The following is a 279,778-nucleotide window of genomic DNA, read 5'->3' as shown; positions in this document are numbered from 1 at the left end:
ATGTCACCGTGTTCTCCAGGAAACTCACGCCCATGCTGCCACGCGAGAGCTGACCTCCAATCACGAAAGAGAAGACGCTCTGAGCAGCGTGCATTAGGTCCACAGACCGCAGGACGGCACATAAGCTAATAATAGCTAACAGGCTGTATACCTAGAGTATTTGGCACCTGGGGCGGATCCTGTATGTGGCACACCCCCAACACACACACACACACACTTTAAAACTGTATAGCTTCTATCATTAGGCAAACATTGACGGGGGTACAACATAATTGTTATCATTATATACTGAAGCAGATATTGACGGGGTACAGCATAACACCTATCACTATATACTGAGGCAGATATTGACGGTGGTACAGCATAACTGTTATCATTATATACTGAGGCAAACATTGAGGGTGGAACAGCACCTAAACACACCTAAATTAGACAAACAAATCAACAATACACACCAAATATATATATATAATTGTTAACAGCAATCACAATCCTATCATGCCCAGGCATACACAGATTCCAGCATGTACTGACTGACTTAGAATGATAGGAGTGTTATTGCTAACAGCAATCACACTACTATCATGCCCAGGTTCTAGTATGTACTGACTACCTGGGCATGAGAGGAGTGTGATTGCTGTAAACATGTATCTATGGGAAATATCTAGTCTATTTTATGGTGTGAGTGACATCTTAAGGAGCTCTACACTCTCACGTATTTTCTATTTGGATTTAGGATTAGAAGAGTCTTTTGAGAGTGTTTTTTTTCTTTTCTCTTACATACACCTTTTCGGTTATATTGTATCTTCTGTGCTTTTTCAAAAGATAATGAGGAGATAAATTACGAGAAAGAGGAGAGAGCGTGTGGCTGTGTTTTGTATGTTAGGGCAATTATGTCTAAGTGTGTGGATGGATACAATCTGTGTGCTGGGGTAAATCCTGTGGATGCAATCTGGTTGCTGGGCAAGTCCTTGATAAAAAAATAACGCAAAAAAAATCCCCTATTTTTAATACTCTGTTAACGGTACCTCATATGTCTCCCACATACTCAACAAACTGGCTCCATAGTTAAGATTGTTCCTTGCATTGAGTAACTTGGGATGTCCCATGCTGAGATACACAGTGAGACCTCAGCATTAATATACCACACTTTTTATTTTTGAAGGCAGGCGAGGGGGGCGGTAACGTAATACTCTACATTATTCCGAGAACTTTATGTGTGTGGCTCTGACAGAGATGAGATTTATTCAGCGTCTATTCTACATTGAATCTACCCAGTGCAAATTCTCTTTATGAATCCAATAAGGATGTGATTAATTGATTTATTGCAATCATGTACTGATGGACTGTTTTGTTTTGGAGTGGCACCACCACATGGACATTTGTTCACTGTAATATCTATTTTATTTATTCTTTTGGGGATTCCCTTTTTGATTTTCCTTTTTTATAGTGATTTAAGTAGGGAGACTTAGGAACCTAAGTGATTTCTTATAATGTGGGTTTACAATTTTAAAAGATCTGTGTATATGTAAATTTGGTAACGTTTACTCTTTTTTTCTGAATCATTCTAAATGCGTTTTAGTTGATTAATTGTGAGAGTGATTTATGTTTTGGATTTAGATTTTAGATTTTTTTATTTACACTAGATGAAGTTTGTTGTAATAATGGTAATCTTTGCTTTTTAAAATTAATCTCAAGGGAATCATGTTGTGGTCACTATTTCCCAGGTAGTTGTTACCGGATCCAGACCGGCATCCATTCTGGATAAGTCTTTACTAATTTAGCGGGTTAAGAAAAATTTGCTGCCCTTAGTGGAACTAATTGTTCCACAATTCTTATTTATATCTCAGTAATTAAAATCTCCCATGATTAAAACTAAACCCAAATTTGCAGCCTTTTCCATTTGCAATAAAAAATAAAAGCTTTTTTGTATTATATTCATTTTTAGTAAGATTGATATTATAAGCCTAGATTTTTCTTTTATGTGTTTTATATATACGAGAATACTAATTAGATCTTGTCTATCATATATATATATATATATATATATATATATATTTGTCTTTTGTCTGGCATGAATCTGGATCCAATTATAATGGTATATAATTGGGAGAGAAAACTCCATTCTGGTTACATGATTCTTGTTAAGGTACTTGGACTGATTTAATGTACGATAGATAAGGAATTAATACTATTATTCTGTTAAATCATTCCTTAGACAAGAGCACCTCTTAGTGGTATATCATGGAAACAAATCTGTGGGAAAATATTAACCAAATAATTCAGTTCTAATTAGAACTAAAACTATGAATCAGTTTGGCGTATTCTAACAAATAGGGCTTTATGCTAATACACATTGTCTTTAAAAGTTTTATGACAAAAAAGGTTTTGGTCTGAAAATTATCTTTAAGGTTTCTATTTTTGTTTTACTAATAATTATTCTATTAATTTTTCATATTTTTTAAGTTGTCTTCTGGCTAATTGGAATTTTATGGCACGTCATTTTGAGAAACCCTTTCCATTTACTTTTTCTACTGAACCTGGATTTTCCTGAACGGGGCCAGTTGGACACCAGCAACAGGAGGTGGAATTTTGTCTTCAATATAGAAGATCTTCCCCTTTTGGGACATATAGTATACTTTGTTATTACCTACTACGGGTTATGAGACTGCAGCTTATTACCTGAAAATATGGCAATAATGTGTACAGTATTTACCTATAATTTTAGTATATTCTTCTTTAGTTATTGGGTGGGCATTGCTGGTCATAGAACTATATGGAGGTGCCGGGCTTTCTGGTAGTTGATGGGATTAAACCCTTAATCCTATTATGTTTGTGTGTATAAATACCTGTGCTGTCTTCTGTTTTACCGCTACACTAAATTAAGCTTTCAGCGGCAAGGAATATCTCTACGCCAAAGTCCTACTGCAAAAACTAATCTGGATATATGAACTTTAAACTCTATACCCTCGGGGTATCAATGAGGAGAAGGATTTATCACTGTTTTTGTAGTTACTATGTATTGACAGACACTATAATGCTGGTAGATTTCTTTCTAATATTTTTTTTTATTTATCCTTGTATTTATTGTTTAATTTTAATTTACATACTTTCTTTTTTGAGGTGCATATCTCTGTGCAACATTTTGGGGTTAACTGGTTGATTTAGTTACTAAGGGGGCAATTACTGTTTGTGTAATGCAATTATATATTGCTTATTTCTATCCATCTCCCTGTCATTCAGAAGCATACCTTAGTCAAAGCATTGGAGAATTAACATTACGTACAGACAACAAAAACAAACAGGTTTGTATGGCCACTGACCTTGGTGTACGTCGATGTGGAATAAATCGAAAACAAAGGGAAAAGGAGAAGGCTAGAAACATGAAACATGAATCTAATCTAGGGAGAGATTCAGAGCCTGACCTTGGGAGGGGCATTCGCTCTTACACACACACTTAAACACACTAACACAACCAAGCGTTCAAGCTAACACAACTGGACATACTAATGCACATGCATATAGACAATCACAACTGGACATACTATTATACCCAGAAAAAAGGGTCCCAGCATACCAGGTGTACCAGCAGGACCAGACAGCCGGGTGCCGCTGTTTCAATGTTTCAATGTTTCAATGTTTACTCATCTTCATGGATACACAAGGAGATCACCGACTCCTTGTGTGTCTATGAAGATGAATAAAGATTACACACAAACATACCCAGACACATGCACTTACACTAACATACCAAAACAAACACACAAATACAACTTACTTACCCTGTAAATACTCATTCTGTCACAGTGTGAGCTGCCACATTATTACCGTGGGGTCACACAAAGAGTCAACCCTGCCTCTTACTTGAAATTAGGGGTCCCTCAAGATTGTAAGCTTGCGAGCAGGGCTCTCTCCACCTAATGTATCGGTTTGTCTTAGTCTGTCAATTCTTGTCTTGTCATACCCCTTGAATTTATGTATTGTATTAAGCTCTGCGTAAACAGAGACAGTCAATCAAGAGAAAGAACGGGACTCATAAGGAGAGGTAAAAGTGCCCAGCTTTGAAACAAACATCAGGGGGCACAGTGGCATATAGGGTCAAAAGGCATATCATGGGGCACAGTGGCATTTAGAGGGTTAAAAGGCATATCATGGGGCACAGTGGCATATAGGGGGTATAAGGTATTTCTGGGGCAGATGTGCATAACTGGGGGGCAGGTTGGAAAATAGACGGAAATAAAACCAAAATATTTTTCTCAATCATAGCTTTTATTAAAAAAAATAGTTTACATGAATTAACATTTACTGGTAAAACTTTTTTCCTATAGGGTCGTCTTATATTCAGGCTTTTTCTTTTTTTCTTAAATTAATATTATGCACATCTGCCCCAGAAATGCCTTATACCCCCTATATGCCACTGTGCCCCATGATATGCCTTTTGACCCCCTATGTGCCACTCTGCCTCCAGAAATGCCTTATACCCCTATATGTCACTCTGACATTTAGAGGGTTAAAAGGCATTTTATGGGGCAGAGTGGCATATAGGGAGGTTTAAGGCATTCAGGAGGCAGAGTGGCGTATAGAGGGTTAAAAAGGCATTTCTGGAGGCAGAGTGGCATTACTTCTGACTTCCCTGACTGCTTCTGACTTCCCTGTCATGTAGCTGGGGCAGCGTGTAGATCCCACGCACTTACGCTGCAGCCGGAAGGAGCCGTGGCTAGCAGCGGGGGTTGTCTGCGTCCATCGCACCGGTGCGGGGAACTCTGATCTCTGACAGCCGGGGAAGGTCCCCAGACAACCCCCGCTGCTAGCCACACCTCCTTCCTGCTGCAGCGGAAGTTGTCTACGCGAATCGTGTAGACATCTACACGCTGCCCCAGCTACACACCGGGGACTCAGAAGTACCGGTAAGTGGGGCGGGCGGGGGGAGACAGGAGGATCCAGGTCCCCTGCAGCTGCGGGGGATCTGGATCTTAGTCGTCCCATAGTCAGACCTATTTGAGGTCTGATTATAAGACGACCCCGATTATAAGACGAGGGGTATTTTTCAGAGCATTTGCTCTGAAAAAAACCTTGTCTTATAATCAAGCAAATACGGTAACACATGTAAACAGCACTTGCATGTATAGATCAACAGAATAAGACATGCAAACCGTATATTTGCAGGTAAACATAAATAACGTATGGAAACATAGCATTGCAGGTATAGACCAACACATTAACACGCAAACCCAACTTTGCATGTATAGATCAATTGAAAATCACATGGGAACTCAGCACTGAAGGTGTAGATCAGACATACAGAGCCTGTATTTGCAGGTATACAATAATAATGTATGAAAACATTGCATTGCAGGTATAGATCAACAGAACACACAAACCCAGCACTGCAGGTATAGATCAACTGGAAATCACATACAAACTCAGCATTAAAGGTATAGATAAAACACAATCTACACATTAATTAATTTATTCTCTCATGCATTCTCACAATGCATTCACACATTCATTCATACTATCACTCATTCAGACAATTCATCCACACATTAATTCATACTATCACTAATTCACACAATTCATCCACACATTAATTAATTTATTCTCTCACTCATACACACAATTCATCCACGCATTCATTCTTTTATTTTTTCACTCATTCACACAATTAATCCACACATTAATTCATTTATTCTCTCACTCATTCTCACAATGCATCCACACATTAGTTCATTAATTCTCTCACTCATTCTAACTCTTTATTTTAATATTCTCACTACCCTCCTTTCTCACTATCCACCCTGTCCCTCCTTTTCTCATGTCTACCCCCTCTCTTCTTCTCACCATCTATCCCTCCCTTTTCTCACTACCCCCCTCTCACTATCTACCCCCTCTCTCCTCACTATCTTCCCCAGCTTGTCATGATTAACTCATATAATGTAGTGGATGCATGGAAGGGTAATCCAGCAGAGGTGGTTAATTCCTTTGTGTTAGCATTCAATGGGTTAATCTAATGTTGATTTAAATCTGTTTCTTTGTACATGCAATCTGTATCTGTTCTGGCAAGAGGTGTCATCTTCCCAAAGGACCCCTGTGGTGATTCATGGCCTAACTGATAAGGACCCTGAATTATAGGAATTCTATTCCTAGCTTAAGTGGAGGGGTTTTCCATCACCTTTACCCCACCATAACTTATTGGCAGATCAAAGATGGGAACCAATATGAAAAGGTGTCATATAATTGCCCATGTGGTCAGAGGGGCGTTTTCTTGCAAAACAGTCTGATTTAGGGGAATGCAGCCACCTCAAAGCAGAACTCCATGATATACTCTGATCGGAACAACATCGTAAGAAAGCATCTGGAGTTCCCACAGGCCTGCTTATTGAAGAAACTTGTGAGTAAGAGTCCTGTGTTTAAGTCCCATTGTTCTTAAGAACTGTTTGCCTGTTTTATTTTTATTTTGTATGTCTTGTTTTTTGTAATTGTGGCACTGTGTAATTTTCTTTTTGTTATTAAAATATTCATTATCCAAGTTTGTCTTTGGAGGTCTAGTATTGATATCCACAAACCCTAAGAGAGGATAACACGTTACCATATTGTTATTAAGTTCTACAGGATATATTTATATGTTGTTTATATATACATATATAGAGATAAATGTTCTAATTCGGATTTCTCACGAATCCAGTCTCAATATCGTGAGTGGTGGCAGACTACCTGGGGGGATACAGGCAGGATTTGGGGGTTAATTTGGGGTAATTTATTCCTTGTTAAGGGGTGAAGTTAGTAAATCCAGAGGCCTGGTGCTATTAACCTCTTCATGCCCACGCTCTCCACACAGTCACGGCTTGGCAAGTAGTCCTGACTGTGACAGCGCTCTCCCCTTCTTACTATCTACCCCCTCCCTCTTCTCACTATCTTCCCTCTCCCCTCACTTACCCTGTAGAGGTCCTTCCGGCAGTTTTTTTTGCTTAAGTTCGTTCCATGGGTTTTGGTACAATTTATTAATTGTTTTTGGTGTCCCCTTTTCCCTGGGTGTGGGGGCATTCTGTTTAAAATTACTTTTCTGTTTTTTTCCCATCCCTGGGTTTGGGGGTATTTTTTTTTTTCTCTTTCAATTTTCAATACATGCAGAAACACAAACACAAAAACAAAAACATTTAACAAACTTAATGATATGAATATTCCCATTCAAGAATAAATTCATTATATTTAACTTATTACATATTATTACTTTAAATGTGTATCCCGAAAAAAAAAAAAAAATGAATAAAGCCAAGAGTATGTGTTAATTAGTAATCTAATCATAAATTCTTTAATTTTGTGATCCAGTCCTCATAAATAATTTTTTTCTTTTCTGTTGTGAACTAATCCAGTACAGGCCACTTTCCATTTGCAATTAATATAGGATCTGATTTTTCAATTGTAATTGTGAGAGGGGTCTGCTTTCTTTCCAATTTCTTGCAATTATCATTTTTGAAGCTGCAAATACATGAATAATTAATATATTTTCCTTTAAGGAAAACTTAGGTGGAAGTATATGAACAAGAGCTAGATCTGGTGTTTTATTAATCCTAATATTTTCTATTTTTTCTAGGAAATTGAAAGCAACCCCCCAAAGGGGCCTTACTTCTTTGCAGGTCCACCATATGTGTTGAAAAGTCTCCCTTTTCCTGGTTACATCACCAACATCTGTCTGATGAATTTGGATACATAGCTCTTATTTTTGTCTGTATTAAATATCATTGATTTATGAGTTTAAAATAATTTTCTCTGATTGTAATAGAATGCATTAAATTGTATGTCATATTTATTGCTTTGTACCATTCTTTCTCTGTTATTTGTTTCTTTAACTGTCTAGCCCATTTAGATATAAGTAGAGTTGGAGGAATCTCATCCATTTTGTTAATTACCTCATACGATTTAGACATTGCTGTTTTTTATATCTTTCTTATTAAATATATTTTGACGTTTGTTTTGGAGTTCCTTGTCTACTTTATATCTTGCCTGTGTTAAGAAAGATTTTATTCTTAAATAATTGAATATTTCTGAGCTATATAGGGGAAAAAATAAATAAAATAATAGTACAATATGTAAACACTGAAAAAATAATTTAATAATCAAAGAATTCAGTAGAATGTTCTATTTAATACCTTCTAAAATCTGTAAAAACAAATGAACCGGAAATGGTGCAGTATCTTCCACAAGAAGGATCTCAAATAAGTCTGGATACACTTACAGTGAGACGTGGCACAGCTAAACTAATAGTGTGCAAAAACGTATATAGATGTCCTGGTTCAGCAGGTGTTCCGGTATACTTTCTCTTGTGTATTTCTTGTATTTCTCAACGCGTTTCGCCGATGGTTCGTCAGCTTCCTCAGGAGAAAATTCAAAAAGATAAAGAGAAAATGCAAGTCCTGTGTGTAATCAGATCAATTCTTATGACCTTGAAGTCCGATAAAGAGAACTTTTCACATTTGTTACAGTGTCTTGGGACACTATTTTTTAGACTTTTATTGCGTATGCTGCCGAGATGTTCCAGGCCTCTAATCTTTAACTCCCTAGTGGTGTGACCAATATATTGGATCCCACAACTACACTCAAGGAGATATATAAAATTTTTGGATTTGCAAATTGTGTAATCTTTTTTGGTTTTCATACATTTAAATTTGGTAGTTTTCTTATCTTGCACTGGATTTTTCTTAAAAAGAGAATTATCATTATCCATTAACTTCACTACCTCAGGTAGAATGCTTGGGGCCACAATCGATTTTAGATTTTCTGGTTTCTTATAGATGACATTTGGTCTTGCTGGAAGGTGATCTTTCAGAACTTGTTTTAGGATAGGCCAGCCTTTTGTGATAGCCTTTTTAATCTCAAATGCCCTATCATTATACTTGGTTAAGAATGCAAAGTCAAATGTCTTGTTGGATTTTAATTCCTTATCCCCCAGAAGCACTTCCCTTTTCTTTTATAGATCTGAAGCTGCTCTGTAATAGCGCCTCAGGATAATTCCTCTCTTTAAATTTATCCAATAATGCTTGACTTTGAATAATAAAATCCTCCTCCTTTGTACAATTCCTACGTATGCGGGCTAGTTGCCCCTTTGGAATGTTATGTAACCACTGTGGATGATGGCAGCTCGAATAGTCAATGTAGCTATTTCCATCAGTAGGTTTAAAGAACGTTTTGGACTGTATTTTCTCTCCCTGAGTGTATAGTGTAAGATGAAGAAAATTAATCTCCTTTGGATCAATGCAAGATGTAAATTGTAGATTGTGTTGATTCTTATTTACATATATTATAAACTCATTTAGCTCATCTATAGAGCCCTTCCAGATGATTAATACATCATCAATGTAACAACGCCAGAGGACCATATTTTTTCACCAAACGGATTGTGGGACCAGATGGAATCGGCTTCCCAATCCGCCACATATAAATTGGCATAGCTTGGTGCAAATCTGGTCCCCATGGCGGTACCACAAAGCTGCAAATAGAAATTATGTTCAAACCAAAAGAAGTTATGTTTGAGAATGAAATCTATATAATTCAAAATGAACTGATTTTGTAAAAAATCCATTTTATCATCATTTTGCAAAACCTTACTTATAGCCCTTATTCCCAAATCATGAGGTATAACTTTGTAAAGCGAAGACACATCAATGGTTGCCCACAAATAGTCTGGCTGCCATTTGATATTTTGTAGAATTTTAAGTATATGCTTACTATCCTGAGTGTATGACGGAATTTAGCGTACGTGTTTTTGCAAAAAGGAGTCTACATATTGAGAAGTATTACTAGTGAGAGAGTTAATCCCACTAATAATCGGTCTGCCTGGAAGTGAATTGATACCTTTGTGGATTTTTGGTAGAAAATAGAAAACTGCAACTTTTGGGAACTCTGTCTTCAAAAAGTTATACTCACGTGTGTTTAGAACTTTGTTATCTTTACCTTCTTGTAATAATCGCATAAATTCTATTTGAAATAATTTAGTTGGGTTACTTTGTAGTTTACGATAGGTCGTTTCATCGCCTAAAATGCGATTGGCTTCCTTTATGTAATATGCTCTGTCCATAATAACTATTGCTCCGCCTTTATCAGCGGCCTTAACTACAATTTGTTATTTTCTCCTTTAGCTTTTTTAAGGACTCTTGTTCTTTTTTAGATATGTTAAATCTTCCTTTTTTACTTAATTCTATTCTTTCAAATTCCTGGAGGAGCATATCTGAAAAGACTTGTATATATGTTCACTCTTCTCCTGTTCCGGGAAGAATTTTGACTTAGGCTTAAATGACGTATGTATGTAGGGATCTGATGTAGTAAGATGTTTATTGTCTACGTATGTTGACTCTTTTTTCAAAAAGAAACGTTTAACTGTCAATTTTCTGAGAAATTTCTGGGTATCCATATTGATACAGATTGAAGCCGTTAGGGCCCTTATTAGGTGCAAATTTCAAACCTTTCGATAATAATGTGATTTCTGTTGGATCTAAAGAAGTTTGAGAAATATTAATAATATCTTTAGTGGGCATATCCGTTGTACCTTTTAATCTGTGTCCCTGTCCTCTATGTCCTCTGACTCTCTTATTGTTTTGCGCCTCTTTATGGGTGAATGGAGGAACATGGAGAATCTGTTCTTGGTTTCCATTATAGGGATATGAGGTGGTTTGTCTATTGATCCCTTTCTTCGGGATCGCTCCCTGTCTAAAAAAAAAACTGTTTAAGGTCATTAGGAATTTCAGATCTCAATGATCTGTGGCCATTAGATTGACTATCTCTCCTCGCTTTGTTGTATTGCATAGAGGATTAGTTCATAAGGTTGAAAAAAGACCAAAGTCCATCAAGTTCAACCTATATACATATTGTGTCCCTACTGTGTTGATCCAGAGGAAGGCAAAAAACCCTTATGAAGCAGATGCCAATTGCCCCATACCAGGGGGAAAATTCCTTCCCGACTCCAAATATGGCAATCAGAATAAATCCCTGGATCAACGTTCTGTCCCTATTAATCTAATATCCATAACTTGTAATATTATTGCTTTCAAGAAACACGTCCAGGCTCCGTTTGAACTCTTTTATTGAGTTTACCATCACCACTTCCTCTGGCAGAGAGTTCCATAACCTCACCGCTCTTACTGTAAAGAACCCCCGTCTGTGCTGGTGTAGAAACCTTCTTTCCTCCAGCCGTAGAGGATGTCCCCTTGTTATAGATACAGTCCTGGGTATAAATAGGTCCTGGGAGTGATCTCTGTACTGCCCCCTTATATATTTATACATAGTTATTAAGTCCCCCCTAAGCCGTCTTTTTTCCAAACTAAATAACCCCAATTCTGATAATCTTTCTGGGTACTGTAGTCCTCCCATTCCCCTTATTACTCTGGTTGCCCGTCTTTGAACCCTCTCCAGCTCCACTATATCTTTCTTGTACACTGGTGCCCAGTACTGTACACAGTATTCCATGTGTGGTCTGACTAGTGACTTGTACAGTGGTAGAATTATTTCCTTGTCGTGGGCATCTATGCCCCTTTTGATGCACCCCATGATTTTATTTGCCTTAGCAGCAGCTGCCTGACACTGGTCGCTACAGGTAAATTTACTGTTAACTAAAACTCCTAAGTCCTTTTCCATGTCAGTCGTCCCCAGTGTTTTCCCATTTAATACATATTCCCAGCCTGGATTTTTCTTCCCCATGTGCATAACCTTACATTTATCTGTGTTGAACCTCATCTGCCACATCCCAGCCCAAGCCTCCAACCTATGCAGATCCATTTGTAATCGTGCGCTGTCCTCTATTGTGTTAACCACGTTACAGAGCTTAGTATCGTCTGCAAAGATTGATACTTTACTATGCAATCCCTCTACAAGGTCATTAATAAATATATTAAAAAGAATAGGACCCAAAACTGACCCCTGTGGTACCCCACTAGCAACAGTCACCCACTCAGAGTATGTACCATTAATAACCACCCTCTGTTTCCTATCACTGAGCCAGTTACTTACCCACATACACACATTCTCCCCCAGCCCAAGCATTCTCATTTTATGTACCAGCCTTTTATGTGGCACCGTATCAAATGCTTTGGAAAAATCAAGATATACGACATCCAGCGATTCACCCCGATCCAGTCTTGAGCTCACCTCCTCATAAAAGCTGATCAGGTTAGTTTGACAGGACCGATCCCTTGTAAACCCATGCTGATATGGAGTCATACATTTATTTTCATTGAGATACTCCAAAATAGCATCTCTTAGGAAACCCTCAAACAGTTTACACACAACAGAAGTTAAACTAACAGGCCTATAATTCCCCGGGTCACTTTTTGTCCCCTTTTTTAATATTGGCACAACATTTGCTATGCGCCAGTCCTGGGGAACAGACCCTGTCACTATAGAGTCCTTGAATATTAGAAATAGGGGTCTGTCTATTACATTACTTAACTCCCTTAGAACGCGGGGGTGAATGCCATCTGGACCTGGTGATTTGTCTATTTTGATTTTTTTTAGGCGGCACTGCACTTCTTCCTGCGTTAGACAGGCGACATGTACTGAGGCATTTATCTCATCCTGCTGTATATTACCTGGCATTTCATTTTCCTCTGTGAATACAGCAGAGAAGAATATATTTAATAGATTAGCTTTTTCCTGATCCCCATCTATAACTTCTCCCTCATTACTTTTTAAGGGGCCAACGCTTTCATTTTTAACCTTTTTACTATTTATATAGTTAAAGAACATTTTGGGGTTTGTTTTACTCTCTTTGGCAATGAGTCTTTCTGTCTCCAATTTTGCTGCTTTTATCTGATTTTTACATATTTTATTTTTTTCCCGATAGCTTTTTAGTGCTTCCTCACTGCCTTCCTGTTTTAGTAGCTTAAATGCCTTTTTTTGCCATTTATTGCCCCCTTTACATTTTTATTTATCCACATTGGTTTTCTCTTGTTCCTGACTCTTTTATTCCCATACGGTATGTACCTTTCACAGTGAGAATTTAAGATATTCTTAAAAATCTCCCATTGAGTGTCTGTACTCTTGTTTTTGAGGACATTTTCCCAATTGATATTCCTCCGTGTGTTGTCTATCATAGTGATTGGAATTATTCTATTTTCTCTATACTGATGATATTTTTGACTTTTTTCTCTTCTCTCATAGGTGTTATAATTATTTGAAATGTTCCTATTATTTCCATATACTTTCTTATTAGGTTGTGATCCCCAATGTGTTCTCCCTTTGTGAAAAAAGTGTCTTGTGTTTTTAGGGGTATTTTGTGTGTACCTCTTTGATAGTCCTCTTTATCTCTTTGCAGCTTTTTCCCCTTATTATCTATAATGGAGTCTTCTATTTTAGATATTTTTAGTTTAAGAACTTCATTTTTTCTCTCTATATCAGATGCTTCAATGTTTTTCTGTATTTCCTCTTCTGTTTGTCTAATATTGGTTTCTATGTCATCTAGATGTTGTTGTTGTATTTCTATAAGGATCTTCATAAGATCCACTGAACATTTTTCTAAAATATTCTTCCATTTATCCATAAACTCCTCATTATCCTGACCAAAAACTGGATGTTTCTGAATTCTTAAACCCCTTGGAATTAGATTAGAAAGTAATCTCCCACCATTTTTTTAACCTCTTTTTCGGCCAATCTTTCCAAATCATTAAAAAGTTTGGGAGACAAATGAATATCATCATTATTTGAAGTGAATAGTGTATTAATTCTCTGGAATCTTTGTTCCCTAGTGCTAGTATAGTGGCTTCGCGAATGGGCCATAGCACCACGTGAAACCAAGAATAAAGGAAGAAATAATGTGACAAGAAAGCAAAAAACCTAGATTCCACATGTGTAATAAAACAAAAATAATACTCCCCAAAGTAGGTAAATTATATTCCTGGGGCAGCTGTTCAAATGATTTTATTTAATCTTCAAGGATGATGTCTTTTATATCCATAATCCCTCCCGTTTTCCATGACCTTAGATTTAAATCAGGAATAATTGATTCTATAATATCAAGTTCTGCATTGTCTAAAACTTTCCTAATCATTTTCCATTCTTCCATTCCATTTTATTTCAATTTTTTTCTGTGATTGCCACATATATGTTAACAGATTAATATTTGACATAGCTCTTACTATTTTAAACCAAACTTGATTAATATTCGTTTGAGATTGTTAATTATATAAATGCAGTAATGTACATGCTTCATATATACTTTTAACTCTAGGATAATTCAGGCCTCCTCTATTTATTTTTTTTGCCAAATATTTAATACTAACTCTTATTTTTTTCCATTATAAATAAATTTATTTATACTAGCTTGTAATAAATTAATCCAAGGACATGGAATTTTTAACGAGATATGTCTAAAATGATAAGTCCATTTCGGAAGTATATGCATTAATCATGTTTATTCTTCCAATCCAGGACAAATGTGTGTTTCGACATTCTTTTAATAAGTGATTTGTTTTTTGTAAGAGAGGTAAAAAAGTAATTAAGATCTAGCAGTTTCCACGTGAATTTATATTCTCGTTGAATTATTCGCGTAATATGTATTGGTATATTTAAAGGGAGAATTTCTGATTTTTCTATGTTTAGCTTATAGTTTGAAAAATTTGAATATTTTTTAATCAGTATCATCAGAGCCTTGATAGATTTTTCTGGTTGCTCTATAGTTATAAGGATATCATCTGCATAGAGACATATTTTTGATTCTTCCTGTGAGTAGCAGAAGCCTTTTATCTCCTCTTTTTTCTGTATTGCTATAGCCAGGATCTCCATAGTCATTATATATAATAGGGGTGAAAGGGGACAGCCTTGCCGAGTCCCATTTGTTAATTTAAACCAATCTGCTTTAATATTTTGCCCTATTGTTCTCGCCGTAGAGTTTGAATATACAGAATGAATTGCCGAAATAAAAGGTCCTTCAATTCCAAAAATCCGAATAGAGTGAAACATAAAATCTCAATTTACCCGATCAAAGGCTTTCTCAGCATCTAATGCAAGTATGCAAAGTGATTTTTTTTTTAATTCGAAACAGCCAGTATATCTATAATACATCTAATGTTATTATATGCTTGTCTGTTAGGGACATAACCTATTTGATCTAGATGAATTAAAATCGCTATCACTTGTTTCAATCTATTCGCCAATATTGCCACATACATTTTCATGTCTTCATTAATGAGAGAAATTGGTCTATTTCTTCTGTGTTTTTTTAGGTTTGAGTATTGGGAGTATATTCGCTCTTAAAAGTTCTTCTGGAGCTACTCCTTTCATTCTTAATTCATTATACATAGCTGTTAAAGGTTTAGTTATATTATTTTAATGATTTTATAAAATTCTCCGATAAAGCCATCAGGGCCTGGACTCTTTTGGTTTTTAAGATTTTCAATTACCTTTATTACCTCTTTTTCTATTGGTTTATTTAATTCTTTCAATTGATCTATAGAAATCCTTGGAATTGGTAAATCATCTAGAACATTTTTAATTTCTTCTGGATTTATAATAGTTTTTATATTGTTGAGTGATTCATAATATTGATTAAATGCACTACCAATTCCTTCCGGGGTCATATATATTTTGTTATCCTTAACTATTTTGTAGATACGGTCCTTTGCCTGTTTCTTTTTAAGTCTATCAGTTAGAATACAAGTGTCAATGTTTCAGTTCTATTTATTTCTTCCTTAATATTTTCCATTGTGGCTACTTCCCATCTAATTTTTGTCTCTTTAATTAATATTGTCTCTAAATTACCCTTAGTGATATCTAAATTATCTGACGTGTTCCTATCACATCATCAAAATTATTAAATGCGTCGTGAACTTTATGTGCAAACTCTTTTCTGAATGAATAAAAAAATAATACTTTTAATACAGGCTGTCACGTTTGCTAGCACCAAAAGCACTCACCGCAGGAGATCTTCAGAATAAGGAATCACCAGGAACTCAGGATGATCCCAACAGTGAGGAAGCTGCTGTGATAGCTGAAAATGGTGGATACTGAGCTGAAGCAGCGAGGTGCAGAAGCAGTAGATATGGGAGCAGCCCAGGATCAGATATACGATGCCGGAAGTCAGACGAGCCAGGGGTCGGATACACAATACGGATAGTCAGCCAAGCCAGAGGTCGGATACACGATACGGATAGTCAGCCAAGCCAGGGGTCGGATACACGATGCGGATAGTCAGCCAAGCCAGGGTCAGGTACACGATGCAGGTAGTAAGACAAGCCAGAGGTCGGTAACGATGGTCACAGGCAGAGGTACAAAATCAGCAGGCAAGTGGGTAGTCAGGAAATCCAATGGTCAACCAAATAGTAACAAAGCAAACTCAAACTCAAAACGGAGATAAGACCACAACAGGGTGCCTGTGGACAGATCTGCAGGGTTTTTGAATCTGGCGCCACAGAAAGCCACGCCCCCAACAGAGCGTCAGGGGCGTGCCCTAAGACGTCCCTCTGACTCACGGCTCCAGCCGTGAGAATTGACTGCGCCCCCAGTGGAGACCGGCGAACCGGTAAGTAAACCTCTTTGGGGATTCCTTAGGCAGCGAGCAGTTTTCATTCTGATCGCTGCCGAATCCCCAGATCTGCCATCCTGCTTCCTGCACTGGCGATCGGATTTCAAATCGCCAGTGCAGGGAGATCGGGAACTCCGGACCCCACCGCACTTACGTGCTGACGTCCGCCCGCCGGAGACGGAGCCCGAGCTCTCCAGCTCGGGTCTTCGTGACCCGCGAGCGGATCGCCGCACACGAGGACCCGGGACCGCGACCGGACCCGGGACCGCGACACAGGCTTTACCTTTTCCACATTTGTAATGTAGAGGCTTTGAGGTCTGGTTTTCAGCCAACTATCAGGTTTTAAATCTTTAACTTGTAAGATGCTTGGGCATAGAACATCTTTAATATTCAGGGCTCTTTTAAAAACAAGTTTAGGTCTGGGATGTAACTAGCCTCCAAACCCAGATCACGAAGTAATATTGGCCAAAGTGTATTTAAAATTGTTTTAATCTTGCTTCCAATGTATTAAAATTAGGTATAAGTAAACAGCTATGAGGCCTGGTTTTCTGCTTTTCTATCCATCTTAAATTTGCTTATCCAAGCAAATTAATATGGAAGTTAATAATTTTAGATTTTATTATTTTTATTATAATTTTTTTTTAATCAACAACAATGTTGTAAATTACAAAAAGAGTAAAAGGACATTTTCTACAGTCAGAGACATACAGTCATAATAAAACACACTAGATCATACTCCTCCTAAACCCTCTTATATCATTACACCGATAAACTAAAACCAGTAGAGTTCTACCAAAAATTCACAAGAATCCAGCTCAACCCCCCGGACAACCTATCATTAGTGGGATTGATTCACTAACTAGCAACACTTCACAATACGTTGATTCCTTACTTCAGAAGTATGTCTCTCTAGTACCGTCATTTGTAAGAGATACCAAACATATACTTAATATCCTAAAAGAATAAAGTGGTCTCCCCAATATATCTGGGCTACAATTGATGTAGCATCATTATATACTGTTATTCCTCATGATCGAGGAATTCAAGCCATTCAGAAAGTCTTACAGAAAGACAAATCTATGGATCCTCTACAAAATAAGTTTATGTTAGACTGTATACATTTTATCTTAACACACAATTATTTTTGGTTTAATGACTTTTTTTTATCTTCAACTGTGTGGTACCGCCATGGGGACTAGATTTGCCCCCAGTCATGCCAATCTATATGTGGCAGACTGGGAAGAAGAATCAATTTGGGCCAATAACCCCTATAGTGCAAACCTAGTCCTCGGGTGGAGATATATAGATGATATTTTAATTATTTGGGAAGGAACTATAGACAATCTGAATAATGTTACTTTCTATGTAAATCAAAATACACATAACTTACAGTTCACCTCATGTGTAGATCCGAAGGAAATCAATTTCTTGGATCTAACACTGTACACTCACGAGGAAAAAATATGCTCAAAAACTTTCTTCAAGCCAACAGATAGGAATGGGTTTATCAATTACTCGAGCTGTCACCACCCCAGTTGGCTAAGAAACATTCCGAAAGGCCAAATAGCACGTATACGAAGGAACTGTACTGAGGAACAGGATTTCCTAAGTCAAAGTCAAACTATATTATCAAAATTTACAGATAAAAATTATCCACAGGAACTATCACATAACAGTTTAGAATCCATAAAAAAATCTAAACAAGGAGATTTCCTGAAAAACACAAAACCATGGGAAAATAACAATTTAGATTTTTCTTTCCTAACTTAATATAATCATAGTGCCTTCGCAATCAAAAGAGCTATAAAGAAATGTTGGCCTATCCTCAAACAGGACAATATATTAAAAGATCATCTACCCAAGCAACCTAAGATCATCTATAAAAAACTGAAAACCTATTGCCCTTCCAAAAATCCAGAAAGAACAAGAACATCACCACTTCCTACCTGACAAAACCCCAGGGCTCTATAAGTGTGGTAGATGTAAATTATGTAAATCATGTAGCCTGCAGAAAAAGAAAATCACCAACTTCACATGCACAAACACTGGAAAGGTATATGAGATTAGGCATTTCATACATTGCAGTACAACTAATGTGGTATACTTATTGGAATGCAAATGCGGGGCGTAATATATAGGACGGACCTCCAGAAAATTTAAAGGTAGAGGTCTGAAACACTTGGGAGGTATAAGAAATAAGAATCCGAAACATAGTGTTCCCAAACATTGCAACAACTGTCCCTTTTTTTCTTTCCCTGAATTTAAAATGATTGGAATAGATGTAATAAAACCACATTGGAGAGGAGGGAATGTCCAACAACATCTAGCCCAAAAAGAAACGGAATGGATAAATTTAAAACACATAAAAAGATGGTCTGAACAAAGAATTAGACATTCTAGCTTTCATGGACTAGACTAATAGTTATAACCATCCCCTGTAAAAAGACATATATACAATACTGCTATCTTGTGAGTAGACTAATAGTCTTAACCGTTCTACTCATTAAAACATATACACAATACTGCCATCTATTGGTGGATTTGAGCTTTTAAATATTCTAAAAAATATATAGAATACTGCCTTCTATTGGCCGATTTAAATTCTTGCTGGACCACACTTTATATAGAATTTGCTTTTTAACTGTTTATTTTTAACTCTCAAGTCAACCTCTTTTGCTTACCTTTTTATTTACTCTTGCATTAAACCTGCACTTAAACAAGGTCATAATCCCAGGGCTCATATTGAGCACCTTAAAATATTTCCTATTGAACTTTCATCCATATGTAGAATGGACAATAACTCATCTATAAGCACTCGTTTTTTGTAATTATAAAAACAAAACACTTCTTTTTATGATTGTCCACACATATTTATTGTAAAAACGAAGTATATACATATTCATAATTAATATTCATTCATCTGCTCCTTCTGCCCATGGATGTTCCATGATGGTGTGCTGCCCAATTGGAGTACATTAAGAGAATGACAAGTGAAGGTGGACTATATGACGTGGATCCAATAAGCCTCTCCCTGTCTCCTGCAAATCTCAATTCTGAAGGAGACCAAATATCTTCTATTTTGGTGATCCCATAACATTGCCAAGAATTTATGTCAATATCTAATTAATAAGTAGTTGTAACATTTCTACCGGAGTATGAAGTGACATGATGCCAAATTTTTCCTTAAAACTGAACATATTATTCAAGATGTTCAATATCAATGGGTTAGATATTCCTAATTCCTTTATAATTTTGGGATTAAGCCAATAAAACTGAGATGGATCACGGTTGTAACATTTCCATTTCTCGTATTTGTACCAGCCTAAGTCCTGGTCACGTTTAACATCCCATGCTAAAAAATGTCCAAACATACACATTTTATGTAAATTTTGTAAATTAGGAAAGTTGAGTCCATCCTGCGAAAGATTTCTAGTTAGTATAGAATGTGAAATTCTTGGTTTCTTACTTAACCATACGAAAGAAGAAAACGATTTATCAAATTGGTTTAAGATCTTTAAGGGCACTAAGGGCACAAGAGAGGTAAAACATATGCTTTTAATGTGTTTAGTCTGCCAAGCCAAGAAATTTCCAATCATTTCCATTAATTAAATTGAGTTTTCAAACAATCAAGAAGCAGCATATAATTATTATTAATCATATCTTTAAAATTTTGGTAGATTTTAATACCTAAATAATCAATAGAGTTCTGCCCCCAGGGGAATGTCTTCTATTCGAAGTGTCTCCATATTGAAATCAATAGTTTGCGTTTTATCTATATTGAGTTTATAGTTAGAATACAGTCCATATTCATTGATACTTGGATGAATTGGACTTGTTTTGTGGACTGATGTCTCAGGTGAGGTTAATGTAAGAAGAATGTCATCCGCATACAATTAAATTTTATGTTCATATGGGCCCGTTGTTACTCCCCTAATTTTGTTGGATTGACAAATTATGGCTGCAAGGGGTTCGATCGAAAGGGCATATAGCAAGGGAGCTAAAGGACATCCTTGTCTTGTGCCATTATTAATGTTAAAGATGTTAGAGTCTAAACTTAATCCTGATACTTTGGCTTGTGGATTTTTATATAAGGCCAGTGTGTTATCTAGGAATTGTCCACTCAATCCAAAAATCTTAAGGGTTTCTTCCAAGAATGACCAATTTACCCGATCAAAGGCTTTTTCGGCATCTAAAGTTATAAAAAAAGATTTTGAATTATATGTGTGTTGTCCTCCCCATTTCTACTTATAAGAAACCCGATTTGATCCGTGCGTACTAAAATCCACTTAATCTTTCAGCTAAAATGTATTTTTTTTAATCTAGATTTATTAAAGAAATAGGACGATAATTTGTAACTTTGCTTAAGTCTTTCCCTGTTTTTGGAATAGGAATTATCGTAGCTTGTAGCATTTCTGTTGAAAATCTTTTCTTTGATGAGATCTCTCTGAACATTTTTAATATAAGTGGGGAGATAACCGAATCCCATCTGGACCATGGGGCTTTAGAGTTCCGTAGGTTGCATATAGTATTCCTTATTTCAGAAATTTGAATAGGTGCATTTAAATTGGCCAGCTTCACAGTAGAAAGTTTAGGTAGGTGCAGCCTATCTAGAAAAGAGCTTATCTGTAATTTATCCTTTGTTATGTCTGGTAAATTATACAGTGAGTTATAATATACTCTGAAAGCCTCACTAATTTGTTTCGGAGTTAAATAGAGTTTGCCATTTAGAATTATTTTATTAAATCTATTTTTATTAGTTCTACTTTTACTCTTGTTTGTTAAGTTTTAACTGGCTCTTTTGCTGCCATAGTACCAGTCTTGTTTTAACATTGAAAGATATCTATTAGACTTCTCTATTAGTTTATCGTTATCATAAGCTGAGTTGCTCTTATCTCACTAGATACCGAAGTTAAGGGGTTTAACTTATTTCTAGTTTCTAGTTGTGCCAGTTTGATGTAAAGATCTGAGACCATCATTCCCTTCGCTTTCTTAATATTTGTACCTTGTTTTATGATGAAGCCCTGCATGGTACATTTAAAAGCACACCATAAAGTTGCATCAGCGACTGCCCCATTATCATTAATTTCTATAAACTCCTTGGCCAAATTGGTGAGCCCTTCTTTAAATAGTGGAGATAGTAATAGGGACTCATTAAGTCTCCATTTAGATCTTGATTTAAATTCATCCTTATTTGTGATTTCTATGAAAACTGGAATGTGGTCAGACCATGTCAGATTCCCAATAACTAATAACTGTTTTTACATGCCACACAGTGGCCACATCGATAAGTTCCCAGGGTTGGTTTTAACCAAGTTAGTGTCTTGGGAGTTGATAGATCACTATGCACTAGTAAGTCCCTTGGCTTTACAATATCTAATACAGGTTCTGTCTGTCAAGACATCAGCCAGAGTGGGATCCGTTTTCAAAATGGACCACAATTGGTCAAAATCTCCACAATAATGGAACAACCCCTTATTAAAAGTTTTTGCAAACATCGCAGGTGAGGCTTCAATGTTGGTAGTTATGGCCTTAGGATTTTATAACCATTGCGGGTACCTTCCAGAATCTTCCAGGGGCGAGTGTCTTTATGTCATGGTGTTATCTCTAGGTGGCTTCTGTTCTGTGACGCATGCTAGCCCTCTATCCAATGATGCTGGGGTCCTTCGCCATTTAGTTTTTATGTGCTTGGGCGTTTCCTTATCTATTCAGCACAGTGGTCTATACATGTTGATGCCTAAGTTACAAGTTAATTAACCCTGTCGTGACCCGGCCCAGGAGTCGTATTATTAAAATTCATTACAGCCTTAGATTGATATGATTTATATTGAGTAGACAAACTCATCAAATTGACCTTGTATAGAGCACCAAAGAAAATATCATCTATATATCTCATCCATCCTTTAGTAAATGACAAAAAATGTCTTGTACATGGGGCCTGTTGAATGTAGTATTCCCGCCAGCTTAAAAATAGGTTAGGATATGAAGGGACGCAACAGGTCCCCATAGCTGTACCTTGCAGTTGGTAAAATCTTTCATTAAATTGAAAATAGCTATATTGGAACACAAACGCTAAAAGTTTGATGATAAATTTTCTAAACGGTGAAGTATAGTGTGTTTTTCTTTAAAGAAGAATTCTACAGCCTTAAGGCCCTCAATATGAGGGATATTACTATATCTAGAGATTCAACATCTTCGCTTGCCAGCATAATTTCTGAAGTCACACAAATTTCACTTAGTCTCTGAATTGCATGTGTGGTGTCCTTGACAAAGGATGGTAACCGGATAATCAAACTGTCACGAACGCACTCTACTCCAAGCGTGCGCGTGACTTGGTTCTGGTGGTAAAAGGGTTAAAGTTCACTATCTGTCTGCCCTAGACCGGAAATAGTGATAAACATAAAAATATCCACCCTTAATTCACCCGCAATTAACTATAATGATATAACAAATATCAAAATAACGCTGCCACCACCAAGACAATTTAGAAATGGGGTGCCTTGGTACCCCAAGCGAATCAGACTAAAAACCCACAGAATATTTTAACACAATAATTACGTGATTTAAAATTACTAATAAAATGGTCTAATCAGGTAACGTGAGTCTTTACCAGACAAAGGCAGAACTTAATAAACGAATATTTATTATGAACAAAAAAATCACAGTGCATACAAAAAAGATGATAAACAGATTTACACCAACAGATAAAAATTAAAAAAAGGAGAAAATTACAGAAAACCTAACTACTCACTGAATGGTCAAGTAACAGTTTTTCTGTCCGTAGGGCTCCGGCAAGGAAAGATGGCGACTTACTCAAAATTAGATCTTGGCCCCTAGTAAGTACAATGACCAATCTTCTCTCCTTAATTTTATACCCTTTCCCAGTTCATCTCGAGTTTCCAATCCGGCCCAGAGGTGGTATAAGCGGAGGGAAGGTGTACCATAAGTGACCTCCCCCTTGTGTGGTGGAAACATATCCGTCAAAATAACTAATTTTCATTTTATCGTCCCTCCTGTGCTCGCCACAGCAATAATTTATGCACTTATGAATTTCCTGTAAATTGTGAAGTCCATAGATATGTCACACTTGCTACTTATGACTAAACATCATAGACTTCACAATTCCTTCCAAACTGGTAATGCTTGTATTATGACATCTTGATACATGGTAACATTTGTATATGCATTATATGTACTCTTGATATTGTGTACTTTTTATTCGCTGTATCAATAAACGGAGAATTGATAAAAAAGGAAATTTACCTCAACTCGGCTATATGATGTGGTAAGTTTTATTCCCCATTGGTTATTATTTAATGGATTAATAAAAATATTCAATTCTTCAGTGGAGCCATTCCAGATGAAAAACAGGTCGTCGATATATCTTTTATATACTATTAAGTTCCCTTCTGGGCCTAAGTGAGGAGAAATGAAGGTTTGTTCCCAGGCCGACATAAAAAGGTTGGCATAACTGGGGGCAAATTTTGTGCCCATCGCTGTGCCTCTTAATTGAAGAAAAAACTGATTGTTAAACAAAAAATAATTATGGGTAAGTATCATATGTATCCCTTGGATAAAAAAATCAATCTGTCTTTCTTGAAGTGTTTCAAAATATTTCTGAATATATATTCCTGCTTCGCACCCCTTTTGGTGTTCTATAATAGTATACAGATTAGTAACATCACACGTAACTAATATGTAGGTGGCTTGCCATTTTACATTATGAATAATCCGTAATATATCTCCCGTATCTTTTAAATAGGATTGTTGTTTCATCACTATAGGTTGCAACAATATATCAATATATTCGGATAATCTTGAAGTTATAGAATTTATTCCGGAGACAATTGGCCTCCCTGGGGGATTCTTTTCGTCTTTATGAATTTTTGGCAGCAGACAGAATACAGGTATAATTGGATAATTTATTAATAAATAGTCATATTCATTTTTTGTTAAAATGCCTGAGAGCAGACCTTCATTAAGCATTGTTTGGAGTTCTATTTTATATTTATTAGTTGGATCTGAAGTAAATTTTTGATATGTATTTGTATCGTTTAGTTGTCTCATAGCCTTTCCTATGTTAGAATAACGATTCCTCCTCCTTTATCTGCTGGTTTTATGACTATTTTATCATCTTCTTGTAGATCTTTAATGGCTTCTCTTTCTTTCCTAAATTGAATATATATTTATATAGTTTTTCAAGTTTCTCCACATCAGTCATTACTTTATTTATAAAATCCTCCATTCCTGATGATTGTTGTGATTTTGGGTAGAACTGCGATCTATTTTTTAAATTAGTATGTTTAAAATCAGATATCGATGTATTTGTTGTTGTTTTCATTGGGAATTTAAAAAAAATCTTGGTCTAAAAAGTACGCTGTCTGCCTTTATTAATAGGTGGAGTGCTTACAGGTCTAGAGGTTATAGGTTTTGGGGGGGATTCTTGTATAGTCGGTCTATAATTTCTTTTTTCAATTCGTTTTTCATTTTTTTTAGAGGAATCACTACTCTTATTTCTTCCATATTTATTAGGATGTGTATATTCTTTTGAATAATCTATTATGTTTCTATATTCTTGTATGTTACTTCTCCTATGTCTCTCTGTTTCAGGAAACTTTTGGGTTCGGGTTTGGGTTCACTTACACGTAAATGTGTCCGTTTGCAGTGCTTGATTAAAAAAAAACAAAAAAACAGACAGTTCGTTTGGACAGTTCAGTTTTGGAAATCCCTGGTTAGGATACAGAGTCCTTTACGGAACTAGTGTCTTTAATGTCTAAAAATCTTGTCCCTTGATAAGAGATCCCTTGTGACATCGTGGTCAGGATTCGAAATATATTACCTGTAGAAAAATCATGATGGTCTGCATATTTGCAGATCTTAATAGTTTTCTTAAACGTATTAAGTTTTTGATGAAGTTCTTCATATCTCTCATCATTTTCTAATTTTTGTAGGTTCTTCAACTGAGTGTACAGCTTAATGTTAATTTCCTCCAATCTCATTTTTTTCCAATTTATACAATAAATGCATTAATTGAGAGAGATTGATATAATGTTCCACACCTTTAAGAAATTTTCATCAGAAATTGTGCAGAAAGGTGATATATCTACTCTTAACCCCCCTGGGCCTTACATTATGTTTAATATAATTATCTAAAGAAATGATTTAGCACCATGTCCTGATTTGTTGTTCATAGAGCTTTTCCAGATTTTATTATCGCCCACGCTCTGCTGATTCCATAGCTAAAGTCTTCCACACTTTTACTGGCAGTAAGATCAACACAAAAACTGTGCTTATTGAGTGTGGATCGAATGGTGTAAAGAACTTCATTCTGTGGAGTGAAGAGTCCACGCCAGATGCTTCTCTGTTTGACCATCTGGGCTTACCTGCCTGACTGCATTGTGCCTGTAAAGTTTGATGGAGGAGGGATAATAGTATGGGTCTGTATTTTAGGGGTTGGGCTAAGCCATCTTACTTCTAGTGAAAGGAAATCTTAATGCCTCAACATACCAAGACTTTTTGGACAATACTATACTTCCAACTTTGTGGGAACAGTTTAGGGAAGGCCCTTTTCTATTACAGCATGACTGTGTCCCACTGGACAAATCAAGGTTGGATGAGTATGGTGTGGAAGAACTTGACTGGCCCTCACAGGGACCTGACCTCATCCTTATCGGAGATTGCAAGCCAGGCCTTCTCATGCAACATCAGTGCCTGACCAGTGCTCCACTGGATGAATGGGCAGAAATTCTCAAACACACAAAAACACTCAAAAATTTTGTGGAAAGCCTTCCCAGAAGAGTGGAAGCTGTTATAGCTGCAAAGGGGGACCAACTTCATATTATTGTCTATGTATTTAGAATACAATATGATAGAAGTCCCTGTTGGTGTAGTGGTCAGGAGTAACAATGCATTTGTCCATATAAAAAACAGTTGCATGCCATAGTGTAATAAAACCAAGCTGCAAATGCTTTACCATGCAACCTGTAATTAATAACATATATTTGCCTTTTCTGATGAAGAATTATTGTTTAGTTCTTCCCTCATTATGTTTCATAATTAATAGATGTTTGCTATTGTTTACCTCCTTTTGTCGGATTTTCTTTTTTTCTTGATGGTGCTTTACATGACTGTGTCTGTGAGTCTGTGAGAATATCATCCTTTCCATTTACCTGTGTCCTATGCAGGATGAGCTTGGCATTTTTTGACTTATAAGTGTTGTCTTTTTCAATACACAATGCATGCAAGGATTTGTAAATTGTCAACTCAATACAAGTCGCTTACAAAGTCAAGTTGAATAAATAAACTCCAATAACCAATGCAGCAAAATGTTTGAATGAATTTTAAAGCTATATATATATATATATATATATATATATACATATATATATATATATATATATATATATACATATATATATATATATATATATATACATATATATATATATATATATGTGTTTCTCTTATTTTGACATCCACATAACATTTTTCTAAATACAATATATAATTATACTCCTTACTATTTTAAGTAAGAAAATCCATTCTTAGAATGGATGTTTTCTGCAGTTCTTTAGGTCTGCCTCAGTGTGGGGCTGTTGACCAACAAGGTTGAGTATCTAGATACATGAGCTCTACTGATGCTTATAATAGGCAGACATTGCAGAACAAGAAGAAACAAAGCACACATTATTTCTCTTGATATTCTGCATTTATTTTACCATTTTTGTTCATGGAAACTTGGAACATAAACGTATTTGGCTTGTGTAACTTAAAACTTACAAGAATCCAGGATCTTCAAAGATATAAGGAGGATAATGGCATGGCAGGTAGTGTTTTTCTCTATATCTTTCTTTTGTGAAATTGCTACTGGTCAGATTCAGTACTCGATTCTAGAAGAAGTGAAACTATAGTATGGGAATGGTAGGGAATTTTATAAAAGATCTGGAGTTCGTTGTTAAAGGAATAACAAACACAAAATTTAATTTCACAACTCATGCAGTAAAGAATATTAAAGAATAGTAACTTATATGTCACAGACAGGATAGCTAGAGATACAATATGTGTAATGGAATAGGACTGTTTTCTGAATCTGGAAATAATAACAGAAAATCCATTGACTGTTTTCCATATTAAAATGAAAATTCAAGATATTACTGATAATATGCCAAGGTTTTTGAAAGAAGCTTTCAATATCAACGTTGTTGAAACTGCTTCGCCAGAAACACATATTGTCCTGGGAAATGATCCAGGTGTAGGCACCAATTCTGTACAACGCCCCAATCAATATTTTACATTGAGAGAACCAGGTACTACAAATGTAATTGCATATCCTGAACTTTTATTACAAGAACCTTTGGACTGTGATAGACACAGCACTTATTTTTGGTTTTAACTGTATCTGATGCTGGCCATCTGATAAATACTGCCACTACTCTTGTAAAGATTAGTTAAATACCAAGCACACTTAAATGAAGATGCCCCATATGATTTCCTATTTCTACATTTAAATGCCACTGATGAAGATGAAGGTTCTAATTCGCACATAACATATTCAACATATGCAATGGATATTTTCACCTTAGATCTCGAGGATCTTGATTTTGAAGTCACAAAGAATTATGAATTGATCATGGAAGCCAAATATGGTGGTGGTTTAGTATCTTATTGTGCAATATCCTTACAGATTATTCATATAAATGACAATGAAAGTTTGATTCATTGAGCAGTAGTAGCATTATTTAATATTATTGATGCTGATTCAGGAGAAAAAAGAGAAGTGGCTTGTGAAATGTCAGTGAAATTACCATTAACTTTAATATCATCTAGCAACTATTACTAAAATATAACGTCATATCCTAGGGACAGAGAAACAATTTTTGCTTATATTACATTTGTAGCTGAAGATGGAGGATCTCCACCAATGTCAACCAAAAGAAAAAAAAATGAATGACAACCCTCCAGCATTCAATCTGTCAAACTATGTTGCTGTCATATCAGAAAACGAACTGAGAGCCCCAATATATAATGTCAGTCAACAGATCTCGACATTAATGAGCAATGTGCAAATATTATACTCTTCTCGGTACAGGTATTGAGGACATTCCAAAAACTCACTGTAATGTCAGAAGGAGTAGGATCCCATAGGGATCCAGGAAACCCAGGAACCGTGAAGAAGAGCAGAGCATAGTGAACAAACCGGGTCATATTAGGAGAGCAACTCAAAGCCAAAATCGGAACCAGGAGCGAAGTCAGCAAGCCGAGTCAAAGCCAGAAGTACAAACCGAGAGCCAAATCAGCAACCAAAACGCAGCGTCAGCAAGGCGGGTGAAAAACAGAAATTCACCACAAAATAGTATAGGAGCAATTACAATATGTTAAAGCAACCAAGGGTATTCAAGTAGTGTAAGTCCCTGGCTTAAATAGTCGATAGGAACTGAGAACGAGGCACTTCCTGTAGGCAGGGGTCACCTGAGGTAACAAAATGCATGTCACCGCTGAGGTTCATGTACACGGAACCGCACGGTGGTCCTGTGCTCCGCATGCCGGCCATGCGATCAGCCATGCGTTTGAGTCTCCAGAAGGGTAGAGGGTTCGACACGGATACCCGCCATCCGAGGACATTCCTGGTAAGGTCTGGAACTCTGAGTTGGCCAGGGCAGCCTTCCCTGATCCACAAGGCAACCTTTGACAGAATCCTCTCCACATGGTATCCAAGGAAGGCACCAGCCTGGCAGCTAAAGGGAGATAACACAGACGGGGGACTCCATTGTACAAGATAATCCACTTTCCTGGACTATTGTCTGTGTGCTCCCACAATTAAAAGGATTTGGGGTTGGGTTGTGTACCTCTTTGCTACATGCCTCGGTTAGCTGAGTTAATGAAGTAAGGGAACTATATAAATTGATGTCTATCCCAATAAAGGTAGTTATTTTACCATACAAATTGTGGGCTGTCTGTCCTTTTGAAGCAGGAGCTATCCGTATGAGGGTCCTGACTGGTGATTCCTCAGCCTTCAAACAGGGGTACTCAGCCTTGGGTACGGTGACCCTGTAACAGCTAGTTTAGAGTCAAATTCCACGCGAAGGGTCAAAGCCAAATAACAAGCAGAATTGTCGTAAGCCACCACATACAAGTAGAGCCTGGAACACAATGCACTAGCAAGGAGCAAGGAACGTACCCAGGTAGATATAGGTTCATGATCACATAGCAAGCCACACGTGAGGCAGAGGCAAGCATGCAGCCAATAAGCCACAGGTGTAACAGACATGCCTTCACCGAGTCACAGACGAGACAGGGGCATCCATGCATCCAATGTCAATGGAGAGATAGAGAGACCAGTAACCTTAAAACCGTAATGGTTAGGCGCAGAACTTACCACAGGCAAGGCCACTGGCTCAATCACCAGTGCGTTTGGTCAATGATTACTTACCTTCTGATAACATTACACAGGTAAGGCATATGTTATATGTTGCAGTGTCTCTGATTAAAATATTGTTTGTCACTGATTCTAGTAATTAATTAATCAGTCAGTCTGATTAAACATGAGCAAAGCCTCACCAATGAGCTGCCGCCCTAACCCTCCTAGAAATTAGGGTGGTAAAGCAGTAAGTCCAGGTATCAGGGCTTACCTCTTTATCCCTAATCTTGGAGCATGCGTAATAATAAAACAAAATATATATGTACGTTATTTGCCACAATTTTCAAAAAGACACACATTTAAGCAAAAGGTCAATTTAAATTTAAAAAAAATATAAAAACCTTATTTGAAAAGTAGATCAAAATAAATTACAACTTATTTATTTCATAACACTTTTTTATGATGTATGTTTAACCCATTAATGGCCAATGACATGCTAGGCTCATTATGGAAAAACATACAGTTACGGTTGAAGGAGTATAGAAAACGATCAGCTATCGCTTTAAACAAGACATCTTTTATTTCATGGTATCTTAGGAACATTTCAACATTGAAATCTCTACATATTTTGCCACACATAGTGTTTACTATGAATATGGATTAATATGTAAAGTATTTGCATCTAGCTGGAATTTTATTGGAAGGCTTGAAAAAATTACTTTACAAACTAATCCTGCGGGGAAAAAAAGAACAAGGCAGGTATTTCTGGAAAATGTAGCAACCTACTAATATACAACCCATATTGTTATGGCATTTTGGGTTTCACTCTTTTGCTACTTTACATAAAGTTCATAAAACTCATAAAACATTAATAATTTTAATAATGCATTAAAAACATTTTACAGAAAAAAATCAAAAATATATACCGGTATGCAGTTCCTCAGTTCAGCCTCAGTGTGGTACTGTTGACCAACAAGGTGGAGGATCTGGATATCTGCAGATATATTGATGCTTAGAAATACGCAGACCTTGAAGTTTCAGAGGCAGAGCAACATTTCTTCTCTTTGTGGAGCAATTTGGATTTTCTATCCATTAAAAAACAAAACTTAATCCTCATCATTTTCAATTTTGGACATTGAAGGGCACAGAGAATCTTCAAATTTTAAGATTACTACCAAGAGGACAATGTCACAGCAAGTAGCATGTTTTTCAATTTTTTCTTTCCTGTTTATGTGTACTTTTGGCCAGATTCATTATGTGATTGTAGAAGAAGTGAAACAAGGTTACATTGTAGGGAATGTTGTAAAGGATCTAGGTTTGAATGCTAAAGAATCAACCATTAGAAAATTAAAAATTGCATCTCATACAAAAAAGCATTATTTTAATATCAATTTGGAGAATGGAAATTTATATGTTATAGAAAGAATAGACAGAGAAGCCATTTGTGGAATGGAGGAAATTTGTTTATTCAATCTTGAGATATTGGCTGAAAATCCTGTGTATGTTTTTCAAGTTAAAATTGAAATCCAGGATATAAACGACAATTATCCTAGTTTTTCCAGGGATATGTTCAATATATCACTAAGTGAATCAACTTCGCCAGGAACCCGTATTGCACTTGGAAATGCACGAGATCCGGATATAGGTATAAATTCAATACAGAACTATAATCTAACTCCAAATCAGCATTTCAAATTAGGAGAGAAAATTAGCGCAGATGGCATTAAATATCCTGAACTTGTGCTAGAAAACTCTCTGGATCGTGAAAAACAGAAATTGTATGAATTCACATTAACTGCTACTGATGGTGGTAAACCTGTGAAAACTGGAACTACAATAATTAAAATTATGGTTCAGGATCTGAACGACAATAACCCAGTCTTCAGTCAGGATATTTATAGAGTCAATTTAAAAGAAGATGTACCCATTGGATTTCTAGTTCTCCGCCTAAGTGCTACTGATAAAGATGAAGGTTCTAATGCACTAGTAACGTATTCTTTTAGTCACATTTATGAAAATCCAATAAACGTGTTCGCTTTAGATTCCCAAACTGGAGTCATTACAACAAAACAAAAGCTGGACTTTGAAATTGAAAAAAAATACGAAATTACTGTGGAAGCTAAAGATGGTGGTGGTTTAGCTTCTCATTGTAGGATATTGATACAGATTGAAGATGTCAATGACAATGCACCAGAGATATTACTGGAGTCCTTGAATTCACCAATTCCAGAGGATTCACTACCTGGTATACTTATCGCACTAGTTTATGTCAATGACTTGGATTCAGGAAAAAATAGTGAGGTATCGTGCCACATCAATGAAAACATATTATTTAAATTCAATCCATCATCTAACAATTACTACAAACTTACTACTGTAACTTCTTTGGATAGAGAAATTAGTCCAATGTACAATATCACCATTATAGCTCAAGATGAAGGTTCTCCACCATTGATAACTAAAAAAACAATTCAGTTGATTGTGTCAGATGTCAATGACAACCCACCAGTTTTTGAAAAACAACATTATCTTGCATATGTTCTAGAACATAATCTGCCAGGATCTTCAATACACTATGTCCATGCATCAGATGTTGATACTGGCGAGAACGCACAAATATTGTACTCAATTCTCAATACAAATATTGAGGATATCCCTGTTTCTTCATATGTGTCTATAAACTCACAGACTGGAATTATCTATGCGCAGAGGGCATTTGACTATGAGCAACTTAGAGAGTTTCAGTTCCAAGTATTGGCTAAAGACAGTGGTTCTCAATCTCTAAGCAGTAATGTCACAGTAAAAATCTGTATCATAGATAAGAATGATAATGCTCCTAAGATCCTTTACCCATTATCAGATGGAGCAGTTCTATTTGAATTTATTCCCCATTCTTCTAAGAAAGGCTTCTTAGTGACCAAAGTGATTGCAGTGGATGAAGACTCTGGGCATAATGCATGGCTCTCTTACTACTTTCTAGAGGTTCCTGATGGATCATTTTTCATAATTGATCAACAGACAGGGGAAATTAGGATAGCACGGGACTTCAAAGACACAGATTCATTAAGACAAAAAGTTGTAGTACTTGTGAAGGACAACGGAATCCCTTCTTTGTCTGCGACAGTCACATTAAATATGGTTGTCGCAGAAAACATTCAACAAGTTCTTCCAGAAATAGGCGAACAACCCAGAGACCCAGATAATTCATCCAACGTAACCTTTTATTTGGCAATATCGATTACTCTGATTTCCATATTATTTATTTTTACTGTGATTCTAACAGTCATTTGTAAGTACAGAAGCACCAGTAATTCTACAGCACTCGGGACTTTACCTAGAGCCTGGTATCCGCAACTTTCCCTGACATATCCTTCTGATGGATCATTACCGCTGCCGTATTCATATGACGTTTGTGTAACTCTCGACTCAAAACAGAATGAGATTGCTTATCTGAAGCCATTAAAAAATGTTCCAACAGACAATCTTGTTGATGCTAGTGACTCTGCTACCGGAAATGTCTCTTCAATAGACAATGCCCTTTTAGCTAACCTCATGCAGGTAAGGTGGCTATTTATGTTCTTTTCAGGATATCAAAATATTTAATTTGTTTTTGTGGATTTCATATTGAAACTCTGGAATTTCTCTCACAATTTTCTAACCTTGAATAGACTAGATGGGCTGAAAATTATACATTTCTTTATTCTTGCACATTTATATATGCACTATGCACATGAAGTGAAAATTTAAAGCAACATTATTAGCATAATAATGTCATTACAAAGGTTAATTTATAGAAAAGCCTTATAGCGTCTACCCTTATACAAATATTCATCATCTTGATATGTCAATGAACTCAATGAGTATAGCACATAAGCTTTTCTTACGACTATCCTTGTTACATTAATACATTGTTACATTTTATAATTTTCTAGCTGTGTGATTTAGTTTTATTGACACTATTTCCAAAACCAGAACTGTTTAGGATTCTAGTTGTGTTTGTAAAATGATATCAAGGGTCTTGTGCTATTGTATCATTAGAAATATAATTGCTAGTATTGCTGAATGCCCACATTGTCTTCAAAAATAATTATTTCAACATCAACCATGGGCGGACGCCCATTTTAAAAGAGTTTAGGAGGCGATCAGCTTCAATGGTTTGCTGAAATGCTTTGATCACGAGCGGTCACAACCGCCACTGCGAGTGATTTTGCCACTCTGCAAAAGTTGGAAAAGTTTGCCAGAGGGTCTCTAGATCCTCTAGAGAACTCTGGCTCCACTTGCAGGTTGAATACAGGTACCAGCTTTCTAATCACATTTAACAAATAATAAAAAAAAATATGGGAAAAAAAGTGGTAACATGTAAAAGTAATTATGCATCAAAGGAACAATCCAGTTCCAAATACCGAAGAGGTGTCTAATTAAAAAAAAAAAGGGGTAAATTGGAGTGGCCGGACTCAAAGATACGGCATAGGCCCAGACTGAACAAAATGGAGGAAAAAAGCTCACTTCCCAAATGTGGCCTTTTAACCACCAAACACCAGACAAACCCATGCATTGGTGGTATCACTGTACTCGGGAGATGTTGCTAAACACACATTGGGGTGTTGTTTGATAGTAACGTATACCTGGAAATTTATACCCGAAGTACAATTTGTGTGAAAAAAATAAAAAAACAATTACTACCACAAACTTTGGCAAAGGCTGGTGGTAGAATCTCACGCATGGAAAGGGTTAAAATACTAGCATTTGAAATACCTTTGGGTGTCTAGTTTTCAAAAATATATGGTTTGATTGGGTAAATTGAAATAGCCGGCTTCAAAGATTAGGACATGGGGAAGTAGGACCAGATGTAAAAGTTCCAAGTTAACCCCTTAAGGACAATGACCGGTCCCTAAACCCATTGAAAACAATGCATTTTGAGCCCGTACATGTACGTGCTTTGACATTAAGGGGTTAAAAAATGCGCACTTCTTAAACGTGGCATTTTACATCCCAAAACAACCCGACAAACCCATGGGGGGTATCACTGCACTCGGGAGATGTTGCTGAACACATATTGCTCTCTTGTTTGAAAGTGATCAAAAACACTAAATAAATTACTACCAAAAAGTTTGACAAAGGGTGGTAGTAGAATTAGTGCATGGAAACTGTTAAAATACCAGAATTTGAAATACCTTGATGTGTCTAGTTTTCAAAAATATATGGTTTGAGGGGGTAAATTGCATTGGCCAGCTTCAAAGATACCCTAAATAGCACATGGGGAAGAATGACCAGCTGTGTAAAAAAAATGGTTTTGAAATAGCAAAATGCTTCTTGTACTTATTGCCCAATAACTTGCAGAAAAAAGCAAAAAAACATAAAAACATTGGGTATTTCTAAACTCAGGACAAATAGTAAAATCTATTTAGCAGGTTTTCTCATTAGCTTTTTTAGATGAGTAAAATATTTTTCAAAAAAAGTGAGAAAAAGTTTTTGTTTATAGGAAATTAGATATGATCAAAAAAATTGTATCTGAAGAAAGCCCTTCTTGTCCTGAAAAAAACATATATAAATTGTGTGGGTACACTAAATAGGTGAGGATAAAATTACATCTAAACACGAGCACCGCAAAAGTGTTAAAACAGCCTCGGCCCCAAAGGACCAGCTCAGTGATTTTATTTAGGGGTTAGGGGATGGTGTAAGGGGTATTGTGGAATCCACAATTGAGTGAACTAAATACTCTTCCTGGTCATGCACCAATACAGGATCTGGAGAGGTATGATCAGAGGAAAATGGATGTATAAAAATAGGGACAGATGAAAAGTCTTATGGATGCGCATAGATGATGGTAGGTCCAGAGAATAGGAAACGTTATTGATTTTGGTAAGTATTTTGTAGTGGCTAATTTACCTTGCACCGAGAGCACGAGAGGACTGTTGCAACCGGAGGTGTTTAGTTGACAACCACACCTTGTCTCCTGGACTTAACAAAGAAAAATCGGATCTTCTGGTGTCTGGGTAGGATTTTTGTCTCGGCTTTGCCAGATGAAGTTTTTCAGAGACTGAGGACCAGTGAGAAGCAAGATCTGTTGCCCTTTGGTCTGCAGGTGGTAAGTCAGATAGAAGGACCACCCCTGGCTAGAGAGAAGGTTCATAACCATACATGGCACATAAAGGGCACATCTTTAGGGAATCATGATACGAACAGTTATGACAATTCGGCAAGAGCCAGAAATTCGGACAGAATGGTTGTTGGAGACGTACATGAAGACATTTAAAAACTTGATTTGACCATGAGTCTGGGGATGATAAGCTGATGAGAAACGTAGAGAAATCCCTAGGTGTTTGCAAAGAGTTCTCCAAAAAAACGAATACAAATTGGGTGCCACGATCAGATACGATATTTGGGGCATCCCACGTATCCTGACAATATCTTAAATAAAGATTAGTGCGAGTACGGAGGCTGAAGGGAGTTCTCATAGAACAACAAAATTAACCTGTTTAGAAGAAAGGTCTACAACAACAAGGGTGGTGGTATTGTGTTGTGAAGAGGGTAAATCCATAACAAAATCCATTGCTATGTGGGAACAAGGTTTTTTAAGGGATGCGTGGAGGACAAAGCAACCAAGCGAGTTTGTGTCTAGGAATCTGGAAACAAGCACAATAAGCACAGGCAGTGACAAAGTCGTGTATGTCCCTAGAAAGATGCGGCCACCAGAAATATCTCTCGACTAGGAATTTGGTGTTGCTGACACCACTATGACCACCGATAGGAGAATTCTGATCTGGTATCTGATATGGTCTGTACAAAGTAACGACCAGGAGGTGGGTTCTCTCCTCTGGGTTCTGGAGATTTGTTGCATGAGTGTCAGGGATACAGCTGCCGCGATTCTAGAAGATTACATGATTGTTTCAGTTTTGTGGGATAGTCTGGAGGTTCCTGGGGCCTGGATAGAGCATCAGCTTTTCTATATTTTGACCCCGAACAATATGTGAGTATAAAGTTGAATTGTGTAAAGAATAAGGCCCAACGGGCTTGTCAGGGATTGAGTCTTTTCAATGTAGAGGAGATTCTGGTGATCAGTCAATATGGTAATAGGAACAAAGGTACCCTCCAAGGGATCTCTTCATTCCTCTAATGCCATTTTCATGACCAGTAATTCCCTATTACTCATGTCATAGTTGCAAGCAGCTGTAGAGAACATTTTGAAAAAATAAGAGCAGGGATGAATGCAATTGGTTTCCTGGTTCCTTTGAGAAAGAACAGCTCCGGCACCGGACTCTGAGGCATCGACTTCAAGTATAAACGGTAAGCATGGATCAGGGTGTCTGAGCAGGGGGCCTGTGGTGGAGGCCAGTTTGAGATCATCAAATGTTTTTGCAGCATTATTTGGCCATTATTTGTTAGCATTTAGGATTAGCTCCTTTCTTGGTAAGGAGCTATTACTCGGGAGAAGTCGCTGATGAACAATTGTTTTCCTATAATAATTGGAGAAACCTAGGAAGCGTTGAATGTGTATAAGGTCAGTAGGTATTTTCCAAACTCCGTGGCTTTATCAGAATCCATCTCTTGACCCCCTTCAGAGAGGATGTAGCCCAAGAATTTAATTGCATTATATTTGCATTCACATTTTTCAGCTTTGGCAAAAAACCTGTGATTTCTTAAATGTTGGTGTACCTGTTTTACATTGATTCTCTATTCTTGAATAGATCTGGAGTAGATTAATATGTTGTCTAAATAGATCATGACATGGGAAAGAAACATATCCCGAAACACATCGTTGACAAAGCTTTGGAAGACTGCAAGTACATTGCATAGATTGAAGGGCATTACCAGATATTCGTAGTGGACATATCTAGTATTTAATGCAGTCTTTTATTCATCTCCCTCATGTACTCTTACAAGGTTTTAGGCTCCCCTGAGGTCAACTTTGGTAAATATGGTAGCTCCCTCTAGTTGGTCATATAATTCCGAAATCAAGGGAAGGGGATATTTATTCTTGATGGTAATTTGTCGAGACTTTCTTTGATATATTGTGCTAAGGCTTGGTTTTTAGGTTCAGATAAAAGATCCATATGACCTGAAGGAGGTGAGGTAACAGAATTTCAATAGGGTAATCATAGCTTCTATGGGGAAGAAGATTTCTCTGCTTTGTCTTTAGAGAAAACATCCTGGTACTCCAAGTATTGTTCGGGTAAGTTCCACATTGATCTTAGAAGGAGAACAGCAGTAGATTACATGATTATGTTTCTGGACCAGGGAAGACCTAGGATTACCGGAAGAAGAGGGCAGCTCAAGGCATTAAACATAATTCTTCCATATGTAGTATACTAATCTTTATGCCTAAAATTCTGGTCTCTTTGGATAGGACGCCTGTACCAAGAGGAGAACCATCTAGAGTCGCAATGGTACTTGCTGACCTTTGATTTTGAAGTCAATGCCTTTTTTAAGAGCTCAGTCTCTATCAATAAAATTTCGAGCGGCTCCAGAATCGATGAATCACTTGATTACCTGTCCACTGGAGCATAAAGGGGACTAGCAGCCTCGGGTTGAGAGGAGGACTTAGGGTGGAAATACTCAATGGGATGTCCCCTTTTTGCATTGAGCTCTAAGTTTCTCTGCTTCTGAGGACAATATCTTACCATGTGCCCTTTTTTGGCCACAGTATAAGCATAAAACCATGACTCTTTTATGTTACTTCTCCTCCTCTGATAAGCATAGAAGAGGACTGATCTCCATGGGTTCTGTGGAAGTCATTGGTGTCTCACTTTTCGAAGTCTGAGGAAGATAGGTAATTTGGGGTTTCGTTACTCTGAGAAATGTACTGTTTCGTTCTTTGTCGCGTTCCTGATGTCTCTCCTGGTTTCTAGCTTCTAGTTTAGGGAGAGAGCGATTAGTTCTTCAAGATCCTCATTAAAGTCTCTGTAGGTTAGGGCATCTTTAAGAGAGTTGTTGAGTCCACTCCTGAAGGGAGCTCGAAGGAAACATTCCTGTTGGTCTCATAAGCGAGTGTCCTGAACTTGATGGCATATTGAGCGGCAGATCTTCTACCCTGTACCACTTCCATGAGACTGGCTTTGGCGATCTCTCGTCTGCCTGGATCATCAAAGACAGCAGGAAACGCAGATATGAAGGCATCAGCATTCTCTAGAAGAAGGGAATCCTTTTTAAAACAGTGATGAGGCCCAGGAGAAGGCTTCTAGTCTAAGGAGGTAGATACTGGCTAAACATGCTTCCTGTCTACAGAATATCAATCTTGCCTGGATGATATTTGGCCCACGTCTGCGGTCCCACGGTAAGGTCTGTAATAACTGTCACATCTGAATATAGTGAAGGAACCTCTTGCAGAAATAAGCAAAATGACCAAAGGCAGAAGAACACAGGTGCAGGCGGCAGTCAGGCAGGGTTAGAATCAGCCAAAAGTCAGGAACCAGGAAATGGGTGAAACATACCAGAACGCTAGCAAAGGCTCTGAGGCACTATTACAGGCACGGTACAATGAGCACTGAAGGTTTAAATTTCCCTCCCTTAGTTGGTGAACCAGTAGCAGCAAAGGGAGGAGAAAGAAACGTTTATAGTATGGCCCTTTAATTGCTGTAAGACAAGAAGTCAAAATCTTTACTGCGCATACTATGCGCGCTCCATTTGGGGGCACGCAGCTGGAGGGCACAAAGCGTGGCTGGATCGGGGAGACTCCCGCTGGAGTCTTTGAAGCCTGCCGTCCAGGACCACTTACCTTATCTGAAGAGAGGAGGTCTGGCTGGGAGATGTGACATCAGCATATATTGTGACTTGGTCCCCACACCTGTGGTTACTGAAGGCACACATATTAACCTTTACAATGCCACATGATCTCTTTCACGGAGTGATCTTGCAGCTTTTTTGTTCAAAGCTATGGGAGGGAACATCATCCCTCCATGCAGGGCAGCATTTTGAAGAACTAAAAGCTCTCTGGGGAGCTAGTCATTGAGTTCCACTTTGCCATGCACATACAACATACAAAGCTGGCACTCTAAGGGTTAAATATATTTATTAATATCATAAAATATTTACCTGGAAGTATAGAATAGCTTCAAAACTGAAATCTATTAATTATAGGTGGATACGTTTGAACATTTATATTATACTACTGTATATTTAGAATATTCACTAATATATGTGTTTCTTTTCCAACTCCTACAAAAATACAATATTTTAAGAATTCCATGCAGTTCCTCATGACAGCCTCAGGGTGGTGGTATTGACCAACAATGAAAATAATCTTTAAATTCTTTAGTGCTGTAAAAATGCTGATGCTTACAATAGGCATACACTGAAATTCAACTGAAAGGAAAACATTTAGCTCAATTTTCTTGCAACTTTGCTATCATTGTTCTCCTTTGTAACATGAATCAAGAAAAACATACCATCATTCTCTAGGTATTGGAAATTACCTTACATGTTTCAAGAATGTCTGTTTTAATCAACTCTAAGAACCTACAGAGGACTGTGGCATGGCAAGTAGTCCTTTTCTTCATTTTTCTTTGTGCAATCACTTCTAGTCAGATTATATATTCGGTTTTCGAAGAAATTAAGAAAGGGACTGTAGTGGGGAATATTGTAAAAGATTTTGGCATAGATACTAAAGATTTATCTGTCAGAAAATTAAAAATGGCATCACACACTAAAAAGCATTATTTCAATATCAGTTTGGAGAATGGTAACCTGTATGTCATAGACAGGGTAGACCGGGAAACAATTTGTGAAATGGAAGATATTTGTTTACTGAGCCTTGAAGTATTGGCTGAAAATCCTGTGAATATCTTGCATGTTAACATAGAAATCCAGGACATAAATGACAATCCTCCCAGGTTTTCCAAGAATATTTTTCATGTAGCAATAAGTGAATCTGCATCACCAGGGACACGTTTTGTTCTGGAAAATGCAAGAGATCCAGATTTGGGTTCTAATTCTTTACTAACCTATAATCTTAGCATTAATCAGCATTTTAAATTGGGAGAAAAAATTAGCACAGAAGGAATTAAATATCCAGAACTTGTGTTGGAAAATTATCTTGATCGTGAAAAAAGAAGTTCCTATGAACTAATTGTAACTGCTACTGATAGCGGTAAACCTGCGAAAACTGGATCTACCTTAATTAAGATTATGGTTCAAGATGTGAATGATAACTTTCCTCTATTTAGCCAAGATACTTATAGAATTAGTTTGAAGGAAGATGCACCAATTGGCTTTTTAGTTTTGCATCTCAATGCTACTGACGAAGATGAAGGTTCTTACGCACAGATAACATATTCTTTTAGTCATATTCCTGAAAAAGCTAAAAATATTTTCATGTTGGACGCTCAAAGTGGTGACATTAAAACAAGTGGACTACTGGATTTTGAGGTTAAACAGAACTATGAAATGACTGTAGAAGCCAAAGACGGAGGTGGTTTAATTACTCGTTGTAGGATACTGATTCAGATTATTGATGTCAATGACAATGCACCTGAGATAATTCTGACATCATTAACTACACCAATTCCAGAGGATTCCTTGCCTGGTACACTCATTGCTCTAATTCATATCAATGATCTAGATTCAGGAAAGAATGGTGAAGTTGGATGCGAAATAATAGAAACACTACTATTTAACTTAATACCATCATCTAATGAATATTACAAACTTATTACATCAAGTTATATGGACAGAGAAACAGCTCCAATATATAATATTACACTGTTAGCCAAGGATGAAGGTACTCCACCACTTTTGACAACAAAATATATTCAACTAACCATATCAGATGTGAATGACAATGTCCCCATTTTTGATCAGTTAAGTTATATTGGATACTTGTTAGAACATAACCTTGTAGGAACTTCAATACACAAAGTGTATGCATCAGATGCTGACACTGGTGAAAATGCTCAAATATCATATTCCATTCTCAGCACACATATTGATGGCATTCCAATTTTTTCATACGTTTCCATAAACTCAGACACTGGAGTTATTTATGCACAACGTTCACTTGACTATGAACAACTACAAGAATTTCAGTTCCAGGTAATGGCTAAAGACAAAGGATCCCCCTCTCAAAGTAGTAATGTAACTGTGAAAATATGCATCATAGACAAGAACGACAATGTTCCCAAGATCCTTTACCCATCATCAGACACAGAGGGAACAACTCTATTTGAATTTATCCCCCATTCATCTGAGAAAGGTTATTTAGTAACCAAAGTGATTGCTGTGGATGCAGACTCTGGACACAATGCATGGCTCTCTTTTCACTTACTAGAGGTTCCTGGCTCATCTTTTTTCACCATTCATCAACGGACAGGGGAGATTAGATTAGCAAAAGATTTGCAAGACATTGACTCACTGAGACATACAGTGGTGGTTATGGTAAAAGATAATGGGGTCCCTTCTCTTTCTGCAACTGTCACGTTAAACTTGATTGTGGCAGAGAACTTCCATGAAGTTCTTCCTGAGATACGAAAACAACCAAGTTTTTCAGATACTTCATCCAATGTAACATTTTATCTGCTGCTAGCCGTTACCCTGACTTCACTTCTGTTCATTGTGACAGTAATTATAACAGTGATTGTTAAGTGCAGGAAGCAAACTATTTCTACTTCCTTTGGTACTTTAAGTAGAACCTGGTATCCTCAGTTTTCTCTCACAAACCCTTCTCAGTTTAGTGATGGATCATTACCTCTGCCATTCTCGTATGATGTCTACGTAACTCTTGACTCGAGACAAAATGAGATTGCGTATCTGAAACCAATCCAGAATGTTCCCACAGAAAATCTTATAGATACTGTTGATGCAGCCAATGGAAATGATTCTTCAATTGATACTGTACCTTCAGCTAGTCTCATACAGGTAAGAAATATTTTTTTTGCCAGTATTTCACTGTCTCTACTTTTATATAATGCATTTTTTATAATTTAATTAAATTTATATATTTAATTATATTTATATTTTATCCATTATATTTATTGGATAAAATATGCAAAACCAATATTTTATGAGATATGCAAAATTCTGGTGCTATTAATTATTGTAGGACCACACACACAATATTGTGTATATTTTATCTGCAATCCTAAATTCTGTAAAACCACACCGACATTTATAATGCAAGATGATATATTATACCACGTTGTTAATCAGGATATTTTTTATTGTGAAACCACAAAAATATTTTAAAAATCCACAAGATATCTGTATGAGCTGTGACGTGAAAAAGATAAAACAGAGAAATTATCTTATTAATAATCTTATTAATTACATATTACTAGTTTATGGATCTAACACACACAATAATGCAACAGGTAAAACATAGCATATTGCATAACTATATCAGATATTTTGGAATTATATCACCTTAGAGAAACAGTGTGTATTAAAAGTATCCAAGATTTCCGCAATGGCACCAAACTAGTGAACTTTTTCCTATCCACTCAGCAACAATAAACAAAAGCAGACTGCAATAATTATGGTAGTAACAAAAATCATTATATCTCACTGTACTAGTCTGTTGCAATATACTAATAACAACAATTTTACCTGGGTTACGCGTCGCATCTGATGTTTGGGGAGAGTCTGTGATGCCTCTTATCCCTCCCCTCGCAGATGTTGCCTCTTACCCAAAATCCATCAGGTATGGAAATTAGGTCACTGCATACGCCTCCTTCATTAAGGGTATCTCATGTCCAGTGTTCCCTCTGAGCTGTGCGCTTGTGCGCGTGCACATACCTTTCAGAGGGAGCGCACACGTCTGAAAATTGTGCGCACAACCAGTAGCGTACCTAAGGGGGGGTCCGCTACTGGTTGTGCGCACGGCACCCCTCCAGAGACGGACAGTAATGTCCACCGCTAGAGGAGCAGGCTCAGTTGGGGAGATCAAGGATCTCCCTCTAACCGTCTTAAAAAAAATCAAGGGAGCTGGAGGTCCTTTGCGATGCGCGCGGCAACAGACACTGAAGCCACGCCCACCCCCATTCACTGCACCGGAAGGACAGGACACAGGAGAGTAAGAACGAAGAGGAGGAGGAAAAGTGACAGTGACAGAGAAAAGGCAGGAAAACATTTAGTGAGAGTGGATTAGTGTGTGAGAGGTGTAACCACCTTACCTATGGCTACGGCTGCAGCAACCTCCCGCAGATGCCGTCGGACCTTGCGCATGCGCAGGCCACTCCAATGATAGCCGACCATTTACTCCTGTGGCAGTATACGCATGTGCAGGCCATTTCTCCATCTATTTGTGCACTTGGCTTGGGGCGGGGTTATCTGCCTGGGGCCTATTTTAGGGCTCCTTAGCTGTCCACTGGCTGCCTGTCAAAGAGATTCATTGCTTGTTCTCTGGGCTCTGCTCGTGCTTCTCAGTTATCCTGTTTGTTCTGGTTTTGACCTCGGCTACGTCTCACAGCTATCCTGACTTCTCCAATCCTTGACCTCGGCTTCGTTTGTGGACTGCTATACCCGTGTCCCAGACGCCTGTTCTGGTTCGTGTCTGGGTTCTGCACTGTGGATCCTCAGTTACTGATCCTGACCATTCCCGGCCGTTACAAGAGTGATGGATGTTATGCTGTAGTTTATGCTGAATGTTTGTGAATAAGTGTGGTGGGGATAGCATGCCATACGGAGGCTGTAATCACATTCCTATCATGCCCAGGTTCCAGCATGTACTGGCTGCCTGGGCATGATAGGAGTATGATTTCTGTTAGCAATTATATATTTTTTTGTCCAATTTTGGTGTGTTAACCACACTTTTATTAAAAGTAAGTAACACACCAAAATTAGACAGAACAATTTGATAACAATATTTATCTATCTATCTATCTATCTATCTATCTAATTGCTAACAGCAATCACACTCCTATCATGCCCAGGCAACCACATATGCTAGAACCTGGGCATGATAGGAGTATGATTGCTGTTAATCATATATATATATATATGTATATATTATTGTTATTGATTTTTTTTGTCTAATTTTGGTGTGTTACTTACTTTTAACCCCTTAACGACAATTGCCGGTCCTGGCATGACACGGAAAAGCATGTGCTTTACGACAATTGACGTGCCAGGACCGGCACGTCTTTAAACGGGTGCAGAAAGCGATCTGTTTTCGCTTTCTGCACCCAAAAAACGTTGCTGAATGCCTCGACCTCGAGGCATTCAGCAACGCCGCGATCGGAACGAAGGGGCCATCTCTGGCCCCTCCACGGGGCGTCAACATCCGCCATACTTTGTATGGCGGCGGACGCCCGTTTTAAAAGCGTTTAGGAGGCGATCGCCGATCGCCTCCTAAACTTAAATGGTGTCGCTGGAATGCCTCGATCAGGAGGCATCCAGCGACACCAAACACTTACCTTTCGATGGGCTGTGACCGCTCCGGAGAGCGGTCACAGCCGCAGCTGCCGATGATCTTCGCCATCAAGCAAGATGGCCGCTGCCCTGTAACAGGAACCAACAAATTTTAAAAGTTCGCTAGATGGTCCAGACCATCTAGAGAACTTTGGCTCCACTTGCAGGTTGAATACAGGTACTGCATTCACCATGCAAGTCAATGGAACCCAACTTTCTAATCACAGTGTGATTAGTAAAAATAAATTAAAAAATAAAATAAAATTAATAATAATTAGAAAAAAAATAGTAAAAAACTAGTAAAATGTAAAAATCATTTCCCACTGATGTCACTATCAGGGGAACCTCCAAGTTGAAAAAAAAATGTTAAATTTTTTTTTTTAAAAAGACAAAAAAAAAATATATATATATAAAAAATATATTTTTGTGAGCAAGTCCTAAAATTAGCATATTAGCTTAAAACAATTCTCGCATGGAAATTGTTAAAATACTGGCATATTAAATGCCCGTGGGGTGTCTACTTTTAAAAAAGGTATGATTTGATGAGGTAAATTGAATTGGCCAGGTTCAACAACGTCCCAATTAACACCGGGGGAAGGATGGCCACACATCTAATTTCCAATTAGAAAAATGCACACGTACCAAATGTGGCCTTTTAGTTCCCACAAAAATGACAAACCCATGCATGTGGGATATCACTGCACTCAGGAGATGTTGCTGAACACATTATGGGGTGTCGTGTGACAGCGGCATATACCAGGAGCTGTAAATTCATACATAAAGTAGGTGTGTGTGGGAAAAATACACACACAAAAATACTACTGCAAACTTTGAAAACATGCTGGTGGTAAAATGTGTGCATGCAAACAGTTAAAATACCAGCATTTAAAATACCCTGTGGTGTCTAGTTTTGAAAAATATATGGTTTTGTTGGGCACACTGAAATGGCCCGGCTCAAAGATGTACCAAATAGGGCATGGGCAGTGGATCCCCAAATGCCAAAGTTCAACAGTGAAAAATGCGCATGCCCCAAATGTGGCCCTTTTGCCCCCAAACGGCCAGGCAAAATCATTCATGTGAGGTATCGCTGTACTCAGGAGATGTTGCTGAACACATATTGGGGTGTTTTGTGATAGTGACATATACGAGAACTTTTTAATTCATACCTGAAGTAAAATGTGTGTGGAAAACCAAATGCAAAAAAATGACTACCACAAAGTTTGACAAAGACTGGTGGTAGATATGGTGCATGGAAAGAGTTAAAATACTAGCATTTGAAATACCCTGGGGTGTCTAGTTTTCAAAAATATATGGGTTTATTGGGCACACTGAAATGGCCCGACTCAAAGATGTACCAAATAGGGCATAGGCAGTGGATCCCCAAATGCCAAAGTTCAACATTGAAAAATGCGCATGCCCCAAATGTGGCCCTTTTGCCCCCAAACGGCCAGGCAAAATCATTCATGTGAGGTATCGCTGTACTCAGGAGATGTTGCTGAACACATATTGGGGTGTTTTGTGATAGTGACATATACGAGAACTTTTTAATTTATACCTGAAGTAAAATGTGTGTGGAAAACCAAATGCAAAAAAATGACTACCACAAAGTTTGACAAAGACTGGTGGTAGATATGGTGCATGGAAAGAGTTAAAATACTAGCATTTGAAATACCCTGGGGTGTCTAGTTTTCAAAAATATATGGGTTTATTGGGCACACTGAAATGGCCCGACTCAAAGATGTACCAAATAGGGCATAGGCAGTGGATCCCCAAATGCCAAAGTTCAACATTGAAAAATGCGCATGCCCCAAATGTGGCCCTTTTGCCCCCAAACAGCCAGGCAAAATCATTCATGTGAGGTATCGCTGTACTCAGGAGATGTTGCTGAACACATATTGGGGTGTTTTGTGATAGTGACATAAACGAGAACCTTTTAATTCATACCTGAAGTAAAATGTGTGTGACAAAACAAATGCAAAAAAATGACTACCACAAAGTTTGACAAAAACTGGTGGTAGATATGGTGCATGGAAATAGTTAAAATACTAGCATTTGGAATACCCTGGGCTGTCTAGTTTTCAAAAATATATGATTTGATGGGGTAAATTGCATTGGCCGGGTTCAAAGATACCCGAAATGGCACATGGGGGGAAGAATTACCAGATTTGGAAAAAATGGCTTTGAAATAGCAAAACGCTACCTGTACTTATTGCCCCATAATGGGTAGAAAAAAGCAAAAAAACATAAAAACATTGGGTATTTCTAAACTCAGGACAAATAGTAGAATCCATTTAGCAGGTTTTTTCATTACCTTTTATAAATGAGTAAAAGATTTTTCAACTAAAAGTTAGAAACAGTCATTTTTTTCTAAATTTTTCACCATATTTTATACTTTTTTTAGTAGTAAATAATATGATACAATCAAAACAATGTCATCTAAAGAAAGCCCTTCTTGTCCGGAAAAAAAAAATATCTAATGTGTGTGGGTTCAGTAAACAGGAAAGAAGAAAATTACAGCTAAACACGAGCAGCGCAGAAATGTTAAAACGGCCATTGTCACGAAGGGTACAAAAAGTAAAATCAGCCTTTGTCACGAAGGGGTTAATAAAAGTGTTTTTTTTGTTTTTGTTTTTAAAGGTGGGCGGATCATTTTCGGTTTCGGTCAAGTGAATGCTGAATTTTCAGGTCCAGAATTTTCATTTCAGTGCATCCCTACTATATCCTAGGCCAGACACTAAAGTGGTAGGCCTACACCACATCAATGTTTGGCTTAGTATATAGTGATTGGGGTTATGCTGCATTATTGTCAATGTCTGGCTCAATGTATAGTGATAGGTGTTATGCCATACCACGGCCAATGTGTGCCTCTGTATATAGTGATAGGTGTTATGCTGTACCACCGTCAATGTTTGCCTCAGTATATGATAAAAGATAAATAGAAGCTATGCAGTTTTAAAGTGTGTGTGTGGGGGGTCCCACATACAGGATCCGCCCCGGGTGCCAAATACTCTAGATCAATGGAGGAATTTGTGAAACAGGTGGTGGATCAATATTATATCAATAATAATTCTTTATTATAACTGTTTGCATTCTCTCTCCTTCAAGCCCGCTATTGGGCACAAAGGGTTGACGTACACTCCATATGGGTGACTTGAGGTATAGGTGTTGCACACATTTTTGTAATGTTTCATTTATCATTTGCACATCTTTTATGGTCACTCGATTCTATGTAGATAGTATATACTAGACCTGTGCATTTGGATTCGTACAAACTGTTTTTTTAACAAAAATTAATAGTTTTGTACAATTGTATGAATCTTCAAAACCGGGAGTGATCCCGGCGAAACTAATGAAAACAAATTGTAAAACTGCCAAACTTTGGTTACATTTGTTTATTCGTTTGCCTGCTGTAGATGAGTTATAGGAATCTCTCACACATGTTCTGGGATGGTTGCAAGTAATTACAAAATGTTTCTTTATCTGGCTTAAACAAGCTATGATTAGCAGTTTTGCAGCATTCCCAGAAAATGTGCTTAAGGTTCAAAGTAGGTACATGTGTTAAGCATTCAGAGCCCAAAACAGGTATTAGCAAACAATCAATGACAGGATGAGAAAGAGATATATGTACTGAGAAAATCCTATCACAGATTACTTAAAAATTAAACTTTTAATATTCTTTACAAAAAAAATCTCAATCATAGCATCAATTTATATCAGAAAAATAAAGATGTCAGGGGTTTTGTGGGCCTCAGGTTATGTCTACTGGGAGGATGTTCTACATATCCACCACCCTCTCTTTAAAGTAAGTCTTCCAATGTCAAATAGGCAGGCAGGAAACAAAGGCAGGGTCCAGAGGCAATCCAAGGTCAATAGGTAGGCAGCAATACAAAGGCAGAACTAAATAACACATTTCCACAATTTTATTTCCACTATTTACCACTAAGGGATGCTTTAGTCTAAGGAATAACTTTATGAAAATTAATTCACAATCATCTGGCATTTTTCCTTAAGAAGAACAGTATAACTCTTAAATTAATATAATAGGAAAAGCAAAACTTTCTGGTATTCGTTGAGATAAACAATTCAGACTCCTACATTTTTCCCTACCATTTTAGTCGACAAATACTGTTTATCTGTTTTTTGTGAGCTATACAGTCGATTGTTGTGTAGCTATTAGGTTGATGGGTTTCTTGTTATTTACAAGTTTACAACATTGCACAAATAACTACTACGCATCTTAAGTAGAAACATAGAATTAATTTTATTTTGTATCGTTATCAGTTACTATTTGTCATGCACATTTAAAAGTACACTAATCTACATAGTACATAAAACTAATGTATTGACTTCCTAGAGTTGATGATTATAACATTGGGGTTTTGCGCCATATTGTTCATTTATCTTGTAAAATATATGATTAAATTCTGTATGTATACTTTTACTATCAACTTAAACTTGCCAAAACCCTCAGAGAAACCAAATGAAAATCTGAAACACTAATTTGTTAATTTTATACATCATATTTTGAATTTAAGACTTTATAATCTATTTACGGTAAAAAACTAAACACATAATTCTTCAAAATATACTGTATATATTTTTGTTTCCTGTGACCTTTAGTAATTTATTGACATCATAACAAACTACAGAATATGTTAAACAAATTATTGGGCATAGTTAACAAAATCTGATTAGCTGCTCATACTTTAATTTAGTTGAGTAAATAAATCCATATATATTTTCCTTCATTTAAAAATGTGCATGCAGTTCCATTATTTCACCTCAGTGTGGTGCTCTTGACCAACAAGGTGCAAAATCTGGGTGTCTGAAGATATCTTGTTGCTTACAGTAGGCAGACACTGCAGTTTAGTAAGCTGATCACCGTTTTTTTGTATTTTCTCTGGCAATTTGGATTTATAACATCTCCTTACCACTGGATATTGAATCCCTTACCACAATCTTCTGGATACTAAAGACCTTCACAGTTTGCCTGGGATACTTTTTGATAAAATACACATAGAACAATGATATGGCAAGTAGCATTTTTATTTGTTTCTTTCCTTTGTCAGATTGCTTCTGGTCAGATTCAATATTCAATACTAGAAGAAATGCAACTAGGTTCCATAATAGGAAATGTTGCAAATGATCTGGGCTTAGATGTTAAAGAATTATCAGTTATGAAATTACAAATTGCATCTCAGAGTAAAAAGCAGTATTTTAACATAAGCCAAGAAAATGGCAACTTATATATAAGTGAAAGGATAGATAGAGAGGAAGCTTGTGGGATGGAAGAGGTTTGTTTACTGACCCTTGAAGTGTTGGCTGAAAAACCTGTGAATGTTTTTCAGGTCAAAATTGAAATTCAGGATATAAATGACAACTCTCCAGGTTTTTCAAAAAATATATTCAAGGTAGCAATAAGTGAATCTGCCTCACCCGGAACACAGTTTGTATTGGAAAATGCAAGGGATCCAGACCTAGGGTCTAATTCCTTACAGAGCTACAACCTTACATCAAATGAGCATTTCAAATTAAGGGAAAAAATTAGCATGGAAGGTATTAAATATCCAGAACTTGTGTTAGAGAAATCTCTTGATCGTGAAAAGCAAAGTTCATATGAATTAACTTTAACTGCCTGTGATGGTGGCAATCCAGTAAAAACAGGAACAGCCTTAATCAAGATTGTAGTGCATGATGCAAATGATAACTTTCCTGTATTTACAAAGGACACTTACAGAATTAGTTTGAAGGAAGATACTCCAGTTGGTTACCTGGTCCTCCATTTAAATGCTTTTGATGAAGATGAAGGTTCTTATGCACAAATAACATACTCCTTTAGTCATATCCCTGAGAATACAAAGAATACTTTCAGTTTAGACTCTACAAGTGGAGATATTAAAACAACTGGACCATTGGATTTTGAGCACACGCGTAACTATGAAATAACCATAGAAGCTAAAGATGGAGGTGGGTTAGTGACTCATTGTACTGTTTTGATACAGATTATAGATGTCAACGACAATGCACCTGAAATAATTGTTAAGTCACTGTTTACACCAGTTCGAGAGGACTCAGAGCCGGGGACCTTAGTTGCATTAATTAATGTTAATGATCTTGATTCTGGACAAAATGGTGATATGACTTGTTATTTAACAGAACTGCTACCATTTAAATTAGTGTCATCATCCAATAATTATTATAAACTTATCACAGCAAGCCCTATGGACAGGGAGACAACCTGGGTTTATAATATTACAATTGTAGCGGAAGATGGAGGATTTCCATCAATGTCAACAAAGAAAATAATTGAATTGCATGTATCAGATGTAAATGACAACCCCCCAGTATTTCATGATTCAAATAATATTGCTTATGTACCAGAAAATAACCAACCTGGAACCTCGATACACAGTGTGCATGCATCAGATATTGATGATGGAGAAAATGCTAAAATATTATATTCACTTGGAAATACAAACATTGATGACATACCAGTTACTTCATATATTTCCATAAACTTGGAAAATGGAATCATTTATGCACAAAGGTCATTTGACTATGAACACCTGCAAGAATTTCAGTTCCAAGTAATAGCTAAAGATAGAGGATCTCCTCCCCTGAGCAGTAATGTTACAGTCAAAATATGTGTCATCGATAAGAATGATAATGCTCCAAAGATTCTCTACCCATCACCAGATACAGAAGGAACATCCTTGTTTGAATTTATTCCCAGTTCTTCTGAGAAAGATGTCCTCGTAACCAAGATTATTGCAGTGGATGCAGACTCTGGTCACAATGCATGGCTCTCCTACTATTTTCTGCAGATTCCTGATTCATTTTTCATTGGCATTGGTCAATACACAGGAGAAATAAGGGTTGCACAGGACTTGCAAAATACAGATTCCATAAGAGAAAGAGTTGTTGTGTTGGTGAAAGACAATGGAGTTCCTTCTTTTTCTGCAACGGTCACTATAAACTTTGTAGTGGCTGAAAACTTTCAACAAGTTCTTCCAGATATAGTCAAACATTCAAGTGTTATAGATTCTTCGTCTAATGTAACCTATTATCTTGTAATATCTATTACTTTAGTTTCCGTTTTATTCATCATGACTGTGATTGTTACAATTTTTGCTAAATGTAAAAAGCCTACAATATCTACAGCCTTTGGAACATTGGGTAGAGCCTGGTATCCTCAGTTTTCCCTCGCATACCCTTCTTCTCAGTTCAGTGATGGATCTTTACCTCTTCCGTACTCGTATGATGTTTGTGTGACTCTTGACTCAAGACAGAAGGAAATTGCCTATCTTAAACCAGTTCAGAATGTTCCAACAGACAATCTTATAAATACTGGTGATTCTGTTACTGGAGAGGGTTCCACGCAAGACATTTTACCTTCAGCAAATCCTAGCCAGGTAAGGTGCATAGATTCGCCATTTTAATAAAGTTATATATAAAAAAAACTGATTCATGAAAAAATGCAAAAACATCAAATTAAATAGTTCATAAAGGCTGCAGAAAATATTGATATAATTTACTTCTGCTCTAGCTCTCATGTGGTGAAGAGGGGGGTTATCAATTTGGTTAATAGAGAATCCTGTAAGCCCTTTTTTGTATTCATTTCATGGATAAGGGGTATATATAATTATGTACTTTTCAGGCGAGGACATGCTCTCACCTAAAATTTATAGTTGCGAACGCTTTGCATGTCTTCTGAAGCATCTCATATATTAGTGAATATGCAAGTTGTTTTGGAAGTGTTAGCATGCAAGGGAATGTGGCCTCATTTGAGTCTAGTCAGTCGCATTAACACCTAATACCACTGGAGTTATTTGTCAATAGACTCAATGGACTTCTTTTGAAGAAACATAAAAAATATCATGGAGTATTGTGTTCCAGAAACTACAAGGAAACATGATTAAACATCAAGAAAATAGAAAAGTGGACTGTAATGAAAATGAATAATGATTATAGTACTAACCATCTCAGATGTGTGCTACAGTATATATACATTTGCAAACAAACTTGCTCTACTGTTTGTGAAAGAACTGTATTTAAAGTTGAAGTACTGAATCATGCACATATTATTGATGGATACAATATTTACAATTTGCAAATATGTGTTACCATGAATAAATAGTAACTTTAGGGTAGTAAAACAAGTAACCAAAATACCTTGGTGCAAACTTGGGAATTACTTGTTTAGAAATCAAATGCTGTTCGCAGGTTAAAATTTAAATATATTTTTAAAAAAAGGCCCTATATGTATACCTTAACTGTCAGGCCCCTGAGGGTTCCCTACCTCCTGCTGCGTCCTTCAGGTCCTCTCAGGCGGCTACACAGCAGGGTTGGCCTCATCCCCAACCACAAGGTGGTAACACACCGCATCCAAAGGAATGGTTGTGAAACAGGCCACTTCCCCGGCCTCGAGTTAGTGCCACACTGCAACCGGCAGTGTGATTCCATAATAGGCCAAATCTCATGTCTCTAGTAGTTTATATGCGGCACCCAGCAGCACGCTTTTGGAGTAGGCCACTTACCTGGCCTTGAGTACCTCAGACTTTGTGTGAAGTGGAGCGCATGAGCTGCAGCTGCAGAGGGGTGTGCTCTACTGTCCTGGGAATGAAATTAAATCTATAGTAATTACTGTGAGGAGCCGGTTACCTGCAGCCCTATATACATTTTGCTGACCCTTCACTCATTGCTTGAGTATAGTCAAGCTTTGGTGTTTGTTCACAGTCACCAGTCCCCCTCTTTTGCCTTGCTACAGCTTGTTACCCTCCTTGACCCTGCCCAATCTCGGGCTTGTTTCTGGATTATCCTGGCTATCTCCTATCGTACAACCTTGACTTGTTAACCTATTGTGATCCTTTAATGCTTGCCTTTAAACCCTGTAATGATTATTGCCATTTTTGCGGACTGTTGATTCCTGTGTTTGGCGGCATTTTTGATTCTGAAAGGAAATTCGGTGCCCACATTCACTCCTATTATCTCATACTCTTATTACACTCCCCAAATGATTCCCTAACTTCTCTGCCGACCACTTCCAATTTTGCCACCTCTGCTGCCGCGCATCTTCTTCCACGTCTTATTCTTCATCTTCTCTTTTTTCTTCTCTTCGATCTGCTACCTTCAATCTTCCATCTTTGTCTGCATCTCTGCGAACATAACCTGGAAGGAGAACTGTAATCGTGGGAGAGGACGTCACCAAAAGCGCCACCATTTTGCCCTCACTGCAACTTAGGCCAATATGGCGCATCCTCTCTCCGATCTACAACTGCAAGGACGTCACTGCAAGCATCGTCATTTTGAAGAAGCGGAAATGGTCATCGGAACTTGTTGGCAGAGGAGATATAGAAACATTTAGACAGCGTGCGAATATGGACCCACAAATTTTGGCGCAACTTGACCTTTTTGCTTCTTTTTGAATTCTCTGAATTTGCAATTCATACAAATCCAAATGCACAAGTCTAATAAATCCCATTTTAACTATATTTAAATTGCTATTTGTTAAAATTTAAGGGAAGTTTCTATGCAAACCTCTCAGCCTACAAATGGTTAGATTTAGTCCTTATAATTGTATTAGCCAACTTTAGGGTTGGGCAGCATCATGCCCACATAAATTTGAGATGATACACCAAACAATAAAATATATAGTAACATAAATATGGTCAAATCTTATTGGCCACACAGCATTTTTTTTTAAGTCAAGCACTTATGCATGTTAATATTTTTGATAGATGTGTATTAGTTAACTTGGAATTAACTGTATTTGATCTGGCATCCTGGAGATAAATAAAGAGCATGTAAACCATATACACCAGGTAAAAAACATATTGGATATTAATAAAAATGTAAGGTACATGTATTGTTTTAGGATTAGCATCTGTTGTTTAAAATGTACAATATATATATAACACATTAATTTTAGACGAATTGTCACAGGAGGCTAAGCAATTTTGCCAGGTCAACGACAACGGAGAAGTATCCGACCCTATCCTTTGGTGCGCATTCAAGGCATACATGAGGGGAGTATTGATAAAAATAGGCACTAGAGAGAGGAAACGCAGGGGCTCTACATTGACTGAATTACATATAAAATTAGCTGAGCTAGAGAGAATTAATAAAAATAACAGGGACCTTCCTATGCTCCACCAGATAAAAGCTATTAGAAAGGAAATCGTAACTAAAGAACAGGAAAAAATCAATTGGATGCTTTTACAACTTCGCCAGAAATGGTATTATTCTAGTAATAGGGTAGGAAAAATATTATCTAATAAACTTAAAGCCAAACATAAAGCTGAAACTATTAAAAAGATTATAGTTGGAAATAAGCACTTCCTTACCCCTAAAGATATATCCAATGCTTTTGCCAATTATTACAAAACTCTATATAACCTTTCCGAGTCTCCATACTCGGACTCGGAAATAACTACATTCTTACAGAAATTAAATCTTTCAAAGATCTCAGCCCCACAATTACAACTTCTAAATCAACCTATCTCATTAGTAGAAATTAAGAGATCAATAAAGGAAATGAAATTAGGAAAAGCTCCCGGCCCGGATGGATTTTCTTCCCTTTTTTATACATCGCTTCAGCAAACGATTGCCCCGCTACTATTGCGAGTATTTTCCACATTTTCGCTAACGGTGCAACCACCAGTAGAACTTCTCCAAGCGGCGATAATTCCAATACTCAAGGAAGGCAAGGACCCAAGCTCTACACTTAACTATAGACCTATCTCCTTAATTAACTTAGACATTAAGATTTACTCTAAAATATTAGCGCAGAGACTAAAACAAGTGGTACTAAACATTATTAATAAGGATCAGACAGGATTTGTGGAAGGCAGGAGTCCCATGGACAATACCCGTAAGATTTTAAACCTCTTACATAAGGCAAACTCCCTTCGAATCAAATCAGCTTTTTTGGCGCTTGACGCGGAAAAGGCGTTCGATCGGGTGAATTGGAGATATTTAGATGCCGTGCTAACAAATTATGGTTTTGAGGGAACATTTTAAAAATTATGTTATGAACCTTTATACTAATCCAACTGCCAAGGTGGTCGGCCATCTATTGGACTCAGATTGGTTCCCTATAAAAATGGAACTCGCCAAGGATGCCCATTAGCCCCCCGTTACTTTATATTCTTACTATAGAGCCTTTTGCGGAGTTATTGAGACAATCGCCACGACATATTTGGTATACAAATTAACTCAGAGTCATTTAAGATCTCTCTACGCAGATGATGTAATTCTTTCAATGACGAATTTAACTTCTTCTCTTCCCGCACCTTTTTAAGGCGATAGATAAATATAGCTCAATTTCTAATTATAAAATTAACCTTGGTAAAACGCAGGTTATCACGACCTGCTTTACGCAAGATGAAAGAACTGAGCTTGGGTCCTTGTGTCCACTCGACTGGAATTCTAATGTTTTAGACTACCTTGGAATTAATATTACAAATGAGCTCCCCTTACTTATCAATTTCAACTACAAAAAACTATTGACAAAATAAAAGCACAGCTCCTAAGGTGGAAAAATTTAGAAATTTCTTGGATGGGCCGAATTCACCTAATAAACGGATATTTAATCCCCAAAATTCTTTATTTTTTCAGAACAATCCCCTTAAGAGTTCACCCCCCTATTTTGAAGCAGATCCAGCAAACTATGGATCAATTTATTTGGCAGTATAAAAGACCAAGAATTACATATAACATCTTAACTAAAAAATCAAATAGAGGGGGAATATCTTATCCTAGTATCAATAAACTCCATGAAGCTACAATGCTGACCCATTATTTGGCTTGGGACAAAAAATCTAATAATTTCCCAAAATGGCTATATATAGAGGAATTAGACATTGGACTTGGTGAATTATACTCTCTCTTCTGGGCGGATACAAATAGATTGAAAGATATAAAAGTCTCGAATCCCATAATTCATGATACACTTAAAACACTTTCTAAACTAAAACGAACTATGGGAATAAAGAGAACTCTTATGCCCTCCACCCCTATCGAGGCTATCCGATTTTTTATCAGAGATATAGACTTGTCCAGATGGCAAGGATGCGGCATCTCCTGTATTGGCAATTTGTTAGACCAAAGCACTATTATACCCTTTCCTCAGTTATGTAATTCCTTTACCCTACCATCATCTGAACTATTTTCTTTTTTGAGGATGAAGAATCTTATTGACCAGGTAGGGATTGATAGAAACCCCGAATTAGAACATTGGTTAACAAAACATAAAAATAAGAAACAAATCTCAAGTTCATCTATACTTCTACTATCATTGCAAAAAGATGAGAAAGATCCACCGATCCTGAAGTGGGAAAATGACCTAGGTATTGAGTTTTCCTTGGACCAATGGCGTCAGGCCTTTGTCCAAACAAAAAAGTTCGTCCACTCAATAAGCCTAATAGAGATTTATATTAAGATAACTTACAGATGGTACCTGGTCCCAACTAGACTTAATAAAATCAGTACCGTACATTCAAATAGATGCTGGCGTTGCTTTTCCCATACGGGCACCTTTGTTCATATCTGGTGGGAGTGCCCGCAATTGTTAAATTTAAGAAAAAATCTCTTGCAACTACTTGGATCACTCTTTCACAGTCTGGAACAATTAGACTCACAGGTGTTCCTCTTCCACTTGGGACTTGAGAATTTTTGTTTAAATTATAGAATCTTAATCATACATGTCCTTATGGCCGCAAAGATATGTATAGCTAGGCACTGGAGACAACCAGGTTTATTTAACTGGAGATTAGTTATCAATCAAATTAACCATCAGTACCTAATGGAAAGAGGATATTACAACAAAATTAATAAACTTGTCAAATTTGACAATATCTGGCGACCCTGGAAACAACTTTGTGATATCGACTCCCAGAATGCTAGAGATCGTAATTGAGGATTAAGATCTTTATCTCTTTTTCTATATATATTTATATAACTTACTTACTTATCTATTTATCTATTTATTTATCTATTCTCTTCTTTACCATTCGCTGTACCCCTGGGCGGACAATTTATTATGACCCAACTCTCGATCAATAGCTAGCCCCCATCTGTTTCTCATCTCCTCCTAAGTATGACTGACGTATGAATGATATATGTGGTATTTGTCATTGATATTTGGCTGCTATATTTATAGCTTATGCCAAATATCCTGTAATTTATTCTTTTGTTGTTTTTTTTTTTTTTTTTTTTCTTTTTTTTCCTTCCATTCGGTGGGGCCAGGAATATAGCGCCTGTTCGTTTATAAAGTCCTTAAATAAATATATAATTTATTGTAATATTAAATATAGCAACGAATGAGGATTGGACAACTTGTTTTGCTTGGAATAATTGTTTAAACGTATTTAAGATTATATATTTCTTTGTCGGCAATAAAGAACCGTTATTGCAATGTCAAAAAAAAAAGAAGAAGGAAAAAAGGAAAAAAGAGAGAAAAAAGAGAAAAAAAATAAAAAAATAAAAATATATGTCAGTTCTGCTCATATCAACATAACACTTGAAAATATCTGCCCTATAAGTATGCTATTTACAGATGCATGAAACCTGCTTCTTTATCTTGAGTGTAATATTTGTGGCTAGAACTGAATTTTATTGTATGGTTAAATCAAGTAAATAAAAACAATAAATATGGAAAAAAATGTACAATATATAATGAATTAATAACCCTATCATGGTTCCATTTAAATCACACAGTGAAAAAAATTAAAACTACTTACAAAATTCACAATTATAAATATAGGATAGGCAAGTTCTGCATCACAGTGTTACGCGTTTAACAATGTGCCATCAATATCATACCATTGTTACTTAATCCTACTTAAAACATTTTATCAATTTGAATTTTAAACTTTCATTCAACAGGTTTTAAATTGTTAATTGAAAGAGTAATATATAGGAATACAATGTTATTATTATGTTAGAACATTTAAAGTATCACAAGCAGTTCTTCAGTTTGGCCTCAGTGTGGTGCTGTTGACCAATAAGGCAGATGCTAAGGAAGCAATGTAACATTTCACTAATTGTCTTGTACTCTGGATTAAGAATTTTGCGTTTATATCTGCGGACATTGAACATTGCTTACCAAGACCCTGAAGATACTAAAAACATCAAGGACAGCTACAAGGAATCAGTTTATTAATACACAGATGGCAATGTCATGGCAAGTAGTTTTACCATTATCTTTCTCATTTGTGAGATCAGTTCTAGAGAGATTCAGTATTCCATTTTAGAAGAATTAAAGCCAGGACCTATAGTAGGAAATGTTGCAAATCATCTTAACTTAGATATTGAATTATCAATTAGAAAATTACAACTTTCATCTCAAAGTAAAATACACAATTTCAATATCAATGAAAAAAATGGTGATTTGTATGTCACAGACAGGGTAGATAGAGAAGTAGTTTGTGGGACAGAGGAGGTATGTTTACTGGATCTATAGATTTTAGCAAACAATTCAGTTAAAGTTTTTCAAGTTCAAATTGAAATCCAGGATATTAATGATAATCCTCCAAAGTTTTCTAAGGACATATGTGATATAACAATAAGTGAATCTGCTTTACCAGGGACCCGCTTTGTTCTGGTAAAAGCTCTTGATCCAGATTTGGGATCCAATTCCGTGCAAATGTATAATATCAGTCCTAATCATCTTTTCACACTGGGAGAAAAAATTATTACAGAAGAAATTAAATATCCTGAACTTGTGCTCGAAAGTACCCTAGATCATGAAAAACAAAGTACGCGTGAATTCATTTTAACGGCTCTTGATGGAGGAAAACCTGTAAAAACTGGAAGCACTATCATTAAAATTGTGGTACAGGACGTGAATGATAATTATCCAGTATTTGGCAAGGACCTTTATAGAATCAATTTGAAGGAAGATGCCCCAGTTGGCTTTCTAGTTCTCCACCTAAATGCCAACGATGAAGATGAAGGCACTAATGCTCTAATAACATATTCTTTTAGCCAAATCACTACAAAGGAAACAAATATTTTCAGTTTAGATAGTAAAAGTAGAGACATTACAACAATTGGACCATTAGATTTTGAGATAACACGAAACTATGAAATGACTGTGGAAGCTAAAGATGGCGGTGGGTTAGTGGCTCATTGTACGCTATTGATACAGGTTATTGATGTTAATGACAATGCTCCTGAAATAGTGATCAAATCATTGTTAACGCCAATTCCAGAGGACTCAGAGACTGGTACTTTAATTGCATTACTTTATGTTAATGATCTGGATTCTGGAAAAAATGGGTATGTCACGTGCCAGATTAAGGAAACATTACCGTTTACATTATTAATATCATCCAATAATTATTATAAGCTTGTCACCACAAGCTCTATGGATAGAGAGGCAACTTATATTTATAACATTACAATTATAGCTAAAGATGAAGGATTTCCACCAATGTCAGCCAAGAAAAACCTGACACTGTTTTTGTCAGATGTGAATGATAACCCACCTGTATTCAATAAACCAAGTTATATTGCATATGTTTCAGAAAATAACACACCTGGAACCTCCATACACAGAGTTCATGCATCAGATATGGATGATAGTGAAAATGCTCAGATTTTATATACCATTCCAAACCTACATATTGATAACATTCCAGTATCTTCATATATTTCAATAAACTTAGAAAGTGGAGTGCTTTATGCACAAAGGTCATTTGACTATGAACAATTACAGGAATTTGAGTTCCAGCTAATGGCTAAAGATAGAGGATTTCCTCCTCTAAGCTCTAATGTTACAATGAGAATATGTGTTATTGATAAGAATGATAATACTCCAAAGATTCTCTACCCATTACCAGATACTGAAGGAACATCCTTATTTGAATATATTCCTCGTTCTTCTGCTAAAGGTTTTCTAGTAACCAAGGTAATTGCAGTGGATGAAGATTCTGGACACAATGCATGGCTGTCCTATCATTTTCTTCAGGTTCCCCAATCGTCTTTTTTCATCATCAATCAGCACAATGGGGAAATTAGGATAGCACAAGACTTGCAAGATACAGATTCTTTAAGAGAAAATGTAATTGTTGTGGTGAAAGACAATGGAGTGCCTGCACGTTCTGCAACTGTTACAATGAACCTTGTGGTTGCTGAAAACTTTCAATATGGTCTTCCAAAAATAGTCAATCAACCCAAAGTTTTAGATTCCAACGTAACATTCTATCTGGTAATATCTATTGCACTGATCTCCTTTTTATTTACCTCAACTGTGATTATTACAATCATTTGTAAGTGCAGAAAGTCCAATATTTCTCCAGTTTTTGGAAGCTTAAACAGGCCCTGGTATCCTCAGCTTTCCCTCACATATCCTTCAGAGTTCAGTGATGGATCACTACCTCTGCCATATTCATATGATGTTTGTGTAACTCTTGACTCAAGACAGAATGAAATTGCTTTCCTGAAACCAGTCCCGAATGTTCCCACAGACAACCTCATTGATACTGATGATTCAGCTTCTAAAAACGATAATGTTCCTTCAACTAGTGTTAACCAGGTATGCTGCATTTATTATTGATATATTAATGAATATGCAAGTATATATTAATAAGAGAAAAACACAACTATTGATGTACATTTTTAGAGAAGAAGATGACCTTCTTATTTTGTACCATTTGATATACAAAAGCCAGAAACAGTACATTGACGTCTTGTAACTTTGAAATGGTGTATCGAAAAGTACCAGCCTTTAAGAATATTTCTTCATAATTTATCTGATGATGATTAAAAAAGTTTATAAATTCTGTTTTAATTTGATACTAACTTCATCTTATCTGTATTGAAATATTGTATAAAAAATGGAAACAAGTCACATTTAAATCTTAAATTTATCAGGGTAATAGTTCCACTCCCATTCTTTTGATTTATGTCCTTTTCAAACTTGGCCATGGGTACATTGGGCATTCATCTGAGGTCAGTTAGAGTCATATACCGTATTTGCTCGATTATAAGACGACCCCGATTATAAGACGACCCCCCAAAATCAAAATATTAATTTAGGAAAAAAACAAAAAGCCTGAATATAAGACGACCCTATAGGAAAAAAAGTTTTACCAGTAAATATTAATTCATGTAAATATATTTTTTAAATTTCCTTTTATTTGCCAACCTGCCCCCCCCAGTTATGCCACTCTGCCCCCAGAAATGCTTTATACCCCCCCTATTTGCCACTCTGCCCCATGATATGCCTTATACCCCTATATGCCACTCTGGCATATAGGGGGTTAAAAGGCATATCATGGGGCTGAGTGGCATATAGGGGGTTAAAATGCATTTCTGGAGGTATATATGCATATCATGGGGCTGAGTGGCATATAGGGGGTTAAAATGCATTTCTGGAGGTCCAGAAATGCATTTTAACCCCCTATATGCCACTCAGCCCCATGATATGCCTTTTAACCCAGCATGTACTGGCTGCCTTGGCTTGATAGGAGTGTGATTGCTGCTAACAGCAATCACACTCCTATCAAGCCAAGGCAGCCAGTACATGCTGGAACCTGGGGATGATAGTAGTGGGATTACAGCCTCCCTATGCCATGCTACAACCCCCACCCCCCTTACACATCCATGCTATCACACACAAACACACATTCACAAACATTTAAATACTCATTCATTCCATTAATCACACATACTTCACACATTAATCACACATACTTACCCCAAAACCCTCCCCCACCCCCTTACCTGAACTGCAGATCTCTCACTCGAAGACTTCTGCAGGGGACCGGCTGTACCAGCAACTTCTCTGGCCCCGCCCCCAGAGGAGGGAGGGGGAGAAAGAGTTCTGTGAGGAAGCTACAAGCTTCCTGTCCTCCTGCTTCTAACGGAAGAGACGCTGCTCGCGACCGGTAAGCAGCATGGCCCCAGCCATTTTTTTGGGGTCTGATTAGAAGACGACCCCGATTATAAGACGAGGGGTATTTTTCAGAGCATTTGCTCTGGAAAAAACCTCGTCTTATAATCGAGCAAATACGGTATATATATATACATAAGGCATGTTTTGCTTTTAAGTAATTAAACCTGGAAGGCTATCACTACTGAATAAAGTCAAATGTGTGTATTTTACCCCATCATCACCAATTATACAGCTAATTAGGCTCAAAGGGCATAACAACCTTTTATCTTATTTTTAATTTCATGTAAATTGTGTATTAATATTATGTTTAGCATCTACCACTGTATGCATTTTGGTTACTTGTTACACTACAGCGTACGTATTGTTTCAGGGCAGGCCCAGACTAAACATGAGGCAGGGCCACTGGCACTTTAAGGCCAACAGTTGCCTGATATATGTGTGGATATGCACAGCCACAAACTAAGTTTGCTCCAATCTGCCTCTGGAAAGTGTGTGGCATTTTCCCAGTGTGCCAGATGGCATTTGTTTGCATTTTCATCCCACCCCCTGAAATGTTATTTGTGTTTATTATATACATATATGTAAAGGCTGTTTTCAGGCTATGTTTGTGGGAAGGACCCTCTCCTTCAGGGAGTTTCATTAGCGCTTGCAGGGCATTTTACTAGCACTTGCTGGGCATTTCGTTCACACTTCCGAGGCTTCTTGTTCACAGTTCCGAGGCGTCTTGTTGCTCACATTTGTGCATTTCCGCTGCACCTCATCTAGTCTCTCACCTCCGTAGGCGTCCCTCTCTATGCCTCCTGACATTCGCACTCAGCATCCACTCCCTGACTGGGTAAGCTCTTTCATTTCCTTTTCATCTGCTATTCTTGGCAGGGACAGCATGGACAGGGGATCTAATTTTTCTACTCGTTTCATGTGCAGGGAGGGAGGAAGGTGGGATTGTTTAGATAGAGCTGTTCCCCAAGTTTTCTTCTTGTTTCATGTGTAGGGAGAGAGGGGGACTTGGAAAATTTTTTAGACCCACTGGACGTTTGCTCTTGTTTTACCCCTATCACAAATGTAAAGGCTGTTTTAGCCTGTATTTGTGGGAGAAGTATTTATACCCCCTTCAGGACCCTCTCCTTCAGGGCGTTTTGATAACGAGAGGTAGGCCCCTATCTTACCTACTATGTGAGGTGTTTTCTGGATCTAGGCACATTTCAGAACCACTGGACATTCGCTCTTGGTTTATGTCAAACGACAGCGGCAGGTACCGGTACATCCATAGGGGATACTTGGGATGCGTTTTTTGGACGTACCGGTACATCCATAAGGGACTGAAGGAGCTAGAATTAAGTGAATGATAGAGATCAAGTGTTTGGCCTTTTCTGCTTAACAGTTACACTAGACAGTTTACTTTATGCTTTTGGTGATTTTGTTTCAGTACATTAACCCCTTCACGACAAAGCCCGTAATTATAATGTGATTAGTAAAATTTTTAAAAATTAATTAAAAAATAATAATAATAAAAATAAATAAATAAAAAAATGGTAACGTAAAAAGAATTCCCCACTGTCACCAAAAAAAGTCTAAATAAATATATAAATATATATTTTTTTTTATGAGCAAGTCATACAATTAGTGCAAAAGTTGCTGCATGGAAAGAGTTAAAATATTGGTATTTTAAATGCCCATGGGGTGCCTAGTTTTAACTGCCAAAAAAAATACACATCTCACAAAGGTGACCTTTTACCTCCCTAATAGCCCAATAAACTCATGCATGGGGGGTATCGCTGTATTCAGGAGATGTTACTGAACACATATTAGCATGTTGTTTGACGGGGACATATACCAGGAGCGGTAAATTAATACCTAAAGTAAAATGCGTGTGGAAAAAAACACACAAGAAAATACTACGGCAAACTGTAACAAAGGCTGGTGGTAGAATGTGTATATGGAAAAAGTTAAAATACCAGCATTTGAAATTCCCAGGGGTGTATATTTAAAAAAAAAAAAAGAATAATTTGATGTGGGAAGTTGAATTCGCCGGGTTCAAAGATATCCCAAATAGGATATGTGGGCAGAATTTATAACATGTCAAAATTCCTCCCAAATGTGGCCTTTTAGTCCCCGAACAACCCAACAAAAACATTGCATTCCTGAAATACGTGTGTGAAAAGAATGTATAAAAAATTACTACCGTAAAGTTTGACAAAGACTGGTGGTAGAATTAGTGCATGGAAAGGGCTAAACCAGCATTTAAAATACCTTGGGGTGTCTAGTAAATTACATTGGCTGGCTTCAAAGGTACCCGAAATAGCACATGGGGCAGAATGACCAGATTTTGGAAAAAATGGTTTTGAAATAGCAAAATGTTACATTTTGTTATTGCCCAATAACTTGCAGAAAAGCAAAAAAAACATAAAAACATTGGGTATTTCTAAACTCAGGACAAATAGTAGAATCTATTTAGCAGGTTTATTCATTAGTTTTTGCAGATGACTGAAAGGTTTTTTTCAAATAAAAATGAGAAAAAGTAATTTTGTAAAAAAAAGATCACCATATTTTATCATTTTTATAGTAATTTCATAGTTATTTTAAAGTAATTAGATGATATGATAAAAATAATGTTATCTAAAGAAAGCCCTGTTTGTCCTGAAAAAAACATATATAATGTGTGTGGGTGCACAAAAGAAAAGAAAGAAAATTACAGCTAAACAGTAACACTGAAAAATGTTAAAAGAGTCTTTGTCCCAAAGTGTACTATGAGTAAAAAAACATTAAGTTGTCATTAAGGGTTTAAAGGGGGGGAAAAAACAAATGTGTATTGTCCCTAATAGTTTCTATATTAGAAACAAGCTTTTGATTTAGTGTTTACAGTATTTGGAACATGAGAACACACAATTTAGGTAGTATTTGTTTCATATTAATTTTTTATCCTAGCAATGCTTAATTAAAATAATTATCACAAAATAAATGAAGTACAAAATATAATTTTTTTGCAATAGTATATAAAAAGTTTTAAATGCATTTCTTCAATTCACCCTCAGTGTGGTGCTGTTGGACAACATGGTAGAGGATCTGACTCTAGAACAGAAGTACAGCTAAGATAACCACTGATATTTTTCATTGGAAAGCACTGCAGTAAAACAGGAAGCAACACAGAATTCTACAATCTTTCTTTGCATTTTGTATTTTTAACTTATGTTTTATATAAAAAGAGATAATAGGCATTGCTCATCTACATCACCTGGTTGTTTAAGAAAACAAAACATATCAAATTTGAAGGATTTCCAAGATGATTTTGCATAAATATACACAGAGGACAATGAAATGGCAAGTAACATTTTTCTCTATATTTCTCTTTTGTGAGATGGCCACTGGACAGATTCAGTATTCAATTTTAGAAGAAATGAGGCTTGGTTCTATTGTAGGGAATGCTGCAAATGACCTAGGCTTGGATATAAAAGAATTAATAACTAGAAAATTTAAAATTGCACCTTATACTAAAAAAAAATATTTCAATATAAATTCAGAGAATGGCAATTTATATGTAATAGATAGGATAGACAGAGAAGCAATCTGTGGCATGGAAGAAACTTGTTCACTTGATCTTGAATTATTGGCTGAAAACCCTTTGAATGTTTTTCATATTAAAATTGACATTCAGGATATTAATGACAATGCCCCTAGTTTTCCTAAGAACATACTTGATGTACCAATAAGTGAATTAGCTTTACCAGGAACACAATTCGCTCTGGTAAAAGCACATGACCCAGATCTTGGTTTAAATTCTTTACAGAGTTATAATCTTTTCCCCAACCAGCATTTCAAGCTAAGAGATAAAAACAGCACAGAAGGAAATAAATATCCAGAACTTGTGCTAGAAAAGGCTCTAGATCGAGAAACACAAAAATCCTATGAACTAATTTTAACTGCATGTGATGGTGGCAAACCTGCAAAAACTGGAACAGTAATAATTAAGATTGTGGTTCAGGATGTGAATGATAATTATCCAGTGTTCAGTCAAGATAATTATAGGATCAGTTTGAATGAAAATGTACTGCAAGGTTTTCTAGTTCTTCATCTAACAGCTACTGATGAGGATGAAGGTTCTTATGCACAAATAACATATTCATTTAGTCATATTCCCGAAAGCATGCAAGATATCTTTAGTTTAGACCTAACAAGTGGTGACATTAAAACAATTGGTCCATTGGACTATGAGACAACGCAGAATTATGAAATTGTAGTGGAAGCTAAAGATGGCGGTGGTCTAGTGAGTCATTGTACTATATTCATACAGATTGTAGATGTCAATGACAATGCACCTGAGATAGTACTAGCTTCGCTGTCTACACCAGTTCCAGAGGATTCCTTGCCTGGAACACTCATTGCTCTTATTCATGTCAATGATCAAGATTCAGGAAGAAATGGTGAAGTGACATGTGAAATTATTGAAACTTTATTGTTTAAGTTACTGCCAACATCCTCTGGCTATTATAAACTTATAACATCAAATGTTCTAGACAGAGAAACAATTTCAGCATATAACATTACAATCATAGCTACGGATGGAGGCTCTCCAACAATGATAACCAAAAAAAGTATTCAAGTGACTGTATCAGATGTGAATGATAATCCACCAGTTTTTAATCATTTTGATTATGTTGCATATGTTATAGAACATAATCTACCAGGAACCCCAATACACACTGTGCATGCATCAGATCTTGATACTGATGAGAATGCTCAAATAGCTTATTCGGCACTCAATACAAATATTGAAGGAATCCCGGTATCATCATATGTTTCCATCAACTCAGAAACAGGAATTATTTATGCCCAGAGGTCATTTGACTATGAGCAACTGCAAGAAATAAAGTTTGAAGTAATTGCTAAAGACAGAGGATCTCCTCCTTTAAGCAGTAAGGTCACTGTGAGAATATGTATTGTTGATAAAAATGACAATGCTCCCAAAATTCTCTACCCATCACAAGATACTGAAGGAACAACTGTGTTTGAATTTGTCCCCCACTCTTCTGAGAAAGGTTATTTAGTAACCAAAGTGATTGCTGTGGATGCTGACTCTGGACACAATGCATGGCTCTCTTACCACTTATTAGAGGTTCCTGGCTCATCTTTTTTTGTCATCGGTCAACAAACAGGTGAAATTAGACTAGCACAGGATTTGCAAGACATAGATTCTTTAAAGCAAAAGGTTGTTGTTATGGTGAAAGACAATGGGATCCCTTCTTTATCTGCAACAGTGACTTTCAATATGGTGGTGGCAGAAAACTTTCAACAGGTTTTTCCAGAAATAATCAAAGAACCCAGTAGCATGGATACATCATCTAATGTCACCTTCTATTTGGTAATAGCTATTACACTTATTTCCCTTTTATTCATTTTAACTGTGATAATTACTGTAGTAACAAAGTGGAGGAAATCAAATTCTTCTAAATCTTTTGGAACTTTGCCTAGGACCTGGTATCCACAGCTATCTCTTACATATCCTTCCCAGTTCAGTGATGGATCGTTACCTCTGCCATACTCATATGATGTTTGTGTAACTCTTGACTCAAGACAAAATGAAATTGCTTATCTGAGACCCATCCAGAACGTTCCTACAGACAATCTGATTGATACTGAGGATCCAGCAGCTTTAAATGATTCTGCAAAAGACAGTGTTCCTTCAACTAGTCATAACCAGGTATGGTATATGTTTTTACTATAAAACATAAAACGTATTTGAAATTAGGAACACTTTTTTTTTGGCATGTATCTGTTCTCTTATCTCATAGTTTGAAGCTAATAGAAGTAATTGTATTTAAATAACATGTTTATAGCAAACTAACAATCTGAGACTGCAGTTGTAATATGTATATTATATATGTCAAAAGCAAAATATCTATAAAAGCCATTGCTGTAACTAACTTTGCTGTGACAGGTGTAAAGTAGGATGATCAAGTGGGTAGAGCTGGACAACTTATTTTTGGCCATCTTCAAAATTTAGTGTAAAAAGGAGGGCATAAAACATTCCATGCAGTTTAATTATAATGTCAGATCCATATATATTGTCAGAAAGCTATACAAGTCTATAAAAGCTGAAGTTATAGCATTTTGCTGGTCTAGAGTATTCAGGTGTGTTTTAACACAATGCTAAGGAGGAAAGACATCAGCAATGTTCATGCTGTCCATCAATCTTGGAAAGGTTATAAGGTCATTTCTAAACAATTTAAAATCTATCATTCTACAGTGAATAAGATTATTCAAAAGTGGAAAACATTCAAGACAGTTTGCAATGTTCCCAGGAGTGGATGTCCCAGGAAAGGTCAGACCGTGCAATGCTCAGAGAAGTTTCAAAAAACCCAACAGTTACATCTCAGAATTTACAGGCCTCAGTTAGCATGTTAAATGTTAAAGTTAATGACAGTACTATTAGAAAAAGACTGAACAAGTATGTTTTATTTGGAAGGGTTGACAGTAGAAAGCCTCTTATCTCTAAAAAGAACATGGTAGCATGGTTTAGGTTTTCAAAGTTGCATCTGAACAAACCGCAAGACTTTTGGAACAATGTAATTTGGACAGACAAGACCGAAGTGGAGATGTTTGTGCCGATATGCTGTGTTTGGCTTTCACCAAACTTGGAGCTGTACCTTATGGCCAAACACCTCATACCAACTGACAAGCACAAGCACGCTGGTCGAAAGGTGATGATTTGGGCATGTTTTGCAGCTACAGGACCTGGTAACCTTGAGCCGACCATTAATTCCTCTGTATACCAATGTATTCTAATGTGAGGCCATCTGTCCAATAGCTAAAGCTTGGCTGATATTGGGTCATGCAATAAAAACGTGATCCCAAGCACACCAGCAAATTTACAAGAAAATGGCAGAAATAGAAAATAATCAAGGTATTTCGAAGGCCTAGTCCAGACCTCAATCCGACTGAAATGCTGTGGTGGGACTTTAAGAGAGCTGTGCATAAACAAATGACTGCAAACCTGAATGAACTGAAGCAACAATTGTGTTATTTACTTTAATTAAGGTTTATTTTAAAGTAAAATACATCTTTTTGCATTGCTAGCAGTCATGTGTACAATATAATATATATTTTCTAGTTTAGTGAAATACATAGAAATAGACATTAGAAATATGTTATTCTAGACTAGAAAGTAAATCACCTGTATATAGTTAAAATACTATTTTATTTCAGCAAACTGATCAGGCTAGATTTTCAACATCAAATAATGGATGGGAAAGTGGTCACCCTTGATATGTTTTTGTGTTATAGTTACAAAATAGTCTTAAATACAGACTTAAATAGTAACACAAACCCCTCAAGCAATAGGCCAAATACCTTAACCCCTTAACCACCAATAATGTGCCAGGCATGTCAAAGAAAAATGCTCAGTTAATGACCAATTATGTGCCTGGCATAAAATAAGCTTAGAAATATTGCTTTCTTTGCTTTAACAGTGTCACTGAAATGCCTGGATAGCGAGGCACTCAGCAACACTGAAAACCCACCCCAGGATACATTATGAGTGACCTACAGATTTTACCTCTCACAATTGGGAGCCCATTAAAAAAATAAACACGTTTCCAAGAGAATTCCTGAGAACTTTGTGCTCTACTTGCAGGTTAACTACAGGTACTGTATTCAACCTTGCAAATCATTGGAAACCAGCTGTCTAATCACAATGTGATAAAAAATTAAAACAATACAAAGTTTATTTTTATGAGCACGTGCTAAAATTCCTTCTTAAAATCCTGTTATGAAATAGGTTAAATACTAGAATTTCAAATACCCATGGGGTGTCTTTCTTAAAAAAATTATGATTTTATGGGGTAAATTCAATTGGCTGGTTTCAAAGATGTCCCAAATAAATGTCATAGACACTGGGCACAGACTGACCAGATGTCAAAATGAAAAAAAAGTAACACCTCCCAAATGTGGCCTTTCAGCCCCCCAAATATTTAAATTCATACCAACTTTGACAAAGGCTGGTGGTAAAATTAGTGAATAGAAAGAGTTAAAATATGACCATTTTAAATACCCTGGGGTGTCTAGTTTTTAAAAATGTATTGTTTGATGGGTTAAATTGAATTGGTCAGCTACCATGGGGAAGGACCAGATGTTAGCACAAACACTTCATACCAACAGTTAAGCACGGTGGTGGAGGGGTGATTATTTGACCTTGTTTTGCAGCCATAGGACCAGGGAAACCTTACAGTCAAACATGAATTCCTCTCTATACCAAAGTGTTCAATGTGTATGTGCACGTTTATAGTGTTGGAATGGCCATATGTATGCATGTATAATGTGTTAGATTTTGTGTGTATGTGTGTGTTTATAAATGAATGTGTACGTATGTGTATAGTAGACGCATGCATTCGGATTCGTATGAAAATGAGGCTAGTCCACCAAGCGGACGAAAGCAAAAAGCTCAGAATGTTCATTTGAAATTTGCGGCCCTTTCACTCATTCTCTCTCATCATAATCCATGCTCCCTCTTACACTAAGTGTTTTTCTACCTTCTCTGATGACCACTTCCACTTCTGCATCTTCCTGTTCTCCATCTTGTATCTTTTATCTTTTCCCTTCTATCTTCATCTGCATCTGAAGTTCACCTTAATGCAAAATGGTGGGGCTTTCGGTGGCGTACTTTTGCCCGATCCTCTAATCACAAATATGACATGGGGCAGCAGCATGAGATGTTAAAATTTCAGGTTGAAAAACCTGACAAATCCATGCATGAGTGCATTTTAAATAAATCGGAGTGTCTAGTTTTCAAAAATATATGGTTTCATGGGGGTAAATTTAACTGGCTTACTTCAAAGATGTCCCAAATAAGACATGGGGACATGATTAACATATTTGGAAAAAAAAATGTCTTGCAACTGCAAAACACTACTTGTACTTATTATGCTATAACTTGCAAAGAACTTGCAAAAGCTTTTGTAAATGAGTAAAAGTCAGAAACATTTTACCGTATTTTATTATTAGAATTTTTTTAGGAAATTAGAGGATATGATAAAAAATCAAAATAATAATAAATATTTAACTTATTTATACGTGGGTATACTAAATGAGAAAGAAGAACATTACTTTTTTCTTTTTTCTTTATATGTGACATTTACATTGTTTCAAAGTTCCTGTGAGAGAGCAAAACTAAACTTGTTTCATCAAACACTAAGAGTACTTACTATTTGGACTGTTTGTATATTAGCCAGTGGCACCTGGGTACAAAGTTTTTTGTCTTCCTGGTGGATTAAGAATGAGTTCTATGAATTTTAGGTATACGATTGGGCAAAAAATTGGGAAAAAACTTCCAAACTTTTTATCGTTCCTCAGCATTAATAAATCCACATGATGATGATGATGAAGAAGCATATTCTTTTGTGGAGTCCTTATTTTAGATTTACACATTCAAATGCATGATTAGAGAACATTCGATCAAATTGAAGGCCCAACTAAGGAATAAAGTAAATTCTAATCTATATGACTTGTATATACAATTAGCCAAACTAACTAAGAATAACTAGAACTCTCCAGATGACAAAACCTCAAAGAAATTGCACTGGTCAAGAATAACATAAAGGATCTATAGAGCCAACAACATTCTCACTAAATTTAAGCAGAACAATGTTCTATTTGGAAAACCATCCTGATAAAATGTTAACTAACAACAACTCAAGAAATCACTTTGAAAAGAAGAATCTTTAAAATAATATCATACAATAAAACATGTCAGTCCATAATTTGTTGGTTCAGCCTTTAGATATTTCAACTGGATATTTCTTGAAGAAACACTTAAAATATTTAATTTTGGAGAAAAGATAAAAGATAACTGACTCTATCATGACTTTAGACACTGAATCTTCTGCCAGAATCATAGGCCAAGGGTTTGCTTCTAAATGGTTGAACAACAGAAACAAAACAAGACAGAGGTGACCTTTGGCCCCTCTCTTGTGTATATTATCTCTTGAACCTCTGGCAGCAATGATCCGCCTTAATCGAGGCATACAAGACAGCACATTGGGTATACTGGAATGCAATTTTTCACTTGTGCAACCACAACCACAACCACAAGGGATTCTGGGTAGGTGCATGCAAATAAGGTCAACAATGATCACCTTTTGCCTCTATATCCACTTTATACATGGATCCCTTGAAAGTAATTGCCCGCTGTACAAGACAGCCTTTAGACTAAACTCGGTTAAGAGGTGCAGTAGCCAGATCACCACTCATGGACAGCTGTTTCATCCTACATGGGACTCATCAGCATGAGGTTGTGATACTGGCTTAATACTTGAGGCTTGGGGAAAGCATGAGAAATACCAATAACAAAAGTTATGGTGGTTTTGGTTATTTCTTTCCTTTTATGTCATCGCGCCCCAACTTTGGATATATTTACAAAAGACAACACATAAGAAAGCAAATATCCATAACTTGTATTAGAGGAGTTTTTAGAGAAAAACTGTTTCCATTAATTCATTTTAACTCATTCAGATGGAGGTAAACCTTTGAAAAACAATATTGGTGTTATTAGGAGTTTGGTTCATGATGCGAATGATAACTGTCCTAAGTTTAGTCAGGACATGTATATAATCAGTGTAAATGAAGATGTACCAATAGGTTTTCTAGCCATCCATCTAATTGATACTGGTGGTGATGAAGGCTCAAATATACACTCACTGGCCACTTTATTAGATACAGATGTCCAATTGTTTGTTAACACAAATAGCTAATCAGCCAATCACATTGCAACAACTCAATACATTTAGGCATGTAGACATGGTCAAGACAACTTGCTGAAGTTCAAGTTCAGAATGAGGAAGAAGGGGGGTTTAAGTGACTTTGAATGTGGTGGCATGGTTGTTGGTGCCAGACAGATTGGTCTGAGTATTTCAGAAACTGATCTACTGGGATTTTCATGCACAATAATCTCTAGGATTTACAGAGAATCGTCCGAAAAATAGAAAATGAGCGGCAGTTGTGTGGATAAAAATGCCTTGTTGATGTCAGATTTCAGAGGAGAATGGGCAAACTGGTTCGAGACTACAGAAAGTCAGCAATAATGACCACTCTTTACAACCAAGGTATGCAGAATACCATCTCTGAACGCACAACATGCCAAACCTTGAAGCAGATGGGCTACAGCAGCAGAAGACCACACCGGGTGCCACTCCTGTCAGCTAAAAACAGGAAACTGAGGCTACAATTCGCACAGGCTCACGAAAATTGGACAATGGAAGACTGGAAGAACGTTATCTGGTCTGATGAGTCTCGATTACAGCTGTGACATTCAGATGGCAGGGTTAGACTTTGGCGTAAACAAAATGAAAGCTTGGATCCATCCTGCGTTGTATTAACAGTTCAGGCGGGTGGTGGTGGTGTAATGGTGTGGGGGGCATTTTCTTGGCACACTTTGGGCCCCAAAATCTCTGAGGAATGTTTCCAGCACCTTATAAAAAGTATGCCACAAAGCATTAAGGCAGTTCTGAAACAAAAAAGAGGTTCCAACCCTGTACTAGCAAGGTGTACCTAATAATGTGGCCAGTGAGTTAATAATGAATAGTTTTCTGTGCAATAACTGCAGACAAGCATTTGTCTACAGCTTCTGAATCTACCTCTCTAGAATCAAGTGCGAAATATATGTCTCAAATGCATTATTTGTGTAGAAAGGGGTAAAATGTCCAAGTAAATGTACATATTCTAGTGATTAGGAGGAATAACAATAATATGATTTTTTAAATCTGTCAAGTGAAAAAATATGATGATGTGAAATTTTAAGCACATTAAAGTGATACTTTCTATGTAGACGTGGCTTTTATTTGTTTCTGCATTAGGTTAGTGTTAGGAACAATAGGACTATTAACAGAAAAGTCACAGTGACAGACATAATTGGTTATTTGTTTTACTTATGTTAACGCATCATGACATTTACATAAAATACAGTATCAAAATGTTAGAGGACTCTTCTAATAATAGCTTTTGGGTCATTTTAAACATATTTGATTTCTTAATATAAGCAGCAGTGCTATTGTTTTTTTTATGATATTTTAACATTCATGACCTAGGCCATATATAATCATGATTTTTTAATAGAGTTTCTAAAAACAGCGTTTAAGGATACACATTGTGTATAACGCTCACATTATATATATATTTTATATCTATAACCCCTACAATTTCAACCACAATATTAATTCATTGTTTTCTTGATTCATTTTATACATTTTGTTCAGAATCCCTTTCTAGAATAATAATTTTTATATATATGTTTTTATTTCTCATATTAAAAGAAGCAAACTATTTTAGATCAATATTTTCAGGATTACTTGCAGTTTTTCAGTTTAGCCTCAGTGTGGAGCTGTTGACCTACAAGGTAGAGGATGTAGATATCTAAAATGTTGTTAGATGCCTTGAAAATGCAGACACTGCAGTGAAACCAGAAGCAACTCAACAATTTCTTTGCAATTTGGGATAGGTTGAACATTTTGCATAAAAACGTGGGTTTGCTCTGGATATAGGAGAAAGAACAAAATCAACTTCAAATCATTTTCAATATTATGCACTATAAGAATACAAGGAAGACGATGGCATGGCAAGTAGTACCTTTCTTTGTCTATGTATTTTGTGATATTGCTTCTGGACACATTCAGTATTCAATTTTAGAAGAACTGAAGCAAGGTTCTATTGTAGGAAATGTTGCAAAGGATCTTGGTTTAGACATGACAGAAATGAAAAATAGAAAATTACAAATTACATCTCAAAGTAAAAAGCAATATTTTAATATAAATGCAGAGACTGGCAACTTATATGTCATAGATAGGGTAGACAGAGAAGCAATCTGTGAAGTGGAAGAAGTATGTTTACTGAACATTGAATTACTTGCTGAAAATCCTGTGAATGTTTACCATGTTCAAATTGAAATTGAGGATATAAATGACAATGCTCCCAATTTTTCTAAGGCTATTTTTGATATTGGAATAAGTGAATCTTCCTCACCAGGAACACATTTTGTTTTAGGAAATGCAAGAGACCCAGATCTGGGTTCAAATTCTCTACTGACCTATAATCTTACTATGAATCTGCATTTCAGATTGGGGGAAAAAATAAACACTCAAGGAATTAAATATCCTGAACTTATTCTAGAGAGATCTCTTGATCATGAAAAACAGAGTTTCCATGAATTAACTCTAACTGCTTATGACAGTGGTAAACCTATGAAAACTGGAACTGCTGTTATTAGGATTATGGTTCAGGACGTGAATGATAACTTTCCCACATTTAGTAAAGACACGTATACAGTTATTTTAAATGAAGATGTACCAATTGATTTTCTTGTTATCCATCTAAATGCTACTGATGAAGACGAAGGTTCAAATGCACAGATAGCATATTCATTTAGTCATATTGCAGACAATGCAAAATATACTTTCAGTTTAGATCCTCAAAGCGGGGAAATTAAAACTATTGGACCACTGGATTTTGAAGTTGTACGAAATCATAAGATTACAGTGGAAGCAAAAGATGGTGGTGGTTTAGTGGCTCAGTGTACTGTATTGATACAGGTAGTAGACATCAATGACAATGCTCCAGAAATAGTAATTAAATCTTTGTTTTCACCGATCCCAGAGGATTCCCTACCTGGGACACTTGTAGCACTAATAAATGTCAACGATCCGGATTCAGAAAACAATGGTGAAGTAACTTGCTACTTAACAGGAACATTACCAATGAAATTAATATCATCATCCCTGAATTACTATAAACTTGTTACTACAGGTGCCATGGACAGAGAGACAACATTTAACTATAGTATCACTATATTAGCTGAGGATGAAGGTTTTCCACCAATGCTGACTAAGAAAACTATTCAAGTGACTGTTTCTGATGTGAACGATAATCCACCAATTTTTGATAAATTAAATTATGTTTGTTATGTCCTAGAACATAACCTACCTGGAACCTCAATACACCACATCCATGCATCAGATCTAGATGATGGTGAGAATGCTGCAATAGTATATACCATTCTTAATACAAATATTGATGACATACCGGTATCATCATATATTTCTATCAACTCGGAAACTGGAGTTATTTATGCACAGAGATCATTTGACTATGAACAACTAAGAGAATTTCAGTTCCAGGTAATCGCTCAAGACAAAGGATCTCCGCCTCTCAGCAACAATATAACAGTGAGGATATGTATAATTGATAAAAATGATAATGCTCCGAAGATTCTCTACCCATCACCTGACCTAGAAGAAATATCTTTATTTGAATTTATTCCCCATTCTTCTGAGAAAGGTTATTTGGTAACCAAAGTGATTGCAGTAGATGCAGACTCTGGACATAATGCATGGCTCTCTTATCATTTCCTCCAGGTTTCTGATTCGCCTTTCTTTGTTATTGACCAACATACAGGAGAAATTAGGCTAGCAAAGGACTTGCAAGACACAGATTCGTTCAGAGAAAAAGTGGCTGTTATGGTAAAAGACAATGGCATCCCTTCTCTTTCTGCAACAGTCATACTGAATCTTGTGGTGGCAGACAACTTTCAAAATGCTCTTCCAGAAATAGTCAAACAACCAAGTGTTCCATACAGTTCACCTAATGTAACATTATATCTGGTATTAGCTATAGCTCTTATTTCCCTATTATTTATTCTGACAGTGATTGTTACCATCATTGTTAAGTGTAGAAATCAAACCACTTCTACAGTTTTTCCAAATTTAAGTAGAACCTGGTATCCTCAACTTTCCCTCACATGCCCTTCTCAATTTAGTGATGGATCATTACCTTTGCCGTACTCGTATGATGTTTGTGTGACTCTTGACTCAAGGCAGAATGAAATAGCTTATCTGAAACCAGTTCAGAATGTTCTTACAGACAATCTAATCGATACTGATGATCCTCCAACTGGATGTGATTCAACAAAAGATAGTTTTTCTTCTACTATTGTCACTCAGGTACAGTATATTTCCTTAATATTTGTGCTTTTTTTTTTTAAATATATATTTAATTTTATAATACCTAATATTAACTTAAAAAAATAAAAAACCTTAAGATATAATAAATAATTCAAAGTTGACTTTATACTATTGAAAGGTCAGTGTCACTACTGTTTTGCCAGCTATGCTCTTTTTTCAACAGTCATAAATGTTCTGAGTAGGGAATTATTTCTTACCCTCTGGAGCAGACCTGGGCAAAGCACGGCCCGCGGGCCACATCCGGCCCGCTGAATAGCTCGGACCGGCCCGCAAAGAGTGTCCTGGTGACTCACCAATGAGTCCGGTGTCAGCAACGGGAAGCAGCGAAACTATGCACTCCGAAGCCTTGTTCATTTTGTTCACTTCTGTGCTGTGCTAATAGTTATTCAGGCCTTACTTATTCAAGCACCTCTACCAATGACGTAGGCTTGAATAACTTTATTAAACAGCACATAAGTTAACAAAATGGACAAGGCTTCGGAGTTTGTAGTTTCACTGCTTCCCGATGCTGAGTAAGTGATGCCACTGTAACTTCTGAGTGCCAGGATGCTCGTTGCGGACCTTGGGGAGTGCCAGGACAATCGTTCCACGCTCGTCATTGGTAAGTGTCAGGACTTTTCCCTTTGCATTGTAATTACAATAATAATAATGCTAATAATATTCACTTTTTAAGCTCTCTTCTTGGGGCAGCTCTCTGTGCCCTCTCCTAGGAGCATACTACTGTGTATTAAAAAAATCTATTTTCCGAGGTTAGCTGTTAATCCTTAAATATGGCGGCTAACATTAAAAAAAGAAAAATTGATGCAGAATGCCGAGTTTTTAACAAAGAATGGACTTCTAAATATCTATTTACTGAAACCAAAGGTAAAGCTGTGTGTTTAGTTTGTGGAGAGCAGATAGCTGTATTTAAAGATTACAATTTGCACCGCCATTATGAGACTAAACACGGAGAGAAATACAAGAACTTGACGGAGGCAGAGCGGGCACGGGTATCTGAAGATTTGCTAGCAAACCTGCAAAGTCAGCAAGGATTTTTTAAAAGCTTCACTCATCCAGGGATGCAGCCGTAAGGACCTGCTTTGTAGTATCCTACAAAATTGCAAGAAACAGTAAGCCATTCTCTGATGGGGAGTTTGTCAAAGAATGTTTGGTGGACTCTGCAGCGCTAATTTGTCCTGAGAAAAAAGAAGCATTCGCAAATGTGCCCCTCTCCAGGCGAACTATAACGAGACGGGTCGAAGACATAGCGGGGAATTTGGAGCTTCAGCTGCAAAAGAAAGCGGATGATTTTACCTTTTTTTCCTTGGCTCTGGACGAGAGCTGTGATATCCGAGATACAGCCCAGTTACTTATTTTTTTACGTGGGATAACAAAAAACTTTGAGATGATGGAAGAGCTGGCAGCTATGCGATCAATGAAAGATACTACAACGGGGAGTGATTTGTTTACAGAGGTAAATGCATCCATGGACAAGCTAGGACTAAAATGGAACAAATTGGTAGGTGTTACAACCGATGGCTGTCCAAATCTGACAGGGAAAAATGTCGGACTTTTGAAGCGGATGCAAGAAAAAGTGACTGAAATGAATCCAGAACAGAAATGTATATTTCTGCATTGCATTATTCATCAGGAGGTGCTGTGCAAGTCGGTGCTAAAAATCAGCCATGTTGTTGATATTGTAACTAAGATAGTTAATTTCATCAGGGCAAGAGCACTAAATCACAGACAATTTGTTGCACTGTTGGAGGAGCATGACAGTGAACATAGTGACATAGGCTACCAGACGGCTGTGAGATGGCTCAGTGTTGGCAAGGTGCTTAAAAGAGTATGGGACCTGAGAGCCCAGATTCAGGAGTTTTGTGAGCAGAAAGGCAAAGACATCCCAGAGTTCTCAGATACACGCTGGATGGCAGATCTGGCCTTTGCTGTTGATGTGACTGCACTCATGAATGAACTAAATGTCAAGCTGCAAGGCAAAGGCCTCTTTGTACATGAAATGTTCAACTTTGTGACAGCTTTCATGAGAAAGTTGACGTTTCTTTCAAGTCAACTGAAGGACAAAATTCTCACTCACATGCCAACACTGAAAGAAGTCACACCATCAGCTGATCACCTCCAAAGGTATTCATCCATGTTAGGGGCACTACATGATGAGTTTTCCAGAAGATTTCAAGACTTCAAAGCAATTGAGAGTGAAATGCACATGATTTCTTCTCCCTTTACATGCAGTGTGGATAATGCACCCAGTGATGCCCAGCTTGAACTCATTGATCTGCAGTCTGACAATCTACTGGCAGAGCATTTTAAGTCAGTATCACTGCTGGAGTTTTATTCTTCTCTCAAGGTGGAAAACTTTCCACACATAAGGACGCATGCTCAGAGGATGTTAGTTCTCTTTGGATCTACCTACGTATGTGAAAAAACATTCTCAATGATGCAGTTCAACAAATCCAGATACAGATCCTCTCTCAGTGATGATCACCTGTGTGCTGTCCTTCGCATAGCCACCTCGGATATTCAACCTGATTTTAATGCACTTGTTCAAGCCCAAAACAGGCTAGATTTCTCTCATTGAACGTTTTTGTATACATTAAAAATGGTAATGTTACGGTGTTTGTCACTGTTGTGATTTTTTTCTCTGTTTTTGTATGTTGAAAAATGTATTAAAGAAATATCTGATTTAAAAAAATGGTAAGGATGCATATACTGTAATGCAGGTTCATTAAAGTTTATTATCTTTTCACGACTCATTGTAAAGTTTCATTTACCATTTTTTTAAGAAGGGATAGTATATGTATGCAGTATACAGGTATTGGTAGAATGAAGTTAAGGGCTCATGCACACTGCTGTAGTTTCGCCCGGGCCGTAACCCAGGCGAAACTACGGCGTGCTGCTGCGGAGAGGAGATGGGAGTGCTCCTTACCGCTCCCCTCTCCATTGGCAGACACGGGGGCCGCGCCGTAAAACGGGGTGAAACACCGGTTGCTCACCGCGCCGTATTACAGCGCCATTCATTTTCAATGGCGGCCGTATTCTGGCCGCAAATCGGGCGGCTGGAATACGGCCCCATTACGGCAATGTGCATGGAGCCTTCGTATGTTGGTCTGGCCCTCTAAAACCATTCCAATTTCTCATGTGGCCCCATGGGAAAATTAATTGCCCACCCCTGCTCTGGAGGGACAGATACTCTTACAACATCTCACCCTCTCTTATCAGATCAGGGTATTAAGCCCCCCTCCCCCTCCCCTGCCACACAACATTGAATTCTATGTGTCATTTTGCTGAGAAATGTTTTAGACTTGAGAAAGGAAGAAGATCTCCCGAAAGCTTGTCATTTCAAAATTCTGTTAGTCCAATAAAAAAGGTATTATCACAAGATACTTATTCCATCTGTTAGTTGATATTGACACCACTGGACTAATACGGCTACAACCTCTACTCTACTATATATATATATATATATATATATATATATAGCACATCTATAGTAGATGAATTTCAAACTTTTAAAAGTGACGTACCATAGTGATGGATTTTGCTTCACATTTATGAAATACCCTTAATCTATGTCAAGTGAGAGAGATGATTGTATACTGTGTAGTTTATCACAGAGAGAGAGGGAGAGAGATTCTGCATAATTAGGGAGCAATGGCATTATGATAAGCTTAGTTACAATTAATTGTTTTGAAGATGGGAATAATTTCCAGTATAACATACTATTTGTAAATATGTTTTGATTTGGTCAGATTACATTTGTCTTTATTTTTGTTAAGACGTTATTGTCATTATTAAGAAATTAAATTAAATGGGTTAGGGTGAACTATAAGCAGTCACAAGGTTTTTGCCCTAATCTCAGAGGGAAGGGGAAATTATCAGGTTTACACAGTCTGGAGCTGACTCCTTTCTATTTTACGCTGGTGTGATCATATCTGATCATATCTTTTGCTACCAAGTTGTTACAGTTAATATGTCTGACTGTAGGGGACTGAATGAAGTGTGTCTTTGTGTAATGGAAAATTAAGGTTTGATTTAATATTTGGCAAGCCACTACATAGAATCTTCATGATGTGCTATTAATGGGTTAGTCAGGGTCAGCCTGACCCTGCAAAATTAAAACTAAAGCTTTATTGTAGATTTTATTAAAAGCTTTATTAAAAAGTAATATTATTATTTAAAATACCTACTTACATTTCATAAAATCAGAAAAATATATTAAACAGACTAAATCACTTAGTTAATATATTAAGTAAATTAGGTCAATTAAAACGTATAAAAAGTTAAAAAACATCAAAGTCCGCATTTAAATCCCTAGGGTATAGGGCAGGGGCGTCCAACATGCGGCCCGCGGGCCAAATGTGGCCCGCGGGACCTCGAGGTGCGGCCCGCGTGAGATCGTCAGCCAGGATCACAAGAGCCCTGCTGCTTACTTGTGGGAGGGTCTATTCTCTGCTCCAGTTTTGCCTCCTCTGTGGGGAGAACGAGGGAGGCCGCGCCCCCTGCTGAAGTCTGTGATCGGCATTGAGAGCTGTAGTGCAGTTAAGGGGGTGGGGGAGTGTGTTTGAATGAGTATTCCTGATTGAGGGAATGAATCTGTGAATTAATGTGTGTGTGATAGCATGGATGTGTAAGTGCTGGAACCTAGGCATGATGGGGCTGTGATTGCTGTTAACAATCCCACTCCTATCATGCCAAGTCAGCCAGTATATGCTGAAACCTGGCTAGCTGCCCCCTTGTGTATTGATGCTGCCAGCAGTATGGGGTCTGCACTTACAGCCACCCTGTACCAGCATGTACTGGCTGACTTGGGATGATAGGAGTGTGATTGCTAACAGCTAACAGCAATCTGCTAACAGCAATCACAGTCCCATCATGCCTAGGTTCCAGCATTTACTGGTTGCCTGGGTATAAAAAGAGTGTGTTTGCTGTTAGCAATCACACTCCTATTATGCCAAGTCATATTGTTGATTTTTTTTGTCCAATTGTGGTGTGTTACTTTTAATAAAAGCATGGTTACACACTAAAATTGGTCAAAAAATACCGGTACAATGCCCAGCCAACCAGTACATGCTGGAATCTGGGTATGCCTGAGATTGCTGTTAACAATATATAATTTTTTGTACAATTTTGGTGTGCAACTTACTTTTATTAAAAGTGTGTGGGGGGTCATTTTCAGTTTCAGCTAAGTGAACCCTGAATTTTCGGTTTTGGTCCATTTTAGTGCATCGCTAAAATAAATAGAACTATTTTATTTTTACTTATACAGAATCTTGCATTTGTAGTCACAAAACTTTCTAGGCCCAGAAATCAGTGAGAGGAAAAGTAAAGGTTTTGTGTCATTTAGTTTATTTTAATCTGCATATTTTATTAAAGGCCATATTTTCTCACAGTGAAAAATGAGTGCGGCCCGCGCACGTATACAATTCTGATGAAGTGGCCCACTGCAGAAAAAACTTGGACGCCCCTGGTATAGGGTTTCCCTTACGAAAAAATTACTGCAGTTTTTCTGAAGTAATACTGCTGTTTTTTGGACATGAAAAAACTGCAATACTGCACTTTTACTGCAGTATTACTGCACATTTACTGCACTTTTACTGCATTTGTACTTCACTGTACTGCAGTTTTACTGCAGTTATTTTTGTACGGAAGTACAAATGCAATAAAGCTGCAGTACATTGAAGCACAACTGTAGGTTTGCAATATAAAAAAAAAAGTGCAGTAAAACTGCAGTACAGTGAAGTACAAATGCAGTACAACTGCAGTAAATGTGCAGTAATACTGCAGTAAATGTGCAGTATTGCAGTTTTTTCATGTCCAAAAAACAGCAGTATTACTTCAGAAAAACTGCCGTAATTTTTCGTAAGGGTTGTAGCTTAAATGCTCTTTCACTTTTATTATTGTCCAAAAATTAAGATTTTTGGTATCGCTTTGGTGGTGTTCCAAAAAAAAATTTGGTAAAAGATAATGGGTATTCGTTTTTTTTATATTTTTGTTCTAATCATTTTTTCACTTTGGTTACAATTTAACTTCTTTGATATCCTTTTTCAAAAAATGTATGTTTTTAACCGTTAGCTTGCTCTAAAAATATGATCTTCTTTACAGTTCCTTCATTACCTGATAAATTGGCTTTTCAGGGACACTTTTTAACCATAAAGGTTGGTGGCAGCAATCTGTGCTAATATAGCTGCTAGCATCAACTTTTTAAAAATGGTTTAGTGTACACTTTGCAATCTTTTATATAAATATCTAGATCTAAAAAGTTAACTAATTCCTGGCTATAGTTATAATTAAGTGTTATGTTTCATGATTTTTATTGAGATACTGTAAAAATGTATTTAAGTCATCCTTACCACACTTCCAAATGAAAAGTAAATCATCAATATACCTGACATAGAGAACCAGGTTCATAACTCAGTCATGCCCCTTCCAGATATATTGATCTTCCTACTTTTCTAAAGTTCCAAAGGGAGGATAAAAAAGAGCCAAAAGAAAATTAAGCCTAGACGGTTGGGACGACAGGTTAAAAAAAAGTCATGAAAAATGTTCCTTCACGTATTATATCAGGAAATATCTTAAGTCAATATCAATTATCTGTTCTAAGTAAGGGACTAAATATGCCCCAACTGATTAGTTAAACTTATTTGTTGATGTTAATAAATTTGTTCATAATATCACATTTGAAAAGTATTACACAAAAAAACCTCATATTCAATAAGAAAAGAAAATGGTAATTTAATTGGAACAGACTTGTACTAATCCCACCGACTTCAATTTTGGCCCCATTTAATTATTTGAAAAAGGAATAGTAAAATACATGGACAAGATTAAAAATACAAAATATGATAATCATAATCTTACATGTGAAGAACTGTCAATAGCAGATTCCCTACTTTGCAAGTTATCTGAATATCTGGATAAAATATTTCAACTTATATTATGAAAAAAACTAGTCATATTTAAAAGACACTATTTTTTATTTAGTGACAAGGAATGTATCCTCTCTATGTGTCACGGACTGGGTCCAAACAGATGACTGAAAGGACCCAGCGCGCCCAAAGATTGTGTGCAGGAGTCACAGTGCAGTAGTGGAGTTAGACAGGGTCTGGTTGCAGGGCGACCACACTCACCCAGGTGTTGAGCACCTAGGGTTGTGCAGCCAAACACCAATGCCCTGATATAGCAGCGGATGAAGTCCAGAACGAAACGAAGTGATATCCTGCAGGCACCCTGGAGCAGGCATGAAACATATCACTGGAATCACGTGCAGGATGCTGCAGGCTGGGAGTATGGAAGCTAAGCAAAGGATATAGCAGAAACATAACAAGCAAGGGATAGGGAGACCAGGCACGAAACATAACCAGACAAGATATACATGTTACAGGGCACTACAGTGAACCAGACAAGGCAAGGAACACAGGGGAAGGAGTGAGGAGCCGGAATCCTCGGATGCTTCTCCTTTAAGCAAGGATAGGCCATATTGACTAGGACAAAGGGAGAGGAGAGAGGAACCATAATCCTCAGATGATACAAGGAAGAAGGGCAAAGGTACATAAGGGACAAACAAACATGAATACAGGAACTAGCCTAGAACTATATGATAACAATTGGAGATTCCGTCACATCATATGGCCATAGTATGCTTAGCCCACCACTACGCCAAAGTACTCCAATGACGGTGGGTCCTAACGCTAATCCCTGCTGACAGTGGTACGAAACAAACCAAACATGTAATCAAAACACATAGCACTGAGACATACCTTAGACTGCAGACTGAGACAAACAGAACACACAGGTGGGGCACACCTTATAAAGGAAACAGAGTATGCTTCTTTTTTTTTCGTTTACTTTTTTTAACCTGTCATCCCGACCGTTATTTTTAAGAGCCTATGCTTAATCTTCTTTTGGTTCTTCATTTGTCCTCCCTATGGAACCTTGGTGGAAAGGTGGGAAGATCAATATGTTTGAAAGGGGCAATGACAAACCTGGTTCTCTATGTTAGGTATATTGATGATTTATTTTTCATTTGCAAGAGTGGTAAGGATAACTCAAATACATTTTTACAGCATCTCAATGAAAATTATAAAAATGTAATCATCACTTCTAATTATATCCAGGTATTAGTAACTTTTTTAGAGCTAGATATTAATGTAAAATATAGGAGTAGAAGTGTACACTAAAACCGTTATAAACAAGTATGATCTTTTTAACTTTTTATAAGTCTTAACTTAATTCACCTCATTAACTTAATATATTATTGTGTATTAAGTGTTTTATCATGTTTGATATATTTTCCTGATTTTATGAAATTTATAAAATTTGATTATGTTTAAAAAACAGACACAGTAGCATGAGGGCCATAACATAAATGTCACATTTAGGGATCTTAAGCACAGCCCTCCAGGGCAATGAAGCTCAGGAACACCGACTGTAGCAAACAGTGATTCATTTTCAACTGCTCAAATGAAACACCCCAAAACAAAATCATAAAAGAAACAAACGTAGCTCTCTCTAGCTATACAATGCTGGCCCAAACTGACCAGCCTAAACACCCACTAACTAGACCTTCCAGCCAGACCCAGCTAAGCCAGGCTCTGAAAAACCTCCCCCAGACAATACACAATGGTCCAGGTAGGTGTTGTCTCACTTGGCTCAGGGATAGTCTTCTTCAGGCCCTCTCCTTGCCCTGGGAGCACACGGGAACTTCCTCTTACCACAACATTCTTTCTGATTGTCAGGGTCTAGGGGTTTTAATGACCAGCACCTGTGTCTGATGCAGGTCCCATAAGAATCCTGAACACTATCCTGAAGACCTCTAGCCTGACATGGATTTCCACTGAAAGAGGGAATGGAGCATTGGCCTACGCTCTGTAAACTCTCTGTGTGAACTGAACTCTGCGTACGCTTCAACATAAAATCAGAGATATACATATGTGCATTTTACATTTCATTTGAAATATATGTTCTTTAATTTCCTGAGGGTTAATCTGCTGCTGTCCCAGGAACTGGAATCATTTCTTGATGAGCCTTCTCACCTGTTCCATTTGTGAATGCAATATCATAAAAATAACTCAAAAACATTATTCATACACAGTATACAGCATGGTCTTTTATTTTATTTATTTTTTACATGGTTTTAACTATTGCCTATAAAATGTATTATTGGACAAAAATCAGGTCAATATATATTGTGTGATCCTACGAGAAATAGCAAAATAGGACTTTTCTAGGTTGACATGGCTTTTAGTTCTTATTTCTGGTGAAGCTTTTTAACCCCTAATGCTTTCTAGTGTTTCCATGAGAAGCAATACACATCAACGTGTATGAGGTAATTTGTTAGACCACCCTGGGGCTACCACAGAAGGAGAAAGAACAAAGACACGACTAGCTGGTCAGGGCAGGCATCCAGTGGGGAAGAAGAGGACACCTCTTCCAAACCTTTATCTTTGATCGAGATTAATAGTTTACATACTTGTCTTTTGTTCAAGTTATTGTAACAAATGGACCTGGCAGCTGATTACATCAAGATGCATATTGACACGTTTTAGTACATGATCATTTGAGAATTCTGGAATGATCCAAAGATTCATAAATGGTTAAAATATGTGAGCCCCTACTAACAATGCTGCATTATGTATGTGTATGAGGACATATGGATACTAGAATGGTTCCAGAAATGCATAATCTCCTATCATCGTTATATTGGTGATATCATGATTATCTGGTCTGGTGGAGTGACATAATGCCGCCTTTGACTAATGGGGTTGCAACAACTACAATTTTAAAATGTAAAAATCTACACTAAATATCACAATATATTTTTGTTTAATCCCCCTTTTTTATACCATGCACTGATCAGGAGATTAGATACTTGTCAATCTTATAGGATCAACTGTTTTTAACTTTTTGCACGTTGGCTAATTTATTATCAGGTTCATAGTCTATGATTATGTTTGCCCTATCATTGTTTTAAATGACCTCAAGTCGCTTTGTACAATCAGACACTGAACACACTGGTTATGTAGTGCCTATACAATATATGTCTGTTCAAGCTGTTTGATAAACTGGTTCAGCTATAAATAATTGATACAAATTGAGCTAGATATATAATCTAGGGTTGATTACAATAATTTTTGTGCTACTTTGTTAAGATATGATATTGCTGCTGTTTCCCTAGGGTGTGTAACATAAAGGAAAATATGCCAGGATAACTCAAGGATAAGATGTGTACGTGATTTGTGAAATGATGGTTTATGTTGCTTACACTTTGTTAGAGCTCTAAAATTATCAACCAGGAATGCCTTTGTTTATTAGCGAATATACAATAGGGGGTTGATGATGTCTTTCTCCGGGTTAGTATTATCGTTCTGAACAGCTTATTCTACACACAATAGAAGCAGGTAACAACAGTAGAAATTTGGGATATTTTTTTGAATATTGTTCGCATTTCTTGCACCTGTTTTCGTATTTTTTTCTGTTGACACATAACTTTGTAATAGATGGGATACTCCCACACTGTTTAGTTGGTGGGGGTGGTCATTCGTACTGATCCTGACCAGTGACTATGGGCAGTATTTTTGTTTTTTTAAGAAAATGGGTGGGAAAAGTGGTGAACCGGCGACCAAGGCTTATTGATGCACGTGGGGGGGCAAAGGCTACTGCAGCTCAAATTGCTGAAAAAGTTAATGCTTTTCTGATTCTGGTTCTGATAGAAAGATGTCAGAACACACAGTAGACCTCAGTTTGTTGTGTAGCCGCAGACCAGTCAGGGTGCCCATGCTGACCCTTGCCTACTGCGGAAAGCGCCTACAATGGGAACGTGAGCAAAAGAACTGAAACCACGGAGCAATGGAAGAAGGTGGTCTGGTCTGATTAATCATGTTTTCTTTTATATCACGTGGATGGCCATATATAGGATTTCCCACATCATAGACAACCCCCAAATTCACTTATAAGGGAACTTGTGTAGGGGCCTAGTTTAGGAACCTCTGCTTGATCTTGTCCATAGGTTGCACTGCTTGCATTGACACTTGAAGACTTTATTAGGTTATTAGGGGATGTAACTATGTTCAGTGTTTAAGTTGCTACAAGGTGGAAACTACTTCCATTGACATGAAAAGAGAGGATAGCTAGGGGATCCACTTTGTTTCAGGCTTATGTTGGTTTAAAATAATACTTTCTACTAGTGTTGATCAGATTACTGTCTAAAAATATATTAAAACATTAATAACATAAATAAAAAAAATAGAAAAACAGCTTAAAAATCTGTCCACCAACCTAAATGTTATTGATACACTTATGAGATGTTGTTAAGCATTTTTTTTCCAGAAGAAGAAATCTGTATGAACATGTTTAGTTTTATGTTTTTTTTTATCAATACTTTAGAAGAGATTAATGGAACAAATGCTGTATGAAAACTAGTAAACCTTTGAAGAATTGCCTCAGTTTTCTGTTTTTGAAGCACATATACTTTGTGGGAAAGTTTTGCAATCTAGAAACTATTTGAAAAAGTAGAAAATTGAAAAATAACTTTTTTGTAGGAGGATTCACAGAAACACTTAAATAGAGTATATTTTATGATAGTGTTGTAATTTATGTAATAAAGTATTTATTCTACATTTTACATCACTTTTTATAATATATTTATATACATATACTCCATACAATCTGCTGGATCCACTCTGCTGTCCATCACCTTAAAGGGGGAGTACTGCCCTAAGTCAGTACAGTGTTCTTTATCCCTGGAGCCAGGTTACAGGCTCTAGGCAAGGTGAGCCACCTTTTTCTGGTCCATTTCTGATTTGTTGCAATACTGCTCTATGTGATTTTATCAATTTGTAGATATCTCCATTGGGTGTGTGATCCCTAATCAGACCAGGCGTTGGTGATTTAAGTCAGTTTTTGTCTGACTCATCAGAATGTGAGTTTTTTTTATACATTTTTTTAAACAAAATCACTATATTTTATCATACAGAGTGCACTATTTTTCACGTCATTTACATTTCTACATAACCCATTGGTGTGAGGGTGAGTTACGTTTATATTTACTTCTGTCGCTCTGCTCACTGTTGGTGGGTTGCACCACCAATTCCTGTCTTTTATTTGAAAAAGTAAATCGCGCCTTCTACTATTTGCCTGTAAAATACAAAGGGTAGATGAAAATCCTAGATGTATGACGGGAGATCACTATGCACAATGCCAAGTTTTGGCTTCACTGCACTCAGGAGCAGTAGTATCTAAAAGTCTGATGGACTGCTTTAAAGTTTGGTGGAGGAGGGGTTTGGTATAGGGGTGTTTTTCAAGGCTTTGTCTAGGCCCTTTAGTTCCTGTGAAGGGTATTGTTAGTGCTACAGCATACAAAAGCAGTTTTTTGTTTCCAATGCTGTTGACCAGTTTGGGGAAGGCCCTTTCCTGACCCAGCATGACTATGCCCCAGTGCACAAAGCAAGGTCCATAAAGACATGTCTTGACGAGGTTGGTGTGGAGAACTTGAGTGGCCTGCACAGAGCCCTATCCTCAGCTCCACGAAGTACAGTGGGGCAAAAAAGTATTTAGTCAGCCACCAATTGTGCAAGTTCTGCCACTTAAAAAGATGAGAGAGGCCTGTAATTTTTACCATAGGTACACTTCAACTATGAGAGACAGAATGGGGGAAAAGAATACAGGAAATCACATTGTAGGATTTCTAATGAATTCATTGGTAAATTCCTCGGTAAAATAAGTATTTGGTCACCTACAAACAAGCAAGATATCTGGCTCTCACAGACCTGTAACATCTTCTTTAAGAGTCTCCTCTGTCCTTCACTCGTTACCTGTATTAATGGCACCTGTTTGAACTTGTTATGAGTATAAAAGACACCTGTCCACAACCTCAAATAGTCACACTCCAAACCCCACTATGGCCAAGACCAAAGAACTGTCAGAGGACACCAGAAACAAAATTGTAGACCTGCACCAGGCTGGGAAGACTGAATCTGCAATAGGCAAGCAGCTTGGTGTGAAGAAATCAACTGTGGGAGCAATTATTTGAAAATGGAAGACATACAGGACCACTAATAATCTCCCTCGATCTGGGGCTCCACGCAAGATCTCACCCCGTGGTGTCAAAATGATCACAAGAACGGTGAGCAAAAATCCCAGAACAACATGGGGGGACATAGTGAATGACCTGCAGAGAGCTGGGACCAAAGTAACAAAGGCTACCATCAGTAACACACTATGCCGCCAGGGACTCAAATCATGCAGTGCCAGACGTGTCCCCCTGCTTAAGCCAGCACATGTCCGGGCCCGTCTGAAGTTTGCTAGAGAGCATTTGGATGATCCAGAAGATGATTGGGCGAATGTCATATGGTCAGATGAAACCAAGGTAGAAACTCAACCCGTCGTGTTTGGAGGAGAAAGAATGCTGAGTTGCATCCAAAGAACACCATACCTACGGTGAAGCATGGGGGTGGAAACATCATGCTTTGGGGCTGTTTTTCTGCAAAGGAACCAGGACAGTTTGACCTCTGTCGTTGCCAACAAAGGGTATATAACAAAGTATTGATATGAACTTTTGTTATTGACCAAATACTTATTTTCTACCATAATTTGCAAATAAATTCTTTAAAAATCAGATAATGTGATTTATGGACTTTGTTGTCTCATTCTGTCTCTCATAGTTGAAGTGTACCTATGGTGAAAATTACAGACCTCTCTCATCTTTGTAAGTGGGAGAACTTGCACAATTGGTGGCTGACTAAATACTTTTTTGCCCCACTGCACCCTTGGGATGAATTGGAATGCAGATTGCTAATAATAATATTAATATATATATATATATATATAATCTATTTAGGTACAGTAAATATGAAAGAAGAACACAAGGACATAGCAAAAGTGCTGACAATGCTTCTGTCCTTAAACAGATAAACACCAACATTATTTTAGCGCGTGCAAAACTAATGCAAAAATATAAATAAATGTAAAGATTGATTTTATCATGAAATTGCAAGTACACTTTGTATTTCAATTGATATTATGATTGTAAATTGATTTATAATTTGATTTCTAAGTTTCATATATGATCAATTGTAAAACACAACATTCTGAAATAAAATATCAAGCTTTAGCTGCAGTTTTGAAGTTTAGCCTCAGTGTGGTGCTGTTGACCAATAAGGTAGAGAGAATGGAGAAAAAAGAATCAGATGCTTCAAATAGTTCCTGCAGTTCATCAGGAAGCAAAAACATTGCATCTCACATTTTTGGGGTGGATTTTGGTGGATTTGGATGGCTCTGGAGACTTCTTACTAAATAGGAGGCACTGGACATCAACAGCTATTGGATGTTAATGAAAACAAGATCCACTTCAAAGAAAGCCTGACATTATTACACTTGGAATTACACAAAGGATAATGACACGGCAAGTCATTTTTTTCTCTTTCTTCCTTCTTTATGATATTACATCTGGTCTGATTCAATACTCAATTTTTGAAGAAAGCAAGAAAGGTTTTATAATAGGCAATGTTGCAAAAGATCTGGGTTTAAATGCTAAAAACTTAGCCAACAGAAACTTGCAAATTGGATCCCACAACAGAAGGCAGTATTTTAATATCAGTTTAGATGGCAAATTGTATGTTATAGACAGAATTGACAGAGAAGCAATGTGTGGAATGAAAAACATTTGTTTATTGAACCTTGAAGTAGTGGCTGAAAATCCTGTGAATGTTTTCCACATTGAAATTGAGGTTTCAGATATAAATGACAATTACCCTGTTTTTTCTAAGAATATATACAATGTGGCATTAAGTGAATCTGCTCCACAAGGAACACAGTTTGTTTTGGAAAATGCAGAAGATCCAGACCTTGGGACCAATTCGTTACAAGGCTATAACATAAGTCTTAATAAGCATTTTACTCTAAGAGAAAAAAACAGCATGCAAGGAACTAAGTATCCTGAGCTTGTTCTAGGAAAGTCCCTAGATCGTGAAAAGCAGCATTTCTATGATTTAATCTTAACTGCTTTTGATGGGGGTATACCTATGAAAACTGGAACAGCCTTGATAAGGATTTTGGTTCAGGATGCAAACGATAATTTCCCTGTATTCAGCCAGGACACTTACCTAATCAGTTTGAATGAAAACACACCAATTGGTTTTGTAGTTCTCTATTTAAATGCCACAGATAAGGATGAAGGTTCTTATGCAAAAATAACATACTCATTTAGTCGCATTTCTGAAAATGCAAAGAATACTTTCAGTTTAGATACAGAAAGTGGAGAGATTCAAATATGTGGACCACTAGATTTTGAGGTCACACAAAATTATGAAATCACAGTTGAAGCTAAAGATGGTGGAGGTTTAGCAACTCACTCAACTTTACTGATTCGAATTATAGATACTAATGATAATGCTCCTGAAATAGTGATTAAATCTTTATTTACACCAATTCCAGAAGATGCATTGCCTGGTACACTTGTTGCACTACTCAATGTTCACGATCAAGATTCTGGAAATAATGGCAATGTGGCTTGCCAAATAACTGAAAATTGTCCATTTAATTTAATCACGTCATCCAATAATTACTATACAATTGTTACTGCAAAACCTTTGGACAGAGAAACAGTTTCTGATTATAACATCACCATTACAGCTAAAGACGAAGGTTCTCCACCAATGTCCACCAAGAAAACAATAATGTTGCGCCTCTCAGATGTGAATGATAATCCACCAGTTTTCTCTACACAAAGTTATATTGCATATGTACCAGAAAACAACATACCAGGAACTTCAATACATAGTGTCCATGCTTCAGATATTGATGATGGAGTAAATGCTCAAATATTATATTCACTTCTAAATACAAATATTGATGGCATACCAGTTTCTTCATACTTATCTATAAACTTTGAAACTGGAGTTATTTATTCACAAAGGTCTTTTGATTATGAACAAATACGAGAATTTCAGTTCGAGGTTATTGCCAAAGATAGAGGATCTCCTTCTCTTAGCTGCAATGTCTCCGTGAAAGTATGTATCATTGACAACAATGACAACGCTCCTATGATATTATACCCATCAGCAGACATAGAAGAAACATCCTTATTTGAATTTATTCCCCTATCTTCTGAGAAAGGTTATTTGGTAACTAAAGTGGTTGCAGTGGATGCAGACTCTGGACACAATGCATGGCTCTCCTATCACCTAATAGATGCTCCTGACTCATCTATTTTTGTCATTGGCCAGCACACAGGGGAAATTAAAATAGCACGAGACTTGCAAGGCACAGATTTGCAAAGACAAAAGATTGTAATTATGGTGAAAGATAATGGAGCCACTTCTCTATCTGCAACCGTCACATTGAACATTGTTGTGGCAGAAAATTTCCAACACGTTGTTCCAGAGATAGTACAAAAACCCAGAGAGTCAACCACTTCCTCCAATATTGCTTTCTATCTGGTAGTAGCCATCGCTCTTATTTCCAGTCTGTTTATTTTGACGGTGATTTTTATGGTCATAGCTAAGTGCCGGAAACCACATATACCAACAGCTTTAGGTACAGGCTATTATCCGCAGCTTTCTCTTGGATACCCCTCTCAGTTTAGCGATGGATCACTACCTCTCCCATACTCATATGATGTTTGCGTTACTCTTGACTCAAGACAAAATGGAATTACTTATTGGAAACCTACCCAGAATGTCCCTACAGACAATCTTATTGATACTGATGACTTAGTTGGAAATAACTCTGCTTCAGTTAGTCTCACACAGGTAAGTAAAATTTACAAATATGTTTTCAGTATACAATATGTCCATAACTGGGAACTTCCCAGTAGTACTTTACATATTTGCATAGTGCCATACCTGAGAATATCCAGGCTCTTGCTGTCCAGACCCCTTATACTTCGGGTAGTGGGTGGGCACATCTATTGTAGTCAGTGGACGGTCCATTTTAACAAAATGGATGGTTGTATGGTAGTGTGGATTATTGTATGCAGATTTGTCATAAGGAAGAAACTATATTTATAGGTATGTTGATGAATAACAGAGTAGTATCAGGAGCTGTTGGTGGTTTATTGTAGTGCAAAAAAAAGAGCCATTTTAGTGAATCGATCCACTACAACATGGTATTACCCTTCTGAGGAAGGTAGTTCTACTATAAAGTCCATAGCGATTCCATGAGTTGAATCTCCAAAGTGGTAAGGACCTCTATGAGCCAGGAGGATAATGAAACTTCCTAAGGTTATATCATTGATAGGGTATCAGTTATCCCATTTTTACTTGCTTGACATAAGGAAATATGGAAGTTGAACTTTTCAAACAATAGACTGCAGCGGATCTGTCTAGTGGAAAGAGTCAGCGCTGCAGGGGATCTGGATCTTAGTCTCATAGTCAGACCTATTTGAGGTCTGATTATAAAACGACCCCGATTATAAGACGAGGGGTATTTTTCAGAGCATTCGTCTTATAATCGAGCAAATACGGTAATCAGTAAGTAAGGTGAGCATTGAATGACAATAAAAATAATGAAATGATTGTGTCAGGGCCCGGGTAATCCAGTTGGGTAGGAGCCTCGTTGCAGGGGATACTTGGGGTTCTGTCTGCACACAGCGATGCAGACATGCACAAAGGAATACACCACAGGCAGAATTCCAGGTAATGCTATGTATTGTATATTATGGCAGTGTCACTATCCCGGCTCCGGACGCCGCCGGGAGTGTCACCAACCCGGCTCCGGCCGCCGCCGGGAGGAGGTCTGGCCGCGGTTCCCGTACGCCGGCCGTTCGGGACGGCGGGCGGTCCTCCACTTGCGGCACTAATAGCGGGCGAAGGGTTGTCCGCGGGTCCCGGGAAAACATCTTCCCGGACAGCGGACGACCCTCCGCCCGAGGTATTGGGACACGGGGAGGATTCGGCCCCGGGAACAGTAGTTCCCGGAGCCTGTGTACTTACCCGTCCTCCGGTCGTCGGTCCGCCTCCCGGGCACGCTGCACGTTGCAGGAGGAATGATGGATGGCTGGGGGGCGTGGTTTTGGTTCTGGTCCGGGAGGGGCTTGTGGAATGGCGCCAGTTTTTAAAAGCCGGCTGTGCCTTTCACAAGCACCCTGTTGTGGTCTTCAGTTTGTGTATTTAGCTCGTGCATCAAGTTTCCTGTTTTTGACCCTCGGCTTGCCCGACTCTCCCTTGCTCCACGATTCAGTACCTTGGCTTGTGATCTCTGGTTTTGACCCCTGGCTCGTCTGACTATCCGCTTCGTGCATCTGACCTCTGGCTTGGCTGACTACCTGCTCCGTGTATCAGACCCCTGGCTCGTCCAACTACCTGCTCCGTGTATCAGACCCCTGGCTCGTCCGACTATCCGCTCTGTGTATCCGACCCCTGGCTCTGCTGACTACCCGCATTGTGCTCCTGTCTCGTGCTGCGCCTTGCCGCGGCTGCTGCCGCTCAGAACCTATCTCCAGCTGGTGGGAGGTTGTCCACTGTTGGGATCGTCTAAGTCCTGGACTGCTGCTGCCGGGAATTCTCCTCTCAGTAGCGGTAGTTTGGGCAGAAGAACTTCTGCGGGGACGACCTTCCTTAATAGTCCAGCGAAACAGTGACAGGCAGGACAAGCAAATACAGGTTAAACAGTCTCTTAGCAAGAAAACGTACGTATGGCAGGAAGCCCAATGGATAGGGCTGAAGGCAGGAAGCCCACTGGACAGGGCTGAAGGCAGGAAGCCCACTGGACAGGGCACAAGGCAGGAAGCCCACTGGACAGGGCACAAAGCAGGAAACCCACTGGACAGGGCACAACGCAGGAAGCATTCAGGATCAGGTACAAGTCAGGATCGGGTCCTCAGTAAGCCAAATAGCAAGTCAGAAATCAGGTACACAGGGCTAGAGCAAAACGGTCCACCAATTTCAATGCAAAGGCACCTAACAAACAGGGGAGTGTCCAGATATAGGTCTGGTCATTAGGTCAGGTGTGAATGACATAGGGTTCAGGTGAGGGAGGCAGGGTACTAAAGCCAAGATTTGCAGCCACGTCTCCCTCTCTTCCCGTCCCGGGGAGGGTGTGTGTTATATGCCGGTGCGTGGTATATGCTGATTAATACGGTAATTCAGTCATTGCCTTTAGGCATCAGTAAAGATATTCTTGTGTAGAGCAGAGGAGGCAGGCTGTATGGAGTTTAGAAGATTTGCAGTAATGAAGCAGGCAAGGTAAGTTTATCCTCCAGAACAGGAATGCCAGAAAAGCAAAATAGAGGTCCTTAAATTGTAATGAAATTTATTTGGAATCTCTCATACCTGAGAACCCAGATTAAGCTGGCTCAAGCTGTGCCTTTGTATGGGAGTTGGAAAGGAATTGGTGGGGAGTGGACATCTATGGGTGGCTCCTATGCTCTGGAAAAAGAGCAGAGTGAATCAGGCATTGCAAACAGCTGCAATCTGTCATGGGGTGCTCCGCAATAGTGTATTCTTCTTAGCAAGACATGTCCTAAGTGGGGTAAGCCCAAGGCTACATCACCTGATTGGGGCCAAAATCCCTGCACCTATCTTTTCTTCTCTGATGTCGCTTTTCCAGGAAGTCAATGTAGCATTGAATTGCATTGTTTGGAATGTTATGAGTGTATCGTGACCTACATATACTGTACATATTTATATGCATTTTATATTTCAGATCATACTTCTGTTTTAACATAAAATTAGGATAGCAATACCATCTTCTCCTGTAGTTGTTTTGTATTTCTATGTGTGTTAAAGTAATATAATACTGCTCATTCACTATACATGCACATTTTTATGAAATAGCATTATTAATAAAAATGTATGGTGGACAATTCCCATAGATGGAAATGTTATTTAAGATGCTAATTATTTGATTTTAGGAATAAACAGTATTTTTTGTTGTTTGTCAATAATCCACAAGATAACGTTACCCAATTTCTTATGCACATTCATTGCCTATATTAAGGGTGCAATTTTCAACACAATTTAAATACAGTTCACAGATATTATAGTATATTATAATTATAATATAGTAATATAGTACTAAATATAGTACTAAGCTATACTATTATTTAAAGTTTTTTTTATGTAGTTTTTGGTTTCACCTCAGTGTGGTGCTGCAAGGCAGAGGATTTGTTATAATATGCAGCTTATAAAAGGCAGGTATTGCATTTCAGGAAGAACATATTCATCTAGCTTTGGATTTTTCCTGTTAAATTCATTCTAAGATGTGGATTCTGTATGCTGCTTAGCAATATTATCTCAAATCTGAACTAAAAACAGCATCTTCAAACAGTTCTGAAATCTAAAAACATCAAAGAGGATAATGGCATGGCAAGTAGTACTTTTCTATATTTCTCTCCTTTGTAAATCTGTATCTAGTCAGGTTCACTACTTTGTCTTAGAGGAGATAAAACAAGGTTCTGTAGTAGGAAATGTTGCAAAAGATCTGGGCTTAGATATTAATGAATTAGCCGTTAGAAACTTACAAATTGCATCTCAAAATAAAAAACATTTTTTTAAAATAAATTTAGAAAATGGAGATTTGCTTGTCGTAGATAGGGTGGATAGAGAGACAATCTGTGGAACTGCAGACACATGCATATGGAATCTTGAGATACTGGCTGAGAATCCTGTGACTGTTTTCCATGTTACAATTGAAATACAAGATGTAAATGACCATGCTCCATATTTCTCTAAGGATAAATTTGACATAGGAATAAGTGAGTCTGCACCACCAGGGACACACTTTGTATTAGGTTATGCACGTGATCCTGATACAGGTATAAACTCTTTGCGAAGCTATAACCTTACTCCGAATGAACATTTTTCACTGGGAGAGAAAGTTAATACAGAAGGGATTAAATACCCAGAACTTGTGCTAAAAAAATCTCTTGATCGTGAAGAACAAAAGTTCTAAGAACTGATTTTAACTGCATATGATGGAGGTAAACCTACCAAAACTGGAACGGCTTTGATTAAGGTTTTGGTTCAAGATGTCAATGACAACTTTCCTGCATTTGGTCAAGATATCTACAGAATCAGCTTGAATGAAAATACACCAAAAGGTTATTTAGTACTCCATTTAAATGCCATTGATGAAGATGAAGGACCTAATGCACAAATTAGTTACTCATTTAGTCACTTTTCTGAAAGTGTACTGGATGTTTTTTATTTAGATACTCAAAGTGGTGATATTACAACATGTGGGTTTTTGGATTATGAGGTTACACAGAATTATGAAATTACTGTGGAAGCTAAGGATGGTGGTGGCTTAGTCACCCATTGTACAATATTTATAAATGTTATAGATGTTAATGATAATGCTCCAGAAATAATAATGAAAAATTTGTTTTCTCCAATTCTGGAGGATTCATTGCCTGGTACAATGGTTGCGTTAATTAATGTTAATGATATGGATTCAGGAAAAAATGGTGAAGTGATTTGCCAAATAACAGGAATATTACCATTGAAGTTAATGTCATTGTTGTCTAATTACTATAAAATTGTTACTACGGGTCCACTCGACAGAGAAATACAACCTGACTATAATATAACAATCATAGCTGAAGATGAAGGATCTCCACCATTGCTTAGTGAAAAAACTATTCAACTGATTGTGTCAGATGTGAATGATAATCCACCAGTTTTTTATGAGACTGGTTATACTGCTTATGTTCTAGAACATAACATTCCAGGTTCTGCAATATACCGTGTCCATGCATCAGATCTTGATATTGGAGAAAATGCCCATATATCATACTCTTTACTTAATACATATATCGATAATGTACCAATTTCTTCTTACGTTTCTGTAAACGTAGAAACTGGAATGATTTATGCACAACGTATATTTGACTATGAAGAACTTAGAGAATTTCAGTTTCAGGTCATGGCTAAAGACAATGGGTCACCTGTTCTTTCTAGTAATGTTACGGTTAGAATCTGTATAAATGATGAAAATGATAATGCTCCCAAGATTCTCTACCCATCTCCTGACATAGAAGATGCAACTTTATTTGAGTTTATTCCAAGATTTGCTGAGAAAGGATATCTGGTTACCAAAGTAATAGCAGTGGATGAAGATTCAGGACACAATGGATGGCTCTGCTATAACTTACAACAAACTCCTGATTCATCGTTCCTTGCCATTGGTGAACACACTGGGGAAATCAAGTTAACACGAGATTTACAGGACTCGGATTTATTAAGACATACAGTTGTGGTTATTGTACGAGACAATGGAGTCCCTTGTCGTTCTGCAACAGTCTCATTGAATTTAGTTGTGGCAGAAAACTTTCAACAGATTCTTCCTGAAATAAGAAATCAACTCAGAGAGCAAGATACCACAACACATGTAACATTGTATCTAGTTATAGCCATTGCTTTTATTTCTTTTCTATTCATATTAACAGTGATTGTTACTGTTATTGCCAAGTGCAGAAAACAAAACACTTCAACAAGGTTTGGAAGTTTAAATAGAGCCTGGTATCCCCAGCTTTCCCTTCAATACCCATCTGCATTCAGTGATGGGTCACTACCTCTGCCATTCTCATATGATGTTTGTGTAACTCTTGACTCAAGACAGAATGAAGTAGCTTATCCAAAACCAATCCAGAATGTCCCTACAGATAATCTTGTTGATACTGATGATTCGGGAAATGGAAATAACTCCGTGAAAGACTGTGAGCCACCATTTAATTCTGCACAGGTAAGACGCATCTATTACTACCATTGACAAAGCCCAACTACAAATATCTATGGTTTCCTAAAAGCAAATTTCAATCTACATAGTAAACTGTAAGATTGGCAGGTTTTACACATTTTACAATGTTAAGTTTCTAATGAGGGTTACTTATTTCGAAACATGGTGTTAAACACCAACATTTATGTTTAGGTTTATCGAGGGCTGTAAAAGCCACCCCTACCCACCCAAATAAAAAATGAGCTTGCACACTCAATAATTTTAGTGGTCGGCACAAGGATTATTGAGTGACACAAGCCACAAGAGTTATTGAGAGGGCAGGCTTCTTTGGACGAGTAGGGGAGGAACCAGTAACCACCAACAAGGTAAGCTAGCAAGCTGGGGACAAGGTTGGCACTGGGAAGCTGTTTGTGGACAAAGTTAGCACTGGGAAGTTGTTTGGGGATAATGTTGGCAATGGGAAGTTGGTTGGGCACAAAGATGACACTGTTTAGCAGTTTGGGGAGAAATGTGGCAGTGTTGAGCTATTTGGGGGCAAGGTTGGTACTGTTAATCTGTTTGGGGGAATAGATGGCACTGTTAGGCTTTTTGTTCACAAAGATGGCACAGTTAAAATGTTGGGGACAAAGTTGACACTGTTAAGCTGTTTGAGAACAAATATGCCACTGTTAAGCTGTTTGGGGACAAAGACGGAACTGTCAAGTGACTAGCTGTTGTCAATTTCCAACCTTACAAGGTATGGTGATGGATGCCCATTTTAAAAGAGTTTAGGAGGCGATCAATGATTTAACAAATCGAAGGGTTATGTGTATGTGTTGTCTACCTGTATGGTGATAATTTACTAAATGATTATGAAATAATTATTGTGGGCAACTGAATCTACAAAATAATCAAACTAAACAGTGTGTTGTGTGTGTGTATGACACCAATAGTATTGGTAGTTATGTAAAAAAAACAAAAAAAAAACAATAGTACTTTATGTGTGTATTAAATGGTATCCAAGATTTTGCAAAATATCCAGATATAAAAAAAAGAGCAACAGCAGATATTTGTGAATAACTGTTATTCCGCTTCTTCTGACAAAACTTGAATGAGTGTGAAAAGTACACTATGTGGATAATAGGTGACCCGGTGAGATAGGAGTGACAGACTGTAAGGAGAACTGCATTGATGTGAGAACTAATGGAATGGCAAGTGGCCCACTAGGTGATTATTGTTCATAAAGTTGTGGAGTTCAAAATCTTAATTTATGCCTTTTGAGCCTTTTATGCCATAGTTCAAATATCCAAAACATTTCTAGTTTGCCAAATTCCAGGACGAGACTACCACCTCTCCAGTTTCTCAATACTAAGCATATTGGTGTGAATGTTAATTTTTTTTTTAATAAAATGAAAGACTACATTAGGGCCCTTTTGATGTATCTACATGTTCAACTAACCTAACTTTTAGGTTATGTGATGTTTTGTGTACTGCAGACCACAGGGGCAACTAAGAAGGCAGATGACATTGTAGCTTGTACAGGCTGTGAAGTCTTTGGATATTATTTCCCTGTTTGGTGAGACCGCAGATATTTCATTTTTTGTTTTCCTTGCAGGGATATTACAACTAAAGAAGCCTTTCCCTAAGCCAAACTAGTCATTTGTCTGTGCCTTTGGTAATATATTGTGGTGTAGAGTTAGTTTGCTGCCTATGTTTGTAGCTCCTCTGAAAATTAGTTTAGGTTTATCAGGAACAATGTCTCAAGACATTATTTTTTAGATAGTACATGCCAAATACTTCTGATACAGTGTTTTTTAATACTATAATTAAATATAGCTAGAACATTTGAATTATGTGTAGAAATATTTTTTCTTTGTGTTCCAAGAGTAATGACGTATGGGTATTACACGAAGGCAATATTTTTGTGTAGGGAAGAAGTAGGATAGCCTTTGTCTTGAAGACATAGAGGTAAAAACCTCTATGTCTGTACTGTTTGGATTTTTCTGGAGACACCTGTGCAGACAGCAGCATCAGTGCCCCCACGATCACCACAAATGTGGCAACATGGGGGCATTTTTTTGCATTACGTACCAGGTACGTCACAGAACCAATGAGCCCACTTGGACACAGCGTACCTGGTACGTCACCAGACGTGAAGGGGTTAATACCATCAGATGCATTGGTACTTTTGACTCTTTTGGGAGGAAATCCTAAAGATCTTTAACGCATATTGGCCCATCCTTTATCATAACCCGCATCTATCAAGGGTCTTACCACCACACCCAGCTATTACAACTAGAAGGTCTAAAAATCTGAGAGCTATGCTTATGCACAGTTACAAATCCCACAACCCACATGGCTTAGCAAAAAAACAAATGTATGGATGCGGGAAACGTAAGGTCTTCCAATATAAAACCAACCACACATTTCAGGATACCTAGGGCCACAACACCCTTTGAAGCCATAGCACTGGGTTGATTTATGTAATTGAATGCATTTGTGGCAAAAGATATGTTGAGAAAACATATTCAGAATTTAGGATGAGAGTTAACTCAATTCAGTACACAGCAAAAAATACTTTAGTATCCCGCAACGTACAATATTCACAGCAGAGCCTCATGGTTTTTTTTTGTTTGTTTTTTTTTATTACAAAAATATAAAACATACATTTTTAGACTTATAGGAGGGTAGCATATATCCAATTAAATGGATACGAATTAAGCGATATAACTTTCTCAAGCCTAAGATCTCATCTCAGCAATTATTTCCTGCTTATTTTTCTTGATGTTCTTAAAGAGATATTGTGGCTATATCTATCATCACTATTATAAATATTTAGTATCTCTATAAGGCCCCCCTATAACATATACAAGGCATGGTCGGGGTGGGTCAGAGTATATAAAGATTATAGATTCTATATGAGGTCAGTGGATGCACTTATGAGGGGCAACCTAACTCTTTTGAACCAATAGTCCCAACATTGTAAAGATTTAAACGAGTTTAGAAAAGGCCAGCTAATTGATCTTTCCATTTTGATCTGAAAAGTTAGATTATAAAAATGTTTCCATATGGGGGAGGAAGACGATTAACAGTTCCTAGTTGTAATTTTAATTGCAACTAAGCAATGAGTTAATAATAGTTTATCCCTCTTATCTTGCAATTCTTGCAATTCTAGTTTTTATTAAAGAGTCTAATAAATCAAAGATCTTGTTCCATATAGGGCTGATCTCTTTGCATTTCCACCAGATATGGAGATAAGTTCCCTCGTCTTTATTGCATCTCCAACAAGTGGAGGAGCTAGTTGGATACATTAACTTTATCCTGGCTGGAACTTGGTACCACCTATTAGCAACTTTGTATCGGGTCTCCAATAAACTTATCGAATGTATAGCTTGATTTGTATTAAGTTGGTCATGGAACCAGTCAGATAAGTGTATCTGCAATTCTTTTTCCCAAATTTTTATATAGGGGGGTCTATCGGTTTATCCCATTCTCGTATTAATTTCAGAGCTTTGGCAATTACTCAAGCTACTTTGTTTGTATTGAAAATTTTTCTAAGATGGTCAGTCTGTGTGGTAGATTCTCTAAGAGCCTTTTTAAATTCCTAAATATTTAAAGATTTCTGTTGGCGGTAGTTGGTATTCTGCTTGTAAATCTGGAAAAGTTTTTATTTATCTTTCTATATATAATTGATCAATAAAATGATGCCATGTTGTTGCCATCTTTTTTATATTAAGATCTTCCATATTAAACGCAAGGGTGAAAGTTCGGTGAAAGTTACACAATTTTTTATCTTTCTTCCATTGTTTTTTTTGACTCTCTCAAATAGGTATCAGCTGTTCGAGAATTATACTGCCTCTAATGTTTTCTTTTATATATTTTAATCCTCGTATGTTCCAGATAAGAGATTCCAAATCTAGACCTCCCCCTAACTCTTTCTCTATCTCAAACCAGCCCTCATTTATGTCCTGCGCTAATTGCATTCTGTAAATATGTACGATCATAGTAGCTAGATACAAGTTTTTTATACTCGGGAAGGCGATGCCTCCTCGTTGGGGTTTCTGGATTAGTACATTTTGTTTTAATCTAGGTTTTTTTCCCCCTCCAAATAAAATTAAAAAAACTAGTTTGAATTAGAGAAAGCCATTGATTTGAGAATTTTAACGGTAGCTGAAACAGGTATAACCACATATGTATAATATAGGCATTAATAGTATTTATTCTTCCCCACCATGATAGTTCTTTGCATTGCCATTCTTTTAATTGTCGGTTAGTATATTTCATCAAATTCAAAAAATGTATTTCCATTATCCTCTTAGTATCTGTGGAAATATGAATGCCAATGTATTTGAGATCTCGTTTAGCCCATGTGAATCCATATTTTTGATTTATCTCATCCTTCATATTTTTATCTAGATTTTTCCCCAACAGGACTGTTTTAGGTGTATTAAATTTATAATTTGAAACCTTACTGTAGCTTCTAATTTCATTCAACAGGTGTATCAAGGAATCGACCGGGTTAGTTAGAGTAATCAATACATCGTCTGCATACATATTTAGTTTTAGGGTATTTGTTGTAGATTGATATCCTTTAATCTTATTATTACTCCTAATATTGATAGCTAAAGGCTCCATAGAGATTATATATAATAATGGTGATAATGGACATCCCTGGCGGGTGCCGTTTCGTAATTGGAACCATGGAGAGCAGAGATTTGGGCCCACTACCCTGGCTGAAGGATCTACATACAAAGAGAAAATTGCTCTATGCATCCAACCATGTATTCCATTTCTTAATAATACCCAACTTAAGAACTTCCAACTGACCCGGTTGAATGTCTTCTCTGCGTCTACTGCTATCGTTAGTAAAGGGGTTCTCGGTCTAGTGCATGTGTTCATGATATCTATTATTCTTCTTGTATTGTAACTAGAAGATCTACCCGGGACGAAGCCTATCTGATCTTTATGAATTATTGTATCTAAAATTAATTTCACCCTCGCTGCCAGTATTGATGAGGGTAGATCCAGATGCCACTGTCGGAGGAGACGGATCAGATACTGATGGAGGAGTGGGGGTGGACGCAGAACTCTGGCAACCAACACTTGAATGGCCCTGGCCATTTGATCCAGGGTATCTTGCATATTCTTGAAACGAACTTCATGGGAGTCCAACAGCTGTTCATGGGAGGATAACACCTTGCTTAACTCAGAAGGATCCATGACCCTGTTGTAATGTCGCGTCTGCTACACCTGAGACACTCACCGCAGAAGTTATTCTGCCCAGAGAACCACTGAGGAGAGAGGGGCCCTCGACAGCGATAATCCAGGACTTAGATGATCCCAACAGTGAGGAGGTCTCTGAGTAGGCAGGTTGTAGGTATGCACTGAGTTCTATGCAAGGTGAACAGCAATATGCGGAATACCAGCATATCAGAACTGAAGGGGTAAACACAGAAGAATGGTCAGGGTAGCCAGGTCGGTAACGAAGGAGGTAGTCAGACAAGCCGAGGTTCAAAACACGAGGAGGTAGTCAGCCAAGCCGGGTCGGTACACAGGAATCACGGGCAGAGGTAAAGAATCGTAAGGCAAAACGTAGTCAGGAAATGCAACGGTCAAAACACAGGTCAAAACGCAGCAAAACACAGGAGCACTTGAATAGACCACAACAGGGTGCTCGCCGAGGAGTTCCCCAAACAGCCCCTCCTTCTCCCGTACCGGCGGTCAAGGGATCGACCGCCGGCTGGAACAAGCGGCACCCCGAGCATCCCACGGAAACCGGGGTTACAGTATCGGGTCTCCGTGAGCTGCGGACGGACCTCCGTCCGCCAGCGCCGGGACCCGCGGCAGAGACATCGGGTCTCCGTGAGCTGCAGACGGACCTCCGTCCGCCAGCGCTGGGACCCGCGGCAGAGACATCGGGTCTCCGTGAGCTGCGGATGGACCTCCATCCGCCAGTGACGGGACCCGCAGTGGTGACAATTTCTGTGGGGAAGCTGCCCTTCTCTACCACATCATTAAAAAGTGTTGTTAGGTGGGGGGCTAATTGTATCCTAAACACCTTAAAAAACAGGTTGCTAAACCCATCTGGGGCCGGTGTCTTATAATTAACTAGTTTCAGGATTTCTTTATTTACTTCGGCCTCTGTTATGGGTCTATTTAATACTCATTAATGGTCATTAGAGATATAGGATATGTCTGTTCTCGCCAAATAGTTAATTACATCTTCCTCTGTATTAATTATTGGAAGGTTATATAGTTAACCCTAAATTTCTATTGCAAAAATTTTCCTATATCTTCAGGAGTAGTTAATGTTCGACTACCATCTATTAGCTTTATTATCTTATTATTCGCTCTTTGCTTTTTCAGCTTATTGGTGAGCATCTTATCTATTTTATTTCCTCTAGCATAGAATTAGATTTTTAATCTTTCTAGATATTTTTTCGATTAATCTCTGATTAATTTGGTCTTGTATTTCTTTCATTTTCTGTGCTAATATTCGTGATGGTGCCGATATATTTTCTCTAGATATTTTATTCAGTTGACAGTAAAGTTCAGATTAGATATAGATTTTTACCCTGAGCTCTTCTCAGATTGGTGTTTATTTTAATAAAATGTCCTCTAATGACTGCTTTAAATGCACACCAGTTATTGCCACAAGAAGGGACATTTGAAGCATTCTCTTTAAAATAATTAGTTATTGTAATTGAAAGGGCAATTTTTCTCTCTGACTTTTCAAAATATAATCATTAATTCTCCAGGTAGATCTAGATTTTGGGGATTGAGCATATTTTAATTCTAAGGAAACAATATTGTGGTCTGACCATGTATTATCCTTTATACTTATTCTTTCTGTTTTGTTTATCAAGTCTACATCTCCCCACATCATATCGATCCTTGAAAAAGAAAGATGAACTCGTGAGAAGTGGGTAAAATCTAGTGTTTGTGGGTTAAGGGAGCACCTCTTTTGATTATTGTGAGGAAAAGATTAAAATCCCTGGATGAGCCACTCCATATTAAGAATATATCATCTATATACCAAAAGTAGCATTTGATGTTGGGACCAGAAGTATTTATTTTCCTTTTCCTTTTGTAAGGGTGCCTATTGCATTTTTTACTAAATTTCATAGGGTTGTAGAAGTGAATCTTACACACTCTGAGAGGTTTGCCATGATTGACCCAATACCTGATATTTTTGGTGTACCAGGTAGTTTTGTGTGCATTTTTGTGTATTTTTGGATACTAATGGGAGTTTCTGGATATGTTATGTTAACCCCTTAAGGACAATGGGCGGTCCCTAAACCCATTGAAAACAATGCACTTTGAGGGCTTTGTCATTAAGGGGTTAATATAATAGTGGGTATTATAACAAAAACATTTTTTGGAGTTGTTTTAGGGCATAGTATTCTCCCTTTGTGAGGTTTAAATTTTGATCTTTTGAGGTCTTAAAAATCTCGTTACTAGGGTTTCAAATGCATTAATAGCACCAGAATTATAGGATTTTAGATAGAAATGGGACAGATTTTTGCACCTAAAGTAAGATAGTTCTACAATAGGTCTAGGGCAAATGACACCACTGATTAAATTATCACTCTTTTGTTCTGATAATACGAAATAACTTTTAAAGTTAAATTGTAGACCAATTTGTTTAGGTCAGTGAAGGAACGAAAGAGGTTGAAGTTATTAGAGGGTACAAACTTTAGGCCTTTGCTAAGGTGGTGGTTAGAGAGATTCAATATATCTGCTGTTTTCAAATATGAATGTTTATGTAAATAAGTGGATTTGTTTGATTAGGCCTCTTCTTATTCTACCTCTTGGTCTATCACTGGTTTTCTTTTTTCTGGAGCTCAGCCAGCCTTGTAGTGTCCATCTTCGGTTTGTTCTTGTTGCATTCACAAAAAAATGGTCCTTATTACTGCTGTAAGTACGATTAAAGGGATCTGATATCAGTCGTGTGAAATAGAATGTACACCCTCTTTGAATTCTATGGCTTTACATATCAGGACATAATAACAAGCATCTGTTCCTTAGCAGGTCTAAAAATTAGGTAAATACAACCTCAGATGAACAGAAACACGATATAACACTGTGTCATGATTTATTTTTTTAAAACAAAAAAAAGCCAAAATGGAGAAGTCATGTGTGAAAAACTAAGTACACCCTTGATGCTTCCATAGGTATTAAGATGCTAAGTAGCAGACAGGGGCTGCAAATCAAATGCCCTAGATTAATTGATCATCAGCAACTGTGACCACCTCTAAAAAAGCCAAAGCTTTAGCAGTTTGCTGGTCTGGAGCATTCAGGTGTGTGTTAACACAATGCCAAGGAGGAAAGACATCAATAATGATCTTAGAGAAGTCATTATTGCTGCCTGTCAATCCAGGAAGGGCTGTAAGGCCATTTCCAAACAACTTAAAGTCTATCATTCTACAGGGAGAAGGATTATTTAAAAGTGGGAAACATTCAAGACAATTGCCAATCTTCCCAGTAGTGGACGTCCCAGCAAATTCACCCCAAGGTCAGACTGTTCAATGCTCAGAGATATTGTAATAAAACCCAAGAGTTACATCTCAGACGCTACAGGCCTCAGTTAGCATGTTAAATGTTAAAGTTCATGACATACTGAAATTAGAAAAAGACCGAACAAGTATGGTTTGTTTGGAAAGGTTGCCTCTTTTCTAAAAAAAGAACATAGCAGAATAGCTTAGGTTTGCAAAGTTGCGATTGAACAATCCACAAGACTTCTGAAACAATGTCCTTTGGACAGATGAGACCAAGGTATAGATGTTTGGCCATATAATGCACAGCACCATGTTTTACAAAAACCAAACACAGCATATCAGCCCATTCCAGTTGCTACTTAGTTTTTAGTTTCTATGGAAGAAGTAAGGATGTACTTAGTTCTTCACACATGGCTTCTCCATTTTAGCCCTATTTTTGTTGACAAAATCATGGCACAGTGTAATATGTCATGTGTTGTTGCTCATCTGAGATTGTATTTACTAGACTTGTGCATTCTTATATTTACTAGACTTGTGCATTCTTACTCGGGTGAACATGAAAACAAACACGAAGGGTGCGTTTTTGTTGTTCAGCCCGAATACCAAACAAACGAACATTGGGGCGGCAAAACGTATACGAAGACGAACACACACAACACGAAGAATCTTCGCATTCATCTTCGTTTACTAATCTCCCTGGTCCATTCCCCATCTGGCCTTCCTTATGTACGCAGCATCGCAGAGGTTAATTGGTTGATGCCAGAGGAGGCCCCTGCAGGTGACCAATAGAGTCGCTCGTATGGCCCTTTAACTCCGGCCGGCGAACCTACGGATTTCCGCTCCCGTTAACCCCTGCTATGCTGCGTAGATAATGGGAGTGGAAATCCGTAGGTTCGCCGTCAGGAGTTAAAAATCCTTTAACTCTTGGAGCGCGGAGAAAGGCCAAGTTCCCCATCAGGAGTTAAGGGGCAGTGCAAGCAACTCTATTGGTCGCCTGCAGGAGCCTCCTCTCACATCAACCAATTGGTGACCAATATAGTTGCTCGCACGGCCCTCCTGACGGCGGAACTAAGGTCCGTACGAGTGACTCTATTGGTCGTTCGTACGGACCTTTAACTCTTGGAGCGGGAAAACCAGTGGTCTTCCCCGGCCAAGTTGCGGCACCAGGAATTTAAAAGTCTGCACGAACGACTTTATTCGTCGCCAGCGGGGGACTCGTCTGCCATCAACCAATAAAGTGCACTTCATTGGCTGAGGAGGCCCCAGCCGGCGACCAATAGAGTTGTTCTCACAGACCTTTACAATCATGGCCCCAAAGCTGCTGCGTAGTGTGAACCGCGTTAATCCCGTATTAACCCCTTCTACAAAAAAAACTAAGAGAAAAATGAACACGAAGATTGTACACGAATATTCGCCCAAACCGAACGCAGGAATGGGCGAATATTCGTGGAATACGAAAAAAAATTTCCCCACGAAGAGAAACACGAAGAGTTGGCCGGCGCCCAAATCTAGTGTTTACCTAATTTTTAGACCTGCTAAGGAACAGATGATTGTTATTATGTCCTCATATGCAAAACCATAGAATTCAATTTTTAATCCCTTTGATTTTGGGATGTCTTTTTCGATATTGGTTGAAGGTGATTCATTCAGGTGGTCTATTGATGTTACTCTAGGTTAGTTTTTTGGTTGATGTGGGTCCCCTCTCTACTTGGTTTATTTGTTGTTTTCCTCATATCTGTTTCTAATTTACATAGGCAGCCGCTGGTGTTTCATTTGGTGTCATCTATAAGTCTAAATTCTCAATCCTCTGCCCCCCCCCCCGACTTACCGGAGAAGACTCCCGAGTGTCTTGCGGGGCCGGCGGGGGACATCTACGCAATACGCGTATACAACTTCCGGTGCCGGCACATCCGCTGAGTGGATACCGGAAGTTGTATACGCGTATTGCGTAGATGTCCCCCGCCGGCCCCGCAAGACACCCGGGAGTCTGCTCCGGTAAGTCGGGGGGGCAGAGGAGGACAGTGGCAGCATATTCCGGGGGGGGGGGGCAGTGGCAGCATATCTCGGGGGGAGGACAGTGGTAGCATATCTGGGGGGGGAGGAGGACAGTGGCAGAATATCTCGGGGGGGAAGGAGGACAGTGGTAGCATATCTCGGGGAGGGAGGACAGTGGCAGCATATCTCGGGGGGGGGGAGACAGAGTGGCAGCATGTTTTTTTGGTGCTTTTTTAAAGAAAAAAACTTTTTCTTTAAAAAAGCACCAAACTTTTAGGGTGCGGCCTATATACGGGGGCGGCCTATATCCGAGCCAATACGGTAATTGATTTACACAAGCATTTGCACTTTACAAACATCTATACTGGAACATTAAAGAAACATCTTTTTGGACCCTGGGGTCCAGTACAGCTACACCAGGAACTTCGTTTGGAGTTCACCACCACTTCAGGACAACTAACCAGATACGCTTGATATTCTTCATCCAAATGTGAGTGTATTACTTCACTGCGTACACACTGGTTTTAAAGATATTACCCTATTGGATATTTCTTGTCTTCCATGCACCTGAGGTCAAGGAACCAACACATATACTGAAGGGTGGTTCGATATACGTGCTAAAGATTGATGTATATTGTGAGTGCAACCATTGAAGTCTTGTGTTAGAAGAAAAGGAACATTTTTTACAGTATCACACTATTTTCTTCTTTTTGTTCTTTATTCATTTTATTTTTATATGAGACATTCGCGATCGCGTGTTTTCAAGCGCCCCTAGACGGAAGTCAATTTTTGTATCCCTTTTCAACATTCTCTGGAGAGTGTTAATAGGGTTGCAGCTTTAAACCCGATCCAAAAGAAAGGAAAGTACTCTCCTTTTACTTTTTCGGACATTTGGTTTCACCTTTTGCACGTTCTATACATTAATCTGGCACTGCCAGCAAGCTTCCTAAATGATTTATTAAATAAACATGACATTGCTGGTAGAGTTTAAATACCGAATAGGATTGAGCCTTCAAATAGTTTTTGTAATTTTCATACACATTGTGGTAAAGCTGAAACCATTGCCACCAAGCCATTAGCTATATGTAAAATAATATAGTATATGCGTTAAGGCACAACAGAGATTTAAAAATCCTGTCAAATCCTGTTCTCTTTGCTAGTATGAGTCCTTGGTCGGTTTCACAGGCATCTGTACATATTGTGCTCCAGATTTCAGTGCTTACTCGAAGGATCAATAGATTAATCAATTTTTTAAGGATTTAAGGCTAAAACATTTTTTTTTAATGTATCGTCACAAAGAGTGTATGTATTTAATGGAGAAACCTCAATTTATGTATATAATCACAATAATATACTATTTCTTTTAATATGAAACAAATATCAACATTTTAGACTAAATACAATTCAAGATGTATCTGTAGTTCTCTAGTTTGGCCTCAGAGTGGTGCTGTTGGCCAACAAGGCAGTGGATTTGGATATCTAAAGGTCTACTAATGCTTACAGTGGGAAGACTGGATTTTAACAGGAAGCAAAGCAACATTTAACAATCTTTGTCTTGCATTTTGGATTTGGATGTTGATTTTGGACCCTGAAAATTGATTTTCAGTGAACCTGGGGTATTAAAAAAACAGATCAGCTGCAAAGAATTTCTGAAATGATTCACTATTCAAATACATGGAAGATGATGATATGGCAAGTAGTATTTTTCTCTTTCCTGACTCTTTGTGTGATTGTTTCTGGACAGATTCAGTATTCAATTTTAGAAGAATTAAAGCAAGGATCTGTAGTAGGAAATGTTGCAAAAGATTTGGACTTGTATAATGATGAATTAACAATGAGAAGATTACAAATCTCATCTCAAAGTAAAAATAATTATTTCAGTATTAATTCAGATAATGGTAACCTTTGTGTCATAAACAGGATTGACAGAGAATCCATTTGTGGAACAAAAGAAGTTTGTTTTCTGAAACTTGAAATATTAGCTGAAAATCCTATGTATGTTTTCCATGTTACAATTGAGATACAAGATATAAATGACAACCCTCCAAGTTTTTCTAAGACTATATTCAACATAGCAATAAGTGAAAATGCATCACCAGGAGCTCGATTTGCTTTGGGTAAAGCACTAGATCCTGATCTAGGTTTTAATTCTTTACAAAGCTATACAATAACTGCTAATGAGCATTTCAAACTGAGAGAGAAAATTAACATCGATGGAAATGAATACCCAGAGCTTATTTTAGAAACGCCTCTAGATCGTGAAAAACAGAGTTCTTATGATTTAATTTTAACTGCTTTTGATGGGGGAAAACCTGTAAGAAGTGGAACTGCTTTAATTAAAATTGTGGTCCAAGATGTGAATGACAATTATCCTGTCTTCAGCCAAGATGTTTATAAAATCGTCTTAAATGAAAATGTACCAGTTGGTTTTCTAGTTCTCATCCTTAATGCCACTGATGATGATGAAACTTCTAATGCACAAATTACTTACTCGTTTAGTCATATAGGAAAAATTACAATGGACACTTTCAGCATAGACCCTCACAGTGGCAGTATTAGAACACAGGGGCCATTGGATTTTGAAGTTGAACAAAATTATGAACTTACTGTGGAAGCTGAAGATGGTGGTGGTTTAGTTACTCACTGCACCATATTAATTCAAATTATAGATGCCAATGACAATTTACCTGAGATAATGATCAAATCTCTGGCTACACCAATTTCAGAAGATTCAATGCCAGGTACACTCATCGCATTAATTAATGTTAAGGACCAGGATTCAGGAAAAAATGGCGAAGTGACTTGCAACCTGATGCCAAAAGTGCCATTTCAATTAGTATCAACATCTGATAACTATTACAAACTTGTCACTACAAGACCCATGGACAGAGAAAAGGTTTCTGATTACAATATTACGATTATAGCTGAAGATGCTGGCAATCCACCTATGTCAACCAAGAAAACTATCCTATTGTCTTTATCTGATGTGAACGATAACCCACCATTTTTTGATAACTCTGAAATTATTGCATATATGTTAGAACATAACCACGCAGGAGCGTCAATATGCACTGTCCAAGCTTCAGACCTTGATATAAATGAAAATTCCCAAATAACATATTCCATTCTTGATGCAAATATTGAAAACATTCCAGTTGTATCATACATTTCCATCAACTCAGTGACCGGAGTGCTTTATGCACAGCGTTCACTTGATTATGAACAGCTACGAGAATTACAGTTCCAGGTAATTGCTAAAGATCATGGATCTCCTCCTCTGAGTACAAATGTCACAGTGAAGATATGTGTCATTGACCAGAATGACAATGCTCCTAAGATTCTCTACCCATCTCCAGATATAGACGGAAATGCTTTATTTGAATTTGTTCCCAGTTCAGCTGAGAAAGGTTATTTAGTAACCAAAGTAATTGCGGTTGATGCAGACTCTGGGCATAATGCATGGCTCTCTTATTACTTACTAGATGTTCCTGATTCATCTAATTTCATCATTGGTCAACACACAGGGGAAATTAGGATAGCACGGTACTTCCAAGATACAGATTCTTTAAGACATAAAGTAGTAGTACTGGTGAAGGATAATGGAGTCCCCTCTTTGTCTGCAACAGTGACTTTAAATCTCGTGGTGGCAGAACATTTTCAACAATTTCTTCCAGAAATAGTCAAACAACCCAAGGATTCATCAAGTTCATCCACTGTTACTTTTTATCTGGTAACTGCCATTGCTCTAATTTCGATTTTATTTATTCTGACTGTGATTTTTACGCTCATTGCTAAATGTAGAAAAGCCACTACACCTCCATCTTTTGGGACTTTAAATAGAGCCTGGTATCCTCACCTTTCCCTCAAATGCCCTTCCGAGTTCAGTGAAGGATCGTTACCTTTGCCATACTCATATGATGTCTGTGTAACTCTTGACTCAAGACAAAATGAAATTGCTTATTTGAAACCAGTCCAAAATGTCCCCATGGATAATCTCATTGATACTGATGATTTGACAAGCGGAAATTTTTCTAAAATAAACTGTGTTCCATCCACTAGTTTAACACAGGTAAAGTGATTTAATTATTAATATCATCACTTGGTCCTCTATAAATGATGCAAAAGCCTTGTGCCAATGGATTTCTTTCTGTTGCTGTTTCCTAATTTATAATTTCGTATTTAAGTGTCTGATGTACATTATTTGATTCGGTCCTGGTAGTGTCGGTGGGCATGGGTGGAGGAGTGGGGAGTGTCAAAACTCTACTCTCAAGACCTGGAGTTTCCGGTGATGACCCAGAGATCCGAAGAAGTGGTGCTTCTACTGGAGTCTCAGGCCAAAACCTGGAGAGTTCCCAGCTATGCTGATATCCAATGTGGTTTTTAATGCAGAGTTGGATTCTACATTAGCAGACTAGACATTTGTATAGAGATATAGTTTTTAAACTGTACTAAGGTAGACTACTAGTTATAGGTTTTATATTTACATTGCCTATACTACTTTTTCTGTGATACTCCGCAGTTCTGCCCATGGTCTTCTTACTTCTTGCAGTGGATGCACTCTCTGAAATCAATACATTGCTTACGGAGTGTTATATACTGCTCCCTTTATGTTTATATGGTTTTTTTTACCTGAGAAATGGGTAACATAGAAAGTGACGGCAGATTAGAACCATTAGGCCCATCCTCTCTGCGCAACCTGAGTACTTTCCTGCCAAGTGTTCCTGTGGACAATCCCCCTCTCATGACTCTTTTTTTAAGAAGCTCTGAATATTTTGTGAATATGAGAATCAGACTTGCAATCTGGAATTCTGGGCAAATACCTGGTGTACACTTATATCTGCTTATGCAGCCGATCCCATGCTTTAATGTACATCTGCCCATGGGATATGTATGTTGGAAAGAGAATCAACTCTACTTGCTTCAGGACACTGGGGGGCGATATATCTTGTTCTTATTGTGTTTCTTCTGCTCTCTAGTGGTCTATGATCTGTTTCCTTTATACTACTTCCTTCTTGTCTAAGTTACTAGAAAGTTCTCTCAATGTCCTGACTTAAGATGTCTGCTATGTTATTGTTTGAAAAGACAGAATAAAGTAAACCTGTTGTCCTGAAGAAACATTTGGTGTTAGCAGATTAAATATCTCAACGATGTGAAGCCACACACTGCAAAAGAGCATGGCGTGTATCTAGGAGGCAACTGTACTTTTATTGGCTTTTGTCCTTAAAGTGCCAGCATTGATTTTATTCTCCTGTCCATCCATGAGGAGAATTTAAAAAGAGTTTATTGCCCATCAGCAGTTTATTTTCTTTGGTATTCATTGAAAAATATTTTTACACATGTTTACTATAGACATTGTGACTAAAACATGTTTAATTCCATAATAGCATAAATTAAATTATATTATTATTGTTAATATTATTTGTGACTTAAATTTTACAAATCTACATTATAAACATGTATGGGAAATTCGGTGTGTGACAAATACAATAAACAAATTAACTAACATTCCTTAGTTTGTCACTTTGTGTACAATGATAACTTTATTTATCTGACTAGGATTATTTTATACTTTGCCTCAAAATAATATTTGTAGAAAGAATTTTTGTAATGTTAAAACCTAGGAAGTGGGGGGTTTCCTATAAGGCTTTTGTTTTTAGCAACACTTTACCTATAGTCCTTCCAGTTTCTCATTTTACCCACAGTGGCATGTTCTTTGTGCATTCATACCTCCCAACATTTCAAAATGTGAAAGAGGGACACTTTTTTTTAAATCTTGCGGAACTCAACAATACAAGCAATTGCACTTTAAAATGTCGCACTTGCATCGCCACTTAAAACACGCTTCATTTTTGTCAGCACTGTCATGCATATTAAAAATAACCAACACATTCAATTGAATTCCCATAAAGCTCAGCCAGACATACTACTTTCATGATGCTGGCTGGGCAACAGTAAAGCTGCTGTGAACTAAAATTCCCATGATTCTCAGCTAGCCAGGTGTCCACCATAATGCTGGCTGAGCATCATTAAAAGAGTAGTCCACAGCAGCAGAGATTTTTTTTTAAATTAAAAAAAGCTAATGTTTGCCTCCCTCCCAGGACCCCTAAACACTGCCTTTACACACACCTGTCCATAAACACACATATACACATACACTGCCCTTATACACATACATACACGTACACTGCCCTTACATGCACACATATACATGTACACTGCCCTTACACACACATATACACATACACTGCCCTTACACACACCTGTCCATAAACACACATATACACATACACTGCCCTTACACACACATATACACGTACACTGCCCTTACACACACCTGCCCATGAACACACATATACACGTACACTGCCCTTATACACACATATACACGTACACTGCCCTTACACACACCTGCCCATGAACACACATATACACATGCACTGCCCTTACACACTCACATATACACGTACACTGCCCTTACACACATATACACGTACACTGCCCTTACACGCACACATATACATGTACACTGCCCTTACACACACACATACACGTACACTGCCCTTACACACACCTGCCCATGAACACACATATACACGTACACTGCCCTTATACACACATATACACGTACACTGCCCTTACACACACCTGCCCATGAACACACATATACACATGCACTGCCCTTACACACTCACATATACACGTACACTGCCCTTACACACACCTGCCCATGAACACACATATACATATACACTGCCCTTATACACACATATACACGTACACTGCCCTTACACGCACACATATACATGTACACTGCCCTTACACGCACACATATACATGTACACTGCCCTTACACACACACATACACATACACTGCCCTTACACACACACACACATATACACATACACTGCCCTTACACACACATATACACGTACACTGTCCTTACACAAACACATATACACGCACACTGCCCTTACACACACATGTACACTGCCCTTATACACACATACACGTACACTGCCCTTACACACACCTGCCCATAAACACACATATACACATACACTGCCCTTACACACTTGTACACGTACACTGTCCTTACACACACACACACATACACGTATACTGCCCTTATACACACATACATGTACACTGCCCTTATACACACATACATGTACAATGCCCTTATACACACACATATACTTGTACACTGCCTTTACACACACACATATACACTGCACCTACACACACACACACATATACATGTACACTGCCCTTTGATTTTGGAATCAAAACATTTGCTACTGCAAACATTTTGAGATGAAAAAGTTCCATTTTATTAAGTAGAACAAAACACTGATCACATTATTCTTCATGATATTCTTGTAAGAAACTTTTATTTCTTTTTTTTAATTCATGTAAAGTATTTTTTCATATTTAATAAAAGCCATGATTGAGAAATTTTAGTTTTTTGTTTTTATTTCCATTTATTTGCCAAACTGGCCCCCCAGTTATGCCTTATACCCCGTATATGACACTCCACCTCCCTGATATGCCCTATACCCTCCTATATGCCACTCTGCCCCATGATATGCCTTTTAAACCCCTATATGCCACTCTGCCTCCAGAAATGCCTTATACCCCCTAAATGCCACTCTGCCTCCAGAAATGCCTTATACCCCCCTATATGCCACTCTGGCATATCATTGGATAGAGTGGCATATGGGGGTATACGGCATTTCTGGAGGCAGAGTGGCATATAGGGGGTTAAAAGGCATATCATGGGGCACTCTGCCTCCAGAAAAGCCTTATGCCCCCCCATATAACCCCCCCCGACTTACAACTGCTTCTGACTCCCTGGTGTCTGGTGGGGGCAGCGGGTGGAGGCCAGCTTTATGAAATTAAAGGGGCTGGCGTGCACGCACCAAGCCGTCCAGTGGCTGCGCCTCAGCACTTCGTCCCATGTCTTAAAAGGGGTGGGACGAAGAGCTGAGGCACGGCCATTGGGTGGCACAGTGCGTGCACGCCAGCCACTTTATTTTCATTAGGCGTCGGCGGCCGGAAGAGGCTTTAAATCCTGCTTGCAGCCGCTCAGCAGCTGTTGTGAATGTTGATCTGCCAGCTGCCCGGCCAACGGACCTACCGGCCCACCAGGAAATTTCCCGGTCTGGCCTTACCCTTCCTCTGCCTCAGCAAAGCGGTAGGGAGGAAGGGATAGTCGGGACGCTGGGACAGAGACCCAAAATCGGGACTGTCCCACCTAAATCGGGACAGTTGGGGGGCATGGTGCATTGGTGTTATTTCATAGTTAACACATGCCTGCAATGTGTAGGGTTGACTTTTTATTCCTATTCCCTTTTGATTTGCCTTTAAGAATATAGTTTGCATTTCTTATGCTTTTTTTAAATTAAAGTTTATTTCCTAATTCATTCATCCATTTCATTTTACACCGTTATGTTGATGTACATATTTACATAGTTAAAGTGATATGTTAAAAAAAGATGCATCTTTGCATTCATCTAAATGAAAGTCAGCTAAGCCCTCTTTTTTACCTCATGCTAATTTTTCCCAGAGGGTAGAGAACCTTCAGCACCCTCCAGGATTAACTTCTTCCAGCTTTTTACAACGAATGTTGTGTTAGAAGCAGTGTCATTTTCTGGGGGAAGTAAACATATTGGACAATCAGGCTCCATAATGGGCTCAATAGACTAGCCAAAAGGGGTATCTCTGACTTTCCCAACTGACTGATTTAAAGAAGCGACTCTTGTGTCCAGATGGCATAGCCTTCATTATATGCCATTTTCTGGTCTTCATGTCTTTCTGAGCCAGAGCTATGGGATTTTACATCATATCCAGTCTTTCAGTAGAGAGGGTAGAAGCGGCAGAGGTTGGTCCTGGGTACAGCTCGGGGAATTGACCTAATTCAGGTCTAGGGCATCATCTAACTGCAATACATAACTGGAATCATAATAGGTGGCTTTTTGTTATCTGGTTAGTCCATAGTGTAAATATTTCCCTATAAGGGCTGTATTTGCACTATCAATTAATTTGTACATTGTGATAAGACTTGACTAAGGCATAGCCAAGTGACCCTTAGTGTAATACCAGAAATAAAGACACCACACCAGGTTTTGGATTGAGAAGACCAAAGCTTTATTAACCATAAACAACCATTAATAGATTAAATGTGTAACCATACTGAGTGGATAACCGGAACCTACTGTTAACCTTTAACCACAGGGTAGATCTAGCCACAGTCATACCCAGCTAAGCCAGCCACTCCACTTTTTAACTGCCGGTCACCAGTTCAGAGGACCCAACACACCAATCCTCCAATTTAGCATCACATTCTGGCTACCTGCTTTAAAGACATCCACTATAACTTCAGGTTTAAAAACAATTATAAAAAAAAGTCCTTATTAAAACAAGATTATTTAGATGTAGCAGCAGAACCACTTGCCAAGGTTTCCTCTTCTTGGCTTGGACAGATAGAGTAGTTCACAAGGGGGTTAGTGGCTGCGCTCTCACGGATGTGGATATGTGAAAGCACTCTACATGTGACTCTATATGTGGCTTTCGAGCTCAGATTCAGGGCTTCAGCCCCAAAACCCCCCAGTGACACCACGATTTGTATAGTGATTGTTATTACTGTTAGTAACTGCAGAAAAACAGGCTAAGTTTTTGGATGTTTAATAAGAGCCTAGTATTCTCAGCTCAGTACAGTGATATTTGAACAACTTTCCATTCAAAATAAAATGGAATTGTTTATCTAAAACCAGTCGAGAATATTCTCACAGACATTCTCATTAATACTGAGTATTCAGATACTGGAAATGATTTTAGAAGAGATGACTTTCTTTCTCATAGTCTTAGCCAGGTAAGATTTATTTAACAATGGTAAGGTGTCCTTACCAATGGTGTCCTGGTAATGTACAAGTACTGTTGCCACCTTTGGAATGTCATTACTTACTGTTATGTGAATGAGAGATGTGCAAATGTTGTGTTTATTTTGGCCCATTTGTTTTCAGGCACCAAATTCCATTTCCTGCCCATTAGTTTTGGACAATACTAAATTGGGGTTCATTTAAAATTTGGGGATCCAAAGCATGGACAGTGACAAGAGCAACAGGATCAGGGAATGGAAAGCCAACTTCAGGAACAAGCCATATCAGAGGCAACAATCATCAGCAGCCAAAACGTAAAACTGGAACAGGGTTGAGGAAAAAGTTGTCCAGAACCAACAATCAGGAGGCAAGAACAAGGCCTCAGGAAAAGCTGGGTCAAACACCAAAATCAGCAAACTGGAACAGCAGAAGCATATAACATTAGAAGCAGCATTAACCAAGTGCAAAATAGTAATGAAGAAGGGATCCATAAATATACAGTTTCCAGGGTCAATCCAGGTCATCAGGAGTTTCATAGAGGTACTCTAAAATTATGATTTTGGGTGGACACCCAGACTGTGTCACCTGGAAGGAAGGGTGGGGCTGGCAGTTGCTTAGAGTCCACCTGAATCTTCTGTCTTTTAGAGGCCATAATAAATGCGGCTTGGACCTCTGTGTCCTGGCTGAGGGAATGAGGTTCTCACCCAAGATTTGACAGTACATGGCCCCATCCATTGTCCCTTTGATGCGGTGCAGTTGTCCTTCCATTTGCAAATAATCGCACCAACTGTTGTCACATTCTCACCAAGCTGCTTGGCGATGGTCTTGTAGCCCATTCCAGCCTTGTGTAGGTCTTTAAAATTATAGACTGATCATGTCTTTGTCAGTGGGCAAACATACAAAATCAGCAAGGGATCAAATATTTTTTTCCTTCACTGTATATTAGATTACTGTGTAATCCTTTCCATATTTATTTAAATCAACGATTTTTGATTGTAGGTCTTCTGAGATTTCTATTTTGAGAAGCATTGTTCATTCCAGCAGATGCTTCTTGACAATAGCAAACTGAAAATGATTCAGTGTCAAAGTAGCTCTAAAACACACCTCAAATCTTGTTTCATTGGTTGGACTCCAGGTTTGCTAATTCATGACTCCAGTTAGCTTTTGTTGAAGTGATAAGTCTAGGTGTTTTCCAACCCACTGTAAGGACACTGGGTGCCGGATGAGGTAGGAGTCTCGGTGCAGGGGCAAGCTCAGATTCAGAGCATGGCCGTAGGCAGGCTGATAATGTATCCAGTTCTGGGCTGCGCTCTACTTAGCCTTATTCCTTCTCTTGGGCGCCATGTGTAGGTGTTCTGAGAACTATCAGGAAATAAACTTAGGGTGACAAGCTCAGGAACAAGGCTGGAAGCCCTCTGGCAGGGCACACGGCAGGAGCATGGCTAGAAACCCTCAGGCAGGGCACACGGCTTGGAAGCCCTCAGGCAGGTCACACAGCTTGGAAGCCCTCAGGCAAGGCACACGGCTTGGACAGGAATAAAAACAAAACACTGCAAAGGCCGGGAACACAATGCTCTAGCGCTGAGATTAGGTTAATGCCTGGTTTATATTGGGACCTAAGTGCTTGAATGAGGGACAGGTCCACCTGGTGGAGTAGTCGATAGGTGATTCATTTGGACTCCACAAGGACGCTGGTTCAAATCCCTGCGGATCCCGACACCCACACTGTGAATGTTTAAATGGTTTATTCAATATGAACAAGAACATTACAATACTTTATTGTGCTTTATTAGTTAAAACAGATTGTGTTTGTTCATAACTGTAACCAAATGATCATATTTTAAGATAAATTTATATATAAAATTCTGATAATTCCACAGGGCTCACAGGGTATATATATACTGTATATATAAAACAATTTTGTATAATTTCATGCCTCCCATGCTTTTTTTAATAATGCACAGAAAATTTAAGAAAATAACATTTTTATTTTACTAGTCTAAATTACCCATACATTTTTCCTGCAGTTCTTTCTTTAAGACACTGGGTGGTACTGTTGTCCAACAAGGCAGAGAAGCTGTATCTACAGAACCTTTCTTGAACTGTTCAGTAGACAGTGGGGATAAGAACGAAACATTAGATTTTGTTATTCCATTTGGATTAAGGGTCTGATTTATTAAAGAATACAAAAAGCTTTTTTGTCATCTCTAGTCTGTGGATATCAATAAGTTAAGAGCAAAACCAAAGAATAAGAGCAAGCAATGGATTTGAAGATAGCTTGTGAAATAAGAAAAAGGACATTTTGGCAAGTAGCCTTCATTTTTCCTTTCATTTGCCATGTTACATATGGTCAGATTATATATACAATATATGAAGAAATGAAACAAGGTTCTGTAGTAGGAAACATTGCAAAGGATTTGGGTTTGGATGTGAAGGAGTTGTCCACTAGAAAATGTCATATTGTTTCTGATGTTAGTCAGCATTATTTTGATGTTAATGTATTAAATGGGAATTTGTATATCAAGAGCAGAATTGATAGAGAGAAAATCTGTGGAATAGATAATCAGTGTCTTCTTAGTCTTGAAGCTGTAGTTGAAAATCCATTGAATATTTTCCATGTTACAGTTGAAGTCCAAGATATTAATGATAATCCACCCATTTTTTCTAAAAATAGTTTTAATATAGAAATTAGTGAACTTTCGTCTCCTGGAGCACGTTTTATTCTAGGGACTGCACAAGATCCTGACATTGGTAACAATTCTCTGCAAAGTTATAAACTTAGTCCAGACCAGCACTTTCTTTTAGAAGAAAAAATTAGAACAGATGGAAGTAAATATCCCGAACTTTTATTAGAAAAACCTCTGGACCGTGAAAACCAAAGTATGTATCAATTAACACTAACTGCTTTTGATGGAGGAAAACCACCAAAATCTGGGATTGCTTCTATAAACATTATAGTTCAAGATGCAAATGATAACTTTCCTGTCTTCAGCCAGGATTTATATCAAGTAATTTTAAACGAAAATGTGCCCACCGGATTTTTGGTTCTCCATCTAAATGCTACTGATGAAGATAAAGGGTCTAATGCACAGATCAGCTATTCATTTAGCGATGTTCATGAAGATGTACAGCAGATCTTCACTTTAGATTCACAGAGTGGGATTATTAGAACTCAAGGAGAGTTGGATTTTGAAGTGACCAAAAAATATGATATGACTGTTGAGGCAAAAGATGGAGGTGGTTTTGTTTCATATTGTAAGGTATTAATCCAGATTCTTGATGCCAATGATAATGCACCTGAAATAATATTTACTTCAGTTTCTAACCCTATTTCTGAAAATTCATTGCCTGGAACTGTGGTGGCTTTGATCAGTGTCCGTGACCGTGATTCTGGAGAAAATGGAAATGTCAAATGTCAAATAACAGATTCTACAAACTTTCAACTGATTTCTTCATCAGTTAGTTACTACAAGTTAATTACCTCAAGCATGCTAGACAGAGAACAAAAATCAGAGTATAACATCATGTTAAGTGCCATAGATAATGGTTCTCCTCCACTCTCAATCAACAAAACAATTCATATAAATATTTCTGATGTAAATGACAATCCTCCAGTTTTCCAGAAAGCAGCCTACGTTGTCTACATTATAGAAAATAACACTCCAGGATCCTCCATATATAAGGTTAATGCTATAGATCAAGATCTTAATGAGAATGCTCAAATTTTGTATTCTTTACTTAATGACCAAGTAGAATTTATGCCAGTATCATCATACATTTCTATAAACTCAGAAAGCGGCATTCTTTATGCTCAGAGGTCATTTGATTATGAACAGCTACGAGAATTTCAGTTCCAGGTAATGGCGAGAGACAGGGGGTCTCCTCCACTAAGCACCAATGTGACAGTGAGGATACATATAACTGATAAGAATGACAATGCTCCTAAAATCCTGTACCCATCATCAGATACAGAAGGAACAATGCCATTAGAATTAATTCCTCGCTCTTCTGAGAAAGGCTCTTTGGTAACCAAAGTCATTGCTGTGGATGCTGACTCTGGCCATAATGCTTGGCTCACATATCACTTACTAGAGCTTTCTGACCCTTCTTTCTTCACCATTGGACCGCACAGCGGAGAAATTAGGATAGCAAGAGACTTACAAGACACGCAGAAGCAAAAGATTGTGGTTTTGGTGAAGGACAACGGAGTCCCCTCTATGTCTGCAACCGTGACTTTAATCCTAGTTGTTGCAGAAAACTACCAAGACGTTGTACCAGAGATTAACAAACAACCAAGTACTCCACAGAATGATTTAAATGTAACTTTCTATTTAGTAATAGCAATTGCTCTTGTTTCCTTTTTCTTCATTTTAACAGCAGTTGTAATTGTTGTCTTCAAGTGCAGAAATTCAAATTCACCTACAGCGTCTGGGACTTTAAAGGCAGCCTGCTATTCCCAGCTTTCCCTCAAATACCCTTATCTCTTCAGTGATCAATCATTACCTCTACCATACTCATATGATGTTTGTGTGACACTTGACTCAAGGCAAAATGACTTTGCAAACCTGACACCAAGCCACCACGTTCCTGTTGACAACCTCATAGCAACTGATGATACAGGAGTTGGAAAAGATTCATTAGGACACGACATACTTGATGAGAGCTTTCCTCAAGTAAGTTTATTTCTTTAAATCATTTAAGTAGTGGTTTTACTTATCAAGTACCAAGATACATAATTTGATAGTTTTAAAAAACAGGCTTCTAACACATGCACTGGTGCACATCAGTATATAATAGTCATGTACAGGGTGATTACTGAGGCAATTCAGAGGTTTGGATGTTTGGAAACAAAATTTGTCTCTCTCACTCTCTCGTGTTATTTCAGTTTATGAGTTTGTAAAGCTTTTGCATTGGGGATAAATCCAAACCTTCAGTCTTTTTTCACTTTATGTGTTTGCTTCAATACGTTTGTATTGAGGTCAAATAAGTGCTAGTATACTAAGCAATAGACTTATATACAAAGCAATAGACTTGTGCACACAAAACAGCGGTTTTTTTGCAGCTGAGGAAGTTTTCTACAAACAAGAACTATGATCAGAACAACAGAGCAATGGGGCGGATCCAGATCCAGATCTTGGAAGGGCACTCACAACCAGACACTTGACTTACTCATGCCTATGACTTGCTGCCATCTTTATTGGTGGAGGCAATTGCCCCCCTGGATCCGCCCATGATTTACTAGAAATGAGATCAGAATAGTAAGGTTTCTCTCTCTTTAAACAAAATGTAAAAATATCAAATATATCTTTCCTCCTTGGCATTATGGTAACACACACATGAATGCTCCTGACCAGGAAATTGCTAAAACCTTGACTTTTATTGAGGTGGTCACATTTGCTGATGATAAATTAATCAATGACATGTGATTAGCAGCACTTTTCTGCTTCTTAGCATCTTAATTCCTATGGAAGCAATGAGGGTGTACTATTTCAGACATGGCTTCTCCATTTTGGCTTTTGCAATATGAGAGGATCCCCAGAGTTCAACTGGTTTTTCCCTGTTTGACATCCATGAGGGATGTTAGATGTACTCAAAGAAGATTTTGAAGAACAGATGCAGGAGTGTATGACTAGGGTTATTCCCTTTGTTCATCAGTATATAGAAAAAGGTCAGGAGGAAAATGACACCCAGCACAAATTTTCATCACCCACACAAACAGAAGCAATATGCTATTAGGCACAGGATCACTTCATAGAAAAGTCATGTGGTTTATAATATATCATGCCCATGTGGACTGGCGTACTTTGGAAAGACTTAACCCTGTGTGATAGAATTCGAGGTTATCGATCAGCAATTTCGCACCACCTACTGAGCGGCAAAACATTTTTTATTAGAAAAAGATCACTTGTCAACTTTAAGATTCATCATCATTGGCCACATGGCACCCCCTGAGGAGGGGAGGAAATCAATCTAAAAAACTGCTCCAGCTAGAAACATTCTAGATTATGATGCTTGTTACAGTGTCTTCAAGGGGGCTTAATGAGAGCTTTCCTATGTCCTGCTTTTTAGATAACAGGTTGACAGCCATCACTTATAGGCAATTACAGATGTATTACTAATTACTAATTTTTTTTTTGCTGAACTTAGCCATCATTAATTGTTATACAAAATTAAAAAATCTCTTTTTAAAAATGTGTAATATATGCATATATATATATATATATATATATATATATATATATATTTATAATATACATTGGTACATTTGAAAAAAAAATAGTGTATAGTACTTGCACATGGCTCTAGTGCATAGGTTTTGCATTGTATTTTGTAAATACTTATACTGAATTAGGAGGTGTTTCCAATTGGTGGGAATAGCATGGGAGAGGGGTTCAGGCACTAGGTATATGTCAATTTATTGATTTGGTACATAGTGTAAGGTTGTCACATTTTGTATACTTGATTCATCCCATAAACGTATTTATCCAAAATGGGGAAATAGATATAATTAGTGACTAGAAATAGGCGCTTAACAATCACGACTGCTATTGACCTTCTAAATTGCAAATAATTACAAGTGCATCATGTATTGCTCCAGTTGTTATATTACAAAAACAGTTATTGGATGTTTAATTCATAACATTAATTAACCCCTTTCTGTCAATAACTCTTAACAATAACTCTTACACTATAGTACATAACATGTCCTGGCAAATTAATAAAAATATATCTTGGATAGAATAATTAGCTTGAAGTACAAAAAAAACACTGTTTCAGAATTTTTGTCTGCTTAACCTAAAAACCATTGCCAGACAAAAAAATCAGTAATCTGCATTTGACTATAGTGCAATTAGTGATTTATAATTACAATGTGTCACATATATAAGTTCCTTTTTTGTGTCAATGCAAATACAATGAACTTTGATGTAGCTGCTTAAAAAAATGGTTAGACTATATATACAAATAATTTATTAATAGCGAGTTATCTAGATTCGTTAAACGAATTTGTCAAAATACAAGCTGTTTGGAACGTACTGATGTATCATATAATACATTCAGTATTTTAGTCATGGAGGAGTGGGAGTATCTCTTAACCAATAATCTTATGAGCTAACACAAAATATCTGTTTTAAACTGTCTTCCTTCTCTCCTCCTCCGGCAATGACTCACCCTCCCTTTCTCACTTTGAACAGTAGGAAAAACAAAGCCCCATGAATTCAATTGAATAAAAGGAACAGTTAAGGTGGATTTAAATTCATTTATGAGATTCTTTCAAATAATATTTTTTTTTGTTTTGTTTTGTTTGATTGAGGAGTGATTTTCTGAAAAAAAAAATATTTAATTAACATGGGCTTTCAATTCCTTTGGAACACTTGGAAATGGCAAGTACTTTGTGTTTTTTATCTTGGCTGCTTGGGATGGGTATGTGGACAGCTGCACTATACTGTGATAGAGGAATCAGAGCCTGGGACATTAATAGGAAATGTGGCTATTGATATTGGGTTAAGGATTGCACAAATCTCTGAACGTAGACTTAGACTGGGATCTGAAGAAAGCAGGAGGTATTTTGCTATTAGAATGGAAAATGGAGATCTGCTTCTAAATGAAAAAATCGACAGAGAAAATCTGTGTTCTTTCAGCTCAAGCTGTTTACTGGCTGTAGAACTGATTATAGAAAAGCCATTGGAGTTGTTTCGACTGGGTATTGAGGTTTTAGACATTAATGATAACTCACCTCACTTTGCTACTGCTGAACGCTTGGTTGCAATTGCAGAACTAGCTGCTCCTGGGCTGAGGTTTCCTCTAGAGAGTGCAATTGATCCAGATGTTGGAACCCATGCAGTATGTTCTTACCAGATGAGTACCAGCCAGCACTTCTCATTGAATGTCAAAAAACTAAAAGATGGAAAGCTTTTTCCGGAACTGGTGCTGGAAAATTCCTTGGACAGAGAGGAAATCAGAGAACATTATTTAATTTTAACTGCCTTGGATGGTGGAAACCCACCCAGGTCAGGGACTACAAAAATAACTGTACAGGTTTTAGACAATAACGACAATCCACCTACATTTGATCAGTCTGTTTATAAAACCAGCTTAGTGGAAAATGTTGGAATTGATACATTACTGATAAAGCTTAATGCCACTGATGCAGATGAGGGTAAGAATAGTGAAATTGAATATTCACTTGAGCATCACACTCCTAGAAAAGTCTGTGAGTTGTTCACCCTTCATTCTGTTACTGGTGAAATTCGTGTGCAAGGAAAAATTGATTATGAAGAAAGTAGTTTCTATGAAATCTATGTAAGGGCTAGGGACAAAGGAATTCCAGTAATGGAAGGCCATTGTGTAATTCAGGTAGAAATTGAAGATTCCAATGACAACGCTCCTGAGATATTTGTAACATCACTTGAAAAGACAATCCCAGAAAACACACCAATAGGAACAGTAGTTGGACTATTCAATATAATTGACCGAGATTCTGGAAAAAATGGAGAAGTGCAATTAAGATTACCACCAGGACTGCCTTTCAAATTTAAATCTGTTCAAAATCATTATTCTTTGATCACAGATAACACTTTGGACAGAGAGATTATACCACAATACACTATCTACATGATGGCCACAGATCTAGGGTCCCCCCCCATGTTTACTGATACAGTAATTGTTCTTAACATATCAGATGTCAATGATAATGCACCTGTGTTTTCACATCAGTCTGTCAATTCTTATTTATATGAGAATAATAGACCAGGCATGTCGTTGTACACATTATCTGCCACTGATGCAGACGAGAATGAGAATTCCATCTTAAAATTTTCTGTTTCAGAAATATATATATCAGGGTCACCAGTATCTTCCTTTATATATATAAACGAACAGACTGGAGAAGTTTATGCCCAACGTTCCTTTGACTATGAACAAATTCAGTTGTTAGAAATTCCCATTTGCGTGGAGGATAAAGGATCCCCAAAACGTAGGTCAAATTCTACCCTATATCTATTTATTTTAGATCAAAATGATAACCATCCAATAATTTTATACCCTGTGCCGACTACAGAAACTATTGAGCATCAAAAAGTGTCTCGGCAAGTGTCCATAGGTTATTTGATCGCCAAAGTGACAGCTGTAGATGCCGATTCAGGGTACAATGCGCTGCTTTCTTATAGTATCTTAGAAGTCACTGACCCTTCTATTTTTCAAATTAATTCTCGTACAGGGGAAATAAAAGTTATACGAGTGTTGACTGAAATAGATGAAAGTATGCAAACAATTTTAGTCTTAGTGAAAGACAGTGGCAAACCATCTTTATCAAGCACGGCTACCTTGATTATATCTTTTGAAGATAGTATCCACGATGAGACACCACTATCTCAAGACTATCAGACAGATAACACTGAGCATTCAGATATGACTTTATACTTGATCATATCTCTAGGAGCTGTTAGTGTAGTATCCCTCATGACATTTACTGTTCTAACTGCCAAGTGTTTACGGACAGAGAGTAGTACAACTATTTGCAGTTGTCTGAGGGCATCTGACTTAAATGACCTCCCGAGGCAGCAACCGTCAAGTCTTCAGCTGAGCACAGATGGAACATTGAGGTATATGGAAGTTCAGACTACATCACGGGCCTCAACTTACAAGACCTGTCGATCACCAGTCTTAGACAGAACAGACTTCACTTTTTTGAGACCATTAGATTTTCCTCAACTAAAAGACATATTAAATGATGCAGATGAACATTTCTCGGGAACCTATGATTTCAACGACATGAACCAGGTAAGCAGCAATACGAGTTATATCCTATTATTGCCAACATGGCTAAGGGATTTTTTTAGTGTACCATTGACAGTTTATTGTGTAATGGAAGAAGCAATTTAAAAAAAAACCCACAATACATTTAATTCTTACTATTTCATTTGTATATATGTTTTCTGCTGTTGTAGAAAGAAAAATTTTAGTCTCAGACAAAGAGGGAAATGTGTGGTATATTATACAAGTTCAAAAAATAATCATGAAATCTTTACTAAGAGTTTGATGATCAACTAGAAATTTAAAATGGGTGACAACTTTTATGTTGCTTTGTAATTTTGAATGGGTTTGTTGGAAGTACAAAAACAATTATAAGAATTAGACTCATATACAAGAATGAAAATATATAAAATATTGTATATATCTTGGTCAGTATTTCTGAAAAAAAGTATTCTTGGTAGTATACTTATCATTCACTTATCCTTGGATATTCTTTTGCTTTTCTGGGTTTGGAACCTATGATAAATAATAATTTTGATATTTTGCATTTCATGGGATAAAGTAATCTTTTACTAGAACAAGAAAAAAAAAAAATTTTTTTTGTTGTCAAAAGTTTGATGTCACTTACAAATGTAAATACATCTGCAATTTTAATGAAGAGTTCAGTAAGCAATTATGTTAAATTACACTCCATTAGGGTTTACATCTTTACATTTCCTGGGCAATCATTAAGGGGTTATTCCCGGTGTATGATCAGAGTGTAGTTTTAATAAGAGAAAGATGTTTTCATATTTTGACCATTAATGAGAAAGGGAGACAACAGAAAAGAAGAGAACGGTAAGGAGATGAAAGAGAAAAGGAGAGAAGAGAGAAAGGAAAGGAAATGGACAAAAAAGCAGGAGATAAAAGAAAGGAGGAATGTGAGGAGATACAAGAAAGACAGGATAGAAAGCAGGAGAAAAAGAGACGGGGTGGGATGAGAAGAAAGAAGAAAAGACAGAACAGAGACAATTAGAGGATAGACAGATGAGACACACGCAAGGCCACTACCTCCAGAAGCGGAGGTGATCCGTCATCATCCTCCTCCTCTGCACGCCATCTGGGGGAAATCATTGTGCGGCATGGAGTCACATGCTCATTGCACTATGCATATTATTGAGACTCTGACACTCACACACGTACCCGGATACTAACACACACCCTGACACTCACAGTAACACAGACACTGGCAGTCACGCACAGACAGTGATAGTCATACACTCTGACCCACAAACACAAATATTCAAAGACTGACACTCACACTAATACAGAAACTCACGCTAACACATACTGACAATCACACACACAGCCAGAAACTGACACTTAAGCTAACATGCATACACAAACACCCCCCCATGACACTCACACCAATACACACTGAGACACACATACTAACATGCACACACTGACATACACACACTGTTAGGAACCAGCTTGTGGTACAGCACGTGTACAGTACACACCATAGGAGGAGACAACCACGAACAGTGGTGACTAGTTGACATGTGCATTCAGGTTTGTACGAATTGCAAATTTACAGAGTTTTGGTAATTTTGTTGATTCACACGAAAACATTGCCAGACCCCTACTAAGCTCTAAACTTCCGTATGAAATTCATGAGTGAGTCTATATACTTTTTCACACTTGCATTCTTGTTTACTCTCTCATGCTCTCTGAATCGCTACCTTCTCTGGCAACCGCTTCTGCTGACTACATCTTCTTCCCCATCTTCTTCATCTTCTATCTTCTCCTTTCTCTTCTCTATTTTATCTTCAGTCTTCAATCCTTAACCTGGTATTTTTTTTTCTTTGTCCACATATCGGCGAACATAACTTGTGACTTGATGTGAACTTCCACATAAAATGACGGAGCTGCAGTAGTGTCTTCCCCGATCCTCCAATCAGGGAGATAACGTCACCACAAGTGCCGCCATATTGCCCTCAGTTCACCTGAGGGAAAAATGACGGTGCTTCCAGTGACATCCTCTTCCTCAACTGGATGACTGGAAGAGGACGTCATCACAAGAGGCGCCATATTGCCCTCAGTCGACACTTTCTGTGATGTCCTCTTCACCCAATTGGAGGATCGGGGAGGGCGTCACCGCAGTGCCGCCATTTTAATGGAACTTGCCAGGTTATGTCCTTGAAGATGTGGATGAAGAAAGAAGAAACCAGATTAAGGATTGAAGATAGAATAAAGAAGTGATAAGATAAAAAGAAAAAACCTGTAGAAGGAGATGCAGAAGCGGTCGGCAGAAGCGGAAGTGGTCAGCAGAGAAGGTAAGGAAACATTTTAAAAGTTTAAGAGAGAGAGAATTAGAATGAGAGTTAGAGAAAGTGAAAAAGGCTGCTAAATTTTTGGCTGCATTATTTACCAAAAAATTCCAAACCAAATAGTGAAAGTAACAAAATCTAAATAATTTTCTGAAAGGCCCCCCACCCTCTTTAGCAAATTTATCTATTATATGTAATTGGACATATATGTAAATTGCACATGCAGCCCATGTAGGTGGCAGTACACAATATATTGCGGTTCTGGCACACATGAGAAGAAACTGAGTTTCATAATCATGCTAAGCAAACCTAAAATAGGTAGAAAACTAAAAAGTATGGGAATCTTTTTACATCCCTAGTGCAGCGTTTTTGAGGACTGAAATGTCCATCAACCTTGTTCTTATCTATTTTTTTATTGAAAAAAAATAAATATTTATAGTAGCAAGCAGCAATATTAGCCTGGGGATTTGCCTTCTAAAGGCAACAAGTTAAACATACTTCCAGATCTGTGACGGCATTTGCAGTGTTCTCTCCTCCCCCAGGTGTTTTAATGTTTAATATAAGCCTTGCATGCTAAACGCGTAAGTCTTCCTTCTGGAGGAGATAAGATTGCTGCCAGTCTGAACTCCAGAAATATTTGTTCCGAAATTGCTAGACACCGATATACATATCAATTAACCAAAATGGTTAAATGGATTCTTATGTCTTCCATAATGGCACAGGAAGGCTGTTTGGGGCACTGACAAGCTGATGACAAACAAGGCACAGACAAGCTGGTTGGAGGGACATATTACACATACAAGCTGGGGACACTGATAAGCTGTTTAGGGAGAACGATGTTTAGTACATTACCAACATGTTCCAGTATTATTCATCTCCGTTGACTTTTGCCAAAACACATTTTATTGCATTTTATTTGAGGTGAGCACTATCCACATATACAAGATTTTTGTTGGCTTGGGATATAGGGTAGTAATTTTATAATGTTTTAGGTAAACAAATCACAGAATTATTATGAAATTAAATGAATTCTCATAGCTTGAATAATGAAATGAGGTATCCCATCTATATCAGTATAATATAATCTATGTAGCAAATTTGCTGCATACTTATTGACATATTTTGAGAAACTATAAGCTCTTCTTCTCCAAATATAAGATTCTTCTCCTCAGACTCTGCAGGAGCGTCCACCAAAATTATGTGGTGATGTCCTCTCCCTGATCCTTCAATCAGAGGAGAAGACATCACCAAAAATCTAAAGGGAATATGGTGGCGCTTCACAAAGAGGACATCTCCAGAAGTGCCATCATATTGCCCTGAGTTCAAGTTAGAGCAAAATGATGGTGTTTTCATGATGTCCTCTCCCCGATTGGAGTATCAGAGAAAGGGTGACACCGCAAGTGCCGCCATTTTGGTGGAAGTTTTCAAGCGGGTTCTATCCGCAGAGATGTGGACAAAGGAAGAAGATTGAAGATAGCAAAATGAGACAAGATAAAAGACATAAGATGCGCAATTGGAAGTGGTCTGCAGAGAAGGTAGAGAAACATTTAGAGTCTCTCTCATTTGTGAGAGAGACTGAATGAAAGTGTGAGTGAATGTGGGCCCATGTATTTCAGACTGAAATTCAGAACTTTTTGCTTCGTTTTCATCCAATTCGTCGGGGGGGCTGTCCTTGTTTTCGTAGCTTCCTATGAAAGGCCAAATTTACCATACATTTGTTAATTTGCAATTCGTACAAATCCAAATCCACAAGTCTAATTGATAAACATTTATGCACTTATTCATTCAACAAAAAATAAGGTATTAAGAAGTTGTGAAAAAGGTAATCAGGGAAGAGGCATGATTTCTTGAAGCCTAATTATTTTCTTAATTAAAATATGTGGTAAATGAAACCAACCAGGTAAAATCAGAGTTTATTTATTTTATCTATTTATTCACAATAGGAAGCTTACGGTTGACTAAAATTTGTATTGGTTACAATGCATTTAAAGAGGATGGAATATAATATAACATTATTTTAGTATTCTTTTTTTGTGCTTTTGCAGATTTAAGGTGATAAGTATTAGCATCAGTATTAATTAAATCTTACTAGCTTTTATTGAGTGCTTTGGATCTTATAAGACTGAGCACCAAGGATCTTTTATGGTCATGCCTTTCCCACAAGTATGTTATTATTCAGGCTCATATTGTGTTTATATTTTAAATGCAACTCTGATGATTATATTCTGTAATTTAAAAAAAAATGAATATCAAAACTGCATGTATAGGTTACACTAAACCACATTATATGCAAGTATATATATATATATATATAGATATATATAGATATATATAGATATATATACACTAAGGTTGTGCACTTACACCTTTATGTTTATTGTTATTTGTTTTTGAAGAAGTTTATAATACTGTTGCAAACAGTGATTACAAGCAGTGATAGAAAATCATTTTCATTTGTTGTACACTTTCTACAGACTATATAAATATATATATATATATATATATATATATATATATACATATGAACATGGTAGATATAGTATATTTATATAATTTTGAAAAATCTATCCATTATAATATCTTTTAGAGACCAAATCTGGTCATAACTTATGTTTTAACGTTTTGTGGCAGTTCAGATTTGAATCTTTTGACATTTGTAATATCTGTGTATATCTTCTAGAATCCATTCCTGCAATTTACTGACCAAGGCCAAGAAAAGCTATTCTATTATTCTGTTTGTTTTTGCATTTTTTATATATTACATTTTATACGATGTGAGAAAAAGGGCCATTATTGCTTTGTTGTGTCTTAAACAAAGAAAACATGTCTTATCGGAATGGTACATACCTTCCATATTACTATAAAGCACCTCTCCTGATAACCAAATGAAATTATAGAGAAAAGAACACCAATGTCCTATGTAACTACTAATATGACATATAAAAACATTTTAATTACTTTTAGTTTTAACAAATTTAGTATCATGTTGCAATGTTTGGGACCCAATGTTTAATCCGACCAAGTGTAAAGTAATACATTAAGAATGTGAAAATCCAGTGACACAATACAGACTTAATAGTACTTTGCCGACATCTACAAAAAGCCAGTAGGATATTAGCTTGTACTAGAAGAGGTAATAGTAGCAGGGGAAACTATGTACTAATAGATCATTTAGAATATAATCAAGGAATTAAAATCCAAAAGTCGCATTTTTAAGAAAAAGAGGAGTACCAGAACAAGATGGTATGAGAGCAATTTGAAAGTAGAAGATAGTAATACAAAAGTTACTTTACAGAAATGGTAGCAGATATATGGAAGTAATACTTGCAAGCACTGTAAATTAATTCAAGAAATCTTAAGATTTTCATAAGAGTATCCTAAGCAATAAATTAGTAAACAATCTTTCAGGTAAGGACAGACTAGATGGACCATTTGGTTCTTTATAAAACATTTTTGTTTTGCCAGTTTAGCTAGAATTTCAGGGGTCTAATAACATTTCTTGAACTTCAAGTTAAATTAAGTTAACATCATTGGCCAGAAGAGGGCATTCTTGTCATCCAGTCATTCTTTTTGCTGCATTTGTAGATTTGCTTATGTCATCTATATTCTCTCCTCCCATTGTCTCGCCGACACACAAAGAGCTGTTATGATGAAAACTGTGTGGATGCTTTTTTAAAGCAGGAATTATTTATTCTTTTTAAAAAAATTATGCAAACTACAAGTTGATGTGGAAAAACTATTTTTTTTTACTATTAAAACGGATTCACGATATGGACTTCCGGGGCTTCAGAAAGGCGTGGATATGGCAAGTGATACATTTATTTTTCCTCTGTAGCTGGGTCTCTGGGCAGCTTCGTTATTCTGTTGTTGAGGAATCAGATCTGGGGACCGTAGTTGGAAACATAGCTCAGGATCTGGGTTTAATACTGGCAGATATCCCTAAACGAAGACTACAGCTGGGATCCGAAGGAAGCAGGAGACATTTTTTTGTGAACCAAGCAAATGGAGATCTAACTGTGATAGAAAGGATTGATAGAGAGAGTCTGTGCGGATCTAGCATTAGCTGTCTGTTACATATTGAAGTAATTGCAGAAAATCCTCTAGAACTGATTAGCCTTGAAATTGAAATTGTTGATATTAATGACAATTCCCCTATTTTCCCAAATCCTGAACATATTCTAAAAATCACAGAGCTATTGGAAGGTCCCGGTGCCCATTTTTCTTTAGAGACTGCACAAGATATGGACGTTGGTGTTAACGGTATAAGTGAGTATTCACTGAGTCCGAATCCTTATTTTTCTTTGTCTGTGAAGAATCGCAAAGATGGAGTCCTTATACCTGAACTAGTCCTTGAAAAGGGTCTGGACAGAGAGAGTAAAACAGAACATAAACTAAAAATCACTGCTATTGATGGTGGTGAAAATCCAAGGTCTGGATCCTGCCAAATAACTGTAATAGTTATTGACATCAATGACAATGCACCAGTATTTGAACAGTCTGTTTACAAAATACATCTAATGGAAAACCAGTTATTTCAAGCTGTTGTGATAGACCTTAATGCCACAGATCCCGACGAGGGTTCTAATGGGGAAATCCTGTATTTTTATGATTCTCATATTCCAACTTCTGTGCAAGAAATATTTGGTTTAAACCCACAAACAGGGGTAATTTACATCAAGGGAACAGTCGATTATGAAGAATCTAATTTTCATGAGTTAATCATTAAAGCAAAAGACCATGGAGTCCCCTCGTTAGTTGGGCGATGTGTTATTCAAATTGAAGTTGAGGATGAGAATGATAATCCTCCAGAAATTACATTTACTTCTATGATCAACGAATTGCCTGAAAATGCAGCCCTGGGAACTGCTGTTGGTTTTCTTAGTATAAAAGATAGAGACTTTGGTAAAAATGGAGAGGTACAGGTGGAAGTTTCTCCAAGCATTCCATTTAAGGTGAATCCTTTTAAGAACCACTATTCATTGGTCACTAGTGGACGGTTAGACAGAGAGAAGATTTCTCAATATAACATCCATTTGACCGCAACTGATTTGGGTTCACCACCTTTGAGCTCACAGACTAAAATCACTCTTAATATATCAGACATTAATGACAATCATCCAGTATTTGTCCAGCCCTTTTATAATGCTTTCATAAGGGAAAATAATGATGCTGGGAGTTTATTATGCACACTGTCTGCGTTTGACCAGGATGAGGGAGTTAACTCTGAAGTGACATATGGTGTTATAGAAAGGCAGATAGATGGTTCTTCTGTCTCATCGTTTGTCTACGTCAATCCTAAAAATGGCAATATACATGCACAGCGTTCCTTTGACTATGAACATACACAGGTTTTGAAGATAACTGTTAGAGCAGAGGACTCTGGAAATCCAAAATTATTTTCCAATGTTACAGTATTTATATTTATTTTAGATGTAAATGATCACTACCCCACTGTATTTTACCCAGAGCTTTCAAAAGAGCTAATAGCTAATGAAAAGATCCCAAGGTCCGCATCTGCTGGATACTTAGTTGCAAAAGTGTCTGCAGTAGATTTTGACTCTGGACACAATGCTTGGCTAAATTATAGTCTTATTGGAGATTCAGATACTTCTTTATTCCGTGTATCAGCCGATACAGGAGAAATAAGACTCAGCAGAGGTTTACAAGAGTCAGAAATTTCAGAGAAAATTATTATTTCAGTAAGTGACCATGGGAACCCACCTTTGTCAACAACAGTCACCATTTTCTTTAATATAGTAGATGACATTGTACAAGAAAATCCTACATCTTATGGTTTCATTACCAAGTCCAAACCCACGTCAGATATGACCTTGTATTTAATTATTTCTCTGGTGGCCATTAGCATTGTTTCACTAATCACTTTCATTATACTACTAGTAAAATGCATAAAGAAAGAAAATTGTGACATGGGAAACTGTTGTTTTCCAACACAATTGAAACCTTTTACGGAACAATATCAGCCAACTCTTTACTTGAACACAGATGGAACCTTAAAGTACATGGAAGTAAGAATGGTTCCAGCAGAGGCTCAGGGACAATGTTACCAGTCCTGCTTCACTCCAGCCTCAGAGAAAAATGATTTGACTTTCATGAAGCCTCTCAATTTCCCGCACTTAAAAAATATAATTAACGAGACGGATTCCAACCCTGATACATCTAAGCTACATGACACCAAACAGGTAAGATGTATTTTTATGCTGTTCTGTTGAATGAAAATTTCAATTTTAAGCAAAAAATATTGGAATCATTTAATTTTTCTGGTGAATTAGTGAATATATATATATATATATATTTATACTATATATGTATATAGTATATATATATATATATATATATATATATATATATACACTGCCATTCCAAGTTTCAGGTCACTTACATCCACACTGTGTTTCTGATCCATTTAATGTTATGTTTAAATGGACACATTTGCTTTACTTTTAAAAACAAGGACTTTTCTTTTGTTAGAAAGAGTGAGTGTATATGATATTCGGTATTTAGGTTTATCATTAAACTACATAATGAATATTTTGTTTAGGGATTGAAAGTATGTATAGAGGATTAAGTATGTCTTGGTATCAACTATACATTATATAAAAAATGAAATGTTTCTGATATATAAAATAAATATTTCTCTATATAAAAACCCTGACATTTACCACTAGTCTAAAAACATATTATTATTATTATTATTATTATTATTATTATTATTATTCATAAGTTAAAGGATGCTATAAAACACATTTGTATATAATCTTACATAAATATAGTGTTTTCAAATATGCATGTGGTTAACTATTTAGATATGTTTATTCAATAAATTATTCTGATGTCACATATCTATTACTGGCAATATATGCTTTCAAAAATAGACATGTTAATTTATTTCTATAACAAAATGCAGTGAACAGAAGAAACCTAATCAATATTTTGTGTGACCACCCTTTGCCTTCAAATGTTGTATGAAGGATAAGTATCTGCTTATACTCCTTAGCATTGAGTAGACCATTCATTCTGACCAATCCTCAACTCCACTTGTAGAAATGCAGCCCCAAACTCGGAAAAAAACTCCACCATGCTTCACTGTTGCCTGTAATTATTAATTCTTGAAACCTCTCACCAGCAATGTGGTTGAGGTAAGGGCTCTGCACAGGATAGTTAAGTTCTTTCACCCCAAACTCATCCAACCATGTCTTCATGGATGTTGCTTGGTCCACTGGGGCACAGTCATGCTGGATTAGAAAATAGTCTTCCCCCAACTGTTACCACAAAAGTGGAAGCATACCATTGTCTAAAGTGTCATGGTATACTGAAGCATTAAGATTTTCCTTCAACGGGGGCAGCCCAAAGCCTAATTTTAATAATTAAGAGGTGTGTCCCAATACTTTTGTCGATTTAGTTGTGCACAAAGCAAGGTCCATAAATACATGGTTGGGTGTGTTTGGTATAGAAGAACTTGACTGGCCCGCACAGAGCCCTGACTCAACAGCAATGTTGGAAGGAACTGGAAAAGAGATTGTGAACCAGACCTTCTCGTCCAACATCAGTGTCAGGGCAAAGATTCCCACATAAACACTGAAAATCTTGTGGAAAGCCTTCCCAGAAGACTGGAAGCTGTTATGGCTGCAAATGGGGGACAACTTCATATCAAAGTCATAAAAGTCCCTGTTGGTGGAATGGTCAGGTGCCCCAATACTTTTGTCAATATAGTATGTATGTATGTATATATATATATATAACAGGGGAGGGCTGGCAGCCTAAGGCCTGGGGGGCAAGTCTAGTGAAGTGGCTCCGCCCCCTCGCACTCACCTTTCACCCCTCACGCTGCTCCCATCACTATGTGGCCATCAGACTGCTGGAAAACTTATCTAAACGGCCGCTGGGTGCTGATGCTGCCGGCCGGAGCTACTTTAATCCTTTTTTTTATTTATTTAATATGGCGGATCGGCTTGCCATATTAAAAATAAATAAATAAAGTATTAAAGTAGCGCTGGCCGGCAGCATCAGCACCCAGCGGCCATTTAAATTCGATTTACAACAATCTGATGGCCGCATAGTGATGGAAGCAGCGTGAGGGGTGAAAGGTGAGTGCGAGGGGGCGGAGCTTTCACCCCTCACACTGCTCCCATCACTTGGCGGCCATCGCATACGGCCGCTGGATGCTGATGCCGCCGGCCGGCGCTGCTTTAATACTATTTTTTTCCATTTAATAGCCGATCCGGCTTGCCATATTCAATTTAAAAAAAAAGTATTAAAGTAGCGCATCAGCACACAGCGGCCGTTTAGATTAGATTTCGGGCAGCCTGGGGGGCAATTGCCATTATGGAGCATCATTGCATTATTTAAAAAGAAGACCTGAGTGCTGGTAACGACTTATGTATTTATTTATATATATATATGTAACCAAAGAAAAATGGGCGTGAAACACTGGTTTATTTGAATTAGCACGGCCACATCATTTGAACTCTTTACGCTTTGTAGCCATTGATATGGTCCCCTCCATGAGAAGAGGAGCTGACAGAACCATGTTATTGCTACAACGTGAGACTTTTTGAATTAAGACTCTTAATACCCTCACACCAATGGGACTAAATGAATATATTTCTTTTTCCTCATTTTTGGATACTCGATGAAATCGAGCATAATACTTTTTCTATGGACTTATGCTCGTTGCATTTATGAAATCTCAATATGTTCTGTTTTTTATTCATTGAATGCATGATATTTCTTTGCAGTCTGCAGAATTCTTTGTTTATTATAGATTCTTGTGGTATGGTACTAGGTATTTTTTAAACGTACACATTTCTCATTCTATGTGCACTATTTAGTTGGTATTTCACTGAGAAGTTCTTCTCTTTTACTTATATCATCTCACATGATTATTCCCCATAGGACTTATATGTCCAAGGGAATTCAGTATATTGAATGGAACGGTTTTAGGTTCCGCTTGTTGCAGGGGGGATGTTTTACTAGTACACTATGTTTAACTGGGGATATGCACATGCTGTTCTGGTGATTCCAGTCTTCATTCCCACATGATGATTGTTTGAGAGGTGGGGTAAGCCAGTCCTGGTGTTTATCACATTAATCACTGCTGTGCATAAATTGCTTTGCTTTGCCACACAGCACTTGTCTTGAGAAAGGACTGGAGGTGGTCCGAAACGTTGGCCGTGCTGATTCAAATAAACTAGTGTTTAACGCACTTAGGCCGTGCTGATTCAAATAAACTAGTGTTTAACACACTTTACTACAAAGACCCGTAAGTGCCTATTTTTCTTTGGTTACATATATCTGGCTATCTTTGGAGCACCCGGGCAAATAAAAGCCTGTGTATACTAATAGTATTTCTGAGTGTGCAGCCGCTCCCTTTGGTTTGTGTGTATATATATATATATATATATATATATATATATCTATACACACATACCATTACATAAGTTATGGAAGGTAAAGGTGATGGAAACCCTTCCATTTAAATTTAAGGTGTAGTAGAAGTATTATTAAACACTCATCTACAGACACCAGACAAGCCAAAAGGCTTGTTTTTCCCTCAGAGATCTCACATACATACAAACACATACACACACAAACATACAGTGAAAGAGAGAGAAAAAAAAGAGTTGTTACATTGCCTAAAATTGCTGCCATACTGGAACAGTCACAAACATGCTGAATATGAAAGGGCAAGTTATGTTTTTCAGTTATTCATTTTATTGATGACATTATGGGCAAGCTTAGGGTTGGTGGGTGCCTAGGTGCTGTTTTTCTTTGGCGCCTTTCCATAACTAAAACACATGAACATAATAATACACAAACTTGCACATGCATACACATACATAATATCTCCTTCCTTTCCCAGTTGCCACTAAACCCAGGGTCACCCTTGACACACAAAACACTAACATCCCCACACATATTGACAAACACACTCACACACATTCTAACACCACAGAAATATACAGCATACGCTTACATATACATACATAAATTGTTAAACATGTTAAACACATACATACCCACTTATAAACACCATACTTAATCATACATTCACTGTTGCTACCTCCTTATTATCACATTGCTGGATGTCTGAATGCCATGTACTCACTTGCTGTGCTGCTGAATAACATTCTCTCTATGCCGCCCTTAGTCACAATGAGAAGGCTGAGGTTCTTATCTCACAGATGTTTAATGCACATATCAGGTTCCAACTAAGACAGTTACATCAACACCGTAGAACACTTTTGCCTGCTTGTGAACTAAGAGAGGGGTGTGTATCTTGAATTTTCTTAATCAGATGGCTTATGATTCTGAAAGATAACTTTATGACTTCTGATGACAAGACCATTCAATCCTTTATGTAAGTGATTTGTAACAATGCATTATGGGAATAAAATACATTGACAATTATGCTCACAAGCGCCATCTAATGGACACAGAAAACTTTGTGGCTGCAAACACACTCCCACCATCACAACATGTGATTCTTAAAGGAGCTGATATTATAACACATAACTTAACATGAACATTTAGAGGAAACGCATTTTGCACACATTAATCAGATACAATCACGTTACCCTTCCGTTAATCAGCTTCAAGTAATAACACTGTTTTGTGTATGGGTCTTTCTAGATACACTGGCTTACTAGTGCGTGTGCCCTTGCTATCTATTGTTGTGTCACTAACAAGAAGTTTCAGTTTTCTGACCCTGCCATCAGTTCCTGGGAAGACATCTACCACTTTGGCTAGACCATCATCAACATAAAAATTGCGTTGTAGGAACTTCACTGTAGCTTGATTAAATTTGCCTTCACCTTGTGTGGCAAGGTGCTTGAACCCGAAGTTTGCACATCCTGGCGAGGAAGCAGCTCCAAACAGGTGAACCTTCATTCGATACACTGAAGGTAGGGTCTCCATGTTGCCTTCTTCCCACCACAGGAACCTGAGGTAGTCTCGATCCCTTTGAGCAACATGAAACTGATGGAACATACGCTCCACATCACACATAATGGCCACTTGTCCTTTCCGGAAACGGCACAAGACCCCAACCAGAGTATTTGTGAGGTCAGGCCCAGTCAGTAGATGTTCATTCAGGGAAGTATTCTGAAATCTTGCTGAGCAGTCAAAGACGACTCTGATCTTGCCTGGTTTCTGGGGGTGATAAACCCCATGGTGAGGGATATACCATGATGGTTGCCTGTTTATCTCCATCTTTGGAACCCTTTCTGCATCGCCTCTTACTATCATGTCCTTCATGAAAGCCACGTAGTCCCGGTAGTATTGCTCATCTTTCTTCAAACGTTTTTCTAGGCATTTGAGTCTATGTTCTGCACAAGCCTTGTTGTTTGGCAATTCTGGTCGCTCATCTTTAAAAGGTAATGGCATCTCATAGTGTCCATCCTGATTTTGTTTGATACTGTCTTTTAACGTTGCTAGAAACTGTAGGTCTTCTTGTGACATAGAGACTTCTTCATTATTACTTTCAACAAAGTCTGACTCAAAAACCTTCAGTATATCTGCTGAAGTGATGATTTCCTTTACTTTGTTCCTACACACAAAGTAGACTTCAGACTTGATTTTGTGAACTGGGTCAACAGCTGGTAGAACTTGCTTCATAATAATCCTATGACTCACACCGATTTCATCTTCATAGCCACTGTCGGGGTTATTATATCCGATAATGCTCCAACCTAACACAGATCTCTGTGCAAATGGCTGGTCTTCGTTACTGCTGAGAACCTCTCTGGGCATTAAAGCTTGAGGACAGTTGTAGCCTATCAACAACCCTACTTCACAATCAAGTTCAGGAGACATTTCATCTGCAAGATGTTCTAGATGTGACCAATTCCTTGCGGTGTCACATGTGGGTATATGTGATCTATTGGCAGGTATGTAGTCCCTGGTATAAGTTGTTGGTAGATTGATTCTTATTTCAGACTTGATGCCTCTTACTTGTAGTCCATTCAATTTGTGGCTAGATACAACCTTTGTTTTAGAAGTTATTGTAGAAATTTTGAGCTTGACTGGTTCTCTCTTAATATCAAGTATTTCAGCTGTGTCTTGTAAGATGAAGGTAGTGTCACTCTGGGTGTCTAGTAAGGCGTACACTAGGATCTCTTTATTTGGTTTGGCTATTGTTGAGATATATACTGGAATAACTGATGAGGTATGAGTGTTACTTCTTTCTTGAATAACTCTGTTGGACGTTACTTGCTTAGACTCGTGTATCCTCTGTAGTTCAGCTGTTCTTTCTGCAGGTCCTTGATTGATTTTTGACTGCTCTTGATCGGTTTTAACTCGTTGTTCCTGATCTTTATTCTGCCGATCTTGATGTAGGCATGTTGGGTGACGCCGTTCACATTTATCACACACACTTCTGGAGGTACAGTTTTTTGACTTATGACCGGTTTTGAGGCAACCAAAGCATAAGTTCTCTGACTTTACAAACTTCACTATTTCTTCAACTGGTCTTTCCATAATCTTATGGCACTTATGAAGAGTGTGGCCATGTCTCTTACAAAAGGCACACAGGACGCTAGTATTCTCCCTGGAACTTGTAGTGAATGTTTTGGCACTTGAGTTGCGAATGCGTTGAGAGTTAAAATAATCTTGATCGGTTTGCTTAGATCTTTCTTGTTCTGTTGGCTTTATCGCTTGCAGTGAGGTGATGGGGTTGCATGCAATTCTGGCTTCTTTATTAAGAAATTCAACAAAGTATTTGAAATCGGGGAATGCTTTGTGTTCATCTTGGAACTTTGTGACAGCTCTGTTCCAACGTGAACTCAACCACTCTGGTAGTTTTGCTGTTATCCTTTGATTTTCAACGCAGTCATTTAAAGCTTGTAAACCTTGAACATAAGGCATGGCTGAGTCAACACTGCTCAGGAAATCTACAAATTCACGGAGATCTTTGCTGTCTTTGGTGGCAATCTTATGCCATGCTTGTATTTTGTCACGATATGACTTTCCAACTACAAACGGATTTCCAAATCTGTCATCAAGTATGTCCCAGGCAGCATGATAAGCGGTTTCTGTTCCAACCATGAAGTGTCCTTCAATAGCTCTTTTTGCTGGGCCACTTACATACTTGCGTAAAAAGAAAAGCTTTTCTTGGGTTGGTAAGTTCTTGCGGTCAATTAATGTCTGGAAAGACAACTTCCAGTCATTATACTTCAGAGGATCTCCAAAGAAAATAGCAGGTTCTGGAATTGGAATCCTATTGGCTGTAATTGCTTCAACAAGTGCTTTCACAAGGTCATTAGAAGCATCATGAGAGGTAGTAAATATAGCTGATTGAGAAATAGGATCTTGGGTGAATTTAACCCTTTGAGGTGGATAAAGGGGTTGGTTCAAAGGAGCCTTTGCTTGGGTGAGCAGGAATGGCTGAGGAAGAGAACTTGGATCGCTTGGTTGAGAAACATAACCTTCCTTTGTTTGCTGAGGAAGAGAAGCCAAAAGCTGTTCTTCATCTTCCCTTTTGATACTTTCAGCATACACATGTAGCCTTGCTTGTGCTGCATTGTGCCTTTTTAGTTCCTCCAGTCGTTCCACTTCTTTCTTCTTCCTTTCCAACTTAATTTTTATACTGCTGCTTTCTGAAATAAATAGAGCTCTTTTTCTCGCACTCTCAGATTCTATTTCCCTTTCTTGAGCTTCTCTCTCAGCTGTTAACCTTGCATCCTCTGCCTCAAGTTTTCTAATTTCCTCCTCATATTGATGTTGTGTATTCATTATTTTAATTACCTCTTGCGTCGCTGCTACTTCCGCTGCTGCTTCTTGTTTCTTCTGCAGTGAAGACTGACTGGACATCTTAGAACCAGATCTTAGCTTACTGGAGGTTGTTGAGATCATGCTGGACACAGTGGTTTCAAAAACTGACTCTGACTCAGGCCAGGGTATGTCTTCCAGATCGTTATTGAGAAAGCGTTGAGCCTTTTCATTTGCAGTGCTGGTAATTGCGTAGCACGTGTCATTTTTTCTCCGGATTTCAGGTTCAGGGCTTGAGATACTTCTTATGTCATCATAAATATGGTCGACCTCCGACTGAGTCGCATTAATGATGTTCACAACTTCAATAATCAATTCTGCTTCATCACTATTCTTAATGGCTCTTTTCAACCCATTGATGTGATATTTCCATCTTCTATATTTCTGTTCAAAATCCTTTTTTAGATAATTTAATTTGATGTCTTGTAGAGCTTTACCTCTTTCGGTGAGTATGCGTGTACGTTGGCTTCTTCTAATGTCTGGGAGCTGTGTATTACCTGTGCTCACTTGAGGCTGTTGCATTTGTGCAGCCACTTCAGCTTGCTCATCTGTATCAGCCTGCTGTGTATTGACAATGTCTTGTGCAGTGGTATCTGCAGGGTTAACTTCACTTGCGTTTGACATGCTAAATCTGTTCAGTACTATGTATTGCAATTTTTCAAAGGTAAAGACGTTCTAGTGCAAGCAATGGTAGCAATGCAACATAGCAATAAATGTCAACACACTTGAATGATATATGCACAAATAAAAATACTAAAATTTTAAGCATTTAGTCTGTTCTAAACATACCATATGTACATTTACTTATCAATTTAGTCTTTATAGCGTCTTATAAAGCCATCCAGTGAAAGAAAAATGTCCACTGTTGTCCTTAGAATAAATATGAAATTCCAGCACAATTAAACTTCAGTAGCAGTTAACAAGTTCTTCTGCTAATTGCACTAACTTAAAGGTGCTTCCTTGTTTAGCCTTTACTTGCTCACTGGCTGCTTCAGTCATTTAACTGTGATCACTCCCAATGTTATACTTCCCTTAGAAAACATGTGGCATCTCTTGATGGTTGTCTTCTGCATGCAGCTTTACCATCTCAAGGCCTTCACTGATGCAGTGAAGTGTTCTACTATGCCGCCCTTAGTCACAATGAGAAGGCTGAGGTTCTTATCTCACAGATGTTTAATGCACATATCAGGTTCCAACTAAGACAGTTACATCAACACCGTAGAACACTTTTGCCTGCTTGTGAACTAAGAGAGGGGTGTGTATCTTGAATTTTCTTAATCAGATGGCTTATGATTCTGAAAGATAACTTTATGACTTCTGATGACAAGACCATTCAATCCTTTATGTAAGTGATTTGTAACAATGCATTATGGGAATAAAATACATTGACAATTATGCTCACAAGCGCCATCTAATGGACACAGAAAACTTTGTGGCTGCAAACACACTCTCTAATTAGAAATAAAATATGTTTTCAGTGTGAAGTGTTGCAGGATATGTTGACAAGATTAACTTAATAATATATAGAATAATAATGGGCAGGTCTGTCTTCCAATATTTAGAAAATATTCAAACATAGATATGTTTTCTTATTACATCTCTCCTCACTGTGATCCATTGACTCATTCACCATCTCGTCTTTTCTTTGCCTTTCAAAAAAGAAAAAACATCAAGATCGTGTTTTCTTTTGTGATGTAAACCCATAAATCTGTTGCTCAAATGTCATACATTTGAAGTCAGTAGGCGGTCCCGCTGGGGGCGTTCCTGATGATGTCCGGGGGGTGTTTATGATAACATTGGGGGCGTTGCCGCTGATGGAAAAGGGGAAATGGGCGGGGAACGCCCCAGGCATTTACAAAATGGACAACCAGCAATCATATGTGTCTTAGTCATACACATATCCGTTTTGCTGTATTTAAGTGTCCTTGCTGTGCTCGATACAATGCACAGCTTTTGTTACTTTTTCCCACCATGACCAGCCTATGGAATAGTTGGCTAAATGCTGTTCTATATGTTTCTGTATGGGCTAGATTATTTCCTACCTTGCACTGATTAGAAGCAATTAATTAAGGATTAGCTACCACTAATTCAAAGGCCATTTCAGGTGCTAAGGAATATTTATTTAATTCTTATAAAATACAAGATAGTTGCTAAAAATTATATTTAATGAATTATTTTTGTGTTACATTTAACAAGACAGCATATGTTTTGATTTCATTATAATATTGCATTCATTGGCTTAGTTCAAATTACCAAACATTGCTGTATTTACCATGCAACATCCATATATTAACATAATGTGCCAATCACAGAAGTTATTGTAGCTGATAAATGCACCTATGAACATACTCCAATAAGAATCAGCCATTTCCAGCTACAGAGATCATTTACAAAATGTCAACATTTTCTTCAAAAACATGATCATTTCTAAGTGACCCCAAACATTGTAGTGTGTGTGTATGTGTATATATACTCACACACTTTGGATTTTCCCTGTAGGCTTTCAGGATAGGCCTTTCATTCCCGTGTAGTTGGCTCCGCCTACTCCTTAATCACTATTTTTAGTGGGCTAAGAACTAGTCTTATGTGCATCTAGCTGCAACTTCCTCCTGCCAAAAGGAGCTTGAGAGGAGCACTTCCACTCCTGCTTACCTGGGGAAACGTCCGTATATATATCTATTGCATGTTAAAAATTGGTTGCTTTATTTTATAAAAATATTTAATGTTAAAGTGTCATTTATCCCAAGCACAATTTGGTGCTTGATGTCCATGGTATTGGAAGATATATATATATATATACATACAAATCTATAATACAATACATACAAAAGTTTTTAGAGATTGCATACAACTAAAGAATGTACATATGTCTTTTCATAAACAACTTAATGTGTGATGTTGCTTTGCCTTTTGGCTCCCGTTTAATATACTGGCTAGAATTACACACATTATTACCGTAATTTAAAGGCCACATTTAAAGGCTACAAGAATTGTAGGAATTATTACAACTGACCACTAGAGGGCAATCCTGTCATCCAATCATGTCTTTAGCTATTCTTATAGATCTGCTCACATCACCCCTCCTTTCCCCTCCCCCTGCTCTGTGAATCATCCTCCTCTTTTTCCTCTAACAAAGAAGATCCATTATGATGTGGATGTTTTTCTCAGTACTGGATATGTTTCTTCAGCACCCAAAACTAATAAATAAATAAATAACGTAGATGGGCCTATGCTGCATTGTTGCAAGATTTAAGATATGGACCAAGCCACGCCAAAAGCTTGGAAATGGCAAGTAGCATTTTCCTTTCTCCTTTGTAGCTGGGGCTGGGTGTCTGGGCAAGTTCGTTATTCTATTTTGGAAGAGTCAGATCCAGGGACAATTGTGGGAAATATTGCTCAGGATCTGGGATTAAACCTGGCTGATATCTCTAAACGAAGACTGCATTTGGGATCTGAGGATAGCAGGAGACATTTTGCTGTAAACCAGGAAAGCGGAGCTTTGACTGTGAGAGAACGGATCGATAGAGAGAATCTGTGTGGATCCAGCTCTAGTTGTTTGTTACATACTGAATTGGTTGCTGAAAATCCATTAGAGCTTTTCCGTTTTCAAGTTGAGGTTTTGGATATAAATGATAATTCACCATTTTTTTCAACTTCTAATCGCATGATAAACATCACAGAGATATTTGCAAGCCCTGGTAATCGATTTCCATTAGGCACCGCACAAGATCTTGATGTTGGTAGTAATGGTATAAGCCGGTATAAAATAAATCCCAGCCCATATTTTTCATTATCTGTAAAGAGTCGCAAGGATGGTACTCTGATTCCTGAACTGGTGTTGGAGAAGGTTCTTGATAGAGAAGAAAAAGGAAAACATAACCTCATTCTCATAGCTCTTGATGGAGCTGAACCACCCAGGTCTGGATCTACACAAATAACAGTTTTAGTTTTAGACATTAACGACAATGCACCCATATTTGATCAATCAACTTACAAAATCAAATTATTAGAGAATGTGCCTTTACAAACTGCCATAATAAGACTGAATGCCACAGATTTGGATGAGGGGACCAATGGAGAAGTAGAGTACTATTTTGATGAGTATACTTCCAATATTGCCAAGGATATTTTTGATTTAAATGCAGAAACAGGAGACATTTGTATCAAAGGGAATATAGATTTTGAAGAATCACACTTCTATGAGTTATCAGTTAGGGCCAAAGATAGAGGGGTTCCTGCATTGGAAGGACATTGCCTCATACAGATCGAAGTAGAAGATGTTAATGATAATCCCCCAGAAATTATCATAACATCCATGTCATATAACATACCTGAAAATACAGCTTTGGGAACGGCAGTTGTTAATTTTTCAATAATAGACAGAGATTCTGGTAAAAATGGCCAATTAAAAATTGAAATTTTAAAAAAACTTCCATTTATCGTTAAGCCTTTTGAAAATCACTATTCATTGGTAATAAATGGCCTTCTGGATAGAGAGAGCATTTCTGAATACAATATTCAGGTGACTGCCACTGACTTGGGTGCTCCACCTTTGTCCACACTAAAAATGATCACCCTTAGTGTTTCTGACATTAATGATAATACCCCGGTGTTTAGCCAGAGCTATTATAATGCCTTTATAAAAGAAAATAATGACCCTGGAAGGTTATTATGCACAGTATCTGCATTTGATCCAGATGAAGGTATTAACTCAGAATTAATTTACTCTGTAGTTGAAAGCGATATTGAAGGTTCTTCTGTCTCATCTTTTATTTACATAAACCCTAATAATGGTAATATATATTCACAGCGTTCATTTGATTATGAGCATATTCAAATGTTTAAAATAATGGTACAAGTTGAAGATTCTGGAATTCCAAAATTATATTCCAGTGTTACAGTTTTTATATTTGTGTTGGATGCTAATGACAACACCCCTACTGTCTTAAATTCTGATGAGCCCAATGGTCAGATTTCAATAGAAAAAATCCCAGTGTCAGTGTCTGCTGGCTATTTGGTCTCAAAGGTATCTGCAGTAGATTTAGATTCAGGATACAATGCATGGTTAAGCTTTAGGTTTGCTGAATCTACCAAGTCCACATTATTTGAAGTGACAGAAAGTACAGGGGAAATCAGAATTGTTAGAACGTTGCATGATACTGATGATAGGGAACAGCAGCTTGTAATTTTGGTCAGTGACCATGGAGACCCACCTTTGACTACTACAGTCACTGTACTTATTCACCTGGTAGAAGATATTCTTCAAGAAAGTCCTAATTCTCATGCTTTTCTACCAAATTCAAAACCCACACTTGACTTGACTCTGTATCTAATTATTTCTCTTGTTGCCATAAGCGTAGTTTCATTGGTCACATTCATAATATTGCTAGTAAAATGCTTAAAAGGAGAGCATGAATACACCAGTTTTAGCTGTTGTTTTTTAAGTAGCAAACAGTCCAAGTCCTACACAGATCAGTACCAGCCAACCCTCTGTTTGAACACCAATGGAACTTTAAAATTCATGGAAGTAAGGATGCTTCCTCCTGGGGCTCAAGGACAATGTTATAGGACTAGTCTACCTCCAACAACAGACACCTATGATTTGAATTCTCAGCAAATGAAAAATATTTTGAGCGAGGCTGAGCCTTCATCCTATACAGACTTGATCTATGGCCAAGACCAGGTGAGGCCTTATCATTTATTCACATATTGTTTTTAAAGTATGATATCTAATACATGTGCATTTGGTGCTGTTTATTTACTTCACTATGTTTTTCCCAATACAAATTCCTTGATAGATTATTATAATTGTAATGTTAGGGTTACATTTACTTTTTCAGCAATATGTTATGATATTGATGTTCTGTAGGTACTATACACATTTTCATTATTTTGTAGCTAAGGCTGTGATATAGATTTTGAAAAGACTATTTTATTATGTATTTTTCTTATATATAGTTAATACTATTTTTTTTCCCCAGTGCAACATAATGACACAACAGACTTGTACAATAAACAGAACTATAACTCTAAGAAACTTAAATAATATTGCTATTGTCATCTAAAAAATTGGCTTTATGATTATGTTTGCTCATAAAAATATATTGTTAAATTATTCCTCTCCATACCCAAAATTATATAATATATCATACCAATTGTTTTTGAAAATATATAGCCTGTTATTAGCTAACAGAATAATGCACACGTCTGACCTCAGATTGTTAGTTTATTGAGGTTGAGCCCAAGAGATATACAGGTCCTTATACATCTCTGTATTTGTATGTGCATGTTGAATATGATCTATTTAGTTGTAGAATCCCGCTTCTGACATGTGCAACGTTGTTAGCTGTCATTACGCAAAAGCGTTTCATTAGGGAATTATTTTCAAAGTGTATACTTAAAAGACAATGTTGTGCCCCATGCAGCCCGACCAGTAGAAAAAATAAATTCAAGAACTTCATGACTACTTTACTTTACTATCTAGTCTAGCCTTTAGGAGAAGCTGCAGATCCAAAGTTTATTCTTGAAATCAATGGGGTACAGATATTTGCAGGAATGAAACTGAATCATTATTTCACATATATATTTACTTTTTTTTCACCATTCCGTTGAATTTCATTGGATATATTATCATTCATTAAACTGTATGTAGGGTTTTTTTTCGCTTTAATAATCTATTAATCCTATTTCTAAAATACATATAATTTACATAGTAAGATTGCAAAAATATGTTCAAGACATTATTCTGTTATACCATTCACATTCTAAACATGTTTGCCAAGCAAAGTACAACAATTATCTGAACATGAAGATCTTTAGGATAAATTCAATGTTCGTTTATCTCTTTTCATGTTATTGTCATTTTTCTTTACTGAATGTGAAAATTTTCTCAAAACACAATGGATTAACTACAAATTATATAAACGATAATGCTTATAAAACAATTCAGATACCGCTAGTTGTGTGATTTTATTAATATGAATTGTTTTCATTTATTTTATAAGGATTACAATGAATACTGTATATAGTTTAACATTGGTTCCTTTCTCTTTATAAACAAGGTTGATATATAACATTAGCACTAGTCTTGGCCAGTAGAGGTCACAAGACAGGCTTGTCATCCGATCCATTCTTTAGCTTAATTTAAAAGTAAAAAAAATCACCATTTTCATTACTAGTATCAGACAAAATAAAGTTTTCATACAACTGCATATAAGTCATTCTATAGTAAGTGTTCTATGTTGTATGTTTTATCTACTAGACAAGTACCCTGACTCCTTATGGTAAACAATATAGTAGCTCAGTTTTGATAGCCAAGTCTGACACTCTATGAAAGAAAGTATTTCATTGTAAAAGTGGGACTTAATGAATCAACTTAGTGTGCTATTTGAAAAGGGAAACATATTACAGTATTATATGATTGACAACAACCACAGCATCTAAGACTCTAAATAAATATGGTTTATTGAAATAAAATGAAAAATGCTAAACCTACGTTACTATATACAGCACTATATTTTATATTAAATGTCTATGGGCCTTCACTTTTAATTTGCTTTTTTCCCTCTCTGTGTGAATAACTATTCTGACAAACACACAAAAAAATAGCTGTTGCCTTGGTGAAAATTATATATGGTACATGGTTTTATTACCTTATATGGAAGGATTTTTAACTACTAAATATTTTTAATAAATGTGATTAATTAGGCCAGCATTTGTGTGTAATCTACTTTTTTAAAGTATAAACATTTTAAAGCATTACATGTTCACATACAGTCTTTGGTTTGATTAAAATATTATTTAATATTCCTTTACATTTTAAAATATGCATGTGATTTTTGAAACAAGCATATTTGCATTTCAATACAAATTGTCAGCACAAACAGGGCTTAGTTTAGAATTATGATTTATATTTTTTTAGATTATTATTACTATTAAGCTGTTGCATTGCATTAGTTCGATGAATTGCATTAACACTACTATCCACCAGAGGGCGATCCTGTCAACCAGTTATAGTTTGAGCTTTATAAGACCTGGTCTAGTGACTCTTCTTTCTCCTCCCACTACATACTCGCCCTGACGCACAAAGAGAAGCTGTTGTTTTTATGAAAAATCCTGTGGCCTTTTTTGGTGTTTTGATTTTTTCCTATTGCATTTGAAATATTTAAAGCACAACGGCGTGAGAATATCAAGGGACTATATGACATCACCTTGAAGGAACGGTTTTAAGATATGGACTTCAGACGTTCATTACTGGTTTGGCAACGGCAAGTAGTATGTGTATTTTTCCTTTGTAGCTGGGTCATTGGGCAGCTTCGTTATTCTGTTGTTGAGGAGTCTGAGTCTGGAACATTGGTAGGAAACATTGCTGAGGATCTGGGGTTAAAACCTGCAGAAATATCTGAACGCAGATTGGATTTTGGACCTCCGGAAAACAAAAATTATTTTGCTTTGAAAAAAGAAAATGGAGCCTTGACTGTTAATGGAAGGATTGATAGAGAAGGGCTCTGTGAATCCAGTTTGAACTGTGTAATGCTTATTGAATTAGTAACTGAAAATCCTTTACAGTTATTTAATGTAGAAATACAAATTCTTGATATAAATGACAACACTCCTAGTTTTTTAGCCACACATCGCATTGTTAAAATTACAGAGCTTGTTACAAACCCTGGTGTTAGATTTCCTTTAGAAATTGCACATGATTTAGATGTTGGTGTGAATGGTATAAGACAGTATATATTAAATCAAAATCCATATTTTTCATTGGCTGTGAAGAATCGTAAAGATGGAACTCTCATTCCTCAGCTGGTTTTGGAAAAGGTATTAGATAGGGAGGAAAAAGATGAACATAGATTAGTCCTCACTGCTATTGATGGCGGAGAGCCAACTAGATCAGGATCTTGTCAAATAACAGTGGTAGTATTAGATATTAATGATAATGCACCTGTGTTTGACCAGTTGGTTTATAAGGTCAGGCTGAATGAAAATACCCCTTTAAAAACAGTTATTATAACACTCAATGCAACTGATTTGGATGAGGGTGCAAATGGTGAAATTGAATATTCATTTGATGATCACACGTCTGCTTCTGCAAAACAAATATTTGATTTGAATGGAAAAACTGGAAACATTTTCATTAATGGAATTCTGGATTTTGAGGAGACAGCTTTTTATGAATTATCTATCAGAGCAGTGGATAAAGGCTCACCCGAATTAGAGGGTAGTTGTCTGATTCAAGTGGAAATCGAAGATGAAAATGATAATACCCCAGAAATTACTATCAGTTCCATGATAAGTGAGGTACCGGAAAATGCTCCTCTAGGAACTGTTGTTGGATTTATTAACGTGCGAGACAAAGATTCTCAAAGGAATGGAGATGTACGCATCGAAGTGTCTCCGACAGTCCCATTCAAAATTATTCCATTTAAGAATCATTATTCATTAATCACTAATGGAAATATAGATAGAGAAAAACAATCTCAATATACTATTGAACTGGTTGCATCTGATTTAGGGACTCCTGCTTTGCACACTCAGACTTCAATATTAGTAAACGTCTCAGATGTTAATGATAATCCTCCCTTATTCTCCCAGTCTATGTATGAGGTGTTTATTAAGGAAAACAATGATCCTGGTACTTTCCTAAGTACAGTATCAGCTTTTGACCTAGATGAAGGAATGAACTCAGAGCTCATTTACTCTATTGTTGAAACTCAAATAGATGGTTCTTCTGTTTCATCCTTTGTTTATATAAATCCCAGTAACGGTAACATATATACTCAGCGTTCCTTTGATTATGAGCATATTCAAGTTTTACACATCACTGTGAGAGTGGAAGATTCCGGAACACCAAAGTTATTTTCTAACACTTCAGTTTTTATATTCATTTTGGATACAAATGATAACTATCCCACTGTGATTAATCCAGAGTTTTCTAAAGACCTTTATTTTCAAGGAAGAGTTCCTAAATCTGCAAGTACTGGCTATTTGGCTGCAAAAATATCTGCTGTGGATAGAGATTCTGGTCGCAATGCTTGGCTAGTCTTTGGTCTTGTTGAACCTGCTAATTCATCCTTATTCCAAGTATCGCCATTTACTGGGGAAATCAGAACGATTGGTAGATTCCAGGAGACTGAGAAAACAGAACAGCAACTTGTTATTTTAATCAGTGACCATGGAGATCCTCCTTTATCAATTATAGTAACTGTATTTTTTCTTATAGCTGATGATATTGCAATTGAAAGCCATAAACCTCAGGATTCTGTAGAAAATGTCAAACCACCATCAGATCTGACACTGTATCTGATAATTTCACTAGTAGCCATCAGTCTTGTATCAATTATAACGTTCATCATACTGCTCATAAAATGTTTAAGAAAGGAAGAGTATAATAGCTCTAGCTGTTGCTTTCAATACAGCTCACCGTCCAAATATTATTCAGAGCAGTATAAGCCAACGCTTTACCTGAACACAGATGGGACCTTAAAATACATGGAAGTACGGATGGTACCAGCAGACCATCAAGCACAATGTTTTCAAACATATTTACCCCCAGCTATGGAGAACTCTAATCTCAATTTCACAAAACCTCCAGACATCCCACAGTTAAGCAATATTGGTGATGATACAGAACCATCCCCAAATACAAACTGGTTAAGGAATCCAGATCAGGTGAGTCAACAAAATATTTTTTCTTACGTTTAAGTTATGAATGAGTTTAGGAACATTGGAAGACACACATAAATTCAAATATATAATATACAGTGTATCTTGTGTAATATGTTTGTAACTATGTACAATAATAAGTTTTTTTTATTTTCTACATTTCCTTTAATGGACTCTCAGTTACTCTTTTTTAAGAATAGTATTTGCTTTAAAAGCAGGAATGGATATTGGTATCCTTAAGCATTAATTTGTTTAGTAATACTTTAGTAGACATTTTTCTTATTTTGATATCATGTGCTTATCATTCTTCATTATTACCTAAATTATCTGAAGTTGCAGTAGCTTAGTTTCAACTGATATTACACATTTTTGTATTATTTATAGGTTACATTTCAGAAATATTTCTACAAACGCAGTATTGCATCATTTGTGTTAAAAATTGGAAGCCTCTTCCATATTAATTTCCACATTTGCATCTTTCTAAGTCTGGTTGATAGTTTAAAAACCGTTCATTTACAGCATTGTGGTCAATTGGTAAAGGAGAAGTGATTGGTTTATGTGGCTATGGTCAAGTTGGTTACACCCAGTGATTTTCTAATCAGGTTTATTTGTATCTAATATACATGATTGAACCTCAAGTTTCAGTTTATTCTATAACCACTTTAAACAAAATAAACTTAAAATTGAAATTGAATAATGCAGTACCCTATAGTTTGTATTTATGAGGAATGGTGAGCTTTTAAAGAGGAAAATATAAGAATCCAAAAACCACTATTTCTCACACACTTAATAAGGTGCCCAAATCAGAGCTGGCCAGTGGTTGGCTGATGATTTAAGGGTGGATGACGGTTGGTCATGTGCGGCTGCACACTAAGTTTTTATGCCCACGTAGGTACTGGCCACAGGTGGAGAGTGTGGCTCTGTCGGGCAGTGAGCCCACCGGGCATTTACCTGGTGAGGCAGATGCCAGTCTGTGTCTGAAATAAAACACAAGTAAAGTAAAACGTATCTTTGTGCTATTTTTTATTGTCTTTTACTAGGTTTTATTACCAGCTTGAATAAATAGGTTTTTAAAAAAAAAATTCTTGCTCCTGGACCTGTTTTTACTCTTTTATATATGTTTTATCTGGAAAAACCATCTACTACTGTTATATCCTTGGTGGGGATCATACCACCTAAGCGCAAAGGAGTGAGCAATTCCAACATTGCTCACCAAAAAAATTCAAAAGAATATCCCTAGGCGAGGATCATATCGCCAAGTGCATACTTTGGGGCTAATCAGTAAGCCCCCATAAATTGTGAGTACCATAATTTGGCTTTTTATGTCATCTGCTTGATAAGACATACTACACCATTGTGCTTTTCTTTCTTTTTTTATAACTACTATCCGTGTGAAGAGCAACCACTGCCCCCCCCATGACTACAAAATGTATCTTTTGTTTACTTACTTTAGTAAAAATGAATCTTTCTCAGTTCTTGATAACAACCTTACTACTCGATCCAGTCAAGGATCGCTTACATCGTTATGACACTGATGTCTCGTCAAATGTTTAATATAATATGACATATACGGATAATTAATATAAAATACAAAAGTGTTGTAGATATTGCTTAGCCGTAGTCATTTGTTAAACTACCATGCTTTAAAAAAATGTGAATTGAAATTGGTAGAAATCAAGCTATAGCTGGGTATGCTATTTATTCTTAAATACTGTACTTAATAAAAAATATGCATAATGCAAAATTGTTAATATGTGAAGCCAAAATAAATCTAGCAATGCTCAGCCCTGATGAATAATTTGCACATTTGGTGGGTATATTTCAAGTATAAATAAAACTAAATAATTTCTCTCCAAATATAAAAAAGATATATCAAACATGTTCATGTTTAATGTATATTATTGCTATAAATAAAAAGTGCCTTCTTTATACTTCAGAGGTTTTAGAACTAGTTTTACAAGTTATTTAATGAAATCTAAATAAATCTAAAACATCTTTAAACCTAACCAATAAACGCCAGCAGAGGGCAGACCTGTCATCCAATCATATCTTAAACAATTCCACTAGATCTGCTGATTCTACCCTCCGCCCTCCACATCCAAGAGCCCTCCTTTTATTTCACCAACACAAAGACGAGCTGCAGTTCCGTTGATGATGCTGGGTTTTTTTGGGGACATTTTCAGCACATATTTTACATTACCTAAAAAATGAACGTCTGAACGATAAACATAAGGGATTATAAATGTTCTGTAATTTCTCAAGGAAAGGATTTAAGAAATGGACTTCCGAGGATCATTGCTGGCTTGGAAATGGCAAGTAGTGTGTGCATTTTTCCTTTGTAGCTGGGACTGTGTCGCTGGACAGCTTCGCTATTCTGTTATTGAGGAGTTAGAGCCGGGGACATTGGTAGGAAATATAGCTCAGGATCTTGGGTTTAAACCTGGTGACATTTTGGAACATAGATTATATTTGGGCTCGAAAGAAAGCAAGAAATATTTTGCTTTGGATACAACAAACGGAGCACTAATTGTTAATGGAAGAATTGATAGAGAAACCCTATGTGGATCAAGTCCAGACTGTGTTCTGCATATAGAATTGGTATCAGAAATTCCCTTGCAATTATATAATCTTGAAATAGAGATTTTGGATATAAATGATAATTTTCCTACTTTTTATACAAGTAATCGTATTATTAAAATTACAGAAGTCTTTACCAGCCCTGGTGCTCGCTTTGCTTTGGAGATTGCACAAGATTTAGATGTTGGTATAAATGGTATCAGCCAGTATATATTAAATCAGAATCCTTATTTTTCATTGTCAGTGAAGAGTCACAAAGATGGAACTCTTATTCCTCAACTGGTATTGGAGAAGACATTAGACAGGGAGGAAAAACAGGAGCATAAACTCATCCTCACTGCTTTTGATGGCGGGGAACCAACAAAGTCAGGATCCTGCTTAATAACAATATTTGTATTAGATATTAATGACAATGCACCAATGTTTGATCAGTCAATTTACAAAATAAGATTAAATGAAAATGCCCCTTTAAAGACAGTTATAGTAAAACTTAATGCAACTGATCTGGATGAGGGAACAAATGGTGAAATTGAATATTTTTTTGATGATCACACGTTTAATTCTGCAAAGAAGATATTTAACTTAAACACAAAAACTGGTGAAATTTATATTAAGGGAAGTGTGGATTTTGAAGATACGAATTATTTTGAATTGTCTGTTAGGGCAGTAGATAAAGGATTACCAGAACTGGAAGGTAGTTGTCTGATCCAGGTGGAAGTTGAAGATGAAAATGATAATATACCAGAAATTACTGTTACTTCAATGATAAATGATGTACCTGAAAATGCCCTGTTAGGAACTGTTATCGGGTTTATCAGTGTAAAAGACAACGATTCTGGAAAAAATGGAGAAGTATATTTAGAATTGTCTCCTAACATACCATTTAAAATCAAACCCTTTAAAAATCATTTTTCTTTGGTGACAGATGGATATTTAGACAGAGAAAAAATCCCCCAATATACTATTGAACTGCTTGCTTTTGATTATGGAACACCAGTTCTACATAGTCAGGCTACCGTTCATCTTAGCATTTCGGATGTTAATGATAATCCTCCGGTATTTTCACAACCTTCCTATACTTTTTTCACTAAAGAAAATAATGACCCTGGTACTTTTATTAATTCAGTGTCAGCTTTTGATCTAGATGAAGGTATTAATTCAAATCTGATTTACTCTATAGAAGAAAGTCAAATAGATGGTTCTTCAGTTTCTTCTTTTGTTTACATTGACCCCAATGATGGCAGTATATATGCTCAACGTTCTTTTGACTATGAAAATGTTCAGGTTATCCAAATTGTAGTAACAGTGGGAGATTCTGGATCTCCAAAATTGTTTTCCAATACTTCAATTTGTATATTTGTTTTGGATACAAATGATAACTACCCCACTGTAATTAATCCAGAGGCCTCTAATGATCTAGTTGTTCAAGAAAGAATTTCAAAATTTGCAAGTGCTGGATTTTTGGCCACAAAAATATCTGCTATTGATAAAGATTCTGGTCACAATGCTTGGTTAGCGTTTAGTCTTCTCCAGCCAATCAACTCCTCTTTATTTCAAATTTCCCCCTTTACTGGAGAAATCAGAACTACTCGTGGTTATCAAGAGACTGACAATATAGAGAATCAACTTGTTATTTCGATCAGGGATCATGGAGATCCTCCCTTGTCAACTACAGTTACTGTACTTTTTCATATAGTAGACAATGTTGCAATTGAAAATACTAAGTATCATGATTCTATTGAGAACTTTAAACAAGATGGTACTGAAAATGTTAAATCTCCATCGGATCTGACATTGTATCTGATTATTTCACTGGTGGCTATTGGTCTTGTTTCCATTATCACGTTCATCATACTGCTTATAAAATGTGTAAGAAAGGAAGATTACAATGGCTGTTGCTTTCTAAACAGCCCACAGCCTAAACATTACTTAGAGCCATATAAGCCAACGCTTTACTTGAACACAGATGGGACCTTAAAATACATGGAAGTGAGGATGGTACCATCAGAACCTCAAGGACAATCTTATCAAGCATTTTTACCCCCAGCTACAGAGAACACTAATTTCAATCTTATGAAGCCTCTAGATGATTCGGTCAATGACCCTTCAGATACAACCTTGTTACAAGACGCAATCCAGGTGAGAAAGGTTCTGCTTACTGCTATTTCAAAAAGAAATGCTTTTCAAGACAATAAGTACTATATCTTGATATTAATGTCATGATATGTTGATTTTAAGGTTGTATTAAGGTGTGTTGTGAATATAATAGTCTACATTCTAAACCTAATTATCTTTATTAGATGTGAAGTAGGGTGAAATAGTGTGCATTGTTTTGATAATTACTTAGTTTAGGTTTTCAATTATATCATAGTTAAGGTATTGCCACCTTTTAAACAAATGAAAATAGCTTCTTTACAACACCATTTGTTTCCCTTAGATGGTGTAGGGAAGGATACTATAGAAATATGGCATAGATTCCTCATAAACTGATATCTCTATAATGTTTTTTCTTCTTAAAAACATGTTATTATTATTATTTATTGTTTTATATAGCGCCATCAAATTGCGTAACTCTGTAGGGTAGACAGGACATAACAAGTAGTATGTAACATAAAAAATTGACTAACAGAGACAACAGGTGAGGAGGGCCCTGCTCAAACAAGTTTACAATCTAGAGGGATTTAGGGTGTATCACACAATAGGTAAAAGGTAAAAGTGACATTGTTGTGATTCTAATATCTACAGCCCCCTGTGATTCTAATATCTACAGGCAAGTTACAAAAGTTGTGAAATATCAAAGTGCTTATAAAACGTGATTGTATTTGTATTTATTTTTAGCATTTAGATTGTTGTAAAAATACCTGATTAAATTGTAGAAATCTATAAATTTCTATATCCAATCTTGTTCTATGCAGCTGTTTATATGGTTCATTATTTGCTCTCTTTATATTTCTACTAATGTCTTCTAATTTTTAAGGGAAAAATGATTATATTTTAAAACTGTATCACTTCTGTATGACATTTCAACTAAACAGTTGGTACTTGGGTACTTAAAACTTTGACTGCCCAAGTGTATAATTTGACACATACTTTATGATTAGATAATATTTATTAGGTTATATAAAGCTGAATATTTTGGTCTACTAGAAATATTATTGTAAAATGATGTAATTCTCTTTTTTTATTTCATATAAAATTAAATAATTTTTCATCCACTAGCATAAGGTTGTAAATCATATTTTTAATCAAATACATTATTTTTTTCAGAACACTAATTCTGGAAGTGGATGTTTTTAACAAAAAATAAAATACGAAATTATCAACACCACTGCCAAACAAAAGTTTATGAATAATAATAATAATTATAATTATAATAATACAGCTCAAAATCTTTGTATTAAATAATTATGGATAGCTTCTTATACGATAATGGATAAAACCAGGAGTATTTTGCTGGAATAATTAGCAAAAGGTGTAAATTGAGTTCAAAAAGCCCAAGAGGAGCCAACGTGGCATGATGCAAGGAACATATGTGCCCTTGTATCACCATGCATTTGAAATTATTATCTTGTATCAAAAAATAAATTATCAGTAATCTATAAGAATCTTACTTAAGTATATTTATATTTTCTTGAACTGCCATTTTTCAGAACTGTAGAAAGCTTATTTGTATGAGTAAGACATATATAAAATAAAAATCCCAATACCAAACATATATATTAACAATCCAGTTATTATTTAGAGGATGACGTTAACAATGTTGACCAGCAGAGGGCGGACCTGTCATCCAATCATTTCTTTAGCTGTACTAGTAGATCTGCTCATGTCGTCAATCCTCTCTCCTCCCCTTGCTCAGTTAGTAACACTCCCATATTTTCTCGGAGTCACAAAGAAAATCTGCTTTGGTTGGATTTGTTTAAATAGGCACAGATTTATTTTTAAACAAAATTTTAATATATGATCTACATGCATGTGGTATGATAAGTGGGCTCTTTGACATTTTAAAGAAAGGACATAAGATATGGACTTCCGGAGATGTTTACTGGCATGGAAATGGCAAGTACTCTGCATCTTTTTCCATTTTAACTGGGGCTGGGTCTCTGGGCAACTTCGCTATTCTATTGAAGAAGAAACAGAGCCAGGAACATTTGTAGGAAATGTAGCCCAAGATCTAGGGCTCAAACCTGTAGAAATTTCTCAGCGTAGACTGAAATTGGGGTCTGAAAAGAAGAACAATTATTTTTCGTTGAATAATGAAAATGGAGATTTGACTGTACATGAAAGAATTGATAGAGACAGGGTGTGTGAATCCAGTTTAAGTTGCATATTACATGTAGAAATAAGTGTTGAAAATCCTTTAGAGATATTTCAAATAGAAATAGAAATCCACGATATAAATGATAACTCCCCCACTTTCTCAGCCAATAATCATGTCATTAAAATTACTGAAGTATTTACAAGTCCTGGTGCTCGATTTCCTTTAGAGATTTCACAGGATTTAGATGTTGGGATAAATGGTATCAGACAGTATGCACTAGATCCAAATCCTTTTTTTTCATTGTCGGTGAAAAATCGTAAAGATGGAACGCTCATTCCTCAGCTAATTCTGGAGAAGACTTTAGACAGAGAAGAAAAAGAGGAACATATATTAGTCTTAACTGCTATTGATGGTGGGGAGCCAAAAAGAAGTGGATCTTGTCAAATAACAGTCATAGTATTAGATGTTAATGATAATGCACCAGTCTTTGATCAGGCGGTTTATAAAGTCAGTCTGAAAGAAAACGTGCCAGAGAAAACAGTCATAATAAGACTGAATTCAAGTGATTTGGATGATGGAACAAACAGTGTAATTAATTATTTTTTTGATGGCCACACTTCCGATTTAGCAAAACAGTTATTTGATTTAAACTCGTTGACTGGTGACATTTATATTAAAGAGCCCGTGGATTATGAAGAAGAAAATTATTATGAATTATCTGTTAGAGCAGTGGACAAAGGATCGCCTGAACTAGAAGGGAGCTGCATTATTCAAGTAGAAATAGAAGATGTAAATGATAATGCACCAGAAATTTCGTTTAGTTCCTTAGTGAATACCATACAGGAAAATGCACCAATAGGAACAGTTATCGGATTCATCAACGTGAAAGACAATGATTCTGGAAGGAATGGAGAAGTGCAACTGGATATGCCTAAAAATTTACCATTTAAAATTAAGGCCCTTAAAAATCATTTTTCACTGGTCACAGATGGATATCTAGATAGAGAAAAAATATCCCAATATAATATTGAACTTACTGCATCTGATTTAGGAATTCCTTCTCTCAAGACACAGACTACAATTCTACTTAGTGTTACAGATATTAATGATAACCCTCCAGCCTTTTCCCAATCTACCTACAATGTCTTCATTAAAGAAAACAATGACCCTGGCACTTTACTAAGTACAGTGTCAGCATTTGATCTAGATGAGGGAATTAATGCAGAGCTGATTTATACTATTGTCGAAAGCCAAATTGACGGTTCTTCAGTCTCTTCTTTTGTTTACATTAACCCCAGTAATGGGAACATATATGCCCAACGGTCATTTGACTATGAGCATATTCATGTTTTCGAAATCAGAGTAAGAGTGGAAGACTCTGGATCTCCAAAATTATTTTCGAATACATCAATATTTATATTTGTTTTGGATGCAAATGATAACTACCCCACTGTGATTAATCCAGAGTTATCTGTAGACAATCATTTTCAAGTAAAAATGGCAAAATCTGCTAGTCCTGGCTATGTGGCAGCAAAAATTACTGCTATGGACAGAGACTCTGGCCACAATGCATGGTTAGTATATCATCTTGTTGAACCCAAACATTCTTCTTTATTCCAAGTAACACCCTATACTGGAGAAATAAGGACTCTGCAAGAATTAGATGAGACGTACAACACAGACCAACAGCTTGTTATTTCAATCAGTGACCACGGGGATCCGCCATTATCCAGTACTGTCACTGTATATCTAAGTGTAGCAGAAGATGTTACCATTGAAAGGCATAAATCTCAGGAATTTGTTACAAATACCAAACCCCCATCAGATCTGACTTTGTATCTAATTATTTCACTAGTGGCCATCAGTCTTGTTTCCATAATCACGTTCGTCATACTGGTTGTAAGATGTTTAAGAAAAGAAGAATACAATGGCTCTAGTTGTTGTTTTCTCACTAGTCCACAGTCCAAACACTATGCAGAGCAATATAAGCCAACCCTTTACTTGAACACAGATGGGACATTAAAATACATGGAAGTGAGGATGGTACCAACAGAAACTCGAGAACAATTTTACCAAACATACTTGCCCCCAACTACGGAGACATCGGATTTCATGAAGCCTGTAGATTTCCCCCAGTTAAAAGATATGGTAAATAATACTGTATCTTCCCCGGATTCTAGCTGGTTAAAGGACTCGGATCAGGTAAGTTAATATTGCAATCATTCAAAGTTCTTTTATTTATTTACTAAAAACGTATTTAGCTGTAGAATCACTATTTTCTAACTGTATAACATATTCAAATTATATGTTAATCAGCATAATGTATAGTGGTTAAGCAAATTCCCCTCATAAATATCCTAAGGCTTATAAATTGGCAAGACACTTTATTTATTAAACAATATCCAACATGTTTTGTATGTATATATATATATATACTGCTTTCCTGTATATGTTGTTCATACTATATATGCGTCTTGATTGATGTTGCTAAGGCCTATAATGTTGTTTGTATTTATTTTGGAAGCAGGCATATTAAAGTACCCACATACTTTAATATATATTATTTTACAGGGGGGGTCAGCGACATTAAACTGTCCCTTTAAAACAACGGCCATTTTTACCTGTCACTAAGAATACAAATTAAAATTTTGTGTTAGTAGGATGATGCATAATTTTGTGCTTTGGGACATAGTATTTAGGCAGACCCTGCTGAGGACAAAAAACCACTTTTGGTGAATGAAGTTAATACTGTTGGACTAAAGAGGTATGCCATGTCAACCAAGATCTGTTGTAGTCATTGTTTCCTTCTTCTCCAGTTATTCTGTTGTCAACCTCCCATCTCTTACTTATACACACTCAACCACATCGACAAACCCGGGTGCCAGGATTTTGGTTGGTCAGTTTTGCAACCTCTAAAAATCCAAAAGTTTTACATTGTTTCGGCACCTACGTAATTGTCTGGTTCAGGAAGTGATATCACTACTAAACAGAGGTAGTTAATTATGTCTCTTGTTTCTTTATGATTTTTATACTCACTATAGTTAACTCAACATTTCATTTATATGTTCATGTACGCTTTCTGTTAAATGGTGGATTTGGTATGTCATTTTTGGTATCCAATACATCTGCTAATGGTCTGATACTGCTCTGTTGGGCTTTATTTTCTGAGAACCTAACTATGAGCCTAAGATAATTAGCACCATCTCTACTCTTGTAAGCTCAAGTCTTTTAGAAACTCGAGGAAAGAAAAGCAAGATTGACTTTATTTGATGCATTCTTAGTTGATCACAGTGCATCTAAAGTCAAAAGAGGCTAAACTCAGGACAATACAGTAAAATGGAAGCTATAAAAAAGTTATTACATTTCTGTGTATGATTACTTTTTGTATTAGTATGTACTATAATATCTTATATTTTTCAAATAAGGTGCGATAAATTACTGTATGCCATTAATAAAACTCAGCAATATACAAAAGTAAAAACAATAGGTAAAAGCATACACACGCAACAACACTCTATGGGAATCCCACTATCCCACAATAACAATAGTATAGTACGACCCACCATCAGTGAGTGGAGCGTAAAATAAGGACGCACCCTTGTAGGGTTAAAAGAATATTCTTTGGAATCAATAAGACTGACTCCAAACTATGTCGCCTAGTGTGATATAGGAATCACACACCTATCTATAACTGGAATGTGGATATCTGCAATGGATAAAAAGCCTTCATAGAGCAGTACAACAATGATCTTTAGCAGCATAAACAGAAAAAGGTGGCCAAAATGGGCTCTCACTTTGCCTGGAGCCCGTAGCCTGGCTCCAGGTGTAAACAGCACTGTGCTGACTTAGGGCAGCACTCCCCCGTTAGGACAGTTTGGACAGCAAAGCAATGAATGGGGTAGGTAAGTATAAAGTACACAGCTTGTAGCTTAAAGATATATTTAATATTCGTTAACAACATAAATATACTATTAAAACTCAGTGCTAAAATTAATACTTAAATACCCTCTCCCCAGCAATACTTTGTCAACACGAAAGTGGAAGGTTTTTATGACTAGCAGGTTAAATGCATCAGAAGTTTCAATGAATTAAGTGTTCAGAGTAAGATTTTGATTATGTTGGTGAAATTAACATCATTGGCCAGGAGAGGGCGATCCTGTCATCCAATCATTTCTTTAACTGCAAAAGTGGATCTGTTCATGACATCCTTCTACACTCCTCCCACTGGTTCCGTAAATTACCCTCCCATTTTTCTTCTGACACACAAAGAGCTGCTGTTTCGTTGAAAATACTGTGGATACTTTAATTGCCCTTGGATTTGGATTGGATTTTTTTCAAATTGAAGGATGAGTATCTGAACGTGTGGAACATTAAAAGGAGTCAATGTCATCATATCTCAAAGAAAGGATTTAAGATATGGACTTCCGAAGAGCTTTATTGGTTTGTAAGTGGCAAGTACTGTGCATATCTGTCCTTTGTAGATGGGGCTGGGTTTGTGGGCAGCTTCATTATTCAGTTGCAGAGGAATCAGACCCAGGGTCATTGATAGGAAATGTAGCTCAGAATCTTGGGTTTAGACCTACAGAGGTTTCACAACGTAAGTTGAATTTGGGGTCTGATGATGTTTCAAAATATTTTGCCTTAAATAAGGCAAATGGGGCATTGACTGTAAACAAAAGGATCGATAGAGAAAATTTGTGTGGATCAAACTCTCCGTGTGTTTTAAACATAGAGGTTCTTAGCAAAAATCCTTTAGAGCTGTTTAAGCTTGAAATAGAGATTCTTGATATAAATGATAATTCACCCACCTTCTCAGCCAGTGAACATATAATTGAAATTACAGAATTGCTGGCAAGCCCAGGTACTCGATTTGCCTTATATATCGCCCAAGATTTGGATGTTGGTGTAAATGGTATCAGACAGTATATATTAAATCCAAATCCTTACTTTTCATTGTCCGTGAAGAATCGTACGGATGGAAATCTCATTCCTCAGCTGATTTTGCAAAAGACTTTGGACAGGGAAGAAAAGGGAGAACATAAACTAGTCCTTACTGCTGTGGATGGTGGGGAGCCAACTAGATCAGGATCATGCCAAATAACAATTAAAGTATTAGATATAAATGATAATGCACCAGAATTTGGTAAATCAAATTATAAAATACGTCTAAAAGAAGACCTGCCTCTGAAAACAGTTATTATAACACTTAATGCAACTGACTTGGATGAGGGCACCAATGGTGAAATTGAATATTCATTTGATCACCATACTTTGGACTCAGCTAGAAAATTATTTGATTTGAATGCGCAGAGTGGTGAAATTAGTATAAAAGGGACAGTGGATTTTGAAGAATTAAAGTTTTATGAATTATCAGTAAGAGCAGTAGATAAAGGATCTCCTAAACTGCAAGGGAGCTGTCTTATTCAGGTAGAAATTGAAGATGTTAATGACAACCCTCCAGAAATTACCTTGAGTTCCTTGATTAAAGATGTACCAGAAAATGCTCAAATAGGAACAATAATCGGGTTTATAAATGTAAAAGACAAAGATTCTGGAAGGAATGGAGAAGTTAATCTTAGTATACCACCAGACTTACCATTTGAAATTAAGCCATTTCAAAATTATTTTTCATTGGTGACAAATCGGTATCTGGACAGAGAAAAGGCTCCCCAATACACTGTTCAACTTATTGCTTCTGATTTAGGAAACCCTCCTTTAAGAAGTCAGGCCACAATTGTATTCAGTGTTTTAGATATTAATGATAATCCGCCGATATTCCCCCACTCTATCTACAATATGTTCATCAAAGAAAACAATGACCCTGGCAAATTTCTAAGCACGGTCACAGCTTTGGACTTAGATGAAGGAATTAACTCAGAGCTGGTTTACTCTATTGTTGAAAGTCAAATTGATGGTTCTTCTGCATCTTCTTATGTTTACATAAATCCTAATAATGGTAACATATATGCTCAGCGTTCATTTGATTATGAAACTATGCAAGTTTTGCAAATCAGTGTGAGAGTGGAAGATTCTGGGAGCCCAAAATTATTTTCCAATACATCTATATTTATATTCATACTTGACACTAATGACAACTACCCAAGTGTTCTAAATCGTGAGTACTCCAAAAATCTAGTTGTTCAAGAAAGCATTCCAAAATCTGCATCTCCTGGCTATTTGGCAGCTAAAATATCTGCTGTGGACAAAGACTCTGGTCACAATGCTTGGCTGATTTTTAGTCTTCTTGAACCCATCAATTCATCTTTATTTCAAGTGTCTACCTATAGTGGAGAAATCAGAACTATTCGAGGTTTCCAGGAGACAGATACTGCAGAACAGCAGCTTGTTATTTCAATCAGTGACCATGGAGATCCACCGTTATCAACTACAGTGACCGTACTGTTACATATTGCAGATATTGTCATGGTTGAAAGCCGCAAATCTCAGGATTTGTTTGAGAATCCTAAATCCTCATCAGATTTGACATTGTATCTAATTATTTCACTAGTAGCCATAGGTTTAGTTTCTGTGATAACATTCGTCATATTGCTGGTAAAATGTTTAAGGAAAGAAGACACTTTTAGTATTTCTACCTGTTGTGTTTTAAGCAAACCACAATCAATGCCTTACACTGAACAATATCAGCCAGCTCTTTACTTGAACACAGATGGGACCTTAAAATACATGGAAGTGAGAATGGTTCCAACTGAATCTCAAGGACAATGTTATCAAACATATTTACCCCAAACCACAGAGAAACCTGATTTTTCCTCCGTGAAACCTCTAGATTTTCCACAGTTAAAAGATATGTTAAACAACACAGAGTCATCTTCTGATACAAACATAATGAAGAACACAGAAGAGGTGAGTTAATGCTATCATTCTTATGTGATTTTAGATCATAGTATGTGTAAATAATTATTTGATATGTTTTATTTTCTTTCTGTATATATCTTTTTTATTAGTGCAGTAAAAACTATTAATTAGTATAATGTATATATTTTGGGTGCACTGGCTCTTGTATTTTCTTTATAAATGGTTTAATGGTTACTAGTTAATAATACCACTTATGGTAAAAAAAAAAAATCTAAACACAAAACATGAAGACATTTTCATTACTAGAGTTGAAGCGTGAGTCTTACATGGAGTTTCACACAGCATAACTCAATTTGTGATATTATTGTTTGGAAATAATATTATAACATCAGCATTTTCAACATAAATAATAGCATTGTTAATCCAAATTATTTATGTCCCTGCAATATGGTATAGATTTGATCCATTAATAAGCCAAAACAACATAAACAGAGATTAAATTATATTGTGTCATCATATTCTACAACTCTGTACAATGGATACAAGTAGTGTATCACATAACTGATATAAAAGATGAAGAAGGCCTTTCTCAAAGGAGCTTACTAACCTAAAAGAGGTGAAATGTTTGAGATGGACCCGCCACACAACCTCATCTCTTGTCAGGGTGCTGGTATGTGGCTGCACAACCCTGGGTGCTCGGCGCCCTAAAGGGTGCGGTCGCCCTGCATCAGGCTCTGACCACTCTGCTACTGCGCAATAACCCCTGAACACCATCTTTGGGCGCTCTGGGTCATGGTAGCCGTCTGACCGCGGGACCTTACATCTCTGTGCAAATATTGATTCAATAAATAATATTACTAGACTCTATAAACCAACTAAAGAGTAAGATGGTATTATTATGTCCAACACCAGAAGTAAGGCTATGGAAGATGAGGCTCTGGTTTTACTGAAGAAGTAGGTTTTAAAGTATGTTACAAGCAAACAGTAAACAGGGAAAGTATGATAAACCAGACAGACCTTGATCCATCTTGCTTTTATCTTTGCTTACAATTTAAAAAATTAAGTTTTAATTAGGTATTAATCTAAAAAAAAACATTGGCAGCTTTTTGGATTTCGACTATCTGATTAAATCATTGAATCATATAATATATGCTGTATACTGATTCAAATTTCATAGCATGTATATAACATTGGACTGACCATAATAGGCCAGTATTTTACTGTGTATATGTGTTATCTAGATTATGCATGATTATTTGTAAAAAAAACACCATTATAACGTAGTATGTTTACTTATTTATTCTATGTTCTTACTTTTGGCTGCCACCAGAGGGAGATAAAGAGCATTCTGTAATATGTTTTATTGCTTGAAGAAAGCAGACTTTTATAGATATCAATTTAGTTGTGTGTTGTTTTGGTGTGTACATTATGAAATGGTAGTTCCTATCTTTAGACTTGGTAACCCTGGTATGGTTTTATTATTCATATAGATCATCATTTCTCTCATTTATATGCTGATTTTTTCCTGAAGCGGTCTGAGGTTCTATTATATATATTACATATATTTGTTTCATATATTTTATGATTTGTTTTCTATTACTTTTAATGTCTTGAGGTGCCTTTCCCAGACCTTATGACCGAGTGCCATCTTTATAGCTAACTGGGCCCAAGGCAAGCTTACCTCCATCAGTCTCCTTTCAGTCATACCTGAGTCCATGTGCAAGTAAATATCGAGGTGTGTGGCTGCTGGCATAGACCTTTAAACTAATGATTTCCCTATCACAAGCTATAGTTTGTCTGCCAATGAGCACCAGTACATGACATCACGTTAAGTAAATGTTAGTGGAGAGGTCTCGGCTAGTGCTTTGCACAAAACTCCACCTCCTGGCTATGGTGGCTGTTGAGATGACAAATGGCCAGCTGTCATATGCCCCTAAACTAAGCTAAGGCCCAGTGCAGCTTCCCTTTTTACCCCTGATTAAAGACAACCCTGACATTAACAGGTCAATGTCTGGCTCAATATATAGTTATGCTGTACCAACTTCAATGTCTGGCTCAGTATATAATCATAGCAGTTATGCTGTACAACCATCAATGCCTGGCTTAGTATATAATGATACCCATTATGCTGTACCTCCTTTAGTGTCTGGCTCAGTGTATAATGATAGCAGTTACGCTGTACAGCCATCAATATCTAGCTTAGTATATAATGATAACAGTTATGCTGCACCACTGTCAGTGGTTGGTTCGCTTTAACATGGATGCACTGAGCAGGCTAGATACTGAGCCATGGGGAGCAGAGAAAAGAACTGTCAGAAGACCTGCGTAACACGGTAATGGAACTTTATAAAGATAGAAAAGGATACAAAAAGATATCCGAATCCTTGGAAATGACAGTCAGTACTGTTCAATCACTTATTAAGAAGTGGAAAATTCGGATGATATCTTGATACCAAGCCAATGTCTGATAGACCAAGAAAGATTTCAGCCACAACTGCCAGAAAAACTAAGAAAAACCCACAAGTAACCGCAAGAGAAATACAGGCTGTTTTGGAAAAAGACGATTGTTTCAAGGTTGTTTCAAGGAGCAGAATGCAACGATAATTGAACAAAAATGAGCTGCATGGTCGAGTTGCCAGAAAGAAGCTGTACCGATGCCACAAAAAAGCCCAGTTACAATATGCCTGAAAACACCTTGACACGTCTTACAGCTTCTGGCACACTGTAATTTGGAGTGACGAGACCAAAAATCCATAAGCGCTATGTTTGGAGAGGGGTTAACAAGGCCTATAGCGAAAAGAATACCATTCCCAATGTGAAGCATGGTGGTGGCTCACTGATGGTGTGAGCTCTAAAGGCACAGGGAATCTTATAAAAGATGGCAAGAAGAATGTAGCATTTTATTAGAAAATACTGGCAGACAATTTACGTTCTTCCGCACCAAAGCTGCTCATGGGACGCTGTTGGACTTTCCAGTACGACAATGACTCTGAGCACAGGGCCAAGTTGACCCTCCAGTGGTTACAGCAGAAAAAGGTGAAGGTTCTGGAGTTGCCATCACAGTCTTCTGAACCTAATATCCTCGAGCCACGTTGGAGAGATCTCAAACATGCAGTTCATGCAAGACAACCAAAGATTTTACATGACATACATTTTGCAATGATCAATAGGCAGCTATACCACCTGCATGACTTTGGCCTGTCATAGACAGTTTTTTTTTCAAATTAACAATGTCTGTGGTATATTTCTGATCCATTTAGTGTTAATGTTTTAAATGCCTTTTGTAGCTGGGAAGAGCTGATTTTTAATGAAATATTTTCATAAGTGTACAGAGGCCCTTTATCAGCAACCATCAATCCTGTGTCCCAATGGCACGTTATGTTACCTATTCCAAGTTTTAATTTAAAAGCCTAATTGATTATTAGAAAACACTCTTTGCACTTATGTTATCACAGCTATAAATTTCCTTGTTTTCCATGAAAACAGCAAAGCGACCACAAACTTTTAAACGGTTTATATATATTATATATTATATTATAATACATATATATAAATATATAAAGTATATATATATATATATATATATATATATATATATATATATATATATATATATCTTAAAATACCATAATTGTACACTGTATATTTTTTATCCCTAGTTACTTAGAATACTCTGCATATATATTATTTCATTACATAAGTTATGGTGGGTAAAAGGTGATGGAAACCCTTCCACTAAAATTTAAGGGGTAGTAGAAGTATTATTAAACACTCATCTACAGACACCAGACAAGCCAGAAGGCTTGCTTTTCCCTCAGAAATCTCATGGTGCTTTCACAACCACAAGGGATTCTGGGTAGGCACATGCAAATAAGGTTAACAATTATCACCTTTGCCTCTATATCCACTTTATACATGGATTCCTTGAAAGTAACTGCCCGCTGTACAAGACAGCCTTTAGACAAAACTTTCAAGGAATCCATGTATAAAGTGGATATAGAGGCAAAGGTGATAATTGTTAACCTTATTTGCATGTGCCTACCCAGAATCCCTTGTGGTTGTGAAAGCACCATGAGATTTCTGAGGGAAAAGCAAGCCTTCTGGCTTGTCTGGTGTCTGTAGATGAGTGTTTAATAATACTTCTACTACCCCTTAAATTTTAGTGGAAGGGTTTCCATCACCTTTTACCCACCATAACTTATGTAATGATATTTCTTAGTTACCCCAAGCCTCAACTTTTAAGCCAGTATCACAACCTCATGCTGACGAGTCCCATGAAGGACGAAACAGCTGTCCATGAGTGGTGATCTGGCTATTGTACCTCTTCCTGAGTTTTGTCTAAAGGCTGTCTTGTACAGCGGGCAGTTACTTTCAAGGAATCCATGTATAAAGTGGATATAGAGGCAAAGGTGATAATTGTTAACCTTATTTGCATGTGCCTACCCAGAATCCCTTGTGGTTGTGAAAGCACCATGAGATTTCTGAGGGAAAAGCAAGCCTTCTGGCTTGTCTGGTGTCTGTAGATGAGTGTTTAATAATACTTCTACTACCCCTTAAATTTTAGTGGAAGGGTTTCCATCACCTTTTACCCACCATAACTTATGTAATGATATTTCTTAGTTACCCCAAGCCTCAACTTTTAAGCCAGTATCACAACCTCATGCTGACGAGTCCCATGAAGGACGAAACAGCTGTCCATGAGTGGTGATCTGGCTATTGTACCTCTTCCTGAGTTTTGTCTAAAGGCTGTCTTGTACAGCGGGCAGTTACTTTCAAGGAATCCATGTATAAAGTGGATATAGAGGCAAAGGTGATAATTGTTAACCTTATTTGCATGTGCCTACCCAGAATCCCTTGTGGTTGTGAAAGCACCATGAGATTTCTGAGGGAAAAGCAAGCCTTCTGGCTTGTCTGGTGTCTGTAGATGAGTGTTTAATAATACTTCTACTACCCCTTAAATTTTAGTGGAAGGGTTTCCATCACCTTTTACCCACCATAACTTATGTAATGATATTTCTTAGTTACCCCAAGCCTCAACTTTTAAGCCAGTATCACAACCTCATGCTGACGAGTCCCATGAAGGACGAAACAGCTGTCCATGAGTGGTGATCTGGCTATTGTACCTCTTCCTGAGTTTTGTCTAAAGGCTGTCTTGTACAGCGGGCAGTTACTTTCAAGGAATCCATGTATAAAGTGGATATAGAGGCAAAGGTGATAATTGTTAACCTTATTTGCATGTGCCTACCCAGAATCCCTTGTGGTTGTGAAAGCACCATGAGATTTCTGAGGGAAAAGCAAGCCTTCTGGCTTGTCTGGTGTCTGTAGATGAGTGTTTAATAATACTATATATTATTTCAAAACAAATTATTTATTCTTGATCATTGATTTATTTTTTCCTCACTTCTAAGTAATAGCTATAACACTATTGGCCAGGAGAGGGCGGACCTGTCATCCAATCATTTCTGTAGCTCTAACAGTAGATCTGCTAACATAATCCCTCCTCTCTCCACCCTTTAACTCAATGAATCACCCTCCCATTTTTCCTCTGGAGCACAAAGAAAAGCTGCTGATCCGATGAAAATATTGTGGATGTTTTTATTGCGTTGGTGGGATTATTTTGCTCACAAATAGGAATATTTCAATTACAAATCTGTTGGATTATAGAATGATCATATAACATCGCATCTCAAAGAAAGGAATTAAGATATGGACTTCCAAAGACCTATACTGGCTTGGAAATGGCAAGTAGTGTTTGTGTTTTGCCTTTGTAGCTGGGGCTGGGTCTGTGGGCAGCTTCGCTATTCCGTTGCAGAGGAGTCAGAGCCGGGGACATTGGTGGGAAATGTAGCTAAAGACCTGGGATTAAAACCTGCAGATATTATTCAGCGCAGTCTGAATTTAGGGTCTGAAGAAGGCACAAAATATTTTGCTTTAAATAAGGTTAATGGGGCATTGACTGTGAAAGAAAGGATTGATAGAGATAACCTCTGTGAAGCCAACCCTAGCTGTCTATTGCATTTACAGTTAATTACTGAAAATCCTTTGGAGCTATTTAATCTGGAGGTAGAGATTCTAGATATAAATGATAATTCTCCTACTTTTCTAACAAATAATCGTTACATTGAAATCACAGAGATATTTACAAACCCAGGAACTCGAATTGCCTTAGAGATTGCACAGGATTTAGATGTTGGTGTAAATGGCATCAGCCGATATACACTGAATCCAAACCCATATTTTTCTTTGTCCGTGAAGAATCACAAGGATGGAACTCTTATTCCTCAGTTGGTATTGGAAAAGACATTAGACAGGGAGGAAAGTGGACAATATAAACTCATCCTTACTGCTATCGATGGTGGGGAGCCAACAAGATCTGGATCATGTGAAATTACAGTGATAGTATTAGATATTAATGATAATGCACCGGTGTTTAATCAGTCAGTTTACAAAATCCGACTAAAAGAAAATATCCCATTAAAAACAGTTATCGTAACTCTTAATGCAACTGATTTGGATGAAGGAACAAATGGTGAAACCGAATATTTTTTTGATGATCACACTTTTGATTCTGCAAAGAAAATATTTGAATTGAATTCACATACTGGTGAAATCTTTATTAAGGGATCTTTAGATTACGAACAACTGAATTTTTACGAATTATCAGTTAGAGCAGTAGATAAAGGGCTACCAAAATTAGAAGGTAACTGTGTTATTCAGATAGAAATTGAAGATATAAATGATAACCCTCCAGAAATTACCTTTAGTTCCATGATAAAAGATGTACCAGAAAATGCTCCAATAGGAACAATTGTTGGATTTATTAATGTGAAGGACAAAGATTCTGGAAGGAATGGAGACATAAAATTAGATTTGTCTCCAAATTTACCATTTAAAATTAAACCATTTAAAAACCAGTTTTCGTTGGTTACAGACGGCCATCTTGATAGAGAAAAGGTTTCCCAATATACTATTGAGCTTATTGCATCTGATTTAGGGACACCTGCTTTGCACAGCCAAGCGGTAGTTGTCCTAGGTGTGTCAGATATTAATGATAATTCTCCAGTATTTTCCCATTCAATATATAATGCCTTTATTGAGGAAAACAATGACCCAGGTGCATTTCTAAGTACAGTCTCCGCTTTTGATCTAGATGAGGGAATTAACTCTGAGCTGAGTTATTCTATTGTTGAAACTGAAATAGAGGGTTCATCAGCCTCATCTTTTGTTTATATTAATCCCAGTAATGGAAATTTGTATGCCCAACGTTCATTTGACTATGAACATATTCAAGTTTTACAAATTACTGTAAAAGTGGAAGACTCTGGGACTCTAAAATTATCTGCCAATGCATCCGTGTTTATATTTATACTAGATGCAAATGATAACTACCCAAGTGTTCTAAATTATGAGTACTCCAAAAATCTAATTATAAAAGAGAAAATTCCCAAATCTGCCTTTGCTGGCTATTTGGCGGCTAAAATATCTGCTGTGGACAAAGACTCTGGTCAGAATGCTTGGCTGATATTTAGTCTTCTTGAACCCATCAATTCATCTTTATTTCAAGTGTCTACCTATAATGGAGAAATCAGAACTATTCGAGGTTTCCAGGAGACAGATACTGCAGAACAGCAGCTAGTCATTTCAATCAGTGACCATGGAGATCCACCGTTATCAACTACAGTGACCGTACTGTTATATATGACAGACGACGTTGTGGTTGAAAGCCATAAATCTCAGGATTTTTTTGAAACTCCTAATTCCCCATCAGATTTGACATTGTATCTAATTATTTCACTAGTGGCCATAAGTTTAGTTTCCGTAATCACATTCATCATACTGCTGGTGAAATGTTTAAGGAAAGAAGACACTTTTAGTATTTCTACCTGTTGTGTTCTAAGCAAACCCAAATCAATGCCTTACACCGAACAATATCAGCCAGCTCTTTACTTGAACACAGATGGGACTTTAAAATACATGGAAGTGAGAATGGTTCCAACTGAATCTCAAGGGCAATGTTATCAAACATATTTACCCCCAACCACAGGGACACCTCTAGCTTTCCCACAAATAAAGGATATGGTAAACAACACCGAATCATCTTTTGATATAAACATATTGAAGGACACAGAACAGGTCAGTTCACATTAACTATTGTCTTCTATCATTCAACATGTAAGCAATTATTTGATATATGTTTTACTTTTTGTGTGTATCTTTTTAGTGCAGTAAAAACAATTGATTAGTATGTTTATTATATGTATACTTCAAGTGTACTGGATTTATATGTATTTTTTAACATGGTTTTAAGATAACTGATTAGTCAAGCTGGAAGCTGGAGTTGAAGCTTGAGTATGAGAGGAAGTTTCTCACAGCATTACTAAATGTGTTGTATTGTAACATTAGTATTGTGAACAAAAATAATATTATTTTTATACCAAATTAAGTTTGTCTCTTTTCTGCAAAATGGTATAGATTTTGGTCAAAGTTAAGCCAAAACAAGATGAACAGAGATTATGTATTCATTTTTATAGTGTTGTATTTTTCATCTCTGTACAATGTGTGATGGCTTATTACCTTATTGAGTTAAAAGTGTGTTATTACGCATGCTTATTTGCAAAAAAAGCACATCTCCTTATGCTGTACATTTTGGTTTAATTATGATTTTATTATACATTATATTCATATGTTCTCATACTTTATGTAAAAGACAACACTTTTGACTGCCACCAGAGGGAGATAGAGAGCATTCTGTGATATCCTTTATAGCTTTACGAAAATTATAAGTGTAATTTTAGTTGATTCTGGATTGTTTTGCAATGCCAATTATGAAAATATTGTTTCTATTAGACTTTTTTGTTTCATGTTGGTCCATACATTTTCAGACAACAAAGTTTGTTTCTTTGTCCACTTCTTCCATCTATCTGCTTCGTTAACCAGGCCTCCTGGAGCACTTCTGCAAAGGAGCAAAGCCACAGGGACAGCCTCTCCTTCATTTCTCCAATCGGGAGAGAAGTTATGCCCGGGGGGGTCTGCTCTTTTGCAGAAGTGTTTTGGGAGGTCTGCCTTTTCCCGTGTTACGTACAGAAAGTCATAGTGTCAAATATGTTTTTGTAATTAGTTAACTTGGCCAAATGACTTTAATCAGGGCATACTTTATAATTTTCTGGGTTTAGGGAAAGCTTAACCCCATGTGTCCCCCCTCCCAACAGTACCTGAGTCCATGTGCTAGTAAAGGTGGAGGCGTGCGTCTGTTGGTATAGACCAGGGGTAGGCAATCTTTGGCTCTCCTGATGTTGTGGACTACATCTCCCATAACGCTCTTACAGTCATAATGCTGGCAAAGCATCAAGGGAAATGTAGTTCACAACATCTGGAGAGCTGAAGATTTCCTACCCCTGGTATAGACCTTTCCACTAATGCTTCGCAGGCTGCACTCTGCCTGCAAGTAAGCACTAGAGCATGACATCATATCCTGGATCACTACTCTAGCAGGCGATGCACAAGCCACAAGTAAATGTTAGTGACAAGGTCTAAGCTAGTGATTTGGACAGAACTCCGCCTCCTTGCTATGGTGGCTAAGATAGTCTCCATGAAGTCTACTTCAAAATGGATATTATAATATTTTGTAGTTAGTGTCTTAAGAGGGCCCTAAGGCTAGTTCACTGGGGCAAATGATAAGGTATTCACCTAAGAAAGTTATTTGTCCCCATTGATTGAGCCTCTTGGTACCCAGCTTCCATCAGGACTTCTCGGATGCTTATGGTCAGAGATATCGGTGGTCAAATACAACAGTAGTAGCTGAGATGTCAAAAGCTGATGGATACACAAGCCCATAAACATAACAAAGCTAAGGTCATACACTGGGAATCAAAACAGCAAAATAAAGTGCACACAGAGTAACAGCAAAGCTGGCACCTTGACTGGGCACCAGATAGTTTAAAAAGTAAAATATGTCACCAAGTGACACATGAATATAATAGGGCAGAAGGGCCAATTTGGGGCAAGATAATTCAACTGGATTGGCCAGAGAATGAGGATTGACCAGTCCTGAGCAAAACCTATTGCTCTGACTGGTCCTTCAGTGGTTTCAGATGAAACCACTAGACAGATGCTGCTGCTCATCACACACTGCTCAGCAGACTATTGGCTGACATCCGTTTGCATATGTATGCTACATGTGTGCCTTTTTTAACATTGTATGATTCAGGTATTTCTGATTATTTTCTCTACACATCTATGGAATATTATTAACACGTATGAATGATGCACACATAGATTGCCAACTCATTGCAGCAATAGAAAAACACTGCATATTGGGGCCATTTTTACACATAAATATACATATATTTGGACCATGTTGATAATACTAGATAAAGTATCATGTTTTAATCCACCAGGGTTCATATAGATAGCCAAGGTACATAGGCTAAAGTTTATTTTCTCCCAATATTTTCCTGTATGGTACAACATGTCTTGACATGCTATGTTTTATTAACAATATCAGATGAAGTAGTTGGCGAAACTATTGTTTGTAATCACAGCATTTTTTTTACAAATAAACATATTAATAGCAAAGTGGCTTGAAGGATAATATTAGGTAATTGTGTAATATTAGCAAAGATGTTTAGAAAGTGTACCTTGTAATCAGGAGAAAGATTGGCGATACTGTGGCATATGTATCCTATTAGTATGCCTGATTATAAATTCTAACCTCTTACTATTGGAACTTGTAAACCTATAAAGCATTCACGGTAATTGAGACTAGTAGTTATGCAACCGTATCAAGATTTCTGACAAAAGATATGCCCATAAAAGCCTGAAATTAGGAACTCCAACTGTATTTGTTTTCTGCAGATATCATTTGTGGTACTTGCATTCTGTTGTTGTTTCTTAGTTCCTTTTTCACACTGAGATTTGCCTCTAGTAAATCCAGTCTTCGCTATAGCTGAGTGTCACATTTCCTAGTTGGACATCAGACACTAAGGGGTTTTTTGTGCATTATACAATACAATATATTTCTTTATACGCAATGCATATTGTGTCATCTCAGCCGCATATGGTACTGTGTTCCGATCTTCAAGACCCTTCCAAAAAATAATAGCTAGCTTCCCAAATAGAGAGAGAGAGAGAGAGAGAGTCATGGGTAGGTGAGTATTTGTGTGAAGCATAGAAATAAATCATAAACTTACACGTTTTGCAACAACTATTATATAGGTTATTTAATTCACTATAGTTCTTTGAGGTTTTTAGGTAAATAAAAAGTTTACAAAATGTTCCTATAAAATTATCAATCTGAGATCCGGTATCTTTGTTTGTAAATAGATGTTTTTATACTTATACATATAGGTTCATCAGATTTCAGTGTATTTTTAAAAAGTATGTTTTAACCAGAGTATCCATTTTAAAATATTGTATACTATTATAAAATAAATTATATTAGTATTTTACTTTTTAGCAAATCCTATTGTGCATTGTTATTTGTATCCATAGTTACTAAAATAACTAGGCATTATTTTAAAACTAAATATTTATTACTGGGGTTTTTTTTGGTTTTGCTGTCTTTCAGTGTAGGGCAGGTTCTAACTAAAAGCTATAACACTATTGGCCAGGAGAGGGCGGACCTGTCATCCAATCATTTCTATAGCTCTAAAAGTAGATCTGCTAATATCACCCCTCCTCTCTCCACTCCCTGACTCAATGAATCACCCTCCCATTTTTACTCTGGAACACAAAGGAAAGCTGCTGATCCGATGAAAATCTTGTGGATGTTTTTATTGCCTTGGTGGGATTATTTTGCTCACAAATAGGAATATTACAATTACCAATGTGTTGGATTATCGAATAACCATATAACATCGCATCTCAAAGAAAGGAATTAAGATATGGACTTCCAAAGACCTATACTGGCTTGGAAATGGCAAGTAGTGTGTATATTTTTTCTTTGTAGCTGGGGCTGGGTATATGGACAGCTTCGCTATTCTGTTGCAGAGGAGTCAGAGCCAGGGACATTGGTGGGAAATGTAGCTAAAGACCTTGGGTTAAAACCTATAGACATTATTCAACGTAGTCTCAATTTGGGGTCTGAAGAAAGCACAAAATATTTTGCTTTAAATAAGGTGAATGGGGCATTGACTGTAAAAGAGAGGATTGATAGAGATAGCCTATGTGAAGCCAACCCTAGCTGTCTATTGCATTTACAGTTAATTACTGAAACTCCTTTGGAGCTATTTAATCTGGAGGTAGAGATTCTGGATATAAATGATAATTCTCCTACTTTTCTAACAAATAGTCGTATTATTGAGATTACAGAGCTGGTTACAAGCCAAGGTGCTCGATTTGCCTTAGAGATTGCACAGGATTTAGATGTTGGTGTAAATGGCATCAGCCGATATACACTAAATCCAAACCCATACTTTTCTTTGTCTGTGAAGAATCACAAAGATGGAACTCTTATCCCTCAGTTGGTATTGGAAAGGACATTAGACAGAGAAGAGAATGGACAACATAAACTAATCCTCACTGCTATCGATGGTGGGGAGCCGACTAGGTCAGGATCATGTGAAATTACAGTGATAGTATTAGATATAAACGATAATGCACCGGTGTTTAATCAGTCAATTTATAAAATCAGACTGAAAGAAAATACCCCCTTAAAAACAGTTATCACAAGCCTTAATGCAACTGATTCAGATGAGGGTCCAAATGGTGAAACCGAATATTTTTTTGATGACCACACTTTTGATTCTGCAAAGAAAATATTTGAATTGAATTCACATACTGGTGAAATCTATATTAAGGGATCTTTAGATTACGAACAACTGAATTTTTATGAATTATCAGTTAGAGCAGTAGATAAAGGGCTACCAAAATTAGAAGGTAACTGTGTTATTCAGATAGAAATTGAAGATATAAATGATAACCCTCCAGAAATTACCTTTAGTTCCATGATAAAAGATGTACCAGAAAATTCTCCGATAGGAACAGTTGTTGGGTTTGTTAATGTGAAGGACAGGGATTCTGGAAGGAATGGAGAAATAAAATTAGATTTGTCTCCAAATTTACCATTTAAAATTAAACCATTTAAAAACCAGTTTTCGTTGGTTACAGACGGCCATCTTGATAGAGAAAAGGTTTCCCAATATACTATTGAGCTTATTGCATCTGATTTAGGGACACCTGCTTTGCACAGCCAAGCGGTAGTTGTCCTAGGTGTGTCAGATATTAATGATAATTCTCCAGTATTTTCCCATTCAATATATAATGCCTTTATTGAGGAAAACAATGACCCAGGTGCATTTCTAAGTACAGTCTCCGCTTTTGATCTAGATGAGGGAATTAACTCTGAGCTGAGTTATTCTATTGTTGAAACAGAAATAGAGGGTTCATCAGCCGCATCTTTTGTTTATATTAATCCCAGTAATGGAAATTTGTATGCCCAACGATCATTTGACTATGAACATATTCAAGTTTTACAAATTACTGTAAAAGTGGAAGACTCTGGGACTCTAAAATTATCTGCCAATGCATCCGTGTTTATATTTATACTAGATGCAAATGATAACTACCCAAGTATTCTAAATAATGAGTACTCCAAAAATCTAATTGTGAAAGAGAAAATTCCAAAATCTGCCTCTGCTGGGTATTTGGCAGCCAAAATATCTGCTGTGGACAAAGACTCTGGTCAGAATGCTTGGCTGATATTTAGTTTTATTGAACCCATCAATTCATCTTTATTTCAACTGTCTACCTATAATGGAGAAATCAGAACTGTTCGGGGGTTCTATGAAACAGATAGTGTGGAACAACAGCTTGTCATTTCAGTCAGTGACCATGGAAAGCCACCCTTGTCAACTACGGTGACCATACTGTTAAATATTGCAGATGATGTTGTGATTGAACTTCATAAATCTCAAGATTTTCTGGAGAATCCCAAAACCTCGACAGATTTGACTTTATATCTAATTATTTCACTAGTAGCCATCACTTTAGTTTCTGTTACCACATTCATCATATTGCTGGTTAAATGTTTAAGAAAAGAAGACGGTTTTAGCAGTTCCAGCTGTTGTTTTCTAAGCAGACCACAGTCCAAGCCTTACTCTGAACAGTATCAGCCAACTCTTTACTTAAACACAGATGGGACCTTAAAATACATGGAAGTTAGAATGATTCCAACAGAATCTGAAGGACAATGTTACCAAACATATTTACCCCCAGTCACAGAGAAACCCGATTTTACCACCAGGAAGCCTGTAGAACCACCACCTGATGTAAGCTGCCTTAAGGATAAAATACAGGTAAAAATCAGCATTACATACTATGAAGAGAGTTTGTGTTTTATCATTTTATTAATAATTCATTTTTACATTAAATATATTTATGTGAGTATTGATAACACGTCGCCAATACTGAATTTAATTCAGTTTTGGCATGTCTGAAGAATGGAGTACAATATTGCATATACTGGATTTTATAGATATTATTTTTAGATTCGGTTAACATGATAGTAGCTTTGGTGATTTATCTAATCAAACAATGTTTAGAAGATGCAAGCACTTGATGTGTGTATGTTGAGACGTAACATAGTCATTAGCGTGAGTTTCGAAAGGCCACTGCCGCCCATATCTTCTCTTATTCTATATGGACAATACTTTTACTTTCATATAACTAGTTTAATTTGTTTAAAATTGGCACCTTGTATCTACTTACTTCATTAGGTAACCTCACATAGCCTTATCACAAGCCTTAATGCAACTGATGAGGGTCCAAATGGTGAAATTGAATATTTTTTTGATGATCACACTTTTGATTCTGCAAAGAAAATATTTGAATTGAATTCACATACTGGTGAAATCTATATTAAGGGATCTTTAGATTACGAACAACTAAATTTTTATGAATTATCCGTTAGAGCAGTAAATAAAGGGCTACCGAAATTAGAAGGTAACTGTGTTATTCAGATAGAAATTGAAGATATAAATGATAACCCTCCAGAAATTACCTTTAGTTCCATGATAAAAGATGTACCAGAAAATGCTCCGATAGGAACAGTTGTTGGGTTTGTTAATGTGAAGGACAGGGATTATGGAAGGATTGGCACCTTGTATCTACTTACTTCATTAGGTAACCTCACATAGCTATGTAAGAATTTATTGGCTAATTAATAAGAAATTCCATGGCACATCTTCTTAAGTATGAGCCTAGAGACATTTATGGAGGCCCCACTATGTGGATGTATCCAGTTGTCTACTCGCTATGTATATATAATTTGTAATACGATGGGTAATTTTTTTTATGTTTGTTGTTATATCCCAGTCTTTTAGTAACACGGATATAGGAATATCTTTTTGACGTATCAGCTTCATCATTTATAAAAAAAATATATTTTATATACCGTTATTCTTACTTGTTTTCCCTGAAAAAGACTACACGTTTTTTGCCACCAGCGGGAGATATGGAGAAGCTAAAAAGTATAAACCCACTGAAATAATCATCCCATTTACATTTTGTTCACCAAAAAGACCTGTAACCATGCCTTGAATTGAAGTCCTGTTTTATAATTATATTAATGCACAGTTAGTGTGATATAATACTTTGTATGTTAAAAATGTCAATGGTCAAGATTGTATTAATACAGAAAACAAAACCATGATATATAAAAGAAAGAGAGCACACCAAAGGTTAATCTAATATCTCGCTATGTTTATTGACGGTTTATCTGATGGCTGAATGATTCACCCAGGTATTTGATTCACGGGGGTTGTGTTGTGTGTTACTTGTTTCTCCACAGATGATAACATGTTACACCTTTATGATCTTGGTAAGATTTCCTTACAAATAAGCTTTCTACTAAACTTTATATATGTGTCTATGATAGATGGGTTGTTTTCCTAACATTATGGGTGTAATCATCTATATACTGCATAGAATATCTACCAAAAGAGCAAATAATTAGTTCAAAGAATGTATACTTACAGTGGGGCAAAAAAGTATTTAGTCAGCCACCAATTGTGAAAGTTCTCCCACTTAAAAATATGAGAGAGGCCTGTAATTTTCACCATAGGTACATTTCAACTATGAGAGACAGAATGGAGGGAAAGAATACAGGAAATCACATTGTAGGATTTCTAATGAATTCATTGGTAAATTCCTCGGTAAAATAAGTATTTGGTCACCTACAAACAAGCAAGATATCTTCTTTAAGAGTCTCCTCTGTCCTCCACACGTTACCTGTATTAATGGCACCTGTTTGAACTTGTTATCAGTATAAAAGATACCTGTACACAACCTCAAACAGTCACACTCCAAACCCCACTATGGCCAAGACCAAAGAGCTGTCGAAGGACACCAGAAACAAAATTGTAGACCTTCACCAGGCTGAGAAGACTGAATCTGCAATAGGCAAGCAGCTTGGTGTGAAGAAATCAACTGTGGGGGCAATTATTCAAAAATGGAAGATATACAGGACCACTGATAATCTCCCTCGATCTGGGGCTCCACGCAAGATCTCACCCCGTGGTGTCAAAATAATCATAAGAACGGTGAGCAAAAATCCCAGAACCACACAGGGGGACCTAGTAAATGACCTGCAGAGAGCTGGACGCAAAGTAACAAAGGCTACCATCAGTAACACACTACGCCGCCAGGGACTCAAATCATGCAGTGCCAGACGTGTCCCCTTGCTTAAGGCAGTACATGTCCGGGCCCATCTGAAGTTTGCTAGAGAGCATTTGGATGATCAAGAAGAGGATTGGGCAAATGTCATATGGTCAGATGAAACCAAGGTAGAATTTTTTGGTAGAAACTCAACTCGTCTTGTTTGGAGGAGAAAGAATGCTGACTTGCATCCAAAGAACACCATACCTACAGTGTAGCATGGGGGTGGAAACATCATGCTTTGGGGCTGTTTTTCTGCAAAGGGACCAGGACGACTGATCCGTGTAAAGGAATGAATGAATGGGGCCATGTATCGTGAGATTTTGAGTGAAAACCTCCTTCCATCAGCAAGGGCATTGAAGATGAAACGTGGCTGGGTCTTTCAGCATGACAATGATCCCAAACACACCACCCGGGCAACGAAGGAGTGGCTTCGTAAAAAGCATTTCAAGGTCCTGGAGTGGCCTAGCCAGTCTCCAGATCTCAACCCCATAGAAAGTTGAAAGTCCGTGTTGCCCAGCGACAACCCCAAAACATCACTGCTCTAGAGGAGATCTGCATGGAGGAATGGTCCAAAATACCAGCAACAGTGTGTGAAAACCTTGTGAAGACTTACAGAAAACGTTTGACCTCTGTTATTGCCAACAAAGGGTATATAACAAAGTATTGATATGAACTTTTGTTATTGACCAAATACTTATTTTCCACCAAAATTTGCAAATAAATTCTTTAAAAATCAGACAATGTGATTTATGGACTGTTGTCTGTTGGATGTTGTCTTATTCTGTCTCTCATAGTTGAAGTGTACCTATGGTGAAAATTACAGGCCTCTTTCATCTTTGTAAGTGGGAGAACTTGCACAATTGGTGGCTGACTAAGTACTTTTTTGCCCCACTGTATACCCTAGAATCTGATGTCTAATCACTGTAAAATAAATAATTCATGGTGTATGCCATAATTTGGTGGTCTAAAACAATTAAGCAAAGTTGAAAAAAATACAATAATAATACTAAAAATAATAATAATATTAATAATAATAAACTTTGGGCTAAAACACCTAATAATTCTCTACTATAGCCAACTGAAAATAAAACTACAAAGCTACAAAGCACAAAATAAATGATTATTTGTAAGTCTAATAAAAGTACGAAAAACAAAACACGAAATTAAATCAGTAGTTATGTTATGTTATATGGCTTGTGTCATTTTGTTAAATTGCAAGTTAAGTAGTAGTATGGACAAATAGCAGAAAGAAAACATTTGTACTAAACTAAACTAGTGAATCAGGTAGAGAGGAAATAACAGTCAATGAACTGGAGTAGATTTTGTGTAAGTTGATCCTATGGATATACTACTGTTTCAACAAGATATTGGCCCACTACAAACACCCTATGTTAAATATATAAATATTTGTTATTATTGCAATCCCTTCTTTTTATTTATAAAAATACTGGTGTAAAAATACTTTGCTGTTTTTGCAGATACCAATCAATAAAATTAATTCTGAAATATGTTGCATATAATTTAAGTAGATGATACAAAAATAAATAATCTTTCATTTTTGTTTAACATTTTTGCATACAATTTCTGAAATAATTAAAATATTTTAAGGAATAGCTATAACACGATTGGCCAGAAGAGGGCGGACCTGTCATCCAATCATTTCTGTAGCTTCACCAGTAGATCTGTTCACATCACTCCTCCTCTCTCCTCCCCCTTGCTTAGTGAATCATCCTCCCATCTTTCCTCTGGCACACAAAGAAGAGCTGCTTTTCTGCTGAAAACCCTATGGATACTTTTCTTGCTCTTCATGGCATTTTTTTTTACTTTTCAAAGAGTGAAAGCGTGAACTACAAACCTGTTGGATTATAAGGAGACTCTATGACATCATATGAAAAGGAAAGATTTAAGATATGGACTTCCTAAAATCAGTACTGGTTTGTAAATGGCAAGTGGTCTATTGCTTTTTCCTTTGTAGCTGGGGCTGGGTCTCTGGGCAGCTTCGTTATTCCATTGCGGAGGAGGCAGATCTAGGGACGTTGGTAGGAAATGTAGCTGAGGATCTAGGTTTAAAACCTGCAGAAATTTCAGCTCGAAGGCTTAATTTGGGACATGAAGAAAACAAAAAATATTTTGCTTTAAATAAGGCTAATGGAGCCCTGACTGTAAATCAGAGGATTGATAGAGAAAGGTTGTGTGAATCAAATGTAAACTGTCTGTTGTACATAAGGATAATCACTGAAAATCCCTTAGAGCTGTTCAACTTGGAAGTAGAGGTTCTAGATATAAATGACAATTCTCCCAGTTTTTTAATAAGTGATCGTATTATTGAAATTACAGAAGTGTTTACAAGCCCAGGTACTCGTTTTCCTTTAGAGATTGCACAGGATTTAGATGTTGGTATAAATGGTGTCACGCAGTATACATTAAATCCAAATCCTTATTTTTCATTGTCTGTAAAGAATCGTAAAGATGGAACTCTCATCTCTCAGTTGGTATTGGAGAAGCCATTAGATAGGGAGGAAAAGGAAAAACATAGACTCACCCTCACTGCAATTGATGGTGGTGATCCAATTAGATCAGGATCCTGTCAAATAACAGTCATAGTATTAGATATTAATGATAATGCACCAGTGTTTGATCAGTCAGTTTATAAAATCAGACTGAAAGAAAATATCCCCTTAAAAACTGTTATCATAACACTTAATGCAACTGATGCAGATGAGGGTGCAAATGGCGAAATTGAATATTCTTTTGATGATCACACATCTGATAACGCAAGACAGTTATTTGATCTGAATGGACAGACGGGTGTAATACGTATTAAGGGAACGGTAGATTTTGAAGAAGTAAGCTTTTATGAATTATCTATTAGAGCAGTAGATAAAGGATTACCCCGACTGGAAGGAAGCTGCCTTATTCAAGTGGAAATAGAAGATATTAATGATAACAATCCTGAAATCACATTTACCTCAATGACAAATGAAATAGCAGAAAATGTGCCCTTAGGAACAGCGGTTGGCTTTATTAGTGTAAGAGACAGAGATTCTGGAAAGAATGGAGAAGTACAGTTAAATGTGTCCCCACATTTACCATTTAAAATAAAATCTTTAAAAAATCATTTTTCACTGGTCACCGATGGGTATTTAGATAGAGAAAAAATATCTCAATATACTATCGAACTTACTGCATCTGATCTAGGAGTGCCATCTATGCATACAGTGACTACAATTTTACTCAATGTTTCAGACGTTAATGATAATCCTCCAGCATTTCCTCAATCCACGTACAATATTTTAGTTAAAGAAAACAATGACCCTGGCACTTTACTAAGTACAGTGTCGGCTTTTGATTTGGATGAGGGAATTAACGCAGAGCTGATTTACTCTATTGCTGACAGGAAAATAGATGGCTCTTCTGTTTCTACTTTTGTTTACATTAACCCTAGTAATGGAGACATATATGCTCAGCGTTCCTTTGACTATGAACATATTCAAGTTTTGCAAATAACTGTAAATGTAGAAGACTGTGGATCTCCAAAATTATACTCCAATGCTTCCATATTTATCTTTATACTGGATACAAATGATAACTACCCTATGGTGATTAATTCTGAACTCACGGGAGAATTTGTTCTTCAAGAAAAAATCCAAAAAGCTATGCCCCCTGGATATTTGGCTGCAAAAATATCTGCCGTTGATAAAGACTCAGGTCATAATGCTTGGTTGGTCTTTAGTCTTGTGGAACCTATCAATTCCTCTTTGTTTCAAGTTTCTGCATATACTGGAGAAATCAGAACCATTCGAGGATTCCAGGAAGGTGATAATGCTGAACAACAACTTGCAATCCTAATAAGAGATCATGGAGATCCACCCTTGTCAACTACAGTTACTGTAGTTTTAAATATAGCTGATGATACCTTAATTGAGACCCATAAAGTTCACAACTTTTCTCCCAAACCTAATTCCCCATCAGATTTAACATTATATCTAATTATTTCACTAGTGGCCATAAGTGTGGTCTCTATAATTACATTCATCATTTTGCTTGTAAAATGTTTAAGGAAAGTAGACACTTATAGTACTTCAAGCTGTTGCTTTTTATCCAAACAACCATCCAAGAACTATTCAGAACAATATCGGCCAACACTTTACTTAAACTCAGACGGGACTTTAAAATATATGGAAGTGAGAATGGTTCCACCAGAACCTCCATCACAGTGTTATCAGACTTGCCTCACTTTAGCAAAAGAAAAAATGGATTTTACCCTCGCAAAGCCTCAGACTTTTCCCCAGTTTAACAATTGTGAACAAGATTCAGCATCTGAAACAAATGGGTTAAATGACCTAAGCCAGGTGAGACTGCTTTACAATCTTTTTTTTTCTGCCACTTAGTTTTCGATATGCAAAATAGAAATGTTTTATAAAAAATGTGGCTGACACACTGTAAGCATATATTGATAATATCCATAATAATGTATAATAATTAATTGCACATAAAAGTTTATAATGTAATATATGGGATATCTTGCATGATATTTTCTGTTGAATGCAGACAAGTTTGTCCCATGCACTTGAACAAAACAAATGATAATGCAAGATATTTACTGTATATATTTGTGGTTTTGGTGAATGTATTCTCAGATCTGCACATCCTTTCTGTTTAGAAGTGGATTTTTTAGAAGTTACTTTACTATTGAAATATTACATTTGGTTTGGTTTAATCACTCTCATCGCACCTATCAGACAGACAACTGAAGCACACTCACTGACCATCACTGTGTATGAATCACACTGTTGAGCTTGTAGAAGCATTATTAAACATTCATCTACAGACACCAGACAAGCCAGAAGGCTTGTTTTTCCCTCAGAAATCTCATGGTGCTGCCACAACCACAGGGGATTCTGGGTAGGCGCATACAAATAAGGTCAACAATAATTACAATGATCTTTTCCTAAATAATTTATGTTACAGTTGTATACACTAAATATGCATATACAATTGTGTATATAGCTCAAAATAAGGTCATCTGTGAATTTGTGCCCACCAAAACAGCATTTGTAAAGTCAGGCTCTGATGTCAGACCAGGATGCCTGGCTCACAATCATTCTAATTCATCCTAAAAGTATTCAGTGGGGTTAAGGTCTGGGCTTTTGGCAGGCCACTTGAGTTCCTCCACACCAAACTCATCAAACCCTGTCTTTATGGACCTTGCACAGTCATGCTGGGACAGAAAAGGGACTGGTCCCACAAAGTTGGAAGTATACAATTGTCTAATGTGTTTTTTATGCTGTAGCAAGGGTTGGGGCCTAGCCCAAATCATAAAAAGCTTCCTAAACATTATGCTATTCTACCACATTTTACAGTAGGCATTATGCTTTCAGGTAGGCATTGTTCTCTTGGCATCTATCAAACCTAGATTCATCCATCAGACTTCTATGTTTTGTAATAAAAAAATATAATATAGTTCTACAGTAAAAATACAAATGTTGCTAGAGAATAGGATTCTCATGGTTTGATAAGGATTAAAAGTGTTTAAGGAGGCTAGTGGGGCAGCTGGGAATTAGCCTTGCCCTATAAGAAAAGCCTGAACAAAAAATACCAAAATATAAGGAAAATAAAAGTATTTGGTAGCTTAGTCCACTCTTCACGTGTCTATGTTTTTTTATTTATGCAATTTCAACTAAGCAAATAATGATGCAGTGAGGAAACAAGTTGTTTTTTGAGGAGACTGTAAATATGTTGTCTTGAATGTAATGTGTCTAAAGAAAACTAATATTTTTAGTAAACGCATTTTTTTTCTATTGCGGATTAAGTATTGCATAACCAGTGATCAATGGAAATATTAACGTTTTTTCACTTCATTTATATAAAGTTTTATCAAAAAATTGAATTACTTATCCCCAAGTAACTTATCCCTAGTTATATAAAAATAAAGTTTGTAGATGGACATGCTACTAAATATTGGGATATGATTTCTTTTTAACAATGGACTCATTTGGAATGTTTCTGCAAAAGTCTAAATATAATTATATAGCAAATAATATTTTTTAAAATTAATACATAGGGCTGGTAAATGAAAATACAAATGGGGAAGCAAAGACCCATAATAAGTATTTTCAAAGTGTACAAAGAATAAAACCTAGATTACTGTGTGTACGTAAATATTTTTTCTCATTTTTTCATTATATTGCAATTTTTTTTGTTGAAGATTTTTTTATTTAATATAAAATACATTTTATATAAAATAACAGCATAAAAATGTTACAAATACATTTTAATTTTTATATTTTTATTATGTGAAACATTCACCACATCTTACCATTATTTGAAATGAAGTTTACACTATTGGCCAGAAGAGGGCGGACCTGTCATCCAATCATTTCTTTAGCTGCACAAGTAGATCTGTTCATGTTATAGTCATCTCTCCTCCTCCTTGCTCAGTGAATCACCCTCCCATCTCTCCCCCGGCACACAAAAGAAAAGGTGTTTAGCGATGAAAATCTTGTGTACGTGTTTATAGCAAAAAGAAGGAGTTATTTTGCAATGAATTGATCTATATCAAAATACGGATCCATGGGATTATAAAGGATAACATATACCAAAGTATCAAAAGGAAAGGATTTGAGATATGGACTTCCAGGGCTATCTAGATGTGTGGAAATGGCAAGTAGCATGTTTGTTTTTTCTTTGTAGCTTGGGCTGGGTCTCTGGACAGCTTCAATATTCTCTCATTGAGGAGTCAGATCCAGGAACTGTTGTTGGTTATTTAGCTAAAGATCTTGGGTTCAATCTAGCAGACATCTATAAACGTAGACTTAGTTTGGGGTCTGAGGGACATGGTGCATATTTTGCTGCAGATCAGAAAAATGGAATCCTAACTGTGAAAGAAAGGATCGACAGAGAAAATATTTGTGGCTCCAGTACAAATTGTATATTACATCTAGAAGTTGTGACTGAAGAACCTTTGGAGTTGTTTAGCCTAGAAATTGAAATTGTGGATGTAAATGACAATTCTCCCACGTTTCCTGCTAGTAATCAAAGGATAAAAATTATAGAACTAGTGACTAGTCCTGGCGTTCGGTTCCCTTTAGAAATTGCACAAGATCGAGATGTAGGTTCTAATTCTATAACACACTATGCATTGAACAAAAATCCATATTTTTCTTTGTTTGTAGAGACTCAGAAAGATGGTACACTTGTTCCTAAATTAGTTTTAGAAAAAATTCTTGATAGGGAAGAAAATCAAGAACATAAATTAATACTAACTGCCTTTGATGGGGGAGAAAAACCTCGGTCAGGATCATCAGAGATAATTGTTACTGTTTTAGATATTAATGACAATGCACCACAGTTTTATCAGTCAGTTTATAAGATCAGTATAGTGGAAAATCTCCCATTAAAAACCATTGTCATAGCATTGAACGCTACAGATTTAGATGATGGCTCCAATGGGGAAATTATATATTCCTTTGATCATCACACAGTGGATAAAATAAAGAAAACATTTGACTTGAATTCTCTCACCGGAGAAATATTTATTAAGGGAGCTGTTGATTATGAAGAATCACAGTTTTATGAATTGTCTGTTAGAGCCATAGATAAAGGTGTCCCTGAACTTGAGGGACGATGTATTGTACAGATTGATATATTAGATGTAAATGACAACACACCAGAAATTATTTTTACGTCTAAGACAAATGAAGTGCCTGAAAATGTAGCAATAGGAACTATTGTTGGATTCATCACAGTGAAGGATAAAGATTCTGGAAAGAATGGAGAAATACAGTTGGAAGTACCAGCAGATCTACCATTTAAATGCCAACCTTTTAAAAACCGTTATACGTTAGTTACTACCGGATACCTGGACAGAGAGAATGCGTCAAAATATACTATTCAACTTGAAGCCTCTGATCTTGGATCTCCTTCTTTACACACTCAGACAATAATCTATCTCAGTGTTTCTGATGTGAATGATAATTCTCCAGCATTCAAGCAATCTGTTTACAAAGCCTTCATAAGAGAGAACAATGACCCGGGCAGCTTGTTATGTACGGTGTCAGCATCTGACCCTGATGAGGGGGATAATGCAAAGCTGAAATATTCTATAATTGAAAGCCAAATAGATGGTTCTTCTGTCTCTTCTTTTGTATACATCAATCCTGACAATGGCAACATTTATGCCCAGCGCTCTTTTAACTATGAACAATTCCAAGTTCTTGAAATCACTGCGAGTGTGGAAGATTCTGGATCTCCAAATTTATCTTCCAGTGTATTGGTTTTTATATTTATTTTGGATATAAATGACAACTGCCCCTCTGTGCTCTATCCAGGGAATTCAGGGGAATTAAGTACCAAAGAAAGGATCCCAATTTCTGCATCTGTTGGTTATTTGGTTACAAAAGTGTCTGCAGTTGATCTGGATTCTGGCCATAATGCCTTGATTGCATATGGTTTAGATGAGCCTACGGACCCTAGTTTGTTTCAAATATCTGAATACACAGGTGAAATCAGAACACTTAGAGCTATTCAAGAAACAGATAACACTGAACAACATCTTGTAATAGTAGTCAGGGATCACGGACAGCCTTCACTATCAACTACAGTCCCCATTGTCATAAACATAATTGATGACATGGCTCAAGAAATGCATAAGTCACACCATTTTCCCATTAACACTAAACCCACATCAGATGTGACATTGTATCTTATTATTTCCCTTGTGGCCATTAGTTTGGTTTCACTTGTTACATTCATTATTTTGATTGTAAAATGCTTTAGGAAGGAACATAATGAATCCAGTTGTGGGTTTTGTTTTCCAAACAAGACATATTCTAAGGCCTATGCAGATAAGTATCAGCCAACACTTTACTTAAACACAGATGGGACATTAAAATACATGGAAGTCAGAATGGCTCCACCGGAACCACAGGCACAATGTTATTCCATTTGCTTTCCTCCAGCAACAGAGAAATCAGATTTTACTTTGACGAAACCTTTGAACTTCCCTCATTTAACCGATATTGATAAGGAGACCGACTCTTCTGACCCAAGCTGGTTGAAAGAGCCAAACAAGGTGAGGTGAAGTAATAGTTTTGTTAGCATTGATTTGATCTATTTGGTTCTTGAATGTATTCAAAATATAAACCTTAGAATTACATCTGAACTCTTTTTATTCTGGTCTATTAGCATTTGCACAGTTCATTAACATACTTGTTTCATCTACATTGTATTGATAAAGGCGTATTCTTTGGATTGACTTTTTCATATAGAACCATAAGCTATACTAAAAGGGACAATATTATTCCAAATCAGCCTTAAAATCCTAAAATACTGTATACTTTGGTTTGCTTATGAGCTGTGTTTTTTTGATTCTGTAGTTTTTGATTAAAATATTTAACCATTGTGGTTACTGTTAAGTTGTGTATGTATGGTAGAGGAGGGGTGATTCACCAGAGCCCCAAAAAATAAACCTCCCCATTTGGTAACTGGATATCATATGACAACAGTAAATGACAAAATAGTGTCTTAATATATAAAACATTTTACAAACTTGTTAACAGAAATTTGCGGAACTACAACAGAGTCTCAGATGAGATCTGGTAGTCTTTTACATTTAGGGCCTACCGGGTGAGGTCTCCATTGGACTTGCTTCATAGGAACTTCTGTACTTTGTTGACCAGTTTTCATTGCTTATATATAATGGAGCGATGCTGAAATTACAAAAGGTGAATATGCATATATCTATAATAAATCCCTGTCCACCAACTTCAGCTAGTAGTTTATAGTTACTTACAATAACTAAGTGGTATTACAGAAAGCATAACATTTTATCGCACTATTTTTATTAATTTGTAGAAGTGGCAATGATTCCAGTAACATAAATACAATACTCTTTGTTTTTCTAAAAGATAGTTTGAAGGTTTGAGTTGGCAGCCAAAGGTTTGACAATACTACTGAAATTCACAGTATTATTATTAACTTACATTTGATTTCAGAAAATGTACATTCATTGCATTGATTTTTTTATTATTGATATTATTTAAAAACATAGAAAATACATAGAACATACAATACAAAATCATAACAAAGTCTAACGAAAAAAAAACACGGGCTTATTTCATAAATTGTTATATAAAAACCAGGTAGAAAAATGTTGTTGAATAAAAGTAGTCATTTAACTATATGCGTTTTGCTTTGGTAAATAAACCCTCTACCTTCTTATTTTTATTTATTGGAAATGTATTTGACCAAGGTTCATACGATTTTTCAAATATTTCATTATTTCTGACTGTGTATGACATACCTTTTTCAATTTTAGATTGTGTTTGAATTTAATGTAATATTTCGTCCGAGGTAGAGATTTGTGGTTACAACCACATTTGATTTATGATATAAATTTAGGAGAATAATATTTTGGGAAGATTTGTGTGGAGAATAGCTAATTCTCATAAAATAAATACAATGCTTTCTGTTTTTATAAAATATAGTTTGAAGGTTTGACTAAGTTTGAGAGAACATAAACAGGGTGCAAAAAGCTAAAAAAAACACTACTATTGAAATTCACATTATTGTCAAACTTACATTTGATTCAAGAAGCTGCACATTCATTTCTTTGGGTGCATATCTCATGAATCTGTGTTTCACATCTACATTCTGAGGTCATATCTGCATTGATTCTTCTTGATTCTATCCCCACTTTAATACTGGTGTACTTTTTTAGTCAAAGCATATTAAATTAAACACTTGCAATGCGGTAGGCTACCAGTGGATTCAAAATTATATTTTTGTGGCACATGTAAGTATCGCTAGTCAGCGCCGTATTTAATTAGATGTTAATATATTTGTTATGTTTTTCCTTTTAGTTCCTGATTTGATATTGAGAGTCAGATATTTGGGCAAGTTCAAAGTACCAAGTTAAATTAGAATATTATTGTGTAAACTAACCTGTAAACAAAAACAATAATAATGATAATAATATGATAAAAGCAAAAAGAAAAATTCATTTGAAATAGTAAAAATACATATAATCCTGACAATGAACATCACAGCTACAACACATTTTTGTATGCGTGCCTTCACATTGGACACAAAAGAATAAAATATTAATATATTAGAATAAAAAAATCTATACCTATTCTGATTATTATATATCATCACATATACACATGAAATATGCCAGTTCTTGCATTAACACAGATATTATGTAGCTGCAAATATATATACATCAAAGTAGGTATTCAAATATTCCTGTTTTTCCATTTGAAATGAATTTAACACTATTGGCCAGCAGAGGGCGGACCTGTCATCCAATCATTTCTTGAGCTGCACTAGTGGATCTGTTCGCATCATCATAATATCGTCTCTCTCCTCCCCCTGGCTCAAAGAATCGCCCTCCTATCTTTTCTCTTGCACACAAAGGAAAGCTACCATTACATTGAAGATGCTTCCGTAGAAATATTTTTTGCCTCTGCTGGATTTATATTTGACTTATAGACTCATGGAACTATAAAAAACCCACATTTTTGATACTTCAAAACAAAGGATTTAAGATATGGACAGACAGAGATCCATAAAAGCTTGGAAATGGCAAGTAATATGTTCTTTTTTCCTCTGTAGCTGGGGCTGGGTCACTGGGCAGCTTCGTTATTCAGTTCTTGAGGAGACAAAGCCAGGAACATTGATAGGGAATGTGGCTCAAAATTTGGGATTAAACCTGGCAGATATTATTAAACGCAGACTGAGTTTGGAATCTGAAGGGAGCAGCAGATATTTTTCTGTAAATGTAGAAAATGGAGATTTGACTGTGGAAGGAAGGATTGATAGGGAGGTTGTTTGTGCATCTAGCCCTAGCTGCTTATTGCATCTAGAGCTTGTTGCTGAAAATCCCCTGGAACTTTTTGGTTTAAAAATTGAAATTCTAGACATTAATGATAACTCCCCGTCATTTGCCATTCCCAATCAGGAAATAAGAATCACTGAGCTACTGGCAGTTCCTGGTGTACAGTTCCCTTTAGAGATTGCACAGGATCCAGATGTGGGTATTAATGGTGTTACTCATTACAGACTAAATCCAAACCCATATTTTTCTTTGTCTGAAACAAATCGCAAAGATGGAACGCTTATACCAGAGCTGATACTGGAAAAAGTATTAGACAGAGAAGAGAAGAAAGAACATAAACTTATCCTCACTGCTGTTGATGGTGGTGAACAAGCAAAGTCAGGTTCTATACAGGTAACAATAATAGTTTTAGATATTAATGACAACGCACCAGTGTTTGCTCAGTCATGTTATAAGATCAGTTTATTGGAAAATCTCCCATTAAACACAATTGTAATGAAGCTTAATGCTACAGATCTTGATGAAGGCTCCAATGGTGAAATAGTCTATTCCTTTTACCACCATACCTTAGATGCAGCAAAGAGAACATTTGGTTTAAATGCACACACGGGTGAAATATTTATTAAGGGAGGTATAGATTTTGAAGAATCGAGTTTCTTTGAATTGTCTGTTAGAGCCATAGATAAAGGTGTTCCTGAACTTGAGGGGCGATGTCTTGTACAAATTGAAATAGAAGATGAAAATGACAATACCCCAGACATTCTAATTACCTCCAAGACCAATGAAGTGCCTGAAAATGCACCAATAGGAACTGTTGTTGGGTTTATTACAGTGAAAGATAGAGATTCTGGAAAAAATGGAGAAATTGTGTTGGAAGTATCACCGGATTTACCATTTAAATGTCAACCCTTTAATGATCGTTACTCTTTGGTCACTACTGGATATCTGGACAGAGAAAAGGTTTCAAAATATGTTATTAAGGTTATTGCCTCTGATCTTGGGTCTCCTCCTTTACATAATCAGACTATAGTTACCATCTATGTTTCTGATGTGAATGATAATTCTCCTACATTCCTGCAATCTGTTTACAACGCATTCACAAAAGAGAATAATGAACCTGGCAGCTTATTATGTACGGTATCAGCATCTGACCCAGATGAGGGGGACAATGCAAAGCTGAAATACTCTATCATTGAAAGCCAAATAGATGGTTCTTCTGCCTCTTCTTTTGTATACATCAATTCTGACAATGGCAACATTTATGCCCAGCGTTCTTTTGACTATGAACAATTCCAAGTTCTGCAAATAACTACAAGAGTGGAAGATTCTGGATTTCCATCTTTATTTTCTAATGTTTCAGTTTTTATATTCATTTGGGATACAAATGACAATTACCCCACAGTGCTAAACCCTGATAATTCAGGTGAATTCATTAATCAGGAGAAGATCCCATTATCGGCATCTGTTGGATATTTAGTAACAAAAGTCTCTGCTGTGGATCTCGATTCTGGTCACAATGCCTGGCTTGCCTACACTCTATCTGAGCATAGTGGTGGTAGTTTGTTTCAGATCTCGGAATATACAGGGGAAATAAGAACAATCCGAGCTATTCAAGAAAACGATAACACTGAGCAACAGCTTGTGATTTCAGTCAGGGATCACGGGGAGCCGCCCTTGACAACTACAGTCCAAATTTTTATAAATATTTTAGATACCATTGAAAAGGAATCCCAGACATCTCAAGATTTTCTTACAAACTCTAATCCAACTCCCAATTTGACATTATATCTTATTATTTCCCTTGTGGCCATTAGCTTAGTTTCACTTGTTACCTTTATTATATTGATTATAAAATGCTTTAAAAATGGTTATTATGATAATAGTTGTGGATTTTCTTTTTTAAACAAATCACCCCCAAAGACCTACTTAGACCAGTATCAACCGACACTTTATTTGAACACAGATGGAACTTTAAAATATATGGAGGTCAGAATGGCCCCTCCGGAACCACAGGGACAATGTTATCCAGCTTGTTTCCCTTCAGTAGCGACATCCAATATTACTTTGACAAAGCCTTCAAATACACCTAATTTCACTGATGTTATGAAGGAGCCCACCTCTGACTTGTTAAAGGACCAGTACCAGGTGAGACGGCTAAACATTTTTTTTGGTGAATCATAGCATTTTTTTAAAATAAATAGTATCTAAAGGATATATGTTTGGTCTTTTATTACACTTAACAGCAATATAATACTATCTAATAATTTTCTCCTGATGATTTAAATGGACACAACAGTATTTGTTTGTTGAACATGTTCTTTATATTTTTTTAAACCATATCTTTTTTTGATTAGACTTATGTCCCGTATAGAAGAATTAGAAAATGTTTTATTTGCATAAGAAAAATAATGTATAATATAACTCTGCCACTCTCACTCCTAGTTCAGTCTATCAAAATATATATTTTTTCTATGCCTTCATTGATAAAAAATATTATTCAGATCACATATACAATTATTAAAAAAAATATCAAATATTTATGACAGCAAATAAAGAAATGTGGATGGGGAATAATATAGATGAAAGATGAGTAGGGTTTAGAAGTCCATGTGATATCCCTGCCTTTTGGGTTAGTTGTATTTTAGAGAAAACTCTGATATTGCATTCATGAGAATGTATTTCCTGGATTGAAATTGAAACATTAGTTCATCGTTGCTTTAGCCTTTTAGTCTTGATTATTACTTGCAAAAGTTACTCAAGTGTGCTTCATTTGTTCTGATCTAAAAATATAAAAATGAACTCTATCGGTAGAACTTACCTGTTGATTAATAAGCAGATGGGTTTTTAAAATATTTCATATATAACTTCTTACCTAGTTTTGTAACCTAGTAGTTACATGCAGGCCCGGACTGGGACAAAAAATAGGCCCGGGCATTTAAGACTGAGCAGCCCATTTTTATTTATTTATTTATTTATTGTTAAAGCCTACCCTTCATGTACCATCTTTGCATTTCCCCAAATCACTTAAACATTCATGATAGACACAAACACTTATTCACTCATTCACACAAATCATTAACACATATTCATTAATGCAGTCTCACAAACCATTCAAGCAATTCATCCACCGTGTTAAATAAAGTTAAACAAACTTTAACATGAAGGATGTTAAATAAAGTAAACAACCCCCCCCCTGATGTTTTAATTTAAGCCCTGTGAGGCCGTGCACCCCTAAGGCCGGCCCTGGTGGGGGCTGGCCTGCCCCCTAGAGTGGCGGACCCGGTCGCAGTTGCTGCGGGCTTAAGGGGCAGGTGCCCCTTATGCTCTGCGTTAATGCGGCCGCATAGGCCCAGTCAGTCCGTCCTGACAGCCTATTTTAAGGTAGGGGCCTGGAGCTGCAGCTCCATCAGCCCCTACGTCAATCTGGTCCTGGGCCGCCCGGCCCACCGGGAAAATGCCCAGTGTGCCTGATGGCCAGTCCGGGCCTGGTCACATGTATTGATTAGTAAATCTCCATAAATCATGAATTCAGTATTGTCCAAATTCATTTATTTTATTATGCATTTTATATGGCAAGGTACAGTTATAAGTAAAATTACTTCACAGAAAACATTCACAACTTTGAAGCATAAAATGTTATGGCACTATTTTTATTAATTTGTAGTAGTGGCATGATTACAGTAACATAAATACAATACTCTCTGTTTTTCTAAAATATAGTTTGAAGGTTTTAGTTGGCAGCCTATAGTTTGACAATACTAAGACTGGGCACTAGACGCTAGAAAGCACTATAATTGAAATCCAACTAATTGTCAAATTTACATTTGATTTCAGAAAATCTACATTCATCCCATTGAAAGATTTTTTTTTATTATTCATATTATTTATAAACATAGAAAATACATATCATTCATAAAACATACGATACAAAATCATAACAAAGTCTAAAGAAAAAAAAATTAAGTTTATTTCATAAATTGTTATATCAAAACCAGGTAGAAAAATGTTGTTGAATAATGGTAGTAATTTAACTATATGAATTTTGCTTTGGTAAAGAAACCCTCTTCCTTCATATATTTATTTATTGAAAATGTATTTGACCAAGGTTCATAAGATTTTTCAAATATTTCATTATTTCTGACTGTGTATGACATACCCTTTTCCATTTTATATTGTGTTTGAATTTGATGTAATTTCGTCCGAGGTAGAGATTTGTGGTTACAACCACATTCTTGATAATAAAATTGTGAACGCCATTAGTATTTGATTTATAATATAAATTTAGGAGAAGGATATTTTGGGAAGATTTACGTAGAGAATAGCTAATTCTCATTAAATAAATACAATGTTGTCTGTTTTTATAAAATACAATTTGAAGGTTTGACTAAGTTTGACAATACATAAATAGGGTGCTAGAAGCTAAAAAAAAAACTACTATTGAAATTCACATTATTGTCAAACTTACATTTGATTCAAGAAATTGTAAATTCATCTTTTTGGGTGCGTATCTCATGCATTTGTGTTTCACATGTACATTCTGAGGTCATATCTGCATTGATTCTTCTTGATTCTATCCCCATTGGGAGGTTAATTCATTTTTAATTCCATTTCCTGAACACCTTCATATTGGTTTACTTTTTTAGTCAAAGAAAATTAACTTAAACACTTGCAATGCTGTAGGCTTCAAAATTATATTTTTGTGGCACATGTAAGTATGGCTAGTCAGCACCATATTTAATGAGATGTTAATATATTTGTTATGTTTTTCCTTTCAGTTCCTGATTTGATATTGAGAGTCAGATATTTGGGCAAGTTCAAAGACGCAAGTTAAATTAGAATATTATTGTATTAACTACCCTGTAAACGACAACAATAATAATAATGATAATATGATAAAAGCAAAAAGAATAGACATTCATTTGAAATAGTAAACATACATATAATTCCTGACAATGAGCATCACAGCTGCAACACATTTGTCAGGGCATTCGGTGCCGGATCAGGTAGGAGTCTCAATGCAGGGGCAGGGGCAGGTTCAGAACATGGCTGTAGGCAGGCTGATGTGTCCAGTTCAGGGCTGTGCTCCACTTTAGCTTTAGATTTTCTCTTGGGCCATCTTTAGGTGTTAAGAGACCAGGATAAAAACAGGCAGGACACTGGAAGCCCACTGACAGGGCAGACGGCAAGGAAGCCCATAGACAGGGCAGACAGCTAGGAAGCCCACGGGCAGGGCACGCGGCTAGGAAGTCCTGAGACAGGACACGCGGCTAGGAAGCCCTCAGGCAGGGCACACGGCTTGGAAGCAGCAGGTAGGTACGTCTGGAACACGCCGGGGTCTGGTACACAAAACTGGATCGTTGACGTAGCCAAGAGTCATACACGGCAGACAGATCAGATGCAGCAAAGCAGTAGCTCAGTATACAGGGCCAGGAACACAGGGGATGGAGTGAGGAACCAGAATCCTCGGACGCTTCTCCTTAAAGCAAGGACAGGACAACTTAACTGGGACATGGGGAGAGGAGAGAGGACCCAAAATCCTCAGATGATTCAGGGAAAGGAGGGCAAAGGTACGCAAAATACAGACACACGTGGATACAGGACTAGCCTAGGACTATGAGATAACAATTGGACATTCCGTCGCATTATATGGCCACAGTATGCTTAGCCCACCACTACGCCAAAGTACTCCAATATTCGGTGGGTCCTAACGCTAAACCTTGCTTACTGAATCACTAATAAGCTGAAACCAAACATCGAGTCTAAACACAAAACCAAGGACATACCTTTACACTGCAGACTGAGACAAACATAACAAACGGGTAGGACACACCTTATAAAGGAAACAGAAGCTGAAGCAAAGAGCAAGACTGGAATCAAGGCATCAGAAGCACAGAACAGAGCATATGGAAATCCAGGAACGGATTACAGAAAAACATGAGAACTGAGGCAAGGCAGGGAAAAACAGAGATATGCAGCTCCGCAGCCTGGTTGGACCCTGACAACATTGTTGTATGCGTTCACATTGGACACAAAAAAATGAAATATTAATATATTAGAATAAAAAAACTATACCTATTCTGATTCATATATAATCACATATACAGTACACATTGTCATGAAATATGTCCGTTCTAGCATTAACACAAATATGTAGCTGCAAATATATATATATATATATATCTCAAAGTAGAGATTCAAATATTTCTGTTCTTCCGTTTGAAATGAATTTAACACTATTGGCCAGCAGAGGGCGGACCTGTCATCCAATCATTTCTTGAGCTGCACTAAGTGGATCTGTTCGCATCATCATCATCTCATCTCTCTCTCCTCCCCCTGGCTCAGTGAATCGCCCTCCTATCTTTTCTCTTGCACACAAAGGAAAGCTACCATTACATTGAAGATGCTTCCGTAGAAATATTTTTTGCCTCTGCTGGATTTATATTTGACTTTTATACTCATGGAACTATAAAAAACTTACATTTTTGATACTTCAAAACAAAGGATTTAAGATATGGACAGACAGAGATCCATAAAAGCTTGGAAATGGCAAGTAATATGTTCTTTTTTCCTCTGTAGCTGGGGCTGGGTGTCTGGGCAGCTTCGTTATTCAGTTCTTGAGGAGACAAAGCCAGGGACATTGATAGGGAATGTGGCTCAAAATTTGGGATTAAACCTGGCAGATATTATTAAACGCAGATTGAGTTTGGAACCTGAAAGGAGCAGCAGATATTTTTCTGTAAACAAAGAAAATGGAGATTTGACTGTGGAAGGAAGGATTGATAGGGAGGTTGTTTGTGCATCTAGCCCTAGCTGTTTATTGCATCTAGAGCTTGTTGCTGAAAATCCCCTGGAACTTTTTGGTTTAATAACTGAAATTCTAGACATTAATGATAACTCTCCTTCATTTCCCAATCCCAATCAGGAAATAAGAATCACTGAACTACTGGCAGTTCCTGGTGCACAGTTCTCTTTAGAGATTGCACAGGATCCAGATGTGGGTATTAATGGTGTTACTCATTACAGACTAAATCCAAACCCATATTTTTCTTTGTCTGTAACAAATCGCAAAGATGGAACGCTTATACCAGAGCTGATACTGGAAAAAGCATTAGACAGAGAAGAGAAGAAAGAACATAAACTTATCCTTACTGCTGTTGATGGTGGTGAACAAGCAAAGTCAGGTTCTACACATGTTACAATAATAGTTTTAGATATTAATGACAATGCCCCAGTGTTTGCTCAGTCATGTTATAAAATCAGTTTATTGGAAAATCTCCCATTAAACACAATTGTGATGAAGCTCAATGCCACAGATCTTGATGAAGGCTCCAATGGTGAAATAGTCTATTCATTTAACCACCATACCTTAGATGCAGCAAAGAGAATATTTGGTTTAAATGCACACACGGGTGAAATATTTATTAAGGGAGGTATAGATTTTGAAGAATCCAGTTTCTTTGAATTGTCTGTTAGAGCCATAGATAAAGGTGTTCCTGAACTTGAGGGACGATGTCTTGTACAAATTGAAATAGAAGATGAAAATGACAATGCCCCAGACATTCTTATTACCTCCAAGACCAATGAAGTGCCTGAAAATGCACCAATAGGAACTGTTGTTGGGTTTATTACAGTGAAAGATAGAGATTCTGGAAAAAATGGAGTAATTGTGTTGGAAGTATCACCAGGTTTACCATTTAAATGTCAACCCTTTAATGATCGTTACTCTTTGGTCACTGCTGGATATCTGGACAGAGAGAAGGTTTCAAAATATGTTATTAAAGTTATTGCCTCTGATCGTGGGTCTCCTCCTTTACATAATCAGACTATAGTTACCATCTATGTTTCTGATGTGAATGATAATTCTCCTACATTCCTGCAATCTGTTTACAATGCATTCACAAAAGAGAATAATGAACCTGGCAGCTTATTATGTACAGTATCAGCATCTGACCCAGATGAGGGGGACAATGCAAAGCTGAAATACTCTATCATTGAAAGTCAAATAGATGGTTCCTCTGCCTCTTCTTTTGTATACATCAATTCTGACAATGGCAACATTTATGCCCAGCGCTCTTTTGACTATGAACAATTCCAAGTTCTGCAAATAACTACAAGAGTGGAAGATTCTGGATTTCCATCTTTATTTTCTAATGTTTCAGTTTTTATATTCATTTGGGATACAAATGACAATTACCCCACAGTGCTAAACCCTGATAATTCAGGTGAATTCATTAATCAGGAGAAGATCCCATTATCGGCATCTGTTGGATATTTAGTAACAAAAGTCTCTGCTGTGGATCTCGATTCTGGTCACAATGCCTGGCTTGCCTACACTCTATCTGAGCATAGTGGTGGTAGTTTGTTTCAGATCTCGGAATATACAGGGGAAATAAGAACAATCCGAGCTATTCAAGAAAATGATAACACTGAGCAACAGCTTGTGATTTCAGTCAGGGATCACGGGGAGCCGCCCTTGACAACTACAGTCAAAATTTTTATAAATATTTTAGATACCATTGAAAAGGAATCCCAGACGTCTCAAGATTTTCTTACAAACTCTAATCCAACTCCCAATTTGACATTGTATCTTATTATTTCCCTTGTGGCCATTAGCTTAGTTTCACTTGTTACCTTTATTATATTGATTATAAAATGCTTTAAAAATGGTTATTATGATAATAGTTGTGGATTTTCTTTTTTAAACAAATCACCCCCAAAGAACTATTTAGACCAGTATCAACCGACACTTTATTTGAACACAGATGGAACTTTAAAATATATGGAGGTCAGAATGGCTCCTCCGGAACCACAGGGACAATGTTATCCAGCTTGTTTCCCCTCAGTAGCGACATCCAATATTACTTTGACAAAGCCTTCAAATATACCTAATTTCACTGATGTTATGAAGGAGCCCACCTCTGACTTGTTAAAGGACCAGTACCAGGTGAGACGGCTAAACATTATTTTTGGTGAATCATGGCATTTTTTTAAATAAATAGTATCTAAAGGATATATGTTTGGTCTTCTATTACACTTAACAGAAATATAATACTATCTAATAATTTTTCTCCTGATGAGAAAATGCCCGGTGTGCGCGATGGCCAGTCCGGGCCTGGTCACATGTATTGATTAGTAAATCTCCATAAATCATGAACTCAGTATTGTCTAAATTCATTTATTTTATTATGCATTTTAAATGGCAAGGTACAGTTATAAGTAAAATTACTTAAAAGAAAATATTCACAACTTTGAAACATAAAATGTTATGGCACTATTTTTATTAAGTTGTAGTAGTGGCATGATTACAGTAACATAAATACAATACTCTCTGTTTTTCTAAAATATAGTTTGGAGGTTTGAGTTGGCAGCCTATAGTTTGACAATACCAAGACTGGGCACTAGAAGCTAGAAACCACTACTATTGAAATTCACCCAATTGTCAAACGTACATTTGATTTCAGAAAATGTACATTCATCCCATTGAAAGATTTGCAGGCTTCATTAAGTTTATTTCATAAATTGTTATATCAAAACCAGGTAGAAAAATGTTGTTGAATAAAAGTAGGAATTTAACTACATGAGTTTTGCTTTGGTAAAGAAACTCTCTTCCTTCATATATTTATTTATTGGAAATGTATTTGACCAAGGTTCATAAGATTTTTCAAATATTTCAGTATTGTGTTTTAATTTGATGTAATTTCATCCGAGGTAGAGATTTTTAGTTACAACCACATTCTTGATAATATAATCGTGAACGCCATTAGTATTTGATTTATAATATAAATTTAGGAGAAGGATATTTTGGGAAGATTTAGGTAGAGAATAGCTATTTCCCATAAAATAAATACAATGCTGTCTGTTTTTATAAAATATACTTTAAAGGTTTGACTAAGTTTGACAATACATAAATAGGGTGCTAGAAGCTAAAAAAAAAAACACTACTATTGAAATTCACATTATTGTCAAACTTACATTTGATTCAAGAAGTTGCAAATTCATCTCTTTGGGTGCATATCTCATGCATCTGTGTTTCATATCTACATTCTGAGGTCATATCTGCATTGATTCTTCTTGATTCTATCCCCATTGGGAGGTTAATTCATTTTTAATTCCATTTCCTGAACACCTTCATATTGGTGTACTTTTTTAGTCAAAGCAAATTCACTTAAACACTTGCAATGCGGTAGGCTTCAAAATTATATTTTTGTGGCACATGTAAGTATGGCTAGTCAGTGCCATATTTAATGAGATGTTAATATATTTGTTTTGTTTTTCCTTTTAGTTCATGATTTGATATTGAGAGTCAGATATTTGGTGAAGTTCAAAGAACCAAGTTAAATTAGAATATTACTATATTAACTACCCTGTAAACAACAATAATAATAATGATAATATGATAAAAGCAAAAAGAAGAGACATTCATTTGAAATAGTAAACATACATATAATTCCTGACAATGAGCATCACAGCTGCAACACATTTGTCAGGGCACTCGGTGCCGGATTAGGTAGGAGTCTAAAAGCAGGGGCAGGTTCAGAACATGGCTGTAGGCAGGCTGATGTGTCCAGTTCAGGGCTATGCTCCACTTTAGCTTTAGATTTTCTCTTGGGCGCCATCTTTAGGTATTAAGAGAGCAGGATAAAAACAGGTAGGACACTGGAAGCCCACTGGCAGGGCAGACGGCTAGGAAGCCCACTGGCAGGGCAGACAGCTAGGAAGCCCACGGGCAGGGCAGATGGCTAGGAAGCCCATGGGCAGGGCACATGGCTAGGAAGCCCATGGGCAGGGCACATGGCTAGGAAGCCCTCAGCCAGGGCACACGGCTAGGAAGCCCTCAGGCAGGGCACACGGCTTGGAAGCAGCTGGACTGGTAGGTACGTCTGGAACACGCCGGGGTCTGGTACACAAAACTGGATCGTTGACGTAGCCAAGAGTCATACACGGCAGACAGATCAGATGCAGCAAAGCAGTAGCTCAGTATACAGGGCCAGGAACACAGGGGATGGAGTGAGGAGCCAGAATCCTCGGACGCTTCTCCTTAAAGCAAGGATAGGATAACTTAACAGGGACATGGGGAGAGAAGAGACGAACCGAAATCCTCAGATGATTCAGGGAAAGGAGGGCAAAGGAACGCAAAATACAGACACATGTGGATACAGGACTAGCCTAGGACTATGAGATAACAATTGGAGATTCCGTCACATCATATGGCCAAAGTATGCTTAGCCTACCGCTACGCCAAAGTACTCCAATATTCAGTGGGTCCTAATGCTAAACCCTGCTTACTGAATCACTAATAAGCTGAAACCAAACATTGAATCCAAACACAAAACCAAGGACATACTTTTACACTGCAGACTGAGACAACATAACAAACGGGTAGGACACACCTTATAAAGGAAACAGAAGCTGAAGCAAAGAGCAACACTGGAAACAAGGAATCAGAAGCACAGAACAGATCATATGGAAATCCAGGAACGGATTACAGGAAAACATGGGAACTGAGGCAAGGCAGGGAAAACCAAAGATATGCAGCTCCGCACCCTGGATGGACCCTGACAACATTGTTGTATGCGTGCCTTCACATTGGACACAAAAAATTAAATATTAATATATTAGAATAAAAAAATGTACACCTATTCTGATTCATATATAATCACATATACAGTACACATTGTCATGAAATATGTCCATTCTAGCATTAACACAAATATGTAGCTGCAAATATATATACATCAAAGTAGAGATTCAAATATTCCTGTTTTTCCGTTTGAAATGAATTTAACACTATTGGCCAGCAGAGGGCGGACCTGTCATCCAATCATTTCTTGAGCTGCACTAGTGGATCTGTTCGCATCATCATCATCTCGTCTCTCTCTCCTCCCCCTGGCTCAGTGAATCGCCCTCCTATCTTTTCTTTTGCACACAAAGGAAAGCTACCATTACATTGAAGATGCTTCCGTAGCAATATTTTGTGCCTCTGCTGGATTTATATTTGACTTTTAGACTCATGGAACTATAAAAAAACCTACATTTTTGATACTTCAAAACAAAGGATTTAAGATATGGACAGACAGAGATCCATAAAAGCTTGGAAATGGCAAGTAATATGTTCTTTTTTCCTCTGTAGCTGGGGCTGGGTCTCTGGGCAGCTTCGTTATTCAGTTCTTGAGGAGACAAAGCCAGGAACATTAATAGGGAATGTGGCTCAAAATTTGGAATTAAACCTGGCAGATATTATTAAACGCAGACTGAGTTTGGAATCTGAAGGGAGCAGCAGATATTTTTCTGTAAATGAAGAAAATGGAGATTTGACTGTGGAAGGAAGGATTGATAGGGAGGTTGTTTGTGCATCTAGCTCTAGCTGTTTATTGCATCTAGAGCTTGTTGCTGAAAATCCCCTGGAACTTTTTGGTTTAGAAATTGAAATTCTAGACATTAATGATAACTCCCCGTCATTTGCCATTCCCAATCAGGAAATAAGAATCACTGAGCTAGTGGCAGTTCCTGGTGTACAGTTCTCTTTAGAGATTGCACAGGATCCCGATGTGGGTATTAATGGTGTTACTCATTACAGACTAAATCCAAACCCATATTTTTCTTTGTCTGTAACAAATCGCAAAGATGGAACGCTTATACCAGAGCTGATACTGGAAAAAGTATTAGACAGAGAAGAGAAGAAGGAACATAAACTTATCCTCACTGCTGTTGATGGTGGTGAACAAGCAAGGTCAGGTTCTACACATGTTACAATAATAGTTTTAGATATTAATGACAATGCCCCAGTGTTTGCTCAGTCATGTTATAAGATCAGGTTATTGGAAAATCTCCCATTAAACACAATTGTGATAAAGCTCAATGCCACAGATCTCGATGAAGGCTCCAATGGTGAAATAGTCTATTCATTTAACCATCATAACTTAGATGCAGCAAAGAGAATATTTGGTTTAAAGGCACACACGGGTGAAATATTTATTAAGCGAGGTATAGATTTTGAAGAATTAAGTTTCTTTGAATTGTCTGTTAGAGCCATAGATAAAGGTGTTCCTGAACTTGAGGGACGATGTCTTGTACAAATTGAAATAGAAGATGAAAATGACAATACCCCAGACATTCTTATTACCTCCAAGACCAATGAAGTGCCTGAAAATGCACCAATAGGAACTGTTGTTGGATTTATTACAGTGAAAGATAGAGATTCTGGAAAAAATGGAGAAATTGTGTTGGAAGTATCACCGGATTTACCATTTAAATGTCAACCCTTTAATAATCGTTACTCTTTGGTCACTGCTGGATATCTGGACAGAGAGAAGGTTTCAAAATATGTTATTAAGGTTATTGCCTCTGATCTTGGGTCTCCTCCTTTACATAATCAGACTATAGTTACCATCTATGTTTCTGATGTGAATGATAATTCTCCTACATTCCTGCAGTCTGTTTACAACGCATTCACAAAAGAGAATAATGAACCTGGCAGCTTATTATGTACGGTATCAGCATCTGACCCAGATGAGGGGGACAATGCAAAGCTGAAATACTCTATCATTGAAAGCCAAATAGATGGTTCTTCTGCCTCTTCTTTTGTATACATCAATTCTGACAATGGCAACATTTATGCCCAGCGTTCTTTTGACTATGAACAAATCCAAGTTCTGCAAATAACTACAAGAGTGGAAGATTCTGGATTTCCATCTTTATTTTCTAATGTTTCAGTTTTTATATTCATTTGGGATACAAATGACAATTCCCCCACAGTGCTAAACCCTGATAATTCAGGTGAATTCATTAATCAGGAGAAGATCCCATTATCGGCATCTGTTGGATATTTAGTAACAAAAGTCTCTGCTGTGGATCTCGATTCTGGTCACAATGCCTGGCTTGCCTACACTCTATCTGAGCATAGTGGTGGTAGTTTGTTTCAGATCTCGGAATATACAGGGGAAATAAGAACAATCCGAGCTATTCAAGAAAACGATAACACTGAGCAACAGCTTGTGATTTCAGTCAGGGATCACGGGGAGCCGCCCTTGACAACTACAGTCAAAATTTTTATAAATATTTTAGATACCATTGAAAAGGAATCCCAGACGTCTCAAGATTTTCTTACAAACTCTAATCCAACTCCCAATTTGACATTGTATCTTATTATTTCCCTTGTGGCCATTAGCTTAGTTTCACTTGTTACCTTTATTATATTGATTATAAAATGCTTTAAAAATGGTTATTATGATAATAGTTGTGGATTTTCTTTTTTAAACAAATCACCCCCAAAGAACTACTTAGACCAGTATCAACCGACACTTTATTTGAACACAGATGGAACTTTAAAATATATGGAGGTCAGAATGGCCCCTCCGGAACCACAGGGACAATGTTATCCAGCTTGTTTCCCCTCAGTAGCGACATCCAATATTACTTTGACAAAGCCTTCAAATACACCTAATTTCACTGATGTTATGAAGGAGCCCACCTCTGACTTGTTAAAGGACCAGCACCAGGTGAGACGGCTGAACATTATTTTTGGTGACTCATAGCATTTTTTAAATAAATAGTATCTAAATGATATATGTTTGGTCTTCTATTACACTTAACAGCGATATAATACTATCTAATAATTTTTGATTGCTGAACATGTTCTTTATACTTTTCTAAACCATACATCTTTTTGATTCGAGTTATGTCCCGTATAGAACATTTAATCTATTTAGAAGAATATAACTCTGCCACTCTCGCTCCTAGTTTCGTCAATCACACGTATATTTGTTTTCTATGCATTCCTTCCTTGATGAGAATTATTCAGATCACAAATATAATTATTAAAAAATACCATAAAACATTTATGATGTAACAGCAAATAAAGAAATGTGGATGAGGAATAATATAGATTAAAGATGAGTAGGGTTTAGGAGTCTGTGCGCAATCCCTGCTTTTTGGGTTAGTTGTGTTTATGCAGATTATATGGCTATTTTATGGAAAACTCTGAGATTGCATTTATGAGAATGTATTTTCTGGATTGAAACATTAGTTCAACGTTGCTTTAGACTTTTGAGTCTTGATTATTACCTGCAAGGTTACTCAATTTTGCTTCATTTTTCTGATACCTGAGTAAATCCAGTAATCACCAGGCATGTTATATAAAGATGAACTCAGATGAATTTACCTGTTGATTAATAATTAGATGGGCTTAAAATATTTTAAGTTTAAATTAATTAATACATGGTACAAAGTACTAACAATATTAACAAAGATGTATAGGAACAACATTCCCAATTGCTGGAGATGTGGAGCATCAAGAGGAGATGAACTACATATTTGGTGGAGTTGTACTCCCATTTATACAGCTGGCAAAAAATATCCTCCCGACTAGAAGCCATCTTCGCCCCAGAATGGAGATTGACTCCAGATTTAGCTTTGTTACATCTAAATCTTCCCAATTTGAATAAAAAAGAGCTCCGATTTCTTCTTCATTTGTTGACAGCAATTAAAATAGAAATCGCAAGAAATTGGAAAAAAACAGAAGGTATTATCTGGAAAAAAATAAAATCTCAATTAATCTACCAACGCCAGATGGAAAAGGAATTCTATCCCAAACCATCTGGAATAGAAATAGATATTATTTCTGGAATTCATGGATAGATGAATTACAACACAGTAGGCTAGATTGATAAGAAAATTAAGGCTCGAGCTTAGATGTCAAAAATATCTAAACTAATAGCAATAATAAAAGAAATGTAAATCTTGGTGGTGTTGAAATATATACATAACTGCTGCTTGATGAAGGGAATTTTTTAAATTTGTTTTTATGTCTGTATGTACTTATGCTTTATTTGTTTGGATATGGAATACAAACGAATATAAGGGAAAACTTATCTTTATACTATATTGTAAAAAAAAGATTTCATGTATAACTTCTTACCTTGTTTTGTAACCTAGTAGTCACATGTATTGATTAGTAAATCTCCATAAATTACAAATTCAGTAATACAGTATTGTCCAAATTAATTTATTTTATTATTCATTTTAAATGTCAAGCTGCAGTTATAAGTGGAATTACTTCACAGAAAGCTTTCACAAAAAAGTATATATGGTGGGTATGGAAAATGTGACAAAAAATCTCCAAATTACTACTTGAAGAAATATTACTTTCTAAAATGTATCTTATATATTACCGTATTTGCTCGATTATAAGACGAGGTTTTTTTCAGAGCAAATGCTCTTATAATCGAGGTCGTCTTCTAATCAGACCTCCGCTGGGGCCAGGCTGCTTACCGGTGCTTTGGTCGCGAGCAGCTTCTCTTCTACCAGCGGCAGGAGAACAGGAAGCTAGAAGAGCGTCACATAACTCTGCCTCCCCCCTCCTTCCTCTGGGGGCGGGGCCAGAGAAGTTGCTCGCACAGCCGGGCCCCTGCAGAAGTCTTAGAGTGAGAGATCTGCAGTTCAGGTAAGGGGGTGGGGGAGGGTTTTTGTGATTAATGTGTGAAGTATGTGTGATTAATGGAATGAATGAGTATTTAAATGTTTGTGAATGAGTGTGTGTGTGTGATAGCATGGATGTGTAAGGGGGGTGGTGGTGGTAGCATGGCATAGGGAGGCTGTACTCACACTCCTATCATCCCCAGGTTCCAGCATGTACTGGCTGCCTTGGCTTGATAGGAGTGTGATTGCTGTTAGCAGATATATATATATACCTCCAGAAATGCCTTTTAACCCCCTATATGCCACTCTGGCATATAGGGGGTTAAAAGGCATATCATGGGGCAGAGTGGCATATAGGAGGGTATAAGACATTTCTGGAGGCAGAGTGGCATATAGAGGGTTAAAAGGCACATCAGGGGGCAGACTGGCAAATAGGGGATATAAGGCATTTCTGGGGGCAGAGTGGCAACCCTGGGGGCAGATGTGCATAACTGGGGGGGCAGGTTGGCAAATAAAAGGAAATAAAAAAATATGTATTTTTCTCAATCATAGCTTTTATTAAATATGAAAAAATTGTTTACATGAATTAATATTTACTTTTAATATAAACTTTTTTCCCCATGGGGTAGTCTTATATTCAGGCTTTTTGTTTTTTTCCTAAATTAATATTTAGATTTTGGGGGGTCGTCTTATAATCGAGCAAATACGGTATATCCCCATAATTTATAAAACGTATGTATTCTTTCTCCCAACCCTTTCTTTCTGCCAAACCTTTCACAGTGATTTCACAGCATTCAGCTAAGGTATGGGGAGGGGATTTGTATCCTCTTGCTGTCTCTCCACACATCAAAACCTGAAAGCTTATGAATCATCTTCCAATATGAAATGTTTTACAGAATGGGGTAATTCTTACCTAGATGTGACATGAATAAGCAACAGTGTAGCTCTGTATACATTTCTATGGATTTGAAATGATAATTGCATACCCCAATTACAGTCAGAGGAGGAGAAGAGCTGGACTGTAGGTAGGGCCATGACATGACTGACCATTTACCTTACCCAAAGAGCCACCTTGTGACAATCAGAAGCCATGTGGGAGTTGCGATAGCGGTCTGTGTGGTGGCAACATAGATCTCTAATGATTTTAAATTTCTCTGGGCTATTCAGGATTGATCATAAGATCTCCTCAAGCAACCTGTGATCCACACTGCTCACAAAAGAGAGACAGTTGGACAGGTCGGTTTAACAGTTTCCATCGGTCAGGGCTGTTCCACAGAAAATTGGACAATAGGAAGTATGCAGTTGGCTTGGTGGTGAAAGTTGGACATAAGTAGAGCTAACATTTATACAAGATTTATAAAATGTGAAAAGTTTCTTGTTTATCCATAAAGACTGGATGCATTGTAAAATAATGCTTATAACTTATTACATTTAGATTATATTTAGATTGATATTTATTTTATTTATTGAGTTTGTGAATTATAGCAAAGGCGAATTGTGTATTTTATATATGCAAATTATTTGCAAATATTTCTGAAGTCTATATAGATATTTTGGGACTTTCTTTTAATACCCTTAATAAAAACAGAATCTAAAAAAAGATTGTTGACAATGTAAAATAGTTTTATTATTTGCTAAGGAGAAGAGCGACTGCTGCTAATGTAATATTTCAAATTAAGAAAAACATTCTATTAACCATGAATACTGCAGTATAAACATAATTAATGTTGGCATCTCAGATGTCTACCACTGATACTTATCTGCTGTTGGATTATATATTGAATGCCATTAAATATACAAGCATGATCAGACGATGGTTTTCAGTACACATATATATATATATATATATATACACACACACACACATAATGATGGAGACACTCAAATCTTGTTTTAGTGCATCATTGAAGTTAACATTATTGGCCAGCAGAGGGCGGACCTGTCATCCAATCATTTCTTTAGCTGCACCACTGGATCTGTTCAAGTTGTCCCTCCCCTCTCCTCCCCCTGGCTCTGTGAATCAACCTCTCATTTTATCTCTGACACACAAAAGAGAGCTGCTGTTCTGAACGATGATCCAAAGGATGATTTTTTTGGAAGGCACAGATCTTTTTTACTATCTTAGTATATTTATATGAATTTCAGACTTGTGGGATTATAAAGTGGACTTTATTGTACAATTTTTCCAAAGGCAAGCATTTGAGATATGGACTTCCAGAACACTCCAAAGGCTTGGAAATGGCAAGTAGTGTGTTCCTTTTTGCTTTGTAGCTGGGGCTGGGTCTCTGGGCAGCTTCACTATTCAGTTGTTGAGGAGTCAAAGCCAGGGATACTGGTAGGGAACGTGGCTCAAAATCTAGGGTTAAATCTGGCACATATTAATAAACGCAGACTGAGCTTGGGTATAGAAGGAGGAGGACGGTATTTTTTTGTGAACAAGGAAAATGGAGATTTGGCTGTGAAAGAAAGGATTGATAGAGAGGCAATCTGTGGATCAAGTACTAGTTGCCTTTTGCATTTGGAGCTTGTAGCTGAAAACCCATCAGAGCTTTTTAATGTGGAAATAGAAATTTTAGATATAAATGATAATCCACCCAATTTTCAGGTCAACAATCAATTTATAAGAATAACAGAAATATTTACAAGTCCTGGTAGTCAGTTCCCTTTAGAAATTGCGCATGATCCAGATATTGGTATCAATGGTGTTACTGAGTACCGACTGACTCCAAACCCATACTTTTCTTTGTCTGTAACAAATCAACAAGATGGCACTCTGATTCCAGAGCTGATACTGGAAAAAATCTTAGATAGGGAAGAAAAAAGAGAGCACAAACTAATTATCACTGCTTTTGATGGAGGTGAACAAAGAAAATCAGGATCGACTCAGGTAACCATAACAGTTTTAGATATTAATGATAATGCACCAACGTTTGATCAGCAACGTTATGAAGTTAATTTAATGGAAAATTCCCCTTTGAAAACAGTCGTTATAAAACTCAATGCCACAGATCCAGATGAGGGCTCCAATGGTGAAATACAGTATTTGCTTTATCACCATACCCTGGATGCAACAAAGAAAATATTTGACTTAAATCCACAAACAGGTGAAATATTTGTTACGGGAGTTGTGGATTTTGAAGAATCACCGTTTTATGAATTGTCTGTGAGAGCAAGAGATAAGGGTGTTCCTGAACTTGAAGGACGATGCCGTGTTCTGATTAAAGTCAAAGATGCAAATGATAACACTCCAGAAATTATATTTACCTTCAAGACCAATGAAGTGCCTGAAAATGCAGAAATAGGAACAGTTGTTGGATTTATTGCTGTGAAAGATAAAGATTCTGGTAAAAATGGAGAAATTGTGCTAAAAATATCACCAAACGTGCCATTTAAATTTGTACCATTTAACAACCGGTATTCATTAGTAACCAGTGGAGACCTGGACAGAGAGAAAGTGTCGCAATATTCTATTCAGGTTATTGCCTTTGATCTAGGGTCTCCTTCTTTACATAATCAGACTATAGTTACAATCTATGTTTCTGATGTGAACGATAATCCTCCTGTATTCCTGCAATCTGTTTACAAAGCCTTCATAAAAGAAAACAATGAACCTGGCAGCTTATTATGTAAAGTATCCGCATCTGACTCAGATGAGGGGGACAATGCAAAGCTGAGATACTCTATCATTGAAAGCCAAATAGATGGTTCTTCTGTCTCTTCTTTAGTATACATCAATTCTGACAATGGCAATGTTTATGCCCAGCGTTCTTTTGACTACGAACAATTCCAAGTTCTTGAAATCACTGCAAGAGTGGAAGATTCTGGAATGCCAAACTTATCTACCAATGTATCTGTTTTTATATTCATTTTGGATACAAATGATAATTACCCCACAGTTTTATACCCAGAGAATTCAGGGGAATCCATTGCTCAAGAGAAGATCCCAATATCTTCATCTGTTGGTTATTTGGTAACAAAAGTCTCAGCGGTTGATCTGGATTCTGGTTACAATGCCTTGCTTGCCTACAGTCTAGGTGATCAGACCAGTTCAGGTTTATTCCAAATCACTGAATACACAGGAGAAATCAGAACAATCAGAACAATCCATGAAACTGATAATACTGAACAACATCTTGTCATTTCAGTCAGAGATCATGGGGAACCTTCTTTGTCAACAACAGTCGCAATTGTTATAAATATTTTAGACAACGTTGTAAAAGAAACTCATAGATCTCAGGATTTCCTAACAAAGTCCAATCCAACACCCAACTTGACTTTATATCTTATTATTTCCCTTGTGGCAATAAGTTTGGTTTCCCTTGTTACTTTTATTATATTGGTTGCAAAATGCTTTAAAAATGGAAATGATAGTAGCTGTGGGTTTTGTTTTCTGAACAAACCCCGTCCCAAGCACTATGTAGACCAATATCAGCCAACACTTTACTTAAATACAGATGGAACCTTAAAATATATGGAGGTCAGAATGGCTCCGCCAGAACCACAGGGGCAATGCTATCCTGTTTGTTTCCCTCCAGTAGAAACATCAGATTTTACCTTAACAAAACCACAAAATGTTCCTTTTTTGACTGAAGGGATCAAGGAGCCTACCTGTGATGCCTTGAGGGAGCCATACCAGGTGAGGTGGTTTAACATGGTCTTGTTTATTAGTTTTATGTAATGGTGAAATTGCTCATATAGTAGTATACTTAACGTTCACGTTATATTTAGGTTCAAGTTACCACTATAATTAATATTTATTGATACATATGTAGAGTGCCACAGTAGTCTGCAGTGCTATACTATGAATATTCAAGCATATAAACAATTTAGTGGAATCTGAAGTAGTTTCTACAGCTGTGAAAATGTTTTAGACAACCTACTTTTGTGTGTGTCTACAAAAAGTATAACCATTCCACGTTCACTTTTCTTTTTTGGATTCATAATTTGGCTTTATGCGTGTTTTAATAGAATTCATTTCACTCTCTTTTGCTCGATTGATCAGTTGCCACATATAATTCATATTGTGTGACCATTGACACACTGTTTGCATCTTTTCTTTTGTGGCACTACAGAGTGTCAAGTGTAGTCAGGGCCGGCGCCACCCATGGGCAAAGGGCGCCTACTTGGAGGGGGCGTTGGCAGCAGCGAGCCGCTGGCCGTGGTCATTCATTAGAAGCGTGGAGGAGTGGGACTATAAGTGGGTGTGGCAAAAGGGAAGGGCTTTTGGGGGTGCAGCCAGGGGGCAGCAAAATTATGTTTTGCCTAGGGTGACAAAAATCCTTGCACCAGCCCTGAGTGTATATCTTAGTTGTGATATCTTAGTTGTCGTGCTGTTTTCCTCTGGAGATTTTTTAGTTTTGTTATTTCAGTGTTTCATAGCCTAAACCTCTCTAGTTGCACTTCCAATTTGTGTATAAGGTTTGTTTTGCTGTATTAGATATATCGCTCATTTAATTTGGCACGATTATGCAATTATTTATAGGAAGGACGTAGCCATCGAACATTTCTAGGAATTTTTTTTTTATTTATATTCAGCACCATTGAGAAATAATCAATAAATCTGCAGAAACTATAAGCGGAGATTAATAGCACAACATCTCACAATATTTATTCTGCCCTCTATAAGCAGGCATACATTTGACATGCCTGATTAACAGTCCTAATGCACCGCAGTATTAATGTCACCTATAGTGCTTGTGCGTAAACTTACCTGTAATTCAACTCCTTATGTGTCATATCCAATAAAACACAATAAAACTTTGCTAATGTATATCTAATACGTGATGGTGCAAATTCTTAATTTTTATTTGCTGCTTCCCAACACAGAAAACATTTTCCCCAATGACATATTACCCTACCAGAATGAAGGCAGCAAAGTGGATGAATATACTATATCCTTATTATAATATATAATTATAAAATAACACCATTATTTTAAGTATAATCCGGGCAAATTGTTATATGCATTTATACAAGTAACATCAGAAATTTGCATAGATACATGGATGTATCATAGCTTTGCGTCTCGCGCTAACCACGTTACTTGAACTAATTAGGACAATGTACAAACTGTTATTTGTTATTATATATTGATAATATATATTATTAAAGGGTGAAATCTGTTAAAGGGACGGTTTACAGCCTCCTCAACAAATAATGCATATTAAAAAACGTACCTTTAGAAGGTACTGTAGCTTAAAGCTGCCAATCAGTGGCAGGAAAATGCTCCCATTGGAATTGATAAGACTGCTTTCTGCACATGTCCAGTGGTTCCTGTTAGATCCCACTCATGTTGGGGGTCAGTCAGCATTCACTCATGTATAGTATTGTGCAGAAGGTAATTCAACCAAACACATCTCCTGCAAGCCAAGTAGCTGTGAGCGAGGAGGCAGCGCAAATGAATCAAATAATTCTGATTAATGCTTTCATACATATGAAAAAGAAAAAAAATATTAATTTAACAATGACACTCAGTTATATATGGCTAGAGTGTCCCTTTAATATTGTATGTTTGGATTTTAATAGTTAAATTGATATTGGTATATATATTTTATGCCAAATTTTTTTTTTACCTAAAATGCCTAGTTACTATGGAAAGCAATTTACCTTTTTGGCTTAAGAGAGACACATGGGACAATTCTAGGGACAAATCATAACTGGGGTCAAATCAAAACTCTCAATCAGCGGATTGTTGCTTGAGAAACGTCCACCTTTTACTGATTGATTGTAAATACATTGTGGTGTAATATGAAGATATCTGATTTACATTATTCAGCAATTTCTAAAGTAAAAGGTTTGTTTTTTTCTCTTACCTGATCTACTTATTCATTTAATGTATAGGTTCTATAGTTGCAGGGGGAAGGATATTTTCCAAGTTACAATGAGGATTTATTCTTGTTGGTGACAGCCTTGCATACATTACATTGGTTTATCAAACTTATTATGGGGCATCATAAATGATGATACTTTAAAACAAAAATAGTAAAGGATATGCATAAAGGTATACTTCATTCACATTGATTGTAAACAGCATGAAAGAAACATTTATTTAAGGTACACAATTTTAAGAATATTCCTGTTGGCTTTGAAGATATCTATTTAATACCCACTATAAATTCATGTTTATATATGTAAAATACATTATGGTAATAAGTTGAATCTGGTTTAATTCTACACCAACCAAAGAAAATAAAATGTTGACATCTAGTTTTTAGTGGATAAGTGAAATTAACACTATTGGCCAGCAGAGGGCGGACCTGTCATCCAATCATTTCATTAGCTGCACCAGTGGATCTGCTCAAGTTGTCTCTCCTCCCTTCCTCTTATATCACCCTCCCATTTTTTTCTCTTACACACAAAAGAGAGCTGCCTCTCCGGACGATGATCCAGAGGATGTTTTTATCGAAAGGCTTTAATCTTTTTTTTTACTCTAAGGATATACAGTATACATAAAATTTACAGACTCATGGGATTATAATGTGATGTTTGTTGCACAATATATCAAAGACAAGGATTTAAGATATGGACCTTCAGACCTACCCAAAGGCTTGGAAATGGCAAGTAGTATGTTCCTTTCTGCTTTGTAGCTGGGGCTTGGTCACTGGACAGCTTCGTTATTCAGTTGTTGAAGAGTCAAAGCCAGGGACATTGGTAGGGAATGTGGTTCAAAATATAGGACTAAATCTGGAATATATTAATAAACGGAAACTAAGCTTGGAATCCGAAGGAAGAAGCAGATATTTTTCTGTGAACAAGCAAAATGGAGATTTGACTGTGAAAGAAAGGCTTGATAGAGAAAGCCTTTGTGGGTCCAGCTCAAATTGTTTGTTGCATTTAGAGCTTCATGCTGAAAACCCATTGGAGCTTTTTAGTCTTGAAATAGAAATTTTAGATATAAATGATAACTCACCTACTTTTTTGGGCGCAGAACAATTAATAAGAATAACAGAGGTATTTGCAAGTCCTGGTACTCAGTTTCCTTTAGGAATTGCAAAGGACGCCGATGTGGGTATCAACAGTGTTAGTGAGTACCAACTGAATCCAAATCCCTATTTTTCTTTGTCTTTAACAAATCGTAGGGATGGAACTCTCATTCCTGAACTGATTTTAGAAAAAAATCTAGATAGGGAAGAAATAGAAGAGCATAAACTTATTCTTACTGCTTTAGATGGAGGAGAACAAAGAAGATCTGGAACAACTCAGATCACAGTAGTAGTTGTAGATATAAATGACAATGCACCAGTGTTTGATCAGTTAATTTATAAAGTAAATTTAATAGAAAACTCTCCTTTAAATGCTATTGTGATAAAACTTAATGCCACAGATCCGGATGAAGGCTCCAATGGTGAGATTGAGTATTTGTTCTACCAGCATATTTTGGATACAGCAACAGAGATTTTTGATTTAAATCCACAAACAGGTGAAATATTCGTTAAGGGAGTTGTAGATTTTGAAGAATCACAATTTTATGAATTGTCTGTGCGAGCCAGAGATAAAGGTGTCCCTGAACTTGAAGGAAGGTGTCTTGTACAGATTATAGTACAAGATGCAAATGATAATTCTCCAGAAATTGCCTTTACCTCCAAGACAAATGAAATGCCTGAAAATGCAGCGATAGGATCACTGGTTGGATTTATTACAGTGACAGATAAAGATTCAGGTAAAAATGGAGAAATCGAGCTAGAAATTGTACCAAATGTGCCCTTTAAACTCCAATCAATTAACAACCGGTATTCTTTAGTTACCAGTGGATACCTGGACAGAGAGAAAGTCTCACACTATTCTATTCAAGTTATTGCCTCTGATCTTGGGTCTCCTCCTTTACATAATCAGACTATAGTTACAATCTATGTTTCTGATGTGAATGATAATTCTCCTGTATTCCTGCAATCTGTTTACAAAGCCTTCATAAGAGAGAATAATGAACCTGGCAGCTTATTATGTACGGTGTCAGCATCTGACCCAGATGAGGGGGACAATGCAAAGCTGAAATACTCTATCGTTGAGAGCAAAATAGATGGTTCTTCTGTCTCTTCTTTTGTTTACATCAATCCTGACAATGGGAATATTTATGCCCAACGTTCCTTTGACTATGAACAATTCCAGGTTCTACAAATCACTGCAAGAGTGGAAGATTTTGGATCTCCGTGTTTATTATCTAATGTTTCAGTTTTTATTTTCATTCTGGATACAAATGATAATTACCCCACTGTTCTATACCCAGAGAGTTCTGGAGAATCCATTGCTCAAGAGAAGATCCCAATATCTGCATCTGCTGGTTATTTGGTAACAAAAGCCACTGCAGTAGATCTGGATTCTGGTCACAATGCCTGGCTCGCCTACAGTCTATTTGAGAGTACTAGTGCTGGTTTGTTCCAGATTTCTGAATACACAGGAGAAATCAGAACAGTTAGAGCTATTCAAGAAACAGATAACACTGAACAGCATCTTGTTATTACAGTCAGGGATCATGGAGATCCTCCTTTGTCATCTACAGTTACAGTACTTATACATCTTTTTGACAATATTTTAAAAGAAAATCACAATTCTCAGGATTTTCTTACAAATTCTATACCATCAACTGACCTAACGTTATATCTGATCATTTCCTTGGTAGCAATTAGTTTGGTTTCACTCATTACCTTCATTATATTAATTGTAAAATGTGTTAAAAATGGATATTATGATAATAGTTGTGGGTCTTGTTTTGCAAACAAATCATACTCTAAAAACTACGGCGATCAATATCAGCCAACACTTTATTTAAACACCGACGGGACTTTAAAATACATGGAGGTCAGAATGGCTCCCCCGGGACCACAGGGGCAATGTTATCCAGCTTGTTTCCCTTCAACAGACAAATCAGGCTTTAATTCAACAATACCCCACGATATGCCTCAGCTGATTGATGTAGTCATGGAGCCTAACCAGGTGAGGTGGCATAACACAACTTTTGGTTTTGGTTTTGCGTAATTTTACTTAAATTTTGTAACATTTTAAGATTGCATTTGGCTTGATGTAGAGTAACTAAGTTGATTGCTCCCATTCAATAAAGACCCCAGAGGCAAGGTTAGTTAAAAAGGCTGAAGTGTTTATTAATACAATTACAAATAATACCCTAATAAATTAAAACCACCCAGTCAGGACGACAGCATTGACAAAACATGCCTTGATTGGCATAATATAACCTGCAACCAACATAAGAGGAAGGGGGTGGCTGCTCTAGATGTAGTTGTCTCCTTTAATCCTTGTTAAAACATACTGGCATTCCAAACCACAAAGTTGTCTATCAGGCACCCCCAGGGACACCACCCACAGGGGGAACCCACCACCTATCTCCCCTACACTGGGGATAAGAGTGAGGGGCCTCCCCCAGAACCCTGGACCCACCCCTCTATACCCACTACCCAATCGCAAGGAATGCGTTCACCCTCCTCATCATGCAGTCCTTGGCCTCTACATGACCCAGGCTGTTCTTTCCATTATTTTTCCCAAATTACTTTTTTATTATTTTAATATTATTGTTTTGGGAGTATTTTACAGAAATGTGGTTGATAATTTCTTTTATTGCATTGGAAAAATTTATTTTGTGATTCACAAACTGAATTTCTCGCACGTTTCTGAAATAATAGAAACCATATATGTGACATTTTTCTGATTTTAATTTTACCAATTAATCTATAAAATAGATAGGTACACTAATTTGAATAGGAATCATTTGGAAATTTAAAATTCTCACACAATTTAAATTTGAGATCTCAAAAATTTTCATGAGACCTTTAATTTTGCATTTGCCCATGCATGCCTGTCTTTAAGTGTGTTTATTTTGAAATATCACAACTGACATAAGTTAGAAATTAAAATGATCTCTTCAAAGTTTATAATAATAATTCAGATTTAGAAGTTAACAGGGTCAGCAACATGCAAAATGTAATTGTATTTTTCTATCCTCCAAAGTTCTATGGTTCTAGTTTTAAACTAGATAAGAAACACATTTTGGATTTATGTTTAAATTGTAAAGTAGGTAGTATGTATTTCTGAAATTAAGTTTACACTATTGGCCAGCAGAGGGCAAACCTATCGTCCAATCATTTCATTAGCTGCACAAATGGATCTGTTCATGCCATCACTTGTTTCTCCTCCCCCAGGCTCAATGAATCACCCTCCCATCTTTCTTCTGATCAAAATTCTGGGGTACATGAAATGTATGTTTTGAAAGGGGTACAAGGATTTTATTTCAGACCAGGTCCAGATGGCATTCACCCCCGCGTTCTAAGGGAGTTAAGTAATGTAATAGACAGACCCCTATTTCTAATATTCAAGGACTCTATAGTGACAGGGTCTGTTCCCCAGGACTGGCGCATAGCAAATGTTGTGCCAATATTCAAAAAGGGGACAAAAAGTGACCCGGGGAATTATAGGCCTGTTAGTTTAACTTCTGTTGTGTGTAAACTGTTTGAGGGTTTCCTAAGAGATGCTATTTTGGAGTATCTCAATGAAAATAAGTGTATGACTCCATATCAGCATGGGTTTACAAGGGATCGGTCCTGTCAAACTAACCTGATCAGCTTTTATGAGGAGGTGAGCTCAAGACTGGATCGGGGTGAATCGCTGGATGTCGTATATCTTGATTTTTCCAAAGCATTTGATACGGTGCCACATAAAAGGCTCGTACATAAAATGAGAATGCTTGGGCTGGGGGAGAATGTGTGTATGTGGGTAAGTAACTGGCTCAGTGATAGGAAACAGAGGGTGGTTATTAATGGTACATACTCTGAGTGGGTGACTGTTGCTAGTGGGGTACCACAGGGGTCAGTTTTGGGTCCTATTCTTTTTAATATATTTATTAATGACCTTGTAGAGGGATTGCATAGTAAAGTATCAATCTTTGCAGACGATACTAAGCTCTGTAACGTGGTTAACACAATAGAGGACAGCGCACGATTACAAATGGATCTGCATAGGTTGGAGGCTTGGGCTGGGATGTGGCAGATGAGGTTCAACACAGATAAATGTAAGGTTATGCACATGGGGAAGAAAAATCCAGGCTGGGAATATGTATTAAATGGGAAAACACTGGGGACGACTGACATGGAAAAGGACTTAGGAGTTTTAGTTAACAGTAAATTTACCTGTAGCGACCAGTGTCAGGCAGCTGCTGCTAAGGCAAATAAAATCATGGGGTGCATCAAAAGGGGCATAGATGCCCACGACAAGGAAATAATTCTACCCCTGTACAAGTCACTAGTCAGACCACACATGGAATACTGTGTACAGTACTGGGCACCAGTGTACAAGAAAGATATAGTGGAGCTGGAGAGGGTTCAAAGACGGGCAACCAGAGTAATAAGGGGAATGGGAGGACTACAGTACCCAGAAAGATTATCAGAATTGGGGTTATTTAGTTTGGAAAAAAGACGGCTTAGGGGGGACTTAATAACTATGTATAAATATATAAGGGGACACTACAGAGATCACTCCCAGGACCTATTTATACCCAGGACTGTATCTATAACAAGGGGACATCCTCTACGGCTGGAGGAAAGAAGGTTTCTACACCAGCACAGACGGGGGTTCTTTACAGTAAGAGCGGTGAGATTATGGAACTCTCTGCCAGAGGAAGTGGTGATGGTAAACTCAATAAAAGAGTTCAAAAGGAGCCTGGACGTGTTTCTTGAAAGCAATAATATTACAAGTTATGGATATTAGATTAATAGGGACAGAACGTTGATCCAGGGATTTATTCTGATTGCCATATTTGGAGTCGGGAAGGAATTTTCCCCCTGGTATGGGGCAATTGGCATCTGCTTCATAAGGGTTTTTTGCCTTCCTCTGGATCAACACAGTAGGGACACAATATGTATATAGGTTGAACTTGATGGACTTTGGTCTTTTTTCAACCTTATGAACTATGTTACTATGTTACTATGTTACTACAGATTTATGTGATTATGCAGAGACCTATCTTATATTATCTTCAGAAAAAAAAGTATATGAGATATGAACTTCCAGAGCTTCCCAAAGGCATGGAAATGGAAAGTAGTGTATTTCTTTTTTCCTATATAGCTGGAACTGGGTGTCTGCTCAGCTTCATTATTCTGTTCTTGAAGAGTAAGAGCCTTGCACATTGGTAGGAAACATAGCCCGCGATATTGGATTAAATCTTAACATAGACTGATTCTCGGATCTGAAGGAGCTAGTCTTCTGTTGGCTGCTAATTGGTAAACTGGGGATTTGACTGTAAATGAGAAGATATATATAGAGAAAGCCTTTGTGGATCTAGCTTTAAAGGTCTGATGCATTCGGAGGTAGTAACTGAAAAGCTATTGATACTGTTTAGGTTGGATATTGAGATTTTAGATGTGAATAATAATTCCTGCATTTTTCCCAACACTAATCAGGTTAGTTACAGAGCTACTAACAATGGTACTAATTTTTATTACAAATTGAACGGGATGCAGATGTAGGCAAAAATAGCATTAGTCAATATAAATTACATTGAAACCTATACTTTTCAATGTCTGTTATAAATTGGCATGATGGAATACTGATAGCTCAACTGGTAGTAAAATAAATCTAGGCCCTTGACAAGGAGACATACCTCAGTCAGGATCTATCCAGGTCACGATAAAAGTTCTTCAACACAAGATTTAACCCTGTACCTTATTATTTCTTTGGTGGCCATCACTTTGGTTTCCCTAGACACCTTTTACAATAGAAATGATGATAATTTGCTGATCATTTTTTTCTATAGTATTTCTTGAAATTCGGTACCTACTTCTTGCAGTGCTTCATCACATGATTTGTGTAGTTAACAGCAAGAGCGTCAGTTAGATCTGGGAAGAATCAGTATAGGCAATAAACAACAAACGAGTGCTAAAAATATATATGAAGGAGTTCTTCTGGACGCCTCATTCATTACATTTTTAAATATCCATGAAGTGTATGTCACATGCATTCCAACAGAAGACAATTCAGCATTGTTTAACTTCATTAAAGACAACATTATTATTTGGTTGACATGTAGCCTTTTAAAAATTCTGTGTATATGGCTAGCCCATTAACAAGCACCACAATGGTTTCTCTAACAGTTACTTATATGTAATTATGGTAAAATTCAAAGAACTGTTCAATACATTATCATATACACATATATTTATATAGAAATGATATCTGTCTGTCTGTATGTCTATTCTATCTATCTCTCTCTCTCTAGATATAGATATATATGTTTAAGGGTAACTCCCACCATTTATTTTGCATGTTTTTCAAGCAGCCACATATTGGTGATTTGTGTGTGTTATTATTATTATTATTATTATTATTATTATTATCTTTTATTTATATAGCACCAACTATTTACGCATCGCTTAATACAATACATATATTCAAGGGTATGACAAGATGAGAATTGACAGACTAAGACAAACCAATACATTAGGTGGAGAGAGCACTGCCCGCAAGCTTACAATGTACTCCCTTCTCCATTCTACAAGACAGACATCCCAACTCCTTATAATACTGCCCATGATAAACAATATAATGGCACAGTACAATGGTGATGATGGCACAGTCACCCAGCTCGCTATTCTGACTCATGAAAGTGTTGGAGAAATTGACTTCATTAGCATTGTCATAAAGAATAAGCTTGATTTGGTGTAGGAGCAGGAGAAGCCCATCCAGAATATCACATAACTGACAACAATGACAACCTTTAGATATATAGGTAAAGGAAGTTTAGTGGAACAAAATCATATGTAACCATTTTTTTCTCAATGTTAACCTGCATTACTTTATACAGCACTGTATTTTATGAGATTTATGAAATTGGTTTTAAATAATTAGTGCACAAAGTTCTAAAACGCTAAGATTATATTCACCAGGGACCTGAACTATTCTGTAAAATACATTGACAGGGCCGGCCGAAGACTTAACGCCGCCTGGGGCGAAGTTTAAAATGCCGCCGACGCCGGGGGGGGGGCGGCGGCATTATCTACCCCCCCCACCGGTACTTACCCTTAAACAGTCCTGCGGCGAGTCTCCCTGTGCTGCCACGGTGCCGGCTTGTAATGCTGAGCGCCGGAAATTCACGTCACTTCCGGCGCTCTGCATTACAAGCCGGCACCGAGACCGAACAGGGAAACTCGCCGCAGAGGAGAGAGAGAGGGGCGCCGAGCGGGTAAGCGAAAACCACTCGGTGCCTCTCTCTCTCTCCTCCGCTTAAAAAAAAAAACCGCTTGGGGCGGCAAAGTGCCGCCCCTTCTGAAGTGCCGCCTGGGGCAATTGCCCCAGTCGGCTCCATTGTAGGGCCGGCCCTGTACATTGATCTACTTTTCTCTGTTTAAAACCTGGTTGGATGACCAGGATGGAGGAGACAAAATGTGAGAAACTAAATTCATCATAAAAAAAATCATTTATAAGTTGAATTAATATGTATGTTTTTTTATAATCAATGTAATCTTGATCAATATTTGGCAACAAAACGTATTTTTACTAAAGCAATTATTCTATTCCTAAAAAAAAAAAAAAAGCTATGTGAAGTTAACATTATTGGCCAGGAGAGGGCGGGCCTGTCATCCAATCATTTCTTTAGCAACGTCAGTGGATCTGTTCAGCACAATGTTCTCCTCCTCCTGGCTCGTTGAATCTCCCTCCCATCATGCTACAGACACACAAAGAAAAGCCATGGTTTTGTTGAAATGTCTATGGATTATTTTAATTTCTATTGGATACTTGCTTTTTTGGTGAAGGGATAATCAGGCTACATGGGAACATAGAAAGGACTTTTATATGTTATCAGAGGAAAAATATTTAAGTGATGGACATCCTAAGCTCACACAGTGCATGGAAATGGCAAGTAGTGTATTATTTTTACCTTTGTAACTGGGGCTGGGTCTCTGGACAGCTTCGTTATTCTATTGTCGAAGAGTCAAAGCCAGGGACAATTGTAGGGAATTTAGCACAAGATCTAGGAATTGCTGTTTTAGCCACAGCTAGACGCAGATTTTATTTGAGACCTGAAATCAATAAATATTTTACTGTGTATCAAGAAAATGGAGCTCTGACAGTAAAGGAAAGGATTGATAGAGATAGCTTATGTGGACCCAATATAAACTGTTTAGTGCAAATTGAGGTTATTACTGAAAATCCTGTGGAGTTGTTCAGTGTGGAGATTGAGATTTTGGACATAAACGATAATTCTCCAACCTTTTCAACCAATGATCGCATTTTAAAAATTACAGAATTAGTCACAATTCCAGGTGTCAGATTCCCTTTAGAAATTGCGCAAGATTTAGATATTGGGAAAAACTGTGTCAGCCAGTACAGACTAGATTCAACTTCATTATTTTCTTTATCTGTTAAGAATCGGAAAGATGGGATTCTTATTCCTGAGTTGGTACTGGAAAAAATTCTCGACAGGGAAGAAAAAAGAGAACATAAACTCACTCTTTTTGCAATAGATGGCGGGGAACTGCCTAGGTCAGGCTCCACACAGATAACTGTGATTGTATTAGATATCAATGACAATGCACCGGTATTTGATCATTCTATTTATAAAATCAGTTTAATGGAGAATGCTCCTTTACAAACGCTTCTTATAAAACTTAATGCTACAGATAGTGATGAGGGTACAAATGCTGAAATTGAATATTTTTTTGATGACCATACCTCAGATTCTGCGAAAGAGTTGTTTGTTGTTAACAAGCAAACAGGGGACATTTATACCAAAGGAACTGTGGATTTTGAAGATACTCGTTACTGGGAATTATCTGTGAGAGCTGTAGACAAGGGTGTTCCTGAACTTGAAGGACGCTGTATAATCCAAGTAGAAGTAGAAGATTTGAATGACAACCCACCAGAAATAACCTTCACTTCTGTGACAAATGCGATACCTGAAAATGCACCACTAGGAACTGTTATCGGCTTTCTTGTAGTAACAGACAAGGACACAGACAAGAATGGAGAAATAGAATTAGCATTATCTCCAAACGTTCCCTTTAAATTGAAATCTGTCAGTAACAGATACTCGTTGATAACTGATGGATTTTTAGACAGAGAAAAGGTCTCAAAATATGTAATTACCCTACTTGCCACTGACCTGGGCTCTCCACCTTTACAAACTCAAATCATAATACACATTGATATTGATGATGTTAATGATAACTCTCCAGTATTTCAACATCCTCTTTACAGTGCTCTCGTAAAAGAAAATAGTGAACCTGGTACTTTGTTATGCACATTGTCAGCAACAGATCTCGATGACAGTGTTAATTCGCAACTGATCTACTCCATACCTGAAAGCCAAACAAATGGAATTTCTGTGTCTTCTTTTGTTTACATAAATCCAAAAACTGGAGATATTTTTTCGCAACGTTCTTTTGATTATGAAGAAATCCAAGTGTTGCAGATTACTGTCAAAGTGGAAGACTCAGGATTTCCAACACTTTTTTCAAACGTATCCGTTGTCATATTTGTTTTGGATGTCAATGATAACTATCCTAAAATTCTATATCCAGAACATTCGACATTCCAAGAAAATGTCCCAAGATCAGCAACAATTGGATATATGGTAACAAAAGTATCAGCAGTTGATCTTGATTCTGGACATAATGCCTGGTTGGTCTTCAAACTTGTTGAAGCTACCACCCCTATGTTATTTCAAGTCTCTGCATATACAGGAGAAATCAGAACTTCCCAAAGTTTACAGGATATTGATAATCCAGAGCAAAGACTTCTTGTATCCATCAGTGATCATGGGGAACCATCATTGTCAGCTACAGTCATTATTGTTATAAATATAGTGGATAATGTGATGTACGAAGATCCAAAATCCCCTGACCTTTTCACAAATTCTAAATCAACACCAGCCAATCTAACTCTATATCTTATAATTTCACTGGTAGCTATCAGTTTGGTTTCACTTGTAACTTTTATAATTTTGCTCGTGAAATGTTTTAAAAGGAGTGATGATGGCAATGACTGTGGGGCTTGTTTCTTAACCAAATCAGAACCCAAATACAATACTGACCACTATAAACCAACACTTTACTTGAACTCCGATGGTACTTTAAAATATATGGAGGTCAGGATGGTTCCACCTGAATATCAAGGAACAAGTGGTGAAACATATATTCCTCCTGCTGTTGGAAAAAATGATTTTACTTTTATGGAGGAGCACAATTTCACAAAAGATATGGTCAATGAAGTGGAAGCATTTCCTAAAACTGCTTTGTTAAATGGTGCTAAGCAGGTGAGAGATCAACATATCTAATATTTTAGATGACAACAATGTTCAGTTTATTCAAGTATAGTTTTTGTGATATTGATAATCCAATATCAAAATCAGAATATGACTTTTGTATGTTTAATTGAAACTTTTTGATTATTAGATTTTAGGGCAATTCTAGTGGAAGGAAAATGTATAAAAAGGATTGCAAAAGATTGGGGGTTTAGTTGCTATAGTCTTGTGGAAATAGAGTTTAAAGGTTTTTAGAGAAGAGAATATGTAACCTATTTACATATGTATATACATCTTTGAAAAAAATCTTTCAGTTCGTCTTTGTGTTGTATATAGTAAATTAAGTACAATAGTCCTGAGATCAGGTTTGGTTAATGTATCTTTATTGTCATGCTCTCGAATAATAAGAGATGTCTCTTTGGCAATCCTTCGGCTTATTAGAAATCCATATGTTGTTGTAGAAAAACATAATAGAGATTTTTTCCAAACATTAAGTCTTAGGTTATATGTAGTTGAAGTGACAACACTTCTTTGAGGGCGTTTACTATAGTCGGACCTTCATCATGTGTAGTTATGTTGTAAGCCAAAATTTTGTTTCATAAATAATGTGTGCTGCCTTGCATAGATTGTTGTGCTTTTTTACCTATAGAAAAAGAGGTATGATGAAGTAATTTTCTTATGTTATTCAAAAGTCCAAACTGCTCTAATATATATATAATCTGTCTCCAAGGCTTCATACGGCATGGTCCCAAATAACCTATTGGAGTTGACACAATAAGGAATGTATACATTGGTAAATTGATTGAACCATTAGAGACCGTAGAAGAGGGCACCGCTCAGCGATCCGCACAGCTCATTGAGAGGGACAGACTGATAAGCTAGTAGCTAAACACCAGTTGAGCACTTTGAAATGCATTGCGGTCGATTCTGTCCTACCCTTATGGAATGTTGGTGATAGCGTGAGGTCGTTTGGATTAAAATGCTGGATACAGTTTCTCCTGGAGGGCTAAATGAGCAAGTTTTTAAAAAATTTTTACTTGTCAGGTGGTGAAACAAATATTTTCTTAAAAAGTTTTTGTAAGCCTGCTCCACTATACCACTATGTTTGCTTTTGTTTTTCTACAATTTCAAGTACGTGTGGCGTTAAACAGACAAGTAATTGGTTCAGTTCAGCTGGAATGCACAGATGCATAATGGGTGATTGTCTTGTGATTGGTTGGTTGGGGATATAAAACTGCCAAGATGCATTTTAACCTTATATATGTTTTGGAATGTGTGTCAATTAAGTATTTTTTTTTCTCACTTTGCTCCAGTGAATCGGCTTACGTCATCTGTGCATTTCCCACCTTTTTCCCTAGCCAACCACCTACTCACTTTTAAATTAACATAATTAATCTTCTTAATAGAAAGGAAGTGCTGCTATCATCAAAATTATGGGCATGTGTTTTATTCCATAAGGTTATCATTATTATGTGTTAAGTATGTTTTACAGCAATTCATGGCTAAAGGTTGCAGAAGGCCTAGAAATAGAAAGCCATGTATTTCTAGAAAGTCTAGGAATAGGAAGCTCTTAAAATCGCTTTCTGAAGTGAAAATTCATAGTGTTTAATAGTAAATTGCAGGACTAATAATCTGGTTATCTATTGAGCTAATTCAGTGGCTCAGTTTATGTCATTTGTGCATTGTCCACCCTTTTCCAACCGCCTACTCACCTTTTAGGTAGCACTACAAAGGAGAAAGTGCTGCTGTCATGAAAATCCTGGGGATATTTTTTTATTCTAAAAGGGTTATCATTAAGCATCTTTTACAGCAATTGATGACTACAGGTTGCAACAGGCCTAGAAATAGGAAGTGACATATTTCCTTTTTTTATATGGAAGATGATTTCCTGAGTGATGTCATTATTACATATGTAGAATATTCATGGTCTGATACATGTAAGGTGACTTTTGTTAAGAAAGTTACAATTTTGCAAATATAGCAAAAAAAATCATACATTACATCTTCCCTGCATTTTTAAACATTGGCTACATTATAAGTTTGATTCATTCTTAGCAAAGATTGGATTTCTTTTTGAGACGACACTTGATTTGGAACGTTGCCACCAATGACATCAAGCCCGTAGAACTGAAAAATAAATTCGTAAATTCATAAATTACATCACAGAGTTACCTAAGGAATTGTAATTCTAGCATTAAAACAGTCCAGCAATAAAATAATGATTACTTATTTAATGTAGTGCCATCATATTCTGTAGCACTGCACAATGGGTAAGAAATACATAACAAGTAGTGCATCACATAACAATATGGAAACAAAACATGAGCAGGGCTCTGTTCAAGCAAGTTTATAATCTAAAATATCTAAAGGAAAATTTTAATTAACACCACATGTCACTTTCTAAAAGATCCCTAAAACCTGTACACTTTCCTTTATTTTATTGATAGAATTTACATACATTTATTTTCCAGAAGAATATATTCATATATCATATTATTTAAGAAATGATTTCTGATATCATGCAGAACATTTTTTTTCTTTTTTTTGCCACAGAATAATCTAACAAGCTCAAACTGCTTAAATCTATAAATAGCTTTCATGTGGTTGACTTGACCTACAAATAATTTTTCTGTCAACCACATGTAGCTCCCATGTGGTTGACTTGAGTGATTTTCTGAACTAGAAATACTTTTTCAAAGCTCTGCGACATGCAGATTTTCGTAGGAGTTGTGAAATTAGAAGATACAGTTTAATTTGGTACTGCTATTAATAATTAAAAAAATATGTTTTCTTATAGAAAGCCTTGTGTAGCCTGAAATGCCAGTGGAAAATGTAAATATAACACAGTTCTTACAAGCACAGGCTTTTTAATTGAAGGTATCTTTCAAATACTAATCAATGCAATCAGTTTGTATTTCATAGTTTAATAGATGGTGACAGTTATGGTTGTTGACCAGCAGAGGGCATAGTCATCAACCAATGACCTAGTTGCAGCAACACTATCTTCCATCCATTCAGAACACAGATGTATTTTTGTGTATTTTTCCTTATGTTTCTAAAATATAAAAGTCTAGATGTTACTTTCTGGGAATACTATACAATTTATAAAATAATATGGTTTAAATTGGGAAATTGAAATTTAATAAAAAAATTCATGAATGGAGAGATGTATGCTGAGCAGAGTTAGAGTATATTGTATAGTGTGTGGTTTCATTTGGGTTTCCAAACAAAAAATAAAAAAATTAGACACTACTTGATTCCACTATATTGATGTTTGGCTACATAGATGTCTACAGTACAACAGTATTGAAGCAGTAAAAATCAACAGATGTAAGATAGTGGTTGCGATGAGCACTTCAAATAATACATGCCCATCACATAAGTACACTATAAAGATGACAAATATACTTTTGCTGTTGTCACAAGCTGACCAGCTATTTTGCTGGCATTGAATTACCAGTTTAGCAGCTTATGGGAAATAGATGGGTATGCTTTATGGCCATCCTCATGTCTAAGCTACATGAAAGCTTCTGGTCATTTAATTTATCAATTCTTGGTCATGCGTGAATGCAACATACAGACCCACATCTTCGGTTGGATCCAACCGATATTTTATGCAATATGGCTGCACCCATAGTATGGGAGCTGAAAAAAAGGTATTTCCTATATGATTTTATTAAAGTTTTGCTGCAATCTTGTTGCCATTAGTGTTTAAGAAATTTTAAGAAATATTTTATTTCCCACTACCATTGTCCTTTAATTGTAATTTATAAAACTGGATTGTTCACTGTGTAGACATTAAATTCATCAGCCAGGAGAGGGCAGCTCTGTAAACCAGTCATCTGTTCTTGTGCAAGCAGCCTTGGATCGGCTGTCATCCATTCTCTCCCCTCTGGTTTCATGAATCTTTCTTCCTCTTAGCACAGAAAGCAGGGCTGTTACGATTAAAAGCCTGTGGATTTATTTGAGCTCCCTGGAATACAGTTATTTATTTATCTGGAGGTTTCGCTCTAAAATGCACAGAGATCTCTTACCTTAGAGTACACAAGGAAAACTAGATCATTAGAGAGAAGATTTAAGTTATGGACATCCAAAACTCAGTGGAGACTTGGAAACGGCAAGTACTTTGTTTCTTTTTCCTCTGTAGCTGGGGCTGGGGCTCTGGGCAGCTTCGCTATTCTGTTGTTGAGGAATCAGAGCCAGGGACTTTGGTGGGAAATTTAGCTCAGGATCTGGGACTTCAGATCTATGACATACCTAAACGAAGACTGAGGATGGGATCAGAGGAGAGCAGAAAATATTTTGCCGTGAACTGGGAAAATGGAGCATTAACTGTTAATGGAAATATAGACAGAGAAAGCCTGTGTGGATCAACTTCAATCTGCTTATTGCCTGCGGAAGTAGTTATTGAAAGCCCTCTTGAGCTGCATCGTTTGGTGATTGAAATAAGAGATATAAATGACAATTCCCCTATTTTTACAACAGCAGAACGTACTATAAAGATTACAGAGTTGCTAGCAAATCCGGGGGCAAAATTTCATCTGGAAGGCGCTCATGACCTTGATGTGGGTGACAACGGTATTCAACAGTACAAACTAAACCCTAATGGTTATTTTTCATTATCTGTAAAAACACGGAAAGATGGAACTCTAATTCCAGAGCTGGTACTAGAAAAAGCTCTAGACCGGGAAGAACTAAGCGAGCATCATCTAATACTTACTGCTGTAGATGGAGGGAATCCTCCAAGAACAGGAACCTCAGAGATAAATGTGATAGTTTTGGATTTAAATGATAATGCGCCCACATTTGAAAAGAGTTTATTTAAAATTAATGTACTGGAAAATGTCCCTTTAAATACTGTATTACTGCAGCTGAATGCAACTGACCTCGATGAGGGCGCCAATAGTGAAATTGAGTACTCCTTTAATGAGCATACCCCGGATTCTATTAAAAGATTACTGTCCTTAAATCCAAAATCAGGAATCATTTCTACTTCTGGAGCCATTGATTATGAAGAATTAAACTCTTTTGAGATATCTGTCAGAGCAAAGGATAAGGGAGTACCGGAAATGGAAGGACGCTGCACCATACAGGTGGAGGTAGAAGATGTGAATGATAATCCACCAGAGATTTTGGTCACATCCTTAATGAAAGATGTTTCAGAAGATACAGCAGTGGGAACTGTAATAGGACTTTTCAGTGTAAAAGACAAAGATTCTGGTAAGAATGGGGAGGTAATTCTGGAACTGCCTTCTAATCTACCATTTAAATTTAAATCTTTTGATGACCACTACTCTTTAGTAACGGATAGTATACTAGATAGAGAAAAAATATCTCAATATGTAATTGAGCTGGTAGCCAGGGACATGGGGTCTCCTACTCTCCAAACACAACAAATAATCATTTTTAATATTTCTGATGTCAATGACAACCCCCCTACATTTTCACATGTTACCTTAAGTGTCAGTGTAAAGGAAAATAACGAAGCAGGACAATTACTTACTGCGGTATCTGCTTTTGATCCCGATGAAGGGAGAAATTCAGATTTGATGTATTCAATTCTTGAAAAACAAGGGGAGGGACACCCAATCTCCTCATTCGTCTATATCAATGCAAAAAATGGAAACATTTATGCACAACGTTCCTTTGACTTTGAAAATGTACAGGTTTTGCAAATCCCCATACAAGTTGAAGATTCTGGATCTCCTAAACTGTTTACTAACACTACCGTTTACATTTTCATTTTGGATACAAATGATAATGCTCCAACTATTCTTTATCCAGAGCATTCCAAGGATTTTATTGCTCAACAGAAGATTCCTAGGTCTGCTTCTGGTGGCTCCTTTGTCACCAAGGTCACTGCTGTGGATTTAGATTCTGGTCACAACGCATTGCTGTCTTACAGTATTGTGGAAGCTAGTGATTTGTCCTTGTTTCACATATCTGCACATACAGGTGAAGTCAGAATAGTTAGAGATCTCCAGGATACAGATGCTTCAGAACAAAACCTTGTGATTTCAGTCAGTGACCATGGAAAACCACCTTTATCAGCAAAACTCACTATATTTCTTACTCTGGAAGACGGTGCGGTCCAAGAAAGTATGGAAGCCGCAGATTTTTTTCATAAATCTACCAATAACCCAGATATAACGTTCTATTTAATTATTTCTCTGATTTCTATAAGTACTGTTTCCTTTATTACATTTGTCATATTATTGGCCAAATGTCTCAAAAAGGATCACAGGAGTAATGGGTTATGTTGCAAAGAAGGACATGAACCAAAACAATACACAGAGCAATGCCAGCCAACACTCCATTTGAACACAGATGGAACGCTGAAGTATATGGAAGTTAGAATGCATCCATCTGAAGCTCAGGGTCAGTGTTACAAGTCCTGTTTTTCTACAATGTCAGATAAAAATGATTTCACCTTCATGAGGCCATTAAATTTTCCTCAGTTGAAAACCATGGTCAATGAGACAGAGGTTTTATTCCCTTCTTTGAATGAACCCAGCCAGGTGAGCCTGACATGTTTCCATGCTGTTGGAATTATTCTAGAATTATTTTTTTTTATCAACATAATATTGATACACTAAAATCACTCATATATGCTCAAAAAGGGGAATCTGTATAGTAATATCTTCAAAAAAGAAGTCAAATATTGATTTTTTTTTTTAATTTTTTTTTTATAACTTCTTTATTACACGGAGAAGACAAAGCATTCAAATATTGATATTTAACCTGTACATAGAGTAACTTGTCACCAGTTACTGGTCATAACAACAACAAAAAAGAGATTACTGGGTTAGTTTAGCACTTGTTCATTACTTGCATAGTTTAGCATTTGTTGTTATGCGGTCTCCTTTCAGGGTAAACTGTATTACATGGTTTTTTATTTGACAAAAGGTCATTGAATGAAAATGACCAGTATCAGACTGATGAGTCTGAGTGATGAATCTTCCCTCACACTCTAATGTCAGGGGATGAAAAATCATCAGCATGCAGTTGCACACTACACTTTTACAGGGTACAGGTGGGTAAAAGGCAGTACCAAAAAGGCAGAATGCGTGCCTGACGGCCTGTCTGGACCAAAACACAACAGATCTCTGCAACTTTTGATGATGTCCCATTTAGTAGGCAGTAGAGCTGTCACTGAAAGTGGATTTTTGTGCATAAAGCTTGTTTATGCCTCTTTCTGTCATTATGTGCTTTGTTTTTCTTTGTTTATGACTCTGTACTGTATATACTTTCTCATTTTTTTTATCTTCCTTCTGTAAACAGTAGGTTTTTCATTACCTTCTCGGCCATAGTTCCAGATCCAGTGCAGATATTAATATTCATTGCCAGCAGGATTTGGGAGGGTGCAGAGAATATGCAGGATCATATAGGTGTGTGTGTGTGTGTGTGTACATACATTTCCTTTCCATCTTAGTCTAGTTGTGTATACAATGGTAGGCATACCCATATGCACATACCTTATTGTCCGTAGTTGGCTTGCCCATTGTCTATATTGTGTGTCCCAATCCTGTTGTTGCCTAATACCTACCCCTCTTTTGTGTCTCAATACTTAATAAATATGTTTTCGCCAGAGAATATACTTTTTTTATAAAATAACTAATGTTGCTTAACTATTGACTTTCTGGATTTTAGAAACCAAAAATAGTGATTTCTTGACTGTTATTAAGACCATAAATGTGCTATTATAATGAGTATCATTTGTGCTTTGTTGACATGATCATTGTTGTCTCAGCATTATATTTAATCTCTATAAACTGTATATCTGAAATGAAAATTAACAGATTACGGTAGTTATATAATGTGCCATTTAATAGTCTTTGAAGAAGTAACTAGACATCACTAAACTAACTCAAAATACTTGGTTTTAGGTAGGAGAAGAAACACATGAAATCACACATTTGTTTTGGTGTTTTATGTTTTTCTTTTCCTGTCTAACTCAAGTATTTTAAGTTTATTTAGTTTTGGGAAACCCCTTATCAGAAATTAACTGGATATAAATCAGGATATAACATAGTTAGCTAAAGAGTGGATACTGTATGATATCATGAAATTACGCCTGTGTCACCTACAACGTAGTCAACAGTAAAAGGGACACTACTACCATGATATGACCATTAACCCCTTAATCTCAAAATGCATTGTCCTTAAGGGGTTAATGCATATTCTAGCACTCCACCTTTCAATTAATTATTTTTCCTTGTTCATTAGGATCCCCTCGGCGCATCTGCATGGTGTCCATGCTCCCAGTTCCGTGGCTTGCAGGAGATGTTGTTGGTCAAATGCTCCTGCTTTCACGTGTGTAAAGCACACTATACTTGTCACCAGCTAGGCCCAGACAGATCCAAGCGGGACAAATCCCCTAATAACCATGTGTAGAAAGTGTTCCCATTGATCTTAGTCAGACCACTTTCTTGCCAGTGTTTGGTTGCTTTAAGCCAGGGATCCTCAAACTACGGCCCGCCGAGTGCATTTACCCGGCCCGCCGGGTGTTTTTGCCTCAGGACATCCATGTGTTCCGAAAGATGCTTTCGGTACACAAGGATGCCTCTGTGAAGTCCCTGCGGCACGCGTTTACTTTAAAAACGCGGGGACCGCCGGGAGCAGGCGCACGCAGCGACGTCATTGACGTCCCATGCGTGCACCCATGGCAACCGAACCGGCATATTGCGGCGCTCAGCAGTGAAACAGCCGGCACCAGCAAGCGGCTTTTAAAAAATGATGCGGAGGAGAGAGAGGGGCACCGAGCAACCGCTCGGCGCCCCTCGTTCTCCCCCGCATCAAAAAAAAGAAGACAGCCTTTAAAAGCCGCTTGCTGGTGCCCGCTGCTTCACTGCTGGGCGCCGAAATATGATGTCATATTACGGCGCTCAGCAGTGAAGCAGCGGGCACCAGCGAGCGGTGCAGGAAGAAAGAAGCATCGTGCTCCCGTCGCTGGAGTTCAAGGTGGGGGGGGATATATACTGGGTAGGGGGAAGAGGGTATATAATGGCTAGGGGGGAGAGGGTATATAATGGCTAGGGGGGAGAGGGTATATAATGGCTAGGGGGGAGAGGGTATATAGCGGGTGGGGGGGAGGATATATAGTGGGTAAGGGGGGGAGAGGATATATAATGGGTAAGGGGGGAGAGGATATATAATGGGTAAGGGGGGAGAGTATATATAGTGGGTAAGGGGGGAGAGTATATATAGTGGGTAAGGGGGGAGAGGACATATAGTGGGTAAGGGGGAGAGGATATATAGTGGGTAGGGGGGAGAGATTATATAGTGGCTAGGGGGGAGAGGGTATATAGTGGGTGGGGGGATATATAGTGGGTAGGGGGGAGGGTATATTTGTTGATTTAACTTTACTTGTTCTTCATTTTAAATATTGTATTTATTCCCGTTTTGTTTCTTCACTTCAAAATAAGATATATGCAGTGTGCATAGGTATTTGTTCATAGTTGTTTTTTTTTTAACTATAGTCCTGCCCTCCAACGGTCTGAGGGACCGTGAACTGGCCCCCTGTTTAAAAAGTTTGAGGACCCCTGCTTTAAGCAGTCCAAACTGGCACAGATAGAGGAGCAAAAGCTGGATGTTCACCTGCACCTCGAGAGCTGCAGCTTCTTCTAAATGTGTGCTTATTACGTTTTAGGGTACATATTTAATAGTACCTTAACATGCCTTCTTCATTGGTGGGGCTACGTGGCACAATAGACCTTAAATGTATGTTGTAAGCTAGCCTCAGTTACTAAATGAGAGTTTGTTTGTCTTTTGTAATTGATTTGCATTTAACTATAGCTCATGCATAGATTGAGGTTTCTCTTATATATATTATTCTTTAACTGGATTTGCTTATTTTGTTCGGAATATTTTAGGTAATATCTAGTTTTTTAAATGAGGCAGAAATGAGGCATCATAATAGTGTTAAAAACACAAACTAAAGGAAATGCACTGTCCACAATTGGACTGAAGCCACTGTATGTATATGTAGACATACATTTACTTTGAAGGAGTGCATATAATGAACAATGTTTATTTGCTGTAGCTTCAGGAAGGAAACCTAGAAGCATATGTATGTTTATGTCTGAACTTGTGTTGTACCATGACATCCTTAGATTAGAGAAATTATATACAAGGCACAAAAACGATATATATTTGCATGATAAGCTTACGAGCAGGGCTCTCTTCTTTACCTAGCATATCGGTCTGTCTTAGACTGCCAATTCTAGTTTTCTCATACCCTTTGATTATACTGTCTCTATTGTAAGAAGCACTGCATAATTTGTTGGTGCTTTATGAATAAAATAAAATGTAAAACATTTTATGATGTTTGTATATAAAATCATAAAATGTTTTACATTTTCTTTTATTCATAAAGCACCAACAAATTATGCAGTGCTTCTTACAATAGAGACAAGAGATATATGTATATATATATATATGTATTTATACAATACCAGAAATTGTAATCTTTTCTAGGCCAGATCTTGCCGTAAAATCAGTGGGGCCGGAAGAGCATCCAGACAGGGCATCTTCAAGGTGTGCTACTATATCCTTCCTTGGGTGCCGTAAAATCTTAAAGGGGACCAGGCACTGGGATCACACAAGGGACGGAGCACCTAGCGCCTTCAGAGCTATCATTTGAGAAATATGGTTGAGTTTCCATAACAAAATTATTACATGAAGATGTTCTGTGTACTGACAGTGTGCCCGCCAGCATTATAGGGTACCTGTACATTTGTATTAATATTGAGGACGTGATCACACCAGTATTATTACCGTAGAAGATACCATAATAACATAATATAATATATTATTGTAAAGTGTGTGGGCTACATACTCCCCTCCCCACGTGACACCAATGAGCGTCTCCCATAAAGTTCCCTATAAGAATGGGAACCTGAAAGTTAATGATGACGTTTCCTGGAACATCATTCTGACAAGGGACTCCTGGAGATTCTGTAGATTATTTTACTTTTTTTTTCTGTGGTTTGTTCTTTTTTATTTATTTTTTTTATTTTTGGTTATTCATATTGTATATTTATTTACTGATTTGTTTTTCTTAGTAATTATACATTTTTTGGTTCTTTTTTATTTTATACTGTTTTGTATATGTTTTTCTATGCCTTCTGTAACCATTACCTTTTTAGAGCACTGTGACTATGTGTTACTCGGATTAAATGTAAATTAATCAGGTTGTCTGGAGAAGCACAGGAAATACATGTAGCAAAAGTTATGGTGGGGTAAAGGTGATGGAAACCCTTCCACTTAAAAATAAGGTGGTCCATCTATAAAGTAGAAATAGAGGCAAAAGGTGTTCTTTGATTTAAATTACAAAAATAATCTATTGCAATATTTTACAGAATATGAAACGTATATGCCCACTATGTACAAATATTGAAAAGCTGAACTTGCAGTTCATCAAAGACAAACTATATGGTCACACTGATACCACCAGTACCAAAGATTGTGTATGTGTAATTTTACCGACCTATTAGGCAATCAGACAAATAGAGCAAACATATGTTGGAACCAATGGGAGTGTGACTTCTTGTCCCACCAACTTGATCATACCCACTTTTAAAAACCTTCTAAACAAAATGTTTTTTTAAAATTCAAACTTAATTTGTTCATAGTGTAAAAAAAATACACAGACTTAAAGAAGAAATCCCTTTTCTGCCTTATGCTAATGTATCAGTTAATAAGCTGGTTGTGACTGTGCAGAATTTATTGTTCTTTCTAACAGTGAATGCATTTTCTAATAGAAAATAAGTTTAATCATTCAAGGGTGCATCAGAAGAAGCCTTTATTTAACTGGGTTTAAAATGATAATGGAACCAACAAAACTTAGGTTAAAAGAAAGAAAGTAGCAAAACAAACATAGTCATTTCTGGGTGTTTTTCAAGCCCATATTTGTTAAAGGTTGATCAGTGAGCAGGAGTACGTGTTGCTATAATGATATTTTCACATTTTTTGTTTGCTCCATAAATGTTCTTTATAAATATGGTCTAAGTACCACATATGTGCATGCAAGTGTAAAGTAAAACATTGATGTATTTGGCTTACCATTGTAACTCTGAAACTAGTTAAATCCACGTATTCTTGTAAAATCTTTAATGTATGCACTTAAAGTCACATTTTAAAACAAAATCTGCAAAAAGCCTTTGTCTGCTTTTCAGTACCATGTTAAATGGACACAGATGGATGGCTTATTATTGCCACTGTCTTTTACATTACCTATATATAAGAAAGCTAATCCAAAGCTATAAGTAAACAGTTATGGGGTTCTCAAAGGTTTCTCCATACAAGAGAACCCCTGGTGACTTTCTTGATGGCCAGCCATGAGAACTGCTGTTGCTACAGGTTTAGAATTTGTCATTCTATGATTCCTCCTAGTTACTGTTACGCGAGAGACTGTCGGAAATCATCCATACTGGTCTAATTACACATGATCAGAAAGAAGGTACAGAAGGCAGGGAAGCCTGCAGAGATATGATGATGGTCTTTATTGAGCCCTGCTGGTGCAAAATTGGCATGTTGCTTCTTGCCTTCAATGGGAAAGTTAAAGCTCAGTGTTGTTTGATAGCATAGAATGTCATGGGTCATGAAGGGGTTTGTGTATGGAAACACATTTTCAAATATATAAGAACTTGCCCCCAGATCTCTGTGAAATGTATCATATTATTTCAGTTTATATGCATTACATTTTTCATGAAACCACTTTATTTCCTTTGGTATTCTATTGTATTTTTTCAGAATGACGGAAATCCAACATTTACATATATATATATATAATGCTTGATTGTAAGCTAGTGAGCAGGGCCTTCTCTACCTAATGTATCGGTTTGTCTTAGTCTGGTAATTGTAGTCTTGTCAGACCCCTTGAATATATGGATTGTAAGAAGCGTAATAAATAAATAAATAAACCAATAAATGGTTGGCGGTATATAAATAAAAGAGAATAATAATAACACTTTCAGGATGTTGCTGCATTTCGCAGTGATTCTGAACTTTGGCTGACATTCTGTGTTGTCATGGAAATAGCAATTACTGATGGATTTGTATTTGCATATTGATTTACTTACGCATGTATTTACTGAACTCTGGAGCCGGGCTTACCAAATATAATACTGCTTATGTAAATAATTATATGTAGGGATTGAAATACCATTTGAGCTTCACATGTTACAGCAGGTAAGCTATTTTTTAGTTACAGCATGTCCCTTCTATAGAAAGTAGTAATAATAATAATGAAAAGAAATAGACGCATAAAGGAACAACCACTGTCAGTGATGTGTATGCTGAGTATTTGAAGGATATCTATATAGGTTGAGGAGTATACAGTAAGACGTAAATGTGGCCCTGTCGGCCACTGGCCCACTGGACGTTTGCCTTGTGTGCTAGATTGCCAGTCCGGGCCTAGTTAAGTCAATCTACCCTGACATTAAGTTGCTGATGGCCCTAACTCACTGCTTATAAGATATTCCATGAACATGTAGTGTAACGTTATGGTAATTAAATAATGGTCACTATAAACCAAATTTATGAATTAGGTGGTCTGAAATGGAAGGAGGGGGAAATTAAATAAGAGAAGGATAGTGTCAGAATGCGGCCCCAGCCCTGGAAACCGCCAGGCGTATCCACCTTTTAAGAGGTCTGCCTGGAGTTGAACTCCTCTCCACAGCTTGCTGTTTTGTTTATTTGTGTCTGTATTTTATGTACCTTTTCCCTCTTTTCCTTATACATCTGAGGACTTTGGTTCCTCTCCCCATTTCCTAGTTAAGATATCCTATCCTTGCTTAAAGGAGAAGCGTCTGAGGATCTCGGCTCCTCACTCCATCCTCTGTGTTCCTTGCCTTGTTCCCTGTCCTTTGTTGTGTCCTGTACCATGTGTGCTTTGTCTGGTTAAGTTTCTTGCTTTGTCTCCCACTTCCTTGCTCTGTCCCCCTTGCTTGTTTCTGTTTCTGCTATTACTCTGTTTAGCTTCCCTACTCCCAGCCTGCAGCATCTTGTCTGTTTGAGCTATGTCTCATGCCTGCTCCAGGGTGCCTGCAGCATATCAGGTGGTATGTGGCCGCACAAAAAAAGGTGCTCACCACTCGGGGGAGTGTGGTTACCCAGCACCAGGCCCTGTCCGGCGCTACTGCGCATTATCTCCTGAACACCATCGATTGGGTGCTCTGGGTCATCACAGTCATCTGTATGGACCCAGTCCCTGACAGATAGGTAGAAATGAAAGGGATTCTAAAAGTTGAGGTAAATGGGGCATTTACATGTGTCTAACTGTCTGAATGAAGCATTTTCTTTCTCCTACACTTAAGTGTGTACATTTCTGTTGATTTATAGAAATGAAATACTATACTAAATATTTGGCTAATCATTCAACATAATCTGCTCTACTAATAAAAAGACACATTTTGTTTGTGGTAACAGTGATAACCATACAGATTCCTACATCATTTCCTAAATAACATTACATGTAGTTTTTTTAAAAATTCTTCATAGGAGGAAAATAAAGATATTATAACGACCCAAAAACCCAGAGAGCACACACACACATAATGTTATTGCATGTAGACATTACATTACTTCGCAAAATGTTGCACTCCATAATTGTAATGTCATCAAACAAGCCTTTTTGAAAGATAAGATGACTGCTCCAGGTATTCACAGTTTGGAAAACCAATCACCATGTAAGAGTAAACTATAGAATTATAGTAAAAAGTAGTTAGAATAGAATTCATATTTCTTAAAACATTTATGATGGTTATTGTATATAACTAATTAGCTGTAAACTAATATTGTATTCGATTTTTTTTTGCAGTATTTGACAAAAGTGTGTGAATTATTGGATTGTAACATAATGTTACCATGATGTTTTGTGTTGCTGCATGGCATTTATTTTTAAGCTCTAGGCTTAAGGGCCACAATAGCTGTCTGTGTGCAGTAGACTTGTGCAAATGGACCAAAAAACGATTCGTTTCTGGTCCATTTACTTTTGGACAACAAATTCTGTTTCCTGCCCATTTGTTTTCAATGAGAATTGTTGGGCTTTTTACATTCGGAAACAGATTTGTTGTCATTCACCCTCACATTCTCTTTCACACTCTCTCACACTTTCATTCAATCTCTCATTCACGCTCTCTCACACACTCCCAGAAAATCCTCCTACCTTCTCCTCTGACCACTTCTGGGTCCCTGTCTCCGTACCATGCAGGGGGACGGGGATATGGAACCAGTCGGCGGTAAAAATAGGGAGACATTCTGAGAGAGTGTGAATGAGAAAGTAGGTGGGTGTGTGATTTAAACCACCAACGAAATTCAAATGAAAATTTGCTTTGTTTTCGATTGTTTCAAAACAAGGGGTCTCTCCTTGTTTTTCTGGGATTTTTACAAATTGCCTAAGTTGGCGAATTTTGTTAAAATTGCAATTTGTGCAAATCTGAATGCACAAGTCTAACATGTTGTATTGCTCATTATTAACATAAGTAAGGACTGACTGTGCTTTTGTTAGCATATCAAGTGTCAGCTTAAGTGGTCATGGTTAGTATGCTTCATTAAACAGGATGAATACTCATGGTACTCAATCAGATTTTCATTTAATTGCAAAATGTGTCATAATAGATCTTGGTTTATTTTAAGAACACGAGGTTAATTCAAATTTGGAAAAAATAGGTTGCATTTTAGTTTACCTGTCAAAATACTACAGGAAAGTGTAACTATTTAAAATTATGTATCTATAACTATAGCTGCACTTTTTTAATTGATTTTATTTTTACTGCAAGATTGTGCTAACGGTTGTAAATTAAAAGTTTACATTGATGCTTAAAGGGACAATATACTTGACACCCCTATTTTAGAATAATTTAAGTATTATCTGAGTAACCCTACTCAAATAAGCTTACAGTCTAGAGCAGGGGTGGGCAATTAATTTTCCCATGGGGCCACATGAGAAATTGGAATGGTTTTAGAGGGCCAGACCTCTACAAACTACAAACTCCGAAGCCTTGTCCATTTTGTTAACTTATGTGCTGTTTAATAAAGTTATTCAAGCCTACGTCATTGGTAGAGGTGCTTGAATAAGTAAGGCCTGAATAACTATTAGCACAGCACAGAAGTGAACAAAATGAACAAGGCTTCGGAGTGCATACCGTATTTTTCGCTCTATAAGACGCACCTGCTGATAAGACGCACCTAGATTTTAGAGGAGAAAAAAAAGGAAAAAATATTTTGAGCTAAAAAATGGGCTAAAATATTTATTACAATAACTGAATAAGCTATGAACACAGTAAGACACACACAGACACAGTAAGACACACACAGACACAGTGAGACACACACAGACACAGTGAGACACACACAGACACAGTAAGACACACACAGACACAGTAAGACACACACAGACACAGTGAGACACACACAGACACAGTAAGACACACACAGACACAGTAAGACACACACAGACACAGTGAGACACACACAGACACAGTAAGATACACACAGACACAGTGAGACACACACAGACACAGTAAGACACACACAGACACAGTAAGACACACACAGACACAGTGAGACACACACAGACACAGTAAGACACACACAGACACAGTAAGACACACACAGACACAGTGAGACACACACAGACACAGTGAGACACACACAGACACAGTAAGACACACACAGACACAGTGAGACACACACAGACACAGTAAGACACACACAGACACAGTAAGACACACACAGACACAGTGAGACACACACAGACACAGTAAGACACAGTAAGACAGACACAGTAAGATACACACACACAGTAAGACACACACACACAGTAAGACCTCCCTCCCTAACCCCCCTTCTCAGTATCTCCCCTCTAACTCCCTAACCCCCCCTTCTCAGTATCTCCCCTCTAACTCCCTAACCCCCCCTTCTCAGGATCTCCCCCCCCGCCCCGGTCACTTACCTTAAACTCCTGTGTTGGAAGCGTGAGGCGTTTGTCTCGGGTGCCGGCGCTTCACTGCTGATCGCCGGCGTCTGACGTCATATGCCGGCGCCCAGCGTAAAGCGCCGGCACCCGAGACAAACGCTTCCAACACAGGAGTTTAAGGTAAGTGACCGGGGCGGGGGGGGACACCGGACTCATTGGTGAGTCACCAGGACACTCTTTGCGGGCCGGTCCGAGCTATTCAGCGGGCCGGATGTGGCCCGCGGGCCGTGCTTTGCCCAGGTCTGGTCTAGAGGGTGATGGCTGGAGTGACTGTCATGCCACGGCATGAGTAACTGGAGCTTGGCACTGAATGGGTTAAGGCATTTGACTGATGCTAAGTCCAGTAACATTTGTTCACACCTTTCCTTTTGGAGCCAGAACCCAAAATAAAACTTGATTACCCCATGCTGGGTATTGTCACCTTGGACAGGAAGGGATTCCTGTGGAAGAGTGAAAGGCCAGACATCATGGCAACATCTCCCTGGGGTGTGGAGACAGGGTATCAATAGACACAGGGTAAAATTATTAAATGTATAATGTCCAAAATATGATGGGTACATAACTTTTGGGCCCCATCGTACATTGCATCCTTATGCCTGCGACGTGCTGGTTTCAGGGAGACCAAACACGCCATGCAGGCATGACCATAACAAGTGTTATGCGAACGTGTCCTTGTGCCACCTGATACAGGTGTGAAGTTTGGTATGAAAATGATCACTAGGACCAGAGAATTATGATGATCCTGGTGTCATAATTATGCCAAGCTCAGCCAGCGTCATATTACATATTTTGTGATCCCAGACCAAAGATGAGAAGATATAACCCCGCCTTCAGAAGGTCATAGTTCTGAACCCCCTACTCCCATCCCCTTGCTCAGGTAACAGGAAAAGGGCGGTCTTGGGGGGGGGGATAAAAAGGTGGGCAATTGGTAATGGAGGGAGAGCCTGTTTTTACCATCACAGAGACAACATCAAGGCTCCAAGGAAGTATGGTATGATACTTTGTTTTATCCCTTTTATTTTACACTGTTTTGTACTATCTAAGTCTATGTCTCTTTTTTATATGCATTTTTATGTAACAGCACTGTGACCCATTTTATACTCAGATTAAACATTTTTAATCAGTTCTGTCTTTGTTCTCTAATCGAATTCAGCCTGGAGATAGCCTTTTGTATACATATAAATACGTCACGTTACTAAGCGGTTAACTATATAGATATCAGTTTGGGGATTGTGTAGTTATCGCGGTCTGATTGTTTTTGGGTAACCTAAGACGCCCGGTTTTAAAGTTCTTGGTGGTGGCAGCGTGGTTTACACTGGGAGTTTTGGGGTGACTGGTTGGGGTTGGTGGTGGTTGCTTGGTGCCCTGCGGGGAAAGTGACCAAATGCGCCGGAAGTCTGGTTGGCGTTTAACCCTTGGTACACCCATACTCCCACGTCGCGGCTCGGCCGATAGCCCTGCCCGTGACAGTGACCCTTAAAAAATATGTTATATCAATATTTGGAAAAACCATACATGGTTAAAGGCACATGATAGATGATTGTCTTCTTATATGTTTGGTTCTTTTTTGGCATTTGAATATATACAGGCAGTGATGTAACCCACGGCATATTAATGGGCCTGATAGGGAGATCAGAGTTCTCCTTTGTTAAGGGCTCATTAGGCAGCAGCATACTGTGGGTGGGGGCTGGTTGTCTTAAAGGGAGACATGCCCTGGTTTTGTAGCAAAGGGAATACCACCCCTTGGATTTCCCACTTTCTATATATTTGTTTAATTTTCCAAATTCCAGTGTATTCACTTGCAGGAGATGCACATGTCCAAATGCATGTTCTGCTTAACAGTACAAAGTCACCTCAAGCCAGCTCTAGAGCTGGCGTGTGTGGGATTTTCAAGGGGTCTAATGAGATTTTCTGTGTGCATGAAAGCACTTTGCATCATTTCAATGGGAACACTTTCCTGCCACTGATTAGCTATTTTGAGCAGCCAAAGCAGGCACGAAACATGCACAGTAGGTAGTATGCTGCAACTCTGAAGCTGCCAAGTACTTTATTTTGCACAAAGTATAGAAATCGTTTTAACTTCTTCAATCCCTTATTTACATCTACATCCTAAAAAGCTCTGCTTATATTTACATCTACATCCTAAAAAGCTCTGCTTAGAAGCCCTTTAGGATTTACAGGTACATCCTGACTTTCTTGCTGTCTTTTGAAAGCATGGACTCCCCCTGTCAGCAGAAGCCATCATCGCTGGCTTCCTGCTGACCAATCATTTGTAATGATATGCTCGATCGCGCAAGTGGAGTCAGGAATGCCTGATCCCACAAGTGGAGTCATCAGAGGACAGGATATCCCCGACAGGGCCTGATTGGACTGCCTGCTGGAATATCCAATCCCAAATATCTAATCTCCAATCCCCTACTGGTCGATCACACACATTGCAATCCCCATTGTGACATTACTGGCATACATAACATGTTTGAGAGGTCCCTAGAGGGATCTCTATCTATATTGCACTAATAACAGTGCAAAAGAAAGAACTAAAATATAAAAAAATATAAAAACTCTTGCATCCCATTGCCCTATCTCTACATGCAAAAAATATAACCCCCGTTCACTACCCCCAAACCTGTTAAACCATAACTATTAAAAATACTATCCTATAGGGTACTATGCAAGGGATGTTGCCCTCAAGAACATAAAAAATTGTATGACTGTAATCAGAGGATGTTGTCAAACATAAATTTGGTCATTGTGTATCTGGGGTAATTAGTGTAGAAGAAAAAAATGCAAAAAATCCTTTTACATACTAGCACCCACAATTATTATTTTTTGCATATTTCTATGGTTTCAAATGAAAGCCCTATTTGTTCTGAAACAAAAAATGTGTAATTTGTATTGGTACATCAAACACGGAAAATAATGTGTAATTTGTGTTGGTACATAAAACACTTAAAGAAATCTACATTTTTTTGAGATACCAAAAACCGGTTAAAATTCCTGCTACATTCTTTAATATGCCTTCAAGGTAGGAGAGGCTGTTTGGGGCAGGAGACTGCTAGACTATGTTAGCTAATTAAGAAGAGACTTTCCCTTTTCATAATTACTGCATTGTTAATAAATATGTATAAATAGTGAAAAAGTTCAAAAAGTCAGATGATAAATGTTCTAGGCATGTGGCACGTGTGTGAGAAATGGCATGTTATTAAAAAGAACTACAGAGCCATTGTAGAAAATGTTAACACATCATTATTCAAACTATAAATCTAAGGTCAACTAAAGAACCATCTACTCACCCATTACTAAAAATAGTTATTCTTTGAGTTATTATTTGGTCACTGCCCTTTTCCTCTCTAAGCATCTAGCTATTAGTACTCCAACAGCCATTTCCTTACTAAAAGCTGCCTGAAACATGTAGGTCAACGATCAACATGCATTCTAATCAGACTAATCATATAATGTTTGGGTAACATTAGGATGTATTCATTTTATCATTTTGACTTTGTATTTTAACAGTTAATGAAAAATATCACTCATCACTTAAAAGAAATGAGTCATACTATTTTACAACTGACCTAGAATGGTCAATTAAGTTATTCGTAGGATATTTTTATTTACTGGTTTTGTTCAGTTTCTCAAACAATATACACAATCATTCAGTGCATCACAGGAACAGAAGCATCATCGGTACAATCCATTTGTAAAGTCATATTATATTGCCCCACAGCACAAGGCACATACAGGAAACAAAAACTCACAGCGTACAATAAAGACAAATTTGCCTCAACAACAAAATAACACGTTATGTTTCCAAATATCAAGAATGTAAACATGGAGAATTGGGGTTGTGGTGTCATTGGAGTGGGACAGCGTTGTGGTAAGAGGTGAGGTACATGAAGAGGTTATTTGAAGCATTACATTGAGAATTTAAGCTCCTGTCCATTGCCGATGCAACAGATCTAATATGTTAATCATGAAAACTGCAACAAATGCATGCCCTTAATAATCTGGGATAGGCGGTGCATCTATTGGTACCCCACATCTGCCAATAAATAGGCCGCCGGCCGCACTTATATTATTTGTTGGCTGCTGGCATTAAAGTGCCATGGCCGCCTCGTCATCCCCAATCTAGCCCGGATAGATAGTGATGGTTACTCACAATTAAACACAAACATAGAACAACATTGTATTACAAAAAAATAAAAGATTAAGTAAATACTTCAAATCTGAAAGAAAATGTCCTACTATTTTAGAAAATGTTGAGTTGTATTTAATACCAAGGAGAAGGATTTCCCTCTTTACTCCTTATTTTGTAATGACATTTTTATATGGAACACAGCTTTGTTATTCCGGCTAAGGTTCCATTCGTTCATGTAGGTTGGATATCATTCATTGTACTACAATTAAAAAAGCAACTTGAGTTTCAGTGTTTATCACTGTGTTCTCACCATGGCGTTGTTAGATCTTTAATACAATTAAGCATGTAGCATCAAATAATGGAACTGATGTCATTCCAATTTTTCTCTGGTCACTTAAACAAGTGACATTCTCCAAAACCTTGAAATCCCCTAAAATATAAGTAGATTTGATACAATTGTGCTGAAACTAATCCTTTAATACAGAAACGTTGATTTCCTTGATGTCCTTTGGGGTCAGAGATCAAAGTGCTTTAAATAGATGATTTTATTGCTTAAGGCAAGGTTAAATTATTCGAACAAAAGCTTAAGTCATTACTGATTTCACAGTCCTCAATACATCAGAATAATGGCACCAGGAAATACTAATTTGACCTTTGACCTTTTGGAGGCAGTAAGCCAGAATTTTTGTGAAAAGCTTTGCACCAATGCAAAATGTTGTTTTTTTTTGTGAATTTACCCATATGAGGGCATAGGGATAAATTATACTAAAACTACCGTTATTATCCTGTTTTAAGATTAAGGATCCGTATGTACTCTGACCTTCTTAATATCAAATCTGTGCTTTTGAGAGCTGATTAGCATTTGTAGTTGTTACATTTTCATATAATGTTAACTTTGATGATTTAGGAATTTTATTGTGCATTTAACTTTTGTTATTTATTATTGTGGACTTGGATGTGTTTGATCTTGCTGGGCTTATTCCATACCTATTTTTAAATTATATTTTTCATCTAAGTATATCGATAATAATAGAATTAGTTATATGATTTGCCTTGTGTAAGGTCACTGAGAGATTAATTTACTTTTGTTTGCACTATAAGTAATTTAAAATGTGTTAAGTAAGTTTTTTAAATTTTATTTTTACCTTTTCAATACAAATCACATTAAACATTATATAGAATCTGTTCATAATTTTTTTTCACATGGTACTTTAATATGCATTTTACATTGGAGGAGTTGTAAAGGACATTACACTATCTTTAAATGTATTTGTTGTACTTACAAGAATTTCCTCACTAATAATAAGTGTCATTTTTACCAAAATTCTCAGAATGATACCGATTTGTTCAAGGTTATTTATGTGATTATGCTGTAACTTTTGTTTCCACAAGGTTGAATATGAACCCGTCCAGCTGTTTTACTAACGTGACAGTTATTTCCAATTTTTTTTTTAGTTTAGGTCCCAAGAAGAAAATAAAACTAAAATCTAAGATGAAAATATACATTTAAACTCTGCAGAACACCAATTAAAAACACTTTTCCGCTTTGTTTCAGCAGGCGCAGCCTAACACTGAATGGCGTTTCTCGCAGGCTCAAAGACCTGGGCCCAGTGGGTGAGTAAATTGTGGTGTATTTTAGGCTCCCATTGTTCCTGCTGTGTTTTTATGTAATATTTAATACAAATAGAGAGTATAGCCAGGTACCCCATATTATGTTATCAGTACATTCTTTTTGCTCCCAATGACCTTGAAGTTTCATATAGTAATAGCATTTTCTTGTACATAGCATTGCATGACATTTGCTGCCATATTGATTGTATACATTATTTAAATGCTGAAGAAAAGCAATTTATGCTGGTTGGACTTATGACCACCATAGTGTCACCATAGCAATAAATTGAGTGTTCACACTGATTGAGTAATTCCATTAGCTGATATGGTGGTAAGACCACTTTATCATGTTGCTCTATGTCATATACAATTGCTTTGGGGGTTATTTATAATGGGCAGTTCAGTTTTGGTGTAAACATTGGGAATTGTTTAATTATCTACTGTTTTACACAAAACACCAACAAACCAACATTTGTGAATTGCTATGTAATATACATTCCTTCATTGCTACTTAGAACAATTACATTGACAAATAAGTGAAACATTTAGAGATTAAAATAAATAAATACCTGCAATGTGCCCTTTCCCAGCATGGCTTTCTGTTAAACGTGCAAATACAGGTTGTGGGTATCAGGGCAATAGATTGTAGGCTTCACTGAACAGGTGGGAATTTTTAGTGAGTGTTTAAAGTTAAAGCAGGAGAGAGTCTGATAAAACAATATAGGGGATTCTAGAGAACAGGTACATCATAGGTAATAAAATGGTAATAAGTGGTACGATAGGATGGCCCAGTGTTGTAAAGGGATTAGTAGGCAAGGGTTAGGGGTTTATTCCTAGAATATATGGAGAGTAAATGAAGGGACTGACACAGTGGGTAAGCAGATGATGAGAAAATTAGCAGAGATGTTCAGAAAAGATTGGATTTGTGAGGGGGAAAGACCAGTTAGGTAGGGTTTATAACAATCCAAATGGGATTTGACAAGGGAATATGCTATTAGTATTTAATGCAAGGGAGTTAATGTCTGAAATATGTGGCAGGTGTATGTGAGGGGCAAAGGAGATAGTGGAGTCAACTGTAACACCAAGGCACTTTCACTGTACTGGAATTATCAACAGTAATGGATATATCAGGAATTGTGTATAGAGGAGATGGGGAAATAACCTAAAGGTCAGTTCTTTGAGATGCTAAACTTTCAGAGACAGAAGATATAGATAGAGAAGAGAATAAAATCATTAGGGGAAACAAACAAGTACTAGAGAAGTAGACAGAAAAGTTGAGTCTGAGCCAGAAAAGAGCTGTGTCGCAGATGCCATAGGAATGGAAAGGGTGGTCCACAGTGTCACAGATTGTACAAAGGGTCCAAGAGGATAAGAAAGGAGAGATGACTTTGGTGAAGGATTAAAGAAAACATATATGGAAGAGTTGTAATTCTTTGCGCTTGCATGAAGTGTAGGGCCTGGTATCCACATCAAGCATGAACAACTAGTACCCTCACCATGCTGTAAAAGTAATAGAGAGAACATGATTCAGTTGCTTATACTTGTGCCCATACTACACAACAGCCATTTTCAAACCATTTTCAGCACATCACTGCAAGTTGCAAGCAATCTTCAAAGTTGTCCTCAGGAAGATCCAAAGAAAGTCTCAGGGATGATATTTTGCTTTAGAGAAATGTGACATGAGCTCACAAAACAGGAATATCTCTATCCTTTTTCTCTAATTTTAGGATTTGTATTGCTTCCAATGTATCATTCTGTATATCTTTTGTCAAAGGCATATGGCATAATATCGTAGGAAGGCTTCAATGTATTTTTTTTTCTGTATTTTTCTCATGAAAACTAACACTCATAAATTCAATCGATAGACAAAGTAGAATGTAAATTATTACAAGGATTCAAGGTTATTTTGGAAAAAATGTGTTTACAAAAATAATTATAATTAATTAGAATTACTGCATTCTACTTTGCTGTGTTCCCATTAGGGAACATCCTGAAATGGCATCCTATGCTATTAACAATGCAAAATGTGTTTTAGCTGTTTGTGGTTTCTTTTTATATTTGCTTTGATAGTTAGTATAAAACACGTTGTGTCGTTGTGGTCTCTTTAGAGCTCAACCCACAGAAGAAGCTGGAGTGTGGCCAAACAACCAGTTTGAAACAGAGAGACTTCAAGCAATGATTCTGGCATCTGCAAACGGTCAGTGTTGATGGCATAGGAGAAAACACAATGTGTTTACAATATGAAGTGTATGAGCTCACTGGAAAGCTTCAACTATGATTAATTAATGATATTTCTAGCTTCTTACTATGAGAACATACACAATATGCAAACATGTTTAATCACTTTGGTACTTGCCATATGTTCCCTGTAGAGTTTATGCCTCAAAACAAAGCCCCATGTACTACAAATTGACTGTGTTTAATTGAGATTAAATTGTAATGGGACCACTTTATTTCATGTGTTCAGTTATGTGACTCTAAGCCACAACTAAACCAATCTTGTCGACTGCCGTTTGTGTTTGCGTTAAATCAGAACCAGAAGAGTTAAAGGCGGATAGGAACCATTTAGTCTGCATCTAGTCTGGAGTTTTTTTTATGCATAATTAGATACATATAGTCATGCAGACATCATTTTAACCAAGAACATATATTGGGGGATTATGAAAAGTAAAAAAAAGACATCTTTCCCAAATTAGATACACATTGTTTTACTATTTTAAGGGGGTGCCTGTGAAATCTACAAAAGATTACCACTCTAGGTTTACTGAAGGGTCCCAGTCTCTACTTACAATAATATTACATATCTCACATATCTGTTCAGAAATACAGATGGAAAAGGTTTCTTCTAGACAGAATTACAGTATAACATATAACAGTTCTATATGCAAAAACCCTTTCTTCTTTCAGGCTTAAGAAGTGCATATTTCTTATTAGTAATCATACTTCCCATACTTCCCATTTCTTATTAGTAATCATACTCCCCAAGTGCATTCCCAAGGAGAAGAACATATTTGGGGCTCTGTTTCTTTTTACATTTAGTGGATATGAGTACATCACTGTACAGTAGAACCCTTATAGTTGCAATATTGTGTATATATACAACTGAACATCTAAATGGCTGTTTATATATTTTTCATGGTGCGTTTTTTTGAGCACACTGCACACATGGGGTTCTGGCCCCAATAATTTTTGGTTCAAACAGGAACAATCCATGCACTTTAAAGTATATTAAAAATACATTAGTCTTATTAAGATGCATTTGAAAACACATTGTTCCTTATATGACTGTGGCCAATGACATCATGCAGACCAACTGAGAGAGCAGCTGTATATTGTCTGTATAATGCAAAAAAGTTTCTAAATATAACATTTATGTATTTAAATAAATTACTGAAAACAAAGAACCTACTTTCACAGTAGAACACAATAAACTTGCAGCTCGCCTACAAAAATAGATATACACATGTAAGAGGGAGTCTGAGGAAGGGAGACATGTGTGAGTGGCTGTAAATGTATGGTTTTAGATTGTGTATGCATGTACCTTTAAGTCTATAGTGCTAGAGTGTGAATGCATGTGTATGCATGTATGTGTATATGAGCAAGTGCATGGTGTTAAAGTGATTATGTGTCATGGTGTTAGAGTGGCTATTAGTATGTATGTATATGTAATTGTATGCATGTTTGTGTAAAGTGTTAGTGGGTATGTGTTTATGCATGTATGTTTATGGTATTAGAGGCTGTATATATTTGCAGTATGTGTTAGCGTATATCTGCCCCGGACCATAATCATACCCTCAACATCCGAATTCATACCCAACCACAATCATTATCCTCCAACCACCAGATTCATAACACCCATCATCCTATTCCTTCCCACCATCATTTCCATCCCCTACCAATTTCAGTATTGCAGCTCCATCTTCATGCTCCCTAATATATCATCATAATACCTTTAGCATGCCCTCTTCATATTCATACAATATTCAACAATCCTTTTCATTAATTCATGCAATTTAGAAGAGGGCATGACTAGGGGTCCATTAGTTAATATCAATATTGCTTGACTAGGAGTGTATCTTGTTTCACCCAAATGCACTTTTATCGGGTAGAGTTATAAAGAAAATATGGAAAGAACATACAGAACATCACTTGTAGGACTTCAGCTGAGCAAAATAACGTTGACCCCAAAAATATTGTTTTACTGTTGGCAACCATGGTGTCAATTGTATCCCTTAAGAGTTTTAGATATGGTCCCAATTCACCTGTTCCCAAATCCTGTTAATGTATCTTGTCTATTTTATTACATATTTAAATTGCAAAGTGTTTAGCCACTTATTCGTTTTACAGTTATTGGGCCATAGCTATAGGAAAGCATGGGCAACAGTGACCAACATTATATTATTTTAGAGAATTGTATAATCACTTGCAAAATACTATGTTTTTGTTTTTCTACCCTGCAGAGGCTGCTGAGGGAACATCGGGACTCGGAGGAGGAACGGGAACCATGGGTCTCAGTGCTCGGTACGGACCCCAGTTTACCCTGCAGCACGTTCCTGACTATAGGCAAAATGTCTACATCCCAGGAAGCACACTTACACCTACCAATGCTGCAGGAAAGCGAGATGGAAAATCGGGCGGTAACAAGAAGAAATCTGGGAAAAAAGAGAAAAAATAGGAAGCTGAAAAAGGGTGGCTTACAACCACAGGGCAATATTCTCTGGATGCTTCCCCATTTTAAACACCGAGGGTGAAGTTGAATGTCATCTTTGGAAAGAAATGTATTAAAAAATATAAAAATCAGTTAAGAATGTGTCATCATCAGGCCTACTAGTAGAATTTTGTCTTCAATTGTGGATTTTTCTGCTTTTAGACCTCATGATGAAAGCATTAAGTCAAACCTCTTAAACAAGTGCCCTGTGTATATTCGCTAATGTTTTGTATAAGTGCAAGGCAATTTCATAGCTAACAATATGCACTCTTTTTACAAACTGTTAAAATTTGATTTGTTCCCACACACATACTTGTGGAACTTCTTCCATTGTATATAACTGCAGCTAAATAGATATTTATAATTTATACGCATTCAGGTATTTGCAAAATATTCTAAGCTTGTAGCCCATTTTTTCAAATTTCTTGTGATTTTATTTTTTATTTTTTTTTGAGAAAATAATTACCGGCTATGATCGAAGACTTTATTTGCTTACAGCTGAGCAACAGTGGTTGTGCCTAAAAATCAAGGAAAAAATAAAAATGCATTTATTAAATAGCATCAAACAATTAGGGACATTTCTATCAAAGCAAAATGAGAAATTCTTCTTTATAGTATTTAGATTTTGAATCATTATTTTAATATTTTGCTTTAGAATGTTTCGTAGAAACCGTATACTTCTGATGATTGTTTCAGAGTTGGCACACCAAAATAGCTCCAGTTCTTCAGCTCTTTAATAAATATGGCTGATGTATGTCAGCCATAATTATTATAGTACTAGTAGTTAAATATGCAGCCTTTAATCAGCATGTCCCATTAGAAAACAAGTGATTAAAATTTAATGCATCCGGGTAATTGCGTCTTATATCAATTAAACTGGGAAATGCTCACTATGAAGTTTCCAAGTTGAAGTGCAAACTCTCCACTCTCCTATTTTGCTTTGTGTAGTCGTGTTCCACTAAAAGGATGACTTTGTGTGCATTAGTACATAGGCAACATGTTACAGTCTGGGAAATGGGGAATTCACCCAGTGAATTGTACATATAAAGCTGTTGGTTAACATGTTAATTGTCTTGTGCAGTACATATGTTGCTACTGTACTTATTGATGTTTTTGGTGATTTTTTTTCTGGAAGAAAAAAAAAAAGATAAAAAAAACAAGGCCCTCAGTTTCTGAGTTTTCGATAATTCTCCTAGAAATATAACATGATTTTATGTATGATAAAAGCAGTCGGAGCTTTCCATTTTGATCGGCTCTTGCACTTCTACATATGGAATTGCATGTATTATTTTCACAAGATTAACAAGAGCTCCACTGGACTAAAGATTTTCTTGCATGTATCCAGCATGGGATAATTCATTCTTTCTAGAGAATGGTAACTAGGTAAGCATATGGCGTGCAGCTTATAAATTCATGGATAGAAAGGTAAAGGATTGCTTATATGGGGGGAGGGACAAAAAAAACTAAAATATTGGTGTTTTTTGTTGTACGGGACGTACAATACTGTATATTCCAGTCATGTAAAATCTTAATGGATATAGCATATTATTAATTGAACAGTGTTTTATTCTGGTGGGTAGACAAAACGATTGCTTTATCTGCTGCATTTGGTAATGAATAATGTAGACAAACGTGCAAAGACATTTAGGTCAAAGCATTTTTAGACACACATTGGCTTTTTTAAAAAAAAATCAGAGTAACTCAAACAAACAAATAAAACACTGTTCTATGGCTATATTTGCTTTAATGGTTTAAGGTTGTGTATGACTTGTTGAACAGGTGCCGGCCGTGATCGATATGGACTGTTCTATTCTCACTGTTTTGTGAGGATTTGTTTCTTGGGTATAAACTTTTTATTTTTTTATTTTGTCAGACTAACACCATCCCACTTCTTAAATGAATGCACTATAAATCAATAGTCTATTACATCATAACTCTCTGTCCCCGTGTACTAAATTGTCAGACCGGACAATGAAAGAGTATGCTAATCCTCACCACCCTCCCCCAGGGTTATATAGTAGTAATTATTTTCACTGCTTGTAATGCTAATGCATAACGCAATCATGTGAGTAGGTTAGCAGTAGTTTATGTTTTGCTATTTTTTAATGCCTTTAAAAAGAAAAAAAAAATCATTGTAGGAAAGCTATTGTTGTGTATAAGTAACGTGTTTATTTTCCACCTAGTAGCTAACTCGTGGACAGCAGTATTTTAATATCCTCTATCTTTTTCTGTGTGGTTTGTGATATAAATGTACATGAGATGAAATGCACCTGTCTTTACAATGTGTCTAATACTGAATTATACTTACATATTATATAAATATATATATATAAATATATGCTTCTTCCCTTTCCTGTATCCATATAGAGCCATGTCATTGTATTACATGCAAGTTTTATACTCTGTTTTTTATATCGCTTTCTTTCTTTGGAAAAAAAAAAAAGAATAAAATGTTTTCTTCGAACGTAGTTGTGCCTGACTTTCTGTTGTATAGTCGTGTTAATGTATAAGTGCACATAAAGGGATGTAACAAAGTACTGGAAGGAGGTTTATATTAGTTTTGTTTAACGTAACACATATGGCTATCCTAAATCTAAGACAGGACCAAGGGCCGATAAAGTCTTTCCATCAAGAAAAAACAGGCAGACTCGATAGTTCTTATCTGCCATCAAATTCTGTGTTCCTATAGCTATTGCACCTATAGTATTAGAAACAGATAAAATGCTTAGAATGGTAATCCTTTCGGACAAGCTTCTTAAGATCCACTTAGGCATGACCCACAATGCCTTATATAATGATTCTCTACTTTGTTGTTAAAGGACACTGTTATACTGTAGTTAATTGTGTAGATCAAGAGACAAAAGGCTTTAATTTTGTTGATTTTGCCCCTGATTTTGTTGGCATTGCCATGCAGCTTGTGCAAATCACCTGTAACAAAAAAAAAATTGGTTATTCAAGTGAGTTGGGTTTTTATATACGTGTGTGTGTTTTCTGTGTTTTTATTACAACCATCCCTTTAATTTTTTTTTATTCCATCTGGAGACAAGAACTCCAAGGTCTGGAAAGCTTATGTACGTCTTTTTCTATGGTGGCCCAAGAAAAAGGTATTAACTTTGACTAAACACTGTAAAAACTGCTTAGCCAACAAGATACAGTTGTCTTTAAAAGGGAACTTTACATTAATTAGCAGACCCTTAAACTCATCTGGAACCTACAAACTACTAAACCACTTAAAAACTATAAATCCAGTATAGTAACAGATATGACCTAATTTAATATGAAAGAAACTGTGTACACGGCCAAACCAACCAAATTACAGAAATTCACTGCTTGGTTGCTGCTTCCAGCCAAGGACCATACGTGAAAGAAAAGAGGGCACAAAGAGGATAAAAATGTTGGGTTTCCCTATTTGTGCACAAACCTACAAAAGCATCCGTGACCTTACCCTACTAACTATCACACTATCACAATGTCTACAGAATCTGCTATACAATCTGCTCATCTAGACCCGCTCAGCATATTTTGTAAGAGAAAATCACCATGGTGAATTCAGAAAGTTGAGTAAACCCCAAAGAGGTTAGGTGATCATGGGGGCCTTTGAGTGTGTGGGTGTGCTCTATGTGGAGTACGTTGTGTGTGCATGGTTGAGTGTGCTGTATATGGCGGATTGAGTTGTGTGTGGTTGAGTATGTTGTTTGTGTTTTAATGTGACTGGGTGTGTTCGCAGCTGTAAAAGCTTATTGTGTGGAAGGGATGTGTATGTGTCAGTTAATGTCTTTTCGGGAAGAAATCTAAGAGTGGTAAGTGTGTCATATAGTTTGTGTGGCTGTATTGGTGACTACCAAACCACTATTCTAGGCAGATCTTTCATTAAGTAACATATATTTCTGTTTCCTGAATTTATATTATTCTTACATTAACCTAATGTTCTGCTTGCACTGGCTTTTAATGATTTTAGACCTGTAACTAGAGCCTGCAACCACAAATATTTCCCATCAGCGAAACAGATATTGTCTTGTTGGTTGGCATTTTGTCTTAATGTCTTTATTTCATTAGAACTAAAATTTTTTTTTAAATAGGATACAATCTTAGTCAATGACCTCATTCTATAAAAAGAATGTTAAAGATATAGCTGTGTATCATAATCTATTTTATATGACGCATGTTTGACCTTTAAATGCCTGAAGAAATGATCGAATAAGCTCTCAATATAGAAGCAGTTAATTAACTATGGAACAGTCTGTGAAATGGATGAATAAATGTATTCTTTTTTCGACTAGAATAGACATGTCCCATCACCAAATTAAGAACAAACATTTTTTACCAGGCAGCTGCCTTGCCGAAAATCTCATAATCTCTGCTTCAAAGTGTCTGTACCCCGCTATGTTCTGCCATGAGCCAGCAGAAAGGTTTCTTATCCCCCCATAGCACCCCTGCCATGGTGCTACAATAAATAAACAGTCCCACGGAAATAACACTTATACAAAAAAATTTACTACCCCTAGGGTGTAGTAGTTGACTAATTGGTAAAAAAAAATGTAAGAAATAATACAAATTACAATATTTTTTTTTCGCTAAATTCATCTTACACTGCTTCCCTGGGCCTCCGGATCACTTTTCTTTTTCTTCGGGCAGATGAGTAGTGTTTTATCAAGCCCACTTCCCAACCGCTTCCCCTCCTGCTCGCAGCCTATTTAAGACTGTCTGGGGCAAGTCTTAAATAGCCCCCTCGATGCATGACTAGCTTCTAGTCCTTGTGAAGCCACTTCCCCTAAAGTGGGAGATTCCTAGGTAGCTTACGCTGGGAAGTTCCCAGGTATGCTCATAGGTATTCCAGTCTCAATGGGCACATCTTGCCAATCTTGATGATATAAAAGATAGGGGGTAACCTCAACAACTTATACTGGGTTATTTCATAAACAATATCACTCAACATTATTAGGATGGAATGAAAGAGGTTGAACTCAATAATGTAGGGAGACCGTGAATAAGTGTAATTGGTATATAACTGTGTAGTGTGTGTATTTGTTATACAATGTTTGTGTGGGTATGTATAAGATGTATTCCTCTATTATCCGCTCACACATGGAACTAAAAATAGATAACAATTCAACGATGGGATCTTACTATACGAATGCAATTCATGGTGCTTGATTATCTGCCTCCAATTATGACATTGGAGTGCAAACATATTTAAATCCATTTCAAAGCAAAATTGAATTTTCCTATATCGCAGTTAAGAATGTAGTGAGTTGACGGGGAATGCATTATCAGTTCAGCAGCATAGTACATTGTGCACCAAGGGAACAGCATGATTCAGAGCTAAGAACACACTGCCGAAATGGGGGAGGAGAGAGGATGAAATCATGCCAACTGAGAAAAGGGATAATTAGATACGTATAGTCATGCAGACGTCATTTTAACCAAGAACAGACATCTTTCCCAAATTAGATACACATTGTTTTACTATTTTAAGGAAATCTACAGAAGCTTACCACTCGAGGTTTAGTGAAGGGTTAAAAAGAACCTCCTGTCTCTCCCTATGGTACATGTCTGTTCAGGAATACAGATTGAAAAGGGTTTTTTTTTTAAACTAGCAGAATTACAGTTTAACAAATTACAATTCTATATCCAAACACCATTTCTTTTATCTGCATTAATAAATGCAATGGATGGATGGATGGATAGATTGTGCGGTTGTATAATTTAGCAAATAAACACAAGGTCCCGATTTCCACAAAAAATAACCCAGTATTATGATAACACTTTGCCCATGCTTATTAACGAATAATCAGAGAAGTCATTCACAGGAGTTGCCATTCTTTTACATCAGACCTACATTGAAAGCATGGCGCCTATCTTTTCTTGGGTTGTACCGCACACCAAAGGCATAAGCTCTATTTATGGGTGACAAAATAAATGTGCCATCAAATTCTTACTGCCAAAGTACTGTCATCACCTGAAAACACAAGCCAGCCAATAAAAATGCTATTGTTGCTATACATTTTCAAGTATGGACAGATATCATTGAAGCCATGTTCTTTATTACATACCACCACATTTGTTAACAAAAAAAGGTAGAAAGATATATAAAAATTGCTAAATATCACAGCCCCTGATGCTCATGGCTGTGTCTCAGAACATATCACTGCAGACATGTGAAATCATTTCTCACGTGTACATATGTCTGGGTAAAAAAAAAATAAGGCAATGGTATTATAATAAATAACATCACACCAAGAGGCTATGTTGGGCCATACCATCCTACTAGGTCCAATCCCTAATCATCTTCCCCACCCTGTTCCTTTCTTTACAGGTATGCAGGTGTCATCAATATCATAAATGCAGTGTTCATATATTGTATATGACATGCAATTACCAGTTTTATTTAAGTCTATATGTTGTATCCCGAGGTTGCTCTGGGCTTGAGGCTCAAACCGTACACTGGGTAGAATTTGCGGTTCATATTTGTATACTTTTGTATAACCGTTATTTTCATTTTAGGTATACTGTAATCCGGTAGGGTATTACAAAAAAAACAATAAATAAAATACGGTTAGTAAATAACATAAACTCACATAAGAAACACTGGTACAACAGAAGAGAGGCCTGCTCTTGCAAGTCTATAGTCTTTTAGGAGGTTGAATGGGGTGAGACAGAAGGTGAGAAAAATGCTTTTATAGCTAACATGTATCTCATTGTTAATTATTAACCACACTCCTATTATCCACAGCCTGATAAAGAGTGCACAAAAACCCAGAAGTAGCCAAAGGTGCCCCTGGGCCATAATTTGCATGATCCTCAATGGGTATAGAGAGGATACAATTGGTGTATATATGGTTCGCCTGCACCGTCCCGGCAGCTCTACAATATTATGTAGCGAAAAATACCCATAGGTCTGGGTGGGGGGGTTAAAAACGCCAAGATATTTTATATCACACATATCATGGATTCATAGTAACAAGGGCTCATGGAGGTAATTTGATTATGTTGTACGCCGCCTGCACGGCCTGAGACTAGCAGCTGCAGCCACACTTATGAAATTAGAATTCTGGCTGGCAACAGCGCTGGGGAAAGGGAAGGGGGAGCAGCATGCAGAAAATACACGGAGGAGACACAATCCAAAGAGGCTCCAGGACAGTCGGTCACTGTGCATCGCAGATGGGAACGGGGTTCGGTTATATTTTTCTTATTAAAAAGAGCAATTGATTGGATGGCCTAACTACCGGTATATATATATATATATATATATATATATATACACACACACACATATATATATATATATATGTATTATATATATATATGTATTATATATATATATATGTATTATATATATATAGTGTTATATATATATATGTATTATATATATATATATATATATATATATATATATATATATAGTAAATATGTGAAGAACATGTGAATAGCTATTACTTGTATTTAGAATTTGGCCCTAATTTGCATGCCATCTTCACTCCTGTTTCTAAACCAAATGAGAGCCTGTCCGTACCGCAGGGAACGTAGGATCCATTCAAGAAGACTATATTAACCATGAATATGCATTTGGTGATTACAGTTTAACGAAGCGCATCCAAAAAAAAAAAAGCGCAGATTTTTATGTTATTACTATATTTTGTATATTGTGGTATATTTGAATCACTGGTATATTATGATGTTTTATCATATATATTTGTTTTTTTCAGCGGCTGTTCTCAGATGCTGTCTCAGATTGCTGTTATGCAATGTCACAGACAGGAGAAAAACAAACGCAATGGAAAAAAACAAGTTCTGAGAGAGAAAAGAACTTGTGAAAGGGAATGAAAAAAAAGAGGAGGAGGGATAAGTGAGCTCTGAATTAATTCCAAAGGAGCTGCCAGCAGTGTAAGAACTGAGAGGAGAGAACTCTGAATCATGCATTAGTTAAGATCTGTTCCAGTCATTATGTAGCCTGGAAATACCGACATCTACTTGATGCTCATTAATTTTCTTGTTTATTTATATATCTTGCTCTAGAAAGAAATCCATAAAGGCATTTCTGAAATCATGGGTATTAACAAGAAGGAATGGAATATAAACTTTTGTCAGTGCAAGTATACAACAATGCAATCTCAGAGCTACGTCATTTTAAAAACTATGGTAATTTGTGCAAAAATATGTAATTAAAATACAAAGTCATGAAATTAAAGTTATGAAACACAATCTCAAAACAATCTATTTTGAAATCTATCCCTCCATATTTTAGGAACAATGCCTCTTTTGGACACCAATTAGACACCTATTGCTCCTTATTGTGTAAAGAATAAATATTTAAATTCAAATAAAATCCTACATTACATAAGTTATTTGTAACACATTCTATAGTTTGTTTCCATCTTTAAGTGCATTTTGCATGCTTTGATGTGCTTTCTAGTGTCCATTCCATTCATGGGAAACTACCATTTGAGCTCATGTTGTAGAATGCATATGGGTGGGCCGTATTAACAAAGGGACGATATACCCATGACAATTTCAGACTGGTGTTTATTGTACTTTATTCTAAAAAACTTAATAAACTTTCATTTACCAAAACATTATTCAGTAATACTAAAGCCTGTCCAGGATACTGATGGATAAAAAGCTGAATTCATCATAATCATTATTTCATTCTGCTCTTGGTGCCTTTCATCTTCTCAATTTTCTTCCTCAAATCCAGAACCTAACAGAACTAACTCACTTGTTGCACAGACCAGACTTGTGCACGGCAAGCAAAAATGTCAAACAAAATTTGAATTTGAACAAGATTCAAACAAAATTTTCTTTACATTTTTGCCGCATTCGTTTTCGGGCAATGAATTTAATTTACCAGCCATTCGGCTCAGACAAAATCCGGGGGGCATTTTTTGATTCAGAAAAGCTGATTCAGTAAATGCTGATTGGTCAGAGTGAAATAAGTAGAGAAAAACTCCCACAGGTTTTTGGACACATTAATCATAGCCATTACCATCAATGAGACCACTTCTCAGTTTTTTTTACCTATCAGTCATTAGTATGTACCCTCCTATACACAGTCCCTTCCTTCATAAAGGAGCACCAACGAATGACATTGTGCTTGAGAATGATGTCAGCAACGATATACTGTCATTGCGTTGACTGGAAGTTCCTGGACAAATGATCAGGAGCTGGCAATAGCATCAATAGCATCATACAACATCATTCTGCTATTGATTGATTAGTAATTCTCATTCATGTGATCAAGGACAACCAATGTCACTATACTGCAGCTGGTTAGAAACCAGTAGTTTGTTGCTGAGAGGAAGTGGGACAGTAAATATAATTTATGTGATGCAGACCCTTCAAAAATGGGCTGCAGTGTATTTTATATTAAGAGATCCTTTTCTATATGAATGTCCCCTTACAAAAGATAATTTCTTCAGATAACTCCCTAAATAATTCACAGAAAACAAATCATCCCTTTGGTCCTTAGTGTTATTTGTAGTACAACAATAGACTATTGTTTTTGTTATACCTTTTGTTCTCTGCCCAAAATTCTTCCAGGAGTTTCCGTAAAAATCAATACATTTGAAGGTACTTATTTGACGTAGAGCGTGCAGCCTTGTATATTTAAATTTAAACATAAGTTTCCATATCATGGCTGGGGTGTCCCTTTAAGATCACATCTATTAATCATGGGTGTTACTGAGCCACAAATTACAAGAGCTGATCACTACAAGCAATAGTGCTGATTGCTCAGAAAAAGCAGCTGGCCAAATTCATTAATTTATTTAGAAAATGTTTAACCAGGAAGAATATACTTAGATTTATCTTGTTTTCAAGATTTTGTATGCCTTTACTTCACACTGCCTTAAGGTATCCTTTCACCAAATTTATATTTAAAAATAACATATTTTACCTTAAAAGTATATAATTGCATAAAATGGGGACAGGGCTAGTTCATATGGAAGGGAGGGCTAACTAACACTTTTTGGCCCAGGGGGCAATAGCCACTTGTGCTCCCTCCCCGGTAACTCACATACGCACTGGCACACAAGCTTGCACGCATACACAATCACGCTAACCAACATACTTACACTAACACACATTCACACACATGTACACGTACAAATTCATTCTAACACACATTTATACATAATACGTCATGCTCACATACACTTACACATTCATGCCAACATACAATCATACACACATCCATACTAACACACACTGATATACTTATACATACATACATACATACTCTTTCCCTCCCTCCCTTACTGTCTCACTTACTCTCCCTCACCCACTCTCACCCCCTTACTTCACCCACAGCTAGCTTTGTTTCTAGCTTCTCACAGAATCTTGTTATGTGACCTTGCAGCTCTGGGCTGGTCCAAAACTCATCACAAAGGGCTGCTCTGACTTTAACCAGCCCTGTCAAGTTTGAAACGGTCCGTTGTGAAGACTTTTGAACCAGCCCAAGAGCCAACTGCCTCCTGGGCCAGCCTGTCTCTGGATGCCTGAATAGTGGATGATAAGAACATTCTCAGTACTACTGCACTTGTAAATAGTTTTCAGGATAGTAATATATTTTATTTATATATTACTGTGTATTTGTTTAGTTGGTTATGTTATACCCTGGTTTTAAGAATATATTATTTGAACATTTTGTATTTTCACCCTCATTTCCTTCTCTATGTGTATTCAGATTGAAACACCTTCTGGTTTATGTTTAATTCTTATTTCCCTTATACATGTGTATTGTTCATGATCTGTACTTTACGCTGCTGAATAAACAGAGAATTGAGAAAAAAAAGTCTTATTTTCCCTAATCCCTGTCACGTACCTGGCTGCTGGTTCCTCCGGGTCCGCGGATCGGCAGCCGCCACGGAAAAGGGGGAGACCCCCCCACTTCATCACAGCAGCATCAGCCACCACGGAGAAGGAGGAGACCCCCCGCCTTGCCGCAGCAGCCTCAACTGCCACGGAGAAGGGGGAGACCCCCCGCCTCAACACAGCAGCCTCAACCGCCGTGGAGGAGAGGGAGACCTCCCGCCTCCGCGAGACAGCTTCTGCCGCCGCGAGGACGGGGAAGACCGCGCAACTCCACACGGCAGCCGCCGCCTACTGGAACCAGGTCCGGACCTGCCGCGTGTACCCGTTCTTCTGCATTCCACCTAGTGCTAACATCTCAATGTCTGTTGTCTGTAGTGTGGGATGAAAGACTCACTGGCATAATTTTAGTCAGTTGTGGTCAAAGACTATTAAAAACTGAACCTAAATATATTTTTTGGTGTCCAGAGTGAAACAGGCTAGACCAATTTGGACTACAGGAATAAAGGAAGCCTACCCCTTAAGCACTACATATCATACTATTATTCTTGATTATTTCTGTTTGCCAATTAGTTTCAGATTTTGATATATATATATATCAAAATCTGAAACTAATACTATATATAGTTAATTGCCATCGTCCTTTCCTGGGAATATTGCCTAATAAGCATTATTAAGTATTATTAGTTACAATTTATCCAGAAGTTGTAAAGTTAAGGCGTTAAGTGATATCCTGCCTTCTTGGAATATTGTACATCATGGAGGCAAATAGTAGGTTAGCTTGATAACATCCATTATGTTTTCAGGATTAGTATTAAGAATAACCTCAGGCTGAAACCGTATGCTGGAACAAGATAAGTGGAGCTTTTGTTCCAAAATGCAAATAAAAAATGTATGCAAATTACATCTGCATTACCACATGTGGCAAAATATCAAACATGAAAGAGTTTATAATACATCATGTATCCATTACATTTTTGCGTGAAAGAGAACTGTGTTAATAAGCATTTCCTAGAAAATTCAAACTTGCAGTGTATCAGATGTCCAGTAAAACGTGCACATTCCTCTTACTAGTGTAAAATATGAAAGACCATGTTCCAATTTGTAAATCCCTGGCTAATGGCCCAGATTTGTAACAAGAAGCACAACCTACCCCATGTACCCTATATGGCAGTAAGTGGGTAGGGTAGGACCTGCACCCAGAAATGGGCATTGTGGGAGGCATGTACTTATGGCTCCCTTACTTTGATAGCTACCTTGTGATGTTAGGGATGCTAGTAGGGATCCCCGCAACTGGCCCATGCTCCCCACTCTCTGCAGCTACCCTGGACAGTGCTCTGAAAACAAAGACTGTTGGGAGGTATGATACTTGCATGAGAGGGTTGGTGTATCACTTGAGAAAGCCCAAGCAACTGGAAGTATTTTGAGTGGGTTCCTCACTTTCAAAAGAGTAGGACCCAACCCCTGTGCCGTCAGAAACTGCATCCCGATGTACAAATCAGGACCTATTGTTATTAACCCATTACCGTATTGCCTTTCTTATAAGACACTGTGTCTTTATATTGTATTTTAACTTACAGATCACTCTGAATCAATTCATATCTGCTCTGTGTGAAAGGAAATATTAAAAAAAAATATGGACCAAACATTATACAAAAAACAGATGTTTCAATGTAAAATAATCTTGAAAAGAAAACCTTAGCTTGAAATGTTTAATCAACATTTTAAGCCAAAGCACGAATAGAATTTTTAAAAAAATGCGAGACAGCAGGGTTTCATTAGACGTGGATGGCTTTGCCTCAGTATATCAGTTCTATTTTCTCCTCTAAAAGAAAAGTAAAACATCTGATCAGCAACACGTGAAATACTTTAATTAGAAAATGTACAATCACCAGCGTTATTACATTAACCAGTATATACAGTATCTTCGCACCTTCATCTGCAGGCTAACTATAACAATCTCACAATATCTGATACATAGTTTTGCTCTGTGTGGTACATTCCAGCTCATAAATGAATGGTGGCGTGCTATTGTTAAGGAAAAAATGTTGATGTGTATAAATATACCGTCCACCGGCTGCCAAACAGGAAGATCCAGGTCCCCTGCAGCACTGCGTGGATCTGGATCTTGGTCTTAAAGTCAGACCTCTATTTCAGGTCTGATTATAAGACAACCTCAAATATAAGACGAGGGGTATCTTTCAGAGCATTTGCTCTGAAAAAAAACCTTGTCTTGTAATTGAGCAAATACCATATTAGTATACATTGTCTTTTCTAAACTACCCCAACAAAATTCCTACATTTATGACTGACTGAACAATGATCCAACAGGTTATTCGTAGGAGTCCGAAAGGTAGGGGCCAAAGGCAAAAGTCATGTAGGCGAGCCAGGATCAGGACAGGCGGCAGAGGTGCAAAACGGGTAACAAGCCGGGTCAGGATAGGAGAGATACAAGTCCAGTAAACAAGCCAAGGTCGGATGCCAGGAAGTACTTTGAGCAGAGTAGGTAGATCACAGGAGGATTTGGGACTGAGCAGAACAAAACCAGCTAGTCAGCTCAATAACTAAGTACCCAATGAAGGGTGTACATGGTTTTTATAGGGGATGTCAGGTAAGGCCCCTCCCTTCAGATCCAGAGTGATCCTGCCTCCTCCATACTACACTATGTAATCCCCAAAGGATTGCCAGCATCTTTCCCTGCCTTCCCCGCATCCACCAATGCTGCAGCATCCACAGATGTCAGGACACACACCCCTGCTGTTACCAACATGGAGGTGCTCCTGGATCGCAGCACTTGTGTTACTGGAGGCCAGGGACGCGGCTCAACTCGCAAAGGAGCAGCAGCATAGCATGTAGCGGAGGCACCGGGGGAACCACGGAAGGAAGGGAACTCCGGAGCATTCGTGGAGCAGGCCTGGGAGCCTAATAGTGGCAGTTGTGTGGATGAAAATGCCTTGTTGATATCAGAGGTGAGAGGAGAATGGGCAGACTGGTTCTAGATGACAGAGAGAGAAAGGCAACAGTAACTCAAATAACCACTCATTACAAAAGGGATATCCAGGGATAAACCTCAGGCCTAGACTGGCCATCTGACACACTAAGCAAATGTCTGGTGGGCAGGTGGAGAATAGCCCTGGACACTTACCTTTACTGAGCAGCAGACCCCTATTCCTGAAGCATGCTACAGGCTTTCTTGGGTGGATCCTCCCTGAATCCACCGGTGCACCCAGACCATAACTCCGTGGAGTAAACCTAAGGTGGTTGCGGATAGAAAACTGGCACTGAAAATAGGAAAAGGTCACCAATTTTCTTAATATAGCAGATATCAGCAGGAAGAATCATATTACTCAAAAATCCAGTATTTTATTTGCTTAAACTTTGTAAAGCAGTAGCAGTTTCAGAATGACCATAAGGGTTATTGCTTGTTTTCTAACAATATACCAGAGCATTTATGCACACATGTATAGTGTTACAGATAACAGTGTTTACAACAACATTTTGATGAAACCTTGCAGATGTAGATATGAATACTGTAGTAAGGAAAAAAAGAAAACCATCAAAGAAATGAGGAAAAAAAGGTAAGAACAAGTTAAATATTTTTTCATCGGTACACACAAAATTAGCCATAAAAACCACTTACATGAATATAAACTGGCTATAATATTTACCGTCCTTTTGAGACATTTATTTTAACCTTATTGCTTTCAGATTACAAGAGAATTGTAAATATACCCTAAACATGTTCTTTTTGTTAAACAGGCAGCTTTGCAAAATCATTGCTTAGCAACAACAGGTTATGTGAAAGAATGAAACTGTTAATATGAGATCATTCGACAAGGAGGCTGTAGAACTGTAGCTCTTGAGCTAATTTTGCTAGCAATCAAACTCGCATATGGGATTCTCAGCACAATACAGAATGGCTACATGTTATTCTTTAAAAATCCAACAATTATCATTTTTGTTTTCATTTATGTACAGTTTTGGTTTAATGGCTATGTTCTTGAGATCAAATTCTCCAATGTATTACGCATCAATTCTTACCCCATCTGCTATGCACACATAGCTGCTTTAAAAGTACAAGTGCAATTCAGCACTAATCCCACTCGTCCAAAAAATAAAAATAAAATAAACAAATGACTGACAAGAATACAAAAACACACTTTTACTTCTAGTGACTTTTATAATCACACTTTTAAAAATAATTCTTGCGCTATGTAGCTATTTAAATATTTATGACAAGTTTAATTTTTTAGGTTTTTTAAATTCATTGAAGTTGTTTAAAATACATATCTCAGGAAATCCAAAGATGTTTTGTTCTTGGTAGTATCTTAGATACACATTGCCTCCTCCTGGAGGTTGTGGTAATTAAATTTACAAAAGTTATGTCAGGTAATCTTTATTAACCTCAGATATTGTCATTTTATAGATGTCATTTGGAATCCAAAGCCACTTTACAAACATATTAAACTATCAAAATTTTTAGCTAGTTCCACCTTTAACAGTTAACAAGAATGTGTAACCAAGAATGCGTAAAATAACGTGTTCGATTCAATAAAAGGAGAGTCCAGAAAGCTAGAAAGCTAGAATGAATAAGTGGCAGCAGGGCACTCCCATCAAAATCTATTCTAGAGACCCCCCTGATGCGAAAATTGCTTCCCGGACCCCCCCCAACTTCAACCGCTAGTCTGTGCCTTCTTTGCCCCTTGTCCCCCCTCCTCACACACTCCATCTCACCCCACTTACACATCCAATGTCACACACACAATTACATATCCATGCTAACATACACACCAAAGTACACATCCATGCTCACACACACAAAGTACACATTCATGCTCACACACACACGATTACACATACATGCTCACACATACAGACTTGCTATCCGGCACTGTGCGAGCAGCCTCAGTTCCACCGTGGGGTCAAATGACCCTGATACATTCATGTCTCCCCGTGCCGGTTCAAAATAATTTAGAAAGGGCCCTTCCAACCTGGATCGGAAAGGTCCTTTCTCAACTATTTTGAACCGGTACAAAGAGACAGGAAGAAGGGGTCACAGGGGTCACACAAGGTCCCCTATAGGCACGAGCCCCGACACAGCTGCAATTGCTGTGACCCCTGTAGTTACGCCAGTGTTTGCATGGTAGAATGCCACAATAATTTAAAGGTCCCACACATTTATCTTATTCTTAAAAGTGCATTTGATGGTTGTTACATTCCTTTCATTATTATTACTATTCTGTATGGCTCTGTTAACTGCTTGCTCAAAAGACTTCATATCAGAATCGATGTGGCTATGCTTTTCCTTTTTCGAGACCAGCCTTGTATTTTCCTGTAATCACATTAAATTTATAATACCACAGAGACCTGGTTTCTATGGTTACCTCAGAGTATTTTCCCACTTCCTCACAAGAAACTGCCGGAAGCAGGATTCTTTGGAGTTGATGTGAGCAGCTGACTAATGCATAAAGTGAGAAATAACATCTGTATTAACACAATATTTTTAGAGTCTGTAAATTGAATGATAAAAATAAGGATTTATTTTAATTAAGCAGGAAGAAGCCAGATTTAATCAAGAGCACAAGTCAGTATGTTATGTCTTTGTATATAATATATATATATATAATATTATTCATTGTTGTGTGTATATATATATATATATATATTTTACATGTACAGTCATAGAGAATGACAGGGATAAGAGAAGACTGGGGACATGAGGGATTATGCTAAAGCTGTGTCTTCTATTAGCTTTTTAATGAGCATTTAATTTGCAAATATTTTATTACACCCAGCGGTGTATTATGGTCTAGATGCCCCCTAATGTGTCACGGCTCAACAGCCCAACTTCAAGGGAGATCTCTGATTCCCCCAGCTAGCCCATATACACAATGGAGGACAATGCCAGCCAGCACGCCATCCACAGCATGCAGTATCAAGAGCTGCTTGCCTGAACAGACAGAGTATCTGATTACGACGCCATATCCCTGTGTAGTGTAGACCATAGCCGTATCACATTTTTTAATAATGTGTGTTTATATATGAGTACAAACATAAAAACACATTAACCAGAAGGGCAAAAAAAACACAGCTGTCTTTGGGCATCAATTTACTCTTCATAGAAAAACTAGTACATGAAAGACCATAAACAATGTTGCACTGGCCTCTCTGAATCGAAATGTGTCACTAGCTCACCGACATCTTCCAAGCACGAATGCGCCGCAGTGTAACCCTTGAAGACAAAAATCAGCTTTGTCAGAGAATCCATTATTTTTCTCTTATGACACAATGCAGTGGAGAGAGAGAGCCGTCAAGAACCCCCTAGAGGAGAAAGAGCACTTAAATAATTGATGCTGGAAAGGGTAGATTGAGATGTCATACTCCTGCAATGTACATGATATATGGCTGCAGTAATGCAGCCAGAAATAAAACAAACAAAGGGGGAGGACAACACAAGGATACGCAGCAAAAACAAAATGTTTCGACATCGTATTCTTGCTTAAAAGCAGTACTCTGTATATGTGCCAGCTAGTGAAGGGTTGATTATGCAACAACAAAGGCGTGTTTATTAGAGCCATATTCATGTATTTGTTTTTTCATATAACATCAATCTAATTTATAATGATAACAACCTGACAAGCAATGAATTCATTCTGTGTTTTACCAAAGAGCATTTAAGATGTTCTTGATTCTATTTGAGGCACATAATCTTGTGTTGCATAATAAGGCCCACATAACATCAAAATGTAGGGCTGTAAGATACTGCACTTTATACCGTATTGGCTCGGATATAGGCCGCCCCCGTATATAGGCCGCACCCTAAAAGTTTGGTGCTTTTTTAACCCCTTAAGGACCAGGCTGTGTTTTACCTTTTGTACCATTGGGACCGAGGCTGTTTTAATACTTTTGCGGTGTTCGTGTTTAGATGTAATTTTCTCTTCACTCATTTAGTGAACCCACACAAATTATATGTTGTTTTTTTCAGGACAAGAAGGGCTTTCTTCAGATACCATTGTTTTAATCATATTATCTAATTTCCCAAAAAAATAATAATAAAATATGATGAAAAATGTAAAAAAACCCCCACATTTTCTGACTTTTACCCCAA

General features: G+C 37.0%; 1 protein-coding gene and 18 pseudogenes across 1 annotated transcript; all 19 read left to right on the top strand.

Moving 5' to 3' along the window:
• Positions 1 to 123,492: 123,492 nt before the first annotated feature.
• LOC149287357 (protocadherin gamma-B7 pseudogene) lies at positions 123,493 to 125,805 on the top strand (annotated as a pseudogene).
• Positions 125,806 to 128,461: 2,656 nt separating this feature from the next.
• Positions 128,462 to 135,230, top strand: LOC149287356 (protocadherin gamma-C5 pseudogene; annotated as a pseudogene).
• A 1,719-nt stretch (positions 135,231 to 136,949) lies between these two features.
• On the top strand, positions 136,950 to 139,409 carry LOC149287355 (protocadherin gamma-C5 pseudogene; annotated as a pseudogene).
• Positions 139,410 to 150,220: 10,811 nt separating this feature from the next.
• Positions 150,221 to 154,297, top strand: LOC149287354 (protocadherin gamma-C5 pseudogene; annotated as a pseudogene).
• Positions 154,298 to 155,196: 899 nt separating this feature from the next.
• On the top strand, positions 155,197 to 158,687 carry LOC149287353 (protocadherin gamma-C5 pseudogene; annotated as a pseudogene).
• A 1,219-nt stretch (positions 158,688 to 159,906) lies between these two features.
• On the top strand, positions 159,907 to 162,429 carry LOC149287352 (protocadherin gamma-C5 pseudogene; annotated as a pseudogene).
• A 1,798-nt stretch (positions 162,430 to 164,227) lies between these two features.
• LOC149287351 (protocadherin gamma-C5 pseudogene) lies at positions 164,228 to 167,898 on the top strand (annotated as a pseudogene).
• A 982-nt stretch (positions 167,899 to 168,880) lies between these two features.
• Positions 168,881 to 171,337, top strand: LOC149287350 (protocadherin gamma-C5 pseudogene; annotated as a pseudogene).
• Positions 171,338 to 176,986: 5,649 nt separating this feature from the next.
• On the top strand, positions 176,987 to 179,428 carry LOC149287349 (protocadherin gamma-C5 pseudogene; annotated as a pseudogene).
• A 3,734-nt stretch (positions 179,429 to 183,162) lies between these two features.
• Positions 183,163 to 186,414, top strand: LOC149287348 (protocadherin gamma-C5 pseudogene; annotated as a pseudogene).
• Positions 186,415 to 189,846: 3,432 nt separating this feature from the next.
• Positions 189,847 to 192,327, top strand: LOC149287347 (protocadherin gamma-C5 pseudogene; annotated as a pseudogene).
• A 2,237-nt stretch (positions 192,328 to 194,564) lies between these two features.
• Positions 194,565 to 197,018, top strand: LOC149287346 (protocadherin gamma-C5 pseudogene; annotated as a pseudogene).
• Positions 197,019 to 199,487: 2,469 nt separating this feature from the next.
• Positions 199,488 to 204,562, top strand: LOC149287345 (protocadherin gamma-C5 pseudogene; annotated as a pseudogene).
• Positions 204,563 to 206,286: 1,724 nt separating this feature from the next.
• On the top strand, positions 206,287 to 210,069 carry LOC149287344 (protocadherin gamma-C5 pseudogene; annotated as a pseudogene).
• Positions 210,070 to 211,840: 1,771 nt separating this feature from the next.
• On the top strand, positions 211,841 to 214,309 carry LOC149287343 (protocadherin gamma-C5 pseudogene; annotated as a pseudogene).
• A 4,088-nt stretch (positions 214,310 to 218,397) lies between these two features.
• LOC149287342 (protocadherin gamma-C5 pseudogene) lies at positions 218,398 to 220,869 on the top strand (annotated as a pseudogene).
• Positions 220,870 to 223,712: 2,843 nt separating this feature from the next.
• On the top strand, positions 223,713 to 226,163 carry LOC149287341 (protocadherin gamma-C5 pseudogene; annotated as a pseudogene).
• A 5,845-nt stretch (positions 226,164 to 232,008) lies between these two features.
• LOC149287340 (protocadherin gamma-C5 pseudogene) lies at positions 232,009 to 234,462 on the top strand (annotated as a pseudogene).
• A 4,049-nt stretch (positions 234,463 to 238,511) lies between these two features.
• LOC149287339 (protocadherin gamma-C5-like) lies at positions 238,512 to 261,831 on the top strand. Its single transcript, XM_089492959.1, has 4 exons — positions 238,512 to 240,947; positions 257,101 to 257,159; positions 259,265 to 259,353; positions 261,617 to 261,831. The coding sequence occupies exons 1-4, from the start codon at positions 238,512 to 238,514 to the stop codon at positions 261,829 to 261,831; spliced, it is 2,799 nt and encodes a 932-aa protein (XP_089349085.1).
• Positions 261,832 to 279,778: the final 17,947 nt, after the last annotated feature.

The sequence above is a fragment of the Sceloporus occidentalis genome, unplaced genomic scaffold, assembly GCF_023333645.1.
Source record: "Sceloporus occidentalis isolate IW3139 unplaced genomic scaffold, rSceOcc1.0.p SCAF_62, whole genome shotgun sequence".
NCBI lineage: Eukaryota > Metazoa > Chordata > Lepidosauria > Squamata > Phrynosomatidae > Sceloporus > Sceloporus occidentalis.
The sequence above is the reverse complement of the archived record's forward strand: the minus strand, read 5'-3'. Positions and strand labels throughout refer to the sequence as shown.

Coding starts and splice junctions, on each gene's coding strand:
- LOC149287339 (XM_089492959.1), top strand. CDS start 238,512: ATGGACATCCAAAACTCAGTGGAGACTTGGAAACGGCAAGTACTTTGT. Junction 240,948..257,100: donor CTTTGAATGAACCCAGCCAG/GTGAGCCTGACA, acceptor GCTTTGTTTCAG/CAGGCGCAGCCTAACACTGA. Junction 257,160..259,264: donor CAAAGACCTGGGCCCAGTGG/GTGAGTAAATTG, acceptor TGGTCTCTTTAG/AGCTCAACCCACAGAAGAAG.